Genomic DNA, 268685 nt, shown 5'->3' with positions numbered 1-268685 from the left:
GCAGCATATGATCCTCAGTTTATGCGCCACTCCAGACCTGCTCATCTGCACATACTCTCCAGCACTGGCCACCTGCCGTTCTTCCCTGGCTGGAGCAATCCCAGATGTGGCACACATCCCAGCTGCTGCCACCATTGCCACATATCCTAATGTCTCCAATTCTCTCAGCCTTCTCAGGGACAAGGATTGGGCGTAGGCATGGACTCCTCTGTGCTAGCTGTGTGGGAGTTGCAGCATGTCCGGTGTGCTGGCCCAACATGACCGAACCCCATGGCAACTCTGGTCTTCCTAGCCAGTGGTTGCCCAAAAGGATTGGGTAAAACAAGAGGCAAGCGAGGGAGACTCAGTGCCCTGTAGGGCAGACTTTCACTAATGAGCCAGAGATGGAAACAAGCTTACAGATAAATGTCATGCCCTTATTTTGCTTCCACGGAGGATGTTCTCAGAAGCACTCAGGAGATGGCCATATCAGCTAGCAATGTTTTCTTGAGAAGGTGTGCCTGAGCTTGTGAACACACCAATTTGTCTTGCTTTCCCTCCTTCTCTGCTTTGCTCCCTTTTTTCCCTCCCTCTTGCACCTCAGGACTGCATGCTCTTCTCCAATGAGCACTGGCATGGAAGTTTTGCTTCATGTTCTCTTTTCTAGGGAATCTGACCCTAAGAGAGTCTGCTTAAAATGTAAAAACAGGTGCTATCCATCAATAACTAAAATCAAAAATTTTCATTAAAACTGGCAGCCATTTCTATTATGGATGTTAAAACTATAATATGTAACTTTGGTAAATACTGTGCAATGAGTTGATTCATTGACAGATCAATCCTTTGGAGATGTGGCTTTCTTCTATTCAAGGGATGACAAGGTGAAGTACGAAGATCTTAGCCACATTAAGAAGGTACATTGGATAGAATTTGTTATTGACCAAATGTGAGAGTAAAGGGATGGGTTGTATTAAGAAAACTTGATTTCTGTTTTGGGCAACTAAGTGAATGGCAATGTCATTCATTTCATTAAAGCAAAAAGAGCTCTCTGTGTGGGACAGGGCAGGGCCCCAGGATTTAGGCAGAGGGCTGTGAGGGAACATAATTCTGCAATCTGAAAAGTCTGAGATGTTCTGTAGGCATTTGCATAAGTGGGTCTAAACATTACGAAATAGATCTGGGTTGAAGACATTGATTTTTTGAGTGCTATGATTGACACAGCTGATCAATCATCCACACCATTCCTCCCGCCTCCCTTGCTAACAGAACTCCAGTTCTGTTCAGACAGTGATGTACCCAGTTCAGGGAAATTAATAAAAATTAGTTCACTCAACCATGGCAACCCCATTTCTCTCTGTCACTGATTGGCTGAAGTTACATATATATGACCCCTTTCTAAGGCAAGTGCAGTCTACTGGGGAAATGTAGGAACGATTTCACGCCCTGATAAAACAGAGAGAGCGCTAAGAAGAAAGCTTTCTTATGCCATCAAAACCCACTTCCTTCCCACTTTGAATGTGCTATGCGAGGACCTGAGGTTTGGAGCCTCAACTCCCATCTAGAAACTGGCGGGATGGTTCTGTGAATGGCACAGCTGAGAGGTGGGAGGAGTCCTGGTACCTAATGACACATCTGAGCCCCTGAGCCAACCCTGGAACAGACGACCCCTGACTTCTTGTTCTGTCACATACCTAAGTAGCATCACTATTAGGCCATTAGTGGGTACCACCAATGTCTGCAGCCAAAATCTCCCTAAATAATACAGATACCATCTGCACACCCCTGATCATTGGAGCCAGAGGAGTGGATGAGACCAGCAGAAAGGTCTTGGATCGAAGTCTGAAAAATAGCGATGATTAAAGGATAGAGAAGAAAGAAATCTGCCAATCAGTATGAGAAGGACTAGCCCAAGAGATGTTAACAATCCCACATAACCAATGTAGCTGTAGTCATAATCTAGCAGCACCATAAGAAAATAGATTAAAAGCAATGTAACTGAAAACCATTGATGTAGCTTTTTAATTGCAAATCTGTTCAAGTATTCATTTGGCCAAAGATAAGGTGGGACAAGAGACAGGTTTTTATCTAAATAAAGGCTTTTAAAAAAACATTCTGGGAGCTTCATTTTTTTTCACCCCATTATCCCAGTCAAGAATTAGCCTGGAGACATTCATTGATAGATAAAGTAAACATTGTCCAGTTCCATGCTTAAGGGTTTCCTGTGGGCCTGCATCATGAAATCCCCGTGGCCCTGAGAAATGACTGCTTGTCAGCATGAAGCTAGGCTGGTGAATAATTCTGACAACATCACACACCAAATTAGTGAACTGGCCAACTTCAAATTTCTCCTCTAGCTACTGTTTTTGCCAAGTTTTTAATTGTGAATGGATGTGATAAGGTTACCCCTTCTCCCTTCTCTTAGAATAAATATTTGTAGGCTCACTGACATTACACTATCCATATAATGCATTTATTCTCTCATTGTACTGTTGGGGATTTAGGAGGATAATACTCCACCGGACCATAGCATAAAAGACGAGGTCAGGGAATTCTTCATGTGAGATAATAGTGCCATTTTAGAAATGTTCAAGGTAAACTAACAGCACTGGGGAAAAGAAAGGACATAAGAAATAGCTCTGAGGTCAGACAGAGTTGGTAGTGAATTTGGGCCCCACCACTTAGAAACTGAGAAAATTAAGCATGTGGCTTATAATTTCTAAATCTGTTTTCCCTCTGTAAGATAAGGTAATAATATCAACTTCAGAAGGTTGTTCTAAAGACTAAATTGTGTCTGCAAAGAGCTAGCACAGTGCTAGCAAAGTTAGAGCTAGCAAAGTTCTAAATTGGCATACTTATGGATTGTTTTTAATATTTAAAAAGTTATTGAGGCTAAATATCCGTTAGCTACGTTGCAAAAGACATTCTCCTTTATACATTTCTTTGTATAAAGTGTCTTTCTTTGGGCAAAAAAAAAAAAAAATTCATTTATGCAGTCAAGTCTGTCCAATTTTTCTCTTTATGGATTCTGCATTTATGTCTTGCTTGGAAAAGTCTTTGGCATTTTTAAGATTTAAATACTGTCCTGCATTTTTCCTAATACTTTCTTAGTTAAGTATAAGCAATTAGCTTGAGACTTAGTGTTAGATTATGATCAAAATTTATTTTTTCATGAAATTTATTTTTCCAAATCAATATCCAAAATTCTCTTTTCCAACACTTTATTGAAATGACTATTTTACCATTCCATATGTGTATGCCTTTGTTTATAAACTTTGTCCTCTGTTTCATTGTTCAATTTATTTCCTCATAACTATCACATTGTTGTATTAATATCAACATAGTATTTTTGATATCTAGTAAGGCAAGGTCCTCATTGTCTTTCTTAAAATAGTTTTTTATTCTAGTCTAATTTTTTAAATCATCTGAACTTTAGAATCAATTTATTAGGTTTGCTTTCTTATTGACTTTAGAAAGAGAGAAAGAGGAGAGGGGGGGAAAGAGAGAGAAAGAAACATCGATGTGAGAGAGAAACATTGGTTGCCTCCCACACTTGCCCCAACTGGGTATCAAACCCACAACCTGGGCATGTGCCCTCACAGGGAATCAAACCAGCCACCCCTTGTTGTACAGGGTGATGCTCCAACCAACTGAGCACACTGGCTGAATTGATATATATATTTTTTAATATATTTTACTAGAGGCCCAGTGCATGACATTCATGCATGGGCGGGGGGGTGGCGCCTCAGCCCAGCGTGAGCCCTTTTGCAGACTCCCACCACTGCCACTGTGCTCGCCAGCTGTCAGGCTGAGCGGTGCCTCCCCTGTGGGTGCACACTGACCACCATGGGGCAGCTCCTGCATTGAGCATCTGCCTCCTGGTGGTCAGTGCGCATCATGGCGACCAGTCATTCCACCTTTCAGTCGATTTGCATATTAACCTTTTATTATATAGGACTAGAGGCCCATTGCATGAAGAGATCCATGCAATAGGCCTTCCTTCCCCTGGCTTCCAGCACTGGTTTTCCTCCGGCACCCAGGACCCAGGCCTTCGCTCCAACCGCAGCAGAGAAGCCAAGCCTCTTTAGTCTTCAGTCTTCAATCTTCACTAGGCCTGGAGCCTTCAGTCTTCGCTCTGTGCCTGCATATGCAAATTAACCGCCATCTTTGTTGGGTTAATTTGCATACTATCCGGATTGGCTGGTGGGCGTAGTGGAGTGACACCAATTTGCATGTTTCTCTTTTATTAGTGTAGATTGGTTTTTTACAGAGAAGAAGGGAGAGGGATAGAGTTAGAAACATTGATGAGAGAGAAACATCGATCAGCTGACTCCTGTACACCTCCTACGGGGGATGTGCCCGCAACCAAGGCATATGCCCTTGACCGGAATCGAACCCGGGACCCTTCAGTTCTCAGGCCAATGCTCTATCCACCGAGCCAAACCACTTAGGGCTGAATTGATATTTTTATGAAATTCGGTTTTCCCATCCAAATCTATTTATTAAAAACTTCTTTTGTGTCCTTTAAAAGAGCTTTCTGTTCATTTCTTGTTAGCTTTATTCATTCATATATTTTATAGTTCTTTATTGCTCTGTACAATTCTTGTTAGATTTTTTTGTATACATTTAATAGTTTTATTGCTAAGATAAAATAAATGGAAGCTTTATTTTATATTTTCTAATTGATCATCAGTGACATATAGAAAAACTATGGTTTCCTGCTTTTTTAATGATTTTTGTATGCAATCTTCTGAGTTTTCATATAAGTCTTACTAGTTTCTCCATTGTTCTTTTGGATAAAATAAAAAAATAGAACATTAGGTTTTTACCAAAAGTGACCACTTTATCTCTTCCTCTCAAATACTTCTACTTCCTTTTTTTCTTGTTAAATTGTAATTTTAAGCTTTCCGTAATAATGTTGAACAGTGACAGTCACCACAGGCCTCCTTGTCTTGTTTTCTGACATTAGTAGGAATTTTCCTGACGTTTCACCATTAAGTACAAATATACTTTTTTCTAATTCTAGTTTTACTAAGAGATTTTATCAGGGACAGGCACTGAATTTCATCAAATGCCTCCAGTATTTATCTACTTCCATCTTTTAATAAATAACTCTCTGAATATTGAGGCATCCTTGTATTCCTGGAGTAAACTCTACTATATTGTGATGTATCATTTCTCTACATTGCAGGATTTAACATGCTAATGTTTTAAGACCTTTTTCATCCATCTAGAAATGGGGTGGGCATACATTTTTCTCTGTGTGTGTGCTCTCTGTGCCAGTTCTTAAGTTATTGTCTCTCAGCTCCAAGCCCACCCTTCTGTACTTGGGTTTGTGGTGCTGGGGCTGGAACCCCGCAAATCACATCTCTGCTTTGCAAGCAGACTTCTTCTTAGTCTCTAAAAAAGGAGACTGCATCCAGGCTGGTGTGGCTCAGTGGTTGAGCACTGATCTATGAACCAGGAGGATCTCAGTTCAATTCTTGGTCAGGGCACATGCCCAGGTTGCGGGCTCAACCCTCAGTGTGGGGTGTGCAGGAGGCAGCCGATTGATGATTCTCTCTCATCACTGATGTTTCTATCTCTCTCTCCCTCTCCCTTCCTCTCTGAGATCAATAAAAATATATTTTTAAAAAGAAAAGAGACTGCAAGGTTAGAGGAAGAAGAAGGTGTTTGCTCCTTCCTGACAGTTTGCTATGATCTTCCTGTCTGCTTCCTGTTCCTGTGTGCGGTATCCTGGCAACGTTTCTTCACCCAGGCAGCAGCAGCTCCTTTCCATAGCAACAGCTGCATCCAGTTTGTGGTTCTTCCAGCACTTGGAAAATCAACTGCAGCTCTATACCAACCCTCACCCCGACCCTCCTAGACCCCAGCACCTATGGGACAGCAGCCTCTCCTCAGAGATCTGTTTCAGTTCATGGGGACCCTCCTCCAAATTTATGTATTTTAATGACCAACTTCTCCCCTTTCTCTCTTCATGCCCTGGGGTGGAAGCTTCCCTCTGCAGCTCTCTTTTGGGTTACCTGGGTAACAACTTTACACCTAGTTATCAATTCTTTCCATTACTGTATCATCTTTCCTTAACTGGCAAGGCTTCTATCTCCTGACTGGACCCTGACTGCTTCACTAACCTTGTCTGGTTTTGGTAGAGGGTCTGGTAGCCTCTTTGACTGAGTTAGAAAGCTTCCCATATTTTTTCATCTGTTCCACAAAGTTCAGTAAAACTCTCCCATAGATACTTCTGGGCCTGGTGCCTTTTAATATGTATATATTGAAATTAATTTTCAATTTCTTCTATCCATATAGGTCTATTCAATTTTTCTCTGTCTTCTTGAGTCAATATTGATAATAATCTACTGTATTTTCCAAGAAAAATCATCCTTTCTCACCTTAATTTCAAATTTTCTCCTATTAAAACTGTTCACTGTAGCCTCTTAAAATTCCACTATTACTAATACTCTAATTTGTAGTCTCTTAAAATTCCACTATTACTAATACTCTAATTTGCCTGGCTATAGCATTTTAGATTCAAAATCAAATCCTTTCAGACCTCTGAAAATTTGGTCCACTGTCTCTTAGCATTCTGCCAATGGGAGGCTGTTAACTACTCAATGTCTCTTGCTTTTGCAGAGAAAGCTTCCCTTTCTCTTTCCTTTTTCTTTCTCTGTAGAAGTTTTCTAATTTTTTTTTTCTATTAGAGTTAAGAATTTTTAAGGGTGGATTTGATTGCATTCACTCGGCTCTGGGCCCTTTCAATGTAACAGCAAGTGTCTACTCATTTCTAGAATTGTTTTCTATTGTTTTGATGATCCTTGATAACTTCTCTCAGTGTCTGGAAATCTTATCAGATGAATATTGGACCAACTTCCATAGCTACCCAATGGTGGAACAATGGGGACTAAATTTATGCTCTTACCTTAAACAAATAGAAAACTGGACTAAATATATAAAACAATAGTGTTTAGTTATTGGATAATAGAATTTAGAACTATCATCCATGAGAAAAATGAAATGAATAAGGTGAGCCTTATGATGGCTCAGCTGACCTACCAGGAGGCAATTTCCAGGTCACAGTGCAGGGAGGGTGTAGCCAAACAAATAACTTGGCAATCTTGCTGAGTTGAAGAGATAGATTTCAGGGTTTGGCTTCCATTTCCCATTGCTCAGCTATCAGAATGATAAAAAATTAAAAATTATAACCACACTTTTCCTTGCTAAGACTATGGGGAAACAGGTACCCTTGTGCATACTGGTAGGAATGCAAGCTGGAAGGAAATTTGATAAGACATTACAGAACTACATATGTACTTAACTTTTAAACAGCAATCCCATTTCTAGAAATCTATTTTGAAAATATACCTTCGACAATAAAAATATGCATGCATATATTCATATAGCTATTCACAGCATCACTGTTTACAACTGCAAAATAATAAACAATCTAAATAGTCAAACATAGAAGACTGGTTGGATAAACTATGATGCACCCACACAATGGAGAATTATGCTGCTGCAAAAAAGAATAAAAGTAAGGAAAATTTCTATGAGCTGATAGGGAGTAGTCTAGGGCATATTGCCAACCAAAAAGAAGCAAAGTTCAAGAGTGTATATAAGATGCTATCCTTCTCTAAAGAAAGAAAGGTACATACAAAAATATACATTTCTGCTCATTTGTGCAAAAAAGAAATGCAAGAAAGATAAACCAGAACCTAATGAGATTATTTTCTGCAAGTATTGGGTAGGAAAGAGGTAGAAAGGGGGGAAGAGGATTGGGGTCGTTGGGATGAGGTGGGTGGGGACACTTCTCTGAATACATCTTTTGGATAGCCTTGACTCTTAGAATCATGGTAATGTCTCATATGCCAAAAAATAATCAACCAACATCAACTAAGATGAATGTGTGCATGGGGCAGAGGAGAGGGGGAGCCAAAATGGAATACAAACCAGTAACAAATGAACCTAACTGTATTCCAGGTAAATAATATAGCCACACTTGCGCACCCCTGCAAAGCCAAAGCAAAGTATGATCGATACAGCAAGAAATCACTGTTCAAGCCTACAACTGCCTTGTAGCCGGACACCTAGCTTTGTCCTCATGCTTTTCCATGCATGGTAGAAAAGGAAATTCTCCTATGAAATAAAGGGCACTATGTTGGATGAGAAGACTTCATAATCATCAGTTTCTACACGACTTTCAAATGCTCTTCAGGCTCATTAACGCAGACTAATTAGCCTTTTCAGTCTAATCAAAGTTGGAGAAGTAGGCACTGGTTTTAAAAGCCTGGTGAGAAAATGATTAAGTGAGTGCTTAAATGGCTCACTCCTGGGGACTTTAAACTCTCAGCTTATCATGATGTGTTAGGTATAATGTTGAGAAATGCTCGATCACCAAGAAGTAGTTTTTTTTTACGCTTAAAAATATTGACCTGCTGATTTCACATTTAGCAATTTCTCATGAGGAAATCATCAGAGACTCACACAAATATCTACGTACAAAGATAGCAGCAGCATATTTCATAGCACAACAATGGAAAATACTTAGATGTCCACAATAGAGAAATGGTTAAAGGCATTATGTTACTAATACACTGTGGTATACTATGCATCTATTAAAAATCTTTTCCAAAATGGATTAATGACATTGGGAAATACTTAGAATATTAGAAAATAATGCTACAGGAAAGCTTGCCTGTTTTATGCTGCCTGCTAACAGCTCAGAGGTATTTTCATTTTAAGTTTTTTTTTAAGGCAAGATAGCTATGTATTCTGTACAGCTAAAGCAAAATATATGTATATATGTATGTACATGCATATGCTATATATACGTATGTATGTATGCTATCCTATATATTGCTATATATATATACACATATGCATTTGTATATTTGTATATATGTATATACACAGAAAAGAAGCCTAGAATAATTAACAAGGAAGATTAAAAAATGACTAGATGGAAACACACCAAAATGTGTTTCTTATATTTTAAATATTTTCCAAATATTCTGTGTTAAACAATGAGTTGCTTTTACTAATTCTATTTTTCTTGTTGCTCAAGACAATAATCTTGACCCTTTTTTGTCTAAAACCTGTATCCAACCCATCAGCAAACCTGTCACAAAAGTTCAGAATCTAGTCACTCACTTACCACCACCCCTTATTATGGTCCAAATCATCATTGGTTGCCTGGATTTCTGCCACAGCTTTCGTTCTGGTCTTCCTGTTTCTGCACTTGCCCTCCCATGCCCACCCTAGTTTCTAGAAGGACCAGAAGGAGGGGTGATAAGAGAAACTTATGGGGAGTAAAACAGAGTCCCATTTAGAGAGAAACAAAACAATGTCTAAAAGGAAGCATTTCCAATGGGGGAGTTGAAGGCAATGGCTGATACATTTGAAGAAATCCCAAAGGCTGATATTGCATATCAAGTTGTGTTCCTACTCTGCGCTTAAATTACACACCTCACCTCCCATTATCCACACAAAACACAACAAAAGTCTTTTATATGTAGTCATCTTAAGTTCACTGCTTTGAGGTGCTGTGGTAAAGACATTCAGATCTCGTACAGAAAAAGGAGACAAGATGACAAAGTGAAGAACAGGAAAGGCAACTGGAGTAAGAAGTGACCAACAGGGATCCTCAGGAAGCTTAGGGCAGGGTATTGACTTTCCCACAGTACATGAGATGAAGGCGTGCGCCATTTTATTCCCATATGAAGCCAAAAGGGGACTTCAAAAGTCTGGGGAACGTAAGGACATCCACTCAGGCACTATGTTACATCAATACAGTGGGGCCTTGACTTACGAGTGTCCCGACTAACGAGTCTTTTCGAGATACGAGCCGTCTCTCGGCCCATATTTTGCTTTGAGTTGCGAGCTAAAATTCGGGTTACGTACGAGCCAGCTTCAGATACCCCACCGCTAGTTGGCGCAGCGAACGTCACAGTGATTTGACATATGAGTAATTTGAGTTATGAGCTCCATCACAGAACGAATTAAACTCGTAAGTCAAAGCCCCACTGTATAGTGTCAGGAAAGAAGATGGGTTAGATAGATGTCATTTCCACGTTGTTTTCTAATTGGCTTCATGTGAATATCAGGAGCAGAGGAACAAAGCAGGTGTCAGAAGAGTCATAAAAAGAATGAAATAGTAAATTAGAAAGGAAGAAGTGAGGGTGAAAAATGAGTGAGTGAGTGATGAATGAATTTTCAGATAACGATAAGAATGGCTAGTGATCCTGGAGCATTTGCTCCACCAGGTATTATTCTACATGCTTTCATGTATTAACTCATTGACTTGAGATTAGAATTTAATTCCCCTTAGCTTTATGTACCTTGTATAGTTTCATTATCAGCTTCACCAGTGATCAGATTTATGGTGCAAAGAAAGTCTCTAATGAGACTAATAAAAGAAGAAAATGTCCTTAATTAAAAAGAGGATACTCATCAAAGGCATTCTTATATAAGTTGTCCAGGTGCTGTTGGCTTATGAAAATGCGTATGAGCACCTGAGGCTAGAAACTCTGAAGGGATGTCCTCAATATTCAATTATATGAACAACCAGGAATGACAGGCTGAGTCAAGGCAAAATAATTACCCTGTTAATTCAGGCTTCCCGAAAAGCTGCTTGTCTCAGCAGTTGTCTTAGTTCACTAATACTAAATATAAAATAAAAATAATGGAGAAACCAAGGTGGCGGCATAGGTAAACACTGGAAATTGCTGCCTCCCACAACAACTTCAAAAATACAATGAAAAGACAAAACGGACATCATCCAGAACTACAGGAAGGCTGGCTGAGTGGAAATTCTACAACTAGAAGAAAAGAGAAAAGCACACTGAGACTCAGAGGAGCTGCGGAAGTAAAGTGCAAAGGTACGGAAGCTCGAGCGCACAAGGAAAGGGGCTGGTGTGCGCAGAAAGGGGCTGGTACCTGAGGACGCGGCTGTATTTTTGAATCAGGAGGGAGTCACAAGCAGTCACCGGACTGCTCTGAACTCTGGTTCCGGGAAGTCTCTGGGGACACAGGGCTCATACAGGGAGAAACTGGACTGTCTGGCAGCAGGCAGAACTCAGAACTTGAGGGCGGCTTTCCCTCAGAGGTGCTTGCAGCGATTAGGACACTGAGACACGCGGCCCCTTAGGGCAGGGCTGAGGATCAACCATAGCTGCTTGCTCTGCCCTGTTGATTCCTAGACCCCACCCCACCCAGGCTGTGGCAGAGGCTTTTGCATATGAATGCCCTGGCCCTTTGCAACCTGAAAATTACCTAACAAATTGTAGCTGGGCCAGACAGACCCAGAACTTCCAAGAGAAGGCCCAAGGCCCCACAGCAGCTTGCATTGCTTCACAGCTGGGCCTCATCTGGGCACCTCCAAACCCCAAACAAAGAAGAGGAATCTCTCCATAGCTCCTGCTGGGTAGCCTCAGGCAGAGGCTAAAATAGCACCTCCTTAGATCCAAGAGCCAGTGTACCCAGTGGTCAGAGTGGGACCATCCAGACTACAACTCCTCAGATCCATAAGGGACACACTCAGGGAGCAGACTCAGTGAGCACCAAAGCCCCACTGAAGCAAGTCTTGCTCCAGAAGGGTGTCTTCAGCACAGAAGTTCTCCCACTGCAGACACAGCTGATTCTCACAGCCAATTGGCCTGGAGGTCAATTCCTCCCAGTGATACCTACAACAATCAAGGCATAACTACAACAAGACTGTGCACAAAGCCCACAAGGGGGTGCACCAAGAGTGTCCAACTCAGGTAACTGAGGACTGAGCCACTGGGCTCTATAGGACACCTGGCACACAAAGCCACTCTACCAACACAGGGAAGCATAAAAAATGCGGAGACAAAGAAACAGGTCACAAATGACAGAAATGGAGGAAAGAAAACGACTGGATATAGAGTTCAAAACCATGTTTATAAGGTTTTTCAAGAATTTTATGGAAACCGCCGATAAATTTAGTGAGACCCTGGAGGATATGAAAAAAGACCAACTAGAAATTAAGCATACACTGACTGAAATAAGGAATAATACACAGAGATCCAACAACAGACAAGAGGATCCCAAGAATCAAGTCAAAGATTTGAAATACGAAGAAACAAAAAATACCCAACCGAAAAAGCAAAAAGCAAAAAGAATCCAAAAATATGAAGATAGTGTAAGGAGCCTCTAGGACAACCTCAAGCGTACCAACATCAGAATTATAGGGGTGCCAGAAGAAGAGAGAGGGCAAGATATCGAAAACCTATTTGAAGAAATAATGACAGAAAACTTCCCCTACCTGGTGAAACAAATAGACTTACAAGTCCAGGAAGCACAGAGAACCCCAAACAAAAGGAATCCAAAGAGGACCACACCAAGACACATCATAATTAAAATGCCAAGAGCAAAAGACAAAGAGAGAATCTTAAAAGCAGCAAGAGAAAGAAAGTCAGTTACCTACAAGGGAGTACCCATACGACTGTAAGCTGATTTCTCAACAGAAACCATGCAGGCCAGAAGAGAGTGGCAAGAAATATTCAAAGTGATGAATAGCAAGAACCTACAACCAAGATTACTTTATCCAGCAAAGCTATCATTCAGAATAGAAGGTCAGATAAAGAGCTTCACAGACAAGCAAAAGCTAAAGGAGTTCATCACCACCAAACCAGCATTATATAAAATGCTGAAAGGTATACTTTAAGAAGAGGAAGAAGAAAAAGGAATTCTTACCATTTGCTCCAGCATGGATGGAACTGGAGAGCATTATGCTAAGTGAAATAAGCCAGTCAGAGAAGGATAAATACCACATGATCTCACTCATTTGTGGAATATAATGAACAACATAAACTGATGAACAAGGACTGATCCAGAGACAGAGAGGCATTAATTGGACTGTCAGGCCTTGGAGGGAAGGTAGGGGAGGGTGGGGGTAAGGGGGAAAGATCAACCAAAGGACTTACATGCAAGCATATAGGTCTAACCAATGGACACGGACAACGGGGGGTGAGGGCATGAGCGGGGGGGGGGGGGGGTAGGGGGTAACGTGGGGATAAGGACACATATGTAATATCTTAATCAATAAAAAATATATTAAAAAATTATAACTGACCCTAATACCAAAACCAGGTAAAGACAACACAATGAAAGAGAATTACAGGCCAATATCCCTCATGAACATAGATGCCAAAATCCTCAACAAAATCTTAGCAAATCGGATCCAGCAGTACATCAGAAAGATCATACACCATGACCAAGTAGGATTTATCCCAGGGATGCAAGGATGGTACAATATCCGCAAATCAATAAACGTGATACATCACATAAACAAATTGAAAGAAAAAAACCACATGGCCATATCAATTGATGCAGAAAAAGCATTTGACAAAATTCAACACCCATTTTTGATAAAAGCTCTCAGCAAGGTGGGAGTAGAAGGATCATACCTCAACATAATAAAAGCCATATATGACAGGCCCACAGCCAACATCATACTCAATGGACAAAAACTAACATCATTTCCCCTAAGAACAGGAACAAGACAGGGATGCCCCTTCTCGCCACTCCTGTTCAACATAGTACTGGAAGTGTTAGCCATTGCAATTCGGCAAGAAGAAGGAATAAAAGGCATCCAAATTGGAAAAGAGGAAGTAAAACTGTCCTTATTTGCAGACGACATGATATTATACATACAAAACCCTAGAGACTCCATCAAAAAGCTACTAGACTTAATACATGAATTTGGCAATGTAGCAGGATACAAAATTAACCCCAAGAAATCCGAGGCATTTCTATACACCAATAGTGAACTTTCAGAAAGAGAGATTATAAAAACAATCCCGTTTACCATCGCACCAAAAAAATTAAGCTACCTAGGAATAAACTTAACTAAAGAGGTAAAAGACCTCTACTCAGAAAACTACAGGACGTTGAAAAAAGATATAGAGGAAGACATAAACAGATGGAAGAACATACCGTGTTCATGGATTGGTAGAATCAACATCATTAAAATGTCCATACTACCCAAAGCAATCTATAAATTCAACGCACTTCCCATTAAAATACCAATGGCATACTTCAGAGATCTAGAACGAACTCTCCAAAAATTCATCTGGAATAAAAAAAGACCCCGAATAGCTGCAGCAATCCTGAAAAAGACCAAAGTAGGTGGGATCTCAATACCAGATATCAAGTTGTATTACAAAGCCACTGTTCTCAAAACTGCCTGGTACTGGCACAAGAATAGGCATATAGATCAATGGAATAGAATAGAGAGCCCAGAAATCAGCTCGAACCAATATGCTCAATTAATATTTGACAAAGGAGGCAAGAACATACAATGGAGCCAAGATAGTCTCTTCAATAAATGGTGTTGGGAAAATTGGACAGATTTATGCAAGAAAATGAAACTAGACCACCAACTTACACCATACACAAAAATAAACTCAAAATGGATAAAGGACTTAAATGTATGACAGGAAACCATAAAAATTCTAGAAGAATCCAAAGGCAACAAAATCTCAGACATATGCCGAAGCAATTTCTTCACTGATACAGCTCCTAGGGCACTTGAAACGAAAGAGAAAATGAACAAATGGGACTACATCAAAATAAAAAGCTTCTGCACAGCAAAAGAAACCATCAACAAAACAACGAGAAAACCCACTGTGTGGGAAAACATATTTGCCAATGTCATATCTGATAAGGGCCTAATCTCCAAAATTTATAGGGAACTCATACAACTTAACAAAAGGAAGATAAACAATCCAATCAAAAAATGGGCAAAGGACCTAAATAGACACCTTTCAAAAGAGGACATTCAGAAAGCCAAGAGACATATGAAAACATGCTCAAAGTCACTAATCATCCGAGAGATGCAAATCAAAACAACAATGAGGTACCATCTCACACCTGTCAGACTGGCTATCATCAACAAATCAACAAACGACAAGTGCTGGAGAGGATGTGGAGAAAAAGGAACACTTGTACACTGCTGGTGGGAATGCAGACTGGTGCAGCCACTATGGAAGACAGTATGGAGTTTCCTTAAAAAACTGAAAATGGAACTCCCATTTGACCCTGTGATCCCACTTCTAGGAATATATCCCAAGAAACCAGAAACACCAATCAGAAAGGATATATGCACCCCTATGTTCATAGCAGCATAATTCACCATAGCTAAGATCTGGAAACAGCCTAAGTGCCCATCAGTAGATGAATGGATTAGAAAACTGTGGTACATCTACACGATGGAATACTATGCTGCTCTAAAAAGGAAGGAACTCTTACCGTTTGCAACGTCATGGATGGAACTGGAGAGCATTATGCTAAGTGAAATAAGCCAGTCAATGAAGGAAAAATACCACATGATCTCACTCATTCATGGATAATAGAGACCATTATAAACTTTTGAACAATAATAGATACAGAGGCAGAGCTGCCTCAAACCGATTGTCAAACTGCAGCAGGAAGGCCGGGGAGGGTTGGGGGGCAGGAGGTAGGGGGGTAAGAGATCAACTAAAGGACTTGTATGCATGCATATAAGCATAACCAGTGGACATAAGACATTGGGGGATAGGGGAGGCTAGGGGACTGTCTAGGGCGGGGGGATAAAATGGACACATATGTAATACCCTTTGTAATACTTTAAGCAATAAATTAAAAAAAAAATTATAACTGAAGATGATGGAGGGTGATACCTTCAATGACTAAACATGGAAAAATAAAGAAGCACATAATTTAAAGCATAAAAATAAATAAATAAATAAATAAATAAAATAAACTCAAAATAAAAATACAGAGATGTATATGTTTCCCAAAAGTCCCTGAGTGCATTCTCTTTCATTTAGTCATTTGACAAGTACTGAGCACCTACTATGTGCCAGGCACCATCCTAAGTGCCTGGATACGGCAGTAATCCAAAGTCACTGCTGCAGAGTTCACATCACCTCACAACTGGGACAGCAGAACTGCAATCCCCATTTAATAGAAAAAGAAGTCGGGGTTCATAAAGGTTGAGTGGCTCTGATTAATGCCAAACAGATATGGCACTAGCCTCTGATTCTTGATATTTAGAATTTAAGATGCTATAACTTGTAGAGATTGATTGTTTTGATGCAATAGGTTTTAGTGTTTTGGTTTGTCCTCAGACTGTAAAGTATTGTGCCATGTGTCACACACACATTGTGTAGGTTCTTGAACCCTCCATCCGCGTTGTGGCAGTTGCTTAGAGGATTCAGTGACAAGATCCCTGATAGGAAATCTGTAAGTGTTGATTCTCTCTTTTTCTCTGATCCCTCAGCAAATCATATCCAGAACCCAGTAACTTCCCTCTACCTCACTGCCACCTCCAATGTGGTCTAAACCATCATCATCTCTTGTCTAGATTCTTGAACTAGACTCCTATCTGGTGTCACTGTTGTTCTCCCCTTCACTTTCCTCATCACAACAACCGGAGGGATCCTTTTAATATGTAAGTCAGACTTTGTTACTCCTCTGTCCAAAACCCTACAAAGTCTCTCCCATTTCACTGAGAGCAGAAGTCAACCAACATCTCTGCAATGGCCTAGAAGGGTCTGCAGAATCTGGCCCCCATTTCCCCTGACCTCATCTCCATTTTTCTCTTTCACTTTCACCATTCTAGTCACATTGACCTTCTCCCATCTCTCAAATCCATAGGGCATGTTTCTACCTCAGGGCCTTTGCACTAGCTCTTCTCTTTGCTTCAAACATTTCATCCTAGGTATCTTCATCTTCAACTTCTTCAAGTCTTTGCTCAAGTATTACTTCTTTAGTGAGGGCCCTGGCCACTCTATTTGAACTTGGCATATTCTCAGTTAATTCCAATCCTCCTTACCTTGCTATATTTATTTTTCTAATTACACTTAACACTTTCTTTTTAAAAAAAACTATATAAATTGTTTCTCTATTATGTTGTCTTTCTTCCCCTACAAGGGCAGACATTTCTCTTTCTTTTTTTATTTACTTATATATTCCCCAAAGCTAGAACAATGCCTATTCTATTATAGGAACCTAGTAAATATGTATTGTCATTGTTATCATCAAAATTATTTGTGAATGTCAAGGGGCAGGAACTATGAGACCTTTAGAAGAAGAAATTTTCTCACTTAGAGACATCAGACTTCAGAGAAAGAGATCAAAGATTTTGAATCCTTGCTCTGCCATTTACTCGAGACCTGCGGCAAGTTACTCAGCCTCTGTGAGTTTACATTCAAGTCTCTTGAATGTAAAGCTGGGAAAAAATAATACCTAGCTCACAAGGTTGCAGAACTAATGAAGTGATGTAATATATAGAATCTCATATAATCAGAGGACAATTAGAATTAACTCTCTCAAATTAGTTTTGTTTTACTTTGGCCAGATTCTTAGTTAACAGTATGGCTTTGAAAACATGACTTTCCCTTTTGGAGGCTCGGTTCACACAGCTATCCCGTGAAGTGTTTGTTGAGATGGTCTCTCTCATAGAAGCCCATGACCCCCATGGCTTGAAGAGTTTTGGGGGGCGGGGGGACCAATGGGAACCCGGGACCTCACAATACATTGCTTCACCCTCTCCGATGGGTTAGCTAATTTGCCACCGTGCTGTCCGGTTACAGAGCCCTTTAAAGGTCAACAGATAATGGCAGGAGATAAATAAAACCTTTGCCACTTACTGCTGCCTCAGTTTTACACAAGTGCTGCCAAAATGAGTTGCAACAGGAACCTTTGAACAGAAGACCAGTCAAATGGTATGTGCTGATAAACGTTTGTTTAGAATGCAGCTCTTTCTTTTCCTGGAATTTCTCATAATTAACCAACAGCACTAAACAAGGCCCTTTCAGACAGCTGTTTAGAGTAGTTATTCCCAAACTTCTTACCACTATGCCCCCCCCCTCCATCCCCCCTCAACTTCTCTCACATAAACCCTGATTTCCAAACTTTTTTTTAATCAAACAAACTGCCTGCACCAAGTGATAATTCTGTATTTTTTTACATTTAGTCCAACTAATGAGTAGAGTCAAAGACTTATGCTCTTTAGAACTTCCAATCAGCATGAACTGACATGCTTTCTTTCACACTGCATGGCAATCCTCCCAGCCAAACACAAAGAAATCTGATGTTTTAGATGACTGCTTGAGCAACCTAATTTGAACTTCATTCATTTATTCACTCAACACATATTTAACGAACACCTATTATCCACCAGACATGATTCTAGGTGCTAGAGATATGCCAGTGAACAAAACACACAGAAAGTCCTACCTCATGGAGTTCACATTCTAATGGAGACAGACAATAAGCAAGATAAATAAGTAAAATATAGAGATAGAATAAGTTCTAAGGGAAACATAAGCAGAAGGAAGATGGTATGTGCGAAACACAGTGCAGGTACGGGATGTTCTTTTCGATAGTGAGGGCAGAGAAGGTCGAACTGCGGTGATATTTGAGCAAAGATCTGGAGGTGGTGATGGAGTGATCCATTGAGATCTCTGGGAAAGGAGGGAGAAAACAAAGGAAAGAAGCCCTGAGGAAGAAGCATGCGTGTGTTCAGGGATCAACAAGCAGGCCAGGGCCACTGAGACAGAGAACTGAACCACGAGACACAGTTAGGAGAACACATTGAAGCAAGTCTTGGTTCTCAGGATCGGCTTTTATTATGAGTGAGAAGGACGCCATTGGGCAAAAAGAGGAATGGCATGATCTTCCATTTTAATGGCATCATTCTAACAATTCTGTGGACCAATCTGATGTTTCCAGGGATGTCCTAGAAATATTGAAAGGGCTCATGAAAGTAGTAAAGGTCGTCTCAAAAATTCAGGACTTAAACATTATTCATAATGGCCCAAATGTCCATCAACTGATGAACAAATAAACAAAATATGGCTTTTCTATACAATGACATTTATTTGGCCATAAAAAGAGACGAAGTACTAATGAAAGGGGGCTGCAATAGAATTTGAGGATCCAGCTAGTATTTTAAGAAATATTAATCATGCTCTGTTAACCATGATTGTTTTATTCTGATTAAAGAAGGCACATTCTACCCTGGCTGGAGCTGACCTGAAGATGCAGCCCTTCCTCCCCATTTGGAGCTGCCTATTATCATAGAAAGATAACAACTATGTTGCAAAAACCAGAATCGCCAGCACTTTGAATCCCCAGCCCTTATTGTATGCCTGCAGGCCTTTGCAAACCTCCAGCCTGCTTAACTGTTAACTACCCATCTGGCACTCCCTTTGGCTACTTCCCCATGTAATCCCAGCCCTTGCATATCACTAAACCAGCCGTGGGCAAACTACGGCCCACGCCTGGATCCAGCCCGTTTGAAATGAATAAAACTAAAAAAAAAAAAGACCGTACCCTTTTATGTAATGATGTTTACTTTGAATTTATATTAGTTCACACAAACACTCCATCCATGCTTTTGTTCCGGCCCTCTGGTCCAGTTTAAGAACCCATTGTGACCCTCAGACCCCTAGTCCTTTTGCATATCTGTAAACTGCCCTTTTGTCTGCTTTTGCTATATAAACAGCTGGCTTATGGTGGGCTGCAGAGCAGATTTCTGTGGCTGACCCGCTGCGCTCCCATACTGCCAGCAGTACTAGAATAAATGCTCATATATGATTCAACCCTGTCTCTGCTTCATTGGCTTGAGTAGTTACAGGCTGCACAGACCCATTGTTTGTCCGGTCACACTAATAGACGCTACAACATGGATGAACCTTGAAAACATAATACTAAGTGAAAGAAGCCAGTTACAAAAGGCCATATATTATACAATTCCATTTATATGAAATGTTCACTATAGGCAAATCCATAGAGACAGAAAGTTGGTTAGTCGTTGCCAAGATATGGGAAGGAGGGAATAAGGAGTGACTGCTAATGGGTACAGGGTTCTTTTGGGGTGATAAAAATGTTCCAAGCCCAGCCAACATGGCTCAGTGGTTGAGCATTGACCTGTGAACCAGGAGGTCACAGTTCGATTCCTGGTCAGGGCACATGCCCAGGTTGCGGGTTCGATCCCCAGTGTGGGGCATGCAGAAGGCAGCCAATCAATGATTCTCTCTCATCATTGATGTATCTATCTCTCTCTCCCTCTCCCTTCCTCCCTGAAATCAATAAAAATATTTATTTTTTAAAATATTCCAATTAGATAGTGTCAACCAACTTTTGCCCCACCCTGTACTGAAAACCAGTTTAAAGAGTGTATTTTATGGTATGTGAATTATATCTCAATGTAAAAAAATAAAGGATTTGGGCTTTAGAAACTGGTGCAAGAAAAATGGCTTTTTCTCGCTGCTATTTGCCCTGTCACTCTCCTGCCCTCAGGTAACACACCGCAAGAAGTGAAGTTAGTTCTGTGAAATGCATCAGTATAAATGCTCACCCAAAATAATGTAATCGGAGAGTCAGGCCACCCTTCTCTGCTGTGTGTGACACGCTGGCCCATCATCATGGGTGTGACTTCTTTCTTCCCAATGCCTCTCACATCTTGATTTCATGTCCTTGTTACCATGACCCTTATCCATTTCACATGGATCAATGAATGCATCAGTCTGGATGGAGTACCTACATTTCCCCTCTCCTATCTGTAATATCCAACCTGTTCTAACAGAACAATCAGAAGACACCACTGTCATCACTCCTGTGCCCACCGAAGAATCTAAATAGGCCTCCTTGAGGCAATTCCCATATCAGAGAATAAATTTTTCTAGAGAAAAATTTAACTATGATTTTGTGTTGCTTCTGCCTTTCAAATGGAGTTTGGATGCTCAAATGTTAAAAAATGTTGGTTTATGTGGAAAACAAACTATTTCAAAACAGAACTAGCTTGGAAAATTCAGAAAAAGTTGGTCAGGAAAATTCAGGAAAGATAGCCTGGGCTCCACTCCACACCCTCCATGTTGTTCTAAAGTACAGCCGAGAACCATTGTAGCAGGCATATTTTCCTCCCTATACACGTAAGAATCAGCAAAGAAAAGACCAGCTCTCAGAGAACTGATATTCTAATGGAAAAATAAGCAATAAGCATATTTTTTTTAAATTAAGGTAATTTCAGAGAGTGATAAAATAGATAAAGCATACAGGGTAATAAAGAACACCTAAGAAAGTAGAATGTCAAACAATAGACATTCTGAGGGTTCTCACTTATATGTGGAATCTAAAATAGTCAAACCCATAGAAGCAAAGAGTAGAATGGTGGTTACCAAGGGCTGGTGTGGGGAGCAGGAAATGAGCAGGGGATGATGGCCAAAGGAACAAAATTTCAGTTATGGAAGATAAACAAGTTCTGGAGATGTATACAACATAGTGCCTATAGTTAACTATACTGTGTTCCATACTGAAAATGAACTGAGAAGGTAGAGCTTATGTTAAGCACTCTTATCACATAGTACGAATACTAATAATAGGGGTGGGAGTGTAACCAAACAACCAATGGGTCCATGATGCCTGACACTACTTGAGCCTATTAAACAGAGGCAGGGTTGAATCATATGAGCGTTTATTCCAATACAGCTGGCTGTGTGGGAGAGCAGCAGGTCAGCCACAAAAATCCGCTCTGCCTTTCCCCATAAGCCAGCTGCTTATATTGGGTAGAAGGACAAAGATTACATGGGAAAGTAGGCAAAAGGGTACTGAAAGGGCGAGGACTACGCCCTCCGTCTTACCCCGGATCCTCCATTTTTGGGCAGCAGCCTTAGCCATGTGCTTGGCCAGGAGCTTCTTCCCAGAAGCCCAAGCCCCTGCTAGCCACACCCAGGATTTCTTTAAACTAACCAATGACAATCAAGGGACATGTGCGCCATAGATATGACCACATCCTGTGTAACAAGACACCAACTTGCGCCCGGCCAATCAGCAGGGCCCACAGTCCTCTCTCCTCCCCTTACTCCAACCCCCCATTAAACCCCTCTTCCCACAGGGCTCTTGCGCTCTCTCAGCCGCTTTTGCCGCTGCATCAGTGAGTGCGGCTGACAGGGGGCCCAAACTAGTTTGAATAAAGACTCTCTGCTTTGGCATCGGACTCGGCTGGCTCCCTGGTGGTGTATTGGGGATCTTGAAATCTGGGCATAACAGGTATGCCAAATGGGCAGTTAACAGGCAATCCAGGCTGGAGATTTGCAAAGGCCTGCAGGTGTGCAAAGGCTGGGGCTGGCAAAATGCAAAGGGCTGGGGAATCTTCAAAGGGCTGGCAGCTCTGGTTTCTGCAACAAGGTTGTTCATCTTTCCATGATACTAGGCAGCTCCCTGATGGGGAGAATGGGCCATGGGCCACATTTGCACATGCAACCCCCAGCCAGGTTAGAATGTACCTTCTTTAACCAGAACAAAACAAGCACGGTTAACAGAATATGGTTAATATTTCTTACAATTATAGCTGGTCCCCAATATTCTATTTCTGCCCCTATCAGGAAGAACCTTTGGAAGGTGATAGACATTTCCATGGCCTTGATGGTGATAATGGTTTCACCGGTATATACTTAAATATATACAGCTTAAATATATACAGCTTTTCCATGTCAATCACACCTTAATAATATGGTGTGTTTTTTTAAATTCTCAGTGACATTTAACCGAGACCTGAATGAGAAGAAGCCAACATATAAGGAAATAGCACTTCAGACAGAGGGTAAAACAAGGTGGGGAAGTCTGAGTGACAAAAAGGAGGGCAATGAAAAAAGGGAAGTGTGAACAACAGAAGATTGAAAAGGAAGGTAGACTTAGGGACTTGTAGACCATGGTAAAAATTTGGTTTTACTCTGACTGTGATGAGAAACTGTGGTACATTGTTTGCAAAGATGGCCACTACTATCCTCACATCCCTAATATGACGTCCCTTTGCAATGTGACTTTAAGGCACCTCCCATCTACAGGTGAGTCTATTTTCCCTCTCCTTGAACTGGGGCTGGCCCAGAACCAAGAGCATGTGGAAGAAGTGACACTGTGGGACACCTGAGACTCAGCCTCAAGAGCCCCCACAGCTCCCACACTCTTTCCTTGGAATGCTGCCCTGAGGCACCAGGTAAACAAGCCCTGGTGAGAGGCCATGTGGAAGAGCACAAGGTCATCACAGTCAGCAGCTAGCACCTACCGCCAGGGAGGCCATCTAGACCAGTGATTCTCAAACTGTGGGTCGCGACCCCTTTGGGGGTCGAATGACCCTTTCACAGGGGTCACCTAAGACCAGCGGAAAACAGATATATAATTACATATTGTTTTTGTGATTAATCACTATGCTTTAATTATGTTCAATTTGTAACAATGAAATTGGGGGTCACCACAACATGAGGAACTATATCAAAGGGTCAGGGCATTAGGAAGGTTGAGAACCACTGATCTAGACCATCCCAACCCAGGCAGGCACAGGATGACTGCCGTCACAAGAGTGACTCCAGGGGAGACCACAGAAGAACCACCTGTGAGCCCAACCCAAACTGCCAACCCATAGAGCTGTGAGCCAATAGTTTTGTGCTTAAAAAAAACATAAAATTTAGTGGTGGCTTATTATGCAGTGATAGCCAAATAACAAGAAATCTTTGGAATTTTAAAGAGTGGAATAACATTTTTATTTTTGAAAGACCAATTTCATTCCAAATACAGTGATGAATCCAATCATAAAAACCATGGTCTATAACAGTGATGGCGAACCTATGACACACGTGTCAGAGGTGGCACACGAACTCATTTTTTTTGGTTAATTTTTCTTTGTTAAATGGCATTTAAATATATAAAATAAATATCAAAGTATACATCTTTGTTTTACTATGGTTGCAAATATCAAAAAATTTCTATATGTGACACGGCACCAGAGTTAAGTTAGGGTTTTTCAAAATGCTGACACGCCGAGCTCAAAAGGTTCGCCATCACTGGTCTATAATCTTTCTAAAGATGATTTAAAATATGGTGGTCTTCATTATAAACTTATGAACAAAAATAGATACAGAGGCAGAGCTGCCTCGAACAGACTGTCAAACTACAGCGGGAAGGCCGGGGAGGGTTGGGGGGCACGGGGGGGGGGGATAAGAGATCAACCAAAGGACTTGTATGCATGCATATAAGCATAACCAATGGACATAAGACAGGGGAGGTAGGGGAGGCCAGGGAATTGTCAAGGGCGGGGAGAAAAAAAAAAGGAGACATATGTAATACTCTTTGTAATACTTTAAGCAATAAAAAAAAATATGGTGGTCTTCAACAGAGAGAGAGGAGATCCCAGGGCTATGTTGGACTACTGGGGTCTTAAATTCTTCTCTTCAAAAGGAAACCGTATCCTTAAGCATATTAAAGCTGTGTGAAACCACAAACACTAGACAGGAGAGCTGAAAGTCATTTGACTCTTTACCACATTTCTGCTAAGAATATAATGAGAAAAATTCCGATGAAAACCAAGATTGCATTTTAGACCAGAACTCATTTTGAAATGTGTTCCTAAAGCAGAGTGTAATGGAAGTGACTGTGAACTCTCAACTGTGGAGCTTTGAGTCTATGTGATGCGGAAATAATCAAGGAGGCATTCCATCACTCTTAAAAATGGGAAAGATGACCTTTGAATGCATAATCTTGAAATCAACCAGCACTCTTACATATAAAAAGCTATTTTGTGGAAAAAAAAAATTCTGTAATTAGTAAAAGCCAAGATGTTTGCTCTTGCTGTGCTTAATTATTTGATCTGCAGAGAAATGGGATTCATTTGGTTATATAAATAGCATTATTTTTTAATGGTTCTTTAAGTGATATTATCTAACCAGTCTTCATGGCTCTTTATTCACACTAACTCCTAGTATTTTCCAATAACTTCTCAAGGATGTTAACATTATCTTCCCTGGGTATTTATCATCATGCTTAATTACATATGACTGTTAGATGTTAGATGCCTTGAAAGGAAACTATGAAAGTACTTTCAAAATGAGTTTATCTAATTAATTCTAATACCTTGTAGTCACTACTGGGAACGGTGAGAAAAGACGGTTGAGGAGTAATTTGGAGAAGTTCTCACTCACCTGATCACGCCACCACTCCCAGCCAAGGTCCCCTGTCAGTCTATTACAGTACAGAAGAAGAAAGGTGGGCGGAAAGGGCAAGAAAGAAAAGAGAAGAACGCAAATGAAGCAAAGAGACAGGGGGAATATGGAAAGGAAACACAAAGGAAATTAGCTGAGTAAGGAAGAGGGAAGATGAGAAAGCCAGATGCCTGAGCCAGAGAATAGGCTCCCACAAAGGGCATCTCAGGACAGTGATTACAAAGCTACCACCTAATTATTTCATTTCCCTCCATTTTGCTCGCTATCTGTAGCTCATTCTGGCAAACCTTAGCCTCTTGGGACCATGGACAACCTCGACATATGACAAAAACAACAGAGTAGACCCCCACCTCCAGGTGAAAGTCAACACATACACTTAGCATTTAGTTCCTATTTTCTGGGGTGTTCCATGGACCCCCAAGTTGACAAGTCTCCTGGTCTCACCTCAAGGCACATGGGTAGCTGCTCCCACACCAACACTATCCAGAACAGCCACGGCTTTATCCAACTTCAGGACCTGAGGACATTCTCTCCACATGAAACTTGCGACAAAGTTAGAACTGCACCCAAAAAAAGCTGGGCCTCGCCTCCCAGGTTCGGTGAGGGAAGGGAGTTCTGCTGCTCCGCAAGCCCTGGCTGAAGGTGGCTCCACCCGCCCCCACTGCACAAAGTGGAGGAGGAAAGCGGAGTGGAGGCACCTGGCAGCAAGTCTCAAGCCCGTTTGCCACGATTCTACGAACGCTTCCATACCGGCCGCTGAGAGCCCAGCGATTCTACAAACGCTTCCATACCAGCCGCTGAGGGCCCAGCGATTCTACAAACGCTTCCATACCGGCCGCTCAGGGCCCAGCGATTCTACAAACGCTTCCATACCGGCCGCTGAGAGCCCAGCGATTCTACAAACGCTTCCATACCAGCCGCTCAGGGCCCAGCGATTCTACAAACGCTTCCATACCGGCCGCTGAGAGCCCAGCGATTCTACAAACGCTTCCATACCAGCCGCTGAGGGCCCAGCGATTCTACAAACGCTTCCATACCAGCCGCTCAAAGGGCCCAGCGATTCTACAAACGCTTCCTTCCATACCAGCCGCTCAGGGCCCAGCGATTCTACAAACGCTTCCATACCGGCCGCTGAGAGCCCAGCGATTCTACAAACGCTTCCATACCAGCCGCTGAGGGCCCAGCGATTCTACAAACGCTTCCATACCAGCCGCTCAAAGGGCCCAGCGATTCTACAAACGCTTCCTTCCATACCAGCCGCTCAGGGCCCAGCGATTCTACAAACGCTTCCATACCGGCCGCTGAGAGCCCAGCGATTCTACAAACGCTTCCATACCGGCCGCTGAGAGCCCAGCGATTCTACAAACGCTTCCATACCGGCCGCTGAGAGCCCAGCGATTCTACAAACGCTTCCATACCGGCCGCTGAGAGCCCAGCGATTCTACAAACGCTTCCATACTGGCCGCTCAGGGCCCAGCGATTCTACAAACGCTTCCATACCAGCCGCTGAGAGGCCAGCGATTTTACAAACGCTTCCATACCAGCCGCTGAGAGCCCAGCGATTCTACAAACGCTTCCATACCAGCCGCTGAGAGCCCAGCGATTCTACAAAAGCTTCCATACCGGCCGCTCAGGGCCCAGCGATTCTACAAACGCTTCCATACCAGCCACTCAGGGCCCAGCGATTCTACAAACGCTTCCATACCAGCCGCTGAGGGCCCAGCGATTCTACAAACGCTTCCATACCAGCCGCTCAGGGCCCAGCGATTCTACAAACGCTTCCATACCTGCCACTCAGGGCCCAGCGATTCTACAAACGCTTCCATACCAGCCGCTCAGGGCCCAGCGATTCTACAAACGCTTCCATACCAGCCGCTCAGGGCCCAGCGATTCTACAAACGCTTCCATACCAGCCGCTGAGGGCCCAGCGATTCTACAAACGCTTCCATACCAGCCGCTGAGCGCCCAGCGATTCTACAAACGCTTCCATACCGGCCGCTCAGGGCCCAGCGATTCTACAAACGCTTCCATACCAGCCGCTGAGAGCCCAGCGATTCTACAAACGCTTCCATACCGGCCGCTCAGGGCCCAGCGATTCTACAAACGCTTCCATACCAGCCGCTGAGGGCCCAGCGATTCTACAAACGCTTCCATACCAGCCGCTGAGAGCCCAGCGATTCTACAAACGCTTCCATACCAGCCGCTCAGGGCCCAGCGATTCTACAAAAGCTTCCATACCGGCCGCTCAGGGCCCAGCGATTCTACAAACGCTTCCATACCCGCCGCTGAGGGCCCAGCGATTCTACAAACGCTTCCATACCAGCCGCTCAGGGCCCAGCGATTCTACAAACGCTTCCATACCAGCCGCTCAGGGCCCAGCGATTCTACAAACGCTTCCATACCAGCCGCTCAGGGCCCAGCGATTCTACAAACGCTTCCATACCAGCCGCTGAGAGCCCAGCGATTCTACAAACGCTTCCATACCAGCCGCTCAGGGCCCAGCGATTCTACAAACGCTTCCATACCGGCCGCTGAGAGCCCAGCGATTCTACAAACGCTTCCATACCGGCCGCTCAGGGCCCAGCGATTCTACAAACGCTTCCATACCGGCCGCTGAGAGCCCAGCGATTCTACAAACGCTTCCATACCAGCCGCTGAGTGCCCAGCGATTCTACAAACGCTTCCATACCGGCCGCTGAGAGCCCAGCGATTCTACAAACGCTTCCATACCGGCCGCTCAGGGCCCAGCGATTCTACACACGCTTCCATACCGGCCGCTCAGAGCCCAGCGATTCTACAAACGCTTCCATACCGGCCGCTGAGAGCCCAGCGATTCTACAAACGCTTCCATACCGGCCGCTGAGAGCCCAGCGATTCTACAAACGCTTCCATACCAGCCGCTGAGAGCCCAGCGATTCTACAAACGCTTCCATACCGGCCGCTGAGAGCCCAGCGATTCTACAAACGCTTCCATACCGGCCGCTGAGAGCCCAGCGATTCTACAAACGCTTCCATACCGGCCGCTGAGAGCCCAGCGATTCTACAAACGCTTCCATACCGGCCGCTGAGAGCCCAGCGATTCTACAAACGCTTCCATACCAGCCGCTGAGGGCCCAGCGATTCTACAAACGCTTCCATACCGGCCGCTCAGGGCCCAGCGATTCTACAAACGCTTCCATACCAGCTGCTCAGGGCCCAGCGATTCTACAAACGTTTCCATACCAGCCGCTCAGGGCCCAGCGTCCCTCAAGGGGGCGGTTTGTCTCAGTTACCTGACTTGCCTCACCCGTGATTTCAGAATGCAGACATGATGAGTGGACAGGCATGTGGGGAGTGATAAAGTTAACTCGTATGTCAGGACCCACAACATGCTGGGTGTCCCCATGGCCTGTCTCCTCACAAACCCAAAGCGAAGTCAGCCTGTACTTACTAGAAACACCCATCAGGGAAACGTAACGTACAAACCGACGGCTCAGCGTCAGGTGGAAAACAGGACCCGCGTGCCTTAGAAGGAAATCCCTGGCCCCCTAATGCTCCATAAACTGGCTCTCGCTCAAATCCCGTTGGGAAGAGTGCTCCCTGCTAGTGAGGCACTGTCCTCCCCCTGTCCGTGGATTGTTTCCCCTTAAAAGACATCAGCCTCATGGCCAAATGGCTTCGGTTTTGTCAGTGGACAAGAGAGAGAAAGATACGGGCTGAGGGGAGGGGAGATGTAAGAGAGAAAGATACTGGTACCTTGTGCTTTCCCTGCGTTTGAAGTGGAGTTGACCTTGGAACAACACGGGTTTGAACGGCGCAGGTCCGCTTATACGCGGCTCTTGTTCAATAAGTGAAGTCGGCTCTTTCTAATCACGGTTTCGCCACCGCAGATTCAACCCATCCCGCCGTGGATTGAAAACAGTATTTTCACATTCCCAACCACAGATTCACAGCCCAGATGGAAAATACTCTTCTCCATCTGTGGTTGACTGAATCTGAGGATACGAAGGACTGCATGTAGTTAAATTTTGGGGAGTCAGAAGTTATATTTCTTCCTGGAGGTGGTCAGCACCCCAAATCTATGCATTGTTAAAGGCCAACTACCAGGGTTCCTCAAACTTTTTAAACAGGGGGCCAGTTCACTGTCCCTCAGACCGTTGGAGGGCCGGACTATAGTTTAAAAAAAAAAAAACTATGAACAAATTCCTATGCACACTGCACATATCTTATTTTGAAGTAAAAAAACAAAACGGGAACAAATACAATATTTGTATTTGCATGTAGCCCGAGGGCCGTAGTTTGAGGACCCCTGATATACTTTCAAGCCCTGGAATTTTAGCTTTCAATCTACTTCACATGTAACTTTAAAGATGTGCATCTCAAAGCCACTTTGAAATTGTTTTTTTCACAGACACGTTTTTGTATTATCTGTTCTGTTATTGTTGCTAATAAATTTAACTAACCAGTTACTGAATGATAAATACTATAGAAATGGAAAGGCAGGTTAATTTCCCCTTTTTCAAGACAAGAATGCTTATAGCAGCCTTATTCATGATATCCCTCTTCCTCCCCCGAATTGGAAACAATCCAAATGGCCATCGATAGGAGAATGGATAAACAATTTCTGGTATAGCCATACAATGTAATAATACACACCAATAAAAAGGAACTACTGATAAACACAGTAACATAGATCAAGTTTAAGAATATACTGAGGGGAAGAAGTGGAATTCCAAAGAGGCAATTCTGTATGATTCCACTTATGTAAAGTTGGAAAATAGGCAAAATTAATCACAAAAATAGAAGTCAGAATGGTGGTTACACTAGGAAGTGGTATGCATGTGTTTTAAAAATCGATTGATCTACAAATCTAAGATTTGTGCTTTTTACTATATGTAAATTATATCTCAGTGATTTTTTTTTTACAATCATACTCTTATAGATTATTTAGAGACACAGGAATTTATTATATAAGGTTAAGTGCATGAAGCAAGATATAAAACGATATATTTCAGTATTATCCCAAATTGTTCAAAAATACATTATGTGTAAAAAAAAAGAGAGATTGAAGGTACATGCACCTAAATGTTATGCTTGATTAAATCTTCTGAAATATTAGGGGAATTTTTATTCCCTTCAATATATTTTTCTAAAGTTTATAAGGAATATATATTGCATTTTTTAGAAAAAATATGTTTTTAAGTTTTCCATAACTACCCTTTCTTCCCCACTTCCATTGCTTCGATCTGGCCTTGGCCCTAAGGTATTGTAATTGGCTCCTGACTCCCCAGATTCAAGATTCTCTTTATGGAACCCAAACTGCTTCTCTGAATATTTCTTCCTTTTTTAAAAGATAGAATTCTATTTTTGTGTCATGCGTGCAATATTTTTTCTTCTCTCTTAGATTAAGGTTTATTCTACTCCTGCATCCTCCAGTTTCCTCCAAGAATCTTCCTTCCTGTCTGTGTTGGAAACGTCCTGAACTCCAGGCAGTCCTTGGCTGTCCGTTCACATGTAAGAGCAAGACAATTAAAAGCCCACCCTTCATTGAATACACTTCATTCAGAGTTTTGTCATCACCTCTACATTAAAAACTGCTCTTGTCAAAGTCACCAATGACCTCCATGCTTCAATAGTCCATTCTCAGTTCCCATCTTATTTGACCTAAGTGGCAGCTTTGACACAACAGATCATGCCCTAATCCTAACCCTAACCCTCGTCCAAGCGACTTTCTTCTTTTTTCATCTTTGTTGTTAGAAGGATTACATATGTCCCTTTTCCCCCCATTGACTAACCCTAACCCTAACCCTAACCCTAACCCTAACCCTAACCCTAACCCCCCTACCCTGCATCCCCCACCCTACCACACTCCCAGCATTCACCACACTATTGTCTGTGTCAATGGGTTATGCATATATGCAATACAACTTCTTTGGTTTATCTCTTCCCACCCACCTGCCTTCTTTCTTCACTTGGTCACAGGCCATCATGCAGTCTAGGTTCCCCCCTCTTTCTCCACCCCGCAACGCCCCCATCACTTTTCCATCTCTTCTGCTGATTCCTTCTCATCTCCTGGTCTATGTTGAGCACCCCATGGCTCAGTCTTGTTCAAATCCTGATGATCTCATCTGGTCTCATGGCTTTAACTACCATCTGTGTGATGTGATGATAACTCACAAATGTATAGCTCCAGCGCTGCCCTGAATCCCGGCTGTATTCCCACTGCCCGCCTGATATTTTAACTTAGATATCAATAGGCAAGAAAAATTCCCAAATCAAACATGTTTAAAATTCCTGATTCCTTCCCCCACCAATCCTGATCCTCCCCAGTCTCTGCTTCTCAGTAAATATTCCATCTTCCTTCAAAACAGGTTCAGGACCTGACCACTCTGAGGGACTCAGTGTTCTTTCAATATGTCAATGTGTTCCCACTCCAAGGCCTTTGTAGTTGGGTTGTCCTATTCCTGGAACCCTTTGCCCAAATATGCTCCTAACTTGCTCTCTCACTGCCTTCAGTTCTCTGCTCAAAGTTCACTTTATCCCTAAACATCGGCACAACACACCAGCCCCACACTCCCTATCCCTCTCACTCTGTTTTATGTTTATGCTTAGTACTTACCATCCTCTGACATACTATGTACTGGATTTACTCATCAACCTGCTTATTTTTTGTGCCTGCCCTCTGGAGCTCCTTAAGAACAGACTTATTTTGTTCACTTATGTTCTACTAGAGCCCGATGCATGAAATTCGTGCAAGGGGCTCAGCCCTCGCAGCCCTGGCTGCCTTGGCCCGGCTTCATCTGGAAGGTCATCCAGACGGTCGTTCTGCCATTCAGTCTAATTAGCATATTAGTTCTTTATTATATAGGATTCCTAGTTCCTAAACCATTATAGGTGTTCAATAATTGAGGTTTGCATTATAGGTGCTAAACAATTGTAAAATGAATGAATGAATGATAGAATTTCTATTCCCAGGGGCAGGACTTGGTGGGAGGCCTTCACAGTAAGCGATCAGGTAGGGGTCTACTTATTTTGATGGGGAAACCCCCAACTGTCAATGGCTGTAAGCCTTTCTCTTCATGAGTTCCCACCCCTCACCCCCTGAATCCATCTATCTCTTGCCTATGAAATCTAAACATTTTGGAAGGCAGCTATAAGTTTTCAGTGTTCAGTATGCAAATTTTTAATTTCCCTGTGTTTAGTAAGATTCATTCATTCACTCATTCATTCATTCATTTGATAAATAGTTACCAAGTGATTATTAAATTCCAGGAGCTGTTCTAGATACTTGACATATGTCAATGATCAAAATAGCCTAAAATCTCTTACTTTTGTAGGTTATAGTCAGCATTTCCAGGTATTCTTTTTTTTCCCCCCTAGTGGGTATTTATATCTTTTTTTGTTGCTGTTGTTATTTAAGGTATTACAAATAGTAGTATATATGTCTCCTTTTTTTCCCCATTGACCTCCTCCCTGGCTTACCCCCCCCCCCCCCCGCCAGCACCTGTCCTTACCTGCCCCCCAGTGTTTTGTGTCTATTAGTTTTGTTTATATGCATGCATACAAGTCCTTTGGTTTATCTCTTACCACCCCCCAACCCTCCCCTGCCTTTCCGCTGTAGCCAGTCAGTGAAAGATAAATACCACATGATCGCACTCATTTGTGGAATATAAAGAACATTATAAACTGTTGAACAAAAATAGAGGCAAAGAAGCATCGAACTGACTGTCAAATTCCAGGTGTTCTTGAATCCAGAGATCCTGTCCAGAAAATAAACCTTCTGTTTTCCACTAGGTATGGGGAAAAGCAGTTTCTTAGTTGAGCTGGTCGGGGAGAGACCCTGGGGTTATAACTACTCCTTATATGCACTTCAGCAGGGTGGCTAAATCTGGCAACTCTAACTTTCAATCCTTCCGTTTTCAGCCCCCTTCCTCTAACCTCACTCCACCCTTTCACTCTCTCCTCAGGGGGTACCCAGTGCTGGTGCCTCCAATTCTGCAGCTTCCCTGGGTGCAGCAACACAAAACAGCTTCCTTCTTTTCTCACTTAGTTCCACTGAAGTCAGTTAACATTGATGTACTCGCATTTAACTTGTAAATGTGATTTTCTTTTTTCTTTGTCCTGGAAAGTGTATGTGTTTTATACTCCATTATCATACTTTTAGACAGCAGCTATAGCTACCTACATTTCATCTGCTAGGCTCAACCAGCCAACCTGAATGTCATCTCCAGCATAATCTTCTTTAAACACCACAAGAGAGTTTGAAGAATGTATTCATTGAGCACCCATTCTCTGCAGGGCACATCCTGATCATCTGGACAGTATTTGCATTTCCATATATGGGGTACCTGGCAAAAAATCAGTCCCTTGGCAGCCTCACCCCTTTCCTCATTGGGTTGCCATGAGAATGAAATGAGCTCAGGTATGGAAAGGGCTTAGCATAAGGCAGCGGTTCTCAACCTGTGGGTCACGATCCCTTTGGGGGTCGAACGACCCTTTCACAGGGGTCGCCTAAGACCAGCGGAAAACACATATAATTACATATTGTTTTTGTGATTAATCACTATGCTTTAATTATGTTCAATTTGTAACAATGAAATTGGGGGTCACCACAACATGAGGAACTGTATTAAAGGGTCGGGGCATTAGGAAGGTTGAGAACCACTGGCATAAAGCCTGGGCCAGATTCTATTCTATTCTAAGGAACTGATATCTTTGTGGTCTTTCCAGGAAGAGGCTCAAGGCTCCCTCCCATACAAGATTTGTCCCAACAGCCTAGTGCAGATCTCCCAGCATGCCACATAGCAGAACCATGTCATTTATGGCACTCGGGGTCAGGAGGCTATTTCAGTATGTCAACTAAGAGTTCAGAAGCCCTGAACCTAGGCTAGAACTGAGTGGCAGATGTAATTAGTGCTGACTCAGTAATCCACGTGCTCCCCATTAGTCCCCAGCCACCGCTATATGGCTAGTGTAGATCAATGGACTCAAAGCAGAAATGACAATGTCATTCCCAACAGGCAGTGGAAAGCCAGAGGGCCTCCTTTTCCCTCTCCTTTCATGGTTATACCAAAGGTTATATGTTCCAAATGGGGAACTACAAGATGGTAAGTGAAGAAAAAATAAATCCTGGATTGAGTGATTGCCTGGAACAAGCCTCCAGTCCACCCAATCCAACCACACTCAAATAGTAACCCAAGAGAGAAATAAGTATTGGCTATAGTAAGCCATTGAGATTTGGGGTTTAATTTATTACCACACTATCTCTAGGGAAACAAATTCACTTGAGAGAACTTGTGAAGATAAAATTAAAGGGACTTCAGGGTCCACTAATGGCAGACTAGGTAATTCAGACCAACCTTCACACTAGAAAAAAATATATATTGTAAATGACTGCTCAAAAGCATTGAAGAGCTAGCATGGCCGTGAAAATTTACCTGGCCATCTAGGAGGAGAAAAAAATCCAAAGCAGCGAACTTGACATTTGAGGCCACTTTTCACCTGGGAGCATGTTATTGATAACAAAGGCAGTGTTGGACAGCTGAGCAGTTTGATGGCCTGGTATGGATACAAAAGTTGGATGCTGGTGGAAAAACAGTGGTGCAGGTGGGGACCGTGAAGCGCTGTACTCTAGGAAGAAGGGGGAATGGAAAGTAAAAGAGCCTTCACATTGCCTGTGGCCCCGCTTCACACGATCTGGGAGGCCCAGGAGATCGCAGGCCTTGCAATTGGATGAAAGATCCCAGATTGCTAGTGCCTTCGGGCTCCTGGAAGAAGCAAACAAAAATCCTCTCTGGAGAGAAAAAAAAAAACAACACATTATTTTAAGCTTAAATTCATTTATACAAACAACGTTTCATATACAAATTCAGATACAAAAACAAAAACACAGGCACAGACTGAAATGAGATAATAGGAACAAGAATCACCAAAATGCCGTAATCCAGTGGTCGGCAAACTCACTAGTCAACAGAGCCAAATATCAACAGTACAATGATTGAAATTTCTTTTGAGAGCCAAATTTTTTAAACTTAAACTATATAGGTAGGTACATTGTTATTAACTTAATTAGGGTACTCCTAAACTGGCCTTTGCTAAAAAACGTCCTCAATCTGATTGAGGTACGTTCACTGAGGTCAACCCCTTCCAACTCTCCCATCCACACTCGTCTTGTATACTTGTTTCGTCTATCTCCTTTCATTCGTCCTCTCTATATGCCCAAACCATCTCAACATACCTTTCTCAATTCTTGACACTACATCTTCTTTTACTCCACAAGGAAAACCGACTTCTGCACATGGGCCACGAAGTTTCAATCACACTATATGTATGCGCCCGCACATGGTATTTTGTAGAAGAGCCACACTCTAGGGGCCAAAGAGCCGCATGTGGCTCACGAGCCCCAGTTTGCTGACCACTGCCCTAACTGGTTTGGCTCAGTGGATAGAGCGTCGGCCTGCGGACTGAAGGGTCCCAGGTTCGATTCTGGTCAGGGGCATGTACTGTGGTTGTGGGCACATCCCCAGTGGGGGGTGTGCAGGAGGCAGCTGATTGATGTTTCTCATCGATGTTTCTGACTCTTTGTCCCTCTCCCTTCCTCTCTGTAAAAAATCAATAAAATATATTTTTTTTAAAAAAATCACCAAAATGAGCAGAAAATAGAACTACATGGTCTCCAGATAGTGGCACTGATCGGGCTTTAAAATATGTAGTTTATTATGTTCCGGGAGCGGCGGGGGGAATGGAATTAAAAATTTCAACAGAGAACTAGAAATGTTTTTTAAAAGACATAGCAGAATTGAAAAGGAACCAATAAATGTTCTAAAACTAAAAAAACAATAACTAAAATTAAGTGCACAATGGATGAATTTTTTTACTGGAATAGATGAAGAGAAAAATAAAGAACTCAAAAATAAGTCAGAAGAAGATGTTCAGAATGACACAGAAAGAGGCAAAAGGCTGGAAAATACAGAAGAGATAGTCGGCATCCTACACACAGTCCAGCACCCATTTAACTGGAGTCCTGGAAAGAACATAGAGAGAGAATATAGCAAAAGCAGTATCATGAGAGACCATGGTTAAAAAATTTCCACAATTGATGTAAGACATTGAGCCGCAGATTGAATTAAATGGACTTGGCAGTAAAGAAAGGGCTACTTTTTAAAATAAGTCAACAATTCTGACTCCAGCAAAAGAGTACTGCAATTTCCTGAGATAAACACAGAAAAGGAAGAATGGGTTTGTTGGGGTTGGGAGGAGTCAGTGTGAAGTAGAAATAGCAGATGTCAAGTTTTACCTGTTGAATTTAACATCTAGGCAGGGATAACAAATGTGCCATTATTTCTTGAGTAATTGTTCTTTTTCTTGTTGTGTTCAGGAGTCTCCAAAACTTTCAATCTTTAAAAAGAACTAGTTAAACCTTTTTGCCTCAAGAATCTAGCACCCTTACAGGCCTCCTTTCCTCCTTCTCGAATCCATGGTTTGCCTCCAAGGCCCGATCTACAAATGGATATTTACACCAAAACATACAATGACTTGCAAACTGCATCTGCCTGGTGTTCATTATAATTATCCGTTCAAGGCAACCTTCACAACACCCCTCACAACAAAATAACGTGCTTTTTAGTTATAACACCATGATCCAGGGCTCCATTATTTTTAATACTACAAAGGCAAGTTACAGGTACCCTAAATGCTTTGATTTACCAAAATGTGAAATTTCTGCATCTGACAGTGACTTTAAATGATGGAGCAAATACAACTTGGTGTCACAATTTACAATATTACCTTAAGGATTATCATGAGGTTTTTTTTTAAGTAGTTATTTGACTTTATTAACAGAAGAAAAAGAAAACACTGGGTACCATAAAGTTCTCTCTTTTTCTTTTTACTTAGAAAACAGCACGACTTTCACAATAAATTCTGTGGCTAATGGATGAAAATAACATAGCATGCTTTCTTTTCAACTGAAAGTTCCCAAAAGGTTAAAAGATGACAATGATGATGGCTAATGTTTATTTAGCACTTTCTACATGCCAGAAGCTATTCTAAGGGACTTACATGAGTTCACTCATTAAAGACATTTAAAGACAGATGATAATATAAGTTATATACTAATGATATAAAGAATATTATTTAATGGAGAATTAGGCAATTCTTTTTTTTAACTCAACTCTGCTGGTACAATTGGGGACCAGAAATATATATATATATATATATATATATATATATATATATACACACTTTACAATAATAAACTACATGCAAATGTATTTTCCACAATATTATATTTTTCTTCTGAAAGTATAAATAAAATTTTCAAAAACAATGAACAGGAAAATAATTATATTTTCAAACAACTCTTTACATGCCAACATTAAAATTTAAAATACATTAAATTTTAAAATATATCTGAAGAGTATCCATGTTATTGCCTTATGCAAATAAAATATAAAATTTTCAACACTAGGTCTAGTTGTCCCAGATGTTTTCATTCTAGTATTTCCCTGTATAACTACTACCATATTATCGTTTCCCCTGAATATCATTCCAAATACAGTCATTAAGAATACCTCAATCATAATTTTGTATAACTTAGTCAAACTTTCTAATATCACCAGCAGAAATGGCTAAAGACATACATTTTTTTAAACAGACATTTTTTCAAGAAAATTTCACCCAATAAAATGCATGATCTGATTTTTTAAATTACTGAATGTCTTAATGATTTATAAGTAATTTGGAACATTACTTAACAACATTCTTGATATTATGAAGGGTTGAAATTTAATAGCCAAGCTTTTGTTTACCTCTTCTTTGCCATTTTTGATTAGAGATTCCTGGAAATTTACTATCTTACATAGCCTTTTCTTTTTCTTTCTTTTTTAAAACCATTTTAATCTCTCCCATAGTCTGTGACCCTTGTTATTTTTTTAAAAACTATGAATTCACAGAATCATTTGACTTTTTAGGTCACAGCCCTTCATCCAACATGTGAATGCTCTGCCACATTAACCCAAATGCTTCCCATCCCCTGCACCAGCCAAAAGATGAAGTTATGCACAAGACAGCCCACTGCGTTGTTTTCATTATTAAAACTGTCTTTCCTACCCTAAGGTGAAACCTTCTTCCCCAAAACTAATACCTATTTTGGACCCCACCAACCTCAGCACTGGCCCTGGCAGAATGACTTTGGGCCAGTCAATCTGCAGCTTCCTTAGTTGTAAAATGGGGATAAGAACTGTATGTCACTGTGGGTGTGCAGATTCAATGAGGAGGTTCTAAAGCACCTGGCACAACACAGGGCCTCCCTGAGCACAGCCTTTCTCAGGGTTAGGAAACCTCCTCTGCATGGCTGCTCTCAGAAATGCAGTGGCAGCTACTGTTTTCTCTCCTCCAAGCCAAATATCTCCATTTCCTCTTTTTTTTTTTCCTTTTTAAAATTTAGTATTTCAGAGAGTAAGGAAGAGGGAGAGAGAGAGAAACATCAATGATGAGAGAATCATTGATCAGCTGCCTCCTGCGTGCCCCCTATTGGGGACCGAGCCTGCAGCCTGGGCATGTGCCTTGACCGGAATCAAACCCAGGACCCTTCAGTCCTCAGGTTGATGCTCTATCCACTGAGCCAAACCAGCAAGGGCCCATTTTCCTTAAAAAAAAAAAAAAAAAAAAAAAACCTATATATATAAATATACCTATTTTGTCAGCTTAGCGCACATTCCATACCCATAAATGTCATTGCAAGATAATATCTCTTTTCTCTATTGCTGATTAAATCTTCTCTCCCCCTCCCCCACCTCCAGGGTCCCCATATTTAACCCCCCGGCAAGCTGGGCTACGGGGAAGGCAATAGGTATGGATACTTTCTGGTTCTAAGGTGAGGGGAGGACAGAAGTGCCCCTCAAACATTAGGCTGTATCTGAGAAGCTTCCCTCTTCATTCTGGTACGATGTCAGCTCACCCTCATCAAGGGTCACTCCCCCCTGCCCTCTCCATTCCTTCCTCTGGATTTCACAATTCTGGGTGGTGGCTCCATATGACATCTTCTTTCTGGGACTTGCAAGACTCTCATGGTTGAGTTCTATCTCCTCAGCTAATTCATCTTGGTCGATGATTCCACACTTCTCCTCGGAGAGGTTCTCAGGGTCGGCCCACTCCTGTTTCTCCCCCGAAGCAAAGACCCCATAGAAGACCACGCCACTGTAGTGCACCAGGGCAGCGATGAGGAACACATTCTGCCATTCCTCGCGGGTCTAAACAGGAAACAGTACTGATCATTATTTTAACAAGAAAAAGAGAGAGAGAGAGAGATGAACAGAATGCTCTGGACAAAAGCACCGGTCACCCCAAAGGCAATGTTGTGCTCCTGGGAAGCCGTCAGAAGCATGAGTGCATGAGAAATGAAGGTTATGACTACAATGAATATGCATTTTTTTAATTTATAACAATACTTTACAAAATAAGCATCATGTAAAATACAGCTCTCTGAATATACAAAAGAGGTTTCCACTCAGCTAGTAGGTTAAATGAAACTTGCTTTCGGAACCCACCATTTTAATATCAGAGGTCTCAAATCAGAGGTCTCAAAAAAAATTTCCATTTGAGCCATGAAAATACTCAGTCTTGCCCTAACTGGTTTGGCTCAGTGGATAGAGCGTCGGCCTGCGGACTGAAGGGTCCCGGGTTCGATTCCGGTCAAGGGCATGTACCTTGGTTGCGGGCACATCCCCAGTAGGAGGTGTGCAGGAGGCAGCTGATCGATGTTTCTAACTCTCTATTCCTCTTCCTTCCTCTCTGTACAAAATTAATAAAATATATTTTTTTAAAATAGAAAATACTCAGTCTTCACTGTCAATAGCTTATTTATAATTATATTTTCTGTGTAAAATACCATATCAAAAATAATGGGTATTTGTGTTTAAAGTTAAGGGAAGATAGTGACTGAGATTTCGTAGGCATGTTATCAATCTTATCATCTCACTAACAGAGAGGGAAACCGAATATTCTCTGACTGTAATAATCTCCAAATCCCATCTTTCTTTTCTATCAACAAATAAGGAACATTGCCCAGTGGCATGGCTCAGTGGTTGAGGGTTGACCAGGAAGTCACGATTTGATTCCCGGTCAGGACACATGCCTGGGTTGTGGTGGCCTTGATCCCCAGTGTGGGGCGTGCAGGAGGCAGCTGATCAATGATTCTCTCTCATCATTGATGTTTCTATCTCTCTCTACCTCTCTCTTCCTCTCTGAAATCAATAAAAATCTATTTACTAGTAAAAAGAAATAAGTAAATAAGAAAAATTGCCCACGCTTTTTTCTCCCAGAAGCTGAGTGACTTTCTGAAGTTGTATTTGCAATAGGCAATCCAAGTTAAAAAAAAAATATGCATAACCCATGAACACAGACAATAGGGTGGCGAAGGCCTGGGCGGGCTAGAAGGCGTCAATAGGAGGAAAAGGGGGACATGTGTAATACTTTCAGCAACAAAGAACTATTTTTAAAAAATAATAGGGTAAAAACAACATAGTTTCAAAAATTCTTATTTGTAGAAAGCAGAATCCTGAAGCCTCTTCAGTGACAGAGATTAAGAAGCCGTGTGGCCTGTGGCTGAACTCTGCATGGATCTGGGCTCCTCCTCCCTGGTCTAAATGCAGAAAAGCTCAGTACTGACCGAGTGCCATACCCTTCTTAGGACGGGTCATTAATGTCTTATTTATTTTCTGTATAATAAGGAAATATAACAGCACTATTTTTATGCTGGAACATGTTAAGCAATAGATGGAAATGGGCTATAAAGTTTAATTACTTAGAATCATAAAACAATCTTGAGTAATTTATTCATCCTGAGTTGATTGCCTCAGTTTCTTCCTGTCTCCAAACAGTCTTTATGGTACTTGTCCCCACTACACACACACCTTTTATTTGTCAGTTGAGAAATTGAAACATAGAATCAAAATTAATCAGTCCCATTGCCATCAATCAACAATAAATTAAAGAAGGAGGAGGAAGGAGAGGAGGAGGAGAGGTGAGGGAAGGAAGAATGGGAGGAAGGGATGGAGGGAGAAATAAAGGGGGGAGATGAAGAGATGAAGAAAGAGAGATGAAAAATAAGATAAGTTCAAATGACTCAGCCAAGCTCAAGGACAAACATTTACAGGCTGGGGTAGGGCTTTGAAATCACAAGTTTGTGCAATATTTCAGTCCTCTGATCCTCACAGCCCAAAAGGAGGCCATTACCTTGTGTTTGGTCATTGCACCAACAATGAGGGGACAGACCATTCCAGAGAGGGTTCCCACTCCATTGGAGATGCCCATGAGAATGCTGGCGTAACGGGGGGCAATGTCCAGGTGGTTGACATTAAAACCTACAGTGAAGCAAACCTCAAAATCAGAGTCAAGACCAGAATCCCAAATACGTTTTGGAAACTACTTAGTTTCCCCCCAACTCTCATCAATCTATGTGGTTTCTTCTAGCATAAGACTAATGGGTACCTGTACAGAGAGGGCTGGGCTGAGGACTGTCAGGCTGTGTCTGCATCTAGAGGAAAGTGTGCTGTGATTGATTAGCAATGTCTGCATGGACTCTCCAGAGAGAAAATTAAGGCACCTGTGCCTTTTAGGTTCAGAACTCCAAAATAATGGTGTTTTCAATACTGAAAAGCAGAAAGCCTGGGTCACATTTATTCAGAGTAAACAATCACACAATCACATTTGGTGTGATGAGAATCAAACCCTGCCTCATAACATCCTCCCTTCCAGCCCTCCCCTCACTCCCTATAGCCACCCTAGGGAAGTCTGCCTTATTAGTGGCCAAATGGCATACTGGCTAAGGTACTTTTTAAGTAATACAATTGAAGAGACATTGGCAGAATTCCCTGTAATTTACAAAACACTTCTGTATAATACTTGATTTCGAATCCATAAATCTAGATTTTAATCTTATTTCTAACATTTAAGTCATTTTAGACCTTTGTTACCTCATCTCTAATATGGGGTATTATTACTACTTAAGTCATAAAGATGCTGTAATATGAGACCAAGGTGAAGTATGTATGTAATATCCCATGGCAAAAAGCTAAGCCCTGCTAACTACCACAAGCCACCACTAACCACCATTAACTACTACTACCACTACCACAACTATCAATACTACCACTAACTAGCACTACTACCACTAACCACCACTAACTACCACTGCTACACTAACCACCACTAACTACCACTAACACCACTACTACCACTACCATTACCAGTACTACTCCTGCTATGATGTTGTTGCTAGGCATCTCCTCTCTTTGATCAAAAGATGCTGCTGCAGGGAGTGGTAAAATAATAACTTGCCAATACCTCACTATTCACCTGTTTATCAGGAGAAAAGAGTGAGTGGAAATGGGGAGGAGTGGCGGCAGGGGAAGAGCCAGGCTGCAAAAGGGACAGCTTCAGGCCCTAAGAACCAACTCTACTAATATTGCCCAATGGTGCATTTTAGAGTCAGACAGGCCTGCCTCTGATAGCTTAATTGAGATGCAAACCTGGACAAAGGATTTAAACTTTCTGAATTCCACTTCTTCATCTATAAACTGGCATAATAATTCTTATACAATTGTTGTAAGAATTCACTTAAATAATGTATGTTCATTACATGGCACATAGATGTAGAAACTAGCACATATATGGTTTTTTTGGTTGGTTATCCATCTGTCTTGTTTCTATTTTAATACCTGAATTGGCAAAGTGTCTGGCACACAGTAGGCACTCAATAAATCATCATTTAATTAATTGCCAATTTGAGCCATGACATGACAGCAGGGGGTTGTAATTTCTATTTATTCATTTTTTGGGTATTGCTTTGCTTTTAAATTCTCTATTCTGTGCAAAGAACCTGAAAATAGGATCTAAAATTGTTTGTCCTAATCTGGCACATTGGCTGGTTGCTTTTTCCTACTTCCATTCAGGAAAATTTTTGAGAAAACCTTTTTTTTTTTGTAATAAACATGCCATCTCTTTCAGATCAATGTGACAGACAATTCTAATATGAAACAGCTGCAAAATTAATTAATCTTGCTGTTGATTTCAATGTGATAAACACTTATTAGAAAAGAACCCAGAGATAAGAAGCAATTAATGTGATTGTTGAGCATTATATTCCAATGCAAAGCCCAGATATCTGTGTTCAGTTAAAGGTAAGGTTCAATTAAAGATTAGGTTTCTAGCTGCATAATCCTGGTGTTCAGGGGGGGAAAAATCACTGAGAAACTCAGTTTTGTGTGTGTGGTGTTTTTTTGTAGCATATAAAAATATTTTTGTTGGCATCCAAGCTGGGAGAGTCTGTCTTCTCTACGTAGGACATTTCTCAAAACAGGCATCACCCACCCCTTGTCGCTTTCAATGTCACTGTCTTGACTCTCTCGTCTATAATCAGCTCCTAAATTGTGCCGGTCTTCGTTGGCCTCTCTATTAACTCCTTATGAAGTTGGCAGGTAGTAGATCCCGAGGAACTGTCGCCCCCATGGCCACAGCCCCTCCCATCGTATCACTGTCAGGTCAGGCAAGGATTGCTCTGTCCTTGCTACTCAGCGTGTGGACCACTGAGCAGCAGCAGCAGCAGCAGCTTTGCTGAGGAGCTTATTATAAATGCAGAATCTGAGGCCCCGCCCTGGACATGCTGAATCAGAACCTGCATTTTGCAAGATCCTAGGGTGAGTTGTGTGCACATTGAAGTGGGAGAAGGACTGGGCCATCGTGAATAATAACTGAACAATAATAGTAAATACGTATTAATTTTGTTATGCCTCCCATACCAGGCTAAGGGCTTCTAACGCTTTATTTCCACTAGAATGTAAACTTTATGAGAATAGATTCTTTGATTTCTTTTTTTCAATGCACAGTGCCTGGCTCATGGGACGTGTGAGTAAATGCATGAATCAGTTCATTGAGATCTCTCAACAGCCCTTGTGAAGTTGCCATTACATCTTTCCAATCTCTAATAGAAAAAATTGAGGCTTGAGAATTTAATAACTTAGCAAATTTTTCTTTCATAAATAGTAAGCAATAAAGAGAGGTCTCAAACCCAGGTCTATATACCTCCAAACCCAAGTTCTCAGCTGCAAGCTACTTTTAAAGTAGACGTTTTTCCCTCTAAGTTAACTATTCACCAGATCTACTTATTTTGATACGGTCAAGCCCCTACTTTAGGGTAGTTTAAACCAGAGGTTCCATATTTTTCTGTTCTGGGATGTTACCACTCTGATCCTTCCAGCCGCCTGGAATGCTGGGAAGAGCCCAGACCTGGTGCCAGGCAGAACCGCCCCTCAGTTCTTCCTTTGCCACCGATTGTGTGATCACAGGAAAGTACCCAATTTTTCTGACTTTAGGTACCTCATGAGTAAAACAGTGATATTACTGTTTGTTTCCCAATGTCGTAAGACACAAGCAATTTATGTAAGGTGCTCTGTAAGTGATGGCTTCTAGTATTATGGTATGTTTTAAAGGCACAAGAACAATTGAATTTTACTTTTCACCCAGTTTTGCATAGGAGCTTCTGAAGTCTGTAAGACATGATACGGCAGCATTAGGACCTCTCCCACGCAGTAGACTGCATCCTGCTCCTATAAACGGGGGTGCTGACAGCCCCCCCAGGGAGCTGAGAATTACAAGGATTGATGCACACACAGGGCTTTGAATAGTCTGACACAGAGTGCACTTGATCGCCATTAGCTCTCGCCATCAGCTCTCACTGTCACCGTCATTATTCTTACTATCTGTCCCAACCTGTTCTGAAAGTCACTTCTCTGCACCTGCATTTCCTAGTTTGGAAAATGAAGGTCACAGAGTAGACAAAATCTAGAGAAGCTTTGCATCTAAAAATCTCTTATTGCATGACTAGATGTCAACCGAGCTGATGTTAGCAGTTCTCTAGTTGGAGGTGAGGGTTGAAAAGGTGGCAAGAGCCTCTGGTAGGTAGCGTGACCTGGCTTGGGAGTATGAAGGTGCCACTTCAACCAGGGCACGTGCTTGGGCCTCCGCCCATGCCTCAGGGGTCGCCTGCACTTTGTGTCTTTTTCCAAGATAGAGAAACTGGGGACAATTCTAACTGCACAGGGCTCCTCAGCCCAGTCCTCAGTGATCTCACAGTCATTGCCAATAGGTGACATTCTCTAGCCAGAAGCCCTGCTCCTTGGCAATGGCCTGCCTACTCAAGGAAAAGGACCCATTATAGTTTTCCTTCCTTCCTCCTAAGACTTGCTGGATCTATAGAAAAGATTTGGACATCCGAAGGACACTTTACCTGAAATAGCAAAGCCACTAAACCCCACAGCCAGCACCAGAAAGGAGATAGCCACCCCTTTGGTATGGGAAAAGCCAACCACCAGGAGTAAGGTTGCCTCCATGCCAAAACCTGCGAATGGAAAAACCAAGGGGGGGAAACGTCATTGTCATGTCACTCAGCCTAAGATCATGAACTTACTAAATAAGAATCTATTAATATTTCCATGGACCTAATGTTTAGCATATACATTCTGACAGTGCTTATAAATATTACCCAGGTGTTTCTTGACTACATGACTATGCTACTGTTGCCCAGGTGACTATGCTACTGTTGCCCAGGTAACTATGCTTCTGTTACCCAGGTGACTCTGCTTCTGTTGCCCAGGTGACTCTGCTACTGTTGCCCAGGCGACTATGGTACTGTTGCCCAGGTGTTCTGTGAGCCTTCTGACATTCTCCTGGTGCACCTTGAACACTAAATGGTCCAGCAGATTCTAATGAAGCCCCTGGGATGAGGGATGTTTATCATCAGTTGCTTCATGGGCAGTTGCCCCTGCAAATTCTAATACTAAAACTCTCCTTTATACTGTGAGTGAGTCCCCTTTGTTTACATGTTATGGCCTCTCACAGAAAAATAAAATGACCACACTTTAATACTTATTGCCAAAAGTGACCTTCTATAGAGAATAGCTGAAACAAAAAGCATAAAGCGAAAGTCTTCCCTTTCAGTTCACCAAACTCGGGGCCTCAAAAGTCATGTGATATTCGCACAGAAAATACAGTGGGATAGAAGTGTTTTCTGTGCTTGTCATTCAGGATAAATGACTCCAGCATAGCAAAAAAGGACTAGGAAATTCTGAAGATGCTCCTCTGACATCCAAACACACACACACACACACACACACACACACACACACACACACACTCAGCCAACAGCAGACAGAAGAATGGTGACTTAAGTACCATTTCCGGTATAAACATGCCCTAGGAAATGGGAGACAAGGATACATCATTCTCAAGACTGCTTATTCCAGACATCTCCACAAGACTGTCTATGGCTCCTTCAAAGCCAGCATCCCCAAGTCAAGTCCTGTTCTCCTATTTCTTACTCATAAACCAACAAAGCAAACCACCACTGCCATGCTCTTTCTTCTGCTCTAAATTAATCTTCTATCCACCTGTGTTTAGAACCCAGACTTAGAGTCAGACAGGGCTAGGTTCAGATTTCATCTCAAAACCACCCATTATGTGACCTTGGACAAGTGACTTCACCTCTCAGATTCCTTATCCAAAAAAAAAGGGAGCTGATAACACAACCTTACAGGGCATCGGAAGATTGAATGAAATTGGGTGTTTAAGGTAGTGAGCGCAGTCCCTGGTACATGGGCACGGCTCAAAACATGGTAACCAAAAATCCAACACAGAAATCTCAAAATCTCCCTCTTTCTTGGCGTTTCCATAAGAATCTGTGGGGTCAGTCTCAGAAATATCTGTCAAAACCAGCCTCGCCCTCTCCTCCTCTGCTGCTGTCCTAGGCCTGGGCCCCATCACCGCTCACCTGGACAACTTCAATAGCCTCTTTACTGGTCTTCCCATCCCTTCCTCCTCTGTTCCATTTTCCACATCACTCTTTCTAAACCACAGGTCTAACCATTGTCCCTTTACTGAAAACTGTTGTCAAGGGTCCACAGTAATAGTATAGTCTTATTTGATTAGTCCCTCCTGATGTTCCTGTCTCATCCTCTGCTAACCCGCACCTTCCAGCTCACCACTGAGCCCATATAGCACCCTCTGCTGTAGTCCCAAGCTTCCTGCTATTTCCTAGAGGCGACACTGTTTATGCCTATATGTATTTTCACCCACTGTTCCTTCGCCTGGGATACTCTTCTCCCACCACTTATTTCTCTTTTTCTGGAGAAATGGTATCCTCTAAAGTCCAGTTCAAACATTACTTCCTCTAGAAAGCTTTCCTGACAACCCTGCCCTCACCCCCCAGTGAAGCTGACACCTCCTTCTTCTTATTCATAGAACTTTTCAACATTGCCTGGTATGAGTTTTCATCTGTGTTTCTGCCTCCTCAACTAAACTGTGATATTTTCCAGGAAAGGTACTGTATGGACTTAGGGACTTTTAACATCCTTTCCAGTGATTAAACATAACCTCCAAGATATACTCTGCAGTTCAATGTCATCTCTTTCTAGAAAAGCTGCTTAAACTGCTTATGAAATCCATAGTACCTCCGCAGTTCATGATTTTTCTGACAGCAGTTGTGGTCAGAATTTGTCTGCTTCTTAAATAATCTGCCAGTTGTCCTCCAACAGGCACAATGATGGTCATAACCATGTGTGGGAGTGCCGACAAGAGCCCCACCTGGATGGAAAAGAAAACCAATGAGCTATTTTTAGCTGCTTTCTTCAGATGTACTGATTCCCTGTTCCCACCAGCTACCCTGCCTACCACCATCACCACTAAATTTAATCATCTGCTTAAATGGGACCCAGGTAGGCCTGAATTCTGAAATAAATAAACAATGAATGAGTGAATGATGATAAGAGTAGGCCTAATTGTCTCCTCTAGCAGATTGGAAGCTCCTAAGGGCAGAAGTGACTGTTATACATCATAGAGACCCCACCACCCAGCATAAGGCCTGGTATATGGTAGTTAAACACTTGACACAGAGTGAATGTTCATGATGGCACCTACTTAGCTCTTCCCTGGTCACCTCAGACAGTACCTGAAGCTACACAGACATCTATCCCTACTAGGCTGCTGTTCTTCCCTTGTAGGAAGGGGGCTTAATTCCTTTTTTTCCCTTTTTATTAAATTTATTGGGGTGACTTAGGTTAATATGATCATACTAGAGGCCCGGTGCATGAAATTTGTGCAAGGGGGGGGGGGCCTAAACTGGCAATTGGACTTCCCTCTCGCAATCTGGGACTGCTGGCTCCTAACCGCTCACCTGCCTGCCTGCCTAATCACCCTTAACCCCTCTCTGCCTGCCAGCCTGATTGCCCCTAACTTTCTCCCCTGCTGGCCTGATCACCCCTATCTTGCCCCCCTGCCGGCCTAATTGATCCTAACTTGCTCCCCTGCCAGCCTGATCACTCCTACCTTGCCCCCCTGCAGGCCTGATCACCCCTAACTGCCTCTGCCTCCCTCTGCAGGAAGCAACCTGGCAGATTAGGGGAAGGTGCCACCCCCATTACCCTGCTGCTGCTGCCATTGCCAGCCTGAGCCTGGGCCCTTCGCAGCTGCCCATGGCTGCCTGAGCCTCGGCTCTCACAGCCACTGCATCTTTGTCCAAAGGATGTCTGGAAGGTTGTCTGGAAGACATCCGCCCTAATTAGCATATTTCCCTTTTATTGGTATAGATAGTTTTCAGGTGTAGATTTCTATATTACAAGATCTGTATATTGCACAGTCAAATGTTCTCCCATCACCATATACTAGTATTATAACAATTCTTTTATGATGATGGTTTAAGTTTCACCATTCATACCCTTCCTCCATGAAATACAGGCAACCTAATGACTGGGAAACATTTAAAACAGCTTGTAAACAAGGCCTTGGTCATTATTATCATAACCACCATAATGGAGATAGGAATGGTCTGCAAAATAAGCTTTAAAAGCAGCTTGCCACAGCTCTGATCCTAGCTATGAAGAAATTAAATAACTATGTATACGATGCACAGAATGTATGACTTGTCTGACTTCCAGGGCAGTAGGTATCATACAACTGTTATAAATTATGATAAGCAATTTAATTACTTTACCATGCAAAGATTTTCTCAGTAGAAGCAAGAGATTTAAAGTTCGAGAACATTTGAAGCATCTATGTGTTTACCTTACTTATTGCAAATCCAAAGACCTCTTCAAAATAAGCAGGCTGACTTATTAACAGCAAATAAAAGGTCCAGCTTCTGCAAAAATTTGCCACAATGATTGCATACACCGGCAATGATGTGAAAAATTTTTTCCATGGTGTATTAAATTTCTAGAGAGTAAAAATACCATGAGATTTTTATATTTAGGGAAATATATTGACATGTCACTTTTCTTCTTTTATTTATCAATTACAGCTGATATTCAATATTATATTATATTGGTTTCATGGATACAGCATAAGAGTTAGACATTTATATAATTTGCAAAGTGCTCCCCTAATAAGTCTAGTACCCAACCAGCACCATACCTAATTATTACAATATTATTGACTATATTTTCTATGCTGTATTTTACATCCCCATGACTATTTTGTAACTACCAATTTGTACTTTTTAATCCCTTCATCTTTTCCATCCAGTCCCTCAAACCCCCACCCCCCACCACCGAGAAACCATCAGTTGATATGTTATTTTTCTTAAAAGGACAACACAATCACTAAGAGAAATACTCATAGAGAAGAGAGAGGCAAGTCTTCATCTATCCATCGAGACTTACACTTAGGCTAACCACGTTGGCTCCTTCTCCAATACTTGTCTCTATGTAGGTTCTCTCCTCCTGGGATATTGTTGGGTGAGCTGCCGGGCACTCATAGGCCTGCAACAGCCAAAACATGTACCAAATAATGCCAAACATACCTAAAACAAAAGGTTAAAACAGTTAAAAAAAACCAAAGGTTTGATGATATGGTCTCATTCTCTTCCATCTCTAAATTTTCCCATTTTCAAAATATTCCCAAACAGTATTATGTTCAGCTAGGAGTAAGTATTTTGTTGTTATTCACTAGTATTTGAAGAAAGAAACTCAGATTTACTATAAATGTTAAATGAATCCTAGGTAGTCAAGTATTCCTTGATATCATATCGTAAACTCTCAGTCTATCCCATTACACATCTCTATGAGTCACCCATAGGAACTCATGAAGTCAAGTCACTCACCATAAATATAAAAGACGGAGGCCCAGCCAATGTACTGTACCAACACCCCCGCCAGGGGCATGGCGATCACTGCCCCCGCATAGGAACCTAGAACAAGAAAAGGTGGAAGGATACTTAGCGATCTCATGCAAGCCCTCTCAACCCTTTTGGAGTTCATGTGGTTGGGTTGAGGATGAACCAAACTGAGCAGGAGTCAGAAGGCCTCTGTGCAGAGGGACAGGCAACTCCCAGTGTGCCTTAGCCCAGGGCTTCCAGGAGAGAAAGGCCACAAGGATGCCCTTGAACTTCACCCAGGTACCATGGAGAAATTAGATAAAGAATGCTCAAGCACAGCAATGTGAAACTGATGACAGGATGGAATAAAAAGATGAGAAAAAAATCTGAGGGAACTTAAGAAAAATTCAACCAGGCGTAATATTGGGTGCTGAAGAAAGCAAGCGAAGAAACATGGATCTGCCTTCCAGAGCTCACAGTTGAGAAAGATTATCAACTAGGTCTTTAAATAAGGGACCGCAAACTACTCAAGGATCATGATTTTTTAGAGTCTTAATTTTTTTAAAAAATCAGGAAACAGTTTAATGGCAGGATGAGCAGCATGGATGCTGTCTCCACCCACCTCCTGGATGAGTCAATTTTTAGGTTTATTTCTTACTCTGTAAATCCTTCACCTGGTAAATACTTACCTGTGTGTGGATGTTTATCTTGTCTAGACAAGATAATGAGGGCAGAGGCAGTGCCCTGGCTTCCGCTATCTCCTGCAGCTCCCTAACATCTGCTGGAGAAACATGAGCCCTGCAAACTCCCAATAAATATTAACTGAATAAAAGAAATAGCTATCTGAAATTCCCTCTGGGTCGTGAATGAAAAAATATCTTGCTTCAGAAGAAGTGAGCAGCGAAAGGCAATTCTGTATCCCAGAGGGCAATGCTGAGGAAGACCTCAGGCGATGGGGGTTTAGGAGGAGGAGGTGAAATCCCATCTTTCCAAGCTGGGCCAGGCTGGTTGTGAAAGGCCCAACCCCGAATCCCAGATCTGGACATCATGGCACTGAGGAGGTCTCTCCATCCCTCTGAGCCATTTTCCTCAGACAGAAGATGGGCGAAATCTCTACATCACGCAGCTGACTTGGGGAGAAAATGAACCATGTGCATGGAGATGCTTGGTAAGTCGTAGTGCTGCATTAACACCAAGTAAAACTGCTCTGTCGTGTACAGCATGACAGCACACTTTTTTCTTTTGCCTCGGACTTCCTCAAAGCAATAAGGGAAGCATCCCTGGGCATCCCAGAAAGAGCTGCACGTGACTCCGCTGTGTGTGTGGAAAAGGCCCAATACCCTGGGAGTACGGGTGGAGGCTCCTATGTAGCTGATGCAGAGAAATGCCCGGACAGGGAGGGTCAGGGGATGACCAGCAACTAAGATGCATTGGGTGCTGTCTGTGTGCCCAGCGAGATGCTCAGTATTCTGAACCCGTGATTTTATTTAACCCTCTTTTCAACCCGACAAAGGTGGAACCAATATCGCCCCCATTTTACAAGAAGGAAACTAAGGCTGGAGGAGGGAGGGAGGTTGCGTGAGGTTGCACAGGTGTCAGTGACAGCAACCCAGGTCTGTCGGAATCCAAAGCCTTTACCCTGAGTTACTTAATAATTCAGGCCTGCCTCCCCCACTCAGAAATGCCCTGTAATTCCTCATCGTAAGAAGCATTATTTCATCCAGGGAATTTTATAACTTGAAGCTGTTTTTCTTCCCTGTCTACTAAACAAACTCTCCCTCATCCTTCCGGACATGGCTGCATGTAAGCTCCTATCACACTGACCCACAGCCCCTAGCACACCCCAATAGGCACTTTACCCTTATTGCAGGGGAGCTGGCTATGCCTCGACCCATCGGTGCGCTCACCACAGAGGACAGAGCAGCCCTCGAATGCTTGCTGAATGGCGTGGAGAGTGGGGAATGGCTGCCTTGGGTGTGGGAGGGTCCCCAGTTCTGTCCTCACTAGTTGTAAAAATTTATATTTTTTTCCTTCCTCACCCTTTGTTTCCTCTCTAACAATGGCTGCAATTAGATGTTTTCTAAAGTCCCTTCTAACTCCAATATTTTTTAAGTATAAGCACCTTTTAGACCCCAAGCCTGGGTCTCCTTCTAATGGCATTTTGCCTTGGCCGTTCTTCGAAACCAGGGCCACACCTTAGCTGGAAAGGTAGTAAAGCCTGTGACTTTGATCACCTACCTTCCTGTGAGAGTCAAACCTCTTCTGATAGACACCAAGCATGAGGAGTGGCACTAGTCATACCTGTTTTGCTGGCAAATCAAAATGCAAAGCCTCATAAGTAAACCATCCAAGGAAAATTAGGTCCAGGACCTGACAATTCACAAGATTGGCTGGGGCAGTATATTCTACTAGAGTTAGTATAAGGTCAGCAGTGTGGGTAGAAATGATCTTGGATGGCAAACAAGAGGACAGAAGTGGTTTCTGAAGACAAGAGAAGCTAAAGATGACAGGACATCTCAGTGGTGCCTGCAGTTCCAAACTGGGCACAAAATGGGCCCATTGGTGAGTATGTCACACTGACTGCCAGGGATGATGATGATGATTGAAGGAGGTAAAGAGGAAGAACGAGGGAGAAATACAAATATTCACAGAAATAAAGAGGAAGCTTTATTTCTCCTTTAGCATAAGCACAGGTCAGCTTCTCTTAGGAAAGGCACGTTAGCTTGAAAAATTCTGATCCTAATTCTGCCCAGGCCCCATTGTGACTTTTGCCGCCTAAGGCATTTTTGTTTTCCTAGGCCCTCCCCTGCTAAATATGTATATATATATATATATATATATATATATATATATATATATATATATATTATATATTTCACAACTGTATTGATTGATACCTAAAAGGAACTTATGATCCTAACACACTTACCACAAAAAGAGGTCGTGGCCAGTCGGCTTCTCTCCAAAGGTGGCGCCCACTTACTCCACATCCCGTGGCAGGCTGGGTAGGTCACACCCTGCCAAAATGGTTGAAAATAGTTTATTTGATTTGACTCCAGTTTCTGTTTGTCTTTAAAATATGGATCCTGATTCTTTAATAATGGCTACAATATAAAAGCCCAATTCATAGACACCAAATAGCATGTGTCAGCTATCTGACTGACAGCACAGATCTGAATACCAATTCAAAGGTAAGCATGGTGGAGAATGGGGGAGGAGGTCTTTATATTTCATATTATACAAAATATCACTATAAAAAGGGACTTGACAGAAAGAAAGAAAGAAAGAAAGAAAGAAAGAAAGAAAGAAAGAAAGAAAGAAAGAAAGAAAAGAGAGGAAGGAAGGAAGGAAGGAAGGAAGGAAGGAAGGAAGGAAGGAAGGAAGGAAGGAAGGAAGGAAGGAAGAAAGGAACTTCTGAGCCCTGGACAGGTAGCTCAGTTGGTTAGAGCATCGTCCCCAATATGCCAAGATTGCAGATTTGATCCCCATCAGGGCACATACAAGAAAGAGATAACGAATGTATAAATAAGTGGAACAACAAATCAATGTCTCTCTCTATCTCTCAAATCAATTTTTTTTAAAAAGTCTCCTTAAAAAAAAACAACTACTTTTCCATGGCTTTAACTACCACCTATGATGTTTGATTACTCTCAAATCTTTAAAAAAAAAGAAAGAAAAGAGAAAGAAAGAAAGAAAGAAAGAAAGAAAGAAAGAAAGAAAGAAGAAAAGGACTTCCGTAATCACCTGGTACATCCTCTCATTTCAAGATACCGAATCTGAGGCTCAGAACCATTAAGTAAATAGACTGTAGTCTTCATGGCTGTAATATTATGTTCTTCCCATCAAACCAGTATTTTTGGAAATGTGGTATATATCCTTCTAGTAAGACTAGAGTTAGGACTAGTGGAGCTAGTGCTACAACAACCTACATTTTTTAATATAATTGTGGCATATGTATATTCTAATACGCCTCAGAAAATAAGTAACTAGCACTTCATACTCCTGATTTCAAAGAATTGTTATGTACTGTCCAACCTATGAGGGAAGGTGGGGGGGGGGGGGTAAGTGATCAACCAAAGGACTTCTATGCATGCATATGAGCATAACCAATGGACACAGAGCGGGTAGGGATGTGCTGGGGGAGGTGGCTGGGGAGAGGTCAATGGGGGAAAAAGGAGACTTATGTAATACATTAAACAATAAAGAATTTAAATTTTTTTTAAAAGAGAATTGTTATGATGAGGTCCTTTGTTTTTATGTTTTTTGGAACATTTGTTAACATTGGCTCCAGCTACCTTTGCACTATAATGGCAGAATTGAGGAGTTGGCCAAGTCTTCTGGCTATATCATGCTACTTCCTTCATCAAGTTAAATCTCTTTGTAAGATACACTCTTAAAACTTTACAGATTTATTAATAAATCCACTTAAATTGCATCAGTGGGAAGAGCCCTTGCTATATTTAGGGTTGGATCAGGTTATCTCCAGGATCATTCCTTACTCATCTAAAATTCCACACTCTAGGAAATGGTTGTTTATTGTGTTTAAATGAAAGTGTTCATAATGGTAGTCATAATCAGTGAGTTGAGACAGCAAAACAAGGTGGAAGACAGGAAAACTGAGTAGAGGGAGTTTCCTTCAGAAGCTGATTTTCCTAAAGGACCATGTTGTCTCCAGCAAAACATTGAAAACTGTGAGGGGAAGAATCTCCTACCTCCACTAGACCTTGCAAAATCCTGACACACATGACGCAGCCGTAATGCACTCTGGCTGCAGAAGGAATGAACATGTTCAAGGTGGACGTTAGGAAGATGGCGGCTCCAAAGACCCTGAGGGACCAAAACACTGTTACTGGGCAGGCCTGCGCATGGATGTGGCACTTTAGTTAAACATCAGAAACGAAAAATCAGTTCATGGAGGACCACTATGGGAATTAACAGAAGGAAAAATAGATGTGTTACAGTCTAGTGTGTCCCAAACTAGACTGCTGGGCTGCCAGAAGCCAATTCCAGCATGACAGCAGGGTTGAATCTGGGAATGGCTGATGGCATTTCCCCAAACCTGAATAGGATACATTACATTGGTTGTTGGCTGCCAAGACAGCACAGGGCATCTTAATCTACATGTTATTGCCTCCTACTGGCCAAACACCTGAACAGCCGTAGGCTAATTCTTCCATTCTGACAATGGACTCTGTTCGAAACCCTGACCCTTTGAAGTGTATATCTCTGCCTCACCTGAGGACAATTTATGTTAATAAAAAGCATGGGATCCTGAGACGAGGAGATCTTAGATCAGTGATGGCGAACCTTTTGAGCTCGGCATGTCAGCACTTTGAAAAACCCTAACTTAACTCTGGTGCCGTGTCACATATAGAAATTTTTTGATATTTGCAACCATAGTAAAACAAAGATGTATATTTTTGATATTTATTTTATATATTTAAATGCCATTTAACAAAGAAAAATCAACCAAAAAAATGAGTGTCACCTCTGACACACGCATCATAGGTTCACCATCACTGTCTTAGATCTTAGTTTCCTTTAAACTAGGCTCCTCTGACCCCCAACTGCCTTTCAAAATTATGCTTCGCCTCTGGACTCCTATTTAATCTACGCACAGCTTTCTCCAGATTGCCGAACCCTTCTAGATGCTGGAACAAGAACCCTGGCACTGGGCCGCTTTGATTCCCAAGCTCCAATCCCCGGACCAATCAGGGGCATGTGTTTAGCAACACAAGGATGTCCTGCCTGGATAAGGTCCTGATGCTGGAGACTGACCCGCATGTGGTGGGCTTGCTGGAGACCCACCACTCTGCTTGGTTCCACACAGCGGACCCATTCTGACCAATAGCTGGTGACTTGTGCACATTTGGATGGTGTCTCCTGCTGCACAATTCTGCTCTCACGTTACCAGGAGGGGATACAGACGATCTGAGAAGCATGCCCTGACCTGGGACCAGCCAAGCACAAGACCGGCTGTGTACCTGTCTCAGCCCCCGACTCTGCCCTGTGCCACTTGCCTTCTCCTCCCTGCCTTGACCAGCGTGGAAGAAAGCAGACAGCAGTTTCTTCCTTTCTCACACCTGTTAATGATGCTGCAGCCCGTTTTACAGGCTGGGAAATTATGTATGGTTTATTTTTAGGGCAGAAATATGAGCAGTAACCCCAGGGATCATAGGAGCCAATATTTTATCACTTTTTAAAAAGAATATAATAGGTAAGTGACAATAAAAAGGGACACAAATTAGATAAGAACATAAGTAAATACAGTCTTGCTTATATATATTTAGAGTCTATGGTAGTGACTTTCAAACTTGTTTTTATCTTGACCCATAAAACAAAATATATTTTATACTGCAACCTAATACATATTCATACACACCAATGTAGCCAAAACAAGTTTTAAAAACCAAAACTTAAATGTGCGATGAGCTAAGATATTTTATGCTACTTTCTTCTACTTAATTATCCTCTCTCTCTCTCTCTCTCTCAAATGCTCATTGGTAAATTATTATATTGATTTTATTACCATCTAAAGCAGTGGTTCTCAACCTTGGCTGCACATTAGAATCACCTGGGAATCTTTTTAAAATCCTGATTTCTGGGCCTCATCCTCCGGAAATTCTGTTTCTTTGTTATGGGGTGGGGCCACAACATTAGTAACAAAGAAACAGAATTTCCGGAGGATGAGGCCCAGAAATCAGGATTTTAAAAAGATTCCCAGGTGATTCTAATGTGCAGCCAAGGTTGAGAACCACTGATCTAAAGAGTTGTGTTTTAGAATTTGAAATGCACTGCTTTATAAAATGCATATTTCACAAAATCCATGTACGTGAAGTCACACAGGACACACAATTGGAAGGGCCTGGGGCATTCAGTACGCTCCTTTCTGGTACATATACACCCTCCCTCGCCTCCCAGTGGCCATCCTCTTCTGCTGGAATCCCTCCAGTACAGAACTCACTGCTTCTCGTGGCACTGCATTCTGGCTTGGCTACTTTTAGTTGTTCAAACACCTGCTATTGAATATCAAGGGCATTAAAGACATCTTACAATCTAGAGCAGCCGTGGGCAAACTACGCCCGCGGGCCGGATCTGGCCCGTTTGAAATGAATAAAACTAAAAAAAAAAAAAAAGACCGTACCCTTTTATGTAATGATGTTTACTTTGAATTTATATTAGTTCACACAAACACTCCATCCATGCTTTTGTTCCGGCCCTCCGGTCCAGTTTAAGAACCCATTGTGGCCCGCGAGTCAAAAAGTTTGCCCACCCCTGATCTAGAGGCTAGTAGTCCCTACTCACATGACAAAACCTGTAGGGTACATGACGATATTTACACAGGATCACAGAATGTCATGGGTCAAAGGGAACCCAAACACAATCTAACCCATGCTCCATTTCACAGGTGTGGAAACAGGCCCAGAGAAGGAGGGAAGGTGACTCAGTAGAGGGCACCAAGTGAGTGACTCAGAGTCAATTCTTTTTACTACATAATCACTTGAAGTATTGCAAGATAAATGAGATTCAATAAAAAGAGATTCTGAAGAACGGGATCATATGGGATTGATATCTGTGAGTCACCTCTGTTGGAATGGCTCCTGTCTTTCACTCTGTACCCCCACATTGAGAGCCAGCTCTGCAGACTTGGTAGAAGTGCAATGCCTGTTATGATCTGTGCAGCACTCATGTCATATCGGTTTATCTTACCTGTTAGCAGCAAACTTGTTTGAAATGAAACCACCTGGAATTTGGGTCACAATATAACCCCAGAAAAAAGAGCCATGGATAAAGCCCACCGTCTCTGGATCCCAGTTAAACTGTGCTACCTGAAAATGAGAAATCGGATACAGTTAGGTTTGGAAGAAAACACTTGCCCGCCATTTTTCACTGAGGATCCTACATAATAACCCCACGAGTTCCTTCTTTATTTTGCTTATTCAATAATTATTTATGGAGGGCCCTTGTGTGCTTAGGATATAGCAGTGATCACACAAAAAAGTAGCTACTCTCAGGGAGTTCAGCTTGTAGTGAGAGACCGTATGAATTTATACATATGTATATATGATATATATGTAGATACATATATATACCATATATATTATATATACCAAATATATATACCATCATATATTATTATATATATGCATATATACCATTTATCTGAGCCCCCTTAGAATCATAATAACCCCCAGTATGAACCATTAGCATAAACCAAGCACTGTGTCAGGCACTGTGTTAGGCTGTAAACATGGTCCCCAAGAGGCAGACACACAAAATCCCTGGGACCTATGAATGCTGTCTTATTGGGAAAAGGGTTTTGCTGGCGTGATAAAGTCAAGGATCTGGAGATGAGTTTTCCTGGATTATCCAGCTGGGCCCTAAATCCTGTGACAAGCATCCTTATAAGAGAAAGGAGACCTGCCGAAACCGGTTTGGCTCAGTGAATAGAGCGTCGGCCTGCGGACTGAAAGGTCCCAGGTTTGATTCCGGTCAAGGGCATGTACCTGGGTTGCGGGCATATCCCCAGTAGGGGATGTGCAGGAGGCAGCTGATCGATGTTTCTCTCTCATCGATGTTTCTAACTCTCTGTCTCTCTCCCTTCCTCTCTGTAAAAAATCAATAAAATATATTTAAAAAAAAAAAAAAAAGAGAAAGGAGACCTGAGACAGGTAGGAAAAGGCCATATGAAGAAAGGCAGAGACCAGAGCGATGCTGCCCGGAGCCAAGGAATGCCTGGAGCCACCAGAAGCTGGGAAAGGCAGGGAAGGGTCCTCCCCTAGAGCCCTCGGAGGGAGCACCGCCCTGCAGGCACCTTGATTTTGGACTTCTGGTCTCCACAACTGTGAGAGAAACAATTTCCCTTGTTTTAAGCCACCCTGTTTGTGGTCATTTATTCTGGCAGTCTTAGGAAACGAATATAGGTACTTAATATATTAGTACCAAATTTGATCTACAAAGTAGGTTTTTTTATCCCCATTTCATAATAAGGGAAATGAAAGTTACCAAATAATTCTATCTTCCTGCTCACATTTTTATTTTTTCAATTACAGTTTACATTCAATATTATTTTGTATTAATTTCAGTTGTACAGAATAGTGGCTAGACAATCATATACTTTACAAAATGCCCCCCTCCCCTCAATATTTCCAGCTGGCGCCAGACAAATACATTATTATTGACTATATTCCCTAAGTCATACTTTACGTCCCCATGACTATTCTGTATCTACCAATTCCTTCCAAGAGGATTCTCCCCTCCTCTCAGCACCCTGTGCCTCTCCCCTGCTGAGGACATCTGAATAGAGACAGGTAAGGCTGGACTCAGCCAGAGAGCCTCTGTTTCTCTCTGTGATTTTTTTTCCTCCCTATCTATCATCTATCTATCTATCTATCATCTATCTATCTCTATCTATCTAATCTCTACCTCTATCTCCCTCCCTCTCCCTCTCCCTCTCCAATCTGAACCCAGAGATTCTAGTTAAATAGCACTGAACTGAAACAAGTCCCACTGGAGTCAGGGACAGTTAAGTCACCTCCGTGGCAAGGCAAAGGCTCAGGAATTCAGCTTTGGAGGGCGGTGAGAAACCATAGAAAAGGCAAGAAAACAGTCCATGGAGAGACCCCGAGGATGGAGCAGATTCAGAGAGAAGCAGAGGAGAGACCATGAGGAGGGAGCACGCTGGAGCCTTAGCTACGGGGTTGCTGGCTCCCAGGAGGGCCAGCTCCGCTCTGCTTCCTGGCGGGGCCTCTGTTCACGCCTTGGAAACAATCACATAAAGACTCCTTTCCTCCTCACAGTGGAGAACAGCCTGGATTTCAGTCCCCCCGCAGGGTGACCCCCTGTCCAGGGCACAGACCCGACAAACTTACACAGCAGCTCTGCTCTCTGCCCTCCACTTTCATGAGATCCCTGATAGCCTCTCATAATTCCCTTTTTGACTCGAACCGGTTTCACTGAATTTCTATTCTTTTGTAACCAGCAAACCCTTACCAGGACACAAGGGCAACTTGCTCAAGGCCTCGGAGCTAATAAACAAGAGTCAAGTTTGAAACCTGGTCTGGCCAGTTCCAAAGTCCAGCCTCTAAACCAGCGGTTCTCAACCTGTGGGCCGCGACCCCTTTGGCGGTCGAACGACCCTTTCACAGGGGTCGCCTAAGACCATCCTGCATATCAGATATTTACATTATGATTCATAACAGTAGCAACATTACAGTTATGAAGTAGCAACGAAAATAATTTTATGGTTGGGGTCACAACATGAGGAACTGTATTTAAAGGGCCAGAAGGTTGAGAACCATTGCTCTAAACCTTACAGAGCTCATGATTCATGGGAAGGCATCTAGACTTTTCCTGAGGGTAATGAGAAATAATCGTCATTTCTCAAGCTTCCGCCATTTATTGCCTACCATATACTAGATTCACACACTTTAAAACTCATAATTTTGGAACTGCGAATGATTATTCACACATCAGCTAAAATGACCTTTTATACCAGCAGTGGAATATATACCACGTATTTGCAAGACCTATCTGTTCATACTGCTTAAGTCTCTCACGTTTTTGAAAATGAGGATTTAAAGTGATCTCTGTGCAAAATATCTAGATTTCCCCCCCTAAAAGGAAAAATCAAACAAACAAAATTACCAGCCATCCATGGCCTTTATTAATACAATTAGTGGAGTGGCTTTGGCATCAGGTTGAACAATGAGCTGATATCTAAGTTCTGTTCTGTTTGGATAAGAGAAAAACGGCCTACTACAGATGAGAGTTGGTTAGAGCTTCGAAATGCCACTCAACTTCTACTTTCGCAGCCAGTGAAATGACGTCAAGTATATTTTAGATCTTAATCAGTTTCTCTAAGACTCTAGAGCAGTGGTTCTCAACCTTCCTAATGCCGTGAACCTTTTAATATAGTTCCTCATGTTGTGGTCACCCCCAACCATAAAATTATTTTCGTTGCTACTTCATAACTGTAATTTTGCTACTGTTATGAATCATAATGTAAATATCTGACATGCAGGATGTATTTTAATTGTTACAGATTGAACATAATCGCCCTAACCGGTTTGGCTCAGTGGATAGAGCCTCGGCCTGCGGACTGAAGGGTCCCAGGTTCGATTCCGGTCAAGGGCATGTACCTTGGTTGCAGGCACATCCCCAGTGGGGAGTGTGCAGGAGGCAGCTGATCGATGTTTCTCTCTCATCGACGTTTCTAACTCTCTATCCCTCTCCTTTCCTCTCTTGTAAAAAAATCAATAAAATATATTTTTTAAAAATTGAACATAATTAAAGCATAGTGATTAATCACAAAAACAATATGTAATTATATGTGTTTTCCAATGGTCTTAGGCGACCCCTGTGAAAGGGTCGTTTGACCCCCAAAGGGGTCGCGACCCACAGGTTGAGAACCGCTGCTCTGGAGGGCAAAACCATAGAAACTACAGAGCACACACCAGCACTGGACACCAGCACTGGTCCTCGGGTTTATCAAAATGCCTTTTCCACGTGCCTCACAGCGGGCTCTGCTGACCTAGGCATATCGTCTCAGGCAGCAAAGGGACACCAGCCTCGCATTGTGATCTGGGCCTCAGCACACAGGGTTTAATTAGCTGGCCTTGCTCACAAAAGGCTGGGAGAATGCATGCAATACACATCTGAAAGCTCACCAATGTTCATTACTCTTTATTTTAAAGATGTATGACATGCTCTCTACACCTCGACTGCCCGCCTCCACCCCCCAGTGAAAATAAACAAGGATATCCTTTAGAACAGGTTCAGCTGTGACATCAAAGGGGCGAGTTAGAAGAATCTCCGTGGAGCTCTTTTCTTCTAGCAGAATAATCTCTTAGAAAAGGACTTGCGACGGCATGAATGGACCTGGAGAGCATTATGCTAAGTGGAATGAGCCAGTCAGAGAAAGACAAGTACCATGTGATTTCTCATATATGTGGACTCTAATGAACAAAATAAACAAACAAAATAGAAACAGACTCATGATACAGAGAACAGACAGCTGTCAGAGGGGAGTGGGGTTGGGGTGAAAAGGTGAGACGATTAAACCAACAAACATGAAAACTCACAGACACAGACAGTACGATGATTACCAGGGGGAAAGGGGGTGGGGGAGCTATGAGAGGGTAAATGGGGGATAAATGGTGACAGAAGGACAATTCACATTGGGTGGTGAACACACAACATAATACATCAAAGTCATCCCAATAAATTCAATTAAAATTCAAAAAAGAAGCCTGCAGACCAACTAAAGACTTCTTTTTAATGGATTGAAGTCAACTTTTCCCAAATCAGTGCTTGGCAGGAACTGGTCGGGTAATGCTAATAGATGCAGCACGAAGGAGGGCGTTCTGCAATCGTGTCTGGGAAATACCGCATTCCACGGCCCCCTTGGGAGCTCCTCATAGAACACAGCACAGTGAAGGATCTCATGTCACACAGCAGCACCTTCTTCGCAGCACAGCCTACAGAGCACTGACTGGCCAGACACCAGTGTGGGAAACTCTGGTCTGAATGTGTTGCCAACTGTGGGCGGGGACCCGACCAGACAACTATTGGATGGCTCTCCACGAATGGACGGATTTCCACCAGTCATTCCAATGCTTGGGCTCAATACAAGGGAACGTGTATTTATTGGGTATCTGTTGGGCATACATTTTCATCTTTTTTCAATGATTCTTTAGGCCTCCCATTTAAGATATTAACCAATGAACTTATATGCATATATGCATAACCCATGGACATAGACAATACTGTGGTGAAGGCCTTGGGGGGTGGGCAGGTGGAGGGAGTCAATGGGGAAAAGGGGGAGACATCTGAAATACTTTCAGCAATGAAGATAAAATAAAATAAAAATAAACAAAGGAGATTTTTGACTTTCCAGTGATTCATAAAAACAATACAGTGGGGCCTTGACTTACGAGTTTAATTCGTTCCGTGATGGAGCTCGTAACTCAAATTACTCGTATGTCAAACCTTAAAGTGAATGAGTGAGACACGTGATGCTGGGCTGATGTTGTGGCATTCACTGTGACGTTCGCTGCGCCAACTAGCGGTGGGGTATCTGAAGCTGGCTCGTAACCCGAATTTTAGCTCACAACTCAAAGCAAAAAATCGGCTGAGAGACGGCTCGTAGCTCGAAAAACTCTTTAGTTGGGACACTCGTAAGTCAAGGCCCCACTGTACTATTTAAGTCACATCAGAGTATGCTCGCTTGTGACTACAACAGCCTGGACCTGGGCCTCCTGCTTCCACTCACGTCAAATCCAACCCACCCTGACCACTGGCTACACAGTGGTCGTTCTGGAGCACGGATCTGACAGTATTGCCTCTCCTTAAAGCCCATCTGTGACTTCCTACCCGGTTTACCAGGCTTGACATGACCTGACCCCTTTCCCTTGCTGCCTCCATCTCCTGATGCTCACCCCCAATCTACTCTCCTATGTAGTTCTCACCCTGGAATCTGTGAATGGGGATCTGTTAACTGGATGGGGAAGAAATCGGCATCTTTATTTCTACTAACTGCTAACTGAAATTTGGCATTTTCTGCAATTATGAATGTGGGCAACAAACGACAGTTGTATTCTCAGTACCTATGACGCTGTTACTAGTGGGAATTATCAATACGTTCACATCTGCATGGCAATTGTTGCCACTATCTCAAACTACTGTTTATAGTTCAAATTCAAAAGTACACTGATTTTTAGACCCATTGCTAGGTTTTGTCATCTGATGTGTTCATAAAGAAGCTCATAGGTTTCTGTATTGCAAATTTTATTTTCAAAGATTTTGATATCTGTATTTTAACATTCGTTTCCTTTGTAATCTCATATATTTAGTTTTAAGAATTTAAAACATTATTTTTGACAAACGGTTCATAAGGCTCATAAGTCTTCACCAGGCTGCCAAGCATGACACAGAAAAGATGAACTCCTGTCTCAGTTCTAAACTTGTCATTCTCTCTCTCTCTCTCTCTCTCTCTCTCTCTCTCTCTCTCTCTCTCTCTCTCCCCCCCCCCCTTCCACCTACAGACTTGGACATATGATGTTCCTTTTCTTCAAAGATTCTTCTTTCTCCCCCACCAAAACCCTCTGTCAAATGCTTCCTCATCCTTCAGCTCCAGCCATCACTTTCTCTGGGAATTCATTCACAATATCAAAGTCTGTACTAGGTCCCCTCCCCTGTATGATCCCGACCCTTCTGAACACTCCAACATAGCGCCTAGATCCCCGAATTGTAATCGCTTGTTTGTCTGTCTCTGTGAGAACCAGGGCCCAGCCTGCGTTGTTCAGCATCTGATCACCTTGCATGGTGCCCGGCACATGGTAGCCACTCTACACTTTTGTCACATCAATGAACGAGATGCAGTGCTTCTTTCACGTAGCAAAATATTTGCACAGCTTTGGCCAAAAGAGCTCCCACCATAGAGTGACCCTGACCTGAATTTCCGGTTTTCCATCAACGTAGATGGTGCTGTTGTTGACCATTTCCACGATGGCAACTCCGAGGTTGCACCGAATCCCGAAGGAAATGCAGAATCCCAGCCCGCTCATGATGGCAATGATGTACCGCTTGGGGACACCACAGCACTGGCAGTCGCAGAGCGGGGGGCTCTGCCTGGATGTCTGCACTGGCCTGCCTTCCTCATCCAGCTCGATGTCATTTGCTTCCTCGTTGGTCCCATCGATTTTTCTACAGTGGAAAAGGCATGGGCAGAGAAGAAAGGTCAGGAATAGAGAAAAACAAAATGTACTATTCACAAAGAAAAAAGTGTCCCAAGAAAGGAGAAGGGAAACACAAAGTAGGGTGCAGCCTGCATTTTTTAATGTTATTACTGTTACCATCATCATTATTCTTACTAAAATACATTGTAAAGGCTAAAATGACCGATATTCTGGATCCTGTGTTGCCCGTTGATAGGCATTCGGTCATTGCAATCTCATCACAACCCCATGAAGTAGGTAGTGTTATCTTGCCATTTTATAGATGAGGAAACTAGGTCATCTGAAATGGGATGCGGACCCAAGACCAGAGACTGTGTCTCCAACAATGTGCTTCACTGGATTTCCCAAACTGAGGGCCTGTCTACAAAATCCCCAGTCAGTGTTCCTCAAAACCGTCCAAGTCATGAAAAGCAGGAATAGGCTGAGACACAGTCACAGATCAGAGGAGACCATGGGGACAAGACGATTAAGTGCAATGTGGTATCTGGATTGGATCCTGGAACAGGAAAATTGACATCAGTGGAAAGAGTAATGAAACTTTAATAAAGTGTGGAGTGTAATTAGTAATTCATTCATGTTGGTGCCTTAGTTTTGACAAATGTGCCATAGTAATGGAAGCTGTGAACATTATGGAAACCAAGTCAGGAGTATATAGAACATCTCTGTACTATCTCTACAAAGTTTCTGTGAGTCTAAAATTATTCCAGAACAAAAGCTTCCTTTTTAAAAAACAAAACAGCAGAACTCCAGAGAAGGTGGAATTCTGAGTTTAGGTAGGTCTCTTACACCAAAGCTGAGATCCTGATAAGAAATGGTATCCTGAGAACCTGGATGAAAGGGTATCTGAGACTTGGGTTAGGGGATAGATGCACTTGAACATCCAATACCATAAATTCCTCGGAACCCTCTGGACCTGCACAGGTGGCCACTTCTGCTCGGAAAGTATTGGTTCCACCTCTTTAAAGGGAAAGTATAAGTACTTACAAGGAGAGCAGAATCCCCCGCAGTCTCCCTTGGGGAAAGTCTTCAGTACTACAACGGATCAGGAGAAAAGCCCACACTTGCCTGAAGATCCAGAGGTTGCTGGCTAGATTGTGGCCCAAATAACCCCCTAAACCTAAATAAGTGGTTAAATTTCAAGACAGCAAGTGGGAAGAGCAAAGATAGTTCGTTAGAGAGGTAGCATAGTGTCATGACTGACGATGGTGGGCAGAGAACGTCTGGTCTGAAAGCCGCCTCTGCCACATATAAGCTGTGTGACCTTGGGCAACTTACTTAACCTCTCTGTTCCTCAGCTTCCTCATCTGTAAAACTGTGATTGTAATCAGCCCTACCTCAGAGCACTGTTAAAACTAAATAAGTTCAGGCCATGGCTGGTTTGGCTCAGTGGATAGAGCGTCAGCCTGTGGACTGAAGGGTCCCAGGTTTGATTCTGGTCAAGGCCATGGACCTTGGTTGCGGGCACATACCCAGTAGGGGGTGTGCAGGAGGCAGCTGATTGATGATTCTCTCTCATTGATGTTTCTAACTCTCTATCCCTCTCCCTTCCTCTCTGTAAAAAAAAATCAATAAAATATGTTTTTTTAAAAAACTGAATAAGTTCATAGTAGTTGGGCCATCGTGTTTGCTATTATCATTTATTACACATAAATAGAGGACACCCATATTGTCATTTAAGTTGGACAAATCTGTCTATCAATTTCTGGACATTCATTTCCCAAGTTGATGCCTTCTATGCCATGTGTTCCAATACTGGACAATAAGTGAGTGCATCATCTTTCTTCCCACACTTCTAAAATATTATTGTCCCGTTAGCTGGTAAAGTTGGTCAGCTGCTTCTCATCAATGACTGCTCTCAAGGAAGCCCACCAGTGCCTGACTGTATCAGCCTCACGTGGGAACTTCAAACACTTCCCTGTGCACCTACCACGCCCTTGACCGTGAGCAACTCTCTGGGGTTCAAGAGGAACTCACGAATTCCACTTAGATGATGTTCTCAGTCTCAAACATTAACGGACATCTACGATGCACCTTGCATGCTAAGTTAGAAAGTCGGTATTTCTAACTTCCAAATGTTCTTATCCTTGTCCCTTACGCAACAGGAAATCATGCTTTGTGATTTTTTTTACATTGGATTCTGTCCACTGGCTTAATGTGAAAAATCAACAAGGGCGGGAATGTCCACTATTAGATGCCAGGCTCTGGGCAAAACATTTTATATGTAATTATCTTGCAGACTTGAGGTTAACACCAAGTGCGTGGCAGAGCTGGTCTCGCTGGAGGAGCCCTAATTCCGGAGCCCAGCTCAAAGACCCCTAGAGCTGAGCATCAACTCAGATCCCTGGTCCATTAATGCCTTTGTTTCCTTCCCAGGCCAGTAATTCCCCTGTAGGGATCACTGAAAAAAGGGGTCCGAATTTGGCTCTATTTCGGCTAAAGTCGTCCTACAATTGTGAGGGCAATGCTAATGTCCAGCGTGCATTGAGAGCACTCTCTATCCCAAGCACAGGGACTGTGATTGTTCCGAGAAAACTGTTCAGAGTCGGAAACACAGAGCTCGGTTCTAGGTTGGGGTCACACAACTTGGAAATTAGTAATTGTGTTATATGCCTAAGTAAACCAGCTGGTAAACAAAAGGATTTTTAAGCGGCTCATCTACTCAAACAGCAAAACCTGCTCCGAAGAGAAGTCTCTTATTGAAAAAAAAGAAAACCAACAGAATTACAACATAACAAAGTTGGAAAAGAAAATTCCTAAGGACTCTTTGCCGAGTATTTCATAAGCCAAGACAGAGAGTCTGGTGATTGTAAATGGTGACCATGGTCCAAAGTCATGGTTTTCCTTCCTGACTTTGTCAGATTCCTTTGTCATCAGGTGACTATGCCAGTGACGCCACCGTGCATCCTGTCTGCATTTTTCATCGAATGAACTCCACCACGACAAGGTGCCACTGCAGGAGGAGCTCAACAGGACGGACAAAACACTCTTAAAAGAATGGGTTATTTCAACCATGGCCTGTGTTTGGCAGGTTGCTCATGCTTTCACTAAACTAGGTTTTCATCTATAAGTGATAATGGGGTCTGATTGGAAGCTTTTTGTTTTTAATCATTAAATTAATAAGGTGCCCAACCCAGTTCTCTGACTATGAAAGCTCATCAAGAGTGATACAATAGCCCAGCTGGTGTGGCTCAGTGGTTGAGCATCAACCTATGAACCAGGAGGTCACGGTTTGATTCCTGGGCAGGGCACATGCCCAGGTTGCTGGCTCAATCCCCAGTGTGGGGCCTGGAGGAGGCAGCCAATCAATGATTCTCTCTCATCATTGGTGTTTCTCTCTCTCTCTCCCACTCCCTTCCTCTCTAAAATTTATATATATATATATATATATATATATATATATATATATGCTTTTTTTAAAAAGTGACACAATAAAAAATGTAACACTCACAGGAGCCCCTGTGTTACAAAACACAAGAAGTGAAATGAACCTCAGTGTGCCTAGACAAGTTACATGCTAATGTTTTTTAATTTAAGAGATAATATAGAAAAGTTAAAAGAGATACCAGGCGACATTTTCACTTACCATGATTAGAAATAATCATTCAAACACATAACAATCTTAGCAAGGATATTTTTCACATTTATTTATATCAGAGAGATTAAGGGAGTCATTTTACCTTGTACATGAGGACTGCTTACTAATTCATGAATAAAAACCTAGGAAGGCACTTACTACGTCTATAAAAAAAAAACCCACAAATTAAAATGTCACATCAATTCATTCACTTATAGTAAACTCTCCTTTCAATAATAATATATTTTAATTTTTTTAATATTTGTTTGTTTGTTTGTTTGTTTAGACCAAAACATTTAACTCAATGATAGTACTTAACATTTTCCACCAAAATCATGTGAGACTTTCTGCTTTAAAGAATACTAATTTCTTAAGTTACCTTCTTCAAATTATTGTATAACTACACTTCTCTTTCACACAACCAGGAACCACTTTATATAGTTTATATGACAAGCTAAACAATTTGCAAATATCTTATTTTCATTTACAGTGAAAAAAATCTTAAAAATTATTTCAGCTCCAAACATAACCATATTTTTCATTCCTATAGAATTAATATGAAGTGTCATTTCCCTAAGTCTTTCCTAATTCCATGCCAAACACACGCTATATAAATCACCACGTCCAGTAAGTGCTAATCCTGCTGTATAAGCAGAACCCTATACTTTGGATGCATCTTTCCCTCCCCAGGCACAGTCTGCTGGAGCTGGAAGGGGCGCCAGAGCCATCGAATCTGACCCACCTTCTCCTAATTAAAAATATGGCTTTAAAAACATTAAGCAAAATCCCTTAAGCATTGGCAATGCTCAGAAATAAACCTGAAGTTTGCATTCAGACTTTACCTTTGTAACATCCCCAACGAATCTCCCACGGCATTCTTCACTCCTTCCTTTCCAGGCTTCAGAATTTTTTCTTTGAAGGTATCCAATGCTTTGAAAGGCATTTTGAATGGGGGACACCTCGGAGCCGTTTAACAGTCAGTCTCAGAAACTGTCATCCTCCCTCATTTCAGCGTGGGGACCACTCTGCTTTCCTTGATGGACACTCTGAAGTCAGTTCTCATGGAGGTCGCTTCTTAAAATCAAGAAGGAGATGAAACTCAGCCCGGATCTTTCAAGTTGAGACAACACCCTCCACACCCACCCCGCAAAAGAAGAGGCCAGGCCGGGGGAGTCTGGTTGGGAACCCAGCCCCTTGCCAAGCTCCCAGCTCCGCAGCAGCTGTGGGGCTGTCTCAGGCTGAGCGCAGCCTGGCTCCCTCCCTGGGGCCGCAGCTGGAGAGGCGGAGTGGGCTCCAGCCCGCAAGGTGTTCCCAGACCAGCGAGGCCAGCCACCGCCTCTGTGGAGTGTCTCCCGCCCCTCCTGCTGCTTCTGACCACATCCCCCTCCGCCTCCTCCTGCTTGGCTGTGATCACTGAGTGATCCTTTCCAAGGTGATGCTATAGTAACGAGCACAATACCTGCCCCCACAGCTGGGGCTTATGAATGGGCTCTCAGCCCAGCAGGCACCCGGGATGGAGTGGATGGAACATTGACAAGTCCTCTGCTTTTCCGAGATCTGGCCCTGCAGGCGGGCTCTCGGCCACCACATTATGCCTCTGAGGCCCCTCGTGGAGCCAGGAGACAGTGTTTCGGCCACTGTTCTCGCATGTGGTCCTTGCAGGAACAGTTGTTCTTGAGGAGGCTAAATGCAAAACACTTGCCACGAGCATCTAGGAGGGCGTTTGTGTGCTCCTCATCCAGGGAGCAGGTTCTCTCCAGGTGTGGCTCAACGGTGCCGCTGGGCACATCTGACTGAAGATACCAGAGCAGGTCTTGGACCTACTTAGAACACTTCACTGGTCCTCACTGTTCCCGAGATAAACCCAAGCTCTTTATCACAGCACACAAGGCCCTCCATGGGGGACCCCAGCCTTGATTCCTGTCACTCCGTTCTTCATATCAGCACTTCCCTGAATTCAGCAAGCTCCCTGTCGACCCAGGGGTTCGCTCAAGCTGTCCTCTCTGCCTGGAAAGCTCTCCTCATCCCACATCTGGGTAACGTCAAGGGATTCGTAAGTCTCGGTGAGGCATCACCTCCTCTAGAAACCCTCATGGACAAGGTTCACCCTCCTCTGCCCCATAGGATCTGGCATGTAGTGTGTAGCATAAATATCACACGTTGCTCACACATGTGTGGGTGGCAGGGTGACGCCTCCATAAACGATGCTGCCATGAAGAAATGGCCTTGTCTCAAGGCCCCAGTGCTCCCATCCCCCGGCCTCCACATGCCCGACGACCCCCAAGCTATGGGTCTCAGGTTCCCCAGGACCAGCTGCTGTCCTCTGCACACCAAGGTCAAATCCTTCTCCAAGATTTAATTAAATTGATCTAAACCAGAGCTGGATACTTGGTAGATTAAATGCTACTACCAATAAAAACTATTATTATTATGGCCAATATTTATTGCGCTCTCTGGTCCAAACTCCATGTTAATAAGCACTCTTTATGTATTGGCATAATCCTCCTAACACTGCTTTGTGCTTAGTAATTTATTTTCCCCAACTTTACTGACAGGAAACTAGAGCTAAGAGAGGTTAGACTTGCCAGGTTTCAGATCCAAACAGCCTGACTCCAGCCAACTCTGCTGTCTTTCTTATTCCCATATTTTCAGTTCTCCCCTCTCCTCTCTCTCTCCTCCCTCTCAATCCCTCCCCTCCCCAACTACCTCCTCTGAATTTAATGAGGTATATTTTACATATCATGTACTTCACCCTTTTCAAGTGAACAAGTGATTTTTAATAAATTGGCCAAGTTGTGCAAGCATCACCATAAAGCATAAAGCAGATAGGACATTTCTATCACCCTAATGAAATCCTCATATTCATTGTTAATCCTGGCTCCCATCCCCCACACTGCCCCAGGCAACCATCCAGCTACTTTCTGTCTCTATAGAGGTGCCTTTCCTAGAAACTTCATATAAATGAAATCAGACAGTATGTGGTCTCTTGTGTCTGGCTTCTTTCACTTAGTATAATGATTTTGAGGTCTGTCCATGTAGCAGCTTATATCAGTAGTTTCCTCCTTCTTTTTCTCTTCTCGGTGGAATGTTTTATTGTATGGACATACGACATTGTGCTTATCCATTCACCTGTTGATGGACATTTAAGTTGTTTCCAATTTCTGGCTATCCTATCTAATAAAAGTATAATATGCAAATCGACCAAACAGTGGAACGACCAGTTGGCGGGGAGCAGGGCTGGCGAGCAGGCAGTGCCAGGCGAGTGCCAGTGGGCAGAGGGAGGGGATGGTGATGTGGGGGGTGGCAGCGACCAGCAGAGGCAGAGGGGCAATGGCGGGGGGGCCATCCCCTGATCAACCACCTGGTCACCTCCCGCAGAGGGAGGCCGGACTGAAGCTTAGGCCCACACTCCAGGGGGAGCGGGCCTAAGCCATCAGTAGGGCATCCCCTGAGGGCTCCCAGACTGTGAGAGTGTGCAGGCCAGGCTGAGGGACCTCCTGAGTGCACAAATTTTCATGCACCAGGCCTCTAGTTATGAATAAACTGTTAAGAACATTCCTGTGCAAGCCTTTGTGTGAACATATCTTTTCATTTCTCTTGGGTAAACACCTAGGAGTGTAATTGCTGAATCATATGGTAAGTTCATTAATTTTTTAGGAAACTGCCAAATTATTTTCCAAAGTGGCTGCACTGTTTTGCCTTCCCACCAACATGCCTGTGCTCCTATAACCCATATATGGCACTCACCACACTGATGGACTCATCCATTTCATTCGTTTGTTTCTTCAGGGGATTATCACAGTCAACCATTATGACCAGCGCCTCAAGAAGGCCTGCCACACACCTGGCCCTCAAGAAAAGGCCCAAATGAGTAAATGAATAACATGAGCTTCAGTTCTGAAAAGTCTGGCTTTATATTGTTTCAACTATCAAATATTCTAGTGTAGGGGTTAAGAGTACAACACTGTTATTGCTAGACTTCCTGGGTCCATATCCCATTTCTGCTTCGTTTCCCACCTGTGTGAACTTGAGTCAGAAGTCCCTATTTGTAATGGGGGAAATACTGGTTCATTTCATCTAATATTATTATGGCATGGAAACATTTTCCCATTTTCCTTTATACACCATAAATGGTGTCTTGAAAAAAAAAGATTCAAGGCTTTCTTAGGTTGTGTCCAAGGCCAAAATATCCTTGAATTTCTGCTAATGTAGTCAATAAGGTTACATCACAATAATGCAGCCTAAATGTGGGAGGAAGTCAAGATCAGAGTATATTTTGGAAGATTTCTCATCACCTTCACTTTTCTTGAAAGTGCAGATGGAACGCAGAGTATCCAGATAATTTCAATACATAAAGCAGTGAACAGGGCACACACTCAGGGCATCAAGAATTAAGATGAGCCCTAGCCGGTTTGGCTCAATGGATGGAGCGTTGGCACACAGACTGAAGGGTCCTGGGTTCAGTTCCAGTCAAGGGCATGTACCTCGGTTGAAGGCTCGATCCCTGGCCTGGTGGGGCTCATGTGGGAGGCAACCAATTGATGTCTCTCTCTCACATCAATGTTTCTCTCTGTCTCTCCCCATCCCTTCCACTCTCTCTAAAAATCAATGCGAAAATATCCTCGGGTGAGGATTAATTTATAAAAAAAGAATTAAGAAGAAACCAACCTACACACTTTTGACAAATATTTTTTATAAGGCCCTATACTTCTCTTCATTTAAATTCTAGAAGCCAGATACTCTCATCAATCTGTCATAGCCTATCCGTGTTCAAAAAATGTACCTGAAAAGGGACCAATAGATGGACCATTACTTAGGAGACAGTGACATCTTCTGGTAGTTCACAGACTAAATACACTTAAGCCAGGCATCCCCCGCCCCCCACTGCGTACTGATTGTCCGTTCAGTGTACGTTTATGGAGCCCATAAGTGTGGATTCTTAAGTTTCTGAAATGTTCAACGAGGCATAAATTATTAGCTCTAAAATAATACTACACTCACTTATTTTGCTCCTTGCCTGGCTGTCATCCTGGCTTAATAGGAAATGTTTTAAGCAGCCAACATTAATTGCACTTTTCCTGGTAATCAAATCATCTGACCAAACTTGCCACCATAATTAAAGTACTTTTCATATAATCTCCGAATTTAAAAGGGCCTTGGGAGTTACCTGCCTAACACCCTCCCCAGTATGTCCAGTTTACTTTGGGAAAATGTGATTCCTAGGTAATCATTCGATCGCATCAAAAACAACTTTAAAAAGGCTCCACACAAGGCCGAGCTCAGGCCCCAACTCCTCTGAAGACGCCTTCCCAACACCTAGTCTAGGTGGGCGTCTCTGCTCTACGTCGTCACAGCACGTGCCACCCTGTCCTGTAACTGTCTGCCTACTCGGCCACCTTTGTAACCACAGCGCAGATTCCTTGAGGGTAAGGCCTGTATCTCATTACTATTTGAGTCCCATGAATCTCACAGTGCCAAGCCTAAAACCTATTTTTTCACTTGTTTTTGAAAAGTAAATGTATTTAAGTAATGCTAGGCGAGGTACCCGTTTGACCACTGCATTTACAAAACTGGCAGCTTTAAGAACAGACTCGGAATAGACTGTATGAATGTTGATTCCTACGTTCAAATTCTAGACATTCAAGTCTCAATCTCATTTATTTTTGTTGTTGTTGTTGTTGTTAAAGCGTGGAAGGGAGGGAAGGAGGAAGGAGGAGAGAAAGAGAAACATCAAATGTGAGAGAGACACATCGATTGATTGCCTCCCACATGGGCCACTACTGGGGCCAGGGATTGAGCCTGCAACCCAGGGACATGCCCTTGACCGGGAATCGAACCTACGACCCTTAGGTCTATAGGCAGATGCTCTAACCACTGAAAACCCAGCCAGGGCTCTTTTTTTTTTTTAATCTTTATTGTTGAAAGTATTACATAGGTCCTCCTTTTTCCCCCATTAACCTCTCCCAGCCCATTCCCACCTCCCTATGCCCCAGGCCCCCACTACCCCATTGTCTGTGTCCTTGGATTATGGATATACTAGAGGCCCAGTGCACGAAAATCATGCATGGGTAGGGTCCCTAGTGGCTGCCAGCTGCCAGCCGGGTACTCCCTCCCTTCCATCGGCTGCCTGCCCCCCTCCACCCCCACCCCACCGCTGCTGCTGGTCACCGCCTGTGGGGCCCTATCGCCCCACCGAACTGTGCAGTGGCCCCGCCCCCCTGCCACCTCTACTTGTTGCCCTGCAATCAGATCAGCGGGGTGATGGGCCCCTGCCCAGAAGCCAGTGGCTCACGCCCACCTTGGCCTGGCACCGCCCACTCACCTGCTCCACCATCCCGCCCCATTCCTGCTCTGGTCAGGGCCCATCTGGGCCTGCAGCGCCTCCACTGCTGCCTACTGCCAGCACTGCATTGCCAACGCCCACCATATTCCGCACCGCCCCCCAGTGGTCAGCGCACATCATAGCAAGTAGTCGAACTCCTGGCATAACTGCCGGTTGAGGGGACAATTTGCATATTAGGCTTTTATTATAGAGGATTCATACAAGTTCATTGGTTGCTCTCTTATCACCCACCCTCCCCTGCCTTCCTTCTAAATTTCAACAGTCTGCTCATGTCTCTGGGTCTATTTTTGATCATCAGTTTATTTGGTTCATTAGATTCCACATATGAGTGAGATCATGTAATACTTATCATTCTCTGACTGGCTTATTTCATTCAGCATAATACTCTCCAGGTCCATCCATGTTGTTGCAAATGGCAAGAGTTCTTTCTTTTTTATGGTCGGGTAGTATCCCATTGTGTAAATATATCACAGTTTTTAATCCACTTATCTGTTGATGGGCACTTAGGCTGTTTCCAAATCTTAGCTATGGTAAATTGTGTTGCTATGAACATAGGGGTGCATATATTCTCTCTGATGAGTGTTTTGGGTTTCTTACACTATATTCCTAGAAGTGGGATCACTGGGTCAAATGGGAGTTCCATTTTTAATTTTTTGAAGAAACTCCATACTGTTTTCCACAGTGGCTACACCAGTCTGCATTCCCACACCATTTACTTTTACATGAAAGTCAAACACTGGCTTTCCTAATAATCTAGTGGCCATCTCACAAAGGAATATATCCAAAAAGTGGAAAAGAAAAAAATGTATATACATTGGAGATGCATCAACTAGGTGTAATTAAAGTAGCTAAACCTATTTCCACCTCAGGCACATTTTAAAAGAACTCTTTTAAGAAAGGAAAGTTTTTAATATAGGCTAGGCATATATAACTCACAAATGGCTTTTGCTAGCAGCATAAGTACATACCATGTAGCCCTAGTTTAAAATGGCTTAGCAGCCTGTCTGGCATGGCTCAGTCATTGAGCATCCAACTATGAACCAGAAGGTCACGGTTTGATTATGTCAGAGCACATGCCCAGGTTTCGGGCTCCATCCCCAGCATGGGGTGTGCAGGAGGCAGCTGATCAATGATTCTCATCATTGATGTTTCCATCTCTCCCTCTCCCTTCCTCTCTGAATCAATAAAAATATATTTAAAAATAAAATAAAATGGTTTAGCAGATTCAGGAATATATCAGAGAGTGAAGTCAGGAGACAGAAATCACACAAGATACTTGAACAGGGCCATTTTAATAAAATAATTCTTAGGTGATTATTTAAAAGTGAAAAATTTTTAGGGGTAAAATAGGCAGGTTTAGGGAGTTTTAGCAATGAGGGGGTCCATGGGAGAGGGAGGCACAATTGGCTGGGGACTTGGAGCTGGCAAAAGGCACACATTCACAAAGAACTAAAGGGGCCAGTCTAAGGGGAAAGGAAGACACCCATTCACAGGAGATAAGGGGAAAGCCACAGGGAGAAAGAGGAAAACAGATTTTCACATGGAATGGAGAATTTTACCACAGGAGGAGGAGAAAAAGAAGGGGCCCCACGTGGGTTGTTGTTTTTTAATATATGTTTTTATTGACTTCGGAGAGGGAGAGAGAGTTAGAAACATCAATGATGAGAATCATTGATCGGTTGCCTCCTGCATGTCCCCTACTAGGGATCGAGCTTGCAACCCAGCCATGTGCCCTTGACTGGAATCTAACCCAGGACCCTTCAGTCCACAGGCCCACACTCTATCCACTAAGCCCAACCAGCAAGGGGCCCACATGGGGTTTGAGCTTTGTGTACTATAGTGACCAGAGGAGAATATCAGGACACAAAGAACTGCAGCCTTTGTAAACCTTAGGAAAAAGGGGCTTAGTGGGCTACCCCTTTGGAACCCCCTCCCCAACTGGGAATCTGTGCTAGTTTCCCAATAAATTTCCACCTTTTCCTATACCACCTTTTGTCTGTGGCTTCATTCTTCGAATCCATCTGGACAAGGACCTGGGAAAGAAATCACCTTTGCACCCTGCCCAGAGGAAACCAGGCGTTTCCGCTTGATTTCCACATATAGAAGAGGACTCTAAGGAGTCCAGAACAGTTGCAAAAACAAACAATAACCCCGGCTCTATCTCTAAGCCAAACGTGAAAAAAATGAAGGAACTGAAGACTAGGAGAGGCTCCTCACCAAGCCCCAGGCTGGGTGCTAGGGTTGGCCTCACAGGAACACAGCCTGCCAGTGCTGAAGGAACTTGTAGAGGGAATGGCCCACAGAAGACAGCTTCCTGAGGGATGGCCACGTTGCCATGGCAGTAGCCCATGGGGAGGAGCTGCACCTTGGCGGCAGGTGTGCCCTGAGATGCAATTAGCTGGAGCTCCTCTGCTGGGGCCACAGGGCTCCTATGAATGGAAATGGGGAGGAGCCTAGGGCGAAGTGTCTTCTGGCCGCTACTGCTTGGCAGCGCCACCTCAGGGCCCTCTACCTAGGAGGTAACACTCTGCAAGCTGGCAAAGCAGACGCCTCTCTAGGGTCCCGCTCCAGTATTACAAAGCAGGGCCAAGAGGGAGGGATTTGGAGCTGGGAGACAGTAAGTGGTAATGGCCATAGTTCACTCTTTTGGCTACTTAGCTTCCATATAACCTACACTAATGCAATAGCTACTCGTTGGCTACTGAATACTTAAACTGCGACTAGCCTGCACTGAGATGCGCTAAGTGGAAAATATATACTATATCTCAAAGACCAGGCATATGGTAAATGTCAAATATCTCATTAAATTTTATATCAATTCCATGTTAAAGTGCTATTTTGACTCTAGTCAAGTTAAATAAAATATATTATTAAAATTAATTCTGCCTAATTTTTTTTTAATGTAGTCACTAGGAAATTACATGTATGGCTTGTACCCCAAGTATTAAATGCTCCCCGAGTAGCTTTGGACAAAGTTTCTCGTATCCAACAAACCCCCGTTGGTGAAATGGCTGTTTGTACTGCACCCCTCCTCAGGGTTACATGCTTTAATTCCGATGCACACTGCAAGCACTGCTGACCCGGCTCCCCAGCCCTCCTCATCTACAATTCAGAGAAGCAGCCCACAGGCTAATTTTGACTAAACATTTGTTCTGTCATTTCCCTCTTCAATGCCAATTTTTCCAATATAAATATATCTATGGCACCCAATAAGCATTGAGCGCATACTTGCCACATAAACGTTTCAACAAAAGCAACTCCAGAAGAATTCATACAGTAAAGGACATAAAGGATGCAACATGGCAGAGTCATGGGACTGAAGATTAGGAAACCATCTAGCTTCTCTTCCTGGCTCTGACCAACTTGGGAAACATGTAAATCTCTGGCCCTGTTTCTACATCTGCTTAGAGAAAGATGGGGCTGAATTATTTCACTTTTATTCAAACTACAACATGAAATTCTTTGATTGTAACCAGCTTTCTTTCTTTTTAATAAATAGGACAGAATTAAAATGTCAAGACATTTTCTGAAACTTGTTTCAGATATATATCCTATATAATAGAGGTAATATGCAAATAAACCCTCACACCCTCACATGATGGCTACCTATGACCAGGCCGGCAGGGGGGTGAGGGACGACCAAACAACTGAACAAGTAGGCTGCGTGGGGCGACCAGGCTGGCAGGGGGGGTAGTGAGGGATGACCAAATGACTGAACAGCAGGCTGCATGGGGCGACCAGGCTGTTGGGGGAGGCATGAGGGGTGACCAGGCCAGCAGGGGGGGGCAGTTGGGGCAACCAGGCCAGCAGGGGGGCAGTTAGGGGCAACCAGGCCAGCAGGGGGGCAGTTGGGGATGACCAGGCCAGTGGGGGGTGCAGTTAGGGGTGACCAGGCTGGCAGAGGGGGGCAGTTGGGGGCGATCAGACTAGCAGAGGGGCGCAGTTGTGGGCAACCAGGCCAGCAGTGGGGGCAGTGAGGGGTGACCAGGCCGGCGGGGGGAAGGGGGAGCAGTTAGGAGCGACCAGGCTGGCAGGCAGGCAGTTAGGGATGATCAGTCCAGCATGCAGAGGCAGTGAGAGGCAATCAGGCTGGCGGGAAGCAGGGGCAGATAGGGGCGACCAGGCAGGCAGGCAGGTGAGTGATTAGGAGCCAGTGGTCCAGGATTGTGAGGGATGTCCAACTGCTGGTTTAGGCCCAATCCCTGGGAACTGGCCTAAATCAGCAGTCGGACATCCCCCAAGGGGTCCCGGATTGGAGAGGGTGCAGGCTGGGCTGAGGGGACACACACACCCCTGCACAAATTTCATGCACTGGGCCTCTAGTATATATATAGATAGATATTCAGAGAGGAAAGAAGAGCTAGAAACATCAATGATGAGAATCACTGATTGGCTGCCTCCTGCACACCCCCCACTGGGGATTGAGCCCACAACCCAGGCATGTGCCCTCACCAGGAATTGAACCGTGACCTCCTGGTTCATAGGTTGATGCTCAATCACTGAGCAACACTGGCCAGTATATTTTATATACTGGTTTGCATTATAAGATATTTCTTAGTGAATGTCACAGTTAGTTTGAAAGCCACTGATATAATCTTTTAAATTTCTATGTTGTAGTTTGAATTCTTATTGATCTATTTTGTTCTAAAATTATTTCAAGACCAGTAAATCACGAAGCATGAAATCACCACTTATATAGAAAGTTTTATCAAAGCTAACATTTATTTGATGCATACTCTGTGTTTGCTCTCAGGTGCCTTCACATTTATCTTTTCCTTTAATATGTAAAAGCAATCATGTGAGGTATTTTACAGGTTAAAAAGACAACATAACAAAAAACTACTTCCCCTTAACTTATTCAGGTGAAAAGAAGGGTTATAAGCATTCCAAAATAAAAACAAAAACAAACAAATCAAGCCCAACCAAGTACATGGTCTATTTCCATTTCCTTTGTACATCATCTACAGATATCACACACTTCAGCATTGGAAGAGCCAATTCAAAGAAAAGGGAATCTTCCTTGCAATTTTTATCTACAGGTGTTTTTTAACTTACCAATGTTCTACTCTAAGTACGAGAAACTTAAATGCTGTCAATATCTGAAATAATTTTAAGGTGATCTAGTACTTTGAAAATTCTGTTCACACTGAAATAAAAGTCTAAATATAGAACTTTTTCAGAGGCAATTTCTCAACAGAAAAAGGCAATGGTAACAGTTCAATTGATAGAATTGATTTAAATAAAATACCTTCAAGAAAATAAAGTGTAGGGAAATTTTTTCTACAGATGTAGCATCATTACCTCAATAAATGAGCAAATTTCAAGATGTGAGAATTACATTTTTTTTCCAAATAACTTATTTCATACTTGTAAGTTCAAAGTATGTTATTACATTAAGCTTTCCTTCTAACTAAAAGTTCAACACACTGACATCAAGGTATTTTACAAAATAAAAAGCAATTTCCTAATAAACAGTGACTACTAAATTGTTCCAAAGAAAAACTCTAACATTAAGCAATTTTATTCCATATGTAAACTTTTCTCAAGGGAAATATTGTGTTACAAACAAGACATAATCTGGTCAAGGTGAATGTATTTGACAAAACACTTGATCTTCCTAGTGCTTTTTATTCCTTGGCTGTTTCTTCAGCATTCGAGTCCTTTTCCTAAAACCATGTAACAAAATACAGCTCATACCGAACCCCAATATAAAGCTGACTTTTTATTTTTTTAGTATGTTTTTATTGATTTCAGAGAGAAGGGAGAGGGACAGAGGGATAGAAACATCAATGATGAGAGACAATGAATCATTGATTGGCTGCCTCCTGCACGCCCCCTACTGGGAACTGTGCCCACAATCCAGGCATGTGGCCCGACTGAGAATCGAAAGGTGACCTCCTGGTTCATGGGTGGATGCCCAACCACTGAGCAACACTGGCCAGGTGCTGACTTTTTATTTTTTAAATTATGCTCTTACTGAATGCCGCTATCAATACTACCATCACTTTATAATCAAGTACTGTCTGGTCAACGATACATTTAGTGTGTGTATACATATGTATTTCAATGAAAACTTAGTATCAGCACACTAAATGGCATATGATTTATTTTAAAGAATTGCTGGTCTCATATTTAAAAAACCACAAACTCTACAGCAGCAACTATAATACATGTATATTTCTCTGAAAGATGATTTTAAAGTTATCATATAATGGCATCATATAATTTAACAAAATAAAATCACATTTATAACATAAGGCTCCATCTGCGATTGAATGAATAATCAAAGAAAATATCAGAGAAAGGCTTTGAAAAATAAAGTATGTTTCCTGTTAGAATTTATTCTTTCCTTCTAAAAATATCTATTTATAACGTTCAAACAAAAGGTTTCTGAAATTCCTAGAAAAGAAGTAAACTTCAGTTGTAGTAATTGATGAGGTCACACTTTATCATGGTAAACTCAAAATCAATCTCTTGGTAGCCAGAAGATACAACTGCTCATTTTTATAGAAGTAAGTTTATTACAGTTGAAACAATACAGCAGAAATCTCAAATGTTTACTCATTAAATATAGTTTAATTCTTACAAACCTCCTTTTGAAAATGCAATTCATATATACTGCAAACTCAGAATTTTGAATTCAAGTGAAATATAAAGGCAGTATTCCGGGAAATCACATCAGGGAGCTTTGTCAAATATATGTACAAATCAGTACATACCTCTCCTGTCTGGACACCATAGGAAAAAGTGATTCTAAATATATCCAACGAAATACAGAAAAATACATTACTATTTGAGGCAGACCATGCTAAAATATAATTTACAATGATTAATTTGCATTTGAGATGGTTAATAATGCCTTTAGTTTGAACCAATGAAATCAATGTTAAGTTAAATTTTGCAGTATTTGCTCTGTCTTTTGTACTAAACATTAGTTCATCTGAGAAGTAAATAAGATTGGAAAAAGTAATGATCTTTTTCTCTATGCTTATTATTTTCTCACTCAGTCATACTAAATGCAAACAATTCAACACAGCATCAAGATTTTTCACATATTAAAATGAAGACTAATGACTTGTGAAGGCAGACTATGTACCATGTAGTATTTAATAGGTAAAATTTGCAATTACCATCAACTCAGTTTTTTTAAACAACAAGATTTACAAGCAAAATAAACATTTGATTAAAAAATTTTGCTATTCAAGGTACTCAGGTATCTTCTCTTTGAGATTGGTACAGGTTGGGTCTTTTAAAAACCCGGAGAGAATATGGTAAGAGGGAAAAAATTCCTCAATGCTTTAAAAAACTCTACTGTCAGAGGAGTCCAAACAACTACACTATGCTGGCATAGAAACAGGTGTTTTCTATCTTAGAACCATTCATTTTCCCATAGAAATAGCGCCTCAAAGCCAATTATATAAAGATGTAAATCAGTTCACACATGATTAAATTGAATCCTTTAAAAATAGGAGCAATACACCTCACCCAAATAGATCTTTTAAATCATTGCTAGCTGAACTGCTACTGGTCATAGTAGTTGGTGGCTGTGCAAAGTTCTGTGGGTTAAAGAAAGGATTGGCTTGCATACCAAAGGCAGATTGTCCCATCACATTCATTTGTGTTCCCATTACTGAACTGCCCATTCCTGGAGACCCTTGAGGAGGTGCAAACTGATTAAGCCACTGATTTGGTTTCTGTTGTGATAACTGGTTCATGCTAACTTTGGGTTTCTGAGGGCCAAAGAGATTATTAAGAGCAGACATATCTGGGGGTCTTTGTTGAGTCTGCTTTGCACCAGCAGGAGGAACCCCCACAGCATTGAAGTTTGGCAAAGTGGAAGGTGTTCCCATTGTCATCGTGGTCACTCCAGGTGTGCTTGGACTACTGAAGAAGTTCTGGTTTGTATTAACCGGCATGTTGAATCCTGAGGTCTGAAAGCCCATGTTAGCATTTAGGCCATTTGTCAAATTTCTCTTTGTATTATCAATTGGTGTAGAAAACATCATGCCAAGGCCCATGGAAGGAACAGAAGTGAAGGTACTTGAAGCAGAACTTTTAGTGGCAGTAACAGACAGGCTGGTCAAAGATGACATATTATCCATCAATGTGTCTGTCAAGTCCTTAGTCTGAAAAATATGAGGGAATTACTTCATCTCCAAGAATTACAAATTACTTTAAATTAATAATCATTTGATAGATTATATTATAAAGGACAAGTTAAAATTAAGCTCAACAGTCTACACCAAGTTAGCAAACCATGCCACAGACCAAATCCAACCAATCAATACATATTTTTGTTTTCTCACAGATGAACATTTGTAGTTAACTTGCTGATAGGTAACACTAATTTTGAACTCAAATGAATTGTTGTCTTCCCCACCTTCCCCAAAAGAGAACTGTATTCTTCTCATTAGTAAATCTTTATAACAAAAATGGTACTTTATTATTTTTATATTGTGAACACTATCAAAATTTTGTGAAAACTTGTTTTCTTTGTTATTACATAAGTAATTTAAAAATATTCTAGCTCTAGCCAGTTTGGCTCAGTGGAAAGAGCGTCAGCCTGCAGACTGAAGGGTCCCAGGTTCGATTCAGATCAAGGGCACATGCCTGGGTTGCGGACTTGGTCCCCACTATGGGCAGTGCAGGAGGCAGCCAATCACTGATTCTCTCTCATCACTGATGTTTCTATCTCTCTCTTCTTCTCCCTTCCTCTCTGAGATCAATAAAAATGTATTTTTTTAAAAAAAATATTCTGGATTTTGCATGTTGACGCACAAAAATGTTTTCCAGAATTTTAGAGATTAAAAGATAACAAAAAATAATTTAAAGAAACCTGTGAAGAAAAAGTTATTTCTGAAACCAGTAAGGAATGTACACTCTCTACAAGCAGGGACTTTAATCACTGCCACAGTACCAGCACCTATATAACACTGCCTAGAAAATAGCAGGAAATAATTCCTGACCAGGAAATACATAAAAAGTATTCCTAAACCAAGTTACAAGCCCAACTACAATTGAAACACCAAAATTTGAAAATTATTTTTTAGTCAAAAATACATAAATGCATATTATATTACTGATCATTTCAAAGTGAATAGTGTTGAATTAGTACCATAAGACCTAATATTTTTTTAAAAATAACCTCCTGTTCATCTAGCTTCCTCTTTATTGGTAACAAGCAGTATCACAAAACATTATCCACCAGGCAGGCTACTGAGGAGTTGTTGGAAAATCCTTTATGCCCATACTTCTCAGAAACTGCATGTTAAATAAAGTATTCTTTACAATACATTTTTATACAAACCCCAATAAGCAGGTTAAATTCTATTACCTTACTCCTTAAGAGTAGTGTATGCTTAAAAAAAAACAAATGAACTCTGACCTGTTTCACTGGAGCAATAGGTGTATGTACTTGGGGTTTAAGAGGCTGCTGACTTTTCAACTTCTGTGCCTGCTCCTGTTCTTTTGCTAATTTTTGTTTTTCTTCAAGTGTAAGTGATGCCTTAAAACAAAACAAAACAAAAAAATTAACTGGCAACTTCATAATTCCATTTATAAAACAGAAGATTTCTTTTCTTGTAAAGTACGTCTTGGTATGTTTGACAATAACAAATAGTTTACAAACTACTCATGTATTGGTGATTGCTACAGGTAAGTTACATTTCGAATTAACTTTAAACAAACTGCAAAAAATAATTTTTAGGCAGAAGTTACAGAATCAGTGCTAAAATATTTCTAGTATGAAAACAAATATTATTTTAAGAACATTCATTAAATCATATTTTTACAGACAATGAGAATATGATTAGGTGATTTCATTTTACAAAATTAGGAGATTTTGTTCAACTTTAGTCTATTTCACTCCAAAAATATTCATAAAAAAGCAAAGAAGTAAACAGCTTCTTTCACTATGCTTGCATCAAATTTAACATTTGTCTGTTTCTTTTACCAACCTTGCTAAACTATAAACTCACAATATGTTCTCTTACAATTGTGAAAAGCCACAATGACTTTAAACACATAGGTATTCTCATTTGTTGAATGAAAAGAGGAAAACTGCCCTCAGCAGAAATTCAAAATTGAAGTAGTATTTTATATTGGATGCTAACCAATATTTCAACTGGAAAGTAGAATTTTATAGTTTATTATTCAAAATCAGAAGCAGAAAAAAGACATAGAATTTACCAACAGGCCAAGTACAGCAGAAAAAACAAAGGAGTGAGGCAATCTAGAAATGTTACATGTGGCAGGCTGTAATAAAGCACCTAAAAATCATAAGCATGTTTATCTTCAACATGGGTCAGCTCGTGTTCCACTGATAACTTTTAAATTTCATAAAAATAAATAAATAATGTTTCTTGTTAAGATGCTAAACATTATTTCCCAACAAAAGTCTGTGGTTTACAGGAAGCCCTAATATATATATACTTGTGTGTGTATATATATATGATAAAAAGAACAGTAGTAAAGAAACTTACTCTTTTATGTTTATTCTGTAACACATCCTCTTTATTTTCTGATTCACCACCAGTCAGAAGGTCTGCTCCAATGTTGTTAAAAACTTTGTCAATCTGATGAAATAGAAAAAAGTCAACTGCTTGAATGACGTAAAAACATATTGTGATTTTACTTTTTAAAGATCAAAAGCCCCCAAAGGAAGCACACTGTGAAGCACTTTTTACAAAAACTTAAATAATCTAAATATCTTCATACCTGAGATCCAACATTTGTAACTTTTGCCTCTTCAGAAATATTCCTTTGATTTCCTATATCCAAAGATCTGCAGGAAAATTGATGATTATGACAAAGCAATAAAAAGAAATGCATGTTTTTTAAATACGCATGCTGAAATTAATTCATCCACATGGAGTTTATTAGAACCTGAACAAAATGCAACTTCATTCTTTAAGAAGAGTCATAAATATTTTTCACTATTTACTAGTAGTAATGTCTGCTTGCCCAACCCCCGCCCCCCCCCAATGAACATTTGTATACAAGTCTTTTTTTTAACTCAACATTTGGGATTTACTGCAAAATTTACTCAGGATGTATTAAAACCAGGCAAGCATGGTTCTTACCATCAGTTTATATACTGAGAGATAAGATATAATATGAGGAAAAGTTCAGAATCTGTAACTCTAACAATAAATGCTATAATCACTGTGATGTGGACCTTGAAAAAAAGATAGGATTTAGCCCTGACCCGTTTGGCTCAGTGGACACAGCGTCGACCTGCGGTCTCAAGGGTCCTGGGTTTGATTCCGGTCAAGGGCATGTACCTCATGTACCTCCGTTGTGGGCACATACCCAGTGGGGGGTGTGTGGGAGGCAGCTGATCGATGTTTCTCTCTCATCGATGTTTCTAGCTCTCTATCCCTCTCCCTTCCTCTCTGTGGAAAATCAATAAAATATATTTTTTTAAAAAAAGATAGGATTTATATTGGAAAAAGAAGAGGGAGTGGGGTGGGGGGGGTAATGGGGGGATAAGGACACATAGGTAATACTTTAATCAATAAATAAAAATAAATAAATAAATAAGAAAAAGAGAAGGTTCATTTATACCTTAAGTATAAATGCTAGATATTAAAAATTTGTTATAAATTTTTAAAAATTATTTTTCAGGGTTTCTATGTTTATATAGTCAATCGATCAAGCATCATAAATATATACATACTAGAGGCCCAATGCACGAAAATCGTGCAAGAGTAGGCCTTCCTTCCCCGGCTGCCAGCACTGGCTTCCCTCTGGCACCCGGAACCCGGGCTTATCCTCCAGCCGCCAGCAGGCACCTGGACCCAGGCTTCCCTCGCTGCCCCGGCTTCGTCCAGAAGGACGTCCAGTCCAATTAGCATATTACGCTTTTATTATTATAGATCACAGAATAGTTAGAGCACACAAGGCTATTTCACATCATTCTACAATACACCTTGTGCATTTACTTCCATAAGCCTTCACCTTACATTGGGGTAGAAGCTAAGGAGTTTCTATTTGGAAACCTTGCTCACAACTGATAACAATTTTACTGATTGTCAGATGTCTTTGGCTTATGGTCAAAGTTTAACAAGTATCCTAAAACCATGTGTGTGTGTGTTTTCCCCCTGGAGCAAAGAATATAGCAAAGAATTGATTTTAATAAACTGGCATTCTCCAGTGCATAACTTTTACCTTCCCCTTCTTCCTTTGAACATAAAATGAATGTTCAATAAATGTTCCTGGGGTCAGAGAAAAGAGGAAGGGGAAATTAGAACACCAAGGTTTAATAGATTTGAAAAACATTTATAAGTGGTGCTCTTGATGACCGACACCCTGAGTTTATAGCACCAGCAGGTAATGCTGATGAGAGATGTTCTCAGAAACAGAATTTTCTCTATGTAGAGAAAATGCTAAGATTATATCATATTATTATACTTTTGTACTCAGAAATAACATTAGATTTTCAACAACAGTCTAACTTAGTTCAATTTAATATGCTGGGATTTTTTTTTTTTTTAATGTTTGACATATAATCAAGCTAAAATCCATCACTTTTTCTAGTTCGTATTTCAGAAAATTAATCATTAGATAAATTTAATCTCACACTTAACCACACAAAATTCCCATGCCACCTACTTACTTCTGCTGTTCTTGCATTATATGAAGTTGCTCCAGTTTAGTCTTATGTTCAGACTCCAATCTATTAAGCATCTCTTTAATGACGGAAATGAACGAATTGAACTGGTATAACAAGAAGTTGATATGGTTATAATGTTTCAAGTTAGCAACAAATGTTATCCAATAAAATAATTCAGCAAGTGAAACATAATATCCCCTATTTTCACCAGAATATGACCTATTCATAGTATTGATGTCACAAAAAGTATATTTAAATTCAGCATATCATAGCAAGTTTTCACAATATCTTAGTATGGTGGTGTATATAGTTGATGAGACTTTTAAGTTCCAGAAAACATGTCTCAATTAATTTTATATCCTGACTGTCTAACAGCTATTATTCATGGGTCTCATATAAATTCATCCCCAGCAGTTATTACATATTGATTTTCCTAGAATCCAAAATAGAACATCAAAATTTGTGCATATCTAGAAGCAATCTGCTTAATAATGAAGAAAAAATATTACCATATATTCAGATTGTTATAAAACTGTTTGGACAAAGTAAGCCTTGTTTTCTAAAAAGTTAGAAATACTAAGATGCCCTAGCTGATTTGGCTCAGTGGATAGAGCGTCGGCCTGCGAACTGAAGGGTCCCAGGTTTGATTTCAGTTGAGGGCACATGCCTGGGTTGTTGGCTTGATCCCCAGTAGGGATCGTGCAGGAAGCAGCCAATCAATGATTCTCTCTCATCATTGATGTTTCTCTCTCTCTCCCTCTCCCTTTCTCTCTGAAATCAATAAAAATATATTTTAAAAAAGAAATCCTAAATAAATGTACATAATCCCTTCAGGATCATCATAAACAATTTATTTAAATAACCAGAGGCCCAGTGCATGTGCACGACATTCGGGGGGGGGAACACCCTTAGCCGGGCCTACACTCTTTCGCAGTCTGGGAGCCCTTGGGGGATGTCTGACTGATGGCAGTCGGGCATCGTTAGTGCTGCCACGGAAGCAGGAGAGGCTCCAGGCACCACCGCTGCTGCTGCCAACCATCGGCCTGGCTTCTGGCTGAGTGGCACTCCCCCTGTGGGAGCACACTGACCACCAGGGGGCAGCTCCTGCATTGAGTGTCTGCCCCCTGGTGGTCAGTGTGCATCATAGCAACTGGTCGTTCCACCGTTCGGTCAATTTGCATATTACCCTTTTATTATATAGGAGGATACCATATATTATAGGAAAAATCTAGATGCTTTCTTCCCCTCTCCAAATCTCATAACTACATCTTTGTGCTGAGTGCTTATACATACTGGAACACTATTTCATTAATCCTCACAACCCTTCAAAGTTGACTTATTAACATTTCTATTTTATAAATGAGGAAACTCAGGCTCAGCAAGAGAGAAACCAAATGCCCTGGCTGGTGTAGCTCAGCTGGTTGGAGAATTGGCCCCTATACTGGCCAAAACCGGTTTGGCTCAGTGGATAGAGCGTCGGCCTGCGGACTTAGAGGTCCAGGGTTCGATTCCGGTCAAGGGCATGTACCTTGGTTGCGGGCACATCCCCAGTAGGAGGTGTGCAGGAGGCAGCTGATTGATGTTTCTCTCTCACCGATGTTTCTAACTCTTTATCCCTCTCCCTTCCTCTCTAAAAAATAAAAATAAAAATAAAATAATAATTGGCCCCTATACTAAAAAGGTTTCAGGTCCAATCTCCGGTCAGGGCACAGTCAGGAGGTAACCAATCCTGTTTCCCTCTCACATCGATGTCTCTCTCGCTTCCCCTCTCTCTAAAATCAATAAGTGCTGGGGTCCAGCCCCAGCGGGTCCAGGGGTCCCCAAAGGTGTGGACAGAGTTGGCGAAGAAGGAATGACACAGAGTCAGCGTTCAGGTGATCATCATAGCCTGGTTCTCTTGTCAGGGTCTCTAGCCAAGTTCTGTTCAGGATCTCCACTGAAGTTCTGGTTCGGATCTCCAGCCAGGTTCTGTGCCCATGTTCTCTTGCTAGGTTCTCCAGGTTCTCCAGCCAGGTTCTGTAGCCATGTTCCCTTGCTAGGTCCTCCAGCCAGGTTCTGTCCCCCGGTTCTAGTCAGGTTCTCTTGCCAATTTCTGTAGTCAGGTTCAGTCCAGGATCTTTTGCCATGTTCTCTCCAGCGAAGTTCTTCTGTCTCTAGGTTCTGTGTAGGTTCTGTCTTCTAAGTTCTGCCTTGTTACATCTGTATTTATACCAGTTGATTCAATCCTATCAATCTCTATTCCAAAGGTTAGGGCGTTTCTTATCTCCATTCCAGGGAGTAAAGATTATGTAGCTTAAGCATGATTGTTCATAGTTAAAGTGATTAATTACCCGCCTGGCACTTAGTTAAGAGGTTTTATTCCCTCCCTAACTTCAGGGGAAAATCCCTACCTGGGGAAACAACCTTTCTCAGAGACCTTGGTTAAAACACATAGTGCCAAGAAGGTGAGCAAACTTATTAAGAACAGTATGCCATATATGCCAGGTCCCTTGAAACAGCAAGCATGGACCGGCTCCCGGCAAATAAGCATGTCCTCAGGTAACTTACTCAGAGATATTAAATAACTTACATGGCATAAGTAGAGTTCATACTGTGTCTCCAAAGCTTAGCTCTTTTCTACATTGCATTGCCTCTCATCATGCTCTACCATTCCTTTATCCTTTGTCTTACCAGGAGAGTAACAAAAGGCATGTTTCCTTACTATGACTGACTCTCTGCTAATTAGTTTTTAAAACTTTTTAATGAAGTATAACATACTAACAGAAAAATATACATATAAGTGCACATCTCAAAAAATTCACAAACTGAACTTAACCAGGAGCCATATGAAGAAACAGAACATTGGCAGCCCCCCAGAGATTCCTTCTGCTCTCTTCTAGTCATTTACTGCCCAGCCTACACACACCCTGTGAGTAAACACTAGTCTGGCTTCTAGCACGTAGTTTTGGCTGTTTTTTCAATCCTCTTCTATGTCTACCTTCATTTGCTCAGCATTATGTTCTGACAGTCATCCACATTGCATGTAGTTGGTGCAAGAGTTAACATAGGCCTGCACTGCTCTCCTTGCAAGGCCTGCTTACGAGGTTGGTCTTTGGCTGGTGTCCAGGAACTTAGCAGGTTCCCCCCATTAACTGATGATAGTGGCAAACTGAGCCTAACTGCACAAAGAATATGTTTCATGCTAAACACCTGCTTTTCTTCTGGGAGTCTGAACTTGAGTACATGACAGGCAAAGGGTGTTATTGATCAGCTCCCAATAAAAATCCAGGCACTGAGTCGAATGAGCTTCTCTGGTTGGCAACATTTCACACATACCTTCACAACTCATTACCCGGGGAAATTAAGCGCATCCTTTGTGGCTCCAGCAAATGTCTCTGGAAGCTTGAGCCTGACCCCCAGCCCCTACTTTGCCTTCTCCCTTTGCTGATTTTGCTTTATAATCTTTTACCATAAGAAATCACCCATTCACTCTGGCCAGAGTGGCTCAGTGGGTGGCAGTTTGCTCCTTGCCCCTAATCAGGGCACATGCAGGAGGCAACCAGTCGATGTATCTCTCTCTCACATCGATATTTCTCTCTCTCCTTCCCTCCCTTCATTGGATCTGAAAAGCAATGGGGAAAATATCCTCACTCCTTGGGTGAGGATTTAAAAGAGAAAGAGGAAAAGGGAGGAAGAGAGAGAGAGAGAGAGAGAGAGAGAGAGAGAAAGAGAGGGAGGGAGGGGGTGGGGGGAGAGAGAGAGAGAAAGGAATCAGAGAGAGAGAAAGGAATCACCCATGAATACAATTTTATGCTGAGGCCTGAGGCCTTCCTAGGGCAGTGGTTCTCAACCTTCTGGCCCTTTAAATACAGTTCCTCATGTTGTGACCCAACCATAATATTATTTTCGTTGCTACTTCATAACTTTAATTTTGCTACTGTTATGAATCTTAATGTAAATACCTGATATGTAGGATGGTCTTAGGCGACCCCTGTGAAAGGGTCCTTCAACCGCCAAAGGGGTCGCGACCCACAGGTTGAGAACCGCTGTCCTAGGGAATCACTGAATCTGGAGCAGTCTTTGAAACCCTCCCAAACACGGTTGTGATTGTGTTTTAATTGCTGTGTGAAATTTCCTGTTTTTCCATCAAATGCTAAATATGTATTTTCCTAAGTTACTTTATCGTTTTCACATAATGCATAATATACTTAGATTATTTTACATCAGAACTGACAGAAGAGTCTTGAATTAGGAACTCTATCCATAAAATATACAGAAAAGCGAGCACTCTAAGTTAGACCACTAACTATTGTAAAATGCCATAAGGTATGAATCAAAATATTTCTGTTGATGAAAATAGGCCCCTAAAAAAATCACCCATAAACCTGAAAAAATCTAACACCACATTTCAAATGAAATTATATATCCTAAAACAAGCATTTGGGAATATTTTAAATAATAAATATAAGAACAGAAATAACCCAAAGTTGAAGACTATTTTGGATATATGAGCATCTTAATTTTTCCTCAACATTCACTTTGTCCCTTTTTTGACAATCATAACCTCAACCGTGTCATCCAAGATACAAAGAAACTTAATAAGCTGAAACGGTTGTAATTCACCTAGTTATTAATAATAGGAAAGGAGCAAGTGGAAGCCAGATATTACAAGCATGTCATTTAGGCAGCTTTACCAGGAAACTACAACTTTACCCTCCAAGGGGTCCAACAAAGGGAAGATATATACATACCCAGTAAAGCTGGGGGGACTAGCGAAGGTGCTTGCTATCAATCAGAAGAGACAGAGGTGGCTGGCCAGAATGGGGGTGGCCACTGCAAGGGCGCAAAAATTTGGGATACTTAATTCTCTGAACAAAGAAGCTTGCTCTCTTATGCTCTTGGGACTTATGTGACTCTGGGCTTGTGGAGCTCCCTTGCACTCACCCACATGGCCCACGGCCATGTAAACCCCACACACAATGGACTAATGGACCGCAACTAGCCTGATGCTGAACTGGACCCAGCTCCAACATGGAAAGGAAACTCTGGACACTGGCTTTGCCTTTAGCTTTACTGAAACCCCAGCTATATATCTTCTATGACTGGACTAAGGGGAATGGTACCTTGGAAATCTAGAGATGTAATTCCAGGCAAATAAAAACCACTCATTCTCCTGTGCAAGTCTTAGAAAATTCTTTTCTCAAGATACTGTAAGAACTACACCCCCAGCACCCAGTGGGGAAAAGGACCCCCCACTTCGCCATGTAACAAAGCCCAAAACTAAAATCTAGGAACACAAACTTTCAGAGGCTTACCCTACCACTTCAATGAAATTTGGGGTCTGATTCATGTCATATATTTTTCTAATTCCAAAATTCCATTCACTCGGCACTGTCCCCTTATGCCCAAAGCTCTCCTGATTAACTCCCAGCTTTGCTCTAATTCACTTTCAGTCCTTAATTCCGAATCTTGCCTGCCTATCCATTTCTGAACTCAGTTTAACAGTAAGTAATATTTCCCAGTCTTTTCCATTAACCATTAGTTCTGTGGTGAACAAACTATGCCATTACTCTGTATCTCAAATTTTCTCTTAATAAATATTTTTGTTTCTGGCACTGCACTAACTGCTGAAGATATATTGAAGAATAAGCTATAAAAACCCGCCTTCCAGGACAATCAGGCACATAAGTACATACTGTGATAACTACAGTGATAAAGGTATGCAGAGAGGCAATTTTATAATACTCTTTGAACACATTACCCCTTTGCTCAAACATTTATCATACTTTGAAAGTTTGAATATCTAAATCATACCTATTCTAGACTAATTTATCATATCACTACTCCCCTATTGTATTATAGGTATTGTATTATAGGTTCAAATTAAATTCTTCATTCCCAGTGGCAGATAGGATAGAATTGTTCCCTGTCATTTCATTCTGCTACTCATGCCTTCGGGCCTCCGTCTTTGAACATTGATAGGACCTGTGATCTGCCTGTAACCAACAGAGCACGGCAAAGGTAATGGAATGTCATTTCCTTGATTACTTTATAAGACTGTAATTTCCATCTTCCTAGCAGATTCCCTCTCTTTCTGGCTTTGATAAAACAAGTTTCCATGTTGCAGAGATCCATGACGCAAGGAATTGACAGTTGCATCCATCTAACAGAGAGCTAGCGACTGAGGCCCTCAGTCCAACAGCCCAAAAGGAACTGAATCCTATCAACAGCCATGTAATGAGCTTAGAGGCAGATCCTTACACCAGCCGAGCCTTCAGGTGAGACCTAGCCTTTGATGGCAGAAGTAAGAGAATCTGAGCAGAGAACCCAGGCTCTGGTTTGGCCGACCCACAGAAACTCTGAGATAAGTGCCTGTTGTTTTAAACCATCAAGTTTATGGTGACTTGCTATGGAGCAATAATGAATACATACCCCAGACACATTATATTAATATTTCTTCGTTCATGTCTACTTCCCAGCCCCAAACGTAAAGTGGCCCCAAATCCTATACATCTTTCAACATTCTGCTCATTTACTATCTCCCAACGAAGCTTCCAATAATCCAGCCTTCCACCTCACATACCCCTTACTTCAAACTCACAAGCTTTCACTTAACTCTGTGACACAGTTTTCCTTGTTTTACTAATACAAATATGTACGGCCCGGTGCACGAAATTCGTGCACAGGGGTGGGGAGGTATGTCCCTCAGCCCAGCCTGCACCATCTCTAATCTGGGACTCCTCAAGGGATGTCTGACTGCCCAGTGGGATCAGGCCTAAATGGGCAGTCGGACATCCCTTTCACAATCCAGGACTGCTGGCTCCCAACTGCTCACCTGCCTGCCTGCCTGATTGCCCCTAACCACTCCTCTGCCAGCCTGATCGACACCTAACTGCTCCCCTGCTGGCCCAATTGCCCCTAACTGCCCTCCTGCCAGTCTGATCACTCATAACTGCCCTCCACTGACAGCCTGGTTGCCCCCAACTGCCCTCCCTTGCAGGCCTGGTTGCCCCCAACTGCCCTCCCCTGCAGGCCTGGGTCCCCCCAGCTGCCCTCCCGTGCAGACCAGGATCCCCCCCAGCTGCCCTCCCTTACAGGGCTGGGTCTCCCCCAACAGCCCTCCCCTGCAGGGCTGGGTTTACTCCAACTGCCCTCCCCTGCAGGCCTGATGGCCCACAACTGCCCTCACCTGCCAGCAATCTTGTGGCAGCTATCTTGTGTCCACATGGGGGTGGCCATCTTGTGTGTTGGAGTGATGGTCAATTTGCATATTACTCTTTTATTAGGTAGGCTATTCAATGCCAAAAAACAGTAAGCTGAATAAAGTGAATGAAGCACAAAACTCCTCCTACCTGGTTGAGATTAAGATTATTTTCGATACTCAGAGGAATCAGATGAGGCAATACTTTTCCAGCCAGCTGCTCTTTGGTGATTCCCAACTTCTTATGAGTAAAAGTACATTTGTAAATGCCTGATAGAAAAGAATAAGAAAATTTTATAATTCAATACCACTAATTAATAGAAATCAGGAAAACAGCTTATCTACATGAAATCTCTTGACAATAAGTTTAGCTACAAATGTTTCCTTATCAGTGCTTAGGATGAGGATGCTCTTACATATGGCATATAGAATGATTTCAGCTTTGTCATCGGTTTAGATTTAAACACCAGGACATATTTATCCTGTAGTCTTTGGTTTAAGAGCACATGTAATAATAGCATAACATTAAAAGTCTATCTGAACTAAGTACAGTTCTTACAGTGCAGCAGGAATATTACAGAATGCCCTCTACCCTGAAAACATTTAGGTATATATTTCAGACCTCTCACTCAAGTAGAGACATCTACTTCAAAGTGTATAGGTAGAGCTCCTACACATTTATTCACATCTTTAACCAATGACACTCAACATGTTTGAACCTTAATAATTTAATTCATCTCCACACAATCCTCCTCCATTGTCTCACCAATTTACTGGACCTTCAAGACTACTGGTTACAACTACTCACTAACCCTGCATTTGGTCAACAGAGCACATTTACTCCTCGTTCTCTAAATGTTTTTGTGTTGTAAGCATTTCGCATATAATCCAAAACTAGTAGCACACCATCTCGTATTATTCTGTTAATGTACACTTTACTTATATACTGGAAGAATAACTTTATTGTGAACGTACTGAATGCTTGTTTGTTAGGCACTATGTTAATTACTTTCTCTTCAGTTTTCTCCCTGAATTCTCACAGGACTCCACTTATAATGATGTTATTTTCATCCTCATTTGATAGATGAAGAAACAGATAGGGACTAGGGCTCTTTCCACTATTACAAACACCTTCTCAAGAAGACTAATTTCTTTGAGTTCACAAGTTTCATGCCATATCCCAAAAGTGCTAAGTTTCCAGAGGTCCACAATAAATTACTTGCTGACCATTCCTGCAAATATTTACTGAGGGCTTTCTATAGACCAGACACTATTACAGGTGTTAAAAATACATGGCTGAGTAATATAGTTTTTCTTCAAAATTAACGACAAACTTCAATTTAGTAACAAGTGAACTTTTAATTGTTTTTGTGATTTCATAATTATGTCTGCTTCTCTTAGTAGAGTAGACCTCCGGCATTTCCAGATTGTACTCTCATAACTTTAACTGTTCACAAACAATTTCAGAGTTCTTGACATAGTAATCTGTAATTATGCTGATAGAATAAAACATGCCATAAGGCTAATATGCTTTATCAGCACATCACTTAGCAGAGAAACAGTGCTTAAGATTTAAACATATCTAAATTAAAAACCAACCCTGGCTGGTGTTGCTCAGTGATTAGAGTGTCATCTGAAGCACTGAAGGTTCACAGGTTGGATTCCCAGTCAAAAACATATACCTGGCCCTGACCAGTTTGGCTCAGTGGATAGAGCGTCGGCCTGCGGACTCAAGGGTCCCAGGTTCGATTCCGGTCAAGGGCATGTACCTTGGTTGCAGGCACATCCCCAGTGGGGACTGTGCAGGAGGCAGCCGAATGGTGTTTCTCTCTCATCGATGTTTCTAACTCTCTATCCCTCTCCCTTCCTCTCTGTAAAAAATCAATAAAATATATTTTAAAAACAACAACCAAAAAAAAAACATGTACCTGGGTTCCAGGTTCAATCCCCAGCCCCGGTTGGGGTGTGTGTGAGGCAACCCATTGATGTGTTGTCTCCCCATAGATGTTCTTCTCTCTCTCTCCCTCCTCCCTTCCTTCTACACTCTCTAAATATCAATGGAAAAAATATCCTCGGGTGAGAATTTAAAACAAACAAAAAACCAAACCAGTTCCATCACTTATCAGTTGTGTATTCTTTAAGAACTTACTTCACTTCTGAGCCTCAGTTTACTACTGTAAAACAGAAATAATAGTATCTATATCTCACTGGATTTGATAAAGTACAAAATATGATAATGCAGAGAAAATAGTTAGCATAGTGCCTCTTACAAATTGGGTACCAAATAAACATTAAGACTAGTAAGACTAGTATCAGTATTTCAAGTAGCTTTGTTTGCCTCTCTTTTTTAGTACCATTTTACAGGGCAAACTATATGTTATTATGGTATTTGTGAAGCTAGAATTCCCAAATGTCTTATTCCTTTGTAAATGTAAAGGTTCTACTGCTTTTGCTAAAATTAACACAAAGAAAAGTTATATCATGGCATTTATCCCATCATTCTCCAATTACTGAATGCTATATATGTGAAAGTAGAGTACAATGGTCCTATAGAGTGAAAAATGTATTTGCATGACTGTAAAATGATAAAGTAGTATCAAATGACAGTAAGTTTTCAGCTACCTAAAATCCCCATGAGGACTGCAGGTTCCTTGGATGGAATTTGTTGTAAGAAGGGCAGGATATCATCAAGTACAAACCACTTATCCAAGTATTCCAAAATCTTTCCTAAGCATACTAATGAATTTACACGAACCTATTAAAAGAGGTAAATTGAATTAGTCATTTAAAGTCTTTGTGATATAGAACAAAATATTTAAGTATTTAATCTTCATATAGGTATGTTAAAAATAACTCAAGAATAAAACTAGGTTTAAAAGTTCTCATCCTTTATTAATAAAAGAAATTCACATATTTACTAACTCCCCTGACTTGTTTCAGAAAAAATTTATGATGGCTTTACCAGGATACTAGTTAGCTAACGGTATGGATTGACTTCAGTTTTGTATCATTTTAAATAAAGTGAATTAGGACTTAAGAAGCTTTACTACTAGTATATGTGTTTACTGTACTAAGACCATTTCTTTGGGGCATCTGAGTCATAAAAAGGACTACATTCTCCCACCAAGTAATCAATTTTACTGGGCTTCCAGTATTTTTCTGTAACTCAGGTTCAATTCATTCTTTAACTAAATATTTTAATATGCAAAGAGAATCTATATTTGTCCTACATAAAATTTTCTGTTTCTAAGTATATTCTTAATAGTTATTAAAATCTGACATTCAGGAACTCTTTTATAAAAATTCTATCATTCACTTGATTATTTTGGTAAATATTTCACACTCTATTTTTTTAGCTGGAATTTGTAAAGACAGAATACTCTGAGCCAGGATCTTATCAATAAAACTCCATTTATTAAAAATAAAAAAGAAGTAAACTAAGAACAGCAGAAAACAGTTTAGTTTAAAAAGTACTATTTCTGCAAGAAAGATGAAAATATTTTTCTGAAAAATAATGTGTAATTGTTTTCTGAAACCCAAACACAAGGGATTTTATAAATTCAAAATTATATCTAAAGGCTAAACTTGCTCTTAGTTTAATAACAGGAATTGCTGCATTCTTAATATATGTACATATGTGTATAGATATACACAAAGACATATGAACTAAAAAAAGTTTCCTTTTATTTTCTTTCATGATATATAAAATATTAGTCAGGTGAGTCATGAAGAAATAGAGCTCTTGGAGTATTTTATCTATCTCTGCATAGAATTTATTTCTTCTTTACTTTCAGGAAACTGTATTAAAATATAATTTTAACTCATGATTCACATTTTAGGAATTTCCTAGCATATTAAACCTTAGAGATCTACGTCTATGAATGCAATTCAAGCATTCACATTTGCCACTGTGAAGGTAAGAACACTGAATGTGATAATATAAAATGCAAATCCATTTCAGTTACTGTTCTAAATCCATTCATTATAATTCCTTATAAACAGCATGCCTTTAAGGGTTCAGCTGGCATGTTTAAAGGGGATATAAACATCCCCGGGCATTACAGATTATTTAAGTACCCATGCTTCCCACCTCACTGCATACGTAGTTAGAACTCAACTAGAAAATCTATTTTAACAAAGTGTATGCTGCCATAAAATACTATGTGATTTTTAAAAGGGCATTTTGAAAACTGAGTTTTAAGCATATATTACTACTATGTAGTCTGAAAATTTAATCTTAAAATTAGAAAATTTCAGAGAAATGGACTACATTTCAAATTCTTTTAATGTTGATGAAGACAAACACTCAGAGAGGTACAGTGACTTGCCTAAGGGTACAAGAATTAGTAGCAGAGTCAGAATAAGAACTCATGTTTTTTTACTTCATTTCATACAAGTTCATTTCAGTAAACAATTATATTTTTTTCCTACTTTAGTGTTGTTTTTCATCTCAGAGTCTTTCTACCAAACAGAAAAACAAAATAAATAAAACAAAAATACATGAACCAAAATGGATTAGATGGCTGTAAGGTAAAAGTATTTACCATTTAAACTTATTTTGCCTATAAATCTATTAAGCTATAAATATTTACTTTTATTTAAATTCACATTTCACCCCCCCCAAAATTGATGAGCTCTCCAAAGAACTATCTTTCCTAAATGCAAATTTAATGCTATGGCCATTATTAAACATCAAAATAAGAACTGACCAGGTGAAGGAAGAACATTTCTCTCTTTTTTCTAAAGCTGGTATTTGCGGCGAAAAGAGAATTTAATGTTACTTCTATAAAGAAATATCAATGAGATAATTCTTATGATTCAGAGTTAGAGAAAAGGTTGGGCACATTTATTGCCTCCAATATGAGATCACGAGAACTTTGTTATTTATCCTACCACCCTGACTACCAAATAACTTGGTATTAAAATTCTGTATTCAAGGAGACAACCACCCTTATTCTAGTCTAGACTTTTTAGCACAACTATTTTCCCCATTGATACTCTTATTAATTTATATTTTATTGTATCCTTTACTCTTTTTTGAAAGTAAGCCAAAAGTGAGGCATAAAAATATTTAGAATAGATGACTAAAAATAAAGGCAGTTTATAAAAGTCATTCAAAAAATGTTTAGGCTTATACACCAAGTTAAACTCTCATGACTACTTTAAAACTACCATCAAAATAGTGGATTAAAGCAGAAAAAGATTAAGAAAAAAAAAGTACTCAAATTTCATATTAAAGCACTCAAAATTAGAAGATAATGAATAAGATCAGGGACGTACTACTGTAAAATTATACATCAGGGGAAATTATAGCTACTGCTCACTTTTATAGTACTTTAGCAATTACCTATAGCCAAGACAAAATACATGAACACTATAAAAGGGTTATTATACAATACTAAAATCATTTAAACAAATAAGAAAAGAAAATCAAAAATTAATACGCAATTACTTACAGCAAGGGAAGATGTTTGTAGACATGCATTTTTAATTCTTGGTATCAAAGCATTTTTCATGGATGGGTAGTCTATAAGATTTGCAAAGGTTGGAATGATGTTTAGACAGAGTTCCTATTAAGAAAATTAATTGGATCAGTCTTAAGGACTCATCTTTTTTCTCACATATTAGAAAATATTTTGCATTTGCATGGCTAATTTGTCACATAGTTTGAAATAAACTTTTATGTACATTACATCATTTTGTCCTTTCAGTAACTATTTGAAAGAATAGTTATTTTCAGTTTTCAATTTTGCAGATGAGAAAACAGGCTCAGAAGACCTTACTCAAAATTATACTAGGTCCTAAAACTAGCATCTGATACCACAATTCCCTGGTCTCATTCCTAATTTCTTTCCCTGATAACAGAATTCTTCATTTATTTTTTAAAAAAGAAAACTTCGGAATACCTAAGTTTTGCTATCTTTCACAAAGACAAGAAATTAAAAACAAAGTCATGTAAAACTATTCCTCTTAAATAAAGAATTCATTAGCTGCTACATATATCCATATGATGGAATGAAATATAAACATTTTCTAAAATATATTTTAAAAGATTGTTTAATAATATTGGGGAGAAAATGCAATAAGACACTATTATATAGTCCCAATTTTTAAAATGTGTATGTACACGTGTCTGTCTACAGGCTTAGGATAAAAGCGTGGAAGAATACCTAGAAATGTTAACTGTAGGCATCTCTGAGAGACTTTAATTTTCTTTATATTTTTAAGTACTTTCAAATTCTAAAATGTTAGCAAGTATAACTCATAGAAACAAGTAAGAGTTATTTAAAACATTCTTGTTAACTAATGCCATGCCACAGTGTAAATAATTGGAACTGGGAACTCTGAGGATAATGGGAAAAAGGAAGATGACTGAGGATAACTGGACTAAGTGAGATAAGGAAAAGAACAAAAATGGCTGAGAACTAACTGGCTGAAGAAGATCTCAGATACCTTAGAAGGGCCAGAATGATCCTTGTAGCAAAGCATAGCAGAGGGATTACTAAAGAAAATGGAAGTATAAATGTATATCAGAGGAGTTTTTGACAATACTTGTTAAACAAACACATTCATTTGTAGTTAGCAGATAGAAACAAGTTAACTACTAAGAATCTGTTATCAAAATACTGGGAAGCACTTTATGTACTTTAACTTATTCCCAGATTTTCAAAAGGCAAATAGAGTTATATGTTTATATCCACTCAGAACTATAATAATTACATGGGTGGCATCACTGAGGATAAGAAATACAAGTTACATTTAAGGACCCATTTTCTACAGGTGGGAGACAATTAACAAGGGTGAGTAGTCGGTGAGAAACTGTGCCCATTATCAAAGGGTACCTTCTTAAGGAAGATCAGTCTTTAACTGATAAAGGGAGGGGAGAAAAAAGAGAACTATGATGTTAATCTAGCAGTAGGTTACAAAGAGGCCAATCTTGAATTATAATCACTTAGCAAAAGGAGAGGAGAGCTCTCTCCATAGGAGGAGACAGGATGAAGAACCCAAGAACAGGATTAGCACATTCTCAGGAACTTCTGCCTTGTATTTATACTTTTTCTGTAATTGGTGGTGGGGAGAGGAGAATGAACATAGCTTCTATGTTTAATGTTAAGGTAAATAATGTAAGAAAACTGGTACAGATAAAGATTTCTATTAATGCCTCTAAGGACCCTAACTTTTGTTAACCATCTCCTACTTTTCCAAATGTATTTCTAATCTCTCTCTAGTCTGTTAAATACATCAAACTTCTACTTTAAAAATATCACTCCAAGAATGAATTTCAGAAGTTCCTTTCCAGCTGTGTACCTTCATAAAGCTTGAGGAAAAGATTTTTGTTTCTTGCTGTTGCTCTAGGAACCTCCCAAAGCTTAGACAGGCTTTAACTTTATCAGACTCTTCCCAAGCAAGGTTTGATGCAAGTTAATTGGACTGGTGACTAAACACTTATCCTATATAATAAAAGCCTAATATACAAATCGACCAAAAGCAGAATGACCGGTTGTTATGATGCACAATAACCACCAGGAAGCAGACGCTCAACACAGGAGCTGCCCTCAGCCCGCAGGCCCCAGGCCAGCCAAGGCAGGTACCAGAGGGGGGCCCCTGATCGCCCCATTGGTTGCCCTACAGAGGGAGGTGACTGGTGGCAGCGGCAGGGCCAGTGAGTGGGCGGCACCAGGCCGGCCAAGGCGGGTGCCACGGGCCCCCCCACAATCGCCCTGCCAGTCGCCCTACAGAGGGAGGCGACCAGCGGCAGCAGTGGGGACCAGAGCCAGTGAGTGGGCAGCACCAGGCCAGCCAAGGTGGGTGCCAGCGGGGGCCCCCCAATTGCCCACCAGTAGCCTCACAGAAGGAGGCAACCAGTGGCAGGGGGCAGGGCTAGTAAGTGGACGGGGGCAGGGCCAGAAAGTGGGGAGCCCCCCCAAGTCGCCCTGCCAGTAGGCCCAAAGATCAGCCCTTATCACCGGCCAGGCCTAAGGACCCTACCCATGCACGAATTTCGTGCACCGGGCCATTAGTATTGAATAATATCATACATGTTTGTTGAACTATTTCAATAAAATACCAGCTGATACCTATTGGCAAAACTAACCCCTTATTAAGAAAAAATGGCCTTTTTAGGTCACTTAACCTTTCCTCTCCTTCCTAATCTCACTGAATATAAAACCAGGTTGGCTACACAAGGCCTGTGGAATGTTTTCAAGAAGCTTTAAGTGACAACTCCTTTGGAAAGGGCTAAAAAGTAGAAGTACACCTTCTCCAATCATCCCATGTCATTTGGACAAAGGCAACATATCCTTGCCTTTTATAAAGCATGCCCTTATAAAAAATTTTTTTTAAACTTCACAACTTTAAACAAAAGAACTTAGCAGAAAAGGATTGAAATGAGTCAAAAAGTGACCTTTACATGTGGTATTAGGTTCACATTAAGAAAAAAAACAACTATGGTCAATAACTTTTAAAAATTAAAATTCTATGTTTTTCTTTATTATAATCTATACAGAATTTTTATAGTAGCCAAGAAATGAAAAACTTTTGGAACCATTTTTATAGGGGAATGTTCTTAACATCCTATATAATAAAAGCCCAATATGCTAAGTGTCCGGTTGTCTGGTCATCTGTTCAACCAATCAAAGCGTAATATGCTAATGATATACTAAGGCCGCTCAACCGCTTGCTACAATGTGTACTGACCACCAGGGGGCAGACAGTCAACCAGTCGCTATGAAGTGCACTGACCACCAGGGGGCAGACGCTCTGACTGGTAGGGGTTAGCTTGCTGCTGGGGTCCAGCCGATCGGGACTGAGCAAGACAGGCCGGACACGCCCTGGAGCCCTCCCATGGTCCATCCCTGGCTGGCCAACCTCCCGTGTCCCTCCAGGTCCCGATTGTGCACCAGTGGGATCCCTTGGCCTGGCCTGTGCCCTCTCGCAATCCAGGACTCCTCGGAGAATGTCAGAGAGCCGGTTTCGGCCTGATCCCGCTCAATGCAGGAGCTTCCTCCTGGTGGTCAGTGCGCTCCCACAGGGGAGGCGCCACTCAGCCAAAAGCCAGGCTCATTGCTGGCGAGCACAGTGGCAGTGTCAGGAGTCTCTTCCACCTCCATGGCAGCGCTAAGGCTGTCCAACTGACGACGTAGGCCCACTCCTCTGAGGGCTCTTGGACTGTGAGAGGGAGCAGGCCGAACTGAGGGACACCCCTGCCTCCGAGTGCACGAATTTCGCAGGAGCCCTAGTTAAGTATATATTTTTCGAAGTAAAAAAAACTATACTTTTAATAGTAATCCAAAATTTCTTTCCAGGTAGCCAGCCATAGGATCAAAATTTTAATAGCAAAACTAAGTTTGGCAAAGCACATGATATTTTAACATCACTTTTGTGACACAAAAGCATGACTATAAGTAAATTAGAAATGATTACCCTAAATTACTGTTTGCTTTTCTACCTGCCTGCTACACAAATTAGCTTCAATGCAGAAGGAACATTTCTGAATAGAAAATTAAGTTACCAAGCATGAAATAAAATTGTGAGTATGGGAAGAACTACTTGATGTTTTCATAAGAAAAGGGCACATACATATTTGACATTTTCATTTACTTGTAAATAATCTAAACTATAATCAAACCTTCCAGAATAGTACATTTCTCATAAATAAAAGCAATGACTCATTTTACTTCACTAATACAGGTATTTGTAAATTGATTCTTTAAATTAGTTAAAAGATCCCTTCCATCATGTGAGAACTCAGCAAGAGGTCAGCAGTTTGCAACCCAGAAGAGGGCCTTCACTAAAACCTGGCCCTGCTGGCACTCTAATCTTAGACTTTGTCTGCAGAACTGTAAGAAATAAAAGTTCTATTGTTTATAAGCCACCTGGTCTGTGATATTTTGTTATAGCAGCCCAAACTAAAACAACCACTTTGCCCTTCTGGAAATAATCATGACCTGGGACAGAAGACCTGGACTCATCCACTGACATGGCCCCCTCCCTCCTGGTCTTCAGTTTCCCCACCTCTACAGGAGGTAGAGAACCACATGATTTCCAAGAGACCTTCTGGTTCCTCCGACATCCTCTGGATTCAGTGGCTCTACTTTGTGACTGCAAAAAAAGTTGCAATTTTGGCTGAAGTGGAAAGGCCCCTCACACTCAGGAGAGGCACACCTGTGGGCTGCACCTCTGAAGGTGGCAGGCAGTGAGGGGAGTTTAGTGAGGGAGCAGGGCAATCAAGCAATGATGAAGCTATGGGCAGACACACATCTGGCAGAAACAGGAGAAGGAAGTCAGACACCTGGTTTTGAGTGTCCCCCCACCACTTAGCTACATGACCCACGCTAGTCCTCAATCTGAGCTTTCATTTCCCTCTTGGTCCATGGATGAGCTATCAATGTGTCTGCTGAATTGGGTTTTGAACCCTGAGGAGCTAATGGAACAGGAAAACAAACTCTGGGCTCTGAGATGTCACCTCCAGGAGGGGAGGGGCCAGTAAGGAGCCCTCCCACCCACCTCCCACCCCTGCTGCTCCAGATGCAACAGAGCAAAAGGTGCTGATACCTCTAAATCCAACTCCCCAGAACCTTCTGCTATCAGGCTAAAGCAAGAAATCCGGACTAGACAAGAGCCATTGTGTTAAAATTTTTATGTGAAATTCTGTAAATGTAGAGTGTGGCCTGAGTTCGCCTGCCCACGAGGCCTGGCCTGTCAGCTCACGCTCAGCACTTGGTATGGATAGCTGTACTGCCCTTCTCCTCAAACTCTTCCTTGCTGACCCAGAGCTGCTGGAAGGCCTGCAGGGAGGCCAGGATGGAGCCACCGGTCCACACGGAGGTCTTCCTCTCGGAAGCTGCAGCCACTGCAGGGCTGTCCCGAGGGCACAAGAGACTCAGCTCCCTCTGGAAGCGCTCAGGGAAGCCCTCTAGCATGGTGCAGCCACCACACAGCAGCACATTTGCGGCCATCTCCTCTTTGAAGCCCGCCTCCTGGCAGTGGCTCAGGCAAGTGGCTGTGAGTGCAGGGAGGCCGGGCTGGCTGCTTCCCACCAGGGTGGGCTTGAAGAGCATCTCGGCACACTGGAAGCGCTCATGGCCAATGGTGATGACCTTGCCATCTGGGAGCTCGTAGTCCACACGCAGCTCCTCCAGGTCCAGGCCAAGCTCCTCCTCAGGCTGGAAAGCCGAGTAGCAGCACATCTTCTTGATGTGGTCGAGGATGTGCAGGTGGTCGTCCTTGGTGAAACTGTGGCCGGCCTTGATGAGCAGCTGCAGCAGGTAGTTAGTGAGGTCGCTCCCCGCATAGTCAACACGGCCAGTCAGGCCTGGCAGCACATTGCCTTCTGAGATGGGGACCACATGTGAGACACTGTGCCCGCTCTCCACCACCAGCCCTGTGGTCTTGCCGTAGGAATAGATGGACAGCAGTGACTGGGACGTCACGTGCATGGCAGGGATGCCAAAGGTCTCAAACAGGAGCTCCGCATACTTCTCCCTGTTGCTGCTGGGGCTAAGTGGGGGGTCGGAGACCAGCACTGCATGCTCCTCGGGGAGGATCTTCATCGCTTTGTGGAAGATGTACTCCCAGATGTTCTGGACACAGTCCCAGTCCACCACAATGCCATGTTTTAGAGGATTAACCAGCTTCAGGGGTGCCTCAATGTTGAGCAGCTCGTGGCCCACATAGATCTCCTTGTGGGCATCACCCACATCAGCTGCCTCGCAGGGCTTGCCCACCGTGGAGGAGATGAAGTAGGTGGGCCTTGGCTCTCCTGCATAGCCACACTTACAGTACTGCGAGCCCAGGTCGACAATAAGCGCCTTAATCTTGTGCACATTCTTGGGCTTCATCTTCAGCTGATTGGCTGAACTTGTGTCCCGAATGCCAGTATCAGGAGCTGACAACGTTCCTGCCTCTCCAGTGTCACCATGAGCCTTGCCCGTGGGTATGGAGCTCAGGCTGTCCCTTGTCGCCATCTGCCTTCGTCCTCACCTTGCTCACATCCACATCCTAGAGCTCCGTGGAGAGAAATGAGGGTCCCCCTCCAGCAGTGCCAGGGCAACTACTCAGGATTGTGATGTCACTGGGTGCTGGTCCATTCCAGCAGCAGGGGTTGGCTTGGCCTTCGCACCTGTGATCTGTCACCCTCACTCCCATCCCCTAACTTGACTGCTCACAACAAAGCGGGTGACCAGCAGTTTTAGAAACCCAAGCACACTGGGGTCTCAGAGGTTTGTATTCCTACCTCCTTACATCCCACTCCTGACCCCCTGCTCACTAACTGGACACCTTTTCCTTCTCTGCTTCTTGGCTGCCAGAGTGATACATATTTGACCCCTTATAGTAAGCCAGGCACTGTACCAGGCACCTCACATGTTACTTCACAGAATACTGAGAGGTAGGCAGAGCTGAGGAAATTGAGGTTCAGAATTCCAATGACTTGCCCATGAGCACACAGCTCTTGGAGTGTTTGTAGTTTAACTCAAGTTCATCTAACTCCAATGCACCAGGTCTTCCTACAGAGTGTGACGAGAGTGCTTTCATTCCTTTAACATTTACTGGGGTTTGTGGTGGATCCAGCCCAGTACAGCCTGCCAGTGATAGAAAGGAACCCAGTCATAACCAGAGCCCAGCCTAGGAGAGAAGAAGATGGAATGGATGCAGGGATTTTGCAGGTAAAAGTCCATTGGGGGAACAGAGATTCACAAAGAAGGGAGCACTCATTGGAGGGTGGGAGTCAGAAGGTTCCCTAGAGTAGTGATTCCTAATTCGAGTTCTCAAAGATATGTGGGTATCTGTCAGGTAGTTGAAGAAGAAAAGGCATCCCCAGCAGACAGCACAGCCTGAGCAAAGGCTCAGGGGGGGCATGGTGGGGAACTACCTATAGTTAAGGTGTTTGTAAAAATGGATGAAGCTAGAGGGTCACAGAGCCACCCAGGGAGGGCTCACATGCTAGGAATAGGGGCTTGGATTGACTTGAGGACAGCTGGAAAACCATAAATACTTTAAGCTGAGAAGTGCTCAGATCTGACTTCTAGAACAATTTTAGAAAGATCTGTATTTAGCTGTAATATAAAGTGGCAAAACTCTAAGACCTGAAAGGAGAATTGAAGAAATTCTTGTAAGACTCGAAGGCATCCTAATCCTAAACTAGGGCTGTGATAGTGTGGAAGAGAGCAGGGGCAGGTTCCAGAAAAGTTAGATGGTAGAATCTATTCTAACTGGTTGGTTGGCTCCGTGTCATCTCTAGCCTCAAGCATTGCATTTACATTAGATGACTGGATTAGATGTGGAGTGAAGGAGAAAGAGGAACCTCTCACTTCTGCCCAAAGAAAGAAAGATGGTCTGTCATACAAAATGGACAAATTCACTAGGTTCCCATAAGGCCCTCCATACCAAAATGCCCCCAAACCCACCAAAAACCAAATCTATTAGGACTTCGGTGACAAAGAAATAAGATTTAAAAAAAAAAAAAGGGAAACAACTGGGGCTGAGAAGTTTTTGGTGCAGAAGTAACTGAGGGATTAAGAGACATGGGTAGGAAAGAAAAGGGGGGTTATTGCTATGAAGCATGTAAGCATGTTAATGAAGAACTCATGGGACTGTTTGTTGGCTGAACTGTTTCTGGAACATGGCACTATGAAACTGGCTTATGCAGATAACAACTTTATAAGGATCACAGTTATGAGCATCACCAAGGTCCAGTGGAGATATCACAAGTCACAGAAATGAAGGATTGTACACTTGATCTGGAAGAAACAGTTGTGAGTCATAAACTTGTCCTCACACTGGACAGATGTAACTCTCTGAAGAAGCTACTAATTGGTCTTTGGTCTACTTTTGAGTTGTGCAGGGCAAGCCAATTCTTCCATGTGACAACCCTTATGCTATTCAAAGGCAGTGTTCAAAGAAAAATAAAATAAATTAGTTAAGAGTGGGTACATTTTAGTAACAGTGTATGATGCAATTCAATGGATTAATATAAACTACTGAGTTATTTATATGAAAGATTTGACTCAAACCCAAAGTGTACTTTACTTTTTTCTTTTGCTTTAAGAATCAAAATCATCACTAAAGGGGGGAAGAAATCAAATATTATACCTGTATCTGAATGGAAGGAGCTTCTAGTGCTCTGTAAACCATTGGTAGGACACTGTTCTTTATTTCATCAGGAGGAGTTTTGGTTAATAGCAAATCCATTTTTTGTAAGAAAATTAACAAAATCTGTGTAGAAAAAGGGAATGCATTAAATTCCAGAATTTTTACATGATTTTATATATCCCAAAATTAAAAGAATATTCTAAAGAATAAAATTCTAAAGAATAAGTTATATATTTTCACACTCACCATGTTGCTAGCCTGAGGGCATGGAAGACAAAAACATACAAATCAAGTCTCTTACATTTCTGGAAGCACAATATTTAACATCTGCTCTCAGTTTAGGCATTTAAATAAAGACTAATTTCCTAACTCTCACAAATCTTCAGTAATATGTCTCTTACCCACAAGTATCAACTATCTGGAAAGCAACTGGGTAAAGAAGTAAAAGCCTGAGGGCAACAAAATCACATGGCCCCCAACAGTAAGTTCTGTCACTTGGTTTCTATGAAGCTCAAGAGAATAAAAGGTACAGGAATAAAAAAGACTGTCAGGAAAAATTCTAGAAAGAAATGTTTCAGTTCATTTTTTGACCTAGCTGCCACCACGTACCTAAATAATAAGGAACAAACTGCCTCTTCTATTCATGAAGAATACTTAGTCTTGCCAAGGCTCGGTTAAAATTTTTTCAAAAGGAATTTTTAGCTAGACTACTAAGGAGAAAAAGAGTACCAAAGAATGGAGGCAAATAAGAATTCAAATGGTATCTTTGGGATACTATATTGACTAATGCATAGCTTAGTGGACATGTGGCTCTGCTACTTTCCCTCCTGATATCTTAACAGTGTTTGCAGGAGTCTGCCTCAAAGCCCCCAGTTCCCTCATCTGCCCTTTCCTTAGCCACAGGAACTCCTGCCTTACCACAAGGACCTCCTTCTGTTCCCCTCCTTTCAAGGGAAGGATTGCAAACAGCCTGCCACAAAACCATTAAATCAGGTAGCTGATGGTTTATTAATAAGCGATTGCCATGTAGTGGCAAAAGCAAGTAATAATTTACTATGTGCCAGAAAATTTCATTTACTCTCAACAGCCTCTTTCATTTTGGAAACGAGCAAAATGGAAACTTTAAAAGATTAAGGACTTGTTCAAGTAAGGAGGTAATGGACAGATTCCAACCCAGGTATATGACCCTACTGCTCTGAAATCCAAGACCATCTTGAATCTGGCAAATAAATACTGTAATAGAGTTTACATCAGACACTATGCTTTTCATTTACAATACACACATATATTATTTTTGGGTGCTATAAGCATTTTCCCTTTTCTGATGAAACTCTTCATTAACAAAAAAATAAAAGAGAAAATACTGGCATAAACCTGTGTAAATGAAAGACCCTGGTTAACAGAACAAACAAAAAAACAAATAAAAACACTTAGAAGTGTAAGATATACTTCTTTTTCCAAACCTGTAACTTTTAATAAGACCAATGGGAACAGTATAACACATGCACAATCTCAATACAATTAATTTTCTGAGATGTTAACTTATAGAGAACTGCAGACATTTACTTGGAGAGTTCAATTATAATTTTAGGAATGGGTCACTTCAAACATGCAAAATAGCTGACCAATGGAAAAGAAGTCTCTTATATTTACCTGTTTTTTAAAAGTCACATATCCATTCTGTTTTCAATGGTAGTCACTGTTGACCAATATTACTGAATAACAGCTGATAAATAGGAAAATTATCTAAATACATACCTGTATTGGCTCCTGCTGTTTAAAGACAGGGCCAAGGTCAGGTAGAATTAATTTGACATATTCTTCTTTGGTGCATTCTTCAGCAATCATTAGAACATTGGGCAAAACAAAAGGTACCATGTCAGGGTTTACAAATTCTGAAGTCAAGCAAGGCAAAATTCTCTGCACAATGACACGCTGAAAGGAAAAAAATGTTTCATAAAACTAAATTTTATTTCACGTCTTTAGTGCTAACATTGAAATTATAGTTTAAAATCTCCAATCCCTTTGGGTAAGGTGACCATATAATTTATGGTTGAAATTAGGACACTTTTAAAAGTAAAATAGGGTGCTATTGACAATTATGGCAGGATAAAGACATAACTTGGTAACGTGACAGATAACAAGGGATACATAATCACTCTTCCTTTAGGAAAACTTCCCTCAATTAGGCTTCACGAATATGTTTTTCCTCTTAATTCCTTCACTGCTTATGATTCATACCACACAATTTAAACACTGTCCTATACTGTTAATTATTGCTTCACGCATATTAATCCTATTTACACTTACTATAAAGGCCTTGAGAGCAAGAATAAATTTTTTGTTTCCTCTTTATTCTCCATAGCATCTAACAAGAAAAGGGCTAGCAGTACATACCAATTAATTCTGACAGATTAAACATGGGACATTATTTTGGAACCCGAAATTATTATTTTTCCAGTGGTTTCTTTAGCATTCATAGTGTTTATACTATACTAGAGGCTCGGTGCAGATTCACCGGTGGAGTCCCTCGGCCTGGCCTGCGGGGATTGGGCCAAAACGGGCTCTCCGACATCCCCCGAGAGGTCCCAGATTGCGAGAGGGTGCAGGCCAGGCAGAGGGACCCCACTGGTGCATGATCAAGGCCATGGAGGGACTGCGGGAGGGCTCCAGGGCATGTCCGGCCTGTCTCGCCTAGTCCCGATCGGTCAGACCCCAGCAGCAAGCTAACCTACTGGTCGGAGCATCTGTCCCCTGGTGGTCAGTGAGCGTCATAGCGACTGGTCGAAGCATATTAGGCTTTTATTATATAGGATTACATTCATTGTTTAATAAGCCAGAGAGGGAGAGTTGAGGAACTGGAGAGGCCTAGCATCAATACAAATGTATCCCCTTAAGTGTTGGTAATACAATGAGTTCCACAATAACAGATTATGGGTTTCTTTTCTGACATTTATCTTTCTAATTTTTTTATGCTATTTCATTTTCGAACAATGCAAAAGAAGGTCCACTAAACTTCTGGCTTCAGTTTGAAGTCTTTTACAGTCACAAAGTTACATTTATTTCTTTGGAAGAGTTATTATAGCAAGTTAAAGTAAACTTTAAATTCTAAAATCCTGGCTATAATAAGAATCTGACCAACAACAAACCTTGGGCAATTTTGGTAGAACCTTTGGCAGTCCTTTGAAAAACTGTGATTTCTGAAGGTTATCTCTTTGGAATAAGGTATCAAAATACTGCAGTGTTACTGCACCAACATCATCAAAGAAAGGAATCTAAAAACAGGAAATGAAATTATTTTGATAAATATTAAGGTACTTCTCGTATCTGCAACTGCCACAATTTGATGAAAAATATTCAGAATATTTAACAAAATGTTAAGAGATTATTTCATAAAAATTCTAATTTAGAAAATCAGAATAAGGAAGTATCAAATTATTTTTCTTTCCAAGTTCAAATTTTCAGAAGCAGTACCTTTGAGTTGGCTGGAATAACTTTTTTTTTTTTTACATAACTAGTAAAATACTGAGTGAACAAGAGTTGGAGTGTCCAAAACTTTTGCAAGTATAACTATGTTACAACTGTTGTTTCTTTGAAATCTTAATTTTCTATCAGAGCAGGTATATGCATAAATTATTTAAATGTTTAAGAGTAAAAGAAGCTGAATATTTAATACATTCAAGAATACAGATATTATCTGGGGACTATATATGATTAAATCTTGTTTTAGAAGCAGTTTATCTACTTTCACAGATTTTCTGTTCCTCCACCTAAGGCAGAACTTCATGTGTCCTCACTTACCTTCGTCATTTGATCTGCATCTGGTCTTACAGTCGGAGTTACATTTAACAGTAGTTTTACATGTTCACGGACTTCCTCAGGTATATTTGTAAGTGAACTAGATCCTAAACGACTCAACTATTCAAAAGAGTGATAATATTAAATATGAATATAAAATATTCAGAGATATGCATTTATGTTGTCAAGTCCATTTAAGAAACTTAAAATTTACTTAAAAATATTTTTTTAGATTCAAACAAATTGCTAATTCTATTACTGCAAGATAATTAAAACACTTATCTTTATTAGCTGATTATTTCTATTCCTAAAACAAAATGCCCAGTTTTTTAGACCATATTTTAAAATTCAGTCTAGTAAATACATGTCACGATTACAGTTGTAGTAACAGACTTTAACTAATCCTCACTGATTAGATAATTACTTTTGCTAAGCTGATTTTATGCAAACAAACTATATATAAGACATTCATCTCAGAATTTTCTGAATACATTTTTAGGAAAAAAAATCAAAGCAGCATTTAATACATTTTTAATGCAAGCAAATATTTAAAGATAAATACCTGATCCAACTGCCTACTGAAACTCTTATAAATATCTTGCTTGTTAATTTCAAATACAGGTTTCCCTTTGTTAAATACAGCATAAATGACAGTTCCTAAAGAGTACATATCACTGGCTGTTTCACAGCTCACAGAAAGTATGTATTCAGGAGCCAAATATTCAGGATTTGGAAGACACAATGATGGTAAATTTGGGTCCCATTCTTTACATGAAAACTTGGGCTATAAGAAGACAGAAAAGAGATTTTATAGCTTACATATTTCAAATTAAAACAAACCTCTATCAAGTAACAATGATCTAGTTTTAAATTCAGTTAGCCATGTAAGTAAAAATTGTCATCCCCACCTTAAATCATACAATTCTCTAATTTCCAAGTCTGGAAAGTGCAAGGAACAAATTTAAGAGATAATAAAAAGATCTCTTATATTGAGATTACTGGAGTTCTCTTCCAGAAGACTATATGATACACTATGTTTTATGATACACAGGTTTCAAGTTTTATGGGCTCAAATAGATTATTGTTTGAAACCTGTTCTTTTACTATGTGATTTAGTTAATAGGTTCAAAAAGTGGAAAGATTAAACAAATGTATGGAAAACAGACTTCATGCAGTGCTTCACTCACAGCACATAATCAATACGAATTCTTTCTGCTTCCCTTTAAAATGTTTACTTAAATTACAAATCTATCTTAGGACAAATCAAGGTCCCCTTAACAACTATATATAGTAAAAACTTGAAATGCTGCAGTGTTTTCCAAGCGTAAATAGGCAGGTATAATCACGAAGTAAAAGTGCTTTAGAACCAGAAAGACTGGATTCATCCTAGCTTTACCATTTGCCACCAGCCTAAACTTGGCAGGTTATTTTATTCTATAAACCTAACCACCTAGGCTGTATTTTTCCTATACCTCACTGAGTTGTTATGAGGATTAAATAAGTAAATCTATAAGAAGTGTTGAGGAAAGTGCTTCAGCAAATGTCATCATTGATATTGTTGTTACCATGCTCCAATAAGTTGGGGTAATATTGCTGGAGGGTCACAATGTTGGTTAGTGCATTTGACATGGTGAGGAAAAGAATGCCTTAACCCAACAGCCCTCAAAATTTATTTAAATCTAGCATCTTTTTCTCAAGCAACATTAACTATTGTGGAATTAACAAGCTGAACAATACTCTTAGGTACAATGAACTGTAAAATTTTTCTATAAATTTAAGCATACCATTGTACCATGCAGCCTATTTCTAGACATTTATCAGGCTTATAAATTCTCTTGACCATTCCAGACGCCGTCACAAATTTCCATAGCTTTAAAAAATTAGAACACTAACACCTTCATTACCTCTTGTTCAGAAGGATTGGTCGATGATACACAAAAATCAAAGCCCATTATTTTCCAGGCTCCACTTTTATTCAAAATTATATTTTCAGGTGTAATATTTCCATGAACCATTTTCACACTGCTATGCAAAAATGACAATCCTTCAGAAACCTGTAAATGTAAAAATAACCAGACATTTTTACATTAAATAAAACTCCTTTCAATTATAATAATAAAGTGTCTCATAAATCATAATTGCTGCCTCTCCCAATAAAAGATTTTTTATTTTTCAGATAACAATTAAATTTCATCACAAATGCAAAAGTGCAGATAATCGCAGTTGCTAGGATAAACGCAACAACAACCAGAGTACAAGTATTAAGTTCTTTTCTTAAATTTTGTGTGTTTGTTTTGAGAGAGAGAGGGAGAGAGGGGGAGAGTGAGGGAGAGGGAGGGAGAGAGAGAGAAAGAGAGAGAGAGAGATTTGTTGTTCCACTTATTTATGCATTCATTTGATTGTTTCTAGTATGTGCCCTGACAGGGGGTGGAACCTGCAACTTTGGCATATCTGGAAGGTGCTCTAACCAACTGAACTACCCAGTCAGGGCCATTAAGTTCTTTTCTATAAGCAAAAAGATAATATAAAAGCACTTTACTATCCAAATTTACTCAATTCCTGATTTTGAAAACTGAGGAAATCTTTGGTTCCTGAGTTACAGATAGTAAATATTGAGATACCTTTGTCAATTTAATTCTAATTCTTAGTATTTTTTATACTTACACTTCATATTGAAATTTAATTTTTCTGAATAGCGTTGTGCTCAGTTTTCAAATATTAACTAATGTTCTCTCATTCTCAAAACATTTAGGTTTACTGAAAGAAGCCAGACCAAAAAAGGGAGTACATACTGTATAATGCCATTTATAAAATGCTAGAAAGTACAAACCAATTCATAGGGACAGAAAGCAGTTCAGTGATTTCCTAGGGCGAGAGATAGAAAATAAGAAAGAGCAGGGGAGAGGGATTATAACCAGTATGAGGAAACCGGGGGGGGAAATAATGGATATATGCAGGATATATGCATTATTTTTATTGTAGTGATGGTGATTTATGAACTTATAAAACTGTATATTTTAAATATGGAAGTTTTTTGTATGCCAGTTAATTATACCTTAATAAAGATGTTAAAAATAATAAACGGAATGATCTCTGTCCTCAAGGAACTAAGAATCTACTGCAATTTATTCTATAGAGCTAAAGATATTTTGCTAAGCAGATAAAGAAAAATCAGAAAATATGGACATATATGAAATGGCTTACTATATCTCCTAATACCTATTAATTCCTTTAAAGATATAATTTCTTTTCATTAACTACTTTATTATTTCAATTTAATATTTACAAAATGAATTCACAAGGTTTAAAACTCAAGAAAATCAAAAGGGAACCACCCTATGCACCAGTTAATGAGTGCCCTTACCCAAAGGTTACCCATATTGCCCTAGCCGGTTTGGCTCAGGGGCTAGAGCATTGGCCTACACACTGAAGGGTTCCAGGTACGATTCCAGTCAAGGGCACATGCCCAGGCTATGGGCTCGATCCCCAATAGGGGACTTGCAGGAGGCAGCCAATTCATGATTCTCTCTCATCGTGGATATTTCTATCTCTCTCTCCCTCTCCGGGCCTCTCTGAGATCAATAAAAATATATTTAAAAGAAAAAAAAAAGTTACCCATATTATGTTTCTAACAATTTAAATATAACTTAAGTATAGAAATAAACTACAGAAAATTCTAGAACAAAGAAATAATTTTTAAATTACTAAAAAAAAAAATACAATGGTTTACATTAGTCTACATGGCTAATAAATCTGAAATAGCCAAAAACAATTTTGAAGGAAAAAATTCTTTTCACAAGATGAATAAAAATACATACCTGAAGCAAACCATATTTAGTTTCTACATCATAAAGTTTATAATCCTTAATATCTGGAGAAACAGTAGAAGGCAAATTTTCCCAGTTACCTAGAACATTGGCTAAACTGGCAAAAACTGGTTCTGTACAAAATGCCAAGCAATCCCTGTTTTAAAAAGGAAAAAGGGTTATTCACTATCATTTTTTCCACACTAACAAAATTACATATACATAAAACATTATTGGTTCTATTAACAAAAACATAATCTATTTTAGATTTCTCTTCAGTATTAACTTAATAACTCAAACCAATAGAACAATGTCAAGAAGCTTTGCATAGGAATTATACTGGTAAATCATTCAACAGTCTTTTAAACTAAGTGTTATAACTGTTGTGATACATTTTTTAAAACTTAAAAAAGTCAGGAAATAAAACATTATTTCAACTGTGCTTTTTGATGATTGATATTCTTTATGGAAAACCAATGAACTAATTTAAAATATTGTTACATTATACCTTAAAACATTAACTTTATTTCTAAGGCTATAATTTTCAGACTATGTGCAAAGGAAGCTACAGATTTCCCATAAAGGCCTCTGGAGCAAGAGGAATCAGAAAGAGGGACAGGGCATAGGTCCAGGTCCCTATAACCAATTCCATGGGAGCAGCTTTGTTTTTTATGTATTTTATATACCACTTTGAAAGGTGTCAGATTTTTAAATTTTTAAAATTACTGCTCTTTGCCCAACTGGCGTGGCTCAGTGGTTGAACATCAACCTATGAACCAGGAGGTCAGGATTTGATTCCTAGTCAGGGCACGTGCCCTAGTTTGGGAGGTATACAGGAGGCAGCTGATCAATGATTCTCTCTCATTATTGACATTTCTATCTCTTTCCCTCTCCCTTCCTCTCTGAAATCAATAAAAATGTATATTTTTTAAAAGATGACACAACATAAATTTCATTTTTTTGTCATTCTCAGCAACAGATCCCAAGCTCATCCTTGAGAAAAATAGATGGTAGAGTAACTTAGGGCTATGGACTAACAAACTAGGCACAACAGAAGGTTAAATGTATAGAGCAGTACCTGGAACACACATAAAAATAGCCCCCAAAGAGTGAATCAATGAAGAGAGGACAGGAAATTCTAGTAAATTAACAAGGACAGCAACTTTCAGACAGGGACTGTATTCTATACTTCTCTTGCATCTCCCACTTTGACTATTGCAGTGTTGAGCACAGAATAAGCAAACAGACTCATGGCAAATGTGAAGAAAGCTTCAGTTAATATTTCAAAAACAGACATATACACAGAATATGCAAATAAATTTTAGGGAAATAACTAATCCTTAAGAACTCAACACTCAGTTTATAAAAATTTTTTTACTGACAGGATACTGTATAGACAGATTTCATAAATAAAGTTATTATAAACTATTTGTTCAGGAAGTTTCTTACATAAGTTTTTATAAAAATTTACCTGGATTCTTCTAAAGGATGCTGGACAGTAAGAAGTCGAGGGTGCCGTAGCCGAGTTAACTGTTGGACTCCTCGTTTTAGAGAATCGATGATTTGATCCTTTTCAAATTTTTGATATTTGTCAATCAGCTTTTTATCAAAGACAAAAACAGCTACTTCCTAAAAAAGAATTGTGAAACTAATTTTAATCAAGAATATATGTGTATTAAAATTTTATTTAAGTGTCACAACAGTCTTCAAATAAATAAAAACTAATAGCCTGGAAATTTTAGCACCATTGTAATATTTTTCTAATATCAAAAAGCTTGTTTCTTCATGATTAGTAAATCTAAATATTTTTAAAGGTATAAGACCCACAGCCTCATCTAAGAACACAGGAAGATCTCCATATCTGAACTCTGGTATCAGAGGTACACATAAACTGTGTGTAATGTGTTGTCCCACAGTTAATAGTCTCTTATGTAACCAGAATTCAAATAAAAGTTAAAATGTTTAAAAATTCAAAATGCTGCCGAAACCGGTTTGGCTCAGTGGATAGAGCGTCGGCCTGCGGACTGAGAGGTCCCAGGTTCGATTCCGGTCAAGGGCATGTACCTGGGTTGCGGGCACATCCCCAGTGGGAGATGTGCAGGAGGCAGCTGATCGATGATTCTCTCTCATCGATGTTTCTAACTCTCTATCTCTCTCCCTTCCTCTCTGTAAAAAATCAATAAAATATATTTAAAAAAAAAAAAAATTCAAAATGCTATTATTCATAATGATAACACTGGAGTATATTACAAAATTTTGAAATCCTTTTTAAAAGAAAGATTGAACATGTCAGGGAGTGGTTGTTTATACACAAAACAATATAAGCATCTTTTACATATGAATATAATTTCTCTCTCTCCTTCTACCCTATCCCTATCTTGTTATGGGGTAGTAATGGGAATGGTTAAAAGTACAGAAAGATGTTCCCCCATCACCTCTCTTTGAGATCATTCACAGCTTATTTTATACTACCAAGATCACACATCTTCCTTAACTGTCATCTTGCTTTCATTCTCTCTCAGTTACCCAGGAAAAATAGTTCCCATCCATTTACCCAAACTTAACAAATCAAAAACTAGCCATTTTGATAGTTGATGAATAACCATTGTTATATCTCCTTCATAAATACAAAGAAAACTGATGAAGCTGGAAGCAAAATTAGCAGGAATCAATGCTAGCCTTCCAAAACTCTTTGAAAGATTTTTTTTCCTTTTTATTGAATTTATTGGATGACACTGGTTAACAAAATTATACAGTTTTCAGGTGCGCAATTCTACAACAATCATCTGTAATTGTTTTGTGTGTTCACCACCCCAAGCCAAGTCTCCGTCCATCACCATTTATACCCCTTATGCCCTCCTTCAGCTCCTCCCATCCCCCTCCCTGTCATGAAAGATTTTTGAATGGCTCTTCCAGAATTTCTATATAACTCTCTTTCAAAAACTTCTAATTAAATTTTTTACTATTAAACTTCAATATCCAAAACAGTATCTTTCCATTTTATTGCTGTTCTCTTCTAATTATTTTTGCCACATTATGACTGCTTTCACAAGTTAGCCTAGCAACCTAACCACATAACAGAGATTTCACTGCAGAATTCCAAGCCAATAAATTTCTCAAATACAACTTAGAGGTTCCTTATATATGTACAAGTGAGTTAAGGATATTAGAGGATATCCTTAACTTAAATCTCTGAGAAGTGGTAACATACAGGGACTGTTTAGTACTGAATTTTAACATCCTATTCCCCAAGCTTCCGTAGACTTTTTAGGAATTCTTTCATTCCTAATAGCAATCCTATGAGACAAGTTATTATCCTCAATTCACAGATGAGGGCATTGTGAAGATAAATATATCTAAGATTTCACAACTGGTAAGATGAAAAAATCTAGATTCGAACTTAGTCAGTCTAATCCTAGGGCCCACATTCTTAGACAATACACCGTTTTGTCTCCCCAGAAATAACACTTGGCCAATATATATCGAGCACCCCAGTAAAACATGACATATGCCTTCAGGAAAACAATCATTTAAGTGAGAGCTTTAAACAACATTGATATATACTGGTAAATACATTATTTTACCTCTTTTGCTCATTATGAGACACAAGACAATCTGGAGCTAAGAGCATCACGTACTATGAATTTGAACTAAAAACAAATGACCTAGAAGTTCAAGTTCCTATCTCACTATTCATGTGATAACCTTATTTTAGTAAGTGTTCTGCTATAACACATTTTATAAATGCATCCAACTTAAATCTGTTTATTTTTTTCAAGATATTTTACGTCTTTAAAAACAGGTGATGTGAAATGGCTCTTGACTCTTGCAGTTTCACACCTTAAGGAGGAACACTACAGTTCATAAAGAAGAAAAACATGGAACTCTCTCAGACAGTCTTCTTTTAGGTCAAATACGAAAAATTCCTACATAGGTCAGAATAGGTTATTTTCTTTGTTTCAATTAGTTAATTAAAGTAAACCACTTCTGCCCAGCCTGCGTGGCTCAGTGGTTGAGCATCGACCTACCGACCTATGAACCAGAAGGTCACGGTTCGATTCCCAGTCAGGGCACGTGCTTGGGTTTCGGGCTCAATCCCAGTGTGGGGTGTGTAGGAGGCAGCCCATCAATGATTCTCTCTCATCTTGATGTTTCTATCTCTCTCTCCCTCTCCCTTCCTCTCTGAAATCAATAAAAATATTTAAAAAATAAAATAAAATAAAAAAATAAAGTAAACCACTTTCAACAAAGTTGTTACTAATTAACTAACGCTTTAGGCCTCATACCTACATCCTAAGAGAAAACTCTTTCATCAGAAGACTATTATCTAATTTCTAATTTGTGTTTTCCTTCTAGTATTTCACTATACTAACCTCTGCTAACAAATATCACTTGTGTAAAACTCCTGCCACCTTATATGTTTACAAGTTTCTTGAAGAAAGAAACCATGCCTTACGTATCTCTGTACCCACCACAGGATCTACACCTAAAAGACAGATGTTTATTGCCTACTGGTAGTGAATAAAGCAGTTACATGAAGCTTTTCATTACTGTCTTGAATTAAAATCTTTATCAACCTTTCATTATGAAAATTTTCAAACATACAAAAAGATAATATAGTGTCACCATCCAATATATCTTCCACTTAAGATTCAACAACTATTAACTCTAAATAAAAATTCTTTTATTAAAAAAATTACTTAAAAAAACATAAGCTATATTTAGCACTCTACTATTTATTTACTTCATATTCTTTAAAATACATTAGCAAAGAAAGTTACCACTAAAAAGTATTTTTCCTGCCTCCCTCGCCGTTTGGCTCAGTGAAAAGAGCGTCAGCCTGCAGACCAGAGAGAGAGTCCTGGGTTTGATTCTGGTGAAGGGCACATACTGTGGTTGCAGGCTCGTACTTGCAACCAATCGATGTGTTTCTCTCACATTGATGTTTCTCTGTCTTTCCCTTTCTCTCCCACTCTCCCTAAATATCAATGGAAAAATAGCCTCGGGTGAGGATTTAAAAAAAAAAAATGCCAACTGGATCAGAACTATGGTAAATAAATCTTAAATGTCAGGTGAATAAAAAATATTTTTTTAAAAAAGTATTTTTCCTAAATAGCCTATCTTTAAATTTTAAAAAGGCTATGAAATAAATTATTTATTGTAAAAACAAATGTTTTTCAAAATGGAAGCTGTATATATCTTTTTTAAAATATATTTTTACTGATTTCTGCCGGACCGGTTTGGCTCAGTGGATGGAGCGTCGGCCTGCGGACTCAGGGGTCCCGGGTTCGATTCCGGTCGGGGGCATGTGCCGTGGTTGCGGGCACGTCCCCACTGGGGGGCGTGCAGGAGGCAGCTGATCGATCTCTCTCATCGATGTTTCTGGCTTTCTGTCCCTCTCCCTTCTTCTCTGTGAAAAATCAGTAAAATATATTTAAAAAATAAAATAAAATAAAATATATTTTTACTGATTTCAAAGAGAAAGGGAGAGGGAGAGAGAGAGAAACATCAATGATGAGAGTAAATCATTGATCAGAGGTCTCCTGCACCGCCCCCTACTGGGGAGTAAGCCCACAACCCAAAAATGTGCCCTTGACTGAATGGAGCCTGAGACCCTTCAGTCCACAGGCTGACACTCTATCCACTGAGCCAAACCAGCTAGGACTGTATATATCTTTTGATATAGGCCTAATTTATAATTTTTAAAATCTACTTTGCTTACTACAAAGTTGAACACTTGCTGAAAACAAGATAGTTTAAGTAATAAAATCTAAGTTAATGTAGACCAATGTGTCTAGGGCAGGGATGGGCAAACTTTTTGACTCGAGGGCCACAATGGGTTCTTAAACTGGACCGGAGGGCCGGAACTAAAGCATGGATGGAGTGTTTGTGTGAACTAATATAAATTCAAAGTAAACATCATTACATAAAAGGTACGGTCTTTTTTTTTTTTTTTTTTTTTATTCATTTCAAACGGGCCAGATCCGGCCTGCGGGCCGTAGTTTGCCCACGGCTGGTCTAGGGTTTCCTAACAGCAATCAGGACCTCCACTAACCTATCCCTCAAGCCACCAGAAATGGTTTTTTAAACACAGCGGTTCCCTGTGATCTCTATTTTATGGATCTTTCATGACTGGCCAGTGATGACTACCAAACATCATACTCTTCATTTTTCATGTGATTTTGGAACAATGTTTCTTTCTCAAAACCATAAAGCAAAATCTAAAATTTTATTTAGATTAAGTTAAAAATAAGGTAGTTTTGAGAAGACTGAGAGATAAGATACACCCTTATTTATTTTTAACTATTAAAACTAGGTATTCGAATCTCTTAGCCCAAAGTCCCTAATCTGGTGTTTACCTCAAAGTCAAATTTAAGATCATATATTCTGCTATAAAACACAACTGCAATCAAGTACACTGCATGCTACATCAAGAAAGATGCCCTCAATCTCAATGTCCCTTTATAGGGGGAAGTAAGGAGGGGGAGGACTAAGAAAAATACCATTTTCCTTTGTTTTTTCCTTCCAGTTTCTATAAGTTCACAGAAAGTTCTATATTTTGTCCTGTATGGTAAAACCAGCCACATGTGGCTATGGAACATTTGAAATGTGACCAGTGCAACTAAAGAACTGAATTTAATTTTACAGAATTTCAATTAACTAAAATAGCTATATAAAGCTTGGGGCTACCATGCTAAATATACTGAATAGCAAAACTCTAGATTATTTTCTGTGATTGCCAATTCAATGCCCAGGTGGGTAGAGACTTAGCTATTCCTTCAAGAATGAGCCAGTAGTCCAGATAGGATCATCAGTTCTGACCCATAAGAAGTGAAAGAGGCAAAGAAAAACATTTCAAAACCACATCCACAGAGAACAATGAAATATTTCAAAACTATATTTTTTCCTCAAAGCAATAAATTTTGGGGTGAGGGAACAAGAAATATGGTAAAGTTTCCTAAGAGAACCCAGTTCTGGCAGTCAGCAATTAAGAACTTCTGTATTACTGTACAGTAGTTAATCAATGATCTATTATCTGTGCCTTGTTCTCATGTTCTATGAGCAGCAGCTCCAACAGTATCAGAGAATGTCAGCGTATGTATGAACTACTAATATAAACACAAATACCGAGGACACTTTTGGTTAAGCACAAAGACACTATTATGTTACCACATCCTTAAAAAGTAATGTAAAATTCTGTAAATTTGGTGTTTTTTCACTTTCCCCTTATATAACTACTTGTAAAAGCAATTTGTGCTATTGTGGGAGGTTGGTCATTTACAGGCCTCATGCCTTCAAACTTCATGAGCTTTTTAAGTAGTCAATACTCAAGTAACCACTTACTTTGTGGATGAAATTTTGTTGAATTTAAAGGGAAAACAATGTTCAAAAAAAATGACAAATCAGTCAGCATTGAAGATACAGATCAATTTTGGACTTAAAGACTCCCTCCAAATGGCAATAAAAACAAGATTTGCAGGTCAGGTAGAAACCACATACCAGCAATACTTTTCATAAAAGTATTATCAAAGCCAATTTAGTCTTTAATACTTGTTTGGGAAAGAAGCTGATTTGGGAAAAGTGACAAATAATACATATCCACAATTATATGACTGTGATAGTGACCGGAAAATTCATATAATAAATCCCATAAGTCTTACAATCCAAATGTTTCACTTTTAGGGAAGTACACTACTTTTAGAAATGGTGATTTTTCCTTTTAAAGAACATTCTTCTACAGAGGCCTTAAATGGGAAGGTTTTTCAATTCTTTAACAATTCCAACAGACAGCTGCAGTAAAATTTAACACTAATGATCCTCCACATTTCTAAGAACAATCTGTTGGATCTCCTAAATCAAATTTAGAAAATAATACTACAACTCATTCAAACTACTACTCACTAAAAGGTCAGTTAGTTTTAAAATAACTTTAAAATCAGTATACAGCAAGACACGTTAGTACTGATTGTAGCCCACAAATATAGCCCTTTCCAATGGTAAAACTTATTCAGGTTAAATGCAAAAGAATATTATAGGAGTTAATTTTCAAGAAGGCTATAGAATTAAAGAGGGAATAAGAATACACTACATAAGAATGCATTTAATTCTGAAAAAATTTAACTGTTTATTTTCCCAATAACTTATTGACAAATATGAAAAGGAACATGACAATTTTTATTCTAAAACATATACTTTGCTAAATATTAAAATATAATACTACATAATCATTTGCACAGCTGATATTTTATTAACTAAACAAAATTAAATTATAAGATGAGATGATATATCAAACAATATACTTAAAACCAAGAGATTCAAGGCACGTTTAAAAGCATTTGTTTTTGTATGACTTCATCAGACAAAATGAGAACTAAAGAACCAATCATTTTTGGCATTTCTTAACATAAAAATGCATACATGCATGTTATGATCCTTATTAGCATGTGTTTTTTCCAATTGGATTCAATGAAAACTTACCTGTTTTGTTGACTTTTTTGTGCCATTAAAAATCTTCCAAGCTAGACCATTCCCACCACTGGCAATGTGTCGACCAACATCGAATTCTCTAGTGACAGGATTTCCCATTACAGCACTAGTGACGTCGGCTGTTACTTTTGTAACAGTACTCTTCAACTTATTAAGCATGGACTCCATGGCTGCAATATTGGGCAATTATAATTACCTAGAAACACGGGGTATAGGGGAGCTCTGATCATTTCTTTATTCTTATTTAATCACTTAACATTCATTACTTAGTATGAAAAGCTTAATATATCTAAACATTGAGCAAAACAATCCTATAGAGATAAAAGCTACATGATGGTTTGGTCTTCTAAGAACCCAATGTAACTTTCGTGCAAATTTAAGTCTAGGAACCAACCTGTTCTCTGCAACCTCAACTGTCACAGAACAGGAAGAAAAACACATATTTACACTTGACACTGATATGAATGTTGCTCAACTATATAACTTGGACCTTTTAAGACATACAGTGGTGTAAAGGGTCTGAATCTTCCTTCATACTAAAAACAACCATGTAAAACTTGAAAGGAGATAAAAACAGTAGATTTAAGTACAACCATATAAATAATAACATTAAGTATAAATCATTTTAAATTCAAATTAAAAAGCACAGATTGTCAACTAGATTTTTTAAAAAGGAGACCCAACTTATGCTGCTTACAAGAAACCCACTTTAAAACCACTTTACAAGATGACTTAAAAGTAAAAGAATGTGAAAATATACCAAGCTGCTGTGGCTATATTAATAAACAGAATAGGCTTGAAGACAAAGGACATTTCATAATGGTAAAGTTAATTCGTCAAGAAGACATAACAAACCTAACTGTGCACACACTCAATGAGAGCTTCAAAATAAATGCAGCAAAAAGTGACAGAACTGAAAGAATAAAAAGACAAATCCACAATTATAGTTGGACTAGAAGGGTCCTCACTCAGTAACAGATGGACAGAGAGACCAAGTAGACAGAAATCAGTAAAGATATAGAAGACCTGAACAACACTATTAAACAATCTGATCTAAAACACTCTACAACAGCAGAATACATTTTCTTTTCTTGTATACATGGAACATTCACTAAGACAGACTATATGCTGGGCCATAAAACACATCTCAACATATACTTGTTAGACATTGGGAATATAGATGTAAATGGAAACGTATCTGCTCTATAGGGACTCAATCCAATAGCAGACTCAGATCTCCAAAATTTTACAGCAACTCACTAGAGGTATGAATGTACCATGTTATGGGAACGCAAAAATGGGCTTAAAAATGAAGAGTTTTTCAGATAGAAAAAATGGGACGGAGCATTTCAGAAAGGATGTGCCAAGCCATAAAGGAGAGAAAGACTATGATGTGATCTGAAAACTACAAATAGTCCAATATGAAAACAAACATTATTTTCAGAGTTTATATTCAAATCTGAGATGCCTATTCATAATCTAAACAGAATCAACACTAGTACTCAAGGTAGGAATAGACGTGGAAGTTCATCTGATGAATTATTTAATACTTATTGAGTACCCACTATGTACTTGACACAATATAAGAAACTGGGAAGAAATAAATAAAAGAAAAATAAGTCATGAAAGATCTTACCATCCAAGGGGCAAGAGAGAGAGAAGTAAGCCAACCATAGCATTAGCCTACAGTGATAAAATGCTAAGGAATATACATGCACAGTGTTATAGGAACAAAAAGAAGAGGAACAGATGGGCAAAGAAACCAAGACGGGGCATAGGTTAACGCCGGAGATTGCTGCCTCGAACAACCACTTCAAAAAACAACTAAAAGACGGAACGGACATCATCCAGAACCACAGGAAGGCTGGCTGAGTGGAAATTCTACAACTAGGAGGAAAGAGAGTATCATACCCAGACTCAGAGGAGGCACAGTGCTGAAGTGAAATACTAAGGTGCGGAGTGCACGCGGAGCGGGCTGGAGGCAGAGGGCACGGTTGTTGTTTTTAATCGGGAGGGAGTTTCAGACTCTGAGCTCCAGATCCAGGCAAGTCTCTACGGATCCAGACTCAAACGGGAGAAGTGGGACTGTCTGGCTTCGGTCGGAACTCGAAGGCAGCTTTCTCTCGGAGGTTTGCAGAAGTTGCTGGGACTCTGTGAGGTAGAGACCCTGGGGACGGAACTGAGAGCAGCCATAACTGCTCACTCCGGCCCGCCCTGTAGATCCCCAGGGACCCGCCCCGCCCAAGCCCTGCCCAGAGGCATTTGCCGGATAGCCTCAGGCAAACGCTAGATTAGCACTGCCCTAGAGATCCAGCACAGAAGCTCTTCCACTGCAGACACAGTGGACTCTCATAGCCAGTCAGCCTGGAGGTCAAATCACCCCCGGTATTGCCGACAACAATTAAGGCTTAACTACAACAAGACTGCGTACAAAGAACACTAGGGGGTGCACCAAGAAAGCATAAAAAATGCGGAGACAAAGAAACAGGACAAAACTGTCAATGGAGGATACTGAGTTCAGAACCACACTTTTAAGGTCTCTTAAGAACTGTCTAGAAGCCGCTGATAAATGTAGTGAGATCCTCAAGAAATCTAATGAGACCCTCGATGTTATGATAAAGAACCAACTAGAAATTAAGCATACACGGACTGAAATAACGAATACTATACAGACTCCCAACAGCAGACTAGAGGAGCGCAAGAATCAAGGCAAAGATTTGAAATGCAAAGAAGCAAAAAACACCCAACCAGAAAAGCAAAATGAAAAAAGAATCCGAAAATACGAAGATAGTGTAAGGAGCCTCTGGGACAGCTTCAAGCGTACCAACATCAGAATTATAGGGGTGCCAGAAGATGAGAGAGAGCAAGATATGGAAAACCTATTTGAAGAAATAATGACAGAAAACTTCCCCCACCTGGTGAAAGAAATAGACTTACAGGTCCAGGAAGCGCAGAGAACCCCAAACAAAAGGAATCCAAAGAGGACCACACCAAGACACATCATAATTAAAATGCCAAGAGCAAAAGACAAAGAGAGAATCTTAAAAGCAGCAAGAGAAAGAAACTCAGTTACCTACAAGGGAATACCCATACGACTGTCAGCTGATTTCTCAACAGAAACTTTGCAGGCCAGAAGGGAATGGCAAGAAATATTCAAAGTGATGAATACCAAGAACCTACAACCAAGATTACTTTATCCAGCAAAGCTATCATTCAGAACTGAAGGTCAGATAAAGAGCTTCACAGATAAGGAAAAGCTAAAGGAGTTCATCACCACCAAACCAGTATTATATGAAATGCTGAAAGGTATCTTTTAAGAAGAGGAAGAAGAAGAAAAAGGTAAAGATACAAATTATCTTAACAAACATGCATCTATCAACAAGTGAATCTAAGAATCAAGTGAATAAATAATCTGGTGATCATAATAGAATCAGGGACATAGAAAGGGAATGGACTGACTATTCTTGGGGGGGAAAGGGGTGTGGGAGATGCGGGAAGAGACTGGACAAATATCGTGCACCTATGGATGAGGACAGTGGGTGGGGAGTGAGGGCGGAGGGTGGGGCGGGAACTGGGAGGAGGGGAGTTATGGGGGGGGAAAAAGAGGAACAAATGTAATAATCTGAACAATAAAGATTTAATTTAAAAAAAAAAAAAGAAGAGGAACAGATGGAAGCAAGTTTCCCCCAAACAGTAATACTAGAGATGTCTTTAAAGGTGAGTAGGAGTGAACTAGATAGTGAATGGTAGAAGTATTGGAGTAATAAAGCAGTTCAGACAAAAGCTGGAGTATAAGAAATTATGGGAAAGGAGACTTAGAAAAGTGAGATCACCATGGGTATAAAAGTAGTAAGAAATCAAGCTATAATAAGCCAAAGACGGATTTCAGGCATGAGGTGAGATGACCAATCATTAAGGAGAGTGAATGATATACTAGGGGTGAAAGTAAGGAATATGGCAAGACTAAAGAGAACACCAATATGTATTTCAGGAAAGAGGAGGAGGAGAGAGAGAATACAAAGCAAGAACACAAAGAGAAAAGACACTAGGAAATAGGGACAAAGAAGATAGGAAAGCGATGGTCAGTGGACGGGGTGCTAGTTAAGTGGATATTTACTTTATTAAATTTCATTATGTCCTTTAATGTTATATCTCAAAATTTTTAAAGAGGGAGAAATTGCTGAATTAAGAAAATAGCTATAAGGAAGGGGAAGAAAGGAAAAATTAAGAAACGAGTATGAGTTAGAATTAAGAAAACTTACTGGCCAATTAAAGGGAAGGGACAAAACTAGGAATCCCATCAGGTGTCTAATTTCAGAGTCTAGGTGGAGAGTGAAACCATTTACCAAGACAGGACTTAAAGGAGGCAACTTTTATGGGAGGAAGAACTCAATTTTGGATATATTGAATTTGAGTTGCCTTAATGACTTTCCTATGGAGATATCTAATAGGTTTTCAAATATGTGGGCCAAAAACTTAGGAAAAACTTCTTGATTGAAGATCAAAATTCAGACACCATGACCTTATAAGCAGTGCAGTAATTAAGACTGTGAGCTTGAAAATGGTAACCCAAGGAGACCTAAGAAGAATATCATGACAGCAACAGAAGGTTAAGGACAGATAAACTGAATGAGTTTGCAAAACAACATTTTGAATTATTAGTAATAACCTTTTAACATATAAAAAACCTACAGTCTAGCTGAAACCGGTTTGGCTCAGTGGATAGAGCGTCGGCCTGCGGACTGAAGGGTCCCAGGTTCGATTCCGGTCAAGGGCATGTACCTGGATTGCGGGCACATCCCCAGTAGGAGATGTGCAGGAGGCAGCTGATCGATGTTTCTCTCTCATCGATGTTTCTAACTCTCTATCCCTCTCCCTTCCTCTCTGTAAAAAAAAATCAATAAAATATATATATAAAAAAAAAAAACCTACAGTCTAAATATCTTTTCTTAAACTGATACCTTTTCAGATTTTCACTTAATTAATGAATAAAGAAATAAGCATATGTTTTCCAAAGATAAAGTTATAAATGACAGGAATATTTATTCATATAAGCCATTTCCCCTTTTTACACCACAAGAATTCACTTGAAATTCTTCCCCTCCTAAATCTCAGCCAAAATAAGATTTGAGACAGCTTCAGTATGATCCCAAAATTATACCTTTCTACCATCTGGCTCAGCCATCACTTGGCTTTTAGTAGAACCAGTAGGTGAATCTGTTGTATTACTACATTTTACATGCACCTGGAGAAAGGTGGGTTGAGTATTATAGTATCTAATGGCAGGTAGTGTAAAGGAATTGGCAATTCTTTCAGTTCTGCCTACTCATAAACTCTAGACATAGCAAGAATACAGTAGTTAAAATTATATACAGGCTAAAAAATGTCCTGAATTTTCAATTAACACACGTACAAAAAGAGTCTCTTAATTCGCCAATAAGAAAATACTGAAAAGTAGAACTTGCATTTTTTATTAGAAATATTGTAATGCAAATAAAAAGGTTACTGTGATTATATCTGATGATGAAATGATGTTTAGTAACTGTTCGTCTCATGGCACCTAGCAGAGACTAGACCAGTGATAGCGAACCCATGACACGCGTGTCAGAAGTGACACGCGAACTCATTTTTTTTGGTTGATTTTTCTTTGTTAAATGGCATTTAAATATATAAAATAAATATCAAAAATATAAATCTTTGTTTTACTATGGTTGCAAATATAAAAAAATTTCTATATGTGACACGGCACCAGAGTTAAGTTAGGGTTTTTCAAAATGCTGACACGCCGAGCTCAAAAGGTTCGCCATCACTAGACTAGACTTTCAATAAGCACAAAATATTACACATTCACTACAAAGAACAATAAAATGAATACAAATGAGCTCAAAATAGTTTTTGTTCCTTGAAGAGGTACCATGGTCTAAGATTTCTTTCTATGTAAATGTCTAAAAATTTCACCCTGGCCGGTGTGGCTCAATTGGTTGAAGGATTGTCCCATACACCAAAAGGTGGTGGGTTCAATTCCTGGTCAGGGCACATACCCAAGTTGCAGGTTCGATCCCTGGTCTTGGAGGGGACAGAAGGCAACCAACCGATGTTTCTCTCGTACATCGATGTTCTCTCTCTCTCTCCCCCTCTTCCTCTCTCTAAAATCAATAAAATTAGAAAATAATAAAAATTAAAAATAAAAGACTACCACTTCTATAGTTATTTAAATAGTTAAGCATTCATAAATGAAATTTTATAATTTGAAATAAGAATTACATTAACATGACATACTTTTGGTAAAAAGCTTCATAAAATTCGGGGGAAATTTTTGTACCTATACTCCTCCCATATGCAGCACTATCTGTTTATACCTAAAGTAAGATGATCCTGAGAACAGTCTTGAAATACATGTTTTCTTTTTCCTGTGGGAGCACTCAGAGATTAGTAGAAGTTTTAAAAAGATACTTAATAATTTAATGAGATGTTTTTTAAAAATGGCTACTACCATTCTTTGGCCTATACAGAGGTCATGCTTAATATTACTCATAAAACAAAGATTATACCAGCTGAGTACAATCATTCTCTTTACAACCACAGAAAGTATCTAATATTATCAGTTGAGCTAGGACAGATTACTTACAGAAGTCAAACCTGATTTTAAGAAACAAATAAAAATCACTAAAGAGACTTAGCAACGTATTATGAAGTACACATTCATTCAACTATCACTGGGTACCTACCTAGTAGAAAGCGCCATGTTAGTTAGATACAGTAGGAGAAAGAAGTAAAACATTGCTTCCATCACTGCTTACAAACTTAAGACCACTGTGCAATAAAGTTTAAAAAGCAACATGAGAGATTATAAGGAAACATATGCTTAAATATCAAATTAGTAATGTGAACAAAAAGTAAGATCGGAGGAGAGATTATATCCAACTCTTCTGAAGGTACTTCCAGCCCATGTACCTGGTTTAGTTTTTACTACAGGAAATCAATCAGATTGTTTAAATTATTGTAATTTGTTTTTTAATGTAGAAGCACTGGAGTTGCAGAGTCTTCAGCTAGAAAAGGTGGAAAGGAATAACTGGGTAGGAAATCTGACTAAGTGACCTAAGGTCACTTCCTTGGGTCTACAGTTCTTTCTTGATTTAAGAACATATAAAATCTGAAATATGTGGTAGTATAGTATGTGAAAACTGGCATTCATAAAATACTGAAGTGTTGTCTAAGACAATGGTTTTCAAACTCTACTGAACATCTAATAACATCTAATGACTGAGTATCTTGTTAAACTATATAGATGCTTATGTAGTATCTCAAACCTTTCGCTTCAGAATCCATAAATGTGCAGTCAGGGCATTTGTATTCTAAGCAGCTCCCCCAGGTGATTCTGATGTGCAGTGTGAGAATTAAGTGTTATATGATTCAGTACACAACCTTCAGTGGCAAGAAAGCCTGAGTTCAAATGCCAGCTCTTTTTTTAAAAAAATATATTTGTATTGATTTCAGAAGAAGGGAGGAGAGAGAGAAATATCAATGATGAGAGAGAATCATTGACTGGCTGCCTCCTGCATGCCCCCTACTGGGGATTGAGCCTGCAACCCGAGCATGTGCCCTTGACCGAGTGGAACCTGGGACCCTTCAGTAGACAGGCTGATGCTCTATCCACTGAGCCAAACCAGCTAGGGCCAAATCCCAGTTCTAATACTTAATACACTGTGACCACCAACTAAACTTCCTAACAGTATTTCTAAGCTTCTTTTTTTTAAAAAAGGGGGGGAAATATCACGCATTCTTCAAGTGATTTCTCAGGGTTAAAGGTGATGAGGCATGTAAAATGTTTAGTACAATTCCTGGAATATTTAGGAAGCATTCAATGAATTCATTCATTTAACAAACATTTATTAAGCACTTACACAGTATCAGAAGATGAGGAACATCTCATTAAATTATTAAGTATTAATAAATATGGCAACTCTGTAATGGTGTTATGAGAACACATAATTAGAAGAATCTATCCTAATCAGGAAAGTCTTCCTGAAGTGAGCCACATGATGAGTAGGCATTAACTGGATGAAAAGGAAAGGAAATGCATTTCCAAGCAGAGGAAGCTTCATCACCAAAAGCCATGTACCTGAAACAGAACAGAGTGACTAGGGAAGAAAGGAATGCCAGAAAGCACTGTGGAGATGAGGTTGGAAAGTCAATCAGGGGACCGAGACAGGCAGTTAAGAACTTTAGTTCCTTTTATAAACAATGAAGTCACTGAAGGAGACATATTGGAAACAGTATGATTAGATCTGTATGTTTAAAATGTCACTCAGTCTGGGGTGGAAACCTAGAAGGAGGCACAGTAAATGCAGCTAGGCCATAATTAGGTGGCTAGTGATACTTCAGATGAGAGATGATCGTGGCTGGAACTAGTGGCGACGATGAAGGCAGACGAGATATTCAAGAAGCACAATCAACAGGACTTAATGAGAGATTGATAATGAGGCACAAGAAAGAGGAAGCTATCACACTTCTCCTATAGAATAGAAAACTAGAGGCCTGTTGCACAACATTCATGCACTGGGGGAGGAGGGAGGGTTCCCTCAGCCCAGCCGGCCTGCACCTTTCACAGTCTGGGAGCCCTCGGGAGAGCCGGGAGCGGGCCTAAGCCATCAGTCAGACATCCTTAGCACGCTGCCACGGAGGCCTGCCGCTGCTGTGCTCGCCAGCCATCAGCCCATCAGCCCAGCTTGTGGCTGAGCGCGCTCGTTGAGCATTTGCCCCCTGGTGGTCAGTGTGCATCATAGCGACCAGTCATTCTTCAGATGGGTCAATTTGCATATTACCATTTTATTATATAGGACGATAGATGATGAAGCCAGTCACTTGAGTTAAACACAATAAAAGGGCCTATTTTGGGGGGAAGGGGTTAAATAATCATGAGTTTCAAACATGTGAGCATGACTATATTCACAATAATAGGGTTATTTGCACAGAAATGTATGGAAGTACAATGTGCTTGTATTTATTTTATTGGTTGTTTGTGGATGTTAGAGACAAAAAAAAAAATAGGTTTCTGAGGCTTCTGCATGTGTGTAAAGTGGATCTGAAAGAATTAAGGTCCTTACCTTTCTTAGGTTCCTTTCTTTTACATACTCCCCCAAAAGCGTCTTTTTTTAATATATTTTATTGATTTTTTACAGAGAGGAAGGGAGAGGGATAGAGAGTTAGAAACATCGATCAGCTGCCTCCTGTACACTCCCTACTGGGTATATGCCCACAACCAAGGTACATGCCCTTGATCAGAATGGAACCTGGGACCCTTGAGTCCGCAGGCCGACGCTCTATCCACTAAGCCAAACCAGTTAGGGCCAAAAGCGTCTTTTAAGAGTACAGTTTAATAGTGACAAGAATTTTACCTATACTCAGCTGATAAATCATTTTTAAATTTTAAAAAAAATTAATATTCATACTAAAGAATAAGACAGGAAGCCAACAAAAGCACCTGCAAAGTTCAAAACGTAGCTTCAAGCACCTGACTTTCAAACCATTAACCAGAGCAGGAGGGGATTTTACAGGGACAGGCTGTAAAACTATGTTAATTTTCCATAATGGAGAGGCACCGTGAATCCAATTTGTAAAACAAACCATCACACAGACAATACCTGAATTTGATTTACAAAAAAAAATAAACAAAAATAGCTTGCAACTTACAAAAAAAAAACAGCTTGCAATTTACAACTGTAAGTCACTACTGCCTTTACTTTAAGTCGCTTGTCTGGAGACTCGTGAAAACTGTTACAGGAGCTGACTTGACAGCGCTGGTCGCCGTAATTACTAACCATAGGTACGTATTCATTCGGATCGCACGAAGTTTTTGCAAGCTTTATCGGTCTCAACCGTCCTCCATCCTTTCTGTCCCGCTGCGAAAAACTCGAGTGGACGGGGATTTTTAGTCTGAACAAAACACCTGCCCCACCCACCTCGAGCACAATAACCTTCCGTTCCAGAACTAGAGCCACTGTCAGAAAAGGGCGCCGGGCGCTGGGGCCCTGGGGGGTGACCCAGGGTATCGGAGGCGGACCCCAGGACCGAGGGGAGCTGTCTCACTCAGTCCCAGAGGAGAGTCCAATTTCCCAAAAGGGAACCCAGAGTTCGCCGACGGAAACCCGAGCTCCCGAGCCGGAGCGGGGAGCTCTCCCGGCGGCAGACGGCTCCAGCCGCGGTCTCCCGGCGCTTCCAGGCCTCGTCCGGGGGCTCGGGCCTCTCGGACCCGCTCCCCGAGCTCGACTGAGAGCGGGCGCCCACCGCCCGGCCAGCCCGGCCCTCGGCCCGCAGGCCGTCACCTAGCAACAGTCGCCAGCACCGGGGGTCTGGGGAGGCCTAGCCCGGGCGCGGGTCCTCCCCCATTTCCCCGTCGCGGTCCTTGGAAGCCCCAGCCGAGCGCGGCCGGTGAGGGAGGTCACTCGGTGCCCGGGGGGCGGTCACTCACCTCTTCCCCTCTCCTCCCGGGAGGGGCGGTGCGGGGCTCGTCTCCCCGGCCCTGACGAGCGCCTCCAGGTTGCTCCGGCTCGGCTTCGGCGGAAGCAGCCAGCTCACTCCATAGCCTCCTCCACCCGCGCGGCCTCACAGGCTGGAGCCGGAGGAGGGAAGGGGGAGGGGAGGGGAGGGACTGGGGAGAAAGTAAGGGAGAGGGAAGGAGACCCAGAGACCAGCCGGCCAGGGCATGACGTCACTTCCCACTGGTTCGGAAGGGGCGGGGGCTGCCTTGGTCTCCGCCCCCGAGGATCGGGTGGGGGCGGGGCTTCGGGCCGGGGGCGGGGCCGGCGCGCGAGCGAATGGCGGTTCTTTTGGCTCCGCGGTTTCGCAGCCTCGGCAGCCGGAGCGAGCTTCCCGGCCCAGGGCGGAGCGGGTCGAGTTTCGTAAGCCGTAGAAGTGGCTTCTGCCGGAAAAGGAGGACAGGTAACCTAACCGAATATTAGGATCTGCGGGCGGGCGGCTGAGTGGAGCGGTGGGTTTGGCCCTGGCACCTCAGGTTTCTGGGGTCCCCCCTTTCTGGGCCCGCCCCTTCCCTGTGCACCTGCCCTCTCTGGTCTGGACCGAGATCCGTGATTGGGCTTTCCGAACGACTCTCTTGGAAAGTCCAGGAAAGCAGTGATTTTCAAACTTTAATATGCACACGAGTCATTTGGGGATTTTGTTGAAACGCAGTCTGTGGATTCAGGAATAGCCTGGTAATCTGCGTTTCTTGTCAATGCCCAGATGCCAATGCTGTTGGTCCACAGGCTACACTTAGAACTACAAGGGGTTGACGTACGAGATGGCAAGTTTCTTGAGCACAAGTTTCTATTTCTTCTAGCCCACTTGTTTAATGAAGGTTAATGGCAGATGGCCCATTGGAAAATATTGTCTCCACCACTCAAAGACTCTTAACCTTCTCCACCCCACTCCAGCCCTACCCCACCCATCACGCCCAGACAAACTGGGTGCAATCTTAGTAAATATTTTATAGTTTACACTAGAGGCCCGAGGCACAAAAATTTGGGCAAGCATAGGCCTACCTTCCCCCCAGCTGGAACCACCTTCCCTCCGGCACCTGCTTCCCTCTGGCATCCAGGACCCAGGCTGATTCCCTCGCCCAGCTTTCTCAGGAGGGACGTCCGGTCTAATTAGCATATTACCCTTTTATAATTATAGATAAGACTGGAGGAGTAGAAACTTAACAATGGCAGCAGATATGCCATTAAAAAAGCGTAAGGTTGTCCTAGCCAGTTTCTCAATAGTTAGAGCATCAGCCCAGGGACTGAAGGATCATGAGCATGTACCTCGGTTGCAGGCTCCATCCGGATCATGGGGGAGGCAACCAGTGGATGTGTCTCTGGCACATGGATGTTTCTCTCTCTCTCCCCGCCTCCCTTCCACTCAATCTAAAATCAATGGAAAAAATTCCCTGGATCAGGGGAAGCAGAAGAATACCCTTAGGTGAGGATTAACAACAACAAAAAAGCATAAGGTTGCCCTGGCCTGGTGGTTTAGTTGGTTGGAGCATTATCCCGGTACACCAGAAGATTGTAGGTTCCATTCCCAGTCAGGGCACACACCTAAGTTGTGGGTTCCATCACCGGTCCCGGCAAATATAGGAGGCAACCGGTCAATGTTTCTTTCTCTCCCTCCTCTTTCTCTCTCTCCCTTCCTTTCTCTCTAAAGTCAATAAAATCATATCCTCAGGTGAGGATTTTAAAAAAGCATAGGTGTCAAAACTGAAGAACTTAAATATTTTAATAATTTTGTGTAAGTATGTGTTTGGTTTTTTTGTTTTAATTTTCAGGATGTTCTGGTCTTTTCAAGCTACTCAGCTATGGGATGGGTATTATTCACTCCCTTCAGGCTCAAGTGGAAATAAAAAGGAGGAGGCATCATTTATGAACATACAAAGACTGTTTTACTGGTTCTGATGCTGTTGATGTAGTATTGTCATCTTATGCAAAATATGTGCCTAAGTAGTAATGATCTCTCTCATCTTAAAGGAGTTCGTCTTTGCCAAGTTCTAATGAACCATAAGGTATTTCAACCAGTAGGAGTGAAGCTATTCAAAAATGAGAACGAATTGGAATTTGAAGATTCAAAAAATAGACTCTATAGGTTTCTAGGCAATAAATCAACTTATTTTTTTGCGAACGAAAAAAAGATGCTGAGAATGGATTAACAGATAAAATAAATGCAAAGGAATCTTTAAAGTTAGTGTTAATCAAAATACTGTATTGTATTTAGGTTATGGCACAACAGTTGTCATTGAGCTAAAATTGATTATTATGCTTTCAGTTTTTTTTCAGAAGTCAATAAAAGAAATAACCATGTAAAAAATCAGCATTTCAGCATTTGCTCTAAAATTGTGGTGGAGGACATTAACACAAACTTTGCAGAATTTATACCAGGAAAAACTTTATATCCAATGATGAATTGTATATTTCCTAATTTTGAAAAATCACTTACCCAAAGTAAAAAAAAAAAAATGGCAAGGTTTCAGGAAACTGTGCAAAAATTTTCTATCATAGCAACAGTGATCACCTTATAATTATTATTTATAATATATTCTTCTCTTTATTTACAACCCTAATCTGTCCTCTTTTGGTGATATTCTACTATCTAATAACTAGAGGCCCAGTGCACGAATTTGTGCATGGGTGGGGTCCAGCCAGCCTGGCCCCAATCAGGGCAGATCAGGGCCGGGCCTGTCAAGAGGAGGAGATGGTGGGAGGTTGGCTGGCCAGCCTGCCCTGATTGGAGCCCCATGAGGGGAGGCCGGCTGGGGAGAGGGGCCACGGGCCAATCAGGGTGGTGGGGGCTGATTGGGAGTGGGGCTGGCCATGGGGAGGGGCTCTGGGCAGTGGGCCAGCTGGCCATGCCCCAGAATGGAGTTGGGGGGGCCAATTGGAGGCCTGTAGCCTGTGGGAGGGGCCATGGGTGGTTGGCAGGCCGGCCCTGCCCCTGATTGGAGTGGGGGGGGGGGGCAACAGGGGGCAGAGCTGGCTGTGGGGAGGGGCTGTGGACCAGCTGGGGTGGTGGGGGCCCATCTGGGGTGGGGTCAGCCAAGGGGAGGAGCTGCAGGAGGTTGGCCAGCTGGCGCTGCCCCCTATTGGGGTGGGGAGTGCAATCAGGGGTGGGGCCAGCTGAGGGGAGGGGCCACAGGAGGTTGGCCAGCCGGCCCCACCCCACCCCACCCCCCCATCAGGTAGGTTCCCTGGCCGCAGTGGGCATCATAGCAACTGGTCATTCTGGTCGTTACAGTGTTCAGGTGGCTGGCTTTTATATATACAGATTTTATTACTTGTGTCTTTTATTGTAAGCTGCCTGAGATCTTTTTTGGAACTAGGGAATATATGAGTAAGTTTAATAAATTGTTATTTGAAAATTTGGTCCTGTATATAATGGGGAAATTTACATATTATTTCTTAACAAACCAGAATATGAAATAATTTGAAATCCTCTAGCACAGAAATTGATGAGAAAAGAATTAAGGAACTTATTCACGCAAAGAGTGGGAATCTGGCTTTACCTCCAAATAACACAGTTGACAAACCTGTTCTCCCGCTTTCAGAAGAAGGTAATTTGTTTTCATTATTTTTTTCAGAGGTTTGTAAGGAAAAACTGACTTTTAAAAAAATAGACTTTATTTTTTAGAAGAGTTTTAGGTTCACAGAAAAACTGAGCAGAATGTATAGAGAGTTCCCATATACTCCTGCCCCACAGGCACACAGCCTTCCTCACTGTCAACATCCTGCACCAGAATGGTTGTTATAATCCATGGACCTATAGTGATAGGTCAATGTCAAGCCCATAGTTTACATTAATGTTCACTCTTGGTGGTGTGTATTCCTGGGGCTTTAACAAATGTATAATGACATATATCTACCATTATAGTATCATACAGAATAGTTTCACTGCCCTAAAAATCCTCTCTGCTTCACCTATCCATCCCTCCCTTCCCCCTAACCCCTGGCAACCACTGCTCTTTTTACTGTCTCCAAGAACTGACTTTTCAGATATAATAAAAGTAGTGTGTTTGGCGTATTGACTCACTATTCACTTCCCTGTAAAAGTTTCCTTCTACATAGCAATTACGTCAAACAAGACAAGTGAGGCAACTTAGATCCAATAACAATTAGTTTATTTTTTGCAACCATGATCAGATTAACTGGAGGTGCTGTATTCTACACTACCAGTCCTTATTCTTTTTAATCCAATGCCATCTTCTAATGAGTGTATCCTCTGTCCACTGTGTAAGCCCCTCCTAAGCATCTCCCTGCCATTTGCCTTTCAAAACAAACTAGCTAAGCTACCTCTTGCTTTACTCCTCTTGACTATATACTTCACCTACTTGTGGTTTTCTCCTTATTATGTCATTCATCCTGCAAAATTTATTAAAATGATTCTCTGAAAAATAGTTTCTTCCTTAGATTTAGTTAAATATAAAATAGGTATGATGATGTTTTATCAAACAGTGCTTTAGGTAATTAAATGGAAATGTTAACCATTGATTTATTTTCTTTTGTATTTTTCCTTCAGGATTGACAACTGGCTTAATGCAGCAATTGAATGCGTGGAGTATTTCCCTGACCAGTTCGTCGTTTCAGTTAGTCAGCAGTTCATGCAAAACAGAAGTGAAGAGATAAGACTGAATAAACAGAAGATACTCTTTGATGTCATAGTAAAATATTATAATCAAGAGAGATATTGCCTGTTAACTGATGAGTATTTTGATATTCGTTCAGGAATTATTGAACTTTTAGGTAAGAAATGATGTTTAAATTTTAATTTTTTGCATAATAAAACTTTTTTTTCAGCAAGGCAAATATCTCTACTCTTGCAGGAGGGGGCCTACGCACGACGCACTCACACGCTGAGTGGGCAGTCGACTTGGCTTTTTAATCCTGACACATGTGACCTGTCCCTTACTCTTGAGTGGAGCTTAGGCTCACAGTCTTTTGCGATTGGCTAGCATAATAAAACTTTTCAAAGGTACAAATTGAAGAAATGTTATATATTATATGAGTGTAACATTTTAATATTTTCTTCTATGGTGTCAGGGTACTGCATGGAGTCTTTTTTCACTTCACTAATGTTGCCTGCCATGTAAATTGTACTATCCAATATAACTAACTATAGAACATTATATCAAAGGTAATTACATCACAGGGACATTCTAAGAAACATATTTTGATATAATACAGGATTAGAAAACTGGTATTTAGTGACCTTTTAGCAAAATAAAAATTGAGTTATATAGTATCACAACTTTTTTAGCTATATAGGTGACCATATAATTCCATGTTGAAAACAAAATACTGTTTGATAATGGTAGATGTAATTACACAGGTGTTTGGCATATATAGAATTATATAAATAATTTCCTGTGTGTTTTAAATATTTCATATCAAGAACTTCTAAGTGGTAAAAGAAAGAATCCACAAGCCAAATACAGCAGCATAGCATATTAATTGGCTACTAAGTTCTATAATCTCCATTTTTTGTCCCATGCTTTGTCATCTTGGTAATCCATGTAACAGAAAGTGAGAAAAGAACAGAAGCACTGGAGGCAACACAACTCTAAGATTGCTATTGCCCAACATTAGAGAAGAATTAGGACGGCTACTTACTTTTATGGCTATCGCATCAGAGCCTAATGCCTGCAAGTTACAAAAACAGGCAACAAAATATTACAATAACAATTTTCCGCTATTATTTTTAAAAACTGTTCAGACAGACAACAATGTGGCGATTGCTGGGGGGAGAAGGGAGAGAGGTGATGGGGGAAGGTAAAGGAGAGATAAATGGTCATGGATGGAGGCGATGGAGACTTGACTGGGTGGTAAACACAGAACAGTGTACAGATGATGTGTTGTGGAATTGTGAGCCTGAAACATGTATAACTTTGTTAACCAATGTCATCCCAATAAATTCAATAAAAAGAAAAGAAAAATTGTTCAAGCTAATGTAAATTTTCTGTTTACAGTATGTTAACAAAATGGTTGTCCTGAAAACTCTTGCCAAAGCAGTTTTTCAAACCAAATCATTATCAAAAGTACAGGCAGAACAACTCATCTGGTTTCTACTGGAATATCACTCTGAGCTCTTCAAGGTATCTCTGGCATTTTGCCTGGGCACATTTAGTGCCAAGCTATTCTTGTTCAGCAAAAAGGCAAGTAATTCACTTAATAAATAATCTATTAAGTGCCTGTATTGTGCAAAGTTTGAAGGAATGCTGTCTTCCCCTACCCACTAAAGAGAAGGAAGCAGACTTAATGTCAATATTTGAAAATATATTGATTCCTTCAACCCATTTCTGGTGCATTACTATGTGCCAGGCACAGTTTTATTTAGGCATTTAGAATACATCAGCAAACAAAACACGAAGATGTAGATCCTTGAGGAGCTTATATCCAGGTGAGCATGACAGACAATAAAATAATACACACAATCATCAAGTCAATTCATATAGTTTGATAGGGGGCAATAAATGCAATGGAAAAAGAGCAGGTTCAGAGGATTTATGGGTGCCAGAGTGGGGATGACTGGGAACATACAGTATTAAACAGGGTGGCCAAGATTGGGCTCAATGAGAGAGTAAAATTTCAGCAAAAACTGAAAGAGAGTCAACCAAATGACTGTGGGGGTGGGAATCATGGTTTGGGGGAGAGAGATTGGGTCCTAGAGCAGAGGCCCTGGGGGTGACCCAACCCATTTTTGAGTGCTGAAGTGGTGAGCAGAATGGAAAGTAGTAGGAGATGAGGTCAGAGATGTGGGGGCCCTTGTAGGCCATCGGAGAGACTTTGCTCCTCCTTGGAATAAAATGGGGAATCACTGGAGGGTTTGAGCAAAACAGTGGCCTGATACGACTGACACTTATAAAGATAGATGTGTCTTTTGTGTTGAGAATAGATTGTTGAGGGGCAAGGGCAAAAGCAGGAACACCTTTAGGAGGCTGTTGTAATAATCTAGGCAAGAAATATAGTGACTTGAAACAGAGGGGTAACAATAGAATTAGTAAAATGTGGTCAGATTTACAAAATATATCAAGAAAATGATTAAATGATTGTTTTTTAGCCTCGCTACTATATTTTAGTACTGAGAGTGGTACTTTTAGTGGTATTTCTCCAAAGCCTGTACAAAAAAATTGTTTCCTTCCCTTTTTTTTTGCTTAAAAAAGTTGTCTCATGTCATAAGAAATAAATATTGGTTCAAATTTTGTAGTTCTGTCAACCTTAACTGAAGTTTCTTTTCCATTATTTCAGAGAAAAAGGTGGTAATTAGAATATACAAGAGGCAGTCCCCATATTATGAATTTTGAATGAAATATATTCTGGAAACTCATTTGTAAGTCAGTTGTTATGTTCTATACATAGTTGTTTTTGTTTTTATCAAAATCCCATATAATAAAAGGCTAATTTGCAAATCGACCAAACGGTGGAATGACCGGTTGCTATGATACACACTGACTACCAGGGGGCAGACGCTCAGCACAGGAGCTGCCCCTTGGTGGTCAGTGCTCTCCCACAGGGGGAGTGCCGCTCAGCCAGAAACATGAGCCGGGCTCAGGGCTAATGAGCTCAGCAGTGCAGCGGCAGTGGCAGTAGCCTCTCCCACCTCGGTGGCAGCACTAAGGACCCCTCAGGGGATGTCTGCCAGCTGGCTTAGGCCCATTCCCCTGCAAGAGGGTGCAGGCTGTGCTGAGGGACACCCCCCAACCCCACCCAGTGCATGAATGTCATGCACTGGGCCTCTAGTATATAATAAATGGCCTGGCTGGTGTGGCTCAGGGGTTGAGCGTTGACCTATGAACCAGGAGATCATGTTTAATTCCGGTCAGTGCACATACCCAGGTTGTGATTCCCAATAGACCGTGTGCAGGAGGCAGTGGATCAATGATTCTGTCATCATTGATGTTTCTCTCTCTCCCTGTCCCTTCCTCTCTGAAATCAATAAAAATATTATATATTTCATATATCTATATATATATATATATATATATATATATATATATATATATAAAATAAATGGAGGTTGGGGAGCCCAGTTTACATAAATGTTTAATTCTACAGTCACTAAATCAAAACTCATGTCTATAGTTTACTTGTAAATTGAGTCCCAGATTTCAACTAGGAATTTAGAAATAACATTTCCTCTCCCTCTTCCTTAGCACTTAGCCTCTCCACTTTCTTTTTTCTCATCCAGCCTCCTCCCCTGGGTAAATGAATTCTCTTTCCTACATACAGGCAAGAAATTAGAAAGGATTTTTTCATTTTATGACCTTCCCTTCATGTCAGAGTGAGCAGTGTTATAATGAAACATACTGGCTTAAATTTTGCAGCAGGCCACAAAGGAGAAAAGGAATTGACGTGGGCTGAAGGAAGTGCAAATGGGGGATTCAGGAAGCGGGGAGAAGCCCTCTCTTGACTGCTTTCTGGAGATTAGGGCAGAAGGTATTTCAGGGAGGCTGAGATGGCAGCATTTATAATGGAGGCTCTCAAACGTGCCAAGCTTTTTCCTGTTATGGAGCTTTTTCTATGCTGTCTACTATCTGTCTGGAACATTTTTCTCCCAAATCTTCTTATGGCTCACTCCTTCCCATCTGTTCAGGCCTCTGCTTACAATGTTACTCTCAGCAGAAGCCCTTCTCAAGTAGGATGGCTACCCATTGTCTTCACTCTAGCTTGTTACCCTGCTTCATGCTTACTCAATGGCACTAACACTACTTGAAAATAGATGATGTATTTGCTGATTTTTAATTTTTTTGTGGTTTTGTTTACTTATTTATTTATTTGCAGGGTTTTGTTGTGTTTTTTTTTAATTGTCTTTCTCTTCAACGAGAATGTAAGCTCCAAGAGTTCAGAAACTTGATCTGTTGGTCACCTAGAACATAGCAATCACTCACTAAATTTTTCCAGAATGACAGAATGAATTAATGGAGACAGCTTCATGACTTGAAATTGGCAAGAGTATAGAAGCTAAAGTAAAGGCAGCCTGGGGTGCAGGATGAAGAAGCTGTGTAGACAGGAGGTTCAGCATTGGTAGGTGTAGGGATGCCCTCTGGAGCAATATTAGCTGAGGGATACATGTTGTAGTCTGGGACTACCTTTGTGTAACCAAAACCTGGAAAAGGAGCATTTATCCATTTTAAGATAATAATGTTTTCATGTATTTTAGAGCTACTATTTACATACTTACCATGTAATTACAATGTAAGATTATTTAGATCAGGGCTACTTTAGAACCATAATTTTTTATAGAACATTACACTAATGACTGCTTAACCTAGTTTCAGATGTAGTTCACACATGAAAGTAGACAATTGTAAGAATTCTAAAAAAATTTCAAGAATTCATACTTTTTATAATTCAGAGGTCTGCTGCCCATCCCTTCTCCCCAGCTGGAATGTTTTCCCCGACTCAGTGGTCAAAACCATTAAGTTTTTTATCTATGTTTCTGGATAGGAAAAAAAAAATCATCTATACTAATAATAGGGTAACATGCAAATTGGTCAGGACTCCGTCACAATAACGACCAGTCAGCAGGCTGCGTACGCAGCAGGCTTGGGTGGGCAGGGACTTGCAGCATCAGGGACAAGGTTGGGGCCGTGGCAGAGAGGCCGCTCCGCCGCAGCCCCGGCCGAGGGTCCATAGGTGTGCAGAGAGGCCCCTATGGCATGGCCCAGCCCGGGGATCCGCAGGCCTCCCCAGGCTCCGGCCTACCTTTTTGGGGCAATCCATCAAGGAGCCCCAAATGGGTGGGCGGGGCCTACCTCTTTGGGGCAATGGATCACGGGGCTCCCATACTGTGACAGGGTACAGGCCAGGCTGGGGGACCCCCACACACACCCCGAGTGCATGAATTTTGTGCACCGGGCCACTAGTATTAAATATTTTAACATCCCTTTTTATGCAGACAGCAGTTACTTTATTGGACCCGGTTAGTAAGAAACTGAAGAAACTTTTGCATGGAAAAGATCCAGATGCCGTATCAGGTATTGATTCAGACTTGTTCCTTTTTATCAATGATAGTTATAGCCAAGTAAGTTGGGTGGGACCGATTATGTAATACATATATAATGTTACACACGGTGGTTACATTCAGGCTACTTGTTAATATCTCCAGAGCAAGTTCTCTAGTTTTTCTTTTGGAAGCTCTTTGGTTACCTTTCTTCTAAAAAGGTGAACGTTTTCTCTCATTCTGCTCCCAAGTCTCGCCTCCCCTTCAGCATATCACCCACTGCCGCTTTCATGCTCCTGCCCTCTCTGTTGTCTCTTTTTCTGGCCCTGAGTCTTCCTATTGTTTTTCATTCTCTCTCCCCCTCCCTCCTCTCTTTTAGGAAATGACCTAATTTTACAGAGGAGCCTGGCCAGCAGTTGAATAGGCTCCAAGATTTTTCAGTCAGTGTCCTCTGGCAGTTCAGCTGATTCCCTCATTTAGGATTTCTTTAAACTAAAAAATAGTTTTAGTGCAAATTTCCAAAGACTGTCATGTGAGAGACAAAGTAGCATAATTGCCATAAGTGGGTTATCAGGGCCAAATTGCCTGGGCAAGTCATTTAACCTCTTTATGCCTCAGCTTCCTCGCCTATGAAATGGGAAAAATAATAGCAACTACTTCATTGTTTTATAACTACATGAGTGTGTGTGGGGGGGAGGTTGGGGGTTAATGGGAGGGATGAGGACACATTTGTAATACCTTAACTAATAAAAAAAAAAAAAACCTTAAAAAAATAAAATAAAATAAAATACTTAATATTTAAATTAATAATATATTATAAACTATAAATATTAAATACTGCTAATGTTTAATATTAGTTGACACTAATGTTGAGCCTACTATGTGTCAGGCACTAACATGGATTTATGAAATTATTTATTCTATACAATAATCTATGTAGGTATTATTATTATCCCATTTTTATAAATAAGATAACTGAAGCTTAGAGAGGTTAAGTAACTTGGCCAACTAGAAAAGTAGTTAACATTTTTTCCTTTTAAAAGATGGTTTCTAAGGCATTACTAATTTTTAGAGAAAAAAACATTCATGGAGTAGGGCATACATTTATTTGCCTGAGTTGCTGGGATTTCTCAGCTAATTTCTCAGCTATTTTCTCTCATGTCCTTCTTTGAACACAGGGCATATGGCAACAGATATGTTACCACCTGTATTCTATCTGTTTTGATGCAATTAAACAATGATGCTAAGTATTCTGAACCTAACATCAGGAATCTTTTCAGATTAATTTGATCTCATCTAACTTCAAAACAAACCTCATTTGGCTGCCATTACTATATTAGCTTTTCACATTCAATTCTTCATTGCTTTTGGCTTTTGAGGAAAATGGAGAAATTGTAGGCATTTTAATATCTATTTCCATTCAACATTCATTCAACAATATGCTTTAAAGGGAGAGAATGAATATAAGTGCTTTGCACAGTGCCAAGTGCTATAAGCACTTGGAAAGTGAAGAGGTATCTGATATTTTTCCTAAATAGCTTAACTATTTTGTCTCTTCTTGAAGTTTACCCCTCACTCAGTAAAATTGTCAGACTATATCAATATGCAACTAAATGAATTTTTAAAAAACCATCTGTATGTTCTATAATGTATGCTCTTTTCCCCATATTAGAGTTTCTTACCAAGTAATTGATTACTTGAAATTCATCTGTTGATGTAAAATGCTCCTGCTATCAAATATTTACCCATTCAATTATTCACCAAATATTTTTTTAATATTTACTACGTGTCAGACTTTGTATAAGCACCAAAAAATACTAAGATGTGTAAGATAATGCCTCTGCTTACAATAAGCTCATGTTCCAATGCTCTAAGTGACTAGCACAGACGTTTAATAGATATTTGGTGAATAAATTGTCAGTGGAAGAATTCATGTATGAGAGAGACAACCATTATAAAGCAATCTATATATATAAAAGGTTAATATGCAAAGTGTCCCCTTGGGAGTTCAACAGGGAGAACAGTTCGATCACTTGTTATGACGTGCGCTGACCACCAGGGGGCAGCGTGGAACATGGCGGGCAACCAGCAGTGGTGGTGGGGTGCTGAGGGAGTGAGGGAAGGAGGAGGCAGGGAGGTGGGGGTGGGGGACTGCGTGGTGGAGGCGCATGGGTGGCAAGGAAAGGTGGGGAACCTGATCGGCCCTGATCGCTGGCCAGGCCTAGGGACCCTACTCATGCACAAATTTCGTGCACCAGGCCTCTAGTCATAATAGGGATATGTTCGAGCCAGAGGAGGTTATGGAAAACTGGAGGAGGAGAATTTACCTGATCTCATTTGAGGGGATCAGGCTAGGCTTGTGGAAGCGACAATGCCTACTAGGAATCTTAAAGAATTAGTAAATATGAGCTAAACCAAAAAAGCAGTGAAGGATATTCTGGACAGAAGGAACATTGTGAGCAAAAATAAGTAAGTGCTAGAAACGGCAGGGGTTGCCAAGAATTGAAACTAGAGAAACAGGCAGATGTCAGATTATGAAGGACCTTATTTAGCAACCATGGAATTCACTAGGCATTTGGGAGATGTCGAAAGTTATTTTTAAGAAAGTGATATGGCTAGATTTGTATTTTAGATTGAGTACGCATAGCTGCAGGTTGGAGAAAAGCTGGCCAGGGGCACTGGAGGCAGGGTTCTTAATTAGGAGGCTACAGTGCTCCAAGTGAGAAATGACATAGGCCTGTACTGTGGCAGAGGCAAGGGGGATGAAGAGGAGGGAACAGGTCTGAGAGATATAGGTGACTCACAAATAACTCTCAAGTTTCCAGGTGGGGTGACTGCCACCGATTCAGATAGAAAACAGGAAAAGGAACACATTTAGGGAGATGACTGAATCCGTTTTGGTCTTTTGATATGTGTAGGACATATTGGTCAAGATTTTCAGCAGAGAAGCTGTATGTGCAATTTTGAAGCTCAGGGAAGAAATAGCTAAAATTAAACGTCTGGGAGCATGTGAAAATTGAGGCTGTTTAGAGTATATTGAGTAAAATAAGAGATCCAAGGATAAAACATTAAGGAACACTAATGGCAAGGGGTAAGTTAATAGGAATCTATCAATGAGACAGAAATGAAATGTTAGGAGGGGAATTAGGTGAAGTTGTACTCATTAAGCCAAGGAAATTCATGATTTTAAGAAGGATTGCATTTTAAGGTGGTGATTTTAAGGTGGTGATTTTAAGGTGGTGAGGTGGTGATTTTAAGGTGGTGGAAAGGTAGGACTGCCACATATGGAGCCAATGAGTAAGAGCTGAGTTAGTAACTTGTATTTTTAAACAGACTTGTATGCTTTTCTCCTGCTAATCTGTCTTTGTCAGTTTACTTTTCAGGCCCAGCCAGGGGCCCAAAGAGGAAAACATTTTTTTCTACCCAACACTTCCAATTCATTAGCCATGCCACTTAAATTCCTTATATTCCTCTAGAAACTGGGGGAGTAGTTCCTCACTGCTTCTTATACTACATGGGGTTTTTTTGGAGATCAAATAAAATAATGTATGTAAAATAAAATAGTGTTTTTGCTAAATATAGAGCACTTGTGAAGATTCAGTGTTATTACTCTGAAGCAAAATATGAGTATATTGAGCTTTCTACACCCCGCCTTTCCCATCTCCCTCCTCCTTCCCCCACCCCCAAGGCGCCTTACCTTTACCTTCTCTCTCCTAAGCTCCAAGGGCCCTTCTTTGGCCTCTGTAACTTGTTTCCTGAGCCCATTTCTTCTACCACTCACTTCTCCTACCTCTGTGACTTTCTAAATAAACTTTCTCTTATAAAAAAAAAAAATTGAGTATAGTAAGTACAATTATCTACAATATTTTAGGGGAAAAATAAGTCTAGAATAAAGCCAGTTTCGGTAAATACATTTTTTTTGTTATTGTTTTTTGTTTTGTTTTTAACTTGCTTCTCCTATTGTCATTTTTTTTTTTTTTAAGGCTTCACATTTTGCCAACGCCTGACATACAAGGAATCTGAAAAACACAAGGAAAGGACAACTCAGTTTCTTCACCAGTTGGCTCTTGAGATTACTAATAACCCCCGCATCTCTTTGAAACAAAGATAGAAATTTAGGAGTTTCAAAACTATCTGGAAGCTTTGCATTAACATTTCTGTGGCAGAAAACTACAATTTGTAAATGTAAACAAATCTCAGGTGTTTCCTCAAACTACCACACTGACACCTCAGGGACAGTATAGCCTCCAAGCATTGTAAATGTAATCGTGCATAAAATGTCAAGGAAAGTGGTCAAAAGGTACAAACTTCCAGTTATACAGTAAATGAGTCCTGGGATGTACAGCATGGCAACTATAATTAATAATACTTAATTATATAGTTGAACGTTGCAAAGAGAAATCTTTTTTAAAAATGTGAGGGAAGTTTTTAATTTTAAAAGGGAATATAGGTTAAGTTCATGTATGCTGATGTACTTAATTATCATGCTGCTGAAGATTGTGTTAAATGTGCTACTAGAGATCTGGTACATATACTATCTTTAGGTTGATTTTCCCACAGAAAAGGACATTTCATACCTGATTTTCTAACTTTGGTTTTCTAACTCAAAGAAATAAATGTTGAGACAAAACTCTTCTCACATATAATTTATATACATAATATTCAAGATTGAAAAACATGCACTTTCCTTAGCATATATAACTTTTAAGCTATCCCCTTGGGCTGCTATTACTTAAACACTGAATCATCTAAATAGTGTAAGACTAAGAAAGTAGATTTTAAAAGCCATAAATTTAAAATTCATGAATATCTAAAACCATGATTTTGCATTCTCTACTACTTCTTTAGTCTATAGAGTATTTTATGGCTTTCTTCTTTCCTCTCTCCTTCCCTCTTTCTATCCCTCCCTCCCTTCCTCTTAATTGGAGGGAGGTACTTGGGGTTTCCTTTTTATTGTTGTGTGTAAGTCTGGTGGGGGATTCCTCCTTATTACTATGAATGGCTGGAAGTGTATATTACCATGCCATTGGATCTGATGATTAGAAGATTATATATAACCTTAAGTAAATATCTTCCCTCTGAGCCTCAGTTTTGTTTTTTACTCTCTAGAACAGCGGTTCTCAACCTGTGGGTTACGACCCCTTTGGGGTTCAAACGACCCTTTCACAGGGGTTGCCCAAGACCATCGGAAAACACATATAATTACATACTGTTTTTGTGATTAATCACTATGCTTTAATTATGTTCAATTTGTAACAATGAAATTGGGGGTCACCACAACATGAGGAACTGTATTAAAGGGTCACGGCATTAGGAAGGTTGAGAACCACTGCGTCTAGAATAAAAATACACATGCAGAGATTGCACTTATAAGACTGGACCAGAAATATCAGAGGCACGAGGGAGAGCATGTGGTATGGTAGACAATGAGAGAATGGGCTCTGGAATCAGAGACCTGGATTTACTAGTGACCTATTTGGGTTCAGAAAGGAAAATTTTAGCAAGTAAATGACTTTGATTAAGGCAAAATCCAATTTAAAAATAGAATTACTAGAAGTTAGAGTTGCTCAGCAATGCTTGAAATGCTTTATTATTATTTAAATTGAATGACATTTCCTGTAACATTTCCTAATGAAGCTTATTTTCATCAACATATATACTACTATTCGATTAATCTTGTTTACAAAAAGGAATTGTCTTCTACGGAATGATTTTTGTAAGTTGAGGCATTAATTCCTAGAGAAAATACTAACCAAGAGGTGCCACTCCACCTAGTGACAGCTCCACAAATTACAGTTATTAGGCTTAAGTAGAATTCCCAATTTGAGAGACTCGTTATATGTAAAGTATTTTTTTCCCTGTATAAATAAAATCCAGCTCCTGTCACTGTAAAGCTTACCTCCTGATAGAATATCCAGTAAATTACCATGGGAATTCACAGCCTGATTCATAGAGCTTAAGAATGCTTGAATTTCTTATATTATTCACATTATTAGCTACTATCCAGGTAAATAAAAGATTTTCTAACTCAAAGAAATAAATGTTGAGACAAAACTCTTCTCACATATAATTTGTATACATAATATTCAAGATTGAAAACCATTCTTGAGATCCTTTTTTTTTTCTGGAAATCTTTCCTCCCTGTACTCTCCACAAGTGGATTTTGGGGTGCTTTTACTATGCAACTGCTTGCGTGCTAGAAAGATTTTTGAACATAAAAACCAGGTGTTGTAGCTGCAACTCTGTCCCTTAACTCTGATATCAATGACACTATTAGGCAACTCTTGGTTGCCCAAATGATTCCCTCACAGGAGTATAATTCAATATTTGATTAATGCCAGCACTCCACTTCTGGCCAGTGCCAACCATATCATGCAGAACTACCTAAAAGCCCGGTTTGAATTATTTCTCTTTGGTACTAGGGAACCTCCATGAGGTCACAGATGTGAGTTGAAGGAAAGGTAAACAGTGCACCAACTTCTCTATGGGTGAGCTCATGCAATTGACTTGTCCAACCTGAGTCCAAACTTGTATGTGCCACTTCCACTGGACAATGGCATGCTGCTGTGCATGCCTAACCTGCAGGGGGCAAGGGAAATGACCCCAGGGAACAGAACTGAGAGCAGCATTTCCAGTTGTCCAGTTTGCATAAAAATACTGGCTAATTGGTTGATTGGAGGATTAGAGACTTGAAAACAGACAAAAAACATGGGAACTAGAAGCTTCAGGATAGTATGTGAATGGACATCACAGAATAGGCCGTAAATGCAAGGAATTCTGTGTCCTTTATGAAAGCTCATCCAAAGTCTCCTTCTTCTGGGAAGGTCAGGGGTGGGGAATGTTCAGCCTGCGGGCTGTGTAGGCCCTCTAAATCATTTGGTCTGGCCCTGCCAAGGCATTAGAGGTGGCTTAATTAAATATCTGACCAAGTATAGCTGGCTAATTTTTAAGTTGAGAATTTTGTATGGCCCTTGAATGATGTTATAAATATACAAATACCCTTGGCAGAAAAAAGGTTCCTCACCCCTGTTCTCAGTGGACAGCACAGCCTACAGTGTGGCTGTTACTTAGCCTCTTCCCACAACCATCCCAGACCTTGCCCAATTAAGCTACATTCTGGGAAAATTCCCTCAGCTTCTTTCTGTTTTTCAGTCTTTAGTAGTATCCATTCTGCTATTTAACCATCAATTAACCATAAGAAATCTCTACTTAAGAGGGTGGGAGTGGTGGTGGTGGTGGGGGAGGTGGTCAATTGGGGAAAAAGGAGACATATGTAAAACTTTAAACAATAAAAAAATTTTTTTAATCTCTACTTTTAATTTATAAGATCTTTGTTATAACAACCTGTTGTTGTTGTAATAGATGCAATTCCCTCACCAGTCTCTCAGAGAATATTACTTTAAAAGTTTCTTTTGCTTATTTTAATCCCTAGGGTTCATTCTTGTTTGCTGGATTTGGTGGTGTTAAGCACCCCTCAAATGTTTAATGCTTGAGTGTCTGTTTTTTTCATTTATGATTCCCTGTTCCCCTGACAGTGAATTAAGTTCTAATTAGGGTGTCTTTCCCCAGCAGGAGGAAAGTGTACTAAATTTAGGGCCCTGCCCAGTCAGAATTCTTTCTAATGAGGTCTAAGCTCTTGTCTTTAGCTAAAGATCAGTGCCACAATCAGCTGCCCCCTTTTTTTGAAATTCTGATACTCTTAGTGGATATGACATTATTTCAGGTTCTATTCTTTCTCTCTCCAACTCTTACACTTCTACTCTTTCTGCTGAGCCTCAACTCCAAGAAAGGGAGTAGGGCTTAGCTGTTTCCAACTCATTCTTTACATGGCTTCCCCATGATCTCCTATACTCACTGGATTTGTCCTAAATTATCTCTCGAATTATTCTTACGTCTTTAGTTTTCTCCTGTCCTAATCTGGGATATGGGTTTTCTTGTCCTTGTTTCTCTAACAACTTAATCCAATTAGTTTTCCATCTTTTAAAAAGTTCCTCCACATTTGTTCATTAATGGCACCCTTCAGGGTGGAATACTTCAGGATTTACTCTTCTAATAAAATATATGAACTGTTTCATGCACATAATATAGATTCTAATACAATAAACACCTATGTGCCTACCACCCAGGTTGAGAAAGAATATATCACAAGTAGCATCTGAGTGTTCTGTGTATGCCTCCCTGATCTCATTTGCCTCCCTCCTCCGAGCTTAAAGGGATTTGGGACAGGCAGAGTAGTAGATGGACATGATCAGTTTACTACATGAAAACCAATCACCACTGAATTAAAAATTTCAAAACCAAGATAGAAAAGTGTTTGAGAGGGCAGTTCTATCTTGATTACTCATTGCTGTAAATCCCAATCCTCTACCATTTTAAGGTGTATATCATGCATGGCCAACATGTTACTTCCCTGCATGCAAATTATAATAAAAATTTTAAACTCTAATGTGGCTAAGTTCTCTTTCTACTTCTAGTAAATCTCAAACTTAAGATCATCACTCATTTTTCTCCTTCTCTTGGTAAGTGTTCAAAAAAAAGATCATCCACATTTTTCTATAATAATAGAGATCTTTAATGCATCATTTCAGACAATGTTTATTATTCAGAGCTGAAGTTAAATGTTCTCTTTGAAGTCAACTTACTGTATAATATTAAAACATTACCTCTAGCAATAAAGTTTTCAAAATCAGGCAGGTGTTGAAATGCTTGGGAGCTTTGATGCTACAGATAAAGGATTAGGCTCCATGTTCATTAATTTAAGAAATGAATTTTTATGGTCTCAAAAAAGCACTATGAGACCTACTGGTACACTGTATACAGAAATTCCAGTCTACTGTAGTAAGGATATGAACGCATACGCATCATCCTCGGTAGAATATAACAGAAGAGTTCAGGTGAGGGCATGTTTTAGGAATGCAGCCTTGAGGAATGCCCAGTTCTTCACAGCAAAAACACCTGGCTGGTAAGGATAGCATTCTACCTGACCAAGATGAGATCCTGACAAGTCAAGAAAAGCCCTTTAAATGGGGCTTATCTTTTTACCTCCAACCACATTACCTTGAAATTCTAGCACTGTGCAACTGTATGGTTGCAAAAACTTGTTTTATGCCACCAGCATCTTTTTCCTACAATGTCCACAAATTGTATGTTAGTAACTGGGTATCTTCAAACTCTATAATGATAACCAGCCTAGGTCTAGGAAGGACTCACCTGGCCTTACCCCAATACGATCCAATATATAATTGTAGTTAGTACACAGCTCTTTCACCCTGCCCAGCTTCGGTCTCTTCACCTTAATTTTCCTATGGGAGACTTCCTTCGTTTACTCTAGGCCTGTGGTCGGCAAACTGCAGCTCGCGAGCCACATGCGGCTCTTTGGCCCCTTGAGTGTGGCTCTTCCTAAGCCTTAGGAATACCCTAATTAAGTTAATAACAATGTACCTACCTATATAGTTTAAGTTTAAAAAATTTGGCTCTCAAAAGAAATTTCAATCGCTGTACTGTTGATATTTGGCTCTGTTGACTAATGAGTTTGCCAACCACTGCTCTAGGCTGTCTTAGTGGGACTGTCAAAGTCCCTAAAGCCATGGGGTAGGCGCATGATCCCAAGTTGGGAGAAGAGACTGGTAGGAATCTGATTGATGAGCACAGGCCAAAGACAGAAAATACAGAAGCTGAGATATTTTGATGGCCAGGCTCTGTAAGGATTGTCTCTTAGTTTCTATAACCTAGATGCCTAAGGTTATCTGGTTTTTATTCTCAGGGCTGTTGGTCCAGCCAAAATCTTTTTCCTAGATTTTCTGAGCTGTCCTCTGTCCTGCTGATAAATGTTGTTTCACATAGGATCACTCTAGTGAGTTCCTGCTGTTTGCCATCAAAGAAGCTTACCTGACCCATTCATTAATGTCACTGTAAGCTGTTCCCTTCAATTGGAAAGCTATGGCCTTTAACATCTTAATATGCTTACTGTGGATTATATGAGATTTTAAAACTAAGCACTAATATTTGTATCAAGGTGAACAACCCTAAGTTAACTTCAAATTTACTTTAATCCCCCAAAATGGTGCAGTATTTTTGAGTGAATACACTTCTGCCAACACAGTAGTGACCAACAACACTTTAGTAAATTGGCTTTAGTCTCCACATTTTCAAACTTACTCAAAGTAAAAAATAAACATTAAACACACAGAAGAATGGTCTTTACAACTTTAGTATATACAAATAAGAATGACAAATTTAAAGTAAAATACTTGTTCTAAAAGAGAAATCATACCAGACTGAAAACACTTTGGCCAATTCCTAGACACAGTCACACAAAACTACCTCCTGAGGAAACTACCAGCGAGACAGTTAAGTCTCTGCTTTCAACTATAAAGAATTAAATCTAAAATGCATTCACTCTTTCATCTTCTAATGAAAGATAGCATACTCTCAGAAACAGCATAAGCATTGTTTATGGTAATGTAGCTCCTAAATGAAAATATGGGCTGAGTTACAGTTCACTTAGTAACCAAGCTGAGAAACCTTTGAAAATTACCCCTACATCAAAGTATTTACATAAGTTCAAGTCTTTCTCTTAAGATAAAAGGTAGTACAGATCTTTAACCTTTAAAAAGAACGTTTAAATTAAACCTTTGTCAGAACCAGTCAAAACTTTCTGAAATGTTACTTAAATATCAAATTTCTCTTCACAGACGCTATGTCCATTTTCTTCATAATCTTCTCTTGTTACCACCATATCTTCAAAATCATCATTCTCTGATATCAATTTTCCTCCTTCCCAGGCATAAGTAATAGGGCTAAAAATAAAGGTAACATAAATGAATCCAGATGATCTTATAAAACTAAAAGGCAAAAACATTAATTAGTCACTAAAATGTAGCAGAAAGTCATTTAAAGTGTAAAAATAATCATAAACTTCATAAGACTAAAGCAAACTCAGAAAGAAAGGAATCTTTATCAACATTACAAATAGTTATTCTTTTGACTTTTTCCCCTGTGCCCTGAATCTATCTATAATAATAAAAAAAAAGTGTAATATGCTGATTAGACTAGACAGCCGAAAGGCCTTCCGGACAAAGCCGTGGCTGTGAGGGCGGAGCCCCTTGCATGTATTTCGTGCATCGGGTCTCTAGTTCTTATAATAAAAAACAAGAATACAAGCAAAAGATTAAAAATACATAAAATGAAAAACACTGTCATAACTGAGTCTAACTTCTGTACTAGTATGCAGCAAAGATATGTCATCACACAGCAATATAGTTATGACAACGCCCATTTTGTAAGTCTGGAAAATAAGGGCCAGAGAGATTAAGTCTGGAACTAGATTTAACTGGAACTGTTATCACACAGTCTGTGCTTTTGCTGCTATACTCTGTTGCCTCTAATAAATGAAACATTTAGGAAACACAGTGCAAGATAAACGGTTACATGGTAGGACATGGACAGTAAGTAAAACTAAAGCATGTTAAACATTTAGTTTGGCTTTATTTACAAGCAAGATTATATACTTTGTGTCATAATGCAATTCTATTTCTACTGTTTCGCTATCCCCAATTCAGTTTCAAATCTAAAAAATGAGAAAGAAAAAAGTTAATGTTTTCCTTATTGTACTTATTGCCATTTCTTTTTTTAAAAATATATTTTATTGATTTTTTTACAGATAGGAAGGGAGAGGGATAGAGAGTTAGAAACATCGATGAGAGAGAAACATCAATCAGCTGCCTCCTGCACACCTCCTACTAGGGATGTGCCCGCAACCAAGGTACATGCCCTTGACCGGAATCGAACCTGGGACCCTTCAGTCCGCAGGCTGATGCTCTATCCACAGAGCCAAACTGGCTAGGGCCTTATTGCATTTCTTAATCTTGGGGGGAGAGGAATACGCGAGCACGCGCACACGCACGCGCACACGCACGCGCACACGCGCACACACACACACACACACACACACACACGAGTAGGTGTGCAATAAAGATTTGATGAATAAAGAAATAAACTACTTCTGTGCATCCCTTAGCCTGTAATGTGTACACAACTTACATTTAAAATGCAGGGTAAGACCTGGCCAGTTTGGCTCAGCAGATATAGCCTGCGGACTGAAGGGTCCTGGGTTCGATTCCGGTCAAGGGCACATGCCCAGGTTGCAGGCTTAATCCCCAGCAGGGGGCATGCAGGAGACAGCCAATCAATGATTCTCTCTCATTGTTTCTCTCTCTCTCTACCTCTCTCTTCCTCTCTGAAATCAATAAAAATATATAAAATAAACAAAATGCAGGATAAAACTTGGCCAGTGTGGCTCAGTTGATTGGAGCGTTGTCCCATATACCGAAAGGTTTTGGGTTCAATTCCCGGTCAGGACACATAACTACATGGTGAGTTCAATCCCTGGTCGGATCACGTATGAAAGGCAACCAAGTGAAGTTCTCTCTCACATCAATGTTTCTCTCTCTCTCATTCCCCCTCTGAGATCAATATGCATACTCTAGGGAGAGGATGAAAACAAACAAATAAATAAAATGCAGGATAAAAATCCAGTACGCTTCATACTCTTTTTAAAAAGAGTATATGAACATCAATGATGATAAAAATCATTTCAATATCTAATGGTAGTTTATTCTTCAACCTGATAGCTATGAAATAAGTAATCAGATGAGGGCCTGCTATAGGTTTTGAAAATTTCTACTTTAGCTTTAAAACAAAACTCTAAAATTAAGTCAGGTATGTGGGGTCTCTGCCACTTAAAACTTGGGAGGGAGCAATTAGTAGATGTATATTTGGTAAAAGCTCCTGCCTCAAGGTGAAGAGAACTGGGTTTTGATTTGGTCACTGCTATCAACTCACTGTAAAGCCTTTGCCAACTTATGAGTCCTTGCTTCTTTATTTACAAAGTAAGAACATTGGACAGGATGATGTGTAAGCCTTCCTTACAGCTCTAAAATTCTGCCTTAATTTTTTTACCAGTAAAGTAGAAATGATATCTGCTTTTTCTCATAAAACAGGGTAGGGAAATATATATAAAACAGTTTTGAATTTAACAAAAACTAATTACATTTAAAAGTTAATTTAAAATATTTTAAATTATCTTAAGACATTCCAAAACAACTTATGAATGGACATAACTTATCTCAATGGGTAAAGTCTTAAATTTCTATACTTGATAGAAACTCTCAGGAAATGACACACCTCAGATAACTCAAGCAGATAATAACCTAATTGCTTTGCCTATAAAAACTCTTTGGAAAGAAGACTGACTTACTATAGGGAAGTGATCTCATATTAACCAAGTGCCCATCATGTTCCAATCATTATGGTGGGCACTTAAAATACTTCGTAAGACTGAATCTACTAAAATGGAAGGTTTGTCACTTCAATTTTGTTGTTGTTGTTGTTGTTAATCCTCACCTGAGGATATGTTTTTCACTGTTTTTCTCAAAGAGCATGGGAGAAAGGGGGTGGGGAGAGGGCGAGGGAGAAGGAGAGAGGGGAGAGAGAGAGAAAGAGAGAAACATATTGATTGGTTGCCTCTCAAATGAGCTCCAACCGGTGGGGGGTCGGGGGGAGTGAACCCGCAACCCAGGTACGTCCCCTTGACCAGGAATTGAACCCGAGACCCTTCAGTGTGTGGGCCAATGCTCTAACCACTGCACCAGCCAGGGCTATCACTTCAATTTTTGAGTAAAGGAAAATGAGGATCCCAAAGGTGAAATAAACCTGCCAACATGGAAGAACCAGGTTTTAAACTCAAGTCTGCTTTATCCACAGTCCACTTCATCTACAGTCTGCCATGTTTTGTGTCTACATGAGCCAAGACTTACTTTTCAGGCAGCACAACAGAAACATCATAATCGGTTGGAGTGAGACATCGAACTTCTGAGTAAACCCGATCCCTAAATCCTGGGAAAAGGGAATTTCCTCCTGTCAAAACAATGTTTCTAAAAAAATGCGGCTGCATTTCTGTAAAAGGAAAAAAGGGAGAATGGAGAAAAAAAAAAGACATTAGAAAATCTGTTTACCTATCTTCATGGAATAATAAGGATGAGGGCTTAGGTAAAAGCAATTAGGGATTATAGGTACTGGTTGGGAAACCATATAATATTTTTATAACCATATAAATTATAATTTCTGAGATTTTATAATGATATTACAGATAAATAGATATATTAAACAGAAATATAACCTCTAGATATTGAACAAAGACTAAGGTAAGGGGCTGAACTATGGGCTACTTACTATAAGCTGTAACATTATATATATATATATCAGTAACATTCTACTAGCAGACATTTGATAATTATAATTGTTCTTCCCTAAAATGGAAGGAATCTTTGTGTAGGTTGAGACTGAGCTAGTGAAAGATGAAAAGGAGGTCCTTCATGACATTTTAACTTCATGCTATCTCACTGAGACGGGTATTTAAGTATGTGCGATACTTAATAGTGAAAAATACTCATAATCTATAATATTTAAAGAAAGGATTTTGTTTCGCATTCATTAAAGTTATATGATGGCAAACATTAAGTGCCATATGGTCAGCCAGTATTAAAAGCCTATGCAGCACCCCAGGGAAATTTATCAAGAATTACAATACTGAACCCTTGCCGGTTTGGCTCAGTGGATAGAGCGTCAGCCTGCGGACTGAAGGGTCCCAGGTTTGATTCCGGTCAGGGGCACATGCCCTGGTTGTGGGCTCGATCCCCAGTGGGAGGCGTGCAGGAGGCAGCCGATCAATGATTCTCTCTCATCATGGATGTTTCTATCTCTCTCTCCCCCTCCCTTCCTCTCTGAAATCAATAAAAATATATATTTTTTTAAAAATTACAATACTGAGTACCAGCGCAAAACAAGGAATGAGTATATATTGACACTGAGTCTCCTGGCATGACATTAAAGGAGTATAGTATAAACTGTTGCATACCTCATGACTGTAACTTTATATAAAGTATGGAATTAATATGAAATATTAATATGAAAATAGTTGTTATTAATATGAAAATATATTAAGGTGTTGGAATTATTGACTTTCTTTTTCATTTTTCCTTTTTTTAATATATCGGAAGGAAAGGATGTTGCATATGCTAGGTTTTCTCCAATGCCTAGTGTTCCTTATGAACTAAGAAGACATCTTCAAGATAGAAAAGTACTTTAACACTCGAGAATATTAGTTAAATCATGCTTCTGGAGAACCCAGACTTCACTCCGAAGTATACTTCAATCTCATTAAAATTATATCAATCCAAATATAACAGAAAGAATAAACCAATCCTACCAACGGCTGAAAACCATTAAGTTGCAAAGTTATAAAGTCATGTTCTGTGCAAAGGTGGGTTAAATTAAAACTTTTTCTACAATAGATATGATAATTTAATACTCCTGGAGAATTTCTTCAAGTTTAAGTGTACAATAATGACTTTTTCCCATATGAGATGTATAATCTGGGACCAATAAAGAATTATTCAAGTATGTTATTGGATCTGGAAATCTCTACAAATAAAAGACTTGCTATTTCCTAAAATTATTCAGAAGAAACAGATGACTTCTCGAGTTCACATAAGGTTTTGTAAAAATATCATTACTACTCAGTATTTTAACTATGTACCTTCAGGTAAGTTCTGAATTGAGTAGACAATAGCTTCTGGAATTCCCATTTCTTGAATTCCTATATCAGAAGGATTAAAGAGTATTTCTGGTACAGCAAATCTTTCATTGGCCAGACGAAGAATTTGTTCCCCAGATTTATATTTTCCACTTAGCACCATCTCTTCCCTTGGCTTAAAGTAAAAGATAAAATGTTTACCACATTATCTAGATCACACGACGAATAACATTTAGTAATATGTAATACTAATATATTAACATGTCCTCGGAAGTTTCAGGGTCTCAAAAGTTAGTAGTTTTCTCTCCTGTTGCCTAAACTACACAAATAAATAATTAGTGACCCTAACATAGCTATTCCCCCAAAGATAATCTGGCTTTATTCCACACATTTTAAAACAGAAAGAAAGGAACAGATGAGAGGAAACTTCATAAAGTACTTATGATAGCAGACTGATTGCCATTTCCAGAGAACAAAGAACATACTCTCGATAGAAAACACTTATTGTCTTATGTTTCTTCCGTTATCTACTTTCACTCCCCTATTGCTTATTGAATACTGTGGTTCATTCTATTAGGATATTCCCTTTCCCTTGTGCAAAAAGCCTACATCTTTACATTTATTATTTATTCAATCTTATTTAAAAATCTGTTTCCAAATGACTTAAACAAATATATGGGCATTACCACTGAAATTCTCGTTATTTTCTGCTAACCCACCCATCTGTGAGCTCTGTTCCTGAGGGACTAGGAAAAAAAAAAAAACTCCTTCTACAATATTCTACATCATTAAAATAATATTCCCTCTCAATTTTACTAAGAATCATCAGCTTTTTTAAATTCAGTTATAGACATTCACTTCATTTGACTCATATATGCAATTTTCCTCCCATAATAGAGTATATCCTAATCCTTTATATAGGTATAAAAATACTTAAAATATATAAAAAGAAATATCAATAATTCAGTCCTGGGTCAACTGTATCAATATTCACAACAGGCAAATAACCAACTTCTGTTTATCTCCAGATTTGTCATTCAGCTGACAGTTCTTTTTCTAAATAACTTTAGTGAGACATTTATTAATCATTTATGCACTTGTAACTGGAAAAATGGCCACCAGGAAGGCAGCCAATCAACAATTCTGTTAAGACTCCACTAATCCCAGCTGGATGCTTTTCAAATCTGACTGAGGTGGTCACTTGAAGAAATATAATGAGGATTTTTCAAATTACCTTACAAAAGCCCTTTTTAATTGTACTAAAGTCAGGCAAAACATAGTCTATCATTACTGTATTTTCTTCTCCTTTCAACCTGGAAAACAAAATAGAGACTTATGAAATATTTTAACTATGTATAACATTCCCAAGAATCAACTCCCCAATTCTTAGATTACCATTATACATACTTGGCAATATCCATATCTCTATAAAAATCCTGAGACACATAGCATACATCTTCTTTCACTTGATTAATCACGTGTGTTTCATCCATAACATGTAACTGCCTAAAAAGAAATAAAAATTTTAAATGGAAAAGAGCCCCGGCTGTATGGCTCAGTTGGTTGAGCAATGTCCTGTGCACCGAAAGGTCATCGGTGCGGTTCCATCCCTGATCAGGGCACATGCCAGGGGGGTGGGCTAGATCCCCAGGGGGAGGGGTGCAGGAAGCAGCCAATAGATGTTCTCTTTCTCTCTCTTCCTTTCTCTCTCAAAAACATATTTAAAAAATGATATGGAAAAGATTTAAATATAACTTATAATGAACATTTAAAATATTTTTTTCTGGAATTAAATTTTCAGGTAACTAGTTTTTTAAAATAGTAAATTCTTGAATGTGTAAATTATTTGTAACTTTATGAAATACTTATTTCCATTATTATTATTTTTTATTTAAAACTTTTATTGTTGCCCTGACCGGTTTGGCTCAGTGGATAGAGCGTCGGCCTGCAGACTCAAGGGTCCCAGGTTCGATTCCGGTTAAGGGCATGTACCTTGGTTGCAGGCACATCCCCAGTGGGGGGTGTGCAGGAGGCAGCTGATCGATGTTTCTCTCTCATTGATGTTTCTGACTCTCTCTATCCCTCTCCCTTCCTCTCTGTAAAATATCAATTAAAAAAATCAATAAAATATATATATTTAAAAAAAACACACAAAAAACTTTTATTGTTGACACTTGCTGATGTCCCCCATTTTCCCCTCCTTTGCCCACCTCCACCCAGCCCCATCCTATTTCCATTATTTCATTTTATCTCCACATTATCCCTCCAAAGGCAAATGTAAGTCCAGTTTAAAGAAGGAAACTGAAAACGTGTTAAGGGGTAAGGTTTACCCAATTAAAGAGCAAACTTTTTCCTCCAACCATTCTAAATAGAATCTTGCTTTTAACTCTTTGCACTTTCTTTTCTGATTACAAAAGTATTGTGAGTCAGCACACAGTACCTGGCATGTAGTGGATCCTTAATAAATATTTGATGAGTAAATAAAAAAAAACCCACAGGTTTAATGTATAAAGATTTGCAAAAAACAAAAATATAAGCTTACTTCCTTTGAATATTTTTCGGTGTACATAAATTATATACATGTTTACTTTTTATGTTTTAGATTAAACATTATCTCATGAACATTTTCTTATGCTATTACATACTCTTTAAAAATTATTTCTTACTGCCCTAAAATATTCAGTCAGAGGGATCTGTTAAAATGTATTTGTCAATGTTCCTAATGTTGGAAGTTTAGATCAGGGAGGAAAGATACCTGTGTGTTTATAAACATGGACTTGGAAGCCAGAGACTTAGGTTTAATCCCAAATTAGTAGCCAAGTTACTTTATCTTTTTGGGACTACAACTCTTCAACTCTAAAAAGGTAATATCGACAATTTAACATAGCTGTAAGTTTATTATTCTAATCATATATATAAAGTGTTTAGCATAGTCCCTGTACTCAATAAATAATTTTTGTTTCTGCCCCAGCCAGTTTGACTCAGTGGATATAGTGTCAGCCAGTGGACTGAACAGTCCCAGGTTCGATTCCAGTCCCAGTAGAAGATGTGCAGGAGGCAGCCAACCAATGATTCTCATCATTGATGTTTCTATCTCTGGCTCCCTCTTCCTTCCCCTCTGAAATCAATAAAAATATATTTTAAAAATAATAATTATTATCATTGCTTCTATCTTTTTGCTTTTAACAAAATAGTCATATACACCATATTCCACCTTCTCCAAGATGCACAAATGTACCAATGAAAAGAAAAAAATGCTAATTAAACTATGACAATTCTAAGGTACCAATGATTGGAAGATTCACCTCAATTTCAAAGTTAAAATGTAAAAAAACATAAACTCAGGAGTAATGAAATATAGTACTTTTATCTATATCTCTGATTATTATGATTATTTATTCATACTCTAAAATGCAGAATATAAAATACTTAGTCTCTTGGTATACTGCCAAATTATTTACCAGAAAAGTTATTTCAAGTTGTGCTCCGATCAGCAGCAAATGAAGAGTGCCCATATCACAAATCTACATCATCTTTTGAAAAAGTTCCATAAATGTGCATTGTTTAATGGTATTTTAATGTGCATTTTCTCTACGAAGAAGTGCCATGAGAAAGAGGAGTTCTTGTCTATTTTGTTAACTCATGTATCCTCAGCTCCTCAACAAATAACTGATAAGGATTTGAATTAAATCTTTCATTTCTACAGGAGTTTAACATTTTTTTATGTCTGAGAATTATCCATAGAAATCCTTTGCATGTAACTCTCTAGTGATCATCTATCTGTGCCACTGACCATTTGTTTTCTGAGAATTACCTAACTAAGGGTAGCTTTCTTATGGGTTAGTAAGCGCCCATAATTAATAAAGAAAATAATCCTATCATATTTGTTTCAGTTTTATGTTTATCTTAGTTTTATTGTTTTTTTAAGTATATTTTTATTGACTTCAGAGAGGAAGGTAGAGGAAGAGATAGAAACATCAATGATGTGAGAGAATCCTTGTTCGGCTGCCTCCCGCAGGCCCCACACTGGGGATCGAGCCCGCAAGGCAGCATGTGCCCTGACCAGGAATTGAACTGTGACCTCCTGGTTCATAGGTCGATGATCAGCCACTCAGCCACGCCAGCCAGTCTTTTTATACACATTTTAAATTTGTTTTACAATGCACATGGATAACATTTATCATTTTAAAATATTAATATATTAAATTCTGTAGAATTTGGGATTGTCTTTTTTAGTGGACAATACCATTTTAAATGCTAGAAAGCTTTTCGATTTAAACATCGTTAGTAATTATATATGTGATATAGCTTTTTAAGCACTAATCATACAGAAATGCCACCTGAAGTTACAACTACGGGTAAAGAATAATTTTAAGTTGCTTGAAAAACTTCATTGATAGCATCCCATCCTCCCAAAGAATAAAAGTTAAGCATTACCTATAAGATATGATCTCCTTTAGATGATTGGTTAGGAGTTTCCCTCCCACATTTATCCTAAAAAGGGAGAATGGAAATTTGGATCAGTTTACTACACATTTTTCAGTTTTATTCTAAAAAATAACATAAAAATGAAATGCAACTCACCGAATAATTGCTTCTTTTTTCTTTTTACTTCTACAATAAGGAACTATATGTGTAAAGGAGTACCCACTATCAACAATGATACAGCATAATTCGGAAGGGTTATCTCGGAAATACCTATGTGCACTGAGAGCCCCAGCTATTATAAAAAAAAGTAGAGAGAAAAAGAAACATTATAATTATTTTAAAGCAATAAAGAAAGGTAGAAAGTAAGGCAAAGACAAATGTTTTCTTTTGTTTATAAGAAAATGTTAATTTATTACTATATTCATAACTCTGTCAAAAATTCCTTATAGTGTTTACACTTTCAAGTATCACTTTTTTGTGGTAAATATAAATTTGGGATCAATTTTTAAAGGTCAATTTTCATTTCATAGCTTAAAATATTATTTTGACAACAGATAATTTTACTGAGCATTCATTACATGTTGGAGACTATACTAAACCCCATTGAGTATGTGTGCTTTAAATCTCCCAACAATCCCGTTTTATAGAAACTGCAGCACACAGAAGCTAAATAATGGCCCAGAGTCATACAGTTAGAACCAACCAGAGCCAGGATGCAAACCTGCGCAGTGTGACTTTAAAGCAGAGCTTCTCAACCTTGAAAATACTGACATTTGGGGCCAGGTAATTCCTTGCTGTTAGGGCTGTCCTGTGCATTGTAAGATGTTTAGCAGCATCTGTATCCTTTACCCACTAGATGCTCGTAGCATTCTCCCAGTTTTGACAACCAAAAATGTCTCCAGACACTGCCAAAAGTCCCGAGTAGCAAAATCACCTTTGTTGAGAACACTGTTCTAGAGATCCTGCTCTTAACCAGAATTCTGCTCTTAGTACTAGAGGCCGGGTGCATGGATTTGTGCATGGGGTGGGGGGGGGGGGGGAGTCCCTCACCCTGGCTTGCACCCTCTTGCAATCTGGGATCCCTCGGGGGATGTAGCAGTGCACCAAGCAGCAGGCAGCCAAGGCGGAGCCTGAGCCAGGGCCGGATGCTGCACTGCTTGTGCTCATCCAGGCCGGCTGCACCTGCCGCCGCTGCCACTTGGTAGCATTACCACGCAGTTGGGAGAGGCTCCTGCTGCTGCAGCTGCGCTCACCAGCTGTGAGCCCAGCTCCCTATGGGAGAACACTGACCACCAGAGGGCAGCTCCTGCACTGAGTGCCTGCCCCCTGGTGGTCAATGCACATCATGGCGACTGGTCGACTGGTCATTTCCATCGTTCAGTTATAACGGTTGCTAAGGTTTTTATATATATATACTAGAGGCCTGTTGCATGAAGAGATTCGTGCAGTAGGCCTTCCTTTCCCCTGGCTGCTGGCACCAGTTTTCCTCCGGCACCTGGCACACAGGCCTTCGCTCTGGCCGGGCTCCGGCTGGAGCCGGCCCCGGGGCCGTGAGGCTTCACTGCGCTGCCGGCTGGCCGTCGCTGCTCCAGTCCTGGGGCCGTCAGGCTTCGCTCCACCACTTGGAGCCTATGTATGCAAATTAACATCTGTTAGGTTAATTTGTATACTCCCCTGATTGGCCTTGGTTAGCGTAGCGAAGGCACGGTCAATTTACATGTTTGTCTATTATTAGGTAAGAGAGATATAGATAGATAGATAGATAGATAGATAGATAGATAGATAGATAGATAGATACTAGAGGCCCGGTGCACAAATTCTTGCATGGGTGGGGTCCCTCAGGGTAGCCTGCAGGGATCAGGCCAAAACCGCAGAACAATGCGGCCTGCTTCTCCTGCCTGCCACTCCCATTCATCCTGGCCCCCGTTGCGCCAGCCATGGGCTCACGCCCAATCAGTCCCAATCAGGAGAGGCTGCCGCCACCACAGCAGCACTGACCAGCCGTGAATCCTGTGTCTAGCGCCCAGCCTGAGGGGGTGTTGGGGGGACCAGGAAGTGGTGGGACACCCTTGCCAGCCCAGGATCCAGATCCATCCCATGATGTTTGCACTGGTTGCTGGAAGCCACCTGGCAGCCGCTTTTACATTGTTTCTTCCTTGTAGAGCGCCTAGGGAGGGGAAGTGGCCGCGGTGCCTGAGGCTGACTTCCAGGAGGCCAGTGGCGCTGTCAGGATTGTGCCTGGCCCATTCTCCGGAGATTGGACCTCCAGGACTACTGAGGGAGTGAGTGGCTGCCGCCGGGCTGGTGGGCCGCCAGGACTGGTTGGTCAGTTGAGCAGTGCTCCCGCTATGGGAGCACACTGACCACCAGGGGGCAGCTCCTGCGTGAAGCATCTGCCCCTTGGTGGTCAGTGCGCATCATAGCAACTGGCCGACCCGTCATTCGGTCGTTTAGGCTTTTATATATATAGATTGTTGCTTTATACAGACTTTAATTCTGAAAGCTAAATATCTTAGTACATTCATTATACAGCCATGTAATGTAATTCTAACTTTTAATAAATTTACTCCTGGATGATATTGATAGATTCTATGTTGGCAGTCTGACTATTAACATTTTTCAATCAATTATAATAGCAAGCATATCTGTAATAGAAAAGATAACTACCTCAGAAATAATAATCTTTCAGAGATTAGATATATGTGGGTAGTAACTTCAATAGGGTGAAATATTATATGAGTAAAAAGATAAAATGAGAGAAGTCTGACTAACTAACCTCTAAGGGTCCATCTAGTTTTTAAATTCCGTGTTTTATTTCTTTCAAATCTAAAATAATATTCTTGGATTTTTAAAAAATATATTTTATTTATTTTTTTTTACAGAGAGGAAGGGAGAGGGATAGAGAGTTAGAAACATCGATGAGAGAGAAACATTGATCAGCTGCCTCCTGCACACCCGCCACAGGGGATGTGCTCGCAACCAAGGTACATACCTTTGACCAGAACCGAACCTGGGACCCTTCAGTCTGCAGGCCGACACTCTATCCACTGAGCCAAATTGGTTAGGGCACTGCAAGCTGTTTTTGAGTTTGACACGCATCTTCATCCAATAGGCCGACGCTCTATTTACTGAGCCAAACCGGCCAGAGCAAATTCTTGGATTTTAAGTGTTCATTTACCCTATTCATATCCATAGTCACATAACTCAATTCCAACCAAAACATTAACTCACCATTTACTCTTAATACTGCTTGGAACTGGTATTCTTCAAATAGGATCTCATTCATTGATTCTTGAATAGAAGTAAAGTTAAAATATGGTTCTGTGATAATAATATTAGTATCTAAAAAATCAACCTAAAAGAGAAAAAACATCCCAAAAGTTTCATAACTTTGTGTTATAATTATAAACATATTTCACATGTATAATCAGACTTACTTTAAACTCACAATAATCTTAGGAGACAGGTCTTATTATACCCAGTTAATAGGTGAGTAAACCCAGACATCTGAGAGAGTTGAATAAATTACCAAGGTTCATATAACTAGTTAGTGACCTAGGTTTTGAATACAGGAAGTCTGGTAACAGAATTCATGCTCTTTAACTATTATTCAATTTTAGCTGTCTTAATAGTAGCATTAACAAAATGGTCCTATCAAATTGTTTAAATATAATTATGCAAAAGTAATGAATAACTATAAGCATGGGGGCTATTGTTATTTTGCTTTTAAATGTTAAGAGGCGAGAAGCTTGAGGATATTTAATACGTACATAATTCTCTACCACCCATTCTTAAGTAGCATTAACATTTGAACATTTTTCTGTATACTTAAAGTCACACTATAGACATTACAAGCACAAATTTCTCATATTGTAATATTCACACATTCAAATATTTAGGCAAAAATATTTTATTGTGAAAATAAGATACTGAATTGGCCTAATAATAGTAGAAATCTGAAGTAAACTTTTAATCTTGAGTTTCATACAGACTATCTCTTATCAACCTCATATTTCACTTCAATACAGAATTTCTGTTCACTTGCACTTACTTATTATTTAGAAAATCAAAGCCACGCACAGAATATTAAGTGACTTAAACACGTATCTGAAGCATATTCAAAAGTTTATAAACCTTAAAATATAAATACTAATTTTTCATTTGAATAAGACTTGGAAATAAATCTGAATACATACTCCAGTTTGTTACCTGATACATTTCTTTTCCAAAAAGGTAATCCCAAACTTGTCTTTGAACATCCCAATTCACCAAGTAGCCCTAAAAATATTTTAAATAAATTTAATCATCAAAAATATTTGAACAATTAAAAAAAGTCAGATTAATATATTCTAAATTGCTGATTTCTCTCTCTTTATGGTTACCTTCACCAGTCTAATGATGTTTGAATTTCAAACTAATTATGTTTTTCTCCTTTTAGAAGTTCAAAAAACTACAAGTTAACACTAACCAAAGTGTCAAGGGTTCAAAAGGTGTAACAATAAGTACAGATGCTTCTCTCTGTGCTTTTCTTTAATGTGTTCATCTCATTTATCTTTAACACAAACAAGTAAAATTCAGTACCCATACCCACATTCAGTAACTAAATTATGGTTGGTTATTTATTCTTTTTTGGGGGGGGGGTTGGGGGGGGGAGAGATGAGAGAGGGAAAAGGAAACAGTGATTTGCTGTTCCATTTATTTATGCATTCATTGGTTGATTCTTGCATGTGCCCTCACCGGGGATCAAACCTACCACATTGGCATATTGAGACAACATGAACAAACTGAGCTACCCAGCCAGGGCACTGTCATTTATTTTATTTTTATTTTGTTAATCCTCAGCCCAGGATATTTTTTCCATTGATTTTTAGAGAGTGCAAGGGAAGGAGGGGGAGAGTGAGAGAGACATTGATTAGCTGCCTCCTGCCCACACCTCAACTGGGGTAGGAGGGGACAGAATCTGAAATCCAGGTACATGCTCTTGACTGAGAATCGAACCCGAGACCCTTCAATGTGAGGGCCGATGCTCTAACCACTTAGACACACCGGCCAAGGCGGTCATTTATTTTTAACAGTACACTTGAATTTCAAGTTTTGGCTTTAATAAGATCTTATTTAAAATTTAGCCCTGGCTGGTGTAGCTCAGTTGGTTGGGCAACAGCCAGTGCACACACAAAAAAAAGGCTGCCAGCTCATTCCTGGTCATGGCACATGGCTGGTTACAGGCTCAATCCCAGTAGGGGGCGTGCAGAAGGCAGCAGATCAGGTTTTGCTCTCACATTGAAGTTTCTTTCCCTCTCCCTTCCTCTCTTTCTAAAAAAATCAATAAAAACATTTTTTTAAAAAGAAAATTTAAATGGCATTTTTAAACTTTATTTTTGTAATAGAACATTTACTAAGTAAATTACAAAGGTAGAAAAAGTAATTCCTAGAAGTAATGGCTTAGGAAACAAGTTATGGAAGTAAAGGAAGGGCCCTCGGAGCTTGGAAGTGAGGAAGCTAATGGTAACATGCCTAGACCAGAAATAGGAAGGGGACAGGGAAGGCCTCGGCGTGCCCCAGGAGGGAGAGCACCTAAATGACATCTTTTAGAAATCTAAAAATATTTCCATACATTTTCTTATATGTACATTTAAAATCTTAGATATATATAAAAAAATAAAAAATAAAATAAAATCTTAGATATACATTTAAAGTTATCTTTAAATTTGGGTCTATAATGCTAGAAATGGCATATAATTGAATTACCTTCTGAAAAGGAAGGATGTAGAAGAGTCCAGAAGGGTCCTTTATTTCTTCTATCTGGTTAGCAGTAAAAGTTTTAAGACGTGCTGTTTTTGACCTGAACTGACAGTTAGGAATAACCCTATAAACAAAGAATCAAATAATAAAATTATTCCCTAAATACTTAGTTGCTATAAATACTTTTACTTCACCACCACCCTGGATGCCAGAAAAATATCCAAAACCAGTGTTTCTCATTGTCTTCACATAATAAAAAGTGCCTCCCCCCCCCCCCCCCCCCCCAAAGGGCTCTAGTACATACCAGGTTATGTACTGGACCCTTTTTCTTTCTCAAATACTCCTCAAGAGAGCCTTACAGGTGGGTATTGGTCCTACCATCACACAGCTAACAGGAGATCTAGGTAAAGTTCCTGGTCTTTCTGGCTTTAATTCATAAATTTTTAATAAAATTCTGGTAAAAGGTTTACAAGTTCAAAATTCTGGCCATAAAATCAAGTTACCATAAAGTCAAAATTTCCCATCAGTGAGATGCTTTGGGTACAGAAGTGGGAAGTAGTACTTTTAAATGTGGTTGTGTCCACCATGAGCTTACAATCTGTTTAGGAAGACAAACTAGGTCCATTATCAGTACAGGTCTTTATGTTGAAATACACGATTTTTTTAAAGCTGCATCGTAATCAATCGTATGGTTGTATTACAATTTTAATACATCTGGTATTCTTGATTATTTAGCATCCTTCCTTAATTTTTGCTACCACACACAGTGGCTATAAATAATTCAGAGCGTCCTGTATTTTACGCTTCTCAAGCACCTCTAATTGATTCCTTAGGTAGCTGGTAACAGAACTGCTGAGTAAGAGAATAAAAACCAACGATACACAAGTCTCAACATTTTCCAGAAGACTAACAATTCACATTCCTGAGCAGTTCAATTGTCCTCTTTCAAAAGAAAACAGAGAGGAAAAGAAAAACACACCCTTCTGTGAATGACAGAAGAAAAGCGTGTCTTCAAATCTGTTTATTCTTTATGCCAACACATATATTTGATAAATGCTATGGCAGTATTTGTTTATTTGAGTATAATGGAGCAGGTCAGCCAATGAGCACTTCGAAGTTTGCACTTAGACAAAAGCTTTCGAATTCTCCAGCTACTAAAACCGTGGTTTTTACATTTTGGGGGTCATAAAACCCTCTGAGGATCTGAAGAAAGCTATATAATCGCGTCTCCAAGAAAATCCAATTAGGAACCGCTTCTCTGGAACCTTTCTTTACAGAGCAATTTCCGGCTACAAAACAAAACACACGTCCCACTTCCGGGGCCGCACAGCCCAAAATCAAAATCTGAACTCCAGTTCAAAGCTTCCCAACCACCTAGCTCCCATGCGAGCATCCCCGGGGCTCAGCTTAAGGCCGCGCGGGGCGGGCGCCCTGTACCGACGTCCCAAAGGCGAAGCGCAGTGTGTGAAACTACGTGCCTTGTTCCTCGGTAAAAACCAACACTTACGAGACATTCTCATGGCTGTAACCGATTTTGGCGTTGTAGGCTCCGTTATCCAACACTAACGTCGTCATTTCAGCACGAAACACAATGCCCCTCCTTTCTCTTTCCGACCCTTCTCACATTTTCTTCCGGCACTCTACCGTCCGCATGGGCGGCGCTTAAGGGCGCGCTTCCTGTATCCCTTAGCAACGGAGGACGCCGGAAGCGGGAGACAACCTAGCCACCCGCTCTTCAGCCAGTCAGTACTGGCCGTTCCAGCCTAACAGCCCAAAATTAAAATCTAGGAAAGTCATCGCGAGATCCGAGAGTGGAAGCTGCTAAAGGCTTTTCGCCCACTTCGAATTTGTCCTTTACTTCAAAGTTTGACTCGCTACTGCAACCTTCTTCTAATCCCTGTTGCAAACCAGCTGTGTGTGTGTGTGTGTGTGTGTGTGTGTGTGTGTGTGTGTGTGTGTGTTCGGATAGTGTTCAGACAGTGACAATTATGTAGAATAAAGTGCAGAACCATACTCAGCATGGTATTAGGTATGAGGTCTCTTCAGTCTCATTCCCCTCAATTGCCCATCCTACTGTAGGATACAACTACCCTGAATTAGAAATATGCTGTTCCCCAATGGCCTTGCTTTCTTACCCACATTCACACACTTCCCCTGTCTACTTGTTCTTCAGGACAGAGCTCTGTATCTTTATCTAAAAAACCTTCCCGGCCCTAACTGGTTTGGCTCAGTGGATAGAGCATCAGCCTGCGAACTGAAGTGTACCGGGTTCGATTCTGGTCAAGGGCATGTACGTTGGTTGCAGGCACATCACCAGTTAGCGGGTGTGTAGGAGGCAGCTGATCGGTGTTTCTCTCTCATGGACGTTTCTAACTCTCTATCCCTCTTCCTACCTCTCTGTAAAAAAATCAATAAAATATATTTTAAAAAAATAAAAAAACCTTCCTGACATTTGACATACCTCCTCTCCATCCTCCTTCTTAAACTGAGGTGCTCCTCCTGTGTGTTCCTGTAATGTTCTCAGCTAACTCCTGTATATCATACTGGCTAAGAGAACGAATTTTGAATTGGAATTCAGACTCTGCCATAAAATAGCTGTGTGACCGTGGGCAATGAAGATGATGATTAATACACATCGCTTAATGTGCATAGGTAAACTGTTCTAAGCTTTACATGTGTTAGCTAATTTAATCTTTAAAATTTCTGAATGAGGTACTATTATTGAAATCAAAGAGATGGTTAAGAGTGCAGTCTCTGAATTCAAACTCCTACTCAAATTCTGGCTCTGCCACTAGATGGCTGAGACAGGTTAGTTAATGTCTCTACGCCTTAGTTTCCTCATCTGTATAATAAAGTAATAACACCCCCTTGCAGAATTGTTTATGAAAAATAAATTATAAAGGTCAAGTACCTAGTAGTAGTTATCACCACATTGTAACTGGACAGTCAATGGGCCTGTGCTGCTAGTCACTACTTGCACCAATTAAGCAGAGACAGGGTTGAATCGTTTATTCCAATAATGCCAGCAGTATGGGAAAGCAACAAGTCATCCACAAAAATCTGCTCTGCAGCCTCCTCACCCCCACAAACCAGCTGCTTATATAGGGTAAGACAAGGATTACATGGGGAAGTAGGGATTACAGGCATGGGGAAATAGGAAATGCAAGCTGGTGTGGGACTCCATTGTTTGGGCAACAAGGTTGTTAATCTTTCCATGATAATAGGCAGTTCTTGAATGAGAATGGACCACATTCCAAGGTTGACTGTCCAAGGTTGACTCCCGGGTCCTGGGGGCATACAACTCCCAGGTTAGAATGTCCTTTCTTTAACCAGAACAAGGCAATCATGGTTAACAGTGTAATATTTCCCAATACCATAATTAATCCCCAATATTCTTTTTTCCTCTAACAACATTATTATTATTATTATTGTTCTCTTTCTTCCTTTTAGCTTATGATCAGTCTCTGTTAGCTTGCATAGATGGCATACTCCATGAAGTCCAGGACTCTTTCCATGGATGTCTATATCCCTTTGTATTAAAAAAAAATCATTGTATGTACAAAATTAATTATGTCAAATTTTAGTCCTTCTATTTTCTCTGATATTAAATTGATAAGATTCCTTACTACATCCATGTAAAGAATATTTTATAAATCTTACCTCATAAAAATAAATAAATAAATAAATAAAAATCTTACCTCATATAGCAGCCATCATTCCTATTTATCTCTTACCTTTTAAAATATATTCTTTTACTCCAGTCTCTCTTGATTATAAGCCCTTTCACATTTAAGCTACTCTTTTTGCTTTCCTTTGCATGCTCCTTGATCAGGATCATTTTTGTTTTTGGCTTCAGCAATAAAGACTGATAAATCTGAAAGCTGAATTTCACCCCAACTGTAATCTGAATGTTATCCGAAAGCTGAGTTTCACCCCCAACTGTAACCTGAATGTTTCTACCTACATATCCTTAAAATAATCTTAAAGGCAACAAAACCAAAATGGAATCTTATCTCCAAAATGCCTATCCCACCTACATTACTTTATCTCAATTACTAGAGACCCAGTGCACAAAATTTGTGCATGGGTAGGGTCCCCAGGCCTGGCTGTGAATCAGGGCTGATTGAGGCCTTCTTTCGTTCCACGCCGCCCCCTGGTGGTCAGTGCACATCATAGGGAGTGATCAAACTCCCAGTCTTCTGGTCGAATTCCTGAGGGGACACTTTGCATATTAGCCTTTTATATATATAGATTGGTGTGCTCCAAGTTAGAAATTTCAACTATTTTCAACTCCAATCTTTGTTTTAATCTCTGGAATCTGTTCTTGGCCTTCTTTCATCTCTACTAATATTGCCTTATCTCTCACCTGAAATAATGCCTCTGCATCTTCAATGCTCTTCCCCCCTCCATTCTCTTATCATCATGTTCTATCCTCTGTACTGCCAGCATAGTTATCAGCAAGTGTTTTCTAAAACAGAAATCCAATCCTCTTCCCCAAATTCAATCTCTGTAGAAGTCTTCCATGGCTTGACATTGCCTATGTAATAATGTGCATGCATTTGCAATCTCATCATCCTTCAACCCATCTTACAGTGTGTATGCTAGTAAATGTTGAACAACCAGATCTTCAGAAAATGAAATCCTGATTTGCAGTGTTTATCACTGTGTGCTGAACAAACACCATCACAATGGATATTTACAAGCTATCCTGAAGTCATCAAACACCAAACACAGAGTCAGGAAGAAATGCACACAGTTGGTTCTCATGAGCTGGTATAAGCCAGCTTCAGCACAGACTGTTCAGTAAAAGCTCTGACCTATCCACCTTCACACTATTCACTCTCTCATCCCAAGTTTTAGCACAAATATATATTTTGGCAATGTGTTGTAATGTACCCCGCGAATCACAGAAGGACACCTCAAGAAGTCGAATTAAAGAGTCACATTTATTGCAATCTGGGACTTTGAGGGGGCATTTTGGCTCTCCCAAATCTCATAGTGATAAGATGGCCGCAATACTAGATTTATATAGTCAAAGATCACAAAGGTATTGATTACATCCCAGGGTCTGGAATGAGGAACCTGATTTGCAAAAAGCAGTTTACAGAAGCAAAGCAGCATGATATCTAAATTATAGTTTTGGGTCTCCGGAACACTGAGTCAACAGGGACACATTAACTGGAGTCCTCTGACCTTGGGATAATTGTGCTGTCCTTCCCAGGTAAAGGAAAATGCGCTTTCTAAGACCAGTATGACCACAACCCCTGGGATATTCACATTACAATCAATAGGGTATTTAATCGAATGGGATAATTTATATAATTCAGAAAATCAAAATAACTTTTCTATTATTTTAGCAAACAAATAAGTACAGAAACCAAACAGCAGAGTTAAACTATAGTTTCTACCTGAGATGATTGCTACCATACTTCAAATGTATAATTTTAAAACAATTAAAAACAAGTCTCTCCTATAAATATGTAATGAACATGTGCAACATATTTATTTGTTATAATAATGAGTTAAAAAATTTTTTAATGTATTGATTTTAGAGAGAGGGAGTGAGACATAGAGAGAGAAACATCACTTTGTTGTTATACTTATTGGTTCATTCATTGGTTGATTCTTGTATGTGCCCTGATTAGGGATTGGTATACCAGGACACCCACAACCTTGGGGTACCAGGACAATGCTCTAACCAACTGAGCTACCCAGCAAGGGCTTAGTGAATAGCTTTGTACCCTGTCTTGTTGGTTCTTACATTAATATTGAGAGGGTTAACTTGAAACACAGGCAGATAAGGGAAGGGTCCAGTAGGAAACAAAGGCAGGCGGAACATAGGCAGGGGCAGACATGGTAGTTTGAGCCAGCCTAACCATTGGAACCAACCAAGCAGAAATAATAAATGTTCCTGGACTCAAAGCCGGAGGCATGGAAAAACAAGGGAGGGCCTGTAGTAACAAGATGTACGAACACACAGAAATAGAAAACGTTCAGCACAGGAACAGAGAAAGAACACATAGAACAGGGAAAGTCCAGGTCCACTGCTTGGCAAAAACAACTGAAGGAATCAATCAAGTGATGACACAGGTAGACATAGAGCAGGCTTGTATCAAATATATACCCCTGGACTACAAGGCTTTAAGGGGCAGCTCACTATTGGGTCCCTCTCCTCTGCGGGAGTCTGAATCTGCTTGTAATAAATTTTCCACACTTTTGCTTAAATCTTCTGACCCACGGAGCTCATTCTTCGGTGTTGGGAGACACGACCCCGGGAAAACACCTCGGCTCACCATTCGGGTTATCAATATGAGTTAATAAATCTTTGATACATTATATATTTGTATGACAGTCATGATTTTAAGTTTTTGAAGATTTGATAATTAAATGTCAACAAAAAATGTAAATTAATTTAAAACACTGAATTTATGATGGTTTTGTGACATTAAGTGTTCTCTCAATCCAAGGAGAGTAAAATTAAAATTATTACCATGTATTTTCTCAATAACAAGATACTTTAACTACTATTATTAACCTGCGGGGTTTGTTGATACTGATTACTTTGAAAAGAAATCTATATTTTGTTCTTGCCAAAGCATTAGGCCACTTGCCATTTAGAAGCCATGAACTGTGACACTTGTCTTTTTTCATAATTGTGTTTCCCTTGTGTGAAACATCTTTCCCAGCTTCGTGAATTAATAACAACAGCTACCATTCTATTGTAGCTGGGATTCTCTAAGTATTTTACTTTCATCAGCTTGGTTAATCCTCATGAAGATAAATAGCACCATGAAGCTCAGAGGTTCTTTTCCTATGGTCACATACCTAAAAACCTACAGGACTAGGTTTAAAATGCAACTCTGCTCTCAGAACCAGTTCTTTCAACACATTAAGCTACATGCTCATCTTTTAAATAATATCTCCATTCATTGTAAATCTGTCTCTGACTTAACCAGATAGAAATGAATCCCTCCCTCTTCTGTGTTCTCATAGTACTTTGTTTCTGTTCTCAATTATGCTAATGATAATAGCATTTATTAATATCACTTAATTTTTTTTTAATATCACCTAATTTTGTATTTTCATTTTTCCCCCAAGTAGTTTATTTGGGCAGGCCAGGGGACAGGGAGGCCTTGCATTTGAAAGAAGATGTTGGATCTCTTGGTAGTGAGGGGTCGTTTGTGCTACGGACTAAGGACTGGTAGGGCAGTGGGAGCTTGATCTTGGAGTTATGGAACTGCTTGCCTGCCAATGGTCTGCACTTGCAGGCCACAATCTTCTTCCTCCATGGTCTGGATTGAGGGGGCACCCAAGGTGCCAGGCCCCCAAATCTGGATCTGCAGGGAGCAGGAGGGGGCAGGGTGGACGTTCACTGGGCTCTCTGAGACACTCACTTTATATGCATAATCTCATTTAATCCTCACAAAATTCTGAGTTAGATATCATTACTCCAGTAGTCATATGTGGTAACTGAGGCTGAGAGCTATAAATAACTTGTCCAAGTTTACACAGCTACAATGTGGCTGAGCCAGCATTTGAACTAGTCTAATGATAGAGCTCGAGGTCTTAGCACTAGTAATTGACCTTCTACACAAGGCTGTTAACTCTTTGATTGCAGGAACATTTGTTTTTATTTAGAGATCCCTAGTTATCTGAATAATGCCTGGTTTATAGTACATGATAAATGTTAATTAAGTAGTCAACCCATATATACCTCCTTTCACTTCTTCAGAAAGGAACAGGTGTTGGCCTATGTGTAAACTACACCCTCTTCCCCCCCATGTCTTCCTGATATATCCCTCAGAGGTAGTGCAATTTCTTTTCCTCTTTTAGACATCACTGGGTGGTCATTTTCACATCTGAAAAATGTTGGTTTGGGGTTGGGTGGAGTAGAGGTGCAGAGCTGTAACAGTTCTCCCTGGTATTTCAACAATTTCCTTCCTTTTTACAGAAATTTTCAAATGAGACTTTACATCTTTATTTCTTTGGATACAACACCCTAATGAGGTAAGGCTGATATTATTAACTCATTTTATAGATGATTGAACTGAGGCTAAAAATAAGAATGCTAATTTCTTCAGGTTAACTCAGCTAGAAAATACTAGAGCCAGGCCGAAACCGGTTTGGCTCAGTGGATAGAGCGTTGGCCTGCGGACTGAAGGGTCCCAGGTTCGATTCCGGTCAAGGGCATGTACCTGGGTTGCGGGCACATCCCCAGTGGGAGATGTGCAGGAGGCGGCTGATCGATGTTTCTCTCCCATCGATGTTTCTAACTCTCTATCTCTCTCCCTTCCTCTCTGTAAAAAATCAATAAAATATATTTAAAAAAAAAAAAATACTAGAGCCAGAACTTGAATTTAGGCCTTTTCATTCCCAGGTCCTGGACTCCATTAGAGCATGTTGTCAACTTCTACTTCCCTTAGGATTGGAAATCACCAGATGAAACATTACAGCACTTAGCCAGGAAAGCAGACTAGCTTAGCAAAGGAAAAGAAACTGAGGCAAGAATATAAAGAGCCCTAGCTGGTTTGGCTCAGTGGATAGAGCGTCAGCCTGTGGACTGAAGGGTCTCAGGTTTGATTCTGGTCAAGGACACATGGCTGGGTTGGGGGCTTGATCCCCAATAGAAGACATTCATTGATGTTTCTCTCTTTCCCCCTCCCTTCCTCTCTGAAATCAATGGGAATATATTAAAATATATATATATATATACACATATATATGTATATGTGTATATATATAAAGCTGAGTAGGTTAAACAGAGCAAAATAACCTGAGAAGTTTGTGGAACAAATTCTTAGGAAATGAAAAAGAGAAGTAGGATGTGGCAGGAGACTCAGTGATGGAGTCAAGAACAAGAACAGAGGAGGAGAAGGTTTTGGATTGGGAGTCAAAGCACCCAATAGCAGCAGGGCCGCTGGGTTAAGAATAAGGGTGGCAAGGCAGCATACCTTCCGCACCAGCCTGGAACCTGAGTTGCCCCGCCCCTCTCCGCTGTGGCCCCGCCCCATCTCCCCAGACCCCGCCCCCATCCGCTCGCCCCGCCCCGAGCCGGGCTCGCCCCCGCCCTCCCCCAGGTCTCTTAGGTGATGCTGCAGCCAAGATGGCGCCGGCGGTGGCTGCGGCGGCCTGAGCGAGATGCTCCCGGTCCTCGGCGGCAGCGGCGGCGGCGGCGGCCTCGGCCAGGGCCTTGGGTCTCTCCCGGGCGCGAGCACTCAGGCGCCTCTCCTTCTGCCGGGTTAACCCGGACAAAGAGGAGAGACGGCCCCGAAGAGAGGGGGCAGCGAGGAACCGAGAGGAGAGCGCGGCGCCTCCCGCCTCGGCACCATGGCTGGGCTCATCAAGAAACAGATTCTGAAGCACCTCTCCAGGTCAGTGGGAGCCGCGGGCAGGGGGCCGGTGCGCCCCCGCCCTGCCGGGGCAGCCTGCGCCCTCGGGGACGCCGGGGACTGGCCGCCGTGCGGAGGCGACCCTGGGACGCCCCGCTCCCGTCGGGCCCCGCATCTCCCGCCGCCCGCGGCGCCCGGGGCGGCTTCCCGAGTGAGACCCCAGACGGGGGAGAGCCGGCCGACTCGTGGAGGAGCGCGGAGGGCGGCCGGCGGAGGCGGAGGCGGCGGTGGGGTGGCCCCGGCACAGCGTCCGGGGGCGTCCGGGGACACCTCTTGGCGGTCCCGGCGGAGAGGGGAGATGCCCGCGTCACCCAGGTGCGGGGTCCGCGGTGGCCTGAACCCGGGCTCGGGCTCGGGCTCGCGTCCCCTCGGAGCAGAGCGGGTCCGTTAACCGCGGGCGCCTGGCGCAGCCCGGACTCTCAGGGCCGAGGCTCGTCTTCTCCGGGAAACGTTAACCTTGTTATTGTTCCGCTCCGAGGCCGTAGCGGGTGTGCCCGTTTGCACAGTTCGGATTTGCTGTAGGGAAACAGCCAGGGTTCCCAGCTTTGACGACAAGCTCTTTCTGGAGGCGTTTAGCCCCACGTCGTTCTTACAAAAGAGTTTTTTTGCTTTTTAAAAACCCGAGACCCATAAATGTCACGGAGTGTCAGCATCTGTGGCCAGAACCCCAAGACTTGTCGTTCTTTCCATTTCATAAGCGGGTTTAGTCGGAAACATGACTCAGTCACGCTGGCAAGTTTGTTTGTTGCTCCTGGCTTCTCCATATTTGTCTCCAGACGGAGGCTGAACGTGGGATCTGGCGTCCAAGGTGTTAACCGCGAACCCGAAGCGCTTGGTTAGGATCCTTTTCTCCGTTATTTGTCTGTAACTTAGTGATTACTTTGAGCTCATTGTAGGGAAAGGCGTGGGTACGACGACTTGATTCTACAAATCGTGGTATACCACAGGTTATATGTAGGGGCACAACGGTATTTCTGTGATTCAGCAAATATTTTCCATGTCACATTAAATAAGATGTTTTTTTTAAAGTAACAAATTATAGTGGCGTTTATGAATATACATTTCTCAATATTACCACTAATTAAAAAGTTTCTTTTGAAATTGTACGTATGGCCCATATGAACAACTTATTTTGGAAGAAGGTTTTAACTTTCATTGATTAGTTAGGTAATGTCTGACTTATCAGATGTCCTTCAGCCTCTCTTATACTTCCATCCACAAGAATATTCAGAGCTACAGAAAAATGATTTCAGTTCTCTTTTCTCACCCTCCCAAGGGTGTTAGTACGCAGCTCCATTCTAGATGCAAGGGAGGAAAGTTCACTCAATCAGGGAGTGCCTTAAGAGTTTCATTCTCTTGCAGAACAGTTGAGAAGGGCTCTTAAAAAATTAATAGCCAAGGTAATGGCTTACTTCACAAAACAGACAACACCCACATATTCATTATTTGTATGATCTCTGATATCTGTGTTGTAAATAATAGTGAGGATTTTTATTTTTCTCAGAGATGAGTTTTTGAAATACGTGAGTTTTAATTTCATATTTCAAAACGATGTAGGTGACTGAAGAATAGCAAATTTATATTCTTGGATAATTTTTTTAAATATATTTTATTGATTTTTTACAGAGAGGAAGGGAGAGAGATAGAGAGTTAGAAACATCGATGAGAGAGAAACATCGATCAGCTGCCTCCTGCACATCTCCCACTGGGGATATGCCCGCAACCCAGGTACATGCCCTTGACCGGAATCGAACCTGGGACCTTTCAGTCCGCAGGCCGACGCTCTATCCACTGAGCCAAACCGGTTTCGGCATTCTTGGATAATCTTACTGGTACTGCTGTCATCGTTATGATGTTATTTATAAATCTAAAGGATGACAATAGATAAAATAAGATGATAAATAAGTTATTTAAGTAGTGATGAACTTTGAAATTACCTGGGTCAAGCTTAATTTTACAAATTATCTGGCAATGAAGATGTCACTATATTGATGTGATTATCTGGCATACAGTTCAATACAGTTTAACAGCAAATGCTTAAAACACATTGCCTTCCAATAATAGACATTTCATGTGGCCCGTGCATGCCACCATGGCACCTTCTCCAAGGAGGCCTTAGACTGACCACACTTTTTTATAGCATTCATCCTTATCTGTCATGCTATATCTTTGCTGTTTGCCTGTCTTCTGCACTTGAATGCAAACTCCATGACGGCAGGGATTTTTGTTTTGAGTCTGTGTAATGTACACTCAACAACTATTTTTTAAAAATCCTCACCAAGGATATGCTTTTTATTTATTTAAGAGAGAGGAAGGGAGGGAGGGAGGGAGGGAGGGAGGGAGGGAGAGAGAGAGAGAGAGAGAGAGAGAGAGAGAGAGAGAGAGAGAGAGAAATATCAATCGGTTGCCTCCTGTAGGTACCCCAGCTGGGGGAACCCAGGTATGTGACCTGACCCAGAAACAAAGCCACCATCCTTCCATGCATCCCAGGATGCTCCAGCCAATTGAGCCACACTGGCCAGGGCAACAACTATTTTTTGAATGAATGGATGAATGGCACCAATCAACCAATCAACTGACTCTCCCTCACATTGCCTTTTTTTTTTTTTTTTTTAACTGAGGCAAAACTCTATGCCACCAATGTTATGGTACTTTACCTTGGTTTTTAGGAAGCAACAGGTAATTGAATCATTGAATAAATGTGATGTTTATGATGTCCTAGGAAGGAAGGACTAGGAAAGTGACTCTTCATATATAGGGTGTCTTCCAATAAGGAAGAAGGCGATCTGGGAACCAACAGGAGAAAGATGATGCTTACTCTGAGCCTTGAGATTGAAGTATGGTGAAATTATAAGCTCAAAACCAGTCTTACCTTAATAGAGGCACACGAGAAACTGGCTCTGAGTAAATGCTGAACTGTTTGAGATGTTTAAATCTATACACTTGTTCCTTGCCTAAGTGTTTATTTCTGTCCTAAGCATGTTTGTATACTTGGAACTGATCTGAAACTGACAGATCCTGGGCTGGGAGAGAAGGTGGGGGAGAGAGAGAGAGAGAGAGAGAGAGAGAGAGAGAGAGAGAGAGAGAGAGAGAGAGAGAGCCATTTGTATGTGGTGAGGTGGGGGTTGGAGTTCTTAAGTATTAAGAGAAGTGAAACAGGAAGTCTTTGAAGGAGAAATTACTCCGATCTTTCAGACTGTAATTGGCACAAAATATGCTTTGGAAGCTTTCCTAGGGGTGTCCTTTTTCACAAGGGAATGGAAAGTTCTAAAGAAAGTTATAACAAGTATCAGAAAGGAAATAAGAGCAGGAGCTACCTTTCAGCTCAAGGCCTCATTATCTTTTCCTGTGTATGTAAGTGAGTGCTTGAGCAAAGGCAAGAGGTAGGGGGAGAGAAGCTGGAAGATGGGGTATATTTAAGCCAAGACCTAAAAAGGGGTAGGGATGATTCAGATACAAATGCTTCCCTTTCCCCTCTGGCTCCAGGCACACTGTAATGGGCACACGGTTTACTCGTGAGTGGGAGTTGGCAGGACAGACATACACTGCACCTGATGGAGCCTTTGTATGGTTCTCAACCAGAGGTGATTTTGCCTCTCTGGGGAAATTTGGCAATGTCTGGAGACATTTCTAAATGTCACAACTGGGGCATTGGGAAGCGGGGGTGGCTAAGGGTACTAAAGTCTATGGGTTAAAGGCCAGGTTTGCTGTTAAACATCCTACAATGCACAGCACATCCCCTCACAATAAAGTATTTGGTCCAAATGTTAATAGTTTTAAGGTTGAGAAACTGGTTTAAATTGTACACATGTATGTCAGGTGATTGAACTAGAGTTACTGTGCTAGTGAAAGTTATTTTGTCTGTAAACAACAAAACCTTGCTCTGTTTAACTTAGGTAAAAAGTTAAATGTAACCAAAAGCTGTTGAGGTAGGTCACGGAATAAGGGGAAGGTCAAGAACTAGCCAGCTCCTGGAACCTCATGAAAGAGATCTTGGACTTCAGCACTGTTGGCATTTTGGACAAGATAATTATTTATTGTGAAGGGCTGCTCTGAACATTGTAGAATGTTGAGCAATATATCTAATATCCACCCACTAGATGCCCATAGCCACCCCCACAGTCTTGACAATGAAAAATGTCTCCACACATTGCTAAATGTCCCCTGGGGGCAAAAAGGCTCTTGATTGAGAACCACTGCTTTGGGGTGCTATCCCATCTCTCACAACTCCCAATCTGTGATCTTTCCTGTCAAGTTTCAGATTCCTGGGAGAGAGAATCTGTATGGCCCAGCTCTATTTATCCATTGGTCAGTTAGCAATGGCAAAGACTTATAGGTACAGTAAAGATATGGTCATGGGAAGAACTAGTATTTTGAGTCAGGCTTGTTGTCTTTAATAGGCACTGCACTAAATTCCATGACAAAGGGCCTCAAATTTAACTTCATCCCAGGAGGTGACTTAATAAGGAATTCCAGACAAAAGAAGGACATGATCACTAAAGATGCCTGGTTATCAGTTTGGTTTCTGAAGTCCAGGGTTCAGGAGCAGTTGTCTGGGTGGAAATAAAGAATCTGCAGAGGATCTCTGGTTAATTTAAATAGAATAGAAATGTATTGGAAGGATGTCAGTATCTCACAGAATTTATGGGAAAGTTAGAGAACCAGATTTGGAAAGGGACTGGATCCAGGCTAGCTCCAAGCATCGAGGTAGGAGAAACTACCTGACATCTCTACAAGACATGTTTCCTAAACTAAGGGAAAGGAACAAGTAGAAAGGGAGGGTGGCCTGACAAGATTGCTGAGTATTTGGAATATATGTTAAAGAAATTAGGAAGGGTTGAGCATTTGGCAGAATATTGTGACTGACTGGCAAAGTAATAGATTTTAGATTGCCTCACAATGTATTGATGGGCTGGTTTAGGTTGCATAAGAAAGGAAGGAAGGTGGAGGGCAGCAGCTGATAGCATGTTGAGAAAAGGAAAGAACCGTCCAAGGGTTGGAGATTTTATCTAGGTGGAAGAGCAGTTGAGAAAAACAAATAAAAGAACTGGAAGATTTGGAGGTTTTGTCTGAAAGGGTTATATTAAAGTTCAAGATTTTAGAGGTGGAATGGGCCTAATTTAGTACATGGTTTCAGATAAGGCTGTGGAAATTAATTGCTGAAGAAGTTAAGGTGCATGTAATTGGAGATGAATACTGTTAAATCTATAATCGTTCCTCTGGACATTCTTAGAAGAAAATACAACAGATTATTTAGACTGTCAAATTATTTTCTTGAATGATAATTTTATATAATTATTGATAGGCTAATTATTTACATCTTCCACTTTTATGGCAAAGCTCAATAATTTTTGAAAGTTTATGTATATTAGGTCTTGAGTACTTGGTATTAGAGATACAAAGATGGGTAAGATATGGTCTCAGTTCTTGGAAAACTTCAGTAATTCTCATTCGGGCATAATAAGCATAACTGAATGTAACCTATTTATAGAATATACTGCCATTGAAATTAATGAGATTTGTTTTACTTGGATTAGGCAACTGGGAAAACTTGAGTTAATGTTTCCTTTTAAGATTAATAAATGTACCTTTATAAATTTAGGGATTATTTTTAAAAGTTTTTGTGAGAGAGAGGAAGGTAGAGGGAGAGAGAAACACCAATGTGAGAGCCAGATATCCACTGGCTGCCTCCCCGCTACCAGGGAATCAACCCTGAGGCATGTGCCCTGACTGGGAATTGAACCAGCAACCTTTCAGTGCATAGGACGATGCCCAACCAATTGAACCACACTGGTCAGGGCTAAATTTGGGGATTTTTTTTTTTTTTTTACTATATTTTTATTGATTTCAGAGAGGAAGAGAGAGGGAAATATAGAAACTTCAATGATAAGAATCACCCATCAACTGCCTCCTGCACGCCCCCTATTGGTGATTGAGCGTGTATCCTAGGCATGTGCCCTTGATCGGAGTCAAACCCAGGACCCTTTAGTCTGCAAGCGGATGCTCTCTATCCCCTGAGCCAAACCAGCTAGGGCTAAATTTGGGGATTTTTTTTAAATTTTAATTTTAGATTTTTTAAAAATAAATTTGGGGATTTTTAAGGTAACTTTTAGTTACTTAAATTGACAGTATTCTTTTTGTTTTTTAAAAAATATGTTTTTTTTTATTGATGAGAGAGAGAGAGAGAGAGAGAGAGAGAGAGAGAGAGAGAGAGAGAGAGATAACGAGATAAAGAAACATCAATAGGTTGTCTCCTGTACTTACCCCTACCAGGCAGGGATTGAGCCCAAAACTTGGGTATGTGCCCTGATTGGGACTCAAACCTATGACCCTTCAGGTGCACAGGTCAAGGACACTCCAACCAACTGATCCACACTGGCCAGGGCAATGGAGTTTACATTTTAATCAGAGGATGCCGATAATAAATAAGTGAAGTACATTTTATCAGTTTGTGGTATGTGCTGGGGTTGGGGGTGGGGCAGGAAAGGGATAAGAAGTGCGTGGAGGTAGGGATGGGGTTTGCAGTTTTAAATCTGTTGATTCTAGAAGCCTTAATTGAAAAAGGTGATATTTGAGAAGAGATCTGAAAGAGGTGGAAGCAAATGCAAAGATCCAGAAGTGGAAGCTTGCTTGTTATTTTGATATATATCTAGGCCAGGAATACAGGTGACAGGTGACGTGGAGTGAGGAGAGGAAGATGAAATCAAAGTCCAGGTCTTGTGGGGCCTTGTAATGAGTTGGCTTTTAACTGAGTGAGATTGGAATCCACTGGAAAGCTTGGAACCAAGGACCGCTCTGCACCCAAGTGGAAAATAAGTAATGGGAGGGCAAGGGCAGATGGGAGCTCAGTTAGGTGTTAGCTCTCCAGATGAGAAAGACACTGGCTTGGACCTGGTGGATGCAGTGAAGTTGTTGAGATATCAGGTTTTAGATGTATTTTGAAGGTAGAACTACAGGATTTTGTTGACATAATATGTGATTGAGAAAGAAAGAGAGCAGTCATGGATGACTCAGGAGTTTTTGACATAAGCAGCTGACAAGGTGGAGGTGCTCACGTTCACTAAGTTGGAGGACACAGGCTTATGGAAGAAGATCAGGAGTTTGAACATGCTAATTTGGATACCTTTCAGTTATCTATGAAGATCCCTTTTATTTGTGAACTAATTTACACTACGTGTTTTAGTATGGCAACAATGTTTTTTGTGTGGTTATCCTTTGGTTTATGCAATACAGAATTTTAAGGGTGGATTATTTATTTATTTATTTATTTTGGCTATTAACTGCATTATATAGAAGTATCTGAAAGCAAGCAGGTGCCTGTTTATTTCACATTAATGTTCACATAAAAACAGATTGATTCTTGCAAAAATTACTTTCAGGAGATTAATTTGAAAACTTTAGGTGAAGAGGGGATGGATGCTTGGTCCACTGAATGTTGTAATATCGCCATTCTAGAATCAGAAGGGATTTGTTGCAGTCTGTGAGAAGGTAATTATTAAAACACTAGAGGCCTGGTGCATGAAATTCGTGCACAGGTGGGGTCCCTAGGCCTGGCTGGCAATTAGGGCTGGCCAGAGCCTTCCTCCCCTGACCCTCCTCCGGCTGGCCTCACCTTCCTGCCAGTTGCCGGCTGCCGGCCAGGGCCTGCTGGAGGGGGGAAGGGACCACAGGAGGTTGGCTGAAACAGGGGAGGTTGGCCGGCCACAGGAGGTTGGCTCTGGGAGCGCACTGACCACCAGGAGGCAGCTCCTGTGTTGAGCGCCTGCCCCCTGGTGGTCAGTGTGCATCATAGCGACCAGTCGTTCTGGTGTCCCGGTCGCTATGATGCACACTGACCATATATATAGATTGAAACGTGTCATCTGCCTAAGGTTAAAGTTTGACAGGTGTTGAGTGGTTGCGTCACTGATCCAGCACCTTTTTAATTTGATTTTTCTATGCCGCCTGCTCAGGCCGTTGTTCCCACCTAATAGTTTGATTTTCTTTTACTCCATTTTCAGCATTTCTTTTAGTACTCTCATGGTGTTTCACCATACTGCTGCAATATCCCTTAGGAGATTCTTTTATAACTTGGGAATTCTTTGACTCAGCAGTTCTTTGAAGTTGTGGAAGCATAATTTCCGCTGGGGCTGACAAGCAGCCCCTGAGCGATGGAGGAACAGATTACTCAGACACAGTTTGACTGTGCAAGAGAGGGCTAAGGGGTCCCTGGCTTTAGTAGCCAGAACAGCCTATATTGCCTGCCTTTTTAGGCCTTTCTTGGAATTTTTATCTTTAGATACAATCAGTAGGGTGAGTAATCTTGGGAGGACACATGTTTATATTGTCCTCTAGGCAAGGGCATCCAGGGATTAAGCATAAGGATTCCAGTAAACACCCGGAGGTCTGCATATGCACAGGCTTGTTTGGAAGGTCAAGGAATAATTAGGGGCGCCACCTTCGACACTTCCCTAAGTCAGAATTCCGATAAACAGGGCAGGCGGCCTTCCACGCACTTCCATTTTATCAGAATGTCCTCCTTACAAACTTTCCAACCAAGTCTCTTATGCTCCCCAACAAATTTCTCACCATTTCTTTTTACTTGCATAATTTTTTTTGCAATATTACTTTTTACAATATTGCACTTTATCTTAATACTACAGTTTCCAGTGTAAACATTTTCCTAATAAGTTGACCTCTTATCAGTTATACGTACATGTTTTAAATTCTGCATATTATAATATTTAGGATGAGGAATTTAATATTTCTATTTAATATTGGTATTTAGTCAGTTGATATTCATGATTGGAGCTCAGATTGAATGTAAGTTACAAATAGAAGATTTAATGACTATTTCTATGAGTAAAATATGAACAGTTATATCAAGACCAAGTTATTAAAACAAAATTGAGAGCTGAAGCAAATATGATTCAGGATATAGTAATTTATTGTTTGATTTTTTTCAGGCATTAGATTTACTACTGGTCTGTTTGATAATTCACTGACTTATTTTGAGACTTCTCCCAGACGAAATGAATGTAGTGTATTACTTTTTAATTCCATATTAGTCTGTCTTTTAAGGCTTAATTTTATGTATATATACTTTTTCTACCCCAAAATACTATTAATAGAAACATTATCTGGCTTCTTTTGTCTCTACTCTATTAGCATCAAGTGTTATTTTTGTCTGCTGTTGTGTATTTGTAAACCTTTTGTAATTTTATTGTTAGGAATTAATATTTAGGGATAAATGTAGTAAGTACCAGAAAACTTAGAGATATTAAAATTTGGTAACAGTAAGTATGTTTTTAGATAATAAATTGGGTTTCTGCTCCTAATTTTTCTTCTGCTCTGATGCTTTATATATAAATGAAATACACTATAAAAAGGTGCATTCATAATATGTAAGATTTATCTTTTTTTTTTTTTTTTTAAATATATTTTTTATTGATTTTTTACAGAGAGGAAGGGAGAGAGATAGAGAGTCAGAACATCGATGAGAGAGAAACATCGACCAGCCGCCCCCCGCACATCCCCCACCAGGGATGCGCCCGCAACCCAGGCACATGCCCCTGACCGGAATCGAACCCGGGACCCTTGAGTCCACAGGCCGACGCTCTATCCACTGAGCCAAACCGGTTTCGGCGAGATTTATCTTTAAGAAATACTATAAATATCCTCATTGATAAGTCATTCATTTATTTTTCCTACCAGTATTTAAAGAAGGTTCTGTAAGATATAAATAAAACTAAGACTTAGGAATGTCTTCTGGAAACAATATGGTGGATGAGTGAGTAAATAGAATTTAAGATGAAATATTAGTTTTCTGAGAGAGGCACAGAGTACTATCTGCAACTTTTAAAGAATTAGAGACAATGAGATGGAGGTAGTCCAAGTGTCAGAGAAAATTGTAAAGCAATAATGAAATAAAGCACATAAATGACAGCTTGGTGATATAAAATGGGTAGTTATTAAATCTATTTTATCTGACTACAGCATGCATACCAAGAGAGTATTTTAAGGCAAGTATGTAGAGACGTCAAGGATGACTTAGGTCTTCCAAATTTGGCTGCAATTTTATTTTTCATTGTTTCCCAATGCTACATTTCTTTCCCCATCCCCACTTTTTCACCCACCTTTTGTTTTTTCCTGCAGCCAAATTGTCTGTGTCCCTTCAGGAAGGACATCCTCTCAGGCTTCATTTTATACTTGTACATCTTCATAGGCAACTTTAACTAGGCTAGTCTTCACTGTTCATCTTCATTTTGAAATGTTTTAGGTCTTAACATATATTGTTTGTTTTATTTGTTAATTCTGCAGATTGTCATCTCTTTAAAGGGCAGAATCATCCTGATAGGCTCTGAATTCCGAGGACAGTGACTGTGCTTGTCTTGTTCGCCATTGTATCTTTAACATCTGCCATAGTACTGTGGTACATAGCAGTTATTCAGAAACATATTTAGCTGACTGGAGAAATAACTTTATAATACATTGGTCTTCATAAGATACATAGAGCATGAATTAGTTACCCTGAATCCATTTTTGGCTGGTTTAAAAAGTTGATTCATATCCAAAAAATTTAGATTCAAAACTTTTTTCCTGATAAATACTATATTTCTCCTATTTATTTTTGAATATACAGATGTAGTTTATTGCTGGATTTTCCTTTCTTGTTTTGTTTTGTTATTTTTCAAAGGTAACTTAAGTATTCTCTATGAAATGAAGTGAGGATTATTAGTTTTAACTGGGCCTTTTGACAGTTAACTTGACTATTTGTATTTTTTAGAGTGCTTGTCCTAATTGGTTTCATTTAATGTTGTATTATACAGTTCAGTCTTTGTATAACTTTTGTACAATATAGCCATCTCATTTTTGTTAATTAGCATTTTAATATAAAATTTAAAACATACATATTAATTTAATAGCATAGTAGTAATTCCAGTGGTAAGGAGAATGAAGAAATCATAAATAGTTTATCTTAGAATTTTAGCAGTATTTGTCTTTAGTTAATCCAGTGTGAAATACAACTGTATTTTTTTTAAATGAATCACAGCTAAATATTTTTATCATATCATTCCTTTCCTCTTCCTTCCCTTAAACGTGCTCCCTTCTGTGTCCCCTGTGTACCCATTCCCTGCAGCGATCCCTGCTGGCTATGGTGGAGATTGATGTGCTGTGAATTTCATAATCACCCAAATGAGTACCAGAGGAGTCTAAGAAACCTTGGCAACTGGCTACTTGCTTTCACCAGGAATAGGGACCTTTTGTCTGAAATTTCCTGCCCTCAGGTAATAATTCTATTCCCCACGGTTTTGTTTTCTTTCAATAAATGTGAGCACTTATGCCCATCTCAAAGATACTTAGAGAGCAATTTCTTATTATTTTAGTCAGATACCAATTGCATTAAAAAAAAACACAGCAGCAATGTAGCTACAGGCTCGTGCAATTCCTCTCTTAGAATATCTTTTCTAATATATAAGGTTTGGCAATGCATTTATAATCGGCTCTTTCTGATGTTGCCAAAAGAAGAGTTTTATAATTTAGAGTCAGATACTTGACAATAGTAATTAGCATTCTTTAATGGGTAAGTCTTCATAGTCTGTTTAATTAATGAGGTATGAAGGCTCTTTTGATAAAGAAAATGTTTTGATCAATTCTCTTACTGAAGGATTTAAGAGTTTATTTTGTCTACTTAATGTTCATTCTTTATTAAGGAGATTGAAATAACTCATGAGCAGCAGTGAAAACAGGTTTCATTTTTGAAGAATATAAGGGCTCCCAACCCCATTCTTTTTCTCCTCTGCCCTGTTCCTTTTTAAAAATTCATTATCAGAGAAAGCAATTAGTTTATAAAACCAGATTCATGTGGAAATGGCGCTGAATTTCTTTCAATTTAGGGTTCTGTGAAAATCCTAGAAACTCAATATCAATGACTACTTCTAATGCTTGGAAAATATATCCACATAAATATTTTGAATCTATTCTAAAAGTCTAGTAAGAAGTTTGATACTTAAAGAATAGCCATGTGTGGAATTATGCAACTCATTATATTCATACCCTATTAGTAATGGGACAGTTGATAAACTTGTTGGCCATATGTTAGCTAGCAATTGTATAGCTTTGATGATAAGTACTGTTTTTCCATATTCTTGTCTGCCTTGATTCCATACTATCGTTTCGGTGTCTGGGTCTCATAATTGCCAAGAGAGAGATGCCATGCTTTAACCTTACTTAGGAAGACCATTAGTGAAAGCTTTGAGATTCTCTCTAGGATATCGATGGTTAAGAACTTGTTTATAATGGCATTCAAAGATAGTTCTGATTTTGTATATACCTCTAGCAAATCCACCGGGACCTTTGCTCCTGAAGTATAGTCATAACTGTAATCCTCTGCTTTTTCTAGATTGCAGCTCCTTATCTATCTTTTTTGGCCTGGCTTGTACTAAGCCTGTTGAGATGTGGTGTTATGATTTCTTTCTGAGTTTAAACCACAGCTATTCATGAGTTTATTCAAGTTACCTATCAAGCTTAATTACTTGGTAATTTCTTTACCTTCTCATTTTAATCAGTTATGATTCCTTTATACTTAAATAATTCTTGAGTTTATGTTCTTTCTCCTGAACCTAGCACATAGCCGACTTCTTGGCATAAAGTAGATATCAGTAATATTTGAATATCACTCTTGTCACTACTCAGATTTAACTCATAATTTCTTGCATCAGTTATTGCAACTAAGTATTTTCATTCCCTTCTGTTCTCATATTTTCATCCTTGGTACTGTTACCAGAGAGATCTTTCCAAAATGCTAATCTTATTTTATTTCCTGATAAAAACTAGGATTTTTGTCCAAAACATATTAAAATAGAATGTCACTGCATAAAATAGACAAAAGTACAGTCCCTCTAGTTGAGTTAGTAATTGGGTCAGCTGTCATAGCCTTTCCCTTTTTACTTCTTCCACCTGCGTTGAATCATGAGCAATTTTCTGAAGTGGCACTTTGGGAACAATACTAAAGTGTAGGATGAAACACACATTTCTTGACATGGGATAACAAAGAGTCTTTCATGCTCTGGCATCAGTCCATCTTTCAAGGCTTATCATTTCTTTCCAAACTACCTGATGCCTTGTACTTCATCTTTGCTTACTGTATGTGAGCCTTGAATGTGCTGCTGCTTTGCTTGAAATGTCCTTACTCTTATTCTTAAAAACTCTTACTCTTAAAACAGCTCAAGTGCTGCCTCCTCCTTGAAGCCTTCCTAAAACAGTATTCTTTTAAAAAAAAAAAATTTTTTTTATTGATTTCAGAGAGAAAGGAAGAGGGAGAGAGAGATAGGAACATAAATGATGAGAGAATCATTGATCGGCTGCCTCCTGCACACCTCCCACTGGAGATTAAGTCTACAACCTGGGCATGTGCCCTGCCCAGGAATTGAATCATGACCTCCTGATTTATAGGTCATCGCTCAACCACTGAGCCATGCCGGCCGGGCGCCAAGCAGTATTCTTTCTAACATAATTGATCACCTCTTCCCTTGTGCCCACTTCTTATCCTATTCATTTTTATGGTAATATCTGTCACACAGTGCCTGGCACATAGTAAGAACTTAATGTACTGCGATAATTTATTTGTGTGCTTGTCTCTAGTGATAAACTCTGATGTCTTTGAAAGCAGTAATTACGCCTTATTTATCTAAGTTGCCCAAGAGCCTAATCAGCACTCAGTTTTTGCCATGAAGGATGTATGTGTCAGATCTTCCAATGTTTCAAAAATTCAGAAACCCAGATTTCAATATAAGGTTCATCCATTTAAAAAAAATAAATGTTTTTATTGATTTCAGAAAGAGAGAGAGAGAGAGAGAGAGAGAGAGAGAGAGAGAGAGAGAGAGAGAGAAATATCACTATGAGAGAGAAATATCGATCGGTTGCCTCCCACATGCACCCTGACCAGGGATCAAACATGCCACCTGGGTATGTGCCCTGATCAGGAATCAAACCGGCAACTTTTCGGTGCATGGGATGACGCTCAACCAAATGAGTCACATTGGCCAGGGCAAAGGTCCACCCATTTTAAATGTTAGCCACAAAATCAGGTTTTTTTTTTGTTTGTTTTTTTTTTAATATATTTTATTGATTTTCCACAGAGAGGAAGGGAGAGAGATAGAGAGTTAGAAACATCGATGAGAGAGAAACATCGACCAGCTGCCTCCTGCACATCCTCTACTGGGGACGTGCCCGCAACCCAGGTACATGCCCTTGACCGGAATCGAACCTGGGACCTTTCAGTCCGCAGGCCGACGCTCTATCCACTGAGCCAAACCGGTTTCGGCCAAAATCAGGTTTTTTAAAGCACACTATGCAGGCCAGACAAAACATATCTCTGGGTAAAGCATAGCTCACAGACTACCAATTTTCAACCTCTTCCATTCTTTACATGTTTTTGTGGAAAAACTGGTTAGATAAGATTTGATTCTTTACATGCATATTACAAAACTACCCAAGCCAAACAAAGTCTGTAAATTGAGAATGTTAAAAGAAAGGTAATTTATTATGTGTGTACCTTCCTTGATCCTTGTTCCATTATTGACATTGTTGGTTTCATAGTAATAATACTTATGCCTTAAATATTTAATAAGCCTCACAAATTGAGATCGAGGGTGAAGATTGCCATGTACTCCTATAGTGCCTAGGAAATGTTAAGTTGCATTGAAATTTGATCAGTATGATAATGGAAGGGTAATTGATCCTAAAATATTGTTGAATTGAAAATTGATCAGTATGATAATGGAATTTAACTAAAATACCTTTTAAGTTAAACTTGTACAAATTTGGTTATAATTCTTTTTTTTTTATATATATATATTTTATTGATTTTTCACAGAGAGGAAGGGAGAGGGATAGAGAGCCAGAAACATCGATGAGAGAGAGAGACATCGGTCAGCTGCCTCCTGCACACTCCCTCCTGGGAATGTGCCCGCAACCAAGGTACATGCCCCTGATGGGAATCGAACCCGGGACCCTTGAGTCCGCAGGCTGACGCTCCATCCACTGAGCCAAACCGGTCAGGGCATGGTTATAATTCTTTACTATAAAATGAGGACTTTAGATTAGAGGAACTATTTAGGTGCTCCAGTTATAAAATTATTTGATATTTTTTTTGCTAGTATGAACACTACCTATGGCTCTACCTATATCAGGATGTACTTATGATAAATTACCCTTTTTTGAGTATTCCCAGGACCCAATATACAGAATTTATTTGGCTTAATTATTTTTATACTATGTAAATAAAGAAAGTAACCCAAGCTTGTATAACTAGTATATATAGCTACATCTATATATGTCTTATTAAACAGCTTTACTGAAATATAATTGATTTATAAACAATCAACTGCACATATTTAAGATGTACAATTTGATGACATTTTGACATATGCCCTCAAGTTTTTTCATACTTCTTTGTAATCTTCTTTCTCTCCTGCTTTGTCTTTCATTATTATATGATACTAGAGGCCCGGTGCACAAAAATTTGTGCACTCGGGGGGGAGGGGGGGGTTCCCTCAGCCCGGCCTGTGCCCTCTCGCAGTCTGGGACCCCTCGGGAGATAACGACCTGCTGGCTTAGGCCTGCTCCCGGGTGGCAGAGGACAGGCCCAATCCCTAGGTGCAGCCCCTGGTTGGGCTCAGAGCAGGGCCGATTGGGGAGTTGGGGCGCTGCCCCCTGTCATGCACAGAGCAGGGCGGATCAGGAGGTTGCGATGCCACCCTCAGTCACGATCAGGGTAGGGCCGATTGGGGGGTTGGGGCACCACCCCCTGTCACACTCAAGGCAGGGTCGATGGGGAGGTTGCGGTGTCACCCGCTGTCACTCACAGAGCAGGGCCCATCAGGGGGGTTGGGGCTCCGTACCCTGTCACGCACAGAGCAGGGTCGATCAGGGGGTTGGGGAGCTCCCCCCGTCACGCACAGAGCAGGGCCCATCAGGGGGTTGAGGAGCTCCCCCCGTCACTCACAGAGTAGGGCCGATAGGGGAGTTGGGGCACCTCCTCCTGTCACACACAGAGCAGGGCGGATCCGGCGTTGGGGCGCCGCACCCTGTCACACTCAGGGCAGGGCCAATGGGGAGGTTATGGCTCTACCCCGTCACACACAGAGCAGGGCCCGTGGGGGGGCAGGGGGGGTTGGGGCGTTGCCGTCTATCACCCACAGAGCAGGGCCGATCGGGGGGTTGGGGTGCCGCCACTGTCACACTCAAGGCAGGGCCGATGGGGAGGTTATGGCTCTACCCCGTCACACACAGAGCAGGGCCCGTGGGGGGGGGGGGGGTTGGGGCGCCGCACCCTGTCATACACAGAGCCGCAGAGCGATCAGGGGGTTGGGGAGCTCCCCCCTATCAGGCACAGAGCAGGGCTGATCAGGAGGTTGGGGCGCCTTCCCGTCACGAACAGAGCAGGGCGGATAGGGAGGTTGTGGCCCCGCCCCCTGTCACACACAGAGCCGCAGAGCGATCAGGGGTTTGGGCGCTGCCCCCTGTCACACTGATCCCGGTGCCGGGAGGCATATTACCCTTTTACTATATAGGATAGAGGCCTGGTGCACGTGTGGGAGCTGGCTGGTTTGCCCTGAAGGGTGTCCTGGATCAGGGTGGAGGTCCAGCTTGGGTGCCTGGCCAGCCTGGATGAGGGAATGATGGCTGTTTGCAGCTACTCACACCCCCTTCAGGGTGGGGGTCCCCACTGGGGTGCCTGGCCAGTCTGGGTGAGGGACTGAGGGCCATTTTCAGGCTGGTGGGTGACTGAAGCTCCCAACCTGTCCTTTTTTTCTTTTTTTCTTATTCTGGGCCAGCTTTAGCTCTGAGGCTTGGCTCCAGCTCTGAGGCCTCGGCTGCTGAAAGCAGGTATCTGGTTTGTTTGGGTTCTATAATTGAAACACTGTTTCAACTCCAGCTCTGAGATCCCAGCTGGTGAAAGCAGGTTTCTGGGGTTTTGTTTAGCTTCTATATTTGTAACAATCTTTCAAACTGCAAGCTCAGAGGCTGGCAAGGCAGGCAGGGAACGTTGGTTTCCTCTGTCACTGAAGCAAGCAAGCTTCCTGTTCGCTTTAAGCTGCCTGGCTGCCGGCTACCATATTGGCTGGCAGTTAATTTGCATATCTCGCTGATTAGCCAATGGGAAGGATAGCGGAGGTACGGCTAATTACCATGTTTCTCTATTATTAGATAGGATATTTTATTTTGCTTGGATTAGTTTGCATTTTCCAGAATTTTATATAAATGATCATATAGTATACTTTTTTCCCCCAGCCTCTTCCCTGCAGCATAATTATTTTACAATTAATCTATTATGGTTTTATGCATTCTATATTATTGCTGTGTATATTCTACTGTGGACATACCATAACTTGTTGCTGCTCACCTGTTGACTGTCATTTGGATTATTTCTAGTTTTTAGCTATTAAAATAAAGCTGCTGTGAACATTCGTGTGTAAGTCTTAGTGAGGACATATGCTTTTCATTTCTCTTGGGTAAATATCTAGTAGAATGGTTGGGTTATGTGTGGGTACATATGAATAACTTTTTAAGAAACTACTAAACAGCTTTTCAGAATGACTCCAGTGTACATTTTATATTCTCACTAGCAAGTATATGAGAATTCCACTTGCTTCATATCTTTAACAACAGTCAGTATCATTCCTTCCTCCCCCTACCCCCTCTCCTGACGATGTGTTCACTGATTTTAGAGAAAGAGGAAGGGAGACAGAGAAGATACATAGATGTGAGAGAGAAACATCGATTGGTTGTCTCCCATACCATTCATCCCAACCAGGGATTGAACCCACAACCTTTTGGTATATGGGATGATGCTCCAATCAACTGAGTCACCAGGCTGAGCTGTATGGTCAGTCTTTTTAATTTTACTCATTTTAGTGGATAAGTCAGTGGTTCTCAACCTTCCTAATGCTGTGACCCTTTAATACAGTTCCTCATGTTGTGGTGACCCCCAACCATAAAGTTATTTTCGTTGCTACTTCATAACTAATTTTGCTACTGTTATGAATCATAATGTAAATATCTGATATGCAGGATGTATTTTCATTGTTACAAATTGAACATAATTAAAGCATAGTGATTAATCACAAAACAATATGTAATTATATATTGTGAAATATTTATTTCTAATTACAAATAAATGAAATTTTGTCTTGAAGCATGGTGTAGCATGGGTAACAGTCTTAATATAACAATAGTAAACTACATTGCTACATTTTACAACAGTATGCGTAAAAAGCCAACATCAGTGCGAAGGTTGAGATTCCTTCTTTCTCACCAGTTCAGAAATTCTCAGGGCAGTCTTTGCAAGAGCACAGCGAAGATCATCTTCCACAACAAGTCTACTTCTGTATTTAGACTTGATAACCAACAAGCTGGAAAACCCTGTTTCACAAAGATAAGTAGTTGGAAATGGAAGAAGGCACAACACAGTCTCAGACAGAACAGGATATGACTGCAAACACTTGATCCAGAATTTTGTAACTGGCATTGTAGAGAAATCAGTTCTCACTGCATTGCTGTTAATAAGTTCAATGAACTCCTCTTGTGCTGTCTCAGGAACATCTTCAACTTTTTTTTTTCTTTTTATTTTTAATTTTTTTTTTTTATTGCTTAAAGTAATACAAAGGGTATTACATATGTGTCCATTTTTTCCCCCCTGCCCTAGACAGTCCCCTAGCCTCCCCTATCCCCCAGTGTCTTATGTCCATTGGTTATGCTTATATGCATGCATACAAGTCCTTTGGTTGATCTCTTACCCCCCTACCTCCTGTCCCCCAACCCTCCCCGGCCTTCCTGCTGTAGTTTGACAGTCTGTTTGAGGCAGCTCTGCCTCTGTATCTATTATTGCTCAAAAGTTTATAATGGTCTCTATTATCCATGAATGAGTGAGATCATGTGGTATTTTTCCTTCATCGACTGGCTTATTTCACTTAGCATGATGCTCTCCAGTTCCATCCATGTCGTTGCAAATGGTAAGAGTTCCTTCCTTTTTAGAGCAGCATAGTATTCCATCGTGTAGATGTACCACAGTTTTCTAATCCATTCATCTACTGATGGGCACTTAGGCTGTTTCCAGATCTTAACTATGGTGAATTGTGCTGCTGTGAACATAGGGGTGCATATATCCTTTCTGATTGGTGTTTCTGGTTTCTTGGGATATATTCCTAGAAGTGGGATCACAGGGTCAAATGGGAGTTCCATTTTCAGTTTTTTGAGGAAACTCCATACTGTCTTCCATAGTGGCTGCACCAGTCTGCATTCCCACCAGCAGTGCACAAGGGAACATCTTCAACTTTGACTGTGAATGGGCTTCTGGCAAGTGCAAGTAGGGTGTCAGGTAGATTTGGAAAGTATGATGAAATTTCATCTGCAAGCATGTGCAAGTGTTCTTTCACAGAAATTATCATCATAATCCTTTTGTCTGATTCAATGTCATGTTCCTCAAAGAAATCAGATAAGGTAGGGAAGATGTAAATTTTATTTTCATCCATTTTTTTTGGCCAAAGCTGAAGTTTCATTTGGAATGATTGGATCTTTTCAGACAAATCGAGGCATGTTGCATTTGGTCCTTACAGTGATAAATTTAACTCATTCAAGATGGCAAAGATGTCAACCAAGTAAGCTATTTACTGCAGTTCACTTTTATCGCCCAAAAGTGCTTCGAACTGTGGTCTTGCTTTCTGATTAAAAAACATTTTGAGTTCATCACGAAGCTCAAAAACACGTTTTAAAATTTTTCCTCTCGATAACCATCTCGCTTCAGTGTGAAATAGCAGCTCATCCAACTCGTTACACAGTTGCAAAAACAGTCGACTATTTAAAGTGCTCGCCTTTACAAAATTGACACAACTTATGACGCTTTTCATTACTTCTTGTAACTCTTGTGGCAGCGTCTTCGTTCCTAATATTTGCTGATGAATCATACAGTGAGTTCCGATGACTTTTGGTGACTCATTCAGTACCAAACGTTAAGATCCAGATCGACATCCTAGCATAGCTGGAACACCATCTGTGCAAACACCACAAACCTTTTCCCAAGAGATCTTATTCTCTTTCAGAAATGAACCAACTGTGTCAAATGCATCACGTGCAGTAGTTGTTGTTTCAAGAGGTTTGCAAAAAAAAAAAGAAACTCGTCTTTAAAGTTGCCATCATTAATATACCTCACGTAAACCAGTAACTGTGAACAGTTTGCAACATCTGTAGATTCATCAAGCTGGATACTAAATATTGGAAGTGGAGCAGATTTAATTTCTTGGATTACCTGATCAAAATATCAGCAGACATGTCATCTATTCTTCTGAGGACATTGTCGTTAGATAAGGAAATTGTACTCAATTTCGTAACAAATTCATCTCCGATCATAACTCGAACAATGTCTTTGGCCGCTGGCAACAGTAAATCCTTAGCAATGGTGTGAGGTTTCATAGCTCTGGTGATTCTGAGTGCCACCAAATATGAAGCTTCAACGGCTGCTAAGTTTTGTTTGTGGTACTTGCCACCAGTGTCAAGTCTGGCTTTCTTGAGTCCATAAGCTTTGCTTCTAAAATAGTTGGTATCCTTGCTGGCAAAGCTTGGATGCTTGCTATCAAAATGGCGTTTTAGTTTGTTCGGCTTCATAGATTCGGCTGATAGAACTTCGCAACAAATAACACATTGCGGTTTCTCAATTCCTGCTGTGATTATTGAGGTAAAACCATACTGTAAAAAATCCTCACTATATTTTCTTTTCTTAATGTTCTTCTCTACAAGATCCATTGTCATGGGATGGTTTGCTAATGAAAATAATATATAACAATAGCTTTACTAATACAAAAGATGATACATGGCATAGTTCAGTCAATACAGTTCATTAAAGTTTTCTATGATTTACCATTCTGTTGTTTTTTTTTTTACATACCTGTTACTATCACAAGGGGGCAGTATTCACATCAACCACAGCTAAATATAAAAAGACCGATCAGCTTCCAGATTAAGTTCCCATGATACAGATATTTTTTTATTTTTGCAGTAGTTGATGATTTTACAGTGCATGATTTTACATTTACCCAGTAATTATAATTTATGAAGTGTCATTTTACCTCCAATACTGCTGCTTTCAACACAGTAGCTGCTTTCTACACAGCAGCTGCTCTCTACACATATGTGACTGGTCTGAATAAGTACATTATGGCGACAACCCTGTCACATACACCTGTATTTGTACAGGGTGTATGTGATGGGGTTGGTGCGATGATGTCATCACGCCCGGTATTCGTATGTGGGCGTATCTGCATGTGGGCAGACCCGCCTGGAGACGGATAGAGGAGCAATGTCTCGGTCCCTAAGACCATTGAAAATATGTTTCCCGATGGTGTTAGGCGACCCCTGTGAAAGGGTTGTTCGACCCTAAAGGGGTCGCAACCCACAGGTTGAGAACCGATGGGATAAGTAGGGGTATCTTAGTGTGGTTTTTAATTTGCAGTTTCCTGTTGATTGGTGGTGATGTACATCTGCCATCAGTATATCTTCTTTGGTTGAAGGTCTTTTTAAATCTATTGTCTATTTTATTAATGGGTTGTCTTATTTTTGAGTTGTAAGACTTCTTTTTATATTGTAGATTCAAGTGCTTTTTCAAACAAGATTTATAAATATTTTCTCCTAGTCTGTGGTTTGTCCTTTAGTGATAGGATAGTGTCTTTTGATGGGCACAGTATTTCATTTTGATAAAGTATATTGTATTGATATTTTTCTTTTATTGTTCGCATATTTTTTTGTTACGTTAGAGAAATCTTGGCCAAGCTCAAGATTTTCAAGATTTTCTCCTATGTATTTTTTTTTCCAGAAATTTTAGTGGTTTTTTTTATTGTTTTATTGCTTAAAGTATTACAAAGAGTATTACATATGTCTCTTTTTCCCCCCCCGCCCTTGACAATCCCCTGGTCTCCCCTACCCCCCAGTGTCTTATGTCCAAGAAATTTTAGTTTTTAGAGTTCAGTCTGTGATCCATTTAGAGTTGATTTTTTGTTTTTGGTGTGAGGTGTCACGGTTCCTCTTTATTTTCAACTTAAATTCTTTATTGTTTAAGTATTACATATGCCTCCTTTTCCCTCCATTGACCTCCCTCCAACTCCCCCGTCCCCCCTTTTTTTTAAACATATGGCTATACAGTTGTTCCAACACAATTTATTGAAATACTGCCTTTTTCTCATTGAATTGCTTTTGTGCCTTTGTTGAAAATTAGCTGATGATACGTTTGGGTCTGTTTTGGGACTCTATTTTGTTCCATTAACCATAAGTCTTAAAATTGGTTTTATAAGGCACCCAACTCTGTTCAGAGTTATTTTGATATACTAAGTCTTTTGCATTTTTGTATAAACTTTAGAATCATCTTGTCATTTCTACCCAAAAACCTTCTTGGTGTTTTGCTTGGAATCTATAAATCATTTTTAGGGAGATTTGACATGTTAATATTAAGTTTTCTGATCTACCTGTAGTTTTATTTTTCTATTTATTTATGTCTTGTTTAATTTCTCTCAGCAACATTTTGTTGTTTTCAGTGTATAGGTATTGTACACATTTTGTCAGATTTATCCCTAAAAATTTCATCCTTGTTAATGCTAATGTAAATGGTACTTTAACATTTCGGTTTTCAGTTGTTCGTTGCTAGGATATGGAAACACAACTGATACTTTTATTACACTAACTTTTTATTGAGTAAAATTTATATATATATATATATGTATATATCTTTCTATGCAGCTAAATTATTTTTTAAATAATATTTTTATTTTAGAATACTTTTAGATTTACAGAAAAATTTTAAAGATAGTACACAGAGTTTTCATATACCATGCATCCCATCACCCCTATTACTAGCATTATTAATATGGTACAATTGTCACAGTTGTGAACCAGTATTTATAAATTATTATTAACTATACCCCATGCTTATTCATATTGCCATAGTTTTTTGCCCAGTGTCCTTTTTCTGCTCTAAGATTCCATTGTAAATACCATATTATATTTAGTCCTCATGTCTTTTTAGACTTCTACTGGCTATGACAGTTTCTCAGACCTTTCTTGCTTTTAATGACCTTGAGAGTTTTGCTTAGTATTAGATGTTTTGTTTAGTGTCTCTCAGTAAAGATTTGTCTATTTTTTTTTTCATGATTAGAATGGGATTATGAATTTTTGGCAGGAAGACCACAGAGGTTAAGTGTATTTTTATTATGTCATATCAGTGGAACATAGTATCAGCGGGTCTTAGCGTTGTTGATGTTGACCTTGATCACCTGACTGATGTCGTGTTTGTCAGGTTCTCACTGTAAAGTTATTCTTTACCCCACTTTCATACTGTATGGAAGGAAGTGCTATGTGCAGCCCACACCGAAGGAGTGAGGAATTGTGCTCTATATCCCTGAATATCTAAATAAGTAATTTGGAAATTTTCTGCATGGGAGATTTATATGTTCTCTCCCAGTTATTTGTTTATTTAATCATGTGTTTATATCTGTTTAGACGCATGTATACTTATTTTACAGTTTGGGTTATAATCCAATTATGTTTCGTTTTGTTGCTCAAATTGTTCTAGCCTTGGCTTTTGGGAGATCTTTTATGTGGCTCCTGTGTGTCTCTTCAGTCTATTTTATTTTTTATACTGGTCTTTTTTTTTTTTTTTAAATATATTTTATTGATCTTTTACAGAGAGGAAGGGAGAGAGATAGAGAGTTAGAAACATCGATGAGAGAGAAACATCGATCAGCTGCCTTCTGCACATCTTCTGGGCATGTGTCCACAACCGAGGTACATGCCCTTGACCGGAATCGAACCTGGGACCCTTGAGTCCGCAGGCTGACGCTCTGTCCACTGAGCCAAACCGGTTTCGGCTATACTGGTCTTATACCCTGTAACCTGCTGAACTCATTTATTAGTTCCAGTAGCATAAATATGTATACATATATATTTAATTGATTTCAAGAGGAAGTGAGAGGGAGAGATAGAAACATCAATGATGGAAGAGAATCATTGATCAACTGCCTCCTGCATGCCCCATACTGGATGGAACCCGCAACCCGGGCATGTGCCCTGACAGGAAATCGAACCATGAAATCCTGGTTCATAGGTCTATGCTCAACTACTGAGCCAAGAAATCGAACCTGCGACCCTTCAGTGTGAGAGGCCAATGCTCTAACCACTGGGCGACATCTGTCAGGGTTGTATTGTACTTTTTATATATTATTTGTTAAACTGCGGGTCATAGCTTGCCTTGTAAAATTATTGTAGGAGGTTGTGATCACCATTTCAAAAGAATGAAATAGAATAGAAAATGTCAGACTGTATGGAACTATTTTGTGAAATTTTTTTCAATTATGTATGTGTATTAGATTGTAACAGTGTATTTCTTGACCTAGCTCGTATTTTTAAATTTAAAAAGAATTAATTCACTTTGAGCCTGAAGATAATGAGGCATAAAGTAGGGCAAGAAAGCAGCTAGCCATAAGAGGAGGATGCCAGATGAAAGGAAATACAACTTGGGTGAAAAAAATGGTGTTGGGTAGGGGAGAAAATGAGACATGTGGGTTTCTTTAGAAAAGCCTTCTTTGTTTCTTAGTTTTGATTGGAGGGATTTTTATGGCTGCATGTTGAAGCTCCTGGACTGTGAAAGGGTGTAATTAGTTGCAGATTAATAACTTGATGTTCCTAGCCAAAGGACTTGGCAGGCTGTCAGATTTTGGGGAGTATCTCCAAGAACATCCTCTCTTGTATGACTTTAACATGTGGTTGTAAGGTACTTTTCTCTTCTTGAAATATTGTTTTGAATAAAATCAAGCAGAAGTTGTTAAATTTGCTTACACAAAGATATTGCTTCTTGTAATATGTCTTCATATGCAATGAGAAATTTAATCCTTGTAGGGACCCACAGTTCAGAGATGCTTGCTAGTGCTTTCAATTACTTATTCCTTTCAAGGGTGTTTGAATTGGGTCCAGTTGTGGAGAATGGAACATGATGGGGGAAGAATTTTTTTGGTACCTGTAAGTTCTAAAATGTTGGGTCTGTGTTTTTCTTTCAAATGTTTTCTTTTATTATTTGTGATCGCCATCCTAAGGTAATGCTTTAGTTTCAAATTTTGAAGCAAAGAATCTGATTAAACAGCCTAGAAGCCTTGTCAAACTCTAGATCAGCTGTAACCAAGGATGTATGTTAAACTGTCTTAGATTTGGAACTTTCCCTGTCTGTAGCCTTGCTTTGGGAAGATGAAATCACTTATAGCTGGGCAGCCACCCTAAGAAGTGTTTGTTAATTAATAAGTTAATTTAATTTAATGATATTAAAAAATCAAATTATGAGGTTGGAATCATTTATTTTCTGGATAGTAGTTAAAATTAATTTTCTTTCTTTAAGGCAATAGTTCTTGGCCTTTTTGGTGTCCAAAAACCCTTTTGAAAATATAATAAAATATCCTGAATCCCTTGAATCCCATCCATGAACTTCAGATTAAGAGTGCCTACTTTAAAGGCCTGGGGTGGGGGCGGGGGCTGGCTAGAAGAAGCTAATGGGAGAAAAAAGGGGACATAATGTAATACATTCAACAATAAAAATTTAAAAAAATAAAAAATAAATAAAACCATAGGCAAAATTACTATCTAAAAAAGTGCCTACTTTAAATTTTTTAATTAAACAATTTAAACATGCATTGTTAAATTCTCTAAAATCTAGTTGCTATAGCATGAAATGTCATAGAATAGAAATGATTATTTCTAATTACAACTATTATTTGAGAAAATATTATCAAGTGGCAGAGCTAATTCTTAAGTTTAGGAAAATAGTAGGTCTTGATATGAATCTCTAACAACATGTACAATAATAGAATCCATAAACAATTTCAGGATAATTTAGATCAAGAAATTTATTATATGATGCAAAGAGATAAGTGTGGAAGAACGTCAGATAAGGGTTGTTTTTATTTTTTTTATTGATTTCGGAAAGAGGATGGGAGAGGTAGAGATAGAAACAGCTATGATGAGAGAGAAACATGGATCGGTTGCTTCCTGCACTCCGCCCACTGGAGATTGAGCCCACTAGGCATGTACCCTGACCAGCAATCAAACCAGCGACCTCCTGGTGCATGGGATGATGCTCAATCCACTGAGTCACACTGGCTGGGCCATACTTAACGTTTTATAAAGTAAAAAAAAAATTTTTTAAAAATATATCTTTATTGATCTCAGAGAGGAAGGGAGAGGGAGAGAGAGATAGAAACATCAATGATGAGAGAGAATCATTGATTGGCTGCCTCCTGCACACCCCCTACTGGGGATCAAGCCCACAACCTGGGCATATGCCCTTGGCCGGAATCGAACCTAGGACCCTTTAGCCCGCAGGCTGACGCTCTATCCACTGAGCCAAACTGGCCAGGGGAAAGTCAAAATATTTTAAAGAAAATTGTGATCACTAGTTATGTAATGTCTGTCCCTCTATTGTTGATATTCCTGTTTAACCTGTACCTTAATATTAATAGTAGTTAACACTGAGTTTTCCTGTGTGTTAGGGACAGTTCCTAGCATTTTAAGTGTTCTAACTCAGTTAATGCTCAAAACAGCACCATGAGGCAGGTACTATTATTACCCCCATTTTACAGATCAGGAAACTGAGATACCGAGATGTTTAGTTAGTGGTATTTGTCTTCTTGCAGAGCTGGAATTCTTTCTTTTTTTCTTTTAAATCTTTATTGTTAAAAGTATTACATATGTCCCCCTCCCCCCATTGACCCCTTCTAGTCCACTCCCTCCCCCCACCACTGGAGAACTGGGTTTCTTGAGTATTCATGCATTTATGCTGTGCTCTCTTAAATTATGAACCTTGATTATGTGGATTTACTCTCTTGCTTTTGCCCTAAATGTTTATTAGCATAGCACTTAATTTATACTCTAATAATATGTATTGATTGTAAATTGTATATATAAATCAAACCCATATATTTTTTATTTGCCTGAGAATTTTAGTTAGCTATTTTTATTGTTAATACTGAAAAAAACAGTACATTTCTTTTATTATGTGTAATTAAAGAAGGTTTTGGATAAAATGGAAGCATGTTTTCATATATTACGTATGTTTTTAAGTTGTTACATTGTTTAAAATATGAGAAAGTTAACCAACAAAATGTATAGATTCACATTGAAGTTTATTTTATATAATACTAATGTTAGAATCAGGGCCACGTTTATTTTAAAACTTCTTTGCATGCCATAATGTACATAGTAATGAAACTGTCGTGTGCATTCTGTATTTTTAAAATGTCAGTAAGAGTTGTGCCATTTTTATCTTTCTTATGTGGTATGTCTTTCTTCTGTGCAGTTATAATGTTGACATATTTAGGTCAATCATTTTTCTCTTATCTTTGTTTTGAGCCTTTGTTAACATAAGTACTTTGGTTTTCTATAGATTTCATGCTTCCATTCCCCACCCCCACCCTCATCTCCACCAAGTAAGTAGTTATTCAGAGTTTAATTAATTGACCTAAATTTCTACCATTTTTTAAAAGTTCACTTTAAAATGTTTATATACCTTTTTACAGCTTTAAATGATTCTTTAGTCAGCTGGAATGGTTTATTTAAGATATAATTTATTCTTTTATAGGATAAGGCCTAGTGTTATAACACTTCTCAGTTATAATGTTTAGAAGAATAATACAGCTAGTTATCTGGGGAATTCAAGTGGCAATTTAGTCCAAAGAGCTGGCAGCAACACTTGGAAAAAGCATAGGTAGACACATTTCTCTTTTATGCCTTAATGCTCTTTTGTGTATATTATTCACTTTGTTTGCCTAGTATATATTTCATGAAAGACTGCTTTTCCTATATCAATCCTATATAATAAAGGGGTAATATGCAAATTGACCCTAACAGAACGACTGGGAATGACTGGTCACTATGACACACTATGACCCCCACCAGGGGGCAGATGCTCATTGCAGGAGCTGTCCCCTGGTGGTCAGTGCGATCCCACAGGGGGAGCTCTGCTCAGCCATAAACCAGGCTGACGGCTGCCAGCACAGCGGTGGTGGCGGGAGCCTCTCCCGCCTCCTCAGCAGCACTAAGGATGTCCGACTGTAGCTTAGGTCTGCTCCCTGCTGGTAAGTGGACATCCCCCAAGGGTTGCCGGGCTGCCAGAGGGATGTCTGACTGCCAGCTTGGGCCCGATCCCCCAGGGAGCGGGCCTAAGCCAGCAGGTGGACATCCTCCGAGGGGTCCCAGACTGCAAGAGGGCATAGGCCGGGCTGAGGGACCCCCCCACCCCGAGTGCACAAATTTTTGTGCACTGGGCCTCTAGTTAAATTATAACACCTGTGACTAAAGAACCATTTGCTCCTTTCTGATTTTGGAAAAAGCATAATTATATTAATAAATGATTGGGAAACATTTGTGCCAGATTTAAACATAGGTAAATTAAAGTCTAGCATATGAGTAATAGAAGATAAATAATTTCATATATACATTGCCTACCCAATATAAGAAACCAGCTTTCTAATAGCTGTGGATGTGAGAGTTACCAATATATTTTCAGCTTTCTATTTAAAATGTTTTTTTATTGTTTCTTTTTTTAAAATTCTTTATTGTTTAAAGTATTACATATGTCTCCTTCCTCCCCCCCCACCCCCCCGCCATTGAACTCTCCCTGGCCACCCCCACCCTTTTAAAATGTTTTTAGCCGAAGCCGGTTTGGCTCAGTGGATAGAGCGTTGGCCTGCGGACTGAAGGGTCCCAGGTTCGATTCCGGTCAAGGGCATGTACCTGGGTTGCGGGCACATCCCCAGTAGGAGATGTGCAGGAGGCTGCTGATCGATGTTTCTCTCCCATCTATGTTTCTAACTCTCTATCTCTCTCCCTTCATCTCTGTAAAAAATCAATAAAATATATTTAAAAATAAAATAAAATACAATAAAATGTTTTTAATTAAAAAATATCTTACTCTCAGGTGTTTTCAAAATAAGCTCTATAGCTCAGTCATTTAAAAATCCTGTTTGGATAAGCATGATTTTTCTTATATTGCTCCAGTTAAAACTAAAATCAGTGTGTTAATAATTTAAACTAAATAGAAAGAGGGAAGGAAAAAGAGAATTCAGTTGAAGATCTATTTTGTATCAGATGGTTTACATATTATCTTTAATCCTCGCTAAAATATTTTGAGGTTAGTATTATTTTCCCCATTTTACAGATGAACAAATTGAGTTAGAGAGCTATCACAGTAAGTGGCTAAACTAAAATTCAAACCTTTTGTCTGACTTTAAGGCCCATGATCTTTGCAGATGTTATCTCTTTGTTACGAACTAATTAGAAGATAGAATTTCTTGCGAATTACTTGTATTTTAATCTTCATCTTTCACTTTTACTCTTGCCAGGCCTGTCTTTTGGGGTTTTGGTTGAACTTTTGTCTTTATAATAGTGACATATGCTCCGTATATATTTTAAACATACAGAAAGGTATGAAGAAGAAGTAAACCTAAAATCTCGCCCACAACATAGGTACTCTTGGTATTTGAGATTTTATAATGAATTTTTACATAATTGAAATCATGGTATAATTTTGAATCTTGAATTTTCACCAGACATTTTAATATAAGCATTTCTTTATAATATTGTCAAAATATAGTATTTGATATGTATATAACATAATGTATCATAATTAAACGGTTTATTCCTTTTTGGACATTTAGTTGCTTTCATTTTTTTCCCTTTGTAAATATCATTGAGATGAACATTCTTGTACATAACCAGTCATTGTTGTGTTCATGAGTCATTTAGGTTAATTACTCTTTGTACATCTGTCCCTTTGTCTATCCTTCCTTCCTTCCTTTCTTTCTGTTTTCTCCTTGAGTGTGGTTATAGTGTTTTTGAAGTACAATTAGGTTCAGTTGTTTCAGTTGCTTTCAGTTTTAGGTTTTTTTGTTTGTCTTTCAGTTTTAGTTTTCTCATTTTATTTTATTTTTTACATATGTAGAACATTAACATGCTTTCCAAAGTCAGAACTATTTAAAGCCAACCCCTTCTCTTGTATACTTTATTTGCTGTCTCCTGATCAAGGATTGTCTGTCCTTCTGGTACCATCAAGAGTAGCTTTTTTCCCCCCCCGCATGATTGTCATCAGCATATAAGCATGCTGACTTCTCACTTGAAAACCAAACCAAACCTTTCTCATTGGCCCTTCTTCTTAATCTTCTTCATTCTTTCTTATACATTGCCTTGGCTTCTTAATGATCCCTGGCCACAGTCTTTGAGCCATTTCATTTTCCATTTCCATCTTGCAACCATGAATACCATCTATAACACTGGTGATTACAAAATTTCTATCTGTAGTTACTGAATGAGATTTGTATATCTAACTACTAACCTTTATAAAGCCTAAATTCTAATCCTGAATTTCAATTTATTTCTACCTCTTTACCCCAGTAAATGGCAATTTTATTCTTCCATTTACTTAGACCAAAAACCTTGGAGTCATCCTTGGATTCAGTCTATATTAGCGGTTCTCAACCTGTGGGTCGCGACCCCTGTGGGGGTGGTGGTGAACGACCCTTTCACAGGGGTCGCCTAAGACCATCGGAAAACACATATTGAAGATATAATTACATATTGTTTTGTGACTAATCACTATGCTTTAATTATGGTTGGGGGTCACCACAACATGAGGAATTGTATTAAAGGGTTGCGGCATTAGGAAGGTTGAGATCCACTGGTCTATATAATCAAGTTCTGTTGGCTTTATCTTCAGAATATATCTAAACTTCTCACCACTTCCTACTTGATCCAAGGCAGCAGCTTCTCTTAACTGGATTGTTACAGTAGCCTCCTGTTTGGGCTCCTTGTTTCTGCCCATGTCTTCCTGTTATATCTTTTCAGTGGAGTGATTCTTTAAAAACGAAAGTCTCCTGTTCTAGTTAAAACCATCTCTAGTCACTCTCATTTTTACTCAGAGCAAAAGCCAGAGTCTTTAGAGTGGCTTAAAAGATCCTGCATGATCTAGCCCCTGTTATTTCTCTAACCTTATTTCCTGTTACTCTTGCCCTTGTTCATGTCCTCTGGTCACATTGGCCTTCTTGTTGTTCCTTAGACATGCTAAGCATGTTTCCACCTCAAGTTTTTGTCCTTGCTTTGCCTCTGCCTGGGGCATTATTTGCATAGCTAGCACCTTACTTCCTTAAGCTCTTTTCCCAAATGTCAAATTTTCAATGAGGCTTTTCCCGCCCACCCTTATAAAAATTAAAAGGTCCTCTGTTTATACCTCCTATATTACTATTTTGCTTTATATTTTTGTCTCCATATATATCAGAACCTGGCTTAATATATATTTAACTTATTTTTTAGTTCTCTGTATTTTTTAATTCTCCCCCCTCCCTACCCCCATTAAGCTCCATGAATGCAGAAATTTTTTATCTTGTTAAATGTTAAAATTCCCAGTGCCTATTAAATTATAGGAACAGTAAGACCTCACTTAATGTTGTCAACAGGTTCTTGGAACTGTGACAAAAGAATGTATAATGAAACCAATTTTTCATAGGCTAATGAATATAAACAAGACTTAAGTTCCTGTGGTGTCTCATCAATGTTCTAACAGAATGACATTATTTGAGGACCTGCTGTATCAATTAAAATTAATTGAATAAATGAGTTAATGAACAAAATGGTCAGGGCCTTGGATAATTGGCCTCCTCTTTGTTCTTCTAGATTTATCTTCTACTGTCCTGTCCTTCTTGCTACATTGTTTGTTCTATTTTATACCACGCTCCCTCCTGCCTCAGAACTTTTAGATGCTTTATTTCCTCTGGTTGGAATACTCTTTCTTGCCCTGCCACCTTCTTTTCCTTCTGTAGTGGGTGTCTACTACTCATCCTTTAGATGTCAACTCAAAATTTCTTGTTTCAAAGAAGCTCTGAATTAAGACTCCCTACTGTATACTCTCTCAGTCATACTATTTGATCTTTCCTCTTTCCAGCTAAACTGAAACCTGCACAAAAGTAGGGACCTTGAGTGTTCTGCTTGCCACTGTATGTGTCTGAATAGTGAATCCTCAATTAGTTCTTATTGAATGTTCCCTTCTAGCTCTAATGTCCTGCCTTAAGGAAGTGGTAGGTCATTTCTACATAATTAGGAATGGTGGGCTATCAGGAAACTTCATAGTATTAAACTAAGCATGATTGATAGTTAAGTATTATAACCCAGCATTATTGGTCAAATATGGGTTAGATATGAACTTTGTATTTCTCAGTTGACATTCCATGAGAAGATATGACTATAAATAAAATGTGGCTCAAGAATTCTGGTTTATCATAAATGGAGAAGCATGTGCATATCCTATATAATAAAAGCCTAATATGCTGTGTCCGGTCGTCCAGTTGGCCATTCAACCAATCAAAGTGTAATATGCTAATGATATGCTAAGGCCGCTCAACTGCTTGCTATGATGTGCACTGACCACCAGGGAGCAGACAGTTGACTGGTCGACCAGTCACTATGACGTGCACTGACCAGTGGGGGGCAGATGCTCCGACTGGTAGGTTAACTTACTGCTGGGGTCTGGCTGATTGGGACTGAGCAAGACGGGCTGGACACACCCTAGAGCCCTCCCGCAGCCTCTCCCCGACTGGCCAACCTCCCATATCCCTCCTCTGCCCCAATCATGCACCGGTGGGGTCCCTCGGCCTGGCCTGTGCCCTCTTGCAATCTGGGACCCCTCGGGGGATGTCAGAGAGCCAGTTTCAGCCCGAAGGCGGAATGACTGGTTGCTATGACACACACTGACCACCAGGGGGCAGACACTCAATGCAGGAGCTGCCCCCTGGTGGTCAGTGCACTCCCACAGGCGGAGAGCTGCTCAGCTAGAAGCCAGGCTCATGGCTGGCAAGTGCAGCGGTGGTTGCCTCCACAGCAGCGCTAAGGATGTCTGTCTGACGGCTTAGGCCCACTATAGGGAGCAGGCCTAAGCTGTCAGTCAGACATCTCCCAGGGGCTCCCAGACTGTGAGAGGGTGCAGGCTGGAGGAGGGGACTGACCCCCTGAACCCCCCCCCCAAGTCCACAATTTTCATGTACTGGGCCTCTAGTTGATTGATATTCTTGTTGATGTGTAGGGCATGTGAAAACCTGGTACATTTTGCTACTTTATTTAATTTCAGGAAAAGGTAAAAGACTAGCTAGTAACTCTTGTTAGCTAGTAAATTTTGTATGTAGTTTCACTTTAAAAAAGTAATTGCTGTGTGAAATTAGCAATTTTATATATTTTAGAGTTGCTTTAAGCATTAAAGTAATGTATATGGAAGTACTTTAAAATGTGTGAACTTTATTGTTATTACTGTTATTATCATTTACTTGTGACATTAGGAAAATAAGTTATGCATTATATTTATTCATGTAAAAAGTGGGGATAAAAGTAGTATTGACCCTAATGGGTAATTTTGGGAGTTGGATGAGGTAGTAGTGCATGCCAACAAAGAGCCTGGTATACAGTAAACTCGAGTCTCACATAGAGAACACCAACATCATTTGCTAAATAGAGTTGCACAAGTCCCTACTTCAGAGACCTTTTAGAACAAAATATCCTATATAATCCTATCTAATAAAAGACAAAAAGGGTAATTAACCGTACCTCCACTATGCTTCCCATTGGCTAATCAGCGAGATATGCAAATTAACTGCCAGCCAATATGGTAGCCGCAGCCAGGCAGCTTAAAGCGAACAGGAAGCTTGCTTGCTCCAGTGATGGAGGAAGCCAAGGTTCCCCTTCTGCCGCTGCCTGCACTAAGCTCCGAAAGCAACAGCTCCAAAAGCAACAAAGTTTCAATTATAGAAGCCAAACAAACCCAAGATACCTGCTTTCAGCCAGCTGCAGCCTCAGAGCTGGGAGCACCAGTGACGGCAACAAAGTTTCAATTATAGAAGGTAAATAAATCCCAGAATAAAAAAAAGAAAAAAAGGAGAGGCTGGGAGCTTCAGTTGCCAGCCAGCCTGAAAATGGCCCTCAGCCCCTCACCCAGACTGGCCAAGCACCCCAGTGGGGACCCCCACCCTGAAGGGGGTGTGACCAGCTGCAAACAGCCATCAGCCCCTCACCCAGGCTGACCAGGCACCCCAGCGGGACCCCCACCCTGATCCGGGAGACGCTTCAGGGCAAACCAGCCGGCCCCCACCCATGCACCAGGCCTCTATCTTATATAGTAAAAGGGTAATATGCAAACTGACCCTAACAGCAGAAAGACTGGGAATGACTAGTCACTATGACACACACTGACCACCAGGGGGCAGATGCTCAATGCAGGAGCTGCCCTCTGGTGGTCAGTGTGCTCCCACATGGGGTAACTCTGCTCAGCCACAAGCCAGGCTGATGGCTGCCAGTACAGCAGTGGTGGTGGGAGCCTCTCCTGCCTCCTCAGCAATGTTAAGGATGTCCAACTGCAGCTTAGGTCTGCTCCCCGCTGGGAAGTGGACATCCCCCGAGGGCTGCCGGGCTGCCAGGGGATGTCTGATTGCCATCTTAGGCCCAATCCCCCAGGGAGCAGGCCTAAGCCAGCAGGTGGTCATCCCCCAATGGGTCCCAGACTGTGAGAGGGCACAGGCTGGGCTGAGGGACCCCTCCCCCCTGAGTGCACAAAGTTTTGTGCACCGGGCCTCTAGTACTATCTAATAAAAGAGAAACATGGTAATTAGCTGTACCTCCGCTACCCTTCCCATTGGTTAATCAGGGCGATATGCAAATTAACTTCCAGCCAAGATGGCGGCCGGCAGCCAGGCAGCTTGAAGCGAACATGAGGCTTGCTTGCTTAAGTGACGGAGGACTCCAACATTCCCTGCCTGCTGCTGCCGGCCTCTGAGCTTGCAGTTTGAAACATTGTTACAAATATAGAAGCTAAACAAAACCCCAGAAACCTGCTTTCAGCCAGCTGGGATCTCAGAGCTGGAGTTGAAACAGTGTTTTGATTATAGAACCCAAACAAACCAGATACTGGCTTTCTGCAACGGAGGCCTAAGAGCTGGAACCAAGCCTCAGAGCTAAAGCTGGCTCAGAATAAAAAAAGAAGAAGAAGAAAAAAAGGAGTGTTGGGAGCTTCAGTCACCCGCCAGCCTGAAAACAGCCCTCAGCCCCTCACCCAGACTGACCAGGCACCCCAGTGGGGACCCCCACCCTGAAGGGTGTGTGACCAGCTGCAAACAGCCATCATCCCCTCATCCAGCTGGCCAGGCACCCCAGTGGGGACCCCCACCCTGATCCAGGACACCTTTCAGGGCAAACCAGCTGGCCCCCACCTGTGCACCAGGCCTCTATCATATATAGTAAAAGGGTAATATGCCTCCCAGCACCGGAATCAGCAGAGCCGCGAGGCCTCCCGGCACCGGGATCAGCGTGACAGGGGGTAGCGCCCAAACCCCCTGATCGCCCTGCGGCTCTGTGTGTGACAGGGGGCGGGGCCACAATCTCCCTATCTGCCCTGCTCCGTTCGTGACAGGAAGGCGCCCCAACCCCCTGATCAGCCCTGCTCTGTGCCTGATAGGGGGGAGCTCCCCAACCCCCTGATCGCTCTGCGGCTCTGTGTGTGACAGTGGCGGCACCCCAACCCCCTGATCGGCCCTGCTCTGTGTGTGACAGGGTGCGGGCCCTGCTCTGTGTGTGACGGGGTAGAGCCATAACCTCCCCATCGGCCCTGCCCTGAGTGTGACAGTGGTGGCGCCCCAACCCCCTGATCGGCCCTGCTCTGTGGGTGATAGAGGGCGGCACCCCAACTTCCCCCCACGGGCCCTGCTCTGTGTGTGACAGGGTAGAGCCATAACCTCCCCATCGGCCCTGCCCTGAGTGTGACAGGGCGCGGCGCCCCAACCCCCTGTTCCGCCCTGCTGTGTGTGTGACAGGGGGCGGTGCCCCAACTCCCCTATCGGCCCTACTTTGTGAGTGACAGTGGGGAGCTCCTCAACCCCCTGATCAGCCCTGCTCTGTGCGTGACAGGGGGGGCTCCCCAACCCCCTGATTGGCCCTTCTCTGTGCGTTACAGGGGGTGGCGCCGCAACCTCCCCATCGACCCTGCCTTGAGTGTGACAGCGGGCGGTGTGCCAGCCCCCCAATCGGCCCTACCCTGAGCGTGACTGAGGGTGGCATCGCAACCTACTGATCCGCCCTGCTCTGTGCATGACAGGGGGCGGTGCCCCAACTCCCCAATCAGCCCTGCTCTGACCCCGACCAGGCGCTGCACCTAGGGATTGGGCCTGCCCTTTGCCACCCGGGAGCAGGCCTAAGCCAGTAGGTCATTATCTCCCGAGGGGTCCCAGACTTCGAGAGGGCACAGGCCGGGCTGAGGGACCCCCCTCCACCCCGAGTGCACAAATATTTGTGCACCAGGCCTCTAGTCTGTATAATAAAACCCTAATATGCAGAAAGACCAAATGGCAGAATGACTGGTTGCTATGACGTGCACTGACCACCTGGGGGCAGACACTCAGCACAGGAGCTGCCCCCTGGTGGTCAGGGCACTCCTATGGAGATCGCCACTCAGCCGGGGAGCGCCACTCAGCCAGAAGCCGGGCTCAGGGCTGGCAAGCGCAGCAGTGGTGGCGGGAGCCTCACCCGTCTCCTCTGTAGGTGGGCGGTAAGGAGCGAGGGGTCCCTGACTGCGAGAGCCCTGTACTGCGAGAGGGATATTTGACTGCCGGCTTCTAAGCTGACAGGCAGACATCCCCTGAGGGGTCCTGGACTGCGAGAGGGCGCAGGCTGGGCTGAGGGACCCTTCCCTGCCGCCCCAGTGCAGGAATGTCATGCACCGGGCCTCTAGTGTGTACTATTATTTATCTCTAAAATGATCTGGGTCAGTTTCTAAAGCTGGGAAGCACTGGATGATTTTAAAAGGAGTGCCAGCCCTGGCCGGGGAGCTCAGTTGGTTAGAGTGTGGCCCTGAAACGCCAAACTTTATGTAACTTATAAAGTGATCACTTTGTCAGGGTGATCCCCAGTCAGGGCACATAAGAATTAACCAATTAATGCATAAATAAGTGGAACAACAAATTGACGTTTCTTTCTTTTCCTCTTTCCCTAAAATTAATCAATCAAAAATAAAAGGAGTACTAACGTGGACTTACTTGTACTCACTTGCTCTGAGCACTAGTGCTGGGGCAGTAGCTCCAAAAGCACCAGGGACATTGTAGCTTTCTCCCCCACCTACAGAAGTGCTGGCAGAGCCCATTGTTTCTTTGCTGAGCCCTCCCCCACAGAGCCAGCAGAGGGGAGCCATATTTGAGTTTCCATTAATCTGACTAACACTGATTCCCCCACACCATCCAACTTGCTGGCCCACCCATGCTGTTTCCAGTGGATTTTCCATACAAACGGCCTGTCTTGTAAATTACAGCATAGGGAATATAGTCAATAATTTTTTAATAACTATGTATGGTGTCAGATGGGTACTAGATTTATCAGGGTGATCAGTTTATAAGTTATATAAATGTCTAGTCACTGGGTTGCACATCTGAAACTAATATAATATTGTATATCAATTGTAGTTGAAAATGAAAAATTATTTAAAAAACAAATTAGAAAAAAAGAAAAGGAATGGTGGTAATTACTGCTGCTGTTCCTACTTCTGAACGGTCTCATTTTTCCTAACCTTCCTTGTAGGTTGGTTAGTAGAACAGGAATATCCCCTCTTGTGATGTAGTGTATAGCAAAGTGAACAAAATGTGGTATGCACTGCCTTTCATAGTGCCTGGGAAACAATGGATACTCAGTAAATACTCATAAATTTGCAAGGCAGTGAGAACCAGAGCTTGATTACATATGGGAATATGATTTAAATGTACGACAAAAGTACTAGGTTTTCTGTAATAGAGCTACGGGCAACAGAGATGAAAACAAAAAATAAAACCCTGTTGAAAAACATGGATTAGAGACTGTCACCAGTTTTGGGTTTCTTAGTGCTGCTATTACATTTTTAATGCTCTGTATATTTGCAAGAATGACTCTACCATAACTGATGCTAAAATAAATGTCAATATATATTCTTTTTCAGATTTACTAAAAATTTATCTCCTGACAAGATAAATCTAAGTACTCTTAAAGGAGAAGGTGAACTGAAGAATTTGGAGTTGGATGAAGAGGTGCTCCAGAATATGTTGGATTTGCCAACATGGCTTGCTATCAACAAAGTTTTTTGTAATAAGGCATCTATTAGGGTGAGATTTTGATATGTGTGAAAAGCATTTTCTGTTTTTTATTTTTTATTTCATCTCTATATTTTAAAATAAATACTTTGTTTTAGATAATTCTATAAAGAAGCATTTTTATTAACATAATTTAAAAAGACAAATACCTTGCCGAGACCGGTTTGGCTCAGTGGATAGAGCGTCGGCCTGCGGACTGAAAAGGTCCCGGGTTCGATTCCGGTCGGGGGCATGTACCTGGGTTGCGGGCATATCCCCAGTGGGGGATGTGCAGGAGGCAGCTGGTCGATGTTTCTCTCTCATTGATGTTTCTAACTCTCTATCTCTCTCCCTTCCTCTCTGTAAAAAATCAATAAAATATATTTAAAAAAAAAAAAAAAAAAAGGAAAGTGGCAACTTAACAAGTTCATTAAAAAAAAAAAAAATTAAAAAGACAAATACCTTTGTCTAAATCAGGGGTGGGGAACTTTTTTTCTGCCAAGAGCCATTTACATATTTATAACATTACTCGAGGGTCATACAAAATGATCAAAAATTAGCCTGCTATATTTGGTCAAACATTTAGTTAACTCACCCCTAATGCCTTGGCAGGGCCAGACCAAATGATTTTGCGTGCCTTACTACACAGCCCACCGGCGGGATGTTCCCCACGCCCTAGTCTAAATAATTACATGAATATGTGCCTTATGAATTTAGTCATATACTAATATAAATTACTAAATTATAGATTCTAAATTTTAAAACATTTAATATAATTTAAATAAAATTATTGGGAATTAGTAAAATATTCAAAGTTTTTATAGGATTTGTCAAATGTGACAGTTTAAATTTGTGATAAGTAAACACTTTATTTTAAATGAAGACATGAGGACTGATAAGTTATCTTTATATATTTTTATTTGAAGTTTAATCTCTTTTTCTCATTTGTTTCTTATTTTGAGGATTTTAAAGTTGTCTTTTGTTATTATTGCTACTAATTAAAACTTATTTCTACTTACTTTGACACTAATGTCATATCACTTTTTGATCTTAAAGACTAGGCCTAGTTTTAAAGTCTGCTCAGTGGAAATAGTGAATGCTAATTTGTTTCATAATATTAAAATTGGGCACCAAAGAGAAGATTTTAGGAAAAAAGATAATCTCCTTTAATTTTTTCTTTTAACCTCCTTAAACAAAAATATCTTCAATTACATGGTATTTTAGTGCAGGTTATGTTTGAATAATATTTATTTGACATTGCCTACATTTTATAGCAATGGCCTCACTTCTGTATTTATCTTGAATATCTATAAAAAGATTGGTCAGAATTGTAGAATATAAAAAATTGTTAAGTGAACAAAACACTGATTATGCTTTACTGGGAAGTCTTAACTAAATTATGAAATTAAAATGTGTTTTAAGGGCTGGGAAAAGAAGATATTTAAGGCAACCTGAAATTTTTATTTAAAATGATGACCAAACATATGAGTAGTCTTTTATGTAATATAGGGACATCTAATTTTAAGAGTATGAATGAATTGCTCATTTTATTATTTTGCAATTTAAGAAAGAAGTCATCTGATACAATTTGGTATATCTGTCACTATATTAAGAAAGAAACTGTGTTGGTTACTGTTTTACATCTTTTTAATGATTCATTTTAAAGAAAGAAACTTCTTTTTTTCAGATCCCATGGACAAAACTGAAAACACATCCTATCTGTTTGGTGAGTTCTGAATTGCTTCAGAAATAAACATTTATCTAAGCATCTAACTTTTAATATTAACACACTCTAGGATTAGAAATTGCACTTGTATAAAATATGATTTTCTCAGCAGTATATGACTACTTCTTACTGTTTTTCTGTAACACTCCTATAAAACACACAATTTTCCCACCATATAGTAAGTGCCTTGAGAAAGGACTGAATGCATTGTTTTCTGTTTTGATACTAGTCTCTTTAGGCCTTTAGAGAGTCACTTAAAATGACTCTGTTCACTTAATGTTTACTTAGCTCATAAAGAAATGAAAGAGGATATAGTCTTAAATCTATACTAATAATAGAGGAATATGCAAATTATCTGGGATGCTGTCATGTCATGACCGCTCAGCAGGCGGCATGCACAGCAGAAGTGGGTGGGCAGGGACTGCTATCACCAGGAGGGCCTCTGTGCAGCTCAGCCTGGCCCGGGGGCAGCCTCCAGTGGAGGCGTGCGGAGGCCTGCCCAGTGCTAACATGACGCTGCCTGCCTGTGTCCCTCGCTGGGGACGTGGTACGTCGCCACCCAGCGCTGACGTGACGCTGCAGGGGAGGGAGGGCTTGACATGTGTACTGTCGGCTGGCTCTGGGTCTTGCTCAGTGGGGGTGGGGCTGGCGGGTCTGAGTCTCAAGTGATTTCTCCGACTTGACTGTGGGTCCTGCGGCGCACCCCAGACTCTGACAGGAGGGAGATTTTCTTAGACATTTTACTAATTTTCTTTCATCTCTGACACTTCTATTTATAGAGAAAGGGCAAATAGCAATATTAAAATATTTCCTCTAATTAATTCCCTTTTAATGTGCACAAATTATGTGCACCGGGCCACTAGTATTTTTATAATATACTTAAATAAAATATCTAATTGCTTACAGTTTTAATGCATTTTTATTAGTCCTTAGATAAAGTAATAATGGAAATGAGTACATGTGAAGAACCACGAAATCCTAATGGCCCATCACCAATTGCAACTGCTTCAGGACAGAGGTAAGCTATTTCCATTAATCTGTATGACTGGCAAAGGGAATTCTTTCCTAGAGTCATCTCTACTTTTTTTCCTTGTTAATTTGTTGTTCCATTGGTTGAATCATTGGTTGATTTATGCATTCATTGTTTTGTGTTTTCTTTTTTTCCTTTATTTTTACCGATAGTCATCTCTATTATTTGTAGTAAGGGAACATAAAATCCACTAACCTCAGACAGTCTCTATTTCATTCACCTTTTCCATCACACATTGTACAGTTTTAGTATATACATTACAAAAGTAGCAGAAGTGATTTTAGCCTCTTTTATTCATCTTGTTTTTCTTGATATTTAAATAGTAACGATCAACCAAAGGCAGAGCAGTAGCAGAAAATGAAAGCAGCACAGCTTAGGCATTCTATAAATCAGATGGATATCATTTATTTTATGCATCAAAGGAGTTTTTATGATTCTTAAGAGTTAAATTGATGCCTAAAAAATTTTAGACCTTTTGGATTATTATAAAATTCATTAAGTAAAGAATGCTCGCAAATTGGATTTTGATAGATAAAAGCCTATAATTTCGAGACTTCGTTTTATCAGAAAAGTTTTCATTTTACTCATTGGTTTTCAGTTGAGGCCAATTTTGCTCCCCAGGGGACATTTGAAGTTTATAGTCTGAAGTTCCAGGTCTGGATGAAGACATAGATTTAGGAATAATGGTTATAGTGATTGATGATCATAGAAGTAATATACTAGTTGGGCAAACTTTTACCTTCCCTCCTGCCAAAATATATTGATAGTTTATATTCTAGTTACTAGAGGCCTGATGCCTGAAATTTGTGCCACCGCAGCTTCGACCTTCCGGCTTCGTCTGGTCTAATTAGCATATTATGCTTTTATTATTATAGATACTGTACTACTTACCATTATTGAAACATAACCTCTGCTCTCTTACTTATCTGTGCCTTTGCTCATGCTTTCTCCATTCCAGGGTTTCCCTTCCTTCCTATTTCTCCCTTTGGAAACTTCATCATTTTTTCCTGGATATATATCTTCCTAGTTATACGCAATTTCTTCCTCTACCAAATGTACTGATGATTCCCCTTTTAAAAAACAATTACATAGGGCGGGGGGATAAAATGGACACATATGTAATACCCTTTGTAATAAATACTTTAAGCAATTAAAAAAAAAAAAAAAACAATTACAGATTGCCTCATGTTTTAGTTACTAGGGTGTTTTATTTCCTCCCCAAGTAACTTGTGAGCCCTATAATGCCATAACTATATTTTAGTTTTCCTTATGTCACAGTGTTGTTCATATAGTAGATGTTCAATAAGTATTTGCTGAATTGAATTAGAGAATGTAAACTTTTTTAACCTTATTCTGAAATGATGAAATTATATTTCACTGGTTCCTTCATCCTTCTTTGTGTCATTCTTATTTGTTATAGATGCCTGCTGTCTGAACTGATAATTTTTGAGATACTGATATTATTAATTTAACTTAGGAAATAACCTCCAATTTAAAAAATCTTTTTATCATTTTGAGAAGAGCATTTTTATAACTTACATGTGACCAGGCTAGGCTATTGTTTTAACAAAAATTTGTTCTTTTAAGCCAAAATGAGTAAATATTACAGTTTGTGTACATGTTTGAGAATATTAACAGATAACTTTTTAAATGATTTTTTGGCTTTAGCACATTATATTTTGTTTTCCAGTGAATACAGCTTTGCTGAAAAAGTAGTTGAGGGAATCACTGTTTCTGTAAATTCTATTGTCATCCGCATTGGAGCAAAAGCCTTCAATGCATCCTTTGAACTTTCCCAGCTGCGGATCTATAGCGTGAATGCAAACTGGGAGCATGGAGATTTAAGATTTACTCGTATTCAAGATCCACAGAGAGGAGAGGTAAATATTATTTTGTTGTTGGCTTAAAAATTATTTTAGTCACTGATAAATAAAAGAGGATGTTTAAAATAAATACTTCTTATGGTAACTTAGATTCACATACTACTGGATTTGCTTTTTAACTATATCTCTGTTTTAATCTTACTCATTATTAAATATGCATATTTTAATATCATTATTGTAATCTTTCAACTCAGAGCTAATCTATTTTAGCTTCACGGCTACTCAGAATTGAAGTTTACATTTACCAAACTAAAATATGTCATTTAAATTCTTGGTCCCATGATTCAAATGATCTTTGTACTTTATAGTAAAATTAAATTACCTAGAATAAAAGTATTAACAGCTTTACAGATGAGGACTATAATTATGAAGATGTGTTACTGAATTTGCTGGAAGTATACAATTTCAAAAAATAAAATCATAGTGACTATCTAGAATGTCATGAAAATTAGTGAAGATACGTTTCTATTTCTTTTTTTTTTAATCTACATTTTTCCCATTCTATTTTGTATAAGTGAAGCCAATCTCTGTGTTCTCTTTAGGTTTTGACATTTAAAGAAATAAATTGGCAGATGATTCGAATAGAGGCAGATGCTACCCAAAGTTCACATCTTGAAATTATGTGCGCTCCTGTTCGATTAATAACCAACCAATCAAAAATCAGAGTTACACTTAAAAGAAGAGTAAGTTAACAGGGTTTCCTTTGTGATTCATGTGATAACTATTAAAATAATTTTTAAGCAAAATATTGGCATATTAAAAGAATACAAAATAAAATATAGTGCCTAAACCAATATTTGAAGAAACCTACTATAATAACATTTTTCAGTCCTTTGGATTTAATACTTAGATTTTTATTTCTTATGATTGAATAGATTTCTCAGTTGCCAAATAACTGTTGAGCATTAACAGTTTTAACATTTTATTTCTTCTGTTGAATCGCTCAAGAGTAAGTAAACAGTAACCAAAACTACTAGCTTTTGAAGGTTATTAAGATATTGACTGGTAACTAAGATAAATAGGGAAGATTGGTACTAAAAGATGTAAGTAGTTGAAAGTCTGCTATGGATTATGATGAAATCTAATGACAGAGTAATGACTTATTTTAACCACGGCTTAAAGTCTCAATAACATGTTTTGTGTCACCGGACATACATTACTATACTAAATTAAGTTGGAAAAGAATTTTTTTAGAATATGTGGTTAAAATAGCATTTTAGTTTTTAATGAATTTTAATGCCCTTTTTTATACTAGAATTAAAATTAGCAGGAAATTAAATGATTTATTACCTTTAAATGTAAAATTAAATTATTTAGGTACTCGTACCTATATAGCTTTTACCTATTTAGGTACAGGAATTTGTCAGTCTTTTTTTTACCACTGTATTGCTTATACTAAGAAATATTCTTTCCATACTTTTGGAACTCATTAAATATTTGATGAATAACGGAGGATCCATATTTCTACTCAAAGATTAAATTAAAAAATAAAAGTACATTATAAGTTCTACTTCTTGGCTTCATTTTATGAATCAATTTTTTTTTGACAGTTAAAGGACTGCAACGTCATTGCAACAAAGTTAGTTCTAATATTGGATGACTTGTTATGGGTTTTAACGGATTCTCAGTTGAAGGCTATGGTACAATATGCAAAATCTCTTAGTGAAGCAATAGAAAAATCAACAGACCAAAGGAAGAGTATGGCTTCTGAACCTACACAGGTATGCTATTAAGTTAATAGGAACGAAAACTCTACTTTACCTGTAAATGGTTTAAAAATCAGAATGGTTAGTTGTTTTGTTTATGTGAAATAGATTATAATAGAGAAAGAAGAAGGGAGAGAAAGAGAAACATTGATGTGAGAGAGAAACATCCATTGGTGTTTCACGTACAGTTCTAAGGCTAATATATCATCAGAATATGTATGCAGAATTGTTTTAGGCTATTAGAGGTACACATATATCTATACACTTCACTATTCTGTGTTTTTTCTCTTGGGGGAAAAAGGACTTTGAACTTAAAATCTCTTATGTCTCTTCTGCTTTCTAGCTTCTTTATATATCCAAGTTCAAAGACACACCGCATCTTTTTTTTTTTTTTTTTAATATTTTTTATTGATCTTTTACAGAGAAGAAGGGAGAGGAATAGAGAGTCAGAAACATCGATGAGAGAGAAACATCGACCAGCTGCCTCCTGCACACCTCCCACTGGGGATGTGCCCGCAACCAAGGTACATGCCCTTGACCGGAATCGAACCTGGGACCCTTGAGTCCGCAGGCCGACGCTCTATCCACTGAGCCAAACCGGTTTGGCCACACCGCATCTTATAAGAGGCACTAGAGCACTTACACAAGGGCTTTTACAAAGAAATGATTAATTTCTACAGGATATATAATAGTGTATACAGTTGATATATACAGGGCTCAACATTTCTTTTCTCTTTAATAGATAGAACTAATAATTGTCAAATAGATAAATAAACTGCCGTTAGTAGTTAATAAGTATGTTTTCTAAGACAAGAAAGGCTACAAATATGTGAATATAACTATTCAATTATTTACCAAAACATATTGGGTTCATATTCAAATTGTGTATAGTTGATACAAAAGAAAATGTATTAGCTTATTTTTCATCGCTATTTCTAAGAATACTTACATTTTCTTGTGTGGGAATTGCAAGTGTTTAACCTGCAGTGCTAAGGCAGTATTGATCCTTTTAGAGCTCCACAGCAGCCCCATCTACGCAGCAAGTGAAGTCACCCCAGGCTTCAAATGCTCCTGATCTAAATGATGCAATTGTGAAACTGTTCAATGACTTCGATGTCAAAGAAACTTCCCATCATTTAGTGATTTCTCATCTAGACCTACACATATGTGATGATATTCATGCTAAAGAAAAAGGTAACTAAAGCTGCTTATTTTAAACTATTTTGGTTTTCCTAGAATTTACATAAAAATGGATTGTTTATTACGTAGTATCTACATAAGATAACTGGTCATAACTTTATCATTCATAAGAGATACATGCATGAAAGGTGTAATGCTAAACATTGTAGATTACAGTACATTGAGCTCCATAGAAACACACTTGGGCAAGTGGGAGTTGGCAGGCACTGGGTGACTGTGCTTGCTGAGGAAAAGGAGATCCTAAGAAGCTGAGAGGCAAAATGTCATCATATGCTTTCTTTGTGCAAACTTGCTGGGAGGAGCACAAGGAGAAACCTCCAGGTGCTTCAGTCACCTTTTCAAGAGTTTTCTAAGAAGTGCTCAGAGAGGTAGAAGACCATGTCTGCTAAAGAGAAAGGAAAATTTGCAGACATGGCAAAGGTGGACAAGGCCTGTTAATGAAAGAGAAATGAAAACTTACAGCCCTCCTAAAGGGGAAACAAAAGAAGTTCAAGGATCTCAATGCACCCAAGAGGCCACCTTCTTCAGCTTTTTTCTTGTTTTGTTCTGAATATCACCCAAAAATCAAAGTAAAATGAGCATTCTGGCCTATCCATGGGTGATGCTGCAAAAAAGCTAGGAGAGATATGGATTCACACTGCTGCAGATGACAAGCAGCCTGATGAAAAGAATGCTGTTAAGCTGAAGGAGAAACATGGAAAGGATATTGCTGCATACCTAGCTATGGGGAGAGCCTGATGTGGCATAGAAGGGTGTCATCATGGCTGAAAAAGCAAGAAAAAGAAGGAAGAGGAAGGAGGTAAAGAGGATGATGATCAGGAGAAAGAAGGAGAAGAAGATGATGATGAATAAGTTGGTTCTAGCACAGGTTTTTTTTCTTATCTAATAAAGTAGTTAACTGCCCTGTACACAACTCACTCATTTTAGAGAAAAAAAATTGAAATGTAAGGTTGAGTAAGATTTGTTTTTAAACTGTACAGAGTCTTTTTTTTTTTTTAAATATATATAGTTAACATACTACTGAATGTGACGTTAGATACTCCCGTCTTGGTGGTATTTTCAGTAGCCACTAACCTTGCCTGCTATACAGTATGGGGGTTATAAATTAGCATGGACATTTAAAGCAGGTTCTTGGTGCTCAGCACAACTTAGTTTATGTGGGGATGGTAGTATTTTCATCTTCAGTTGTCTCTGATGCCACTAATACGAAATAATGGTTGTTTTGTAACTGAATGTCACTCTGTAATTGAAAAAACAGTTGCAGCTGTTTTGTTGACATTCTGTATGCCTCTAAGTAAATACAATATTTTAATTAAAAAATAAACAAACATTACATATTGGTATGAAATGTTATTTTGCTTTAGTATTTAGTATTTCAGCATAATTGTTAGCTATCAATGCTAATAAAATTAAGTTTAAATAAAATCAAAGACTTAGTAGATGACATCCTTGGAGGAGGATGAAATATTAGACTTAACTTGTGAATTAACTTTTTTATAATTTTGAACTAGAGGCCCGGTACACAAAAATTTGTGCACTCGGGGTGGGGGTCCCTCACCCCGGCCTGTGCCCTCTCGCAGTCTGGGACCCCTTGGGGGATGACCACCTGCTGGCTTAGGCCTGCTCCCCGGGGGATTGGGCCTAAGATGGCAATCAGACATCCCTCTGGCAGCCCGGCAGCCCAGCAGCCCTCGGGGGAGGATTTTTTTAAAATGGGGATATCTGACCTGTGTCCCTCAGACCTGAATCAGAATGATAGCTATGACAATTGCTGCTCTGGATTTTTAAAGCTATGAGAGTGAATATTCAGACTGATACAGTGGGGCCTTGACTTACGAGTGTCCTGACTAACGAGTTTTTCGAGATATGAGCCGTCTCTCGGCCGATTTTTTGCTTTGAGTTGCGAGCTAAAATTCGGGTTACGAGCCAGCTTCAGATACCCTACCGCTAGTTGGCACAGCGAACGTCACAGTGAACACCACAACATCAGCCCAGCATCACGTGTCTCACTCGTTCACTGTTGATTTGACATACGAGTAATTTGAGTTATGAGCTCCCTCAGGGAACGAATTAAACTCGTAAGTCAAGGCCCAACTGTACTGGATACTTAGCAGTAGAAAACATCTTGCCTTCATCATATATAATATCAAAGGGTGGAGCATAAAAGGTGAGGAATATTTGGAATTTGGAGAAGCTTTGTTGTCCGTCCTTTGTGTCATTTGACATAGTTGGTATCTTCTGTTTTAGTGATTTGGAAGGAAAATCCAAAAAATTAAAACAAACCAAAATAACAACAAGAGGGGTCAAAGTTAAATAATAAGCAAAAGAACAGAGAAAAGTGTTTTCTAAGCTCTTTCATTCCTTACTTTATATATTCCCTCAGAGAATAAGCTGAATGATGTTACTAAATGGAAAGCCCCTCTACCAAAACACAGTATTTCTGTTGTACAGATGTGTAATTAGTTCTCTGCTATTCTAAAATCCAGAAAGTTCTGAAATGTTTCTTCTTAGGTTTGTGAAAAACTTGCTCGAAAAACTACTTAAACACATTGCTATTTATCATCTTTATTTTATCCACTTAGTGTAAATATTTGAGTTTTGCTGAATAATTACTATTTGTTATTACTTGGTGCTGTCTTCGAATCTGCTTAGAATATGATGTGTCTTGCATATATAGATACCATATTACTTTCATAAAATATTAAAAAAAAACCTGAATTCTGAAATATTTGGCCAGGAGTTTTAAATGAGTGGTTGTAAGTCTGTACTAGAAATTCTGCTAGTTGAAATAAATTAGAGTTATCAAATGAATGTAGAGAGTATGTACATAGCTTTTGTCTTAATTTGTATTTGATTTGTCCATGCTATTATAAAATTTGATTTTTATGTTGGAGTTACATTAACTTAGGTACTTCTGACCTTAATTTAGCTATGTGATCTTAGACAACTAATCCAACCTAATAGACTCAGTTTCCTCTTCAGTAAGAGAAAACATGATATAGTGTAGTAGTAAATATTTTCTGGGTTCAAAACCAACTCTACACTTATTGGCTGTATGACATTGGCCTATTTTACTTAACTTCTTTGTGTCTTAATTTCTTTATTTAGAAAATGGGCATACTACTAATAATAGTACCTATCTTATAGGGTTGTTATGAATAGCAAATGAGTAAGTCTACCTAAAGTATTTAAAACAATGCTTGACATGTGGTTAGGGCTATAAATATAAAAGTAGATTGCATCCTCATTTTTAATCCCAGTACCTTGCAAGGGATTGAGGCTTAATACTTACTAGATTGAATTGCATTTCCTAAAATCCTTAATGTATTATTCATGATAATAGAGAGACAGTTATTACTGCTTGTACTGTAGGTGTGGTAAATAAGTGTTTCTGATATTTGCTTAATATTCTTTTCACTTTCTCTCAAATCCATTTTTTTCTTTTCCCAGAGTCGAATAGACGTATTACTGGAGGGGCTATGCAACTGTCTTTTACAAAATTGACTATAGATTATTATCCGTATCACAAAGCAGGTATGTATAACAATTTCTTTAAATGACATAAATCTTGCATTATATTATAAAACCAATTTATTTTACTTTGATGTAATTTTTTTGTTTTTTATTTCAAGAAAAATGATTTTAAATAGAATGTTATATGCAATAAACCTTAATATTTCAAGAAAAACGATCTTAAATATAATGTTATATGCAATAAACACCAATTATTCAAGAAAAACGATCTTGCATATAATAATATTACATACAGTATACATTAATATTTCAAGAATAAAAGGATTTTAAGTATAATAATCTTACCAAAACTGTACTAACATAGTATGATATCACGAAAGTTGTAGGAAATATTAAAAATCTGCAAATAACAGGATTACTTATATTATATTCTAGAATATTTTTCCCCCCTCTGGCTCTCTTTTTTTTCATCAGTTTATGTTGTTCATTATATTCCACAAATGAGTGAGATCATATGATATTTGTCTCTCTCCGACTGACTTATTTCGCTTAGTATGATGCTTTTAAAGTCTATTTTGTTGGATATGAGTATTGCTACTCCAGCTTTTTTTCTTTTCCATTTGCATGGAAAATTTTTCCCCATCCTTTCACTTTCATCCTGTGTGTGTCTTTTGTTTTGAGGTAGGTCTCTTTTAGACAGCATATAGTTGGGTCTTGTTTTTATATCCATTCAGCTACCCTACACCTTTTGATTGGAGCATTTAATCCAGTTATATTTAGGGTTATTATTGATAAGTACTTATTTATAGCCATTTCAATTCTGTATGGCTAGGTTTCTCTCTCTGTTTCTTCTTGGCAATCCCTTACAACAAATCCCTTTAGCATTTCTTGTAATGCTGGTTTGGTGGTAATGAACTCCTTTAGCCTTTTTTTTTTTTTTTGACTGGGAAGCTCTTTATTTGACCGTTTATTTTGAATGATAGCCTTGCTGGATATAGTAATCTTGGTCTCAGATCCTGGCTTTCCATTACCTTGAGTACTTCATGCCATTCCCTTCTGGCCTGTAGAGTTTCTGATGAGAAGTCAGGTGTCAGCCTTATAGGAACTCCTTTGTAGGTAACAGTTTTCTTTTCTCTTGCTGCCTTTAAGATTCACTCTTTGTCTTTAATTTTTTGGCATTTTAATTATGATGTGTCTGGGCCTGGGTCTGTTTGGGCTCTTCTTGTTGGGGGTTCTTTGTGCCTCCTGAACTTGTGTGACTTTTTCCTTTACCAGGTTAGGGAGTTTATTTCTTCAAACACCTTCTCTATGCCTTTCTTCCTTTCTGCCTCTTCTGGCACACTTACTATTCTAATATTGTTACGTTTCTCATTGCCCCACAGCTCCCTTAAGCTGTCCTCCTGTTTTTTAATTGTTTTTTTCTTTTTGGTTCTCTAATTGAGTGATATTTTCAACTCTGTCTTCTAATTCACTGATTAGATCTTCAGTTTCCCCTAAGCTGCTGTGTATTCCTTCCAATGTGTTCTTTATTTCTGTTATGTCATTCTTTAACTCAGACTGTTCTTTTTTTCATAGTTACTATATCTTTTTTCAGACTGGTGAGCATTTATTTTTTATTATTTTTTTATTTTTTTTAAATTAAATCTTTATTGTTTAGATTATTACAGTTGCTCCTCTTTTTTCCCCCCATAGCTCCCCTCCACCTGGTTCCCACCCCACCCTCTGCCCTTACCCCTCCCCCCCCGCACTATCGTCATCCATAGGTGTATGATTTTTGTCCAGTCTCTTCCCGCACCCCCCACACCCCTTTCCCCCACCCCTGAGAATAGTCAGTCCATTCCTTTCTATGCCCCTGATTCTATTATATTCACCAGTTTATTCTGTTCCTCAGATTATTTATTCACTTGATTTTTAGATTCACTTGTTGATAGATGTGTATTTGTTGTTCATAATTTGTATCTTTACATTTTTCTTCTTCTTCCTCTTCTTAAAGGCTACCTTTCAGCATTTCATATAATACTGGTTTGGTGGTGATGAACTCCTTTAGCATTTTCTTATCTGTGAAACTCTTTATCTGACCTTCAATTCTGAATGATAGCTTTGCTGGGTAAAGTAATCTTGGTTGTAGGTTCTTGGCATTCATCACTTTGAATATTTCTTGCTATTTCCTTCTGGCCTGCAAAGTTCCTGTTGAGAAATCAGCTGACAGTTGTATGGGTACTCCCTTGTAGGTAACTGACTGTCTTTCTCTTGCTGTTTTTAAGATTCTCTCTTTGTCTTTTGCTCTTGGCATTTTAATTATGATGTGTCTTGGTGTGGTCCTCTTTGGATTCCTTTTGTTTGGGGTTCTCTGCACTTCCTAGACTTGTAAGTCTATTTCTTGCACCAGGTAGGGGAAGTTTTCTGTCATTATTTCTTCAAATAGGTTTTCAATATCTTGCTCTCTCTCTTCTTCTGGCACCCCTATAATTCGGATGTTGGTATGCTTGAAGTTGTCCCAGAGACTCCTTACACTATCTTCATATTTTTGGATTCTTTTTTCGTTTTGTTTTTCCGGTTGGGTGTTTTTTGCTTCTTCGTATTTCAAATCTTTGACTTGATTCTTGCGATCCTCTAGTCTGCTGTTGGGAGTCTGTATAATATTCTTTATTTCAGTCGGTGTATGCTTAATTTCTAGTTAGTCCTTTTTTATATCCTCTAGGGTCTCACTAGATTTCTTGAGGGTCTCACTAAATTTATCGGTGGTTTCTAGAAAATTCTTGAAAAACCTTAAAAGTGTGGTTTTGAACTCTATATCCAGTAGGTTGCTTTCCTTCATTTCTGTCATTTGTGACCTGTGTCTTTGTCTCCGCATTTTGGCTGCTTCCCTGTGTTGATAGAGTGGCTTTCTGTGCTAGGTGTTCTATAGGACCCAGTGGCTCAGCCTCCCCAATTACCTGAGGTGGACACTCTTGGTGCACCCCTTTGTGGGCTTTGTTCACAGTCTTGTTGTAGTTAAGCCTTGATTGTTGTAGGTATCACTGGGAGGAATTGACCTCCAGGCCAATTGGCTGTGAGAATCAGCTGTGTCTGCAGTGGGAGAACTTCTGTGCTGGAGACACCCTTCTGGGGCAAGACTTGCTTCATTGGGGCTTTGGTGCTCACTGAGTCTGCCCCCTGAGTGTGTCCCTTATGGATCTGAGGAGTTGTAATCTGGATGTTCCCACTCTGACCACGGGGTACACTGGCTGTTGGATCTCTAAGGAGGTGCTAATTTAGCCTCTGCCTGAGGCTACCCAGCAGGAGCTAGGGAGAGATCTGTAGATTCCTCTTATTTGTTTGGGTTTTAGAGGTGCCCAGATGAGGCCCAGCTGTGAAGCAATGCAATCTGCTGTGGGGCCTTGGGCCTTCTTTTGGATGTTCTGGGTCTCTCTGACCCAGTTTTATTTGTTAGGTAATTTTAGATTGCAAAGGGCCAGGCCATTCATATGCAAAAGCCTCTGTGCACAGCTTGGGTGGTGCAGGGTCTCAGGGAATCAACAGGGCAGAGCAAACAGCTATGGCTTACCCTCAGCCCTGCCCTAAGAGTCCTCGGGTCTCAGTGTCCCACCGTAATTACTGCAAGCACCTCTGGGAGAAAGCCGCCTTCAAGTTCCACCTGCTGCCAGACAGTCCAGTTTTGCCCCATATGAGTCTGGGTCCCCAGAGACTCACCCAGAACTGGAGTTCAGAGCCGTCCGGAGCTTGTGACTCCCTCCGGATTGAAAAAGTCAACCACGTCCTCGGTTGCCAGCCCTTTCCACGTGCGCCTCCGTACCTCTGCACTTTACTTCTGCACCTCCTCTGAGTCTCAGTGTGCTTTTCTCTTTCCTTCTAGTTGTAGAATTCCCACTCAGCCAGCCTTTCTGTGGTTCTGGATGATGTCTGTTTTGTCTTTTAGTTGTAGTTTTGAAGTGGTTGTGCAAGGCAGCAATTTCAGTTGTTTACCTATGCTGCCATCTTGATTTCTCCTGTTGAGCATTTTTAACATGATTACTCTAAACTCTGTTTCAGATAAATTTTTTATCTCTGCCTCATTTATCTCTTCTTCTGGAGAATTTACCAGTTCTTTCATTTGGGGGTTGTTTCTTTGTTTCCTCATTTTGGTTGTCTGTTTGAATTTATGACTATGTATTAGGTAGATCCTCTTCACCTCTCAATTTCTATGGCAGGAAAGTGTTAAAGGCTGTTTCTGACTAATTGGATCAGGCAAAGACTCAAAGCCACCAGATACCGCCTCTGTCTACAGACTAATAGGATTCTGATTTGAATTGCCCCGAGGCAATCATCCTAAGGTGTAGTGAGAGTTTTTCAGCAGGGTGGAACAGTTGCTTCTGCCTGGAGGCTAATTGTTATTTTTTATCTCTTAAGTGGCCCCAGCGCAAGATCTTTTCCAATAGGTTGTGTCAACTGTCTTTTCCCCAGGCAAGGCAGATGTCTATGTGGGAAAGGTGTCCTCTGCTGTGTGAGGGAATGATTCAGCCCTGGAAACTTGGGGTGTCTGCCTTCTGAACTCTGTCCTCCGAGTCCCCTGTCCTGGGTTCTGGTCTCACAGCTCCAGTCCACTTCACCCTCCCTCTGCCAGAGCACGAGGTGGGTGGCTCCACAGGGAAATTTTGTGCATTGGCCCTTTAATACGGTGCCTGAACTTTCAGCTGCCACTCCCTGGCAGACAGCACCCCACTGCTTTTCACAGCTAGTTATCTGGCTACCTTCTGCAGTTTGGTGTTCTCTGCTTGGGAGCCCAGCTTCTGGATTAGATACCAGAGTTCTCAGTGGCACTACCCCCCCCCCCCCACCCCCCACCCCGCCACACACACACACAGCTGAGATATCTCTCTGGGACTTCACTTGCCATCTCTGGGTGCCCGACCAGCCCTTTGGCACCTCCGCCCCTCCTACCAGTCTCTATGTGGTCTCCACCTTTGGTCCTTGGGTATCAGGGTTCTCTCTTGTGAGTTTTCCGTTGATTATTCAGGAAGCCTTTCCGTATTTCAGTTGTAATTCCAGTTTATTCCTCTCCCCTGATAGAACTCTTCATTGCATTCTTTTCTTTAGAATTGAAATGAAGACAAAGGCCTAAATTAGCTTATTCGTGTTCTTGCTCTTTTCAGACTGAGCTCCATCCTATCTATTTTTCTCCAAACTGCACTAGAAAAACAAAGTCCGCCCTTTCATTCCTCCTTGTGTGGCAGGGCCTCTGCTGATGGAGTGCTCTCTTCTTCACACTTTTAAAGCAAAAGGAAATCAAGGCTTTTGTCTTTTTCCCACCTATAGTGTCTTACCAAGAAAATATAATTGCCATAGGAAATTTTCATGCATTTTATATTGAGGTTTATGTAGATTATTAGAAAGTATAGTTGTTAGACAATGGCAATAATCTAAATAACTAATTTAAAACTTTTTAAAAAAATCATAATACAGAGGATATATATTTGTGTTATTCCGTTGTTACCCAAAAAGTTTATTAATATGTTTAAATTTTTTAATGATATTTTAAAAATGAAAAGAATTTAAAGCAAAAGAATAACAAAGATTTTAGCAAAGTCATAGAAGTCCAGGTACATTAAAAAAAATTTTCTCTATTTTTGAAATTTTGTCAATAAGATTTAATTAGGCTCCTTAATAATCAAATAGTGATAGGTTCCTCACCTCAAATAATTTATAAAAGCAAAAGAATGTATGTTTATGGCCAAATTAAGTAATTTGACCTTATGTACATCTCTGCATTTTGGTGGTATGTGGTTTGTTGTTTTTAATTCACACAAATAACTGAGTTTTCTAGGATTTTAAAAAGTGATAACATTTTTCTGTTTACAATCTGTTATCTACCATTGTTTGTCCTTTCTATATCACTACCTGACAGCTTTTAAGGATTGTACTATTTGTTTTGATTTTTGTTAGAGGGGCTTTTTCTTATATTTTATTTCTCCGGATTCATAAGTTAGCTACATATACCTAAAATATTTTTAACAGTAGAAATCATTCATATTTTGAGGTAAAACTTTTAGTTATAAAGTAGATTTTCTTTTCTTAACCCTTTTATATACATACTAGAGGCCCGGTGCACAAAACTTTGTGCACTCAGGAGGGTCCCTCAGCCCGGCCTGTGCCCTCTCGCAGTCTGGGACCCCTCGGGGGATGACCACGCTCCCGGGGGATTGGGCCTAAGCTGGTAGTCAGACATCCCTCTGCAGCCCGGCAGCCCTCGGGGGATGTCCACTTGCCAGTGGGGAGCAGGCCTAGATGCAATCGGACATCCTTAGCGCTGTTGAGGAGGCGGGAGAGGCTCCCACCACCACCGCTGTACTGGCAGCTGTCAGCCTGGCTTGTGGCTGAGCAGAGCTCCCCCTGTGGGAGCACACTGACCACCAGAGGGCAGCTCCTGCATTGAGCATCTGCCCCCTGGTGGTCAGTGTGTGTCATAGTGACCAGTCATTCCCAGTCTTTCTGCTGTTAGGGTCAATTTGCATATTACCTTTTATTGTATAGGATAGAGGCCTGGTGCATGGGTGGGGACCGGCTGGTTTGCCCTGACGCATGTCCCAGATCAGGGTGGGAGTCCCGCTGGGGTGCCTGGCCAGCCTGGGTGAAGGGCTGAGGGCCGTTTGCAGGCTGGCTACACCTCCTTCAGGGTGGGGGGTCCTGCTGGCGTGCCTGGCCAGCCTGGGTGAGGGGCTGATGACTGTTTTCAGGCTGGCAACAGCCCCTTCAGGATGGGGGTCCCTGCTGGGGTGCCTGGCCAGCCTGGGTGAGGGGCTCAGGGCCATTTTCAGGCTGGCCACACCCCCTTCAGGGATGGGGGTCCCCCCTGGGGTGCCTGGCCAGCCTGGGTGAGGGGCTGATGGCTGTTTGCAGGCTGGCCACCACCCCTTCAGGGTAGGGTTCCCTGCTGGGGTGCCTGGCCAGCCTGGGTGAGGGGCTGATGGCTGTTTTCAGTCTGGCCACAGCCCACAGCCACCCAAGCTCCCAGTAGAGGCTGGCTGGAAGCAGGTATCTGGGATTTATTTAGCTTCTATAATTGAAACTTTCTTGCTTTTTGCGGAGGCCACAGCTGGTCAGGGCAGGCGGGAAGCTTACCTTCCTCCATCGCCGGGGCAACCAAGCCTCCGGCTTGCTCCAGCTCCGTGGCTGCCGGCCGCCATCTTGATTTGGTTAATTTGCATATAGTCGCTCTAATTGGCTGGTGAGCGTGGCTTGGGCATAGCGAAGGTACGGTCAATTAGCGTCTTTTTCTTTTATTAGTGTAGATTTCTTTCATTAGTTGCTACAGAGAAACATAATCCTGATTTTTAAATTATTTCTGTAAAAACTTCTATATAGATACTAGAAATTCGTGCATGGCCGGGGGGGTGGGGGGGGGCGCGGATGGGTGTAGGGTCTCTCAGCCTGGCCTGCACCCTCTCCAATTTGGGACATCCCTCTCACATTCGGGACCGCTGGCTCCTAAGTGCTTGCCTGCCTGCCTGATCGCCCCTAACCCCTCTGCTTGCCTGCCTGATTGCTCCTAACCACCTCTGCCTGTCTGCCTGATCATCAGTAACTGCTCCCCTGCTGGTCTGATTGCCCCTAACTGCCTCTGCCTTGGCCCCGCACCAGGGACCCAGCCTCCCCTCCTCGGGCCGATCACAGGCACTTGGAACCTGGGCTTCCCTCCCTCTGGCCAGCCACAGGCACCTGGGACCAGGGGTGAGTTTGCCCAGGCCGGCCGCAGCCACATGTGCCTGGGACCGTGGGCAGCGTTGCCCTGGCCGGCTTTGTCAGGAAGGACATCCCAAAGGTGGTCTGGAAGACGTCCGGTGTAATTAGCATATTATCCTTTTATTAGTATAGATATCTTTATGACTGATGTCTATCTTGGGAATTTTTATTGATTTCTTCAGTTTTTTAATAATCCTCATCATTTTTATGGGTAAGTTTTTGTCAATCACTTTTCAATGGATCTTTGATGAAAAGACTATTTTCTATGCTGGTGTTCTCTGGGATTCTGTCTGGTGGAGCTATACCAGGTGGTGGAGCATTCAGCGAAGGTACACCAGCAGTGCTGCTTCCATTGGAAACTTTGAGTGACATTTTAGCAAGGGTTGCTTCTAGGTGGAAACCCTCCTAGATTATTTCCTTTTGATCTTCTTTCCCTCTATTCCAAATGTTTGCTCATATTTTCTAGGAATATTAAAACCTGTAGTAGGTAAAGGCTATAAATTTATTGGGAAAGTGAAGAATCCCTTGAATATGAATAAATCTCACTAAAAGCATAAGAGAATAAATGAAAATGGTGAACTTTTCAGTGCAATTTCTTGTTATTCATTTTTCAGGAGATAGTTGTAATCATTGGATGTATTTTAGTGATGCAACCAAGACAAAAAATGGATGGGCTGACGAGTTGTTACATGAATTTGAGTGCAACGTTGAAATGCTTAAACAGGCTATAAAGGATCATAATGTAGGTTCACCACCTAAATCCCCAACCCATGCCTCTCCCCAGCACACACAAACAGGTATTTTACTTATAACAACATTATGGCATTCCCCTGATATTGTATTTATGGCATTACCCTGGTGTGTGTGTGTGTGTGTGTGTGTGTGTTCATAAAATGGTGGTTTCTGTGAATAACTATTGTGTTTAATTAGTGTATGAATATCCTGCATCTCATTCAGACCATATGTGTATGGAACAAAACACTTTTTAAAAATATATAAGGTTAATACCCAGATAGAATATTTGACTCTTAAATGTTTAGACTTCTCTTAATAAATATTTCAGCCAAAAGTTATCACATGAAAGTACCTTAAATGTGATGTGATTCCTAGTTAAGGGCTAATCAACATGAAAAAATAATCACAATAACTTAACATTTTTATATCAATTTACATATATTAGTAAAGTATTTCCACATATATTATCTCATTTGAGAAATCAGAGTTTCCCTTTATTTTTAGTAGCTGTCCTAACAGTAAAAGAATGACTGTTAGAAAAAAATATTTGCAGTAAACTGAAAGGAATTTTTTTCCCACAGAGAAAGACTCTGCTGTGAAAGGGACTTCCAGAATACCTTCAGTGTTTTCTCAACAGTCCAAAGCTAAGTTAATGTCTAGTTCTGTTGTGGTTAGACTTGCAGATTTCAATATATATCAGGTATGTTTCACTTTTTAAATTAAATCTTCTGATAAATACGTTTAGTATCTTCTGCAAGCAACTTTTCTAAACTAATGCCACCATTTTGTTTTAAAACATCTTGACTAGTTTTGTGAAGTGACTAAATTAGATAGGATAGAAAATATTAGTTCATTAATTTCTGTGTGTATAGTTTCCCAGGGTTAGGCTCATTGTGTGGTTAAGCTCGAAGTCCTTTTAAATTGCCAAGTCTGCACCAGACTTCTGATAGCAACTCAAGTTCAGGAGTTTCCATAAGCTGCCCACTGATTGGAGAATTCTCTGGAAAAATTCACAGAACTTGCTGAAATCAATTATAGTCAGAGTCACATTTATTACAGGGGAAAGAATATAAATTAGAATCAGCCATAGGAGAGCATAACATGGAGCCTGGGAGGGTTCTAAATTCAGAACTTGCTTTTTTCCTCAGGACACCTTAGCCTCCTGACATGGACATATACCAGTATGCATGAAATATTGCCCACGTAGTTGAATTCAGTCTCTAGGTAGACTGATACCCCGTGACCCAAGGTGTCCACCCTAGGCACTACTAAGGCAATCAAAATGTGGCCAGTCCTACTCTGAGACATCTTGTGGGCATAAACTATCGTGTTGTGGTCCTGGGGTCATCCACCATGAATGGAAATTCCAGTAGCTTAGAATTGCCTCCCAGGGGCAGGGACAAAGGCCAGACCTTCCTCTGTAGTCCAGATTCCTTATTACACAATTGTCTTAGTGGAAGAAACTAAAATACCTTTTTGCTTTATTCAACTACCAAGTATTGTCTATATAGTGCACATAATTTTATAGCTAAGAACTCTATATTCTATTTCCACTAAAAATATTATTCGGGCTGTGATCTCACAACATGGTCTAACCTCACAGTCCTTGAGACCAACACAATAGAATATGTGATGTATTTTTTAAAAATAAAAGGAAGTATTTCAGATGTGTATTAGCATTTATGAAATGTTCTCATTTATTTTGATAAGCCTATGACTTTGAACTTAGTTTTATCTGAAAAGTTTTCATTTTACTCATAGATTTTCAGTTGAGGCCAATTTCACTCCCTAGGGGATATTTGGTATTGTCTGAGGACAATTTGGTTATCACAGTTGGAGGAGGTTGCTACTGACATTAGTGGGTAGAGACCAGTGATTCTGCTTAACATTGTACAATGTACTGGATGGCCCCCACAACAAAGAATTATCTGGCCCTAAATGGTGCTAATTTTGGGAAATCCTGATTTATAAGTTGTGTATGTGTGTTTTTTATTGTGCACTTGCTTCTTTCTTTACATTCTATACATAGTGCATTTCATTTGAAACAGACTTTAAATTAGGAAGATTTGATAAATTTAAATGGTAATGAATTATCCATAATCTCAAATGGTTGAAGGTGAAATATGGTAAAGAAATTCCACATATACAAATACAAATACACGAAAACAAAACAACAGTAACTGGAAGAAAATAAAATAGGATATTCATTCCATTTTTAATAACTTTCTAACTATTAAAGAAAAAGGGGGAATAAGCCATTGACTATTAAAATAACTTGACACTTTGACTTGAAAAGGATTTATTTTCATATATGCAGAGAAAAGCTTCTTAATTAGATAATATAAAGAACTGACTTAAATTTATAGACTACAAATAATCAAAAGGTTTGATTAGTAACTTACATAGGAGAAAACTATTGAAAAAGCATTTCACTTTGTGAGAAATATACATGTTTGTTGAATGAATGAAAAAAATTACTTGTAGATACATCTCTAATCTACTAGGTAAGCATAAATAAGTGAAATTGATAAAACTCTATTGGTTGAACTTTGGGGAAATTAGTATATACATTTTTAATATAATTATAAATCATCAGTTTTGGGGTGAGTATAATGAGAACCTTAAAACTAATAGTGTATTTTTAATAATTTAAAGGATTTGAGGAGCATAATTGTATTATTTTTATTGTAAAATATATGTAACATAAAAATTACCATCTTAATCATTTTTAAGTGTGGAGTTCATTGGCATTAAGTATATTCACATTGTTGTACAACTATCACCACTTTATCTTCATAATTTTTTATCATCTCAAACTAAAACTGTATATAATACTTTTCTTAATAAAGAAATTTGAGTAGAGAATTATTATAAAGTATATATTAGAGAAGCTTTTTAATCTTGTGGACTTAGAACTATGTCCAGACCCTGCCATTGACTTATTTGTATTATCTTATAGAAATATTCTGTCTGTTATCTTAAAGCTCAAAATAATAAGTTCGCAATGAATGTTGTACAAGTTGATTTTGTAATTGATAATATTCCAAAGAGATTATAATTTTCTGAATAGTTGATTTTAAAATAACTTAATGTGAAGTTAATTATATAATAAAATTTTCTTTGGAAATTAACCATTCAGAAATTATTGGAAGCAGTTTTAAGGGTTTGAAGTGATATTTATGCTGCATAAGGGCTTTGATATTCAGTGTTACTTTAGGAAATTTAATTATTTTTTTAGGTCTCTACAGCAGAACAATGTCGTTCTTCCCCCAAAAGTATGATTTCTTGCAATAAAAAATCCCTGTATCTTCCACAAGAAATGTCAGCTGTCTATATAGAATTCACAGAATATTACTATCCAGATGGAAAGGATTTTCCAAGTAAGAGGGTTTCCTGTTTCGTTATCATTTGTTCAGGACTTGGGAAGTTGTTTTTTTTCTTGCTAAGTTTTTTAGTTTTATAAATGTGAAAAAAGAAGCAAAGGTCCATTGTTCTTTACTCTTGTTATCGTTGTGTGTAGTATACGATTCTAGTATAGCCTTTTAACATATTATTATTTGTTCATATGTTCTTTTCCCTCACTAGCTTGTAGGATACTTGATGTCAGGAATTATGTAGTATTCGTGTTTCATTTTATCCCTGAATTTTTACTTATGTTTATACTTGGTGACTGTTTAATGACAGTTAGGCTATTTATAGAATAAGATAATTTTTTCCCTTTAGTCAAACTCCATTGATATTTCTGCTACATAAATATAAAACTGTATTTAATTGGAAAAAATAAATAATGAAGTTATCCTTTTAGCTACACAGAATTTTTTGGCCTGGTTTTAATGTCTATATATATATATATATATATATACACCTTGGACAACTTTTGGCATTTGTCTTTAGTTAAACATATATTACATGAATTTTTATTTGTAACCTACTTTCTCTGCTTAAAGTTAAAATGATTCTACATTTGTGTTCTTTGAATGTTAAAATTCTGTTTTGTTTGTCTCCATTGATCTAGGAGTCCTTCAAACTAAAATTTGCCTTGTTTATGTGGTACCTTTTTCATTATTGCAGTTAAAAATCATAGTTGAATAAAAGTGTTTAAATGAAATAGGTTATGTTATTGGGAAAAAATTTTTTTACGTCCTCTCTTTAAAAGTGGGATTCCAAAATAGTTTGACCTACTTTGCCCATTTGTTTAATATTGACTTAATATAGGTTCTTAGTTTCAAAGGGGATTTCTGATCTCATGCCTTTGTTGTTACATAAAAGGAAGGTAGCCTGCCCTGGGCAGTGTGGCTCAGCTGGGCATCATCCCGTACCACGAAAGGTTGCTGGTTCAGTTCCCAGTCAGGGCACATGCCCTGGTTGTGGGCTAGATTCCTGGCTGGGGGTGTGCAGGAGGCAGCTGATCAATGTTTTGCTTTCATATCAATATTTCTCTCTCTAAAAATCAATTTAAAAAATATTTAAAAACAAAAGGGGGTAGCCTGGAAATTACTTTGGAGAAACAAACATAGAACTATTTTATCACTTTAATTTTTCTTTGTGCCAGATTTTGGGATCTAATCCTCACCGCTTTATGTTTCCAACAGTCTTGTGTGTTTCTCATTCGTTTCTTTCTTCTACCTTTCTGACTAAAATGATGAGAAAATGAAGATAAAGATATTTGCTCAACACCTTATAAACAGTAGAATGGCACAGCTGAAACTCAAGCATGGGTCTTCTAAATCGAAATTCATTTCTCCCCACTGTTTCCCCAGGCATTCACAGCCATTTGTCTATTATTGGGTAATCCTGTTGTTTCCAGCCCTCTCCCACACCTCCCAAAATTGTTTTCCTTAAGTAATGCATCATTGAACTAGTAATTTTTCTTCAGAGTGAAGGCTAGTTTCCAGGATTTCTAACTTCTAATCTAGGTTTATTTCAATCAGTTTTATTAACACGTGCCAAAGGAATTAAAATCTCATTCTATAATCTATACATTTTTTCTGATACAAATATAAATTTTCTCCCAGCAATTTAAATTCTAGACCCCTAGATATGTAGGAGTGGAATTGCTAGGTTATGTTTTAACTTTTTATTATGGAAAATTTTCAAACACACTTAAATGTTAAGAGGGTAGTATACTGAATTCCCATGTATAGGGATCCACTTTCATTCCTTATGTTTCATTTCTCAGTTAACCTATCTAACTTTAAAAACATACAACTTTTTCCCTAACCTGTTTGGCTCGGTGGATAGAGCATCGACCTGCGGACTCAAAGGTCCCAGGTTCGATTCCGGTCAAGGGCGTGTGCCTTGGTTGCGGGCACATCCCCAGTAGGGAGTGTGCAAGAGGCAGCTGATCGATGTTTCTCTCTCATTGATGTTTCTAACTCTCTATCCCTCGCCCTTCCTCTCTGTAAAAAAATCAATAAAATATATTTAAAAAAACACACAAAAAAATACAACTTTTAAAATAATTATAAATGTAATATGTTTAATATATATTTATAAACTGCCAAAATTTAAAAAATAGCCTATAATTTAGAGCAACTTCTTCTAATACCTAAGCTTATTAGTGTGATAGCACTGCCATAACAAAGAAGCACACACTGAGTGGTTTAAACAGCAGAGCAGAGGCTCTGGCCCTGGCAGCGGGTGTGAGCGCCGGGTGGGACCATGGTGCGCGGGAGCAAAGAATTTTCAGTAACCATCAGAGGCTTGCCCCAATGACAGCGACTGGCGCCCTGCCTTGGTCTGGCCCCTGGTGGTCAGCGCATGTCATAGTGACCAGTTGTTTGGTTGTTCTGCTGTTCGGTCTATTTGCATATTAGCCTTTTACTATATACGATTGTCTCTTTAAAAGCCTTATCTACATATGCATTCACATTATGAGGTACTGGAGATTAGAATTTCAGCATATCAATTTTGAGGGGACATAGTTCAAACCATAACAAGAAGTAGAGTATTGTTCTGTTCTTTTTTAAATAATTAAATCTTTATTAATCAGATTATTACAGTTGTTTCTCTTTTCTCCCCCCATAGCTCCCCTCCACCCGGTTCCCACCCCCCCTCCGCACTCACCCCCCCCCCCCCACTGTCCTCATCCATAGGTGCATGATTTTTGTCCAGTCTCTTCCCACATCCCCTCCCCTTTCCCCCCCAAGAATAGTTAGTCCACTCCCTTTCTATGCCCCTAATTCTATTATAATCACCAGTTTATTCTGTTCATCGGATTATTTATTCACTTGATTTTTAGATTCACTTGTTGATAGATGTGTATTTGTTGTTCATAATTTGTATCTTTACATTTTTCTTCTTCTTCCTCTTCTTAAAGGCTACCTTTCAGCATTTCATATAATACTGGTTTGGTGGTGATGAAGTCCTTTAGCTTTTCCTTATCTGTGAAGCTCTTTATCTGACCTTCAATTTTGAATGACAGCGTTGCTGGGTAAAGTAATCTTGGTTGTAGGTTCTTGGCATTCATCACTTTGAATATTTTTTGCCATTTCCTTCTTGCCTGCAAAGTTTCTGTTGAGAAATCAGCTGACAGTCATATGGTTACTCCTTGTAGGTAACTGACTGTCATTCTCTTGCTGCTTTTAAGATTCTCTCTTTGTCTTTTGCTCTTGGCATTTTATTATGATGTGTCTTGGTGTGGTCCTCTTTGGATTCCTTTTGTTTGGGGTTCTCTGCGCTTCCTGGACTTGTAAGTCTATTTCTTGCACCAGGTAGGGGAAGTTTTCTGTCATTATTTTCTTGAAATAGGTTTTCAATATTTTGCTCTCTCTCTTCTTCTGGCACCCCTATAATTCGGATGTTGGTATGCTTGAAGCTGTCCCAGAGGCTCCTTACACTATCTTCATATTTTTGGATTCTTTTTTCATTTTGTTTTTCTGGTTGGGTGTTTTTTGCTTCTTCGTATTTCAAATCTTTGACTTGATTCTTGCGATCCTCTAGTCTGCTGTTGGAACTCTGCATAATATCCTTTATTTCAGTCAGTGTGTGCTTAATTTCTAGTTGGTCCTTTTTCATACCCTCGATCGTCTCACTAGATTTCTTGAGGATCTCACTACATTTATTGGCGGTCTCACCCGTCTTTTTGAGGGTCTTACGAAATTTATCGGCGGTTTCCATAAAATTCTTGAAAAACCTTATAAACGTGGTTTTGAACTCTATATCCAGTCGTTTGCTTTCCTCCATTTCTGTCATTTGTGACCTGTTTCTTTGTCTCCACATTTTTTATGCTTCCCTGTGTTGGTAGAGTGGTTTTGTGTGCTAGGTGTCCTATAGGGCCCAGTGGCTCAGCCTTCCCAGTTACCTGAGGTGGACACTCTTGGTGCACCCCCTTGTGGGCTTTGTGCACAGTCTTGTAGTTATGCCTTGATTGTTGTAGGTATCAATGGGAGGAATTGACCTCCAGGCCAATTGGCTGTGAGAATCAGCTGTGTCTGCAGTGGGAGAACTTCTGTGCTGAAGACACCCTTCTGGAGCAAGACTTGCTTCAGTGGGGCTTTGGTGCTCACTGAGTCTGCCCCCTGAGTGTGTCCCTTATGGATCTGAGGAGTTGTAATCTGGATGGTCCCCCTGTGACCACTGGGTATACTGGCTCTTGGATCTAAGGAGGTGCTAATTTAGCCTCTGCCTGAGGTTACCCAGCAGGAGCTACGAAGAGAACTGCAGATTCCCCTTCCCTTTTTGGGGTTTGGAGGTGCCCAGATGAGGCCCAGCTGTGAAGCAATGCAAGCTGCTGTGGGGCCTTGGGCCTTTTCTTGGAAGTTCTGGGTCTGTCTGGCCCAGCTACAATTTGTTAGGTAATTTTCAGGTTGCAAAGGGCCAGGGCATTCATATGCAAAAGCCTCTGCTGCAGCCTGGGTGGGGCGAGGTCACAGGGAATCAAAGGGCGGAGCAAGCAGCTATGACTGGTCCTCAGTCCTGCCCTAAGGGGTCACGCGTCTCAGTGTCCCGATAATTGCTGCAAGCACCTCTGAGGGAAAGCCGCCCTCAAGTTCTGAGTTCTTCCTGCTGCCAGACAGTCCAGTTTCTCCCAGTATGAGTCCTGGGTCCCCAGAGACTTCCCGGAACCAGAGTTCAGAGCAGTCGGGAGCTTGTGACTCCCTCCTGATTCAAAAAGACAGCCGCATCCTCAGGTGCCAGCCCCTTTCCGCACGCGCTCGAGCCTCCGTACCTCTGCACTTTACTTCCGCAGCTCCTCTGGGTCTCAGTGTGCTTTTCTCTTTTCTTCTAGTTGTAGAATTTCCACTCAGCCAGCCTTCCTGTAGTTCTGGATGATGTCCGTTTTGTCTTTTCCTTGTTTTTTTTGAAGTTGTGGGAGGCAGCAATTTCCGGTGTTTACCTATGCCTCCATCTTGGTTTCTGTATTGTTCTGTTTTTATTGCATGCTTCTTTTACATATTTGATTTACATCCTGTTCTTTTAATTATATGAGCATATCCCAGGTTTCTCCAAGTTCATTTTAAATACTTTAATAGCTACATAATTATCTATTTCAGAAGTAGACCCCCATTAGAAACTGCATATAGATCTTTCTGCTGCTTAGAGCACCAGGGTTCTTCCTGTCTCAGATCTCAGTCAGGGTCCTTTCCTTTTGTGCTCTAGCCTTGAGGACCACATTTGCTGTCTAGTCTCTTCTGTGGTTGTCATCATCACTTAATATATACTTGAGATTCCTTCTCCTTTCTTCCCTTTCTCAGCATCCCACTTCCTTGCTATTTCTGACAAGCCCCTCTACATCCCAATTGAATTTCTCTGTTGGACTTGAATTATAATTTTGCTATTTTCATGTCTGTCTTGTGTAATGGTCTATGAACTTTTTAAGAAAAGGACCATACCCTATTTTTAAAAATTAATTCTTTGTGCTTAACACAATTCACAAAATTAGTTACCATTCAGTGAATCTTTGCTAAAAGAAAGTAAATGAGAGAGAGAGAGAGAGACTGAGAGAGAGAGAGAGAGAGAGAGAGAGAGAGAGAGAGAGAGAAAAGAGAGAGGGAAGGAAGAAGGGAGGGAGGGAAGGAGGAAAGGGAGGGAGGGAGGGAGGGAGGCAGGCAAGCAGGCAAATAAATCCTATTCAGGACATTGTTATAATGCTATCTTTACTGGTATCCCACCACTTGAGCCTATTTTCCTTAAATTAATATAGTTTAAAATTTCTAGATACATATATATATATATATATATATATATATATATATATGCTACTTTGCTTTGGTAGAAGTAAATATGTCTGAATATTTAGGATAAAATATCTTCATCAAAATGATCTGAACATATATTGGCTTTTATGATGCTAATATATGTGGATTTCAGGAACTGATATACACTCTAATTATAAATATTACTTGAACATATATTGGCACTAAAACATTTATCAACTCCTAGGCATTCTTCTATTTTGGGAAGCTATGAAAAAGAGTATTCATTTGATCATTTAAGGGATAATTGAGTTTTCACTTTGCACTAAGTACTATGGTAGGTTTAGGATCAAGGGGAGAGTAAAACTGCACGTGGTCCCTCCTGTCAAAAAGATTTGCCTGGTTTACCACTTTCATAAGAAATTAATCATTAAGACTTGGTTCTTTCATTGTGGAGGATTCATATTCAGATTCAGGTAGTAAAAGTCCTTATTGAAATAAGGGATTAACGATCACAACTTTGGTGTCATAGTTCATTAAAAAGATAAGGTTTTTTGAAGTTTGCTAATTGGTACTATCACATTAGGAAAATAGATGTAAACAGTATTTCCCATTTATATAGCTAGTTTTAGATTAAGTTACATATTTTTTTAGTTAGTGAAACAAAAAATTGTGTTTATCTGTCTAAATGTGTTTGCTATCAATCCACACGTGTCACTTCAATTTTGGAAAGAACATCTGAAAATCTTTTTACCTAAATTGAAAAAGAATAAAACTTGTTAAAAATGTCTTTTCTGTTCTCAGGGAAGGTTAAGAACTATCTGTTTATTAAAAATCTTTAAAAATTTTTTTTCTCCACAGTTCCATCTCCCAACCTTTATAGCCAGCTGAATGCACTACAGTTTACTGTGGATGAAAGAAGTATTCTGTGGTTAAATCAATTTCTATTGGATTTAAAACAGAGCCTTAGTCAATTTATGGCTATATACAAGTTGAATGACAATTCAAAATCTGATGAGCATGTTGATATTCGAGTTGATGGCCTAATGCTAAAGGTACCATATAAACAAGTGCCTATGAGAACATAACCATTGTTATAGAAGAAAAGTTAACACCATTTTAATTTCCAGAGTTTAAGAGGGGTTCTTAATTTAAATCAGCTTCATTGCGATCTTAATTTTGATTTTGAAATTTGTTTTAATTTTGGTTTTCAGTTATAGAAGCTTTAAGAGACTTTTTCCTGCTTCTTTATCTTTCTTTTATTTATTTTTCATTGCTTATCCATTTGGAGGTAATCAGTAGAAGTTTAAGTCAGTCATTTTTTTCATACTTCTCACCGGAGCTGATAAAATTTTGTTTTAAGGAGAGTAAATAATACAATGAAGCTTTAAAATTATATCTAAGTATTATTTATTCACACTTATTCTATTATTAATACCCAAAGGTAATAGAAAGTTGCTTTATATTATAGCCAGGTAACTGGTAGTCTGAATTTCTTGGATATTTAAACTTTAATGGAGGGAAAATTAAAAAAAGAATAACAGTTTAGTGTAGTAAATAGACTTGGGCATGGATGAAAATTTCAGTGTTGATGGAAGACTAAATTTATGTACCTTTAATTCTCTGTAAAATGAGGTTAATAATACTTAACAATTACAGTGCAGAAATGTTTCAAAGATCTTTATATTCAATATAAAGAAACACATTTTGTAATATTTATAATTATAATTTACGATACAATTATATAATGATCTTTACATTTTCTGAGTATGAAAAGTTTTAAAAACAATCACTTTGAATTCTTTGATGTATCTTAAGCACTGGGATTAATCATCTCTGGAAAATTATTTTAGTAAATAGTTGCACCTATACACTTAAGTTTATTTTCTTAATTGTTTTCTCCCAGAAAAGTGATTAACATCTATCAAGTCATTCCATTTACTCATGTATTCATCCTCCAAATTCCTTGAACCTCAAATATCTTTAAAATTTTTCCTTTTTTTTTTATCGCTTCTCGGCCTTTTGGCTAAGATCAAGTGTAGTATCTGTTCTTATCAGTTTAAAATTTTTCCTTTTTTAAACTTGGCACTTTCTTATATGTACAGGGCATAGTAAGCATTTAATAGTACTGATTTAATTAAAAAATTTTTAACTTTGTGATATGTTATATGCAAATATATTTGTATGCTATGCACATTATTCATTACTTATGTTTGTTTTTCAAGCGTTTCTTAGTGGTAAATCACTTAAATCCTTTTTACTCAGTTTAATAAAAAGATTTTTTGGGGGGGAGAGTATTTTATGTCTGGATAGGAAACTAGTATTTTGAGGGGTAATATCAAAAAGAATTCCTGAGCTAAGTCATGTTCTTGATTATTTTATCTTATATGGATTTTAATATATTTTTATTTTTTTAAAATATTTTCTCTTTTCTAGGTTGTTATTCCTTCTGAAATGAAATCTGAATGTCATCAAGATCAACCACATGCAATTTCTATTCAGAGTTCTGAAATGATTGCCACAAATACAAGGCACTGTCCAAACTGTCGACATTCTGACCTAGAAGCCTTGTTTCAAGACTTTAAAGATTGTGACTTTTTCAGTAAAACATATACTAGCTTCCCCAAGTCAGGTGACAGTTTTAATCTTCTACATCCAATCTTCCAGAGACATGCTCATGAACAAGATACCAAAATGCATGAAGTTTATAAAGGAAATATTACTCCCAAGTTGAGTAAACACACTCTTAAAACTTCTGCTGCCACAGATGTTTGGGCTGTGTACTTTTCTCAATTTTGGATAGATTATGAAGGGATGAAAAGCGGAAAAGGACGACCACTAAGTTTTGTAGACTCGTTCCCTCTTTCCTTCTGGATTTGTCAGCCAACAAGGTATGCACTGTCTCAAAAAGAGCTTCAGACTTGTAATCAAATATCTCTAAATACATCACAAAGTGAATCTAGTGATCTGACTGGCCGATTGAAGCGGAAAAAGCTCTTGAAGGAGTATTACAGTACAGAGTCTGAGCCCTTAACAAATGGAAGGCAGAAATCTTCCGATACATTTTTAAGATCTTCCTCTTCATCAGATGCAGATATTCATGTCCTGGTTCATGTTCATAAACACGTCAGTATGCAGATCAATCACTACCAGTATTTGTTCTTGCTTTTTCTCCATGAATCACTTATCCTCCTTTCAGAGAACTTAAGGAATGATGTAGAAGCGGTGACTGGCAGTCCTGCTAGTCAGACATCCGTTTGCATTGGAATTTTACTTAAAAGTGCAGAAGTGGCTCTTTTACTACATCCAGTGGAACAAGCAAATACTCTTAAGTCTTCTATTTCTGGAGGTGTGAACCCAATAGTTCCCGATTATTTGCCTACAGAAAACAGAGAATTCTTGTCTTCAAAAAGGAAACAAGTTAGTAATGGTATCAATCAAATTAGAAGTGTAACTGTTAATCATATGTCAGAGAACAGATCTATGAGTGTTGACCTTAGCCATGTCCCTTTGAAGGATCCTTTGCTTTTTAAATCAGCTAGTGACACAAATCTGCAAAAAGGTATTTCTTTTCTGGATTATTTGTCAGATAAAAATTTAGAGAGAATAAGTGAAGATGAAAGTAGTGGAATTCTTTGCAAAAGTGGCTCAGAACAAATTGGATTAGAAACAAGGGACAAAAGGAAATTATCTCATACAGATTCAAATAGTGTCTTAAACTACAGAGAACATTCAGACATGCTGTCATTTGATAATGATGGTAATCAAAATGTGCTTTCAAGTAGTTTAACTAGTGAAAGAAATGAAACCATAAAGTCGATTTTCAAAGCTGAAGATTTGCTCCCAGAAACAGCTTCACTCACTGAGAACCTGGAATTCAGTAAAGAAGAAGCACCCACAGTGAGAACACTTAAATCACAGTCATCTTTAAGGTAACAGTGTGCTATTGGGAGGGGGCGGGGGAGTTTGTGTGTGAGCGTATTTTGGACCTGAAATTGCATGGCAAATATGGCATTGTTAGAATTAACACATGGAAGAGCAGGTTCTTCAAAACATGAAAATACTTTAAGGTTATATTTATAAAATATAATTTATAAATTTGTGGATACTGTATACATATTTTTATTTTGTTAGAGGTATTTTTTAGAAAGACTTTTTTACCTCATATGTGATGATCTAATAATTTTGTTTGTTAACAGTGGGAAGCCTAAGGAACACTGCCCACCGAACCTGGTTCCACACTGTACATCTTACAAAAACATAAAAAGGAGCTCCTCACAAACCTCATTGGATACCATTTCACTTGACAGCATGTTATTGGAAGAACAGTTGTTAGAAAGTGATGGAAGTGATAGTTTTCTGGAAAAAGGTAAAACAATACAATAAAGCATTTATATTATATATATGTATCTTATATATGCTTCTTTTAACCATATATTTCTCTTTTTTGTGTGTGGCTGACACCTAGCATTTATTTGTATATCCTATATAATGAAAGGCTAATATGCAAATTGTCCCCTCAACCTGGAGTTCGACCAGGGGGCGGGGCTGGCTGGCCAACTGCCTGCGGCCCTTCCCAGCTGGCCGTGTCCCCTCCCCCCGACTGATCCTGCCTGATCAGCCTCTATTGGGGCGGGCTGGCTGGACCCCACCCATGCATGAATTCATGCACGGGCCTCTAGTAGATCATAAAGCAGAATAGCATTAAGGCTACTAGCACTCTTACAGAGACTTCTATATGTGAAATGTTGATTAGGTGACCTTAATTAGCATGATGATTCTTAAGTATGTGGTCCTAGGACAGGACTCCAGACTGTATCTACTTAGTTCCATAGCAGGATTTGCTCATGGAAGCTTATTATATGGTAGTAAATATAATAAAAACATTGAGACTATGTTTTGTATGTCTTTGGCTTTTCTAGTCTTTCTAGTAATTTACTAATTTTTCTAGTAATTTTCTAATAATTGATTTGTGACAGACACTTAAAAAAATTGTCTTTTACCTCAGAGAATTTGAGAAATATGGAAATAATAACAGCACATTGAGAAAGTATGGCAGGTAGATAAGAGTGGAGAATTGTTACATTGATGGTAGTGGAATTAACTTCATGTAGAAGATCATTAGAAGCTACTGTGGGGTACTAAAAAGAAAAATTAAGTGGTCAGACTGGAATTATCCAAGGTAGAATAGAGTAAAGCGGGCCACGCTGGCTGACCACGAACCTGCTAGTTACAGAAGCACCGTGCCTGCATGGAGAACACAGGCTGAAGTCAGCTGTGGTAGATTTCAGACTAAGTTTAGGGCTTAAGTATCTCTAACATTTTATTGTGAGAAGTTATTATTATTTGCTAACTAATTACAATTTAATTTTTCTTTGTTTATTGTCTTTTAAACAAGGCTATGCTTAGGAAAAAGTTAAAGGGATAGCCCATTTTGGTTAGATAAATAAACATTTTTGGATTATTGGTAAAACTGATTTTATTAGTTTATTTTGTATTATTTCAGTTATTAAAAAGAACTCAAGTACAAATTATCAGAACCCAGCAAATAGTGCAAATGCCACTGCAAACCTACAGAATTATGGTGAAACCTCTCCAGATGCCATCAGTACAAATTCAGAGGGTGCTCAAGAAAACCATAATGACCTGGTAATCATTTCAGAAATTCTATGAAGAGAAATGCCAACTTAATGTGTTCACATGTTAAGACATTAATATATAAAATGATCAGATTGTGGGTGATCCACTTTGTTCTCTCTTGAAAACTCATTTTCTATTCTTGAAAATTCATCTTACTGAATTGTTTTTCTCTGAATTTCACTTAAAAATTTTGTTTTTTTGTATTGAGGAGGGGAGGTTCTATCTTTTTTCATCTTTTATTTTTCACCTTTATTTTAGTTTCAATTTAAATATACTTTGAAATAGTTTGATGATAAGGTTGGTAGTTCCTATGAGGGGCTTTCTACAAAAGAAATGTATTACTGGTTTATTTAAGCCTCTTCACCCAGTGAGATATTCTGTGGATGATTTGGAAAATATGTTCAGCTTTTAATGAAAATAATTTCTCATGAAAATGTCATGTAATTAGTCTTTGTGTTCAAAAAATTCTCTTGACTGAGTAAGAAGAAAGGGGGCTGAAATTTATGACAATAATGTAGTAACCACATTCTTTTGATCACAAGTATATATTTGGTTTGTTAGGCCTAAGTTGTATTTTTAGAGATTGTAGTTTCTTGAGTTATTTTTTAAAATTTTTGTTTTAATTACTTGGTATACTAATATTATTTATGTAATCATTGTTAGATGTCAGTCGTGATGTTTAAAATTACTGGTGTTAATGGGGAGATTCACATCCGAGGGGAAGATACAGAAATCTGTCTTCAAGTAGACCAAGTGACACCGGATCAATTAGGCAATATCAGTCTTCGGAATTACCTTTCCAATCGTTCAGTAGGTGAGATTTTAATATGACTTAAACTTTTATTTTTTAATACCTGTGACTCATCTATATATATAAAAGCCTAATATGCTAAGTGTCCCTCCGCCCGTCCAACTGGTTGCTATGATGCATACTGACCACCATGGGGCAGGCACTCAACGCAGGAGCTGCCGAGTGGCAGTGACTTTGCAGCGGCAGTTCTCGGGTAATGCACCCCAAAACCAGAGAGGAGGGAGCCCAATTCCTCGTGGGGCCGTGTGATTCCACCTTCAGCCGTGGGTTATGTTGTTGCTGGGGCACTGTCGGCCCTGAATCTGGTTTACTGCACACTTGCATTTGTGTTTCACACCCTGTATGATAGCAACTTTGCCGAGTGCCCTCTTGCACTCTAGGACCCCTTGGAGGATGTTGGAGAGCTGGCTTCGGCCCAATCCCTGCAGGCCCGGCTGAGGGACCCTACCTGCCGGAGGGACCCTTATTACTCTGTAGATGCCCTTTGAGCCACAGTGCCACCCCAGGTGCGACTGGCTGGAGAGGGACTGCGGGAGGTTAGCTCCAGGGCATGTCTGGCCCATCTTACCAAGTACTGCCCCACTGGCCACCTTCTAATTAATTTCTTTTTAATGTGCACAAATCCATGCACCGGGTCACTAGTTACCATATAAATGAATTCAAGAAAAATTACGTTTACATTAGAGACTTGTTTTACATCAGTTTATTTTCATTTTGATTTGAAATATAATCTGTTGAGGATATAAGGGCCTGAGAAAACTGAATTCTTTCTATATGAAAAGAGTGATATAGTAATCCTAGAAGGTCAGATTTAGGTCCATACTAGAATAAGTGTCAATTTCTATATTCCACATTTTTGTTTATAAGCAAACATTTCCAAATACTTGGTATTTGGAAAAATCACGTATCCTGTTCTTGTGGTTCTGTATTCTAAGATCAACACTCTCCCTTGGACATAGAGGGATATAAACAAAAAAAAAAATGCAGGGTATGAAGAGGAAGCCATCCCTTTTTCAAAGTTTAAATAAAGATATTTATGGTTTTTAGTCATTTGAAGAAATGATTTAATAGACTAGTTATACTAAGAATTTAAAATGACAATATTTAAGTTTTAAAATGTTTTAACAAATCACAGCCCTGTAATGTTTTTCTTTGCCATATATACAGAATGCTGTATCTGATATATAACATGTTGAAATACATATAGTCCTACATGATATCAAATAAGTATGCTATCACTTCACATCATGGGAATTGCAGATAAATTTGCTATCCTATATAATAGAAGCTTAATATGCAAATTGACAGAATGGTGGAACGACCAGTTGGTGTGATGTGCACTGACCACCAGGGGGCAGACACTCAATGCATGAGCTGCCCCCAGCCCGCAGGCCCCACACCAGCCAAGGCAGGTGCCAGTGGGGCTCCCTGGTCACCCCACCAGCTGCCCCACAGAGGCGACTGGTGACAGCAGGCTGGCGCCACCCCTTGATCGCCCTGCCGGGGGCGGGGCCTGTGAGCAGGCAGCACCAGGCCAGCCAAGGCGGGTGCCAGCGGGGGCCCCCTGGTTGCCCCGCCGGTCATTCCACAGATCAGCCCTGATTGCTGGCCAGTCCTAGGGACCCTACACATGCATGAATTTTGTGCATCAGGCCTCTAGTTTTCCTATAAACCATTATGGAAAAAATTGGCTCCTGGCTTTTTTCTGTGTGTACGCCTTGTAGTTTACAATGTTTCTGCTAAAAAAAAATGTCAAGAATTTTATATTAGCAAGTGTAAAATTCCAATAACATGCAAAAAGAAGGAAACTAAGGATATCGTTGGAAAGGTTTTACAATGGACAAAAATTTTAAAAAGTTTGAACATAAAATTTCAGAACCTAGACCGTGTTCTATATACAACTCAACCACTTTTCTAATTGTACATTCATAGATTATTTCCAGTTGCACAATTATTTTCTTAACTTTTTTTATACTTCATTTAGTATCATACCTTATTACTTTTATTCCTTTTGTTCTTTTTTTTTTTTTAAATATATTTTATTGATTCTTTACAGAGAGGAAGGGAGAGGGACAGAGAGTTAGAAATATCAATGAGAGAGAAACATCGACCAGCTGCCTCCTGCACACCCCCCACTGGGGATGTGCCTGCAACCAAGGTACATGCCCTTGACCGGAATCGAACCTGGGACCTTTCAGTCCGCAGGCCGATGCTCTATCCACTGAGCCAAACCGGTTTGGCATTCCTGTTGTTCTTCAATGAAGAAGTCCATTTGAAATGCCTTGTATGTATGGGTTATATAGTCGGTGCTATCTAATACCTTAATTTTTCTGAACTGTCTCGCTCAGCTGCTTGCTAGAAGGACACACACACACACACACACACACACACACACACACACACACACACACACACACACACACACCCAGACAAACAAACAAACAAAAAAATCAAGGAGAGAGAAAGAGGAAAAGTATGGGGAAAGGGTTAAAAAAGATTTTAAAAAATTAGCTTTAGCATTTCAAACATTATTAACATATGAACAAAGATTGTATTTGTTTGCTTGTGTTTTTTTTTCTATAATATGTGGATTTTGGGTTCCTTTAATAGGAAGACCTTACTGTAATAGCTTCATGACATAAGTGATAGTAGGGAGGAATGGTATTTGACTAATGAAGATAATTATTTCTAGCTCTCAGCTCCCTGGAGTATGTATCTGGTGTGTGTGTGTGTATGTGTAGACATAGATATGTAGATGTACAGATCATTAAAATATACTATGAAATCACATATACCAAGTTGTTTCTAATTGCTCTTATTTTTAAACTATAGGCCCGATGCATGAAATTCATGCATGGGTAGGGTCAGTAGGCCTGGCTGGCAATCAGGGCCGATCTGTGGGGCGACTGGCAGAGTGACCGGGGGGCGGCGCCAGCCTGCTTGCCAGCCAGCCCCGCACCTTGATTTCCCCGCTGCTGCTGCCGGTCGCCTCCCTCTGAAGGGCGACCGGCAGGGTGATCGGGAGGCCCCAGTGGCACCCGCCTTGGCTGGCGTGGGGCTTGTGGGCTGGGGGCAGCTCCTGAGTTGAGTGGCTGCCCCCTGGTGGTCAGTGCATATAATAGCAACCAGTCATTCCACCAGTTGTTATGGTGTTTGGTCAATTTGCATATTAGGCTTTTATTATATAGAATAGACAAGTTAATTAACTTATTTTTTCTTGATATAGGAAATACTAACATATCTAAGTACATGTTCACACTCATGCTGAGGGAAAATAAACATTTCATGAATTTAATTAGTGGGGTTTCTTATGCGGACCCATGGCACAGATAACTTTTGTTCCTCAACAATTGATACCTCTTTTCCTTTCCAGAACAATTAGTTTGTTTTTAACTCATGGGTGTTATGAATTGCGAAATGGATCGTATTTTTCTTTTTGTTGCTGGAAAGCTCATTTTTGGTCTACCTTTGATACAGAAACTTAAATAATGTATTTTGAGTTATTAACTTTCCTACCTATTTTTTTCTTTTCCCTTCTGTTCTTATTTTTCTGTTGCTTACTTTTTATCTGATTATGCCATGTGCATGTTTCCTCCTGTTCTTTTAAGAGTTGGGTAAAGTAAAATAAACAAAGTAGTTACCAGAAGGGTCAATTCACTTCAGTGATTCCACTAGAAACTTTTCTTTTATTAGTTGGATATTCTTTTTTCTTTCTTTTTTTAAATATTTTTATTAATTTTTTACAGAGAGGAAGGGAGAGTGATAGAGAGTTAGAAACATCGATCAGCTGCCTCCTGCACACCCCCCACTGGGGATGTGCCGCAACCAAGGTACATGCCTCTGACTGGAATCGAACCAGGGACCCTCAGTCCACAGGCTGACGCTCTATCCACTAAGCCAAACCGGTTAGGGCAAGTTGGATGTTCTTTATGTGCTTTATTAAAGTTTTAAAATTTGTTTTTGAACTCAAGTATTTATATGCCTGTAAGCTACCTAAAAATTTTTTGAACAAGGCCAAGGCTTAATAAATGTAAATATTTAATACCCAGTTTTAATGGGGAAGATGCAAAGCCATTTCATTACTTCTTGAGAAATGTCTTAGTAGTCACTTACTTTAAATGCCATGACTGTTTTTTCATGACTATCGTCCATTATATTACAAATTTGTAGATAGGTACATATCCAGATACACTCTTAAGTATCTGAGGTATGCAGGATACCAGATTTATGTTTCTTTTCTTTTTTATGAAATCTTGATTGTTGAAAGTATTGTATATGTCTATATGATATCAGATTTATATCATGGTATGTTGTTTCATGTTACCAAAAAGTAGAAAATAGAGACAAATGAACATTATTTCAGTATAAAATTATCTATAAAATAGGATGTGAGGGTTATATATGGTATCTATATATATAAAAGGCTAAATGACAGACTGTCCGACCGTCCGACCTACCAACCGGCTGGTACATAAGACGCGCACTAGCAATTTAAAAATAAATGTTGAGGGGGTTGGGGGATAATGGGGGGATAAGGACACACATGTAATACTTTAATCAATAAAGAAAATAATAATAATAATAAAAAGAAAAAAAAGAAACACTTTCCTATTCCGGAGACATAAAGACATTTTCTTCTAAAATAACTAACTAACTAACTAAATAAATGTTGACTTGCGCATGCATGATACATATAAAGCTCTAGCTGGCGTCATTTGCACACATGTGTTTCAATCTGTCATTGTTGATTGTGAATTTGGTTGTTTTAGTTGACATTCAACATGAACCACATCACGATTTATTCATCACCCGACCGGCATTGATACATATGAAGCTCACGCTGGCGCCAATCACATGCGTGTTTTAATTTTATAATACTATATTATATATACTATTTTGATGTATAACTTTTCGCAGTAATGTAATTACCGCACAAATCTTTCTTCTAATTAATTTCCTTTCAATGTGCACGAATCTGTGCACTGGACCACTAGTGTTGTATAAGTACTGTAACTATCACTTAAATTAAGGGTGAATATTAAACCTTATTACTGCTTTCCCATTGTATAAAATGATTGTAACCTCTAATGACATACGAGAGTGACATTTTTGAGTAGTACTTCAAGTTACAATTTTTACATGTTCTTTTTCCGTAGGTTCTGATCATAAAGCTGTTATTCATTCCAAATCCTCTCCTGAGATTACTCTGAGATTTGAAAGTGGGCCTGGTGCTATAATGCACTCTTTGCTTGCAGAAAAAAATGGATTTCTGCAATGCCATATAGAAAACTTTAGCACTGAGTTTCTTACATCTTCTCTTACGAATATTCAACATTTTTTGGAAGATGATACTGTTGCAACAGTGATGCCAATGAAGATACAAGTTTCTAATACAAAAATAAATTTAAAAGTATGTCAATAAATATTTTCACATTTTCATGTTATACATGTTAACTTTGCCTACCTGAACTTCGGATTCATGCCTGAGAATATGCCTTCCCTGTAATATATACTTTACCGGCATTGAAATGAATATGTTGGTGTTTTTAGTGAATGATGTGGAGATCCTTCATAGAAATTAGAAAATATAAAAATAGAATAGGCAGTTTTCTCTGTATTAACTAAAAGATACATTTCTAACTCATTAAAAATATTGACTGAAGTAATATGTCTTAAGAAAATGATAATCTTGATTTTATCATTTACTTTAATAACAACATGCTGATACTATTTTTCTTTCCTATAGGATGACAGTCCTCGTAGTGGTACAATATCCCTTGAACCAGCTCCTGTAGCCATTCATATTGATCATCTTGTGGTAGAGAGAAATGACGATGGCTCTTTTCATATCAGAGGTATATATGAAAAACAATTTAAGTGCATACCTACTGAAATTTGGAATTAAATTATTTACATGCTGATTGTTTCTTTTCACCCCTACTACCATTATATGTATGCACATATGTAGGAGTAGATGAGTGAGAGACACTTTCTGTACATTGTAATAAAATATTACCTATGTGTAGATCTCTACTTCAGAAATAACTCATCTACAGTTGATTTAGTACCTATCCTACAAATGTGTTTTGAATGAAGCAAGAGAGTTTTTATGGTCCTACATCTTTCTTGATCTTACTTGGGTCTCTTATTTGATCTCTTTCCTAGCTTTATTTCCCACAATTTTTGTACATTTGCTCGACCGACCTGTTATACTCCCTGTATAGGAATTTGTCTTCCACTTTCCCACCTCTGTAATCTTATTGCTTGTTATTCCTCAGTAGAACTGTTAATTTTCTTCCAAGGTTATCTGTAGCTTCCCTTTTTACTTATGGTATATTGCCATGTGTTTAGTTCTGCTTTAATGTCTATATTCATTCTAGCAAGATTTTTAAGGTCTCTAATGTAAGGATTATATCTTATAAGGTAGTGTGGAGTAGTAGAAAGAGCTTGAGTCCATAGACTTAGGTGTTCTATTCCTCAATTGTTAGTAGCTACTTCAGAGTGAAATATGAAGGACTGATATGTGCATGCATTCATTGCCTACCAAAATCTCATCAAATGACATAAAATATGTTAAAAGAAGAATAAAGTTATAACAATACTGCAAAAGAACTATAAGTACCATTAGTGGGTCAGAAATTCTTTTTATTTTATTTTATTTATATTTTATTGATTTTAGACAGGGGAAGGGAGAGCCTTTTATTTCTTTTTCTTTCCTAATTGTCTTACCTAAAACCTTTAGGACATCCTATATAATAAAGATGTAATATGCAAATGGTCGTTATGCTATGAAGCATAATGACCGACTGTGTCATGACCAAATCAGCAGGAGGGTGGGGCAGCGAGCTACAAGCAGGAGGTGGAGAGCTACAGGAGTGGGCAGGGCAGCAAGCAAGTGAGAGGTGGAGAGCTAAGGAGCCGGCAGGGCAGCAAGCAAGCAGGAGGTGGAGAGCTACAGGAGGGGGCAGGGCAGCAAGCTATGAGTGGGGGGTAGGGGAGCTGGCAGAGAGCTACAGGAGGGCGCAGCGAACTACTGGCACACAGATTCGTGCACAGGGCTACTAGTTGTTAAATAAAAGTGGTGAGAGCAAACATTTTATTTCTGATCTTAGGAGAATAGCATTTAGTCTTATACCATTAAGTAGAGGGATATTGGCTGTGGGTTTTTTGTAGCTAGCCTTTATCAGATTGAGAAATTCTATTCCTAGTTCTGAGTGTTTTTATCATGAGAAAGCGTTGGATTTTATCAGATGTTTTTCCTGCATTTATTGAGATAATCATGTGACTTGTTTTATTCTGTTAATGTGATGTGTTATGCTAATTGCTTTTTGATAGTAAGTCAAACTTGCATTCCTGAGATAAATCCCACTTGGCCATGGTGTACAATTATTTTTATACTAGTGGCCTGGTACACGAATTTGTGCACAGGTGGGGTCCGGCCAGCCACCCCAATGGGGGCTGATTGGGCTGGGCTGGGGAGGGTAGAAGGCCACAGGCAGTTGGCCAGCCGGCTCTGCCCCTGATGGGGGTGGGGGGCCGATTGGGGGCAGGGCTGGCCAGATGAGGGGCTGGCCACGGGATGGGAGAGGCGAAGGAGGAGGTTCCAGGCTGGCTTGGGTGAAGGGCCCCGATCGGATTGGTTGGCTGCTGCAGTGCGAGTCATAGCAACTGGTCATTCCATCGTTCTGGTTGCTTGGCTTTTATATATATGGATTTGCTAATATTTTGTGGAGGATTTTTGTGTTTATATTTATGAACATTTTGATTTTAGTTTTGTCTGATTTTACAATCAGTAATATTGGCTTCATAGCATGACCTGAGCAATATTTCTCCTCTTCTATTTTTTGGTAGAGTTTGTAAAGATTTGGTATTCATTCTTCTTTAAATGTTTGGTAGACTTCACTTGAAAGCTTTTCTTTATGGGTAGCTTTTTTTTTTTTTAATCACTGATCCAATCTCTTTAACTGTTATATGTCTATTCACATTGTCTAGTTCTTCTGTAGTCTATTTTGGTTGTTTGTCTTCCAAGGAATTTTTCTATTTCATCTAAGTTATCTTTATTGGAATACAGTTGTTCATAGTATTCCTTTATAATAATTTTTATTTCATTAAGGCTGGTAGTAATGTCCCATGTTTTATTTCTAATTCTAATAATTTCTTTTCTCTTTTTTTGGTCAATCTAACTAAAGTTTTGTCAATTTTGTTCATCTTTACAGTGAGTGAGCTTTTGGTTTATTGACTTTATTGTTTTTTCTATTTCATAATAATGTCTTCATACTAATAGATATATATTCATTTTAAAATTCGTCTTTCACATTAAAAATTCAGATTTATCAAGTATTTGAAAATGTTTTACCTGAGCATTTTACTTGTTCAGATTCTCAGATGCTTAACACTGGGAATGATTTGAAAGAAAACATCACAAGTGAATCAGTGCAGCTTTCCAGTGGAAAGTATGATCTGAAGGAACAGCACAGTGTCACTCAAGCCACTCAGACAAGTCCAGAGACACCTTGGCCTTCTCAGTCAGTTCACTCTCCCGAGCGCTCCTTTAACTTCACTCGGGAACAGGTAATGGGAAAAACTAATTCATTCTCATTCAGTGTCAGTAATTAAAATAAATGTTAGATACTAAATAATTAAGAAGTTATTTACTTACCTAAGTAATGTTTACTGAGTACCTGTCATGAACCCCCACGTAGTGAGGATTACGCTGTTGAGCAAGATAGGGACAGGCCCAGCCTTCAGAGGGGTTGTAGTCTCATGGGGAGATAGAGGAGTAAATGTGGAAAGAGTTCTGGTTTCTGGAATCCAGGAACACTTCCTAGATGACATTCATTTTGATGTCTTATTTTTAAGTTGCAAAAGTGTTATAATATTTCATAAAAATATTTAAAACAACTTAAATATATTCTAACCTCATACAGTGCTATTAATACTACTTTATTTTCTTCCTAGGTTCTTTTCCATAATTTTCCTAAACAGTTGTTATTCTAGTGTATATATTGTATTTTTTTTACTTAACATTGTTTAACAATTATTTTTGGATATTGCTACTTATGCTTCATATTTATTTTAATGACAGAGTAATATGGATGCAGATGTACTGTCATTTCTAAACCTTCCTCTTAATATTTGTTAACATTTGAGTTGCTTCTTATTTTTTGCCACTATAAATAAAATGTCCAGTAGAAGTTTAATTTTGTATGATAGAACCACAGAATGAACTATTTCATCTGTTCAACAGGATTTGTTGGATGTCAGCTCTGAGCTAGGATATAGAATTAGACAGTATACTACTCTTCTCTATTGAAAAACTCAAAGACTAGTGGGAAAGACAGGGGTGTGCGAATTTTGGTTACCATGTACTGTGTAATGCTATGCTAGCAATTGAGGACAGACAGTCAAGTACCCAGCTTGGTTTATAAGACAGGAATTCTTAAGCTGTACCAAAGAAATCTGAGAACTTTTTGAAATTAAATGCAAATATTTTCACGTATTAGTAAATGCGTTTTTCTGGGAAGAAAGTACTTAGTTTTATCAAATCTTCATAAGTAGGGGTTAAGAAACAGTCCTAAGAAGATAAAATACCTGAACGGAGTCTTAATGAGGAGGGGAGACCTATTAGCCATCTAGATAAAAATATCTAATAAGATATTCACAATGTGGGTCTGAAGCTCGAGAGTGATTGATAGTGGATCAGGCCACAGGAGTACATGAGATGACCTAAGAGAATGACTCAGTGATAAAGGAAGATGACCAATTATGGAAGCTAACAGAACATTAAAATTTAAGGGTTCCTACATAGTGGAGGAGAGGATAAAAAGTCCATATGTGGGAGGGATAAACATGAAAGAGCTGTGGCAGAAAAGGCAGAGAGGAGAGACACGTAGGAAGGAGAAGAGAGGTCCGCAGTGTCTAAAGCCACAGAGGTCCAGGGAAACTAAAGTTAGACTAATTCACTGCTAGATTTCGAAAGTAGGCTTTAATTAGTGTTTTGAATTGCTGGGTCAGTACTTATGAACATTTTTAAGGGCTTGATAGGTATTTCCAAATAGCTTCTCAAAGCAGTTTTCAGCATAAGTGTACCTTTGCCAGCATTCGTTATTTTTCTGTTCCCAGTGTCACACCTTTAGCTGATATATAAATTGTCTATATTTTCTGAAAATGATTAAATTCTCTGATTTTTTAAATTTATCATTTCAGCTCATGGAAGAGAATGAATCTCTTAAGCAGGAATTGGCTAAAGCTAAAATGGCTCTTGCAGAGGCTCACCTGGAGAAAGACGCTCTTCTTCATCATATAAAGAAGATGACAGTTGAATAGCAGGAGTGGCAGTCAAAACCCAAATTATAGCTCTGCAGTCGGGAGGTTATACTTATAATGTGATGTTACCAACGAGTGGGAGAATTTTCTTTTAATGAAAAGACAATAAAATTAAATGATATGTGATGAAGTGGTGACTAGTCCAAAGCCAGTTTAGGAAGTATTAGGTATGGGCATTACAATCTTTGGTTGTTTTGTGTTTGTTAACCCTCTTTTAAACTGGTCTGATATAGGGAAGTCAACACATACTGTAAAGTAATTTCATGCCTAATGAAGATGTCATGTCCTAATTTTGATATCACACTATAGGCATTTTTTAAAAAAGAAAAATGAAAACCTATTGTGTTCCTCAGATTATTGAATTGATCACTCTCTGTTAATGATTACTATGATTTACAAAGATTCAAATGCTTTTAGGGCTAATGTAAAATAAAAGGCTTACATTTTAAATGTTTTAAAATAATGTACTTAAATCTATAAGTATTTAATTACTGTAAAAAGTCCAATCAGACAATAAATTATATAATTTTGGGTTTGAAAATTCTGGCAAATCACCCTACTGAACTTATAAAGTAACTTGGAAATGTGAAAAAGAAATCTTTTTAAATGATGGGTAAACTGTATAAATTGAGACTATAATTTGCAACAAAAAATGGTACAAGTGTAAAAATAAAAAGCACAAACTGTAAAAAAGCAAAACATTAGAGCAGCGGTTCTCAATCTGTGGGTCGCGACCCCTTTGTCGGTCGAACGACCCTTTTACAGGGGTCACCTAAGACCATCCTGCATATCAGATATTTACATTACGATTCATAACAGTAGCAACATTACAGTTATGAAGTAGCAACGAAAATAATGTTATGGTTGGGTCACAACATGAGGAACTGTATTTAAAGGGCCAGAAGGTTGAGAACCACTGCAATAGAGTATATGGCCAACTGATTTAAAAAGCATTACTTGTACATTCTTTGGAACATTTCTTGTTAGAAGTAAAAGAGTAACCAGCTAAATTTGGCAGCATTTGTAACTACGAATTTTAATTAATACGATTTATATTATTTCCTTACCTTTATCTTTTCTCTATTTAAGAGTAAAATTTTCAGAGTATTTTCTTTATACATACAAAAAAAATTTCATACCATTCTTATAGTATCAGATTAGGTGGATGTTTGCACATATCCAGTTTATATAGCTAGTTTTGATTAAAGTTTTTTGTGATATATATACTGTCTTCTATAATAAGAATGACTGGTAAATTTTGAATTCTATTTTCTAGGAATTGTTGAGGTTGAAACCAACATGAGAGAGAATCTCTTTCATGCATTATGAAATAAAAGTTCCTAGTGTTTAAGCAAGAGAGGCTTTTGAAGACTTAAAGTATATTTGTGATATAATTAAACAGACAGACTTAAATAGATAGTCTATTTTAAAATTTGCATTCTTAAATATAAGTATATCCAAGATAGAACATGAAACAGCTGGACTACTTGTTCTGTAAGGTACTTGACAATTTTAAACCACGTTACGACACTTTATGGTGCTTTGCTTGTTGGCAGGACGTACAGCCATCCCTATGTCTGAGCACTTGGAGGAGAATACAGGCTTCATTTACTTAAGTGTTGGAGTGACTTGGATTTTATTTAAAACAGTACTGGTCTTTTCTTCTGTAACATCCATTTTCATTGGCATGACTTTAATACAGGCCTTGTTTTGGGAGCTGAGGCTACAGCAAAGAACAGATTTAAATTGTGAATATTTTACCTCAAAGTATTTAAAAATTATGTTAAACTGTGTTAATCTAAAACTATGTAATAGTCTTAGATTAAAAACAAAGGTCTAATTCAATATTTAACATTATAGCTAATATCCTTTGTAGAGTACTTTTGATTTATAAGTATGTATTCAACGAATGCAGTCTCATATAGAAAAACGGATTTGATGGGACATTAACTTCTTCAGAGCCGACAGTATTTCTCAGGATTGACCGATTTCCTCTATAGAAATTTTAAATTTGTGGCATATTACAGTTGTTTAGTGTTATGGAAGCCAAATGTCTGTCTTATTCCTTTTTATTGGCCATCTTAAGAAAGCCATACAAACAGTAGATATGATAATTAATGTGGATCTGAGCATTCTACTTGCAATGTTGGATTTTTAAAAAATTTATAGTGAGTACTGTTTTTATAGAGATTTAAAATTCACTATCTCATGTAATTCCCACAAGAAAACCTGAGTATTATTTACATTTTAGAAGTTAAATAAAAACACTAAGGCTCAGAAGGGACAAGTGACTTTACTGAAATCATAGTTAATAACTTGCTCTTTTGACTTAAATCCCAGTTATATGCTTTTATTTTACTTTGGTCATTAATTCGCAGATTTTGCCAGGGGTGGGGAGAATCACTGTCTTTTATCTGTTTTTCTTTTAAAGATAAATATAATACTTTTAATTATGTGTGTGTGTGTGTGTGTGTGAGAGAGAGAGAGAGAGAGAGAGAGAGAGAGAGAGAGAGAGAGAGAGAGGTGTATTATGCAAACTATGTATAAGATAGTGGGAGGATTTTTGATTGATTAAGTGAATCCCATCCTTTTTGGTGGTTGAAAAGTACAGAAGTAAACCACATATTAGAAATAAAGTTGCCATATCTTGAAAAAAAATTTTTCTAAATCTCTGTAAGACTTTACTGATCAGTGGAGGGAAATTGTAATCATGTTGTTGTTTTTTTTTAATATTGATTTTTTACAGAGAGGAAAGGGAGAGGGATAGAGAGTTAGAAATATCGATGAGAGAGAAACATCGATCAGCTGCCTCCTGCACACCCCCTACTGGGGATGTGCCCACAACCAAGGTACATGCCCTTGATTGGATTCGAACCTGGGACCCTTCAGTCCGCAGGCTGATGCTCTATCCACTGAGCCAAACTGGTCAGGGCGATGTAATCATGTTTTGCATTTTAATTTTGTGTATGTCAAAAAACATTTTCTTGGTGTCTTGTATTTTTTTCCCTTTTCTCATATTTTATCCTAGAATTTCAGAAGACCATATAGTGGTGACACTATAAAGCATCATCACCATTATTATTAACCCTCACTAGAGAACATGCTTATTGATTTTAGAGAGAGGGGAAGAGAGAGAGATCTCGATGTGAGAGAGAAATATAGATTGTTGCCTCATATTTGTGCCCTGTTTGGGGATTGAACTTGCAACCTAGGTATGTGTCTCTGACTGTGAATCGAACCCACAACCTTTAGGTGCACAGGATGATGCTCCAACTAACTGAGCCACACCGACCAGGGCTGAAGCATTATTTTTTTATTTTTTAAATAAGAGGCATGTTTGTTTGTTTTTTTAAGTGAAACAGGCTTAATATATTTTAATTTTAATATATTTTATTGATTTTTTTACAGAGAAGAAGGGAGAGGGATAGAGAGTTAGAAACATCAATGAGAGAGAAACATCGATCAACTGCCTCCTGCACACTCCCTACTGGGGATGTGCCCGCAACCCAGGTACATGCCCTTGACTGGAATTGAACCTGGGACCCTTCAGTCCGCAGGCTGACGCTCTATCCACTGAGCCAAACTGGTTAGGGCCTGAAGCATTATTTTTTATTTAAGGCATGTTAGTATGGCAGTGTATGATTGCAGGCAAATATATATGGGTTTTTATTGTAGTTATTATTATTCGATACTTGCCAGTACAGGAGTTATAATTTCCTCTTTAACAAGTTTTTATTAACCTCCAGTTTTGTTTTGTTTTGTTTTTTAAATATATTTTATTGATTTTTCACAGAGAGGAAGGGAGAGAGATAGAAAGTTAGAAACATCGATGAGAGAGAAACATCGATCAGCTGCCTCCCGCACATCTCCCACTGGGGATGTGCCCGCAACCCAGGTACATGCCCTTAACCGGAATCGAACCTGGGACCCTTCAGTCCGCAGGCCAACGCTCTGTCCACTGAGCCAAACCGGTTTCGGCTTAACCTCCAGTTTATTCAAAGCATCATCCTATTTCAGTAAATGGCAACACCATCACCCTGGTTCCCAAACTAGTAACCTAGAATTCATCTTAGACACTGTCTTCTCTCTAATTCATTCATATTATCTCTCCCCCCCCTCCTTCTCTTCCCCCCCCTCCTTCCCTCCCTCCCTGTCAATTTATTGCCTGTCAATTTACCATGCAAACATCTCTCAAACTTGTCCACTTATCTTCGCTTCTCACCACCTTTTAAATCTAAGCTACCATCAGCATGTTTGGCCTGCATTACTTGAATTGCCTCCTAACTGGTCGTCTTACAGCTACTCTGAACCTACTACGATTCATTCTGTATATCCAGGCAGAGTTCTCGTTTTGAAATCACACAGGATATAAGGCAACCTACTCATTCTTACCCACAGCTTAAGCCACTTTAATGACTTTTAATTGCTCTTAAGATGAAAACCAAAATATGTTGTGACCTATGAGGTCACATATATTAGGTCTATCATTTACTTTATAGAATAACTCTGAGCATTAGAAGAGGTAATGTCTCATAAAATTAAAACAGTGGCTGACACATCACCTTAAAAAGCACTCAGTAGGAGCTAGTTATTGTTACTACTGCTTAGTTAGCCTCATTGTGTACTATGTTTCAGTTACTTTGTGTTCTACTTAAGTATCTGGAATAAGTGAGAATAGAGTACTTCTTCCACATTGGAAACTTTGCTCATGCTAGTCCTTTGGCTTGAAATACCTTTCCCTACTCATGTAACTCCTATTTCATATCTTTCATAT

At 39.9% G+C, this 268685-nt stretch overlaps 6 protein-coding genes and 1 pseudogene across 20 annotated transcripts; 3 read left to right on the top strand and 4 right to left on the bottom strand.

The window, feature by feature from the left end:
• Nucleotides 1–38658: 38658 nt before the first annotated feature.
• On the bottom strand, nt 38659–69725 carry SLC17A8 (solute carrier family 17 member 8). Its single transcript, XM_036299960.1, has 12 exons — nt 69252–69725; nt 64551–64803; nt 57808–57926; nt 54810–54924; nt 53027–53114; nt 50104–50190; nt 49664–49803; nt 49068–49217; nt 47459–47591; nt 45241–45351; nt 41190–41317; nt 38659–39205 (listed from the first exon to the last, which is right to left on the bottom strand). The coding sequence occupies exons 1-12, from the start codon at nt 69350–69352 to the stop codon at nt 38861–38863; spliced, it is 1770 nt and encodes a 589-aa protein (XP_036155853.1). The 5' UTR covers nt 69353–69725; the 3' UTR covers nt 38659–38860.
• Nucleotides 69726–81250: 11525 nt separating this feature from the next.
• SCYL2 (SCY1 like pseudokinase 2) lies at nt 81251–135410 on the bottom strand. 4 transcript variants are annotated; one of them, XM_036297134.1, is made up of 18 exons: nt 135199–135409; nt 124719–124923; nt 117712–117869; nt 116253–116397; nt 114339–114488; nt 112997–113218; nt 112438–112554; nt 111786–111911; nt 110395–110571; nt 108637–108759; nt 100002–100115; nt 97168–97300; nt 94697–94815; nt 87369–87469; nt 85469–85535; nt 85234–85326; nt 84138–84257; nt 81251–82878 (listed from the first exon to the last, which is right to left on the bottom strand). In XM_036297134.1, the coding sequence occupies exons 2-18, from the start codon at nt 124893–124895 to the stop codon at nt 82234–82236; spliced, it is 2787 nt and encodes a 928-aa protein (XP_036153027.1). In that variant the 5' UTR covers nt 124896–124923; nt 135199–135409; the 3' UTR covers nt 81251–82233. The 4 variants fall into 4 exon arrangements, with proteins under 4 accessions (XP_036153027.1, XP_036153028.1, XP_036153030.1 ...); XM_036297135.1 differs by having other exon boundaries at nt 124719–124897; XM_036297137.1 differs by lacking the exon at nt 112438–112554 and having other exon boundaries at nt 135199–135410.
• On the bottom strand, nt 105170–108358 carry LOC118649781 (actin-like protein 7B). The gene has a single exon (XM_036297139.1). It carries the CDS (start codon nt 106509–106511, stop codon nt 105258–105260), a length of 1254 nt encoding a protein of 417 aa, XP_036153032.1. The 5' UTR covers nt 106512–108358; the 3' UTR covers nt 105170–105257.
• On the top strand, nt 128562–150364 carry DEPDC4 (DEP domain containing 4). Its single transcript, XM_036299043.1, is given in 15 exon segments — nt 128562–128623; nt 135493–135668; nt 137035–137179; nt 137181–137371; nt 137374–137422; nt 138663–138697; nt 138700–138810; nt 139307–139342; nt 139468–139486; nt 139773–139996; nt 140774–140809; nt 140812–140912; nt 141220–141345; nt 145149–145227; nt 149177–150364. Coding segments are annotated over 15 exon segments (1518 nt in total). The 3' UTR covers nt 149305–150364.
• Nucleotides 150365–151315: 951 nt separating this feature from the next.
• On the bottom strand, nt 151316–172610 carry ACTR6 (actin related protein 6). Of its 2 annotated transcripts, none has more exons than XM_036300154.1 (11): nt 172466–172610; nt 170965–171082; nt 169413–169494; nt 168448–168507; nt 165373–165508; nt 165226–165282; nt 162196–162294; nt 162023–162101; nt 160792–160963; nt 159011–159149; nt 151316–155992 (listed from the first exon to the last, which is right to left on the bottom strand). In XM_036300154.1, exons 1-11 carry the CDS (start codon nt 172531–172533, stop codon nt 155863–155865), a joined length of 1140 nt encoding a protein of 379 aa, XP_036156047.1. In that variant the 5' UTR covers nt 172534–172610; the 3' UTR covers nt 151316–155862. The 2 variants fall into 2 exon arrangements, with proteins under 2 accessions (XP_036156047.1, XP_036156046.1); XM_036300153.1 differs by having other exon boundaries at nt 168448–168571; nt 169426–169494.
• A 7435-nt stretch (nt 172611–180045) lies between these two features.
• On the top strand, nt 180046–264452 carry UHRF1BP1L (UHRF1 binding protein 1 like). Of its 11 annotated transcripts, none has more exons than XM_036297314.1 (22): nt 180047–180329; nt 191467–191614; nt 218395–218557; nt 220212–220250; nt 221177–221268; nt 222971–223160; nt 223706–223846; nt 224714–224884; nt 225883–226063; nt 229520–229603; nt 237877–238059; nt 238579–238697; nt 241236–241377; nt 247996–248189; nt 249571–251066; nt 251334–251503; nt 252641–252783; nt 253438–253588; nt 258742–258995; nt 259332–259440; nt 261963–262156; nt 263792–264452. In XM_036297314.1, the coding sequence occupies exons 3-22, from the start codon at nt 218495–218497 to the stop codon at nt 263909–263911; spliced, it is 4236 nt and encodes a 1411-aa protein (XP_036153207.1). In that variant the 5' UTR covers nt 180047–180329; nt 191467–191614; nt 218395–218494; the 3' UTR covers nt 263912–264452. The 11 variants fall into 11 exon arrangements, with proteins under 11 accessions (XP_036153211.1, XP_036153214.1, XP_036153215.1 ...); XM_036297316.1 differs by lacking the exon at nt 180047–180329 and adding an exon at nt 187745–187835; XM_036297315.1 differs by lacking the exon at nt 180047–180329 and adding an exon at nt 189276–189364.
• Nucleotides 249141–249268, top strand: LOC118652416 (annotated as a pseudogene).
• Nucleotides 264453–268685: the final 4233 nt, after the last annotated feature.

Source organism: Myotis myotis, unplaced genomic scaffold (genome assembly GCF_014108235.1).
Source record: "Myotis myotis isolate mMyoMyo1 unplaced genomic scaffold, mMyoMyo1.p scaffold_m19_p_3, whole genome shotgun sequence".
Taxonomy (NCBI): domain Eukaryota; kingdom Metazoa; phylum Chordata; class Mammalia; order Chiroptera; family Vespertilionidae; genus Myotis; species Myotis myotis.
The sequence above is the reverse complement of the archived record's forward strand: the minus strand, read 5'-3'. Positions and strand labels throughout refer to the sequence as shown.

What these genes read in the sequence shown, in the direction of transcription:
- SLC17A8 (XM_036299960.1), bottom strand. Translation starts at nt 69,352, where the DNA reads ATGCCTTTCAAAGCATTGGATACCTTCAAAGAAAAAATTCTGAAGCCT. An exon ending in CCAACGTGGTTAGCCTAAGT is followed by an intron (nt 49,218 to 49,663) that starts GTAAGTCTCGAT and finishes TTTACTCTCTAG; the next exon opens with AAATTTAATACACCATGGAA. An exon ending in AAAAATCATGAACTGCGGAG is followed by an intron (nt 45,352 to 47,458) that starts GTACTATGGATT and finishes TTCCATTCGCAG; the next exon opens with GTTTTGGCATGGAGGCAACC.
- LOC118649781 (XM_036297139.1), bottom strand. Translation starts at nt 106,511, where the DNA reads ATGGCGACAAGGGACAGCCTGAGCTCCATACCCACGGGCAAGGCTCAT.
- SCYL2 (XM_036297134.1), bottom strand. Translation starts at nt 124,895, where the DNA reads ATGGAGTCCATGCTTAATAAGTTGAAGAGTACTGTTACAAAAGTAACA. An exon ending in ATAATCTTAATCTCAACCAG is followed by an intron (nt 87,470 to 94,696) that starts GTAGGAGGAGTT and finishes TTGTTATACCAG; the next exon opens with TTCAATTCGTTCATTTCCGT. An exon ending in TTACAAATGTTGGATCTCAG is followed by an intron (nt 85,327 to 85,468) that starts GTATGAAGATAT and finishes CTATTTCATCAG; the next exon opens with ATTGACAAAGTTTTTAACAA.
- ACTR6 (XM_036300153.1), bottom strand. Translation starts at nt 172,533, where the DNA reads ATGACGACGTTAGTGTTGGATAACGGAGCCTACAACGCCAAAATCGGT. An exon ending in AAGGAGATCATATCTTATAG is followed by an intron (nt 162,295 to 165,225) that starts GTAATGCTTAAC and finishes ATTTCTTTTTAG; the next exon opens with GCAGTTACATGTTATGGATG. An exon ending in AGAGATATGGATATTGCCAA is followed by an intron (nt 162,102 to 162,195) that starts GTATGTATAATG and finishes TTTGTTTTCCAG; the next exon opens with GTTGAAAGGAGAAGAAAATA.
- UHRF1BP1L (XM_036297312.1), top strand. Translation starts at nt 180,286, where the DNA reads ATGGCTGGGCTCATCAAGAAACAGATTCTGAAGCACCTCTCCAG. An exon ending in AGATGGAAAGGATTTTCCAA is followed by an intron (nt 241,378 to 247,995) that starts GTAAGAGGGTTT and finishes TTTTCTCCACAG; the next exon opens with TTCCATCTCCCAACCTTTAT. An exon ending in TTAACTTCACTCGGGAACAG is followed by an intron (nt 262,157 to 263,791) that starts GTAATGGGAAAA and finishes TTATCATTTCAG; the next exon opens with CTCATGGAAGAGAATGAATC.